The 288,358-nt window shown below is 37.7% G+C and overlaps 1 protein-coding gene across 1 annotated transcript; it reads right to left on the minus strand.

The window, feature by feature from the left end:
• Positions 1–34,990: 34,990 nt before the first annotated feature.
• ANKRD31 (ankyrin repeat domain 31) lies at positions 34,991–221,203 on the minus strand. Its single transcript, XM_056821110.1, has 25 exons — positions 220,965–221,203; positions 218,006–218,079; positions 209,232–209,314; positions 206,600–206,646; positions 204,354–204,448; positions 198,550–198,593; positions 193,807–194,445; positions 191,707–191,966; positions 190,634–190,758; positions 188,875–189,030; positions 186,205–186,347; positions 152,006–152,086; positions 148,655–150,206; positions 147,904–147,975; positions 144,981–145,244; positions 136,925–137,113; positions 135,320–135,462; positions 126,773–126,929; positions 121,091–121,203; positions 106,217–106,304; positions 105,259–105,355; positions 86,380–87,430; positions 83,187–83,327; positions 56,205–56,307; positions 34,991–35,382 (listed from the first exon to the last, which is right to left on the minus strand). The coding sequence occupies exons 1-25, from the start codon at positions 221,069–221,071 to the stop codon at positions 35,237–35,239; spliced, it is 5,970 nt and encodes a 1,989-aa protein (XP_056677088.1). The 5' UTR covers positions 221,072–221,203; the 3' UTR covers positions 34,991–35,236.
• Between the last annotated feature and the right edge of the window lie 67,155 nt (positions 221,204–288,358).

The following is a 288,358-nucleotide window of genomic DNA, read 5'->3' on the forward strand; positions in this document are numbered from 1 at the left end:
GTCATGCAAAATAGAAACACTAAAAGGAGAAGGAGAATGATGGCAAAGGTGCCAGCATTCTTGCCACCATGGCAAAGGCCCTTTACAGACATTTTTCAGATACATTTTGAACACATCAATACTGTATAGTGGTTCCAAGGCAGAAGAGTGGTAAGGGCTAGGCAATGGGGGTCAAGTGACTTGCCCAGGGTCACACAGCTGGGAAGTGTCTGAGGCCAGATTTGAACCTAGGACCATGCCTCCCTCCTAATTTCCCATTTGACCCAACTGAAGGAACTGAATGTAATTTTTAAACAATGACATAGCATCAGCTGTTTTTAGCTTCAGTGTTGACATCTGTGCTCCTACCTTAAGACACCTGGAAAAGTCATCTGAATGAACAAAGATGAGCTTGCAAAACATCCAAAGGGATTTCTTGGAAAATGGTCATTCTGGCCTCTCATCTTAAATTTGAGGCAATGTAGTTTAACTCAGGGGATCTCAAATCCAGTTCCTTTATTGGTGCTTTGTCAAAAGACAGGAGTAGGAAACAAACAGATTAAAGGAAGTTGTATATATGTGTGCATATGTTTAAACTCTGAATATAATTAAGTTAAAACAGTAGCTATTGCAACAATCGTTGGCTCATTAACAAATATTTTCCCTCCAAGAGTTTGTACTTTAATTTAACATAGAGACTTGGATCAGAGATAGGGAAAAAAGGAAAGAGCTAGATAGTACTATAATCAGCAAGATCCCAAGCAACTTAAAGCATAGCACTCAGGTCCAGTTGCTCAATATATGCATTTCCAAGAAAGCCTAATATAGGTTAGAGCCCAGTGGAATTCTCTGATGAAAATACTTTAGGTCAAATGGGTTGTTTTCCTATCTGGAGCTTTCCTGAGAGGAAAAGAGTTATTTACATGAGTTGATTCCAAAACATTCAGGATTTGATCAAGATGAAAGTCATCCAGGAAGATTCTTAGGTCCCAGTTCTTACAAAATTAGTAAATCCAATTTGCCTTGACTCCATGTTTTTCATTAAAGTGAGTTCTTGACTTAATGTCTGAGGGTAGAAATGGTAAGTTTACTAGGCTGTCCACTATTCAGAATGATTATACCATTTTAATTAAGCTGCAAGTATTTCTTGAAAAAAAGAGTGCATGTAAAACCCAGCGGAACTGCATGTCGGCTACGGGGGAGGGGGGTAAGGAAAGAATATGAATCATGTAACCATGGAAAAATATTCTTGATTAATTAATTAAATAAAGATTTTCAATAGAAAAAGTTTGGTGCAATGGAAAAATTTTTATTTTTTCTCCATTCTTCACTTTTCATTTTATTTTAATTTTATTCAGAATCAAGACAAGTTCATGTTCCAGCTACAATAATTAAATTACCAGCAATTATTAGCTTTAGGTGGCACAGCGAATAGAGCACTGGGCTTGGAATCAAGAATTCCGCCACTCCCCTCCCCCTCTCTATGTAACTGTGCTGAGGACATTCCTCACTTCACCTGCCCCTCTGCCAAGTAGCCCAATGGGAACACTTTCTCCCTTTCCTGTGTGGAGTAAGAGGTGGAGTACTGCATGGGGGATGGGAGGGCAAGAAGCATGACATGCAGTCTCTAAAAGGTTTGCCATGACTGGCTTAGAAGAACAATCAGTGAAAGACAAAACGAATTTTGAAAGGGGAAGCAAGGATTCCAAAGACAAATGTAACAACTGTGCTTTTGGTCACCATGTTTAAGCAATCCTCTTTCTATGATCATGTCCCCTTCTTCACCAGTCCTGATTTCCCAGGAGCGGGGAGAAAACTTCTTTTACTGTTATGTATCCCCACAGCACTTAGCACAGTGCTCTGCTTAAAGGAAGTGCTCCTGGACTATGGCTGAGCAAATAACTTTGTTCTTTCTTATTTCACTAGTCTATGAAAGAAAGAAGGATTGATTTCCCCCATTATTTGGTGTTGAAAATCAGAATAAAGAGCTAACACAATGGGCAAAGTGCAACTCTGGAATCCTTCACCCAGGGTACTTTTAGTTAGTCCTTTGTTTTTATATAGCCACTCATTGTTGCCTTTCTCTCTCCTAAATTAGAATTTATTTTTCTGTTCATTCACAGTAGGTCATCCAGACCAGTTTGCACCTATCCATTTTGATTACATACCCCTTATCGGAAAAAAAAAATCTGAGCAGATACTTTACTTATAAATCATATCTATGTACCACTACACTAATAATTATATGTGTAACCTGAGTCCCAAAGCCTATTGGTAATGGGCTCTTTCCTCAGTGGTAGAAATCAATGCCCTGGATTTGCATGAAGGACTGGCCAGAGTTGGTAGGAACTGGAGAGAGGAAAGTTCCAGGATCTTCAGTCACTTGGGGGCCAGTTTTCAAGTTTCTTTGAGAGCTTCTGGCTTCCAGCCTGGAGAGAATAGATGGATAAGGCAAGCCCACTTCAGGTCACTGAAGGGAAAATAATATTCTGGGAAGAAGCATACCTGAAAGAAACCAAGGCACTCCATCATATTCTTATCCTTGGCTTGCTACACTAGAGACTTGGAAGAATTTCCCCTTAGGTGAGTTGAGTTAGCTTGCTGCCTTTGGGAAAGCTCTTTAACTCTGTGTTGTCTGATATGAATTTTCCTATTTCTCTGATTTCTGTTTCAACGTTTACTTGGGTAAATGAGTTTCTTTGCTTCTTGTTATGTATGTTAGTTATGGAACTGGTATTTGGTCAGAAGGAAGTCAAATCTCATATATAGAGCTTGGGGTTCTCTATTCCCTATTTTTTTACTTTGATTTAAAAAATTTTTACCTATCAACAAAAATTTAGATCATTGTTTTCTGACATTTTGCAATTCTTATTCTCCCCCCCCCCAGGTTGTACGTGTGTTATCATAAAATACATACTTCCATGTTCATCATATAAAAAAAGACATTCTTTACAAGAAAAAAATTTATGGAGGGAAAAAAGGGAAGAATGGTATGCTGTGATCTGCAGATCCCATCAGTTCCTTCTTTAGGGGCGGATGGTCTTTTTAGTCATCAGTCTGTTGGAATGGTCCTGGATCCTTGCATTTCTGGTAATAGTTACTTCATTCACAGTTGTATGGAGTGAGAAATAAGTGTGGTATTCTTAAGTTATTGATATCTCCAAGAAGTTAGTAAAAACTGGTCCCGCCCCCATCCTTACAAAGGCTTTAAAGCCTTAAGTGAGTTTGCCTGGGGCACGTGACCGGATCAAACCTTAAGTACTAATCTTGGGTACCCCTTTTGTCTTAGAAGTCTTTCCTATTGTATCTATTGAAGCTTCTTGATTGATCCTCATATCACCCCCCTCCTAGATAATGCCAGTCCCCAATTATGCTTCTCTTTGTATTTGTCTCCAACTTCTAGATCATTTCTTTAAAAATATTAAAATGCTTGAATGGTCCCACTCTAAAGCTATTCTCCTATTTCTTGAAGATGTTAATTAGCTTGAATGTGTCCATTGCAGAGCCATTGTAAAGCTATTCAATATTCTGTTTCCAAACATAAACCCTTTGGGGAGGCTTGATTATAGCATTATTCTCCTATAAATAAGGGATTTTTCTGTGAATTTTTGGGTAGTTGTATTAGGTCAATGACTTGAAGCAGTGTCCCAGTAAATCCTTTGGGGGGAGCATCCATCTTAGGTCTAGGACTTGAGATAGTGCCCCCCATTTCTCTCTCTCAATAAAACATTATATATTTTTAATAATGCAGATTGAATTTGTTTTTTTCCCCATTTGAATGAGTTTATTTATCAATTTAGAACATTATTCCTTGGTTACAATAATCACATTATTTCCCTTCCTCCCCAACACCTACCCTTCCCGCAGCCAAAAACATTATATTTTAAGTGATGGATTTCCTCCGCCATGTTTTTTAAAAGCAGTTAAAGAGGGTGTACTTTGACATTTTCGAGGTCCCCTCAATTTCCACTTCACACACAGTTGTTGATCAACATACATAATTGCTGTTACTATGTAAGCTCTCCTGGTTCTGCTCCCTTCACTTTGTATCACTTCGTATAAATCTTTCTGGATTTTTTCCATTCCCTATTAAGGAACAGTAATCAGCAGTTTAGCTTGAACCTGAAAACTACATTCCCTAGATTAATATTTATGGAAGTTGATAGATATAATTCTAGGCTGGTACATACCCTCTGAGGAGAGCAAGGAGCTCAAACTTCTGGCCCCAACTTCCAAGTTAAACTCTTCCTTGGAGAAGAGTAGGATGAAAAGAAGTTTGTCATTCAGTCGTTTTCAGTTATGTCTGACTTTGTGCCCCATTTGGGGTTTTCTTGGCAAAGATACTGGTGGAGTGGTTTGCCATTTCCTTCTCTAGCTCATTTGACAGATGAGAAGCTGAGGCAAACAGGGTTAAGTGACTTGCCCACAGTCACACAGTTACTAAGTGTCCAAGGCTCTATTTGAACCCTTTAAAATAAGTCTCTATGCACAGAGACACAACTAGAGATGACTTTCCTATCTTCCTTGATCCTTTTGTGCTTCTTCAGGATCTTTTTTTCTTAAGGGCAGCCCATTCTTTTCTAAGTCATCTCAGGCTTTTATTGGATGGCCACTAAAAGTCCCAACCTTAAATCCTGTAAGACTCATTGGGTTTATACTTTTGTTGGGCTTGCAATGAGCATATAGAGAATTTGTTTTCTACAAACAGCCTGCTTTATAGTTAGGAGACTACTAATTCTTTTCTGAGAAACTTTGGTGTATTCTTCCTCAGACTGACTTTTAATGGCGGTCAGTCTGGAGGCCATCTCCGGTGTCTCATTTCTCACCTAGCTCTTTGTATTTGAATAGATGTTGCCTCCAACAAGGAGTAGGAAGCCGGGAACATTTTTCTTCTCTGTGGAGCAGATTCTGTCTTCCCAGTCTAGAAAACACTTTTGTTTGCATTTTTTTTTACTTTTTTCCCTCTTCATAACAATTAGATTGTTTTGTGTCCTAGATGATTTTGTTTCTTCCTGACAGTATCCTTGGGATTTTAATCCTTCCTTTATGTCTTAGTGACAAGGGCAAGGGATAGGCGAACAGGATTAAGTGACTTGCCTGGGGACACACACAGCTAAGAAGTGTCTGAGATTTGAACCCAGATCCTCGGGACTCCAGGCCTGGTTCTATGCTTACTTTACCACTTATCTGCCTTCTGGACCTATATTTTAATATGATATTTATTTTTATTTTATTGTTTGGGGAAATAACAACTTCTCTAAACTGAGTTGGCTTGGCTTTATTCTGCTGTTAAGCAATTGCTTGAATTGATTGATACAGTATTTCTTATTGCTACTGCGTATATAATTAATTGCTAAATGTTGAGGCTTGTAAAAGTCCTTGGTATCGTCTTCTTGGTTTGAACTCATGCCTTTTGTTACAATAGCAGGTCGACTGGGAAAAAACACAGAACTATTAAATAGTCAAAATCACTCTTTAATCAAGGGCAAAAGGGGTTCAATGCAATAGAAGGCCTCGACACAGAGCTGCGCGCCACACACGACTGCGCAGAGTCTGAGGGTTGAACTCTGGCTGCTCTGGTCACTGACCCCTGGGAGTGCCGCCACGCAAGATGGACTCCAGGGAACAAAAGGATTTGGGGAACCCCTATACCATTTGGGGGATCCAGGGGCAGGGAAAGAGGATTGACATCACTATAGCTACAAAGAAAATGTCAGTGTTCAAACTACACTGACAGGATACAGTCAAGCTTGGGAAAGGAATCATAGCTAGAGGCTAGCATGTAAGAGAAGGGGCTACTTACAATGGATACTAAGGATGGCTTCTGCCCAGGTTAGTCCCACTCAACTAGGAATGTCATTCCCCTGAGGGTCTCCCACTAAGTCCGAAACTGTTAGCCTGGGATTCCCTTCAGGGTGGATTCTAATGGAAAAGGGAACCCAGGACAAGCTTTGGGGTCTCCAACCTATAAGCTAGCCCTAAAACTTGCGGTCCACCAGATCCCACTTGGCCACAAGTTTGGGATTCCTAGATTCCATGTTGGCATGTATTGTTTAGACACAGTACACTAACTGAATAAGCCACTGCTGCTATAACACTGCACATGTATTAATTGCAGTAATTTTTGTGTATTAATGCAGGCACAAGTGGATTAATTGCTAGAAAAGATAGGAGCTGAGGTAATTGAGGGTACTGTCAGAGTTACTTTTGCAATTCAGAAGCATAGAGGTGACCTAATGTTAGAGAGATGGGGCAGTGGATAGAGCACCAAGCCTGGAGTCAGGGAGATCCATCTTCCTGAGTTCAAATCAGGTCTCAGACACTTACTAGCTCTATGACCCTGGGCAAGTCACTTAACCCAGTTTGCTTCAGGTTCCTCATCTGTAAAATGAGCTAGAGAAGGAAAAAAGCAGACCATTACAGTATCTTTGCTAAAACCAAATGGGGTCACAAAGATTTGGACACAAATGAAATGTCTGAACTACTACAACAAAAATATTAAATGTGTAAGAAGAAAAGTTATGAGACTGGCCATAAATTAATAATTTTATTAATCAAAAGTAAAAGGGGGAAAAGATGGAAAAATAGGAGATACAGAGGTTACTTTCTTTGCTACTCCATTTAGCTTGTTATTCTGTGGCCACCATTAGGGCCCCCTAGTCATGCTCACAGGGAAGTCCAGCCAGCAGCAACCACGGGAGAGAAAAGAGGGAAGTCCACTCTTGCCTCAGTTTATCAAACTTTTTCTTCACTCACTAACTCTCACATGTCATGTCTCAGGAGCCAACTGTGGCTCCCTATTTTGCCTGGGCCACCTGGGGGGAAGTCCAGGGAGTAGTGGAGGGGACATCTATCCTTTCCCCTGTCTCATGATCTCTTGACTCTATTGCTACCTTTTTCTGACTGCCATTTTATCCTGGTGACCCAATCCAATTAATGATTTCCTTCATACAATTCTCAATTCTGAGTCAAGTTCAGGCTCATGCCAGGTATGCAGGTAGTTGACAGAAGATGATGTTACCTGTGTATGACTCCAGAAAGAGGGGAGGGTAAATTTCATTCCCACAGCAGTATATCCAGACCTTAAGAAGACATTTTTTAAAATATTGGGCAGAAAAGTGAAAAGATTGGAAGAATGCATAGGTAAAGCTACTGATGTTAAGGCTAGCAAAAGGGCTCATAAATTTTTTCTAAGTCTACATAAGAATTTTTACCATGGAAGAATACCTGAGGAACTGACAGTAGGGAGTTGTTACTGGGAATTTTAGACATCCATCCTCTGAGGAAGAGAAATCACTTAAAGAAATAGAAGTCCTTTTAATCAAGGGAGGTATTCCTACAGAAAGACAAAACACCACAATTAATGCCAAGACTCCACTTTATGAATAAAGTGGAGGCTATACCCCATAGCGATATACAGATACCCTAGCCTCCAAATTGGCATTTTCTCTGGGCATGAACCATGTCCCCCAGGAGAACAATATTAGGAAAGTCGGGTTTGACAGACAAAAGTTCAGCTGCAACCCTGGAAGGAAGGCTTCTGAGTCAGACAAAGTGATGAGTCTGACAGATGTAAAGGATAAATTTAGCGTTGTGACCTAAACTATATTAATTATTGGTCACCATGGATATCCCAAATAAAAAAAATACCCAAGTCAGCTGGAAATTTATGGTGATTTAATTAATATAGTATAAAGAAATTAAAAAGAAGGGAGAAGGAAAGGGTGTAGGATTTCTCCTGCCTGGCTTGTACCAGGAGGAAGATCAGAGGCTCTATGAAGGTAAGGGTTTGGAGAGTGAAGGAGGAAGGAATCAGCCTGAACTCCAAGAGGGCTCAGTCAAGATGCCTAAACCTGAATCAGCTCAAGGGCAAACTCACCACCAAAAAACAGACAAATAGCTGCCACCAGGCCAAGATGTCAGAACGCTTAGCACACTGACAGCCAGAACCACCTCTCCAGGGAAAGAGACAACTGACAGGAAGCCCCGAGGGAAAAAAAAAACAACCTAGATGACTCTACCTCCCTTTCCTGCATCTCCTCCACACCAATCATATCCTAAGCTTGACTTAGGACAGCCCAGGAGTCTGTCAGCTGTTTCTGATTTGTCAATTTCTCTATCAAAGGCCATTCTCCTAAACACTCAGTCTTCAAGCATGTTTATAGACATTCCCAATTTTGTATACAAAGCAGGGTGGAGTAATGCAAAGTTCCAAAAACATCCCTGATGTTGTTAGAATAAGCATCGTCATTGTTACAAATCAGGAGATAGGGGTTCACAGGGGTGCTATAGTAGTCCCATTGTTATAAGCAATTCTCAAATCATCTTAGTGTAGTTCTATGGTTTAGCTGAAATTATAATATTGTAATTGTAATAAAAATTATTATAATAATTATGCAGTGGCACTGCAGAAATACATTCTCATTTTGTGACACAATGGAGCTTTATGATTTCTATCTTTAATTGACAAGTTCAAATTTTTTAACTTCCTTTTCTATTTTCAACTATTCTTAAATCATTATTGTATAATGGAAAGAGCCTAGATTGGGAGTTACAAGACTTGGGCTTTAGGAAGGTAAGGTTTTGGAGAGTAAAAGAGGAAGGAATCAGCCAAAACCCAGACAAATAGCTGCCACCATGCCAAGATGTCAGAACGCTTAGCACCCTGCCAGCCAGAGATGCCTCTCTGGGGAAAAAGGCCGAAGAGAGGAAGTGACGTGCCCTATATAGACGGTTTTACATCACTTTCCTGCGTCTCATCTGTATCAATGTTAGCTTAGCTTGACTTAGGACAGCCCAAGGGTCTGTCAGCTGTTTCTGCACATGTCTGTTGAAGGCCATCTTCTTAGATACTTAATCCTTGAGTATGGGTGCAGACATTCCTGACCTCATTAAACTAAGTAGGGAGGAGCAATGTAGAGTTCCCAAGACCTGATTCTCTTAGACCAAATATCTCCATTGTTACAAATCAGGAAATAGCTAAACCAAATCATCTAAAGTACAGTCTGAGTAGGATGGAGTAGTTTTAAAAATGTTCTAAATCCCTCTTGATTAGAGAAATGCAAATCAAAACAGCTTTGAGGTACCATCTCACACCTATCAGATTGGCCAATATGACAGGAAAGAAAAGTGGCCAATTTTGGAGGGGTTGTGGCAAAATGGAAACACTAATACATTGTTGGTAGAGTTGTAAAGATATTCAACCACTCTGGAGGGCAATTTGGAATTATGGCCAAAGGGCATCCAGTAATAGCACTACTAGCTCTATAACCCAGAAGGTTAAAATAAAATAGGTAAAATAAAATAAAGTTAGGGGTGGGGAAGACCTAGTTGCCAAAAAATATTTATATATATTCTTTTTTTGTGGTGACAAAGAACTAGATATTGAGATGTCCATCAATTGGAGAATAGCTGAACAAATTGTGGTGTATGTTGGTGATGAAATATTATTGTGCTGTAAGAAATGATTAACGAGAGGATTTCAGAAAGAGCTGGAAAGACTTACATGAACTGAGGCAGAGTGAAATAAACAGAACCAGAAGAAAATTATACACAGTAACAGCAATATTATGGGATGGTTATCTGTGAAAGACCTAGCTACTCTCAGCAATACTCAGCAATCCAGGAAAGTTCTGAAGGACTTATGACAAAGAATGCTGTTCATCTCCAGAGAAAGAACTGTTAAAGTGGGAATGCAGATGAAAGCATATGGTTTTTCACTTTTTTATTTTGTTTTTTTGTTTTTGAGTTTGGGTTTTCTGTGATTATTCTCTTACAACAATGAACGCTATGGAAATATTTGATATGATAATATATGAATAAAACAGTTTAAATTGCTTACCATCTCTGGAAGGGAGTGAGGGAGACAAGTTAGGCCTCTTAACTTCTGAAAACATGTGGGAAACTATATATCAGAAAACTGAAACAGAAGGGGAAAAAGAACAATTCCATCATGTGAACATCAGAGCAACAGATCCACATTTTGTTATAATCATGGATAAAATAACCATAATTATACTGGATGTCCTGACAAAGAGAACACAGCATTGGTCCTGAAGAAGAATCTTCTGATCTAGCTTCCAGTAACTAAAGTGAGGCCAGGGAAGGAGGTCATCCTGGAAGAGACTGTTTCTATACCATTTCAATTGGTGATCTCATCAGTTAATTACATCCCTTTGCTGATGATTTTTTAAATCTACCTGAAAGTGGGTTACCTGAGATGCCAAGAAAATCATCCTAATTTTTTTAAAGTGCTAATGCTTATGTTTATTGTGGATAGAGTGCTGGGCCTAAAGTCCAGAAGACTCATCTTCCTGAGTTCAAATCTGGCTTCAGAGACTTCTTAGAGGTATGACCAGGTACAAATCACTTATGCCTGTTTGCCTCAGTTTCTTCATTTGTAAAATGTATTGGAGAAAGAAATGGCAAACCACTCCAGTATCTTTGCCAAGAAATCCCAAAAGGGGTCACAAAGAGTTGGACATGCCTGATATGACTGAACAACAACACAAGTTTTTGGATTTTCCCCAGTTGATCTTTGCAAGGAACTACAAAGAAATTGAGCCCATGGGAGGAATGAAAGTTGGGACCTGAGTCCCAAAGCCCATTGCTATAGGATTTTCTCCTAACTGATGGAGATCCATGATCTGTATCTGTTTGGGGTTGTTTAGAGTTGGCAGGAGTGAGAAAGAAGAATGCTTCAATCTCTTCAGTATATTGGGAGTCTCTTGAGTCCCTTTGGGCTCTGCAATTACTTCAGGCATTTCTGGCTTCTAGCTTGGAGAAAGAAGATGGACCATGTTAATCTCATGTCAGTTTGCTAAAAGGAGAATAAGACTTGAGGAAGAGGCTGATGTGAGAGGAGCTACCAGCCTTCATCATGTCCCTATCCTCAGTTTGCAACACTAGAGATCTGGAGGATCTTTCCCTTTTGGCAAGATTTGGGAGTCATGTTTGAGCTGAGTTGCCTCCATTCCAATAGGAGAGCTCCTTCACTCTGTGTTGCCTGATATATATTCTCCTATGTATACTTCCTGATTTCTGTTTCCCTATTAACTCAAATACATAGGTTTTGGGATGAGAGTAGCTTCATTTGATTGGCTGACAGCATCTTTAAAACTGGTGAGACTGAGCAGTCATACTTAAAAAAAAAGAACACCTTTACTTGCTGTCTTAATAACTCTAAGACAGAAGAGTGGCAATGGTTAGGAAAACAATTAAATTACTTGCTCAGGGTCACACAGCTTGGAAGTGCCTGAGGTCAAATTTGAACCCAGGACCCCAGGTCTCTGAGCTTGACTTTCAGTCACCTAGCTGTCCCATTCTTCCTCAACTTTTGAGCAGGTTTGCTTTTATTTACAACCGAATTCCTGAGTCTTGGAAAAGTAAAAGAAGTCCTCCCTCTGAGTACAGCTATACAATGTAGATGAAGAATAAACAGAATAGGAAATTTCTTTTTGTTCCCCTCCCCCTTCTGTTCCTCAAATTGCCTCATATTTTATTTATATTTTGTTTTTTAATTAATTAATTTAGTCAATTTAGAACATTATCCCTTGGTTGCAATAATCACATTCTTTCCCTCCCTCCCCTCCCCTCCCCCTTCCTGCAGCCGATGCACAATTTCATTGGGTATCACATGTGTCCTTGATCAGAACCTGTTTCTATGTGGTTGGTGTTTGCACTGGGATGCTCATTTAGTCTACATCCCCTGCCTCATACTTTATATTGTTTACACAGTAAAGTGAATTTGGAGAAAGGTCCTAGGTAGTGATGTAAACAAAGTATATTTCACCTTGGTTCTACCTACATTTTTAACACAACATTAAACAAAGTGGTCCTAAAAAAAATAGAAAAGAAAAGCCTAAGAGGGGGAGTTGGACTCGGATTGTCCTCTATGGGAACTAAGTTAAACTGTGAAGCTGTCTCCTTTCTCTCTCTCTCTCTCTCTCTCTCTCCCTCTCTCCCTCTCCCTCTCCCTCTCTCTCTCTCTCTCTCTCTCTCTCTCTCTCTCTCTCTCTCTCTCTCTCTCTCTCTCTCTCACCATTTTGTGGAGGTGCAAAGAGATAGGATGACTATGTTTCTCACATGTTGCTCTGATGATAAACTGATTTTCCACATGAGGGATTAAATGTCTATATTTACATTTTACTCTCAGAAGTAAATATTTCTGGGTAAAAGCTAATCTGTTAAATGGTTAATGGAACCATAATGCAGGAAACCATCTCCTATAATTGAGGGAATAACATTGATGGGGGACAGGATTAACTGTGTTAAGTATAGAACCAGGGGCTCAAGTCCATTTGCATGAAACTCTCTGCATTAGTGGAAACTGACTACTCAATGCTCCATGCCTGTGTTGGAGATGAGAGTTGATGAGAGCTTAGGAGAAGAGAAATTCTTTTTCAGACTTGTAACTTCAAGAGAAAAAGATACCAGATTCCAGATTCTCTTCAGGAAGAAGTCCCTGATGGTAGAGAAAGACTCTGGAAAGAAGTCAACATGTTGAAGAGCTGGCATGTTGCTCATATCCCTATCCCTACCATATCACACCAGAGGCTTCTGGGAATTTTCTCTTGGAAGAAGTCTGGGACTCTCAATTGAGCTGAGATTTCTCACTTCAAGGGGAAGTGTTCATTCTATGTATTATCTGGTATGTTTTCATCTCTGATTTCGGTTGCTTTCTATTTGGCCTTGTTGTTCAGTCATTTTTCGGTCATGCTCAACTCTCTGGGACCCCATTTTGGATTTTCTTGGCAGAGAAACTGGAATGATTTACGATTTCCTTTTCCAGATTAATTGATAGATGAGGAAACTGAGACAAACAGGTTAAGTGGTTCTCCTCCGGTCAAATAGCTACTAAGTACCTGAGGCTAGATTTGAACTCAGGAAGATGAGTTAGGCCTGTCACTCTATCCACTGTGCCACCTACCTGTCCTTTTTGGATAAATGGATTTATTTGCTATTCATTATGTTGCGGTCTTTGTGAAAGTGGCAGTTGGTGGGATGGAAGTCAAGCTTTGGATTTAGAGTTTGAGACACGCCTTCCTTCATAAGAGATTGTGAACAAATGAGCAGATTGAACCTAAAAATTACTTCCCTTAGAGTAACAATATTTAGGAGGCCAGATAGAAATTATACCAACCCAGTGGAAACAAAATGTCTGGGCTGTGGCTCCAGTCTCCTATTCTCCTTTAGATAGAAATCTTTCCTTGGAGAAGGGAAGTTAGAAGAGCCTCTAAAGATTCTTGCCACCCTGTGAGCCACATCTATACAGACCCACGTGGACATACATATACAACCCCCAAGACACAACACACATGCCATGCCCTTCACACCCAGAACTTGCCATCTTAATCCTTAGATCAAAAGCCTTCAATGATTCTTAGACTTCCGGAGTCAAATTCAAATTCCTCTGTCAGTTCAAAGTTTTCACAGTAGATGACAATCTGACCTTTTTTTTTTCCCCAAACTAGGGCCAGACCGGTTGATCATGAACTAATATTCACTGGAAACTCTCAGGTTGTCCAACCCTATTGTAAAGCTTTAGTGGATTTGGTATTGATTTATGGATGGGAAGTTAGGATTGGAATGTAAAGACTGACGAGGCTAAAGAGAGGCTAAAACAGTAAAAGATAAAACTCATTGAGGGCAGGAACTACTTCATTTTTATCTTTATATTCCTGGTACTTTAGCATAATTATTTATATCCCTGAGAATTTATTCACAAATTCTTTGATGATTTGGGGAAAGCTACTATTCAGCAACTCTGCCTCACTTAAATCGAATTTACCCACACGTCAAGACAACCCTCAGTGATGTCACTGGTCCTCTTGGAAAAGAAAGGCCATAGGATAGCTATTTAGCAGCCTCCCCACAAGATTAAGTTTTTTAAATGGAGATTGTAGAAAGGGGAGAGTGGTATCTAAGTTCCAATAAGCCACCCGGCTTCCCCCAGGATGTCAGCAATAACAACTCAGTTATGTAGCAGGTTTGTCCAACTAGGAAATCCAGTACCCACTAAGCCAAAGGTTAAGATTACCCATCTAAATATTCTCTAATCCATCTGTTTGTAGAGTGGGCTGGGGTATTGAGGCAACACAGTGGATAGAGCACCAGGTCTGGAGTCTGGGCTCAAATCTGGCCTCAGACACTTCCCAGCTGTGTGACCCTGGGTAAGTCACTTAACCCCATTGCCTCACCCTTACCACTCTTCTGTCTTTGAACCAATACTTAGTATTGAGTTTGAAAAAATGAGAATATGCTGAGCTATTAAGGTAGTTTAGTAGATAAAATTCCAGGTCTGGAGGTAGGATGTCCTGGGTTCAAATCTGGTCTCACACACTTCTTAGCTGTGTGACCCTGACCTGTCCTTCTGTCTTAGTATTGTTACTAAGACAAAAAGTAAACATTATGAGAGAGACAGAGAGAAAGAAAATGTGTTCACCAGGGCAACATTATGTGCAGTAGTTGTGAATGGCAGGTTTCCAAAGAATCTCCAAATCCTGAGTCAAATACTCTCATGATAACCTCCTCGGTAGGCTGGTCTCTGGTACATGCTTGATCTAGGGTGGTTTTTGTGTTCTCTTTGCTCTGAGTAGTCAGGTGGGCCGATACATAAATCATTAGGCTGTTCGAAAAAGTCCAAGGATATTTCTACATAAAGAGACAATGGAGTACGGAAGCTAACTACATATGGGATAGGTAGCTATATTCAATATATACGTATACATAAAATCTATATTACATCTACGAATATATATGGATGAAAGATATATTTCTTGCCTTCTCAATGAATAGGGAAGGGGGAGAAAGAAGGAGAAAATTTGGAACTGAAAATTAAAAATTTTTAAAAGACATCTATGAATTTCAAAGTAATTTCAGAACTGGGCATGCATATGGAAGAAGATAGAGAAGACAACGATTGCCTCAAGACAGGCTGCAAGAGAAAGAACAATTATGCCATCCATCATTCCAAGTAAAATTTCACTGATCACTTCTGGATTGGCCATGTGTGCCAAGAAGTCTGGCCCTGGCCTTATCTTGGAAGTGACAATCTGAAACAATCTCTAGAGCTGACGGTGTATTATACAGATCATTCCACCAGTGCCTTATACATAGTAGGTTCCTAAGAAATGGTTATTAAGTTCAGTTCAGCTGATGGATATGTGTGATGTAATATCTTAAAATTAGATAGTTTCTGGGTGGAACTGGATTGGCAATGGTAGCTTTCAAATCTGCTGAAATCATAGCACATTAAATTAAACACCTGAATTCCAACTAAGAATTGATTCTAGTGGGAGAACTGTCTTGTCATATGAAACATATTTTAAATGCATAGTCTTATTACCTGTCATTTAAAAACACGTATTTTCATATTAATAGCTATTTTAATTTCCTTTTTTCTGAGCCCTATCTCTCCTTCCCTTCTCAGTCCCTTCTCCCACACTCCTCCACCTCAACTCCTCATCTAGCAAAATGTACTTAGGGACATTTTTGCTTTTTGCCCATTATTAATGTGGAAACAAAATGAGAGAGCACTGCACAGTCTCATTCTGTTCAATAGCCTTTATGTAAGTTACCCTACAGGTGGACAAAAGATGCCATCTCTTAAAGGTTAGCGTGATTTGTCTCCCTTACATTAGGGATGTGTGTGTGTGTGTGTGTTTACAAGTATATAATAATTCACAATTATCTGGTGCTTTAATATTTCCAAAGTTCTTTCTCTTTGATCATTCCACATCATTACCCCAAAAGGCAAGTGCTACAGTTAAGATTATCTCCATTTTACAAATGAGGAAATTAGATTGAGAAAAGTGAAACAACTGACCCACAGACACACAGCTAGTGAGTCTGATTTTCCTGGCTCCAACTACATCATTTTATCTACAGTGCATAGCATACATTGCAGCATGGTAAAAAGAATTCCCAGCTAGGACTTGGGAAACTAGGATTCTCCTTCCAGTTCTGTGTTAAGTAATTCTGACCTTGAACAAAGCACTAAACCTCACTGCTCCTCAATCATTCCACCTATAAACTTGTTGAAGAGATACAAGGAAATAAAGTTTTTCAATATTATTTTTTTTAATGTTAATTATTTGAGGGCAGGGACTGTGTTCTTTGCCTTTCTCTTGAATCTACAGCATTTACATGATGCCTATAACACAGGAAGCACTTAATAAATGCTCATTGATTATTGATCAGTTCCTCCCCCCTTTTTAAACCTTTACCTTCTGTCTTAGTTTCGGTTCTAAGATAGAAGAGAGGAAAGGGTGAGGCAATTGGGGTTAAGTGACTTGCCCAGGGTCACACAGTGAGGAAGTGTTTTTTGAACCCAGTACCTCACATCTCTAGGCCTAGCTCTCTGTCTTACCTAGTTGCTTCAACTCTATTTACTTTATTATTCTTATTTAAAAAACCCTTACCTTCTGTTTTAGAATCAATACTGTGTGTTGGTTCTTAGAAAGAAAAGTTAGAAAGGGCTAGGGAGAAGAGATTAAGTGACTTGCCCAGGGTCACATAGTTAGGAGTATCTGAGGTCAAATTTGAACTCAGGTCCTCCTAGATCTAGGTCCATCACTCTATCCACTGTGATACTTATCTGCACTCTGTTGATTGACCTCCAAATCCTTGATTCTTTGAATGGAAGTATGGTATAATGGGGTGTTGGCAATTGAAAAACATAGTTTTGACACCCGGCTGTCTCATAAATATTGTAATTCTCTGCTTTCAAGATAATCAGGAACTAGACATTGTTCTGATTAGGGTCACATCTACGGTCATTTGCCTGCTAGGTATCTTTTTGAAAGCCCACCAAAGTGAATTCCATTAAGTGAATATCCTGGTCTTTTGTCTTAAAATCCTCCTCTCACAGACTATTAGAGCTTGAAGACACTTAAATCAATCAAATTCAATCAAAAAGCATTTATTAATATCTATTATGTGTCAGTCACTGTGTTAGGTGCTGGAAATATAAGGAGAAATGAGGTCCCTTCCCTCAATGAGTTTATATTTTGTGGAGAGAAATGAGATATATACAAATAAATTGTTGTTCGATTGCCTTTTTGAAGAGGCCCAATGACATCATGGCAGGGTTATCTTGACTTGCAAGTAAATTAGATGTAAGTAAGGCAGAGTTGTGCAAAGTCACCAGTTTCTCTCTTATAGTCATCAAAGTCCAGTACCAAGACAAAAGTCAGGATGACTGGTGTTAGCCTGAAATGCGATGGATGATCGAAGCATCTTCCATATCTAATCACACTCTATGCCCTCCACAATATCTACTTCAGCCTCCTTCATGGCTGTTGAAACAAATTGATCTAATCTGCTCGTTCTGCCAGGGGAAGCCTTTACGTGCTTGGGGTAGACATACCGCTGCTAAATTCCTGGCAGGTTTGAGGACTGTGCTACAACTGCCTCCTTCATATGGATCCTATATACAGTTGAACCTTGCTATGTCGTGGTTCACTTATCACGGCTTCACTGTATCACAGGGTTTTTATTTATTTATTTTTAATTTGAAAAAAAAAAGTTTAATTAATTTAGAATATTTTTCCATGGTTACATGATTCATGTTCTTTCTCTCCCCTCCTCCCATCCCCCTCCTGTAGCTAACAAGCAATTCCACTGGGTTTTACATGTATCACGGGTTTTTAAAAATATATATATAACTAATTCTGTATCACTGAGTTTTCGCTATACTGTGGGATTTTGTGGATGAATACCATACAGTACATAATGGAAATGCAGTGCGCCACTACTGCTTGCACAAGTTTGCCAATGTGAGATTGTACACGGAACTGATGGAATGAAAGGTAGCCAACCACAGTGCTGTTCCTGCATCCTGAGTGCTGATTGGCTCAGTGACTGTATTTTGTAGATTTTTATCTATCTCAGGGGTCTCTGGAACATAACTCCCATGATAGGTGAGGGATCACTGTATTCTGTTTCTGCAGGCTCTCTCCAATTGGTTTCATCTGCTTAATTCCCATTGGCACTGCCCTAGCACAGGTTTACACAATCTTATCAGAAATAGATCATCTTCAGAAAGTGGGGTATGGCAGGGAATCTAGGCGTCTGCCTTTAGTTTGTCTCTAGATCCATAGAGTCACAGAATGATCAGTTTGGAAGGAACCTTGGAGATCATCCAGTCTAATCCTTTAATTCTCCATGGATGAGAAAATGAGACCCAGAGAGTGTACAAATTCAACTGCTTAGTGATAGAGGCAAGACCTTGCAGTAGTAGACCCAAGTTTTGTAACTCCTGATCTAGGCTCTTTCCATTATACGATAATGATTTAAGAGTAGTTGAAAATAGAAAAGGAAGTTAAAAAATTTGAACTTGTCAATTAAAGATAGAAATGATAAAGCTCCATTGTGTCACAAAATGAGAATGTATTTCTGCAGTGCCACTGCATAATTATTATAATAATTTTTATTACAATTACAATATTACAATTTCAGTTAAACCATAGAACTACACTAAGATGATTTGAGAATTGCTTATAACAATGGGGCTACTATAGCACCCCTGTGAACCCCTATCTCCTGATTTGTAACAATGACGATGCTTATTCTAACAACATCAGGGATGTTTTTGGAACTTTGCATTACTCCACCCTACTTTGTATACAAAATTGGGAATGTCTATAAACATGCTTGAAGACTGAGTGTTTAGGAGAATGGCCTTTGATAGAGAAATTGACAAATCAGAAAGAGCTGACAGACCCCTGGGCTGTCCTAAGTCAAGCTTAGGATATGATTGGTGTGGAGGAGATGCAGGAAAGGGAGGTAGAGTCATCTAGGTTTTTTTTTTCCTCGGGGCTTCCTGTAAGCTGTCTCTTTCCCTGGAGAGGTGGCTCTGGCTGGCAGCGTACTAAACATTCCGACATCTTGGCATGGTGGCAGCTATTTGTCTGTTTTTTGGTGGTGAGTTTGCCCTTGAGCTGATTCAGGTTCAGGCATCTTGACTGAGCCCTCTTGGAGTTCAGGCTGATTCTTTCCTCCTTCAGTTTCCAAACCCCTTACCTTCCTAGAGCCTCTGGTCTTCCTCCTGGCATAAACTAGGTGGGAGAAATTCTATGCCCCTTCTTTCTTCCTTCTCAATTTCTTTCCACTATATTAATTAAATCACCATAAATTTCCAGCTGACTTGGGTATTTTTTTTTTATATTTGGGATATCCATGGCGACCAATTAATTAATATAGTTTGGGTCACAATGCTAAAATTATCCTTTACACTGTTCATTGTTAGTTGCATTGAAGTAGAGAGGTTACTTTAGTGCTAAGCATTACTTCTTAGAAAGCTAGGCACCCTGAAAGCTTTCCATTGGTCTCTCAAAGGAAAAAATTTGAAATAATTTAATACATTTCTTTAAAGTTTTATTAATAAGAGTTCTAAGTATATTTAACCCCTGGTGATTTTTATGATACATTTTTCATAATTCTATATATTTGGGCTAGAAGGGGGAAGAGACTAGAAAAACATATGCAGTACTAACATTTTTTTCCTCATTTAAACTTTAGAAATAAGTATTGAGTAGATTGACTAGTAACATGGAATTGATGTTTTTAAATTATTCAATTAATAGTGGGTCAGATCTTCTGAATAGTATGATGATAGAGATCTGACCAGGAGAGGCAAGTTGGCTAGCTGAACAAATTGGACCTCCCCCTCCTGGCAGCAACATGATGAGGTCACCTCAAGGTGTCAATGTGTGGTCATCAAAACTCAAAAGGCTGATTTTCTTGATCTAAATAGTGGTAATCAGGCTTCAGGGAACTGATTCATTAGAGATTGGTTTGTAAATCAGAATGCCAGTTTAGACATTTATAGTGAGAACTGTAGCTTCCAAAGTAATGGGACTATTGATCACCCAGTTAGAGTATGCATAAAATTGCGGAATCCCAGAGCTAGAATGGACCTCAAGTCGAATATCTGATTAAGATTCTTCCACAGGGGGCAGCTGGGTCACTCAGAGTCAGACCTAGAGATGGGAGGTCCTGGGTTCAAATCTGGCCTCAGACACTTACTTGACCCCCATTGCCTAGCCCTTACCACTCTTCTGCCTTGGAATCAATACACAGTATTGATTCCAAGACAGAAGGTAAGGGTTTAAAAATAAAAAGAACTGTGATTGATTCAATCCAAGCTTCAATCATAGTTCGTCATGACCTAATGTCCTTTCAGACTGAACCCTCCTTTAATTAAAGTAATAATAATAACTTGCATTTATATAATAATTTAAGACTTATAAAACACTTTAAAATATTATCTCGTTCAATCCTGAAGTGATACACTTCACAAATGAGTTCAAACACCTAGAATTTTGATTATTGGAACCATAATTTATTAATAAAAGAGAGAAATAAAGAATCTACCAGCTGGGACAGAATTCCCTAACAGAAAACTGCACTAGTTTGACATTAAGGAACAGATTATATACATTACAGAGTTATACAGGTTCTTATCTGACAACAAACAAACCTTAACACAGGAATGTGGGGTCTGAGATGAGGGGACGATTCTTAGATTTAAAGGGGTTGTTATCTAAGGAATGTTTATCTTCACTTAGCCAAATGTTAGTTCTCTGGCCCTTTGATATTCCTGAAATTCTTCTTTGTCTCCTTCCACCCAAGCTAAGCAGAAACCAGTTTGTTATCTGCATAAACAGCTTGACCTCCTGGGGGAGGGAAGCCAGGTCTGTTCTCTAAAAATACTGACAGGGGTCTATCGGCTTCATCTCTTTTTAACTTTTCCAACAACCCTGGTAGGTAGATGCTATTATTACTCTTCATTTTTTATAGAAACTGAGGCAAATAGAAGTTAAGTAATTTGCTCAAGAGTCATGCAGTTAATGTTAACTAGTTAACTAGATTTGAACTCATTGACTTGGCTCAAGATCCAGCACTGTATCTATTGTGCTACTAAGGAAAAATAATTTAATACAGACATTCTATACAGAGAGTGCTCTACAGCATACATAATATTCACCTACCTACCTCTCTGCTGTAAAGATTAAAAATTCCTAAAGACTGGGTTCTAGGTAAAAAATCAATTTATGGAACAGACTAGCAATGACTAATAAATTAATTGGTTCATGATCTCTTTTGGTGATCAAAGATCAAGAAATACAGTATATTGGGTCATTAAATATAATTTTGGAAGAGCATTATTCAGCCCTTCCCCTAGACAACCTAAGACATCTCTGATTGGTAAATAGTTAATTTGGAGGTGGTCCAACATTCTCTCAGTCCTTCCCCGATTCCTTGATTGATGATGGAAAATCACACACCTAGGTCCGGTGTGGTTATGAGTGACATGCTCTTTTCACTTCAATGTGGAACTCAAGGAATCTGTCCTACTTCTCATAGACACACCTGGCCTAAACTGGTTTTCATTTGCCAGGCAAGATAGAATCCACAATCTCACTTTTCTTTGCCCTATAATAGAAGATTCTCTGGGTGGGGAGTTGTAACAAGCATTCCTTGAATTTGCTACAAAGGAATGAAGAAAGAGATTCAAAGGATAGATCTGAGCCTTAATTCAAAGTCAGAAATTAGAAATAATACCATATTAAAAAAATTGATCCTCTCACCACAATAAGAAGGGAATTATGCTTTATTATTTATTTTCTGCACCATCACTAGTTTTTCAGTTTCTTGGAATTCAAATTCTTTCTAATGATTTTTAAATTTTTATTGTCAAAATTTTCTTGATTCTGCTTATTTAGCTCTGTATCAGTTCATATAAAATTTCCCAGGTTTCTCCAAAATCCTCATATTCTTATGGCACAATACAATTTCATTATATCCATATATAATTTCTTTAAAGCCACTTCCCAATTCCTAGATGCAGATAATTTCTCTAAGTACCTCTGTAACTATGTCTCAAAAGCTTTGGTATATTGTCTCATTTTATCACCATTTAAAACATAATTATTTATTGTTTCTATAGAATATTTTCTGACTCCAATCACTATTCAGCATGCTCTTAGTCTCCATTAAAGCTTACAAAGTTTTCTCATTTTGCTCTTATTCATCTTTTATTTCATTGTACATAAAATATGTGAAAGAGAGCAACTCATAGTGGTTAGAAAACTAGCTACTGAGTCATAAAGGCTTTAAGTCCTGCTGCTGGCATATATTGGCTATTTGACTCTTGGTCAGCACTTAAACTCCTGCCCTCCTAAGCAACAAAAAGTTAATAGAGAAAGGGCTGACTTGTAAAGGGAGTTTTTGCATTTAGGAATTATCTATTAAATTATCAATTAAAACACATTTCCAGTCTCAGTCCTTATGTAAGTGTGCGTTTATTATGTATGTCTATCAGCATTTCTTTCTAATTCCTTTATGCTTAGTATATGATCTTTGGTTTTTGCTAACAAGTACCATAGAATACCTTAGACCCATCAAATTTTTGTTGTTGAAATTTTCTTGATTCTACTTATTTTGCTCTGTATTTGTTCATACAAATTTTTTTTTTTTTTAATAAACCCTTACCTTCCGTCTTGGAGTCAATACTGCGTATTGGCTCTAAGGCAGAAGAGTGGTAAGGGCTAGGCAATGGGGGTTAAGTGACTTGCCCAGGGTCACACAGCTAGGAAGTGGCTGAGGCCAGATTTGAACCTAGAAGCTCCTGTCTCTAGGACTGGCTCTCAATCCACTGAGCTACCCAGCTGCCCCCCATACAAATTTTTTAATATTTTGGTTTACATTAAACATTTGTTTCTGTCTTTTACTTCGTATTTGGTTACAAGCAGAATAATAATTGTTCAAAGGACATATGTAACTTAGTAAGTTTTCTTGCATGATTTCAAACTGAAATCCAGAATGAATGGACTACTTTATAGCTATCTTACTCTTAGTTTCTCCAACATTGACTAATCTCATCTTTACCTATTTGTATGGAGTGAGGTAAAACTTCAGGGTTGTTCAAATGTACATTTCCCTTTATATTAATTCCACATGCTGATTTGTTATTTTCAATTTTTTTCTCAAGATTTTTTATTTTTTTTATTAGTAGCCTTTGACTATCTATAGGAGAACTGTTCATGGAATTTTTTGTCAACTCCATATATTTTAGGTTTCTTACTGATTCTAATATTTTCTCAGTTACCATTTCATCTTCTAATTCTTTTCTTCTATTTTATTTTATTATTAATTTTTTAAACCCTTACCTTCCGTCTTGGAGTCAATACTGTGTATTGGCTCCAAGGCAGATAGAGTGGTAAGGGCTAGGCAATGGGGATCAAGTGACTTGCCCAGGGTCACACAGCTGGGAAGTGTCTGAGGCCAGATTTGAACCTAAGACCTCTTGTCTCTAGGCATGGCTCTCAATCCACTGAGCTATCCAGCTGCCCCCTCTTCTTTTTTTTTTTTATCTGTACAAAAGCTGCTAAATTTTATTGGTCCAAAATGTCTGTTTTCTTTTTTTATTATCCTCACTATCCAAGCCAGGAAGACCAAAAATAGAGAAGGAAAACTATAGACCAATCTCCTTAACGAACATAGATGCGAAAATATTAAATAAAATAAGAGCAAAGAGACTACAACAAGTAATCACAAGAATTATTCACTATGACCAGGTGGGATTCATACCAGGATGCAAGGCTGGTTCAATATTAGGAAAACCATCCACATAGTAATAATTGATTCTCACTCTCATTGGTCTTTGATAACAAGTACCAAAGAGTGCCTTAGACCCATCAAATAGGCAAAATTGGCAAGAAATAAAAAAAGGAAAATGACAGATTTTGGCAGGTCAAGAGAAAATGGAAACATTGATATAGGAAATTTAACTAAATGCTGCCTGATGATTTAAACTTGAATTTTCTTTCTGTTGGTGTCCTATGTGACTGAACTTTACAAGGTACTTCTGATATTTCTGGGAACTTTGGGGGTATGATTTCTTGCCATGTGGGAGTCAGTTTTTATTTTTCATGATGTTTTTCTGGAAGACTTGCAATCCTAAAACTATCTTTTCACATCTTATCTTTAGGTTCATTATTCTTGTTCTGTAGAATTCTAATATGTTCATACATTATCATTTTGTAATTTTGTTGCATTATTTCCCCTTCTATATGTATTTTTACTTCCAAATTCTGTTATTTCTTTAGGGAATCCACTGAGATGGAGTTTCTTTTTTCCCCTAATTTCTCTAGTTTCTGGTTTGATTTGAGGTTTCGTTCCTTAAGAATTCTAATTTACTTGCTTACCTATTTGATATTTTTACTTATTCTCCAGTTGCTCTTCAGATCTGTGGGAGATTCTTAGAATTGTTACATTTCTGTTTTTGCAGAGATTTTTGAGCTATCTTCATCTTCTCTAGGCAATTGTAACTCATTTTCTTTTGTTGTGAAGTACTTTTATACTCAGATTGCAGTTGCAATTTAAATTGTCCAGACTATACTAAAATGAATTAAAAAACTGCACAAATAGTAACTTCTGTTGCATGCAGGTGGTGATGGAGAAGTTAGGGTTAACATGTTGAAAAGGCGGATTAAAGTCAGTAAATGACTAGTCTTTGTATTTCCAAGTACATATTTTGAGGTTGCTGTTTAAATGATACTTTTGCATAATTGCATAAAATAGTTTACTTTTGTATGTTGATTGTTTGACTTATTTAGGGTTAAATAAGAAGAAAACTTGGAATATCATACTAGTAGAATTTCATTTTATAAAATAAAGTTGGAATGTCCAGGCCTGGCATGACTTTCCACATCATCACTCACAGTACATACTATGGATTCATGGAATTATGTTAGGGAAATCCTTCTTCATGATTATGTTAACAAATCCTTATTCATTTAGTAATTGGTTTATTGAATGAAGAAACTGTCTGCGTGTTTAATATAGGTACAGTATACAACTTTGTTAGAACAGTGTTAAACATGCAATATGAAATCAGCATCTTTTAAAGAATGCCTCCAGATATAACATCAAAAGAGCTTGAGGGATTCAGGAAGTGTTCTATATTTCATTCTCTAAATGAAAACAGGAAACATTTCTTGTAATGCTGGCTCTTTTCTTCCCTTCAGTTGGCTTTTGACTTTCTCCAATCAATCACTCTATTGTTTTTTTTATGATGTCCTTGCTGAAGTTGCACTTACTTCCAATCCTCTATCTTTAGGATGCCCAGGATTGTTCTGCTAACCTCCCATCCCTTGCTGCCTGATCTCTATTGTCTCAGGTCTTCAGGGATCTGTTTCTCTCAGAGGCTTGGGGTGGTCTTTTGGGACACAGCTGCTGGGAGACTCTGAGTGGTCGCTGTACGAGGGTCTATTTTCTACCTTTATCCGTACCAGTCTTGCAGGTTCCACCATTCTTTCTAAAACTGGCTCTCTTCAGTCCCTGGTCTGGCCTCTGGAGAAGGGGATGCTTAAAGAGATTGAGAGTGTCTGAGGACACTTATTTGAACTGGGAAAGATAGAACAAAATTGCTTAAATAGGAGTTGGAACTGAAAGTATGAGGAGATAGTAATAATAATACTCCACCCCCTGCCCCAAGTTGACTTCAGTGAGTCCAAGTCACCGGCCATGGGCCCCCTACATCCTAAGGCAGTGATGGCAAACTTTTTAGAGATGAAGTGCTGTGCCCATCCCCTCCAGAGATTGGATGTCCTGCCTCACTCCCAGACAGAGGAGGGAGGGAGGAAGCTGCTGGGCAGAGGGACAGGTGATGAGAGACACATGTGGAGAGGAGGAGGAGTGGCCCCAGCACTCCACTCCCCTCCAGCTATATGCCATGCTGTGAGGTATGCTCCCCTCAAACCTATCTCTTCTCTAACCCCATCACAGGAATCACCTTCACCACAGACTCAACTGGCTGCTGTCTGCTTCACACCCTCATGCACCGTGTGACCCCACTCACCACCCTAGCACCTTACCCCAGACAGGGGATGGAGGAAGCACTCCTATTGGGCTACTAAGCAAAGGGGTGGGGGAAGTGAGAAATGTCCTCAGACTTGGTGGAGAGGGGAAGTGGAGCAGCCCCCACCCCACCCCACCCCCCTCAAGTGCCATAGGTTCACCAGCACAGCTCTGGAGCAAAAACCTGCTAGGGGCTACAATCCCATAGCATTAGTGCTATTAAATTCTGAACTGCTGGGGTGGCATCAACTCAGCCAGAGACAGACCAACCATCATGTAACACTAGCTCAGTTTGGTCCAGGGCTAAGCCAAAGAACTAAAGAAAAGAGAGAGTACAACAGGGTACCAGGACAGGACAAATGGGGGAGGGGGGAAGGTTGGGAGAAATATAGGGGTAAGTGCTTTGAAACACTCCACTAAGCCTTTGGGAAAGAGCACAACATCTAGCTGGGTCCAATTCCGACCTCCCAAACATCAATTAGGGCAGAAACCTAGATTGGTGTACCCTGAATTGACTGGTGTGGGAAGAGGCTAAGACATTTGAGATTCAGACTTCAAGGAAACCACAATCAGAGGGGAGGGAGTCAAGAAATGAAATAAAAGGGATAAGAAATTAAATTTAGCAAAGATTTCAAGAAGTGATTCAAATATTTTAAACACATTCAGATAAATTAACAGGAAAACACATGATGACAAAAGGATATATGGCCTTCAGGTCTGGCAAAGGAATTCAGGCCAATAAACTGCAAAAAAAAGGAAATGATCTAACATTTGATGAGACAGAAGACCCTGTGGAATTTAAGGAGAACATGCAACCATAATATACTTTTCCTGAGTGGTTCAAAAGAGAAATGAGAATTATGATACCAGAGTTTACATCCTGGATAGCAAAAACAATGAGCAGACTAGAAAAATTGGAATCTGCAATGTCAAATTGCATCAAAGAAACAAAAGAGAGAACAATAGATTGGGAATGCAAATACACAGACATAAATGACAATCTAGAATAAAAGAAGCAAAAACAAAAAAATTATGCTCACTATGCAAGTAAAATCTATGGATCTCAAAGACATAATCTGTACAGAAAAAGTAAAGATTACAAATCTCCCAGAAAAATGTGATAAGACAAAAAAAAACTCTGCATCACTTCCTGGAGGTTGTTCCAGTTCCGTGGAATTCCTCCACTTTATTATTCCTTTGAGCACAATAGTATTCCATCACCAACATATACCACAATTTGTTCAGCCATTCCCCAATTGAAGGGCATCCCCTCATTTTCCAATTTTTGGCCACCAAAAAGAATGCAGCTATGAATATTCTTGTACAAGTCTTTTTCCTTATTATCTCTTTGGGGTACAAACCCAGCAGTGCTATGACTGGATCAAAGGGCAGACAGTCTTTTATCGCCCTTTGGGCATAGTTCCAAATTGCCCTCCAGAATGGTTGGATCATTTCACAACTCCACCAGCAATGAATTAGTGTCCCTACTTTGCCACATCCCCTCCAGCATTCATTACTTTCCATAGCTGTAATGTTAGCCAATCTGCTAGGTGTGAGGTGATACCTCAGGGTTGTTTTGATTTGCATCTCTCTGATTATAAGAGATGTAGAACACTTTTTCATGTGCTTATTAATAGTTTTGATATCTTTGGCTGAGAACTGCCTGTTCATGTCCCTTGCCCATTTATCAATGGGAGAATGGCTTGATTTTTTGTACAATTGATTTAGCTCTTTGTAAATTTGAGTAATTAAACCTTTGTCAGAGGTTTTTATGAAGATTTTTTCCCAATTTGTTGCTTTCCTTCTGATCTGGAGCAGAACCAGGAAAACATTGTACACAGAGACTGATACACTGTGGTACAATTGAAGGTAATGGACTCCTCCACTAGGGACAATGCAATGTCTCTGAACAATCTGCAGGGATCTAAAAAACACTATCCACAAGCAGATGATAAACTGTGGGAGCAAAAACACCAATGAAAAGCAACTGCTTGACTACAGGGACTGAGAGGAAATGACTGAGGAGAGACTCTAAATGAATACTCTAGTGCAAGTACCAACAACATGGAAATGGGTTCGAACCAAGAACACATGTGAAACCCAGTGGAATTGTGCGCCCGCTATGGGAGAAGTGGTGGGAGGGGGCGGGGGGGAGGAAAAGATAATGATCACTGTTTCCAATGAATAATGTTTGTAAATAACCAAATAAAATAATGTTTAAAAAGTCAAAAATAAAATAAAATAAAATAAAATCCATATTACATAAAAAAAGAAAAAAATTTAATACTATGATAAAGTAAATAATAGAGCACTTCCCAGGACTTCTGGATGTAGAAAATGAAATACCAGTTGAAAAAATTCAGATTGTCTCCAGAAAAAAACCAAAGCTATAAACTCCAAGACACATAGTAGTTAAATTTAACAATTCAATTCAGAAACAAATTCTGAAAACCAGCAGAAGAAAGACATTCAAATACAAAGGAAAGAACATGCAAATAATACAAGACTATTCTGTAGTCACCAGAAAACATAGGAGAGAATGAAATCATATGTGTCAAAGAGCAATGAAGCTCAGGATACAGTCCCAATGATCTATCCTACAATCTAAGCTTAACTGCCATAGGGAGGGTGGGGGGGAAAGGATGTTTAATAATAAAGAGGCATTTAAAATATTTTAGGAAGAAAACTAGAACTGAAGGGATCTTTTGTTTCTTGAATACCCCAAGCAACAGAAATACAGGAAGAGTGAATAAATGTAGCAGGCTATGATAGCAACAGCAACAGAGTGACAGGAGAGAGATCAATGAGAGACTTCTTTCTAACATACACCAGGAGACTAAATAAAGGTGGCAATCTGGCATAGGTAACAGGGAAGCAGAGATAGGGCACTTTATAAGACAGATGCTAGCAACAGTCTGCCTTGTTGTTCAATCGTTTCAGTCATGTCTGATTCTTTGTGACTCCATTTAGGATTTTCTTAGAAAGGGTACTGGAGTGGTTTGCCATTTCCTTCTCCTACTCATTTGATAGATGAGGAAACTGAGGCAAACAGAGATTAAGTGACTTTCCCAGGGTCACACAGCCAGTAAGTGTCCGAGGTCATATTTGAACTCAGGTCTTCCTGACTCCAGGACCAGCACTCTATCCTGAGCCACCAAGCTGTTTCTATCAGCTTGCCTAAAGGTAAATCAATATTTTTCTGTGGGACTATAGTACAAAATGGTAAGTTACAAGAAGAGGAGGAAGGGTGAAGGGGGATAGAGGACTGTGTAATATGTTGGGAGGTTAAAACAATGTCTAACAGAAAGAGAAGAACCCACAGAATAAGCGGTGAGGAGGGGGGAGGAGTGGAAGATTAAAAAGATGAAGGAAAGGAAGGAAGCTTTACTTCCCTACTGATTGGAGAGGGCTCTGATTTTTGGAGAGACAGTATGTGAATGGAAATGGAAGACCTTATACTAGGTGTGGTCTGGGAGGATATGGTGCTTGGGAAGTCTACTGGTCCTACACTGGAAAGGAGAAGAGGAGGAACCCCTGGGGGCAACTGGGACCCAAGGGAGTGGGAAATCATTGACAAATATGGGTGGCCACATAATCAGGGATCTGGGGGAGGGAGGCATCTCTAGGGTGAGATAATATTTCCACTGACATCTACAATAAATGGCATCATTCTGTAAGTGAGGCACATTGGAAAGGGGGAGCCCTACAAGGCAGTGGCAGAAAGCATCTAGAGAGGAGAGCACAGCATAGATACCTAAGAATCTTTGATTGCATGAAGAATACAGAAAAAAGGGAGACCAGACAATTATGGGGGTCATGAATGAGGTTATAAAGTAAAAAGAGGTGCTAGGTAATGAAGAAAGTAAGAAAAATCATTTTTGGAAAGAGGCATAAAAATTATTTTTAAAAAACTAATAAATAGGACTAGTTAAAAGGCAAGAGAGGATGGAGGAATCTATTTGACTAACTGAAAAAGGAAAAAGATAGGGAAGAGTTATATAACCAGCTAAAAGCAGGAGAGAAAAGGAATGAGCAAAACTCCAAAAGGTAGGAAAATTAGTAGAAGAGATCGAGAGTTGGGGGGGGGGGAGAGCCAGTGGGAACAGTCACCTTAAAAAAATGAGCAAGTAATTGAAGGAGTATAACTTACATCAGAAGAGCACATCTTGAAAGCTGAGCAACATTGGAGAAGATCTTTCTTTCTCTCTCCTCCTCTTAGGGCATTCAGGTCAAGGAGCTGTATGTACACTCTTGAGTTTAATGGTGATAGAGGAAACTACCAGGCACCTTTACTGCCAGTGACAATATACTACCAAGCCCTAGACACTCACTGAACAAAGAAAATGGTGGTAGGACACAAGGCAGGAGGGTCGTCATACCACTGAATGCTCTTGAGCCATGGATGAACTCAAAGAAGCAATAACACATACATTTTCATTTCGGTACATTAGCTAGAACTGTGGCCCAGTGAAAGTTTACAGTGTTCTTCAAATGTCTTCCCTTCCTTCACCTTCCATGTTGGACAGTTCCTGTGGGGTCAGACTTAAATAGAAACAGATCCTTGTGGGCTAAATATTGACTTAAAAACTTATAAACTAACATTTTCCATATTGTATTGTACACTTACTTATTTTGTTAAACATTTCATGAAAGTACAAATTAATTTTATTTCAGATTGTGTTTTTATTTATTTTGTTAAACATTTCCTAATTGTAGCTTAGTCTATCTGGTTCAGCAGTACTTTTTGGGCTGTGGGGAGCAGAGTTTGATGCCTGGGCTGTACTTCACCAGTATTGGGGAGTGTGTTCAATTATAGAAGGAAGGTGAAAAGGAATAAAGGGGGGTAAGTAAGAAATAACACCCTTCAAAGTAGCAATAAAACCACTTAAACTTGAAAAATGCCTGGAAATGGACTGCAAAGTCTACTGAAAAAACATATAAATATAGAAATTACCATGAAAACTGCCTTGAGAAATCGCCTGCAGTTCTAGAGAAATGTGGTCTTTTGAAATAAGGGTCCATGAAGGCAGTGTGGTGTCCTGGCTATCTCACAGGAAGTGAAAATACGGTATGTTCTTGCACTCAAGTGCAGATGTACATTTCCATTTCATAAGTGGTCCTTAAGAAAATACTGGTAGAGACCAGTGTATTAAGGAACCATTATAAGACTACAAGATCATGCCCATTTTTCCTACCTGAGGCAGCACATTTAGGCAGACCAAATTCCAGAATCTATGTTTTCTGATAGGTGACAGAAGCAAAGACCCTTTGTAATGGTGAAGGGAATGGGACATTTGGTTCATTTATTAAAATTTAATGTCTACGGTTTTGTCAAAATAATACAAGTTATTCCACTTAGGCAGAAAGTCTTTTCAAATGTTAAGGAACATCTATTTATACAACACAATTTGTGCAATTGCAAAAGTTGAAAAGAATTTATGCTAGTTTGATTGGTCACAATATTTTAAATGTATTGCTTGATATCGATATGTAAAATATAGATGCCAACATTTTGTTTACTTGGACATTGATCAGATATAGAAACTTCTATATTAAAATGTGAAAATGGGTTAAGATTTTATGAATCAACATTTTCTCCCCCGTGTGTCAATCCATCAGGACTTACTGATGTCACAAAGTGACATCCCAGGCTCCTGTTGTTGGGGACAGGGACTGACCCCATGATTTCAGTTATACAAGAGGGTGAAGCACTTCCTACCAGAGCATGTTAACGCCTTTTCAGAAACTAGAGACAAGTTCTCTTCCATATAAATAAGGAAACGGGTTTTTGAAATGAAGTAATTTGCCCAAGATCACTATTCATTGCCAAAGCTAGGATCCCATCTCCAAGGGCATAGGAGGTAATAATTCAATTTAACCACCGAATCATTTATAATGATACATATCATTTTAATCGAGGAATTGTGCCTGGCACATAGTAAGCACTATATAAATGTTAGCTGTTATTAGATTCTTGAACAAAATTAGCCCTTCAAACTCTAGAGATAGGGGCTTCCCCAGGATCTCCTTACAGAGAAATGATCAGAGTAATACTGATTTTTTAAAAAGAAACTGATACACTCAACAGTATTATATAATTCATGATAACATTATTATAATATCATCGAAGGAAGCTGGACGAGATGAGTACAGAGATCCTGCCCAGCCCTAGAATATGATCTAGTCCCAAGCAAATCCTGATGACTCTTGAATTTTGTGAATTTGACACAGTTAGAAAATATGTCAAATTTTTAGAGCCAGTTTTACTAAAGAATAATTGTTTATTAGGCTTTCTATTCTGTGGTGCAACAGCTTGATGGGAGGCAAAAAGCTCGACTCCACTGAAGCAAAGCTCTGGAGATATGGAAGGCAAAAGCCTGAACCCCTATTGAGCCATAAGGCAGCTGAGGTTTAGCATTCTCCTGCCCTGTACCCAAGGTACCCACAAAATCACTCATGTATGCCTTTTCCCTTGGGAATCTAAGCCAGGTTGTTACATTGTCGATTTATGATCTATAGAAATCACTGTGTAGACTTAATGAGGTAAACTAGATTACATTGTACAACTGGAAACTTGTACAAAATCCCCAGCTTGCTTTCTCCCTCTATAAAAGTAGATGTAACTTTCAATAAAGTGCTTCTGGTTGCTATCAGCACCTCTAGTTCTCCTGACCCCCAATTATGTCTGTGCCATTTTCCTTGCTGCCTTTTGGGGACCCTAACTGATTATTATTATTATTATTATGATTATTAACTATTCTATCCTACTCTTAAGAAAAATATTTATAAAAATTATAAGAATTTAATTTTTCAAACATTAAAATCTCCATAAAATACCAATTTTCAAAGATGTTGTATTCTTCTTACATGTATACAAAGAAATGTGAGATGGTGGTTAGAAGGCTGACCTTGAAGTCCGGAAGGCCTAGGTTTAAGTTCTGATTCTGAGGCAGGCTGCCTCTGTGACCATAGAGAAAGCCCCTTAATGACTCGGTCACCTAGGCAACTCCCTAAACTGATAAATTGTGGGGCAGCTGGGTGGCTCAGTGGATTGAGAGCCAGGCCTAGAGATGGAAGGTCCCAGGTTCAAAGCTGGCCTCTGACACTTCCCAGTTGTGTGACCCTGGGCAAGTCACTTAACCCCCATTGCCTAGCCCTTACCTCTCTTCTGCCTTGGTACACAGTATTGGTTCTAAGATAGAAGGCATGGGTAAAAAAAATGATAAATTGTAGATATGTTGCTGATCTTCCTCAGTGGTGGAAGTTTCTGGAGTACTCAATAGTAATGAAGGAAGAGACTGGCAGAATAAAAAAGAATAACACTGTGTTAAAAATTATAATTATTGGGGGGCAGCTGGGTGGCTCAGTGGGGTGAAATCCAGGCCCAGAGACAGGAGGTCCTAGGTTCAAATTTGATCTCAGACACTTCTTAGATGTGTGACCCTGGACAAGTCACCTGACCCCCATTGCCTAGTCCTTACTTCTCATCTTCTTTGGAACCAATTCACTGTATTGATTCTAAGACCAAAGATTAGGGTTTTTTTAAATGATAATTATCTAACATTTGTCCATATGTTACGATGGGCAATAGATTCTGTTTAGTGAATGACTGAATTTAAAAAAGAATCAACATGTGCTCTGTGCCAAGCGCTGTGCTAAGTGCTGGAGACTCACAGAGAAAGAAAATCAGGCTAGTCCTTCTTTCAAGGAGTTTATACAGGGAGACAACAAATACCGTATGGGTGAGTTCCTCTGCAAGCTGGATAGAAAGGCTTGTTGCTGTGTCCAGGAAGTTTATCCCCTCCCCCTCCTAAGGAGCTTTACCTCTCTATCAAACATTCCTGACATAGCAGAGTCCCTGTTACATTCTGGATGTCAATAAAAGTTAAGGTTTGGGAGAGAATGGGGGAGAAGCAAGAAGAGAATGAGGAAGGAATAAGTAAGTAACACAGCAGGCAGGTGAGGAAGGAATGAGGAAGAGACAGTCAAGCTAGGCACCATGTGGTCAGGTTACTTAGAGGAATATTGTCTACCCTTCCAATAAACTTTATAAAATATATATATATATCTGGGTAGAAATATTACTTAATTTTTACATTGCTCCTTAGGGTAGAGCATCCGGGCAAAGTGCAGTACCTGGGCTTTGAGAGGGTAAGGCAGGTCAGATGGAAAGGCCCTTTGGTATTCTCTCCCTGCCCATCAAAATGGGTGATCTTTTCTTCCATGTAAGTGGGGGTGTAGAGGATCCCTCAATGATAACCTTTGGAAGTAGGGAAGAGTGAAGTAAATCCAAGAGTTAAGAGTGAAGTCCTATGGCCTGTCTCCCATGGAAATGGAGATAGGACATTGCTTATTGGATGTAGGAAGAGGGAAATGAAAATCTGATGGGATTTGGGTAGAGAGCAAGGCGGAAAAAAATGCCGTTCTATTGGACCCTTGTTATGATTAAAGTTGTTTAGAGACTATCTTAATTTATAATTACCAAGTAATTAATTAAATGATTTAATTCTTTAATTAATTTTTTTGTTAAAAGTAGTCCACAGTAATTTAAGGCACCAGCCACATATGACCAGCTTCCTTAGCTTCTTCCCCCTGCACTGCCTACCCCAGAGCTAGAGTCAAATGCTTATCTGCTCAGTCAGGATTCCATGGAAAAAGTACCCACTTCCTCCCTGTTCTCCAGTTTATGCTCTCCATGCTGTCCCTTTCTCAAGCTTATTTGATTGGAGCAAGTCAACCTGACTCTGGGCAAGAGGAGGGTTTTCTGGTGTCACAGGGACCTTTAGGGAGGTCTCTCAGTGGACACGTCCACTTTTCTCTGCCACACTATCTTAAGAGGCTTGGTTCACAGATAAACAACAAATAAGCTTTGTCTTCACCCTTATTCAGCCTGGAGATGGGGAGAACCACGTTATAGCTTCAATCTTAGAATTAAATTTCTTTTTCTTTAAAATTCAAAGGTTTTCTTGGGTGCCAAAAAGGGGTAGAGGCTAGTGTTAAATTTCCACACCCATTTAACTCACATGAAAGAATTTTCATTTCAGAAAACAAATGAAGCTAGGTTGATGTAGGTAGCTAGGCAGAGGGAGGCAAGATGTTTGTTTAAATGAACAAGGAAAACTACATGCAAGCATTGATTTGGTCCTCCTTGAGATTCTTTTATTTCAGTGGCAAAAATAAAAGTATAATTTCAGTATAATAACTAGAAAATTCAACATTTCCTAACATTAGTATATGTTCATATCACAGATCTTAGGAAACTCAACAGCAGAATTTTAAGTCAAAATAAGCCTTATTGGAGAACCCACAAGATAAAGTTTAAACTTTGATTCATAGTGCAAACAAAATTTAGTGCTTTGAATGAAGTAATTAAGACATATAACCCAAGATCTCAGAATGGGGCATCCTTGCTTGTCATATAGAATTTCCAATGCTGTTCCATCATATGGCATGGAAGAAGTTCTCGGTCGCTGATCAACAGTATTTCATTTAGCTGCAGATAATGGGTAAGGTTTTGTGATGTCTCACTGGAAGGTCCTGTTTGAAAAGTTGACAAAACATTACTAAGGACCTTAACTATGGCGTTACTAAGAATCATTAGCACTTGAATTCAGGTCAATCTGAGGGCAAGCATATCCGATTCTGTGACCAAAACAACTTTTCCCCTCATTCTACTTCCATTATCTCCGCAGCATGCATGCAACAACATAGAACATGGACATGGTAGTCAGAAATACTTCCCTCGTGGCCTGGCTCTAGCTCTTAGCTTCCTTCTAAGAGTCCCAGCAACGTGGTTAACAGACTTTGGCATTTTCAACATGAGCACTTACATTTAGGAAATTAGTTAAATGTTACAAACCAGGAGTTGCCCTATTGTTTTGTCGATTGTCTAGACTTATGAAAGTGATGGAGAAAATGTTAATAATGAAGATTAGGTGAAAAGCAAAGAAATATTGGGTGCCAACTGGAACAGTTAAAATTTAGGGGAGACTGAGGCAGGTAGAAATTAGTTTCTCTCTGCAAGGAGTATTATATTTATGAGGTTTATTAAAGGTTGAGAATTTAAGAATATACAAGTAAGAAAAGGCACGTGCCAGGTGGGCCATAAGGCCCACCCAAAATTCCACTCACATCATGAGACGCATCTGTTTGCCAGCGGAGACAGGAAGTAAAAGAGCACTCGCCTACCGGGAAGACCCTTTAAATAAAACTTTGCTCTCGTCCCAGGTGAGAATTCAGTGAGATTAGAGGGCATTCTGGGAGCTAGCAAGGACTCCTGGGGAATGGAGTCCAGAGTTCAAATCTCAATTTTACACAACTATGTGCCAAGTTCTAGACTAATCACTTTATCAATATTATCTCATTTGGCCCCCACAACAAGGAGTAGATGTTGTTATCATCTTCATTTTACAGATGGGGAAACGGAGGCAGATAACAGTTAAGCATCTCTGGCAGAGGTGAAAAATCTAGCGCCCGAGGCTTTCTCACTGTACTCTCGGTGCTCTATCCACTGTAGCGCGTAGGTGCCAAGATTAAATTTGTAAGTGTGTTGTACGTTCTGCTCATGTTAAATGCTGCCAGCACTACCCTGAATACAGAAGACCACGGCTGGCTCTCTACCATCAGGACATAATCAGAATGCTTGAAAGTTTTTCTGTATTTCATTATAAATGTTGTTCTGCAGAATTCTGAAGCCTGGTTGCTCCCGGCTCCCTTCTCTTCTTGGAACCATTACAGACTGGTTTCAAGAGATCAGACCCACTCCATCTTTTGGTTGCAGGAACTCTACGGGCACACACACACACACACGCACACGCACACACACACATGCACACACACACTCACTCACATCACCAATGTCAATGCAGTATCTGCCAAAATTCAGTTCCAATGCCATCTTCTATATAGACATTCCCCTAGCTACTAGGACCTGCTCCTGAAATGTCTGTGTTCATTTTTGTACAAAGCATAAACCCATATACGGTGTGTGCTATAAGTGCAAGTTTTGTACCCTTGGACTTCGCCTCCCAGAACTCTTTTCTCGTCCCCAGAGCCCTTTGCCCTTTCTGGGGCTCCCCCCGGAGACTGCGGCTGCAGTTAGTGAGCTCCCTTTTCTCTCTAGTGTCGAACTCTACAGTATTTGTTGTTGTCCAGTCACCGTGGCACGGCGCATGGGGTTTCCTTGGCTAAGGCACTGGAGCCGTCTGCCATTTCCCTCTCCAGTGGGTCAAGGCAACCAGGGTGAAGGGATTTGCTCTGGGTCACACAGTGAGTGAGTGACTCTGGGAGAGAGTGAGGAGGAAGGCTTCGTGCAACGCTGCCTCCCTTCAGTCTGATTCGTGTGAAAGTCAAGAAGATGTCACTGATCCTCTCACACACACATGTATCAGCATGCACATGCTCTAACATATGACTAACATGTAGCACACCAGCACATACACATGTGTACATCCATGCTGAAGGCAAGGATGGTTTCATTTTTGCCTTTGTTGGTCACCTAGCAGAGGGCAAGTTACACAGCAGGTGCTTAGTAATTGTTGGCTAATTGAAAAACTACCAAATGCAGTAAGAAATCCATCCTGGCTCTAGAGGTCAAGGAGTGTTCGAAGCAGTCCTGGGTCCTCTGAAGCCTGAATTCACGCAGGTGCTTCAGATATTTTTAGCCACCCTTCAGGCCCTGGGCATGGTGCAAACTCCAGGGAGTCTCTACTGTTATTCAGCTATAGGTGACTTCTTGGCCGTTCTGAATAGCTGCCAATAGGAGCTGAATAATAAATGGAGCAGGGACTACATTGTTAGGAGATTTCACAACCCACAGCTCCCTCATTTTAGAGACAAGGAAACTGAGGCTGAGAGGTGAAGAGCCCCCAAATGCTACCTATGGGCCACAGGGGTGAGGGGTGCTCTGAAAGACATTTCAATCAATCATTTTTGACTTTTTTAGTTTCTTGCCAGTCTAGTAATGTCTCAACTTGGTAATGCCTCTGGAATGTGGCCCTTTCTCTTCTGGCTGGACCTTGGCCTAGACCACCGGGTCATGCTGTGTCCTGGCCATCCATTTCTACCTCGAGTCATCCATCTCCTCTCCAGCAGCCTTGTTTGCCCTTCCACTTTACCTCATCCCTTTAGATTTGTTTCTTCACACATTAGACTATCCTGGGAGATCCTGGAAAGGAAGTCCCACCCCTTTTTTTTTAACCTACATTTGTCTCTTTCCTTCCTCAGAGTACTTCCAATGATATTTCGCCTGAGGTGACAGTATTATGGTTATTTTATGTGGTTAAATTTACATTGCCAACCTGAGAGGGTTATTGGAGTATGCTGCCACCATGAGGAAATAAATTTCTTGGATAAGTGAAATTAAGAACTAGGCTTAGACTACAAGTAAACAGAGTTTTAACCTGAAGAAATGATGCCTGGTAAATTCAGTTGAGAGTCCAATGAGGGATGGGGGTGGTCATGTGGCACAGTTGAAGAAGATGGGGAGGCACAGAGGACAGTCTAGTCTCCTTTGTAGTTGCCTCCTTCATAGGAAAGAAGTGTGGAAGCCCTCCCCCTTAGATGTTGGTGCCCTAGAGCAAAAATACTGTTTGCCTTATGCTAGTTATAGTTCTGCAGGCATAATTAACATAAATAAAGATGAGCACTTTTCCCTTCAGAAAAACTATAAATGTTTATTTCAACAAGGAAATTGAAATATTACCAACCTATGTTTAAGACTAGTGTAGACATATATAGAACACATTTTTTTAAAAAAAGCTATAGTTTTCTATCTTCTAAATTATTAACTATTGGGAATCTACCTTTTAAAATAAATTTAATGCTTTCAGAGAGAGATCTTTCCATCATCTTTTTCTCAACCATTTCCAGTAATTATCCTTCCAAGCTTGTATACACCTCTCTGGTTCTACAATTTCAGCAGATCAAAAGCCCTTACAACCTTTTTTTCCATTTGTAAATTCTAGGGATTTCATCCTAAGCAATAAGGCTTGCCTTCCCTGGCAGTCTCCTGCTGAAATGATTTCCTGAAGGTGTCGACTCCCTCAGAGCTCCTTCCACATGGCAGAAGCAGGAACCAAAAGCATGCACCTTCTAACTGGCTCTCTCTGCTCAACACGGATCATCAAGATGACTACTTTTCTCCAATCAAGGAATAACTTTCCAATTCTTTTTCAATTTTTTTTCTAGGCATGTGAAACATTCCCTTTCTGTAGCCCTTTGCTGCTGGGAGCTGCTAGCGAGGTGTAACTTCATTTAGACAAAATGTTTCTCCTTTTCAGCTTAAGTTCAGATTGTCTCTGAACAATCTTTCCCAGAAGCCGTTTTGGAAGGAGCTGAATTTCTTCTCCCAGAACATTTTTAAACACTGGCAACAAGGCTTTTGAACATAAATTCCAGCTAGTTTCTTGACACCAAGCTAAATCCATTTTGTTGGCAAGCAAATACCACCTCTACCTGAATGCTCTTGTCTGTTCTATATCACTGTTTCCCAGAGTTATAAACCAGAACTCATGAAATCCATAATCTGTCTGCCTGGTGAGCTCAGCTAGACAGAGAGTGGCACTAATATTTCCTGGGTCAAAGATTTCATCCTCATACAGATAAAAATTCTGTTTCACAACCATATACTACATCCTTTACTCTTCTGGTAATCTCTAACGGGGTATGTGTGTCTTTGTTGAATCCATCCTTTCTATTGGAAAAACAATATAAAAGATATCTACCTGACAGGAGATTAATAGCATTGTCTTTGAAGGGCATTACTCCAAAAGACGTAACTGGAGACCATTATTAAGCATTACAGGATGTATTGCTGGAAAGGACATTTGAAATAATTTAGTTTAGCCCCTTCATTTTGTTGGATGATAAAACTGAGACCCAGAGGGACTGCAACTTGCTCATGTCCCACAAATAGAAAGTAGAAGGATTGGGCCTTGAACTCAGCTCCCCTGACTTCAAGTCTGATGTTCTTTCCAATACTCTTGATTTACAGTTCTTTTTCTAAGATCATTGAAATGAAAATTTCAAAACACTTAAATTGCTTGCTTGCTTTCTAACACTTTCTTTTAAAAATGATTTGTGGAAGATAGATCCAGTTTAGGTAATGATGATGTGTAATAATAATGATGATGAAGAAAAACTGACATTTACACTTACACTTTATGGTCTGCAAAATGATTTGATTCTCAGAATAATACTATGGGATAAGTACCCCAGGCATCCTTAATCCCATTATACAAATGAGGAAAATGAAGTTAGGAGAGATTAAATGACTTATCCAGGGCAACAAAGTTAAGTGTCTAAACTGGAATTCAAATCTAGGCCAACCTGATTCCAAGACTATTATTCCAGACTGCCTTATTTGTCAACACGATCCTGGATGCTCTTACCTTTGAGAAAAATGATTCTTATTACAACATGTAAATATTGTATTCAGGATCATAGTGAGCAGTTTATGCATCTAAAAACAAAAATTTTCAAGGATCATGAGCTCAAGAAGAAAGGTGATTTCAGTTATATTATATGGAATTGGAGATTCCTAAAAATGTGCTAGTAGCAGGAGGCACTTGGTGTCCTGGGGCAGATGGCAGAAGGCCCCAGCACCTGAGACTTTGGTCCTGCAACAGCAATTCTTCCAGCACCACCCTGGTTGTACACACCTCACAAATGTCTGTTAACTCGGCAAGGTCCTGTTTTCAGTCTTCCCAGAATAAAATCCTCTGTGGCACATCCAATAACCCAATAGGAAAAATTGACTACTTCTTAACTGAATGTCAGGTAAGTTGTTTTAGAAGCTGTTGAAAAAGTACTTTGGACCTCTAGTAAACAAATGGGATCTATATTATAGATATTGGGATATTATCAGTCTTGAGTCCCATGTTCAAGGCCACTATGTTCCTTGTTGCTGACTAATTGTGAGAGTTTAGGTTTTGCTGCAGACTAACCCCAAACTCATTGAATTCACAAATCTCCAAGTGTGATCAATTTTTACAAATGCTGGCATGCCCTGGCACAAAGTAGGCCCTTAATAAATGCTGGCTAACTGACTGAGAAATCCTTAGGATCTAGAAAACAAGCAAATACTTTACTGATATAAATTTGGGCACCAAAGCTTGTTATTAATAGTAGTAGTTATTAAAAACATCAGCGCCAATAAATCTTCTATATTTACATGGTATTTTATACATTTAAGCACTTTCCTATCCTTGACCTACTTCATTTGATCCTTTTGTCCCTCATTCAGTCCCATGACAGTCTACTGAAAGGAGAAGCCTTGACATTATCTGCAAAGAAGTCTGGCTTTTTCCTCTTTATTAAACTAGATATCACATTATTGTAGGTGTAGGCATGCTGTAGTAGTTCATAGAACCTGCTTTTTATTTATTTTTGGTTCATTGACAGGATGGTAAAAGTAACTATTGGCTTTGTAAGAAAAGTTATCTTACCTGAAAAGATGCTATAGCTAGGTACTCCTTATATTCACATAGTTGCAATGTTTGTGGGTGCTATTACTAAGGTAAAAAATAATCGACATCACAAATGAAGGATGAGGGAGCCCTGGTGAGAGATCACTTTGCCTAAAAAAAGATCTGGGGGCTTTAATGGATTAATGCAGGTTCAACAGGAGTCAGCTAAAGCTAAATTAACTATTGTGACCTTGAGGTGTGTTGAGAGGCATAGTTTGCGGGATCTGATCAGGACTGTGCTCAGTTCAGAGGACCATAGTTTCAGTAGGACATTGCTCTCAAAAAAGGATATTGAAGGGACTATGTGGTATGAAGATCAATCAGAGGGACTATGGCCATTTAGAGTGGGGAAGACTGGCTTCATATTGTGGAAGAGGGATTAGGCATCTTCTGTTTGGTCCCAGAAGGCAGAACCAGGGTAGGTATAAAGAGGCAAATTTAGGCTTAATGTTAGGGAAATCTTTCTGATGATTAGAGTCCTACCATAGTGGAATGGGCTGCCTCTGGAGTATGGGGTTACACTAGAAGGCTGCTGAGGTCCCTTTAAACTAGAGGTTTTTAATGGGGATCCATGAACTTGGCTTAATAAAATATTATAATTTTAATTCAATATTATTGGTTTACTTTGCAATCCTATATATTTTATTTTTTGCATCTAAAAATATTATTCTGAAAAAAAAGGTGTCTGTAAAGGCTTCATCAGATTGCCAAAGGGGTCATGACACAGAATAGAAAAGACTAAGAGCCCCTGTTTCAAACTAAAATTCTTTGATTCTGATTTTGTTATAAGGGCCAAATAAAATGCTCCATCTAGATATTTTATATGCAGCAAAAGGCCAAAGGCTTTATTCATCACCAATGAAGGAGTCGGTGCTGTACGTTATTATGGACTATGGGGAATCAAGGGAGTGGAGAGTGTAGTAACAAGACTTCAAAGCTTTATTTTCACCAGCTCCAAATGAAAACACACAAGGCCCTTGTAAATGAAGTTCAAGAGTACCTAAGGAGGCCTGTTTTTGTTTCTAACAATAAATCATTATCATGCTGTTCACACAGAGAACATCACCAACCAAGGTACACAACAGTAGGCAGGAGCTCCGAAGGGAGCAACATGCATGCTTTTCCAACTGATGCTACATTGAAAATAGAGCAGACGGACCAAAAAAAAAAATGTGGTAGATGAGATGGAGAGAAATGGAAAAGATTGTGGGCAGGCAGGCATTTGTTAACACTGTAACTCTAGGAAGTAAAATCTTTATTATATAGAGAAGCAGTGGATTTGGTGGAAAGGGCGCTGGGTGTGGGTTTAGGGTACCTTTGTTTGTATCTAGCCTCTAATACTTCCTACCAATATGACTGAGCAAATTACTGAGGCTACGTTTCTTTCTCTGTTAAAAAGGGATAATAATGATTTTTTTAAAAGTCTGTGGTAATGAAATAGGCAGGTCATGAAGTAGGAGAGTTAGGAAAACCACCATATATGAATAGTTTTCTTAACTGTGTGTATATATATACATATATACATGTACATGCATATATATACACTTAACTAATATATATATACAGACATACATATGTGACGTAATAGGGGCGAGAGTTGGAAATGTGGTCAGAAAGATGTGGGTTCATATCCTGCCTCTGACACCTAAGAAGGCATCACTTAAGCTCTCAGTGCCCAGGGCAACTCTCTAAAGCAAAAATTTCAGAAGAGCTGTTGATCTGCCTTGGTTGAGGATGTCTCTACACTTGGAGTTCCCTTTGAAGTGATTAAAAACTGAAAATAAACTAGCTATAAAACCTTTGTGGATACTGCAGCCAAGGCCATTAAACGGTAACTTTGTGATATAGGTAAAGGGCTCCAAAGGGAGACCACTTTCTCTCAGTTCCATAATGTATTTATTTCTGTCTGGATCAAGATGGCGCTCCTCTGGGGACAGCCTCCTTTGTGGCTACTGGCAATATTATTTCAAAGGAATAAGAAGAACCAATTTGACAGCACCAAAATAACTTAATCTCACTAAAAGCTCATATGCTGGCAAGTGTGCCACTCCTTGCATGTGCTATATGCTACCTGGGAAATGCTAGAGGACTACTTAGACTGATTTCTCAGTCTTTATTAGTCAAAAGAACATGTTATATCCCTAGAAGAGGCAGCCTCTAGGGGTCAGGAAGAGGTGGGTTCAATAAATATTGACTGTGTAACCCTGAGGCAACCAATTGACTTTTTAGTGTTCTAGGCTAGAAAGTATAGAAAAGGTGCCAATTTGCAATGGGAGAGAGAATTTCCTCATTCAAGAGTTCCCTATACCAATGAAATCGCAAGTCTAGACCTTATCCCCACATTACTATGCACTTATCTTCTTGCTCACATTAACTTTTAAAATTGATCAACTAAATAATGCCAACAGCAAGGTTAATTGAACTTCTGATCTAAGAGTCTTCAGTTCCTTATAACTCTTTTATCACTTCTTGTTTTAATATCACAAAAATTAAGAAGAAAATCTTGGCTACTTTTAGATGTGTGATAGTGTAGTAGAGTGGAAAGATCAGTGATTTCGGAATTGAAGGATTCCCTGAATTCAAATTACAAGCCTTGCCAATTGTTGTCTGTATAACCTGAGGTAAGTAATTGAATCCCTCTAGGACTCAGTTTTTTCATCTGCAAAATGAGGCAGGTTTGATTTGATAAACTCTACGATCCTTGCCTGCTCTGAATCTATGATTCTGTGTTACTCTTGAAACATTAAGCATCTACTAACTACATTAATTCAATTCACATAATTTGAGGTTGTTCCAAACAACTTTGGGTAGGTTATATTTTCAATATGATTGCAGAATGAAATTTTGCTCACTCATTCTAAGTGGAAAATACATACATATGTATATGCATACACAAACCCATTTATAGTCAGGACTGCAATTCTAATCCAAGGCAAAATGCTTAACAATTATTTCGACAGATGGTTATAAAATACAGCCTCCCAAACCATACTGGAGAAAACCGTCCATCATGGCTCCTCTGATAGAAAGCTTACTGACCTTTTGTAGAAAGGTATTCTGGAAGATATCTTTAGTGATGGAGTGTTAGTGGAAAACTAAATGAATCTGGATTTATTTCATAGGACTGGCCAGTCAGTCATGAGCATTAATTAAGCACTTACTATGTATCAGATGTTATACTAAGCTCTGGAGAAACCAAGAAAGGCAATAAACATTCCCCACCCTCGATAAGCTCACATTCTAATGGGGAAGATATGATGTAGGTATGACACAAGATGTATGCAGAGTCCATGGAAGGTAACTCAGAGGGAAGTCCCTGGGAATGGAAAGGGCAGTGCTGGGAAAGGCCTTGGGCAGAAAGTGCTTTTTTCTGCTTAGATTTGAAGAAGCTAGGAAAGCAAAGATACCAGAAAAGTACATGTATAGTTCATGTGAAAATTCTGTTGCAACCAGTAAAATAGAGCTGAACATCATATTTAGATTTAAATCCTAAGCCTACTTCTCTTTGAAAACTTCAATCCAAAAGCTGAACCTTTAAATTGGAAAGGAAATGGAAAGGAAACTTTTGGGTTATGTTTTAGGGATTTTCCTTTTGAGTAAACAAATAGTAAACAGTCATCTATATGAAAAAGAAACTATTAAACAAGGTTCCCTATACTTTATGAATTAGGACAATGGCATTTTAACAAGAGAACGAGAAAAAATCTGAAATACAAAATAGCCAAAGTAGAACACACAATAAGAGCTTAAACAGCACACTCTGTGGGCAAAGATCAGTGTTGTAGAAACATTTCTTCCCTTTAGTCTGTGATGTTTGGATGTTAGGAAGTACTCAGTCTCATAAAATAGCTTTAGAGTTATGCTAATCTGTGTGCCACATTACAAAAAACTGGGGTAGAAAAACAAACTAAAATTGCAGTATTAAGGGAAGAAAAGTCTTTCTTCAAAGCTGCTGATTTATAATAGCATGCTACTGGGTCATGAACCATCTTGTGAAAAGGATGCCTCTGATTTTCCTGGAAAAGACTGTTCTGTTTTTAAATGTGTTTCCATCAAAGAAATGCCATAATTAGTGTACATTAAATGGCAGTTCTAGAAGAAAAAGAATACATGAGAAGTGTGTTTCCCTCACAGGTGAATAAATTGAAGCTAATGTTTGAGTGTCTGGAAACCATGGTGACAGAGCACAAAAATATACAAAGATGCCTTCCCAGGTAAATAGATGGTATGTGCTCTTTTTTAGAAAGATGTTTCCATTCAGCAGCTTTCTGTGGTAGATATTTTTAATGTGTCCCTAAAGGCTGATAGAATTTTGGATACAGTGGGCATTTTTTCCCTTTAAGTCTTTACTAAAGTAGAGATGAAGAATTTTTTATGGCAAAGGACCTATGACAAATTAAACACAAAAGGACAAAAGTCCAACAGGAAGTCACTAAAATATTGAGATATAATGTTTCACGGTGGTCCTCTAGTTCCTGCCCTATACATGGTCACAGTATGCAAGCCTATTTGAGTCTTTTCAGACAAGTAGCAGTAACAGTACTACTACTATTACCATCATTACCACTACTATTACTATAACTACAACTACTATTACTACTACCACACTACAATTATGAAATTTCTAAAAGCTAACAACTCTATTCCATTTATCAACATTATAACAATGAGACATCATGGCCTGAAGAATAATAAGATGATGTGTAAGGGAGTGATCCCCTTATGTCTTCAGAATTTCATTCTGAGTTTCCCATCTTCCCTACACCAACTTACCCTGTAAAATTTCAATCTATGGGATACTATGCATACTTCCTCTAAATCCTTTTAAATCTGTTTTTCTAGAATCTAGGGTAGATGTCAGATTATACACAGAACTACACTCTTTTAATAGAGTATGGAAGGGTCACTTCTACCTATGGTTACCATCATTTCCTTCTTTTTTTATTCAAAGATATTTTATTTTTCCAATTACATGTAACAACAATTTCTAATATATGTTTTTTTTTGAAATTATAAGATCCAAATTGTCTTCCTCCCTCTCTTCCTTCCCTCTTCTCTTTCAGAAAAGGTAAGCAATTTGATCTGATTCTCATCATTTCCTGCCCATCATCCAAATCCTCCATAGAATCAGATTCAGGATAGAATTTCTCCTTACTGAAGGATGAAATTGAAGGATGAAATTATTGCTAACGCAATTGAAAAGGTATTAGCTATTCTGTTTTTGGCAGGTAGAGAACACTAGCAAACAAACATCTGGATAATTGAAATCCCCTACCAGTATTATATCAAGGTACTTCCAGGCTTATAGTCTATTTTCCCAACTCATCTATTTCCTCTTTCTGTCTTGGAGATCTGTGGTAAAATTTGATTATAAAATTGCTTGTGTTGAATATAATGGGCTTCTCTACTAGTAGCAATGCAATGATCCAGGACAATTCTGAGGGACTTATGAGAAAGAATGCTATCCACATCCAGAGAAAGAACTGTGGGAGCAGAAACTCAGAAGAGAGACAACTGCTTGATCACATGGGTCAAGGGGGATATGATTGGGGATGTAGACTCTAAACGATCACCCTAGTGCAAATATCAATAATATGGAAATATGTCTTGATCAATGACACATGTAAAACACAATGGAGTTATGTGTTGGCTATAGGAGAGGGGTGGGAGGAGGAGGGAAAGAACATGAATCACGTAACCATGGAAAAATTCTCTTAACTAATCAATTAAATAAAAATTTTTAAAAATTGTTTGTGGTTTTCACCTCCATTGATCTTCCTCCAAATGCTATGCTTTGCCCCTCTGATTCCTGTACTGCTTCATATGAGAACAACTTCTTAATATAAAATGTCCCTTTCACCTTCTTATTTATCCTGCTCCTTTTGAATACCTATCCAAAGACAAATTTCAGTCAAAGCTCCATGATACCAGCTGAGATAAAATTTGCCTCTTAGTGTTATGATCTTTAGTTCTTCTGTTTTGCTGCCTTAAACATTTGGGCATTTGTGTGCAGATATTTGAGGTCATTGGTTTTATTAGCTGTTCATTTTACCCTGTGATCTTCTGGTATCTGACCTACTAATCTTTATCATTTGCTGTAGCTATTCTTTGTGATATCTAGCTTAATAGATATAAATAAGCAGTTTTCTCCCTTCCTCATCCTTTATAGTTTAAAGCTCTTTTGATTATATTTCCAAGACACAAGAAAAATAAATTCTTATTCTTTCTACCAATCAATCAATATATATTTCACACTTACTATATACCAGGCACTGTGCTAGGTTTTGGGAATGCAAAAAAGACAAGAAAGTTACAATTTAATAGAGGAGACAATTAGCAAATATATACATAGCAGGTTATATATATATATATGTATATATATATATACACATATCTATGATATATATCTAATAATTATCTGAAGAAAGGTACTAGAATTAAGAGAGGTTAGGAAAAAAGACTTCTGGTGAAAGATGGGATTTTTGTTGGGAGTTGAAGGAAGCTGGAGAAGTCAGAAGACAGAGTTGAGGAGAGAGAACATTCCAGGCATGGAGGACAGCCAGGGAAAATGCCCAGAGTCAAGAGATGGAGTGTCTGGTTCATGGAACAGCCAGAAGGCCAGTGTCACTGGATGAAAAGTATGTGGCAGAGAGTAAGATGTAAGAAGACTGGGAAAGTGGGAGGAGGCTAGGTTACTAAGGGCTTTGAATGCCAAACAGAACATTTTGGAAGTGACAGGGAGTCTTGGGAATCCATAGATTAGGGGAGTGATAAGATTCAATTTGCACTTTATCTGGCTGAATGGAGGATGGGTTGGAGTGGAGAGAGATTTGAAGCAGTGGATTCATGCAACATCCAGGTATGAAGTTATGAGGGCCTGAATCAGAGTGATGGCAGTGTCCAAAGAGAGAAGGGGGAATATAAAAGAGAAGTAGCAAAGGTGAAATTTTAAAAAAGGCAACAACTTGGATATGGAAGATGAGAGATAGTGAGGACTCCAGAAAATCTCTTAGTGAGCCTGAGGGAAAAGAAGCATTGTGCTGTCCTCTACAGTAGTAATAACAGGTGTGGTAGGAGAGTGGGAAGGCCTGGGGGAAAGATAATATTTTATGTTTTAGATATGTTGAATTTAAAATATCTACTAGACATCCAGTTTTAGATGTCTGAAAGGCAGCTGGAGATACAAGATTAAAAGTCAGCAGAGAGACTGGGGCAAGATAAGTATATTTGAGAATCATCACTTTAGAGATGATAATTAAATCAATAGGAGCTGCTGAGATCACCAAATGAAGTAGCATAGAGGGGGAAAGAGAAGAAGGCCCAAGAAAGAACCTTGGGAGATACCTATAGGTAGAGAGTTAATGGCCTTTGTGGCCAGAAGTCTGTCAACAATGTATTATAAGTTATAGTTCAGAAGTTCTTAGATACTACCTTTTGGGCAAGCTATTCATTTCTCAAATCAAATTTTCTCTTCTGCTTCTCTTGCTTTCAGTGGGTAACATTAAAGAAAACATATTCTGTGTCCCTATCTTCTATAATTTCTTGCCCAAGACTTTGTAAGCATTGGCAAAGTTTCGTCTGGCACTATTAACTGTGCTCACATGAATCACTACAAGTAGGTAGTAAACCTCTATTTGATAAGACTGGGGAGGTTTTCTGTTTTTCTTTAAAGGCATGGCTAGTATTTGATAAGACCAAGAACATAAATTACTGAAGGAAAAAATGAGTGTTGCTGGGAAAGATGGAAAATTATTAGGGAGAGATTACTTTTTTTTTTAACCCTTACCTTCTGCCTTAGAACCAATACATAGTATAGAAGAGTGTTAAGGGCTAGGCAATGAGGGTTAAGCAACTTGTCCAGAATCACACAGCTAGGAAGTGTCTGAGGCCAAATTTGAACCCAGGACCTTCCATCTCTGGGCCTGAGCTACCCAGCTGCCCCCCAGAGATTAGGTTTTGACTGTCATCTTCCACTATAAGTGATATTATGTTCCAAATAGATTCTTTTGATCATAAAGGTCATATCATAAGAAAAATTAGAGAAGATGAAGCACCTTTAACAACTATCCCTAGCAGGAAATCGTAATCAAAAAGAGTAAAAGACAAAATTAATGAGTTTGATTACAGAAAAGGTATCATATGAAACAAAGTCAATGTAACTAGAATAAGGGGAAATTTTCAAATAGGAAAAAATAATCTTTGCATAAAAAAACATGGATAAAAGTATGGTAACCAAGCTATAGAAAGGAATTCATACAAATACATGACCTTTCTTTAATAGAAGGAAAAGGGTGATCCAAGGACATGATTCTCAAAGGAAGTCTTATCTTTTGAAGAACTGCAAAATACCCACAACTATGTAAAATATTTTTCCAATTGCTAATGATATACCAGATGCAAATTAAGACAACTGACATTTTATATAACATCATTCACAATGACAAAGATAATGAGAGACAGAAAAAGTCAGTGTTGGAGAAGCCATGGGAAGACAGGTCCTAAATCAGTGTTTGTTGAGCTGCAAGTTTTTCTAGCCATTTTATAAAGTGAGAATATAGCTAAACTGTATATATCCCTTGACCCAAAGTTAGCATTGCTAAGAATATACCCTGAAGAGGTTAAACACAGAAATGTTACATATGTATCAAAATATTAATAGCAATACTGTCTTTGTTGGCAAAAATGGAAATAAAGCAGGTGTGGATTATGGATTAACTAAAGAACTGCTGGTCATATTATGATATATGAATATGATGGAATATTATTGTATTCTAAGAATCAATGAATATAAGGAATCTAGAGAAATGTGTAAAGACTTATTTGAACTGATTCAGAGCAAAGTAAGCAGAACTGAGAAAAATATATACCAAAGCTACAATAATGTAAACACAAACAACAGAAAAAGGCAGACAAATTCTGATAATGGGTCAGATTTCCATCCTCTTGGCAGATAGGTAGAGGAGGGATACAGCTGTTAAGTATGTTAACTATCCAATGAGATTGCTGTCGCTATTCATTTTACCTAAATGTCTTACTTTTTTTCAAAGGAAAGTTCCTGGGGCAGGGGTGGGAGATGTTGGAGGGTGATAGCCAATTTTATCCTATTGATTTTGCCTCTGCCACTTTTCTTGTATCTGTTTCCTTTTCTTTTCTGATACTGCCACCACCCTTATCACCTCACACCTAGATTATTGCAATAGCCTGTTAGAGTATACATAATAGGCAAAAGGAAACAACTGTTAATCTTTTTGATATGAAATAACTAAATAATGGCTACTAAGATGCATTTTCCCTTTTTAGTTTCTGTTAATATATTATATCATATGTACTCCAGTTAAGGATCTGACATTAAATCTCACTGATTTAGATATTAGATATTATTTGGCAGTCTTTTCATATGGAAAAGAGAGAGCAAAAGTCTCACCTTCAAATTCTTTCCACATCCCCTTTTTTCTGTTTGCAACATTAAAGGTTTAAAATTTTTCCAACTTTCCAGATCCTTGGATTTCTATCAAGTACCTCAAAGCGATCAAGTAAATACAAAACCTAAATCAAAGGAGTTATAGCAGAACTCCTGCCCAAAGCCTCCAGAATGCCAGCTGGGACCTGCTTGTAAATTCCTCAGCATAGACAAAGTTACTGAGAGCATCTGAATCTGGTTAGCACAATGTCACCCCCACAAATCTCGAATTAGCATTAACATTTCCTGAAACATCTGAAAGGGAGAATTGGGATTTTTTTTTTAAGAGAAAATCATGACAGGAAACAGCTTATGTTGGCAGCAGACGGAATAGTATAGCTAATTTCCAATTCTATCGTTTGAAGAAAAGCAATGGAACTGAAGGGGTTCTAGAGATGAAGCAGAAGTCATTGTTTAATAAATGATTTGCTACCCAGGTCATTTTTCTTTCCTCCCAGTCTCTCTATGATCATGGCATGGCACAGACTCTGGACAAAGAAAGAGGTACCAGCTCAATGTTATTGTTGTAGTGAGGGGAAGAGAAGGGGATGCAGCATAACTTTGATTTTCCAAAATCCAAAGTGGCCTTCATCTTCACATTTACCAAAATTAGAGAATGGACTATAATTCTGGCAAGGAAGGATTGTCTGCTTACTACTGAACAACGTGGTAATTCCTCCTTCTAAGATTTGACTAATTTCATCTGATATATACCAAACACTTGAAAGGTGAAAAGCCAAGATTCTACAGTAGTACTTTGCTTTTAATTTGTCACAAATTTAAGAACCTATTATATACAAGGCATGCTAAGGATAGAAATAATGAAATAGTTCCTTTCCACAAGAAACTTACATTCTATTGAGGGGATATAGGATTTGAACAGATAAGAAATAAAAAATAAATTTGAGGCAGGTGAAAGCACTAACAACTGGGGGGCATCAAGGAAGGCATTATATAAGGAGGAGGTGATACCTGAGCTGTCTTTTTTTTAACTTTTACCTTCTGTCTTAGAATTGATACTAAGTATTCATTTTAAGGCAGAAGAGTCATAAAAGCTAGGCAATTGAGATTAAGTGACTTGTTCAGGGTCACCCAGCTAGTAATTGTCTGAGGCCAGATTTGAACTCAGGAAAAGTTTTTCTGACTCTAGACCTTGCACTCTATCTCACTCTCTCTACTGTGCCACCTTGCTTCCCCTAGAATTGATAGCTTTGGCAAATACATGGATATGAGGTGAGGGAAAGGTAAGAATTAATTTAGTATTTGCCCACTTGAGTGACTAAAATGATAGTGGTGTGCTCCTATTAGAAATAGGGATGCCTACAGTAAGAGATGGGTTTGGTGGAGAAGATAGTAATAATGTCCATTTTGGACATATTAAATTTGAGATGATGAAGAAACAGATCTTCAGATCAAGATGTCTAGCTATTCTAGTTAATTAAACCATATTTTTCAAGTGTTTACTATGTGTGAGATTTATATTAGATATTAAAGATACAAAGACAAAGACAAAACAATCTCTTGACTTCAAAGAGCTTCCTTTCTATTTGGGAATATAACATATCAAAAGAATATGCAAAGTAATTAAAAAGTGACTTCAAAATGAAGAGAGTGCTAGCAACTAGGGAGAATTAGGAAAGGCTTCATGTAGGAGATGATACCTAAAATATGCTTGCAAGGAGATTGGGAATTGTATAAGGCTGCAGTGAGGAAGTAGATTCCAGACATGGGGGATCACTTGTACAAGGACAAAACAATGGGAACAGCTAACAGACCAGTTTGACTAGAGCAGAAAATAAAGGAAGAAAAGTAAGATGAAATATGACTAGAAAGATAGCAGGGATTTAGAAATATAGGACTAGAATTTGAGGAAAAGATTTGGATTAGATACAAGATCTGAAAGTCAACAGTACAGACATGATCATTTAACATACAGGAGCTGATTAGATGACTAGTAATAATAACAAAAATAGCTGACATTTATATATACATTTATATATGTACAGTTTTCAAAGTGTATTTCATCTTCACACAACCTGATAAAGTGACATAATTTTGTGGTAGAATTGATTGGCATGAATGTATGACCTCTTCCAGTAGTGTTCAATCACATGTGAGTAGGAATAGAGAAGGAAGCTTGGGAGGGTTAACTGAAGGCTGGGGTTTGGCAAGGCACACATGATGATAGGAGGACGTCTTTCCCCAGAACACCCCACTGCTTGTGCCTTCTGCCTGAGATTACCTTCTTACTTACTCTATGTCCACCACTATTTACATTTTCTTTCCTATCATTATATAAAGCCCTAGAGTCAAGGACAGTATTTTAGTTTTTCTTTGTATTCCAAGAATTTAGCATAAAGTTTGATATAAAATAAGCCTTAATGAATTCTTGACCAACTGACAAAGAAGCAAGAAAAGGGCAATGTATAGAAGAACTGATCAACTATAGAATGAAATCTATGAAGGGAGAAAATGAGACCAGCATAGGGATAATGGACTGCAGGTAGTGTCATGATGAATAGGTTTAGTAGTGACAGCAGATAGAGCACCAGGTCTGAAGTTGAGAGGACTTGGGTTCAAATATGGTCACAGTTACTTCCTAGCTATGTGACCCTGGGCAAGTCACTTACCCTCAATTGCCTAGCCCTTCCACCAGTTGTGTCTTACAACCGATACTAAGAAAATAAGAGTTTAAAAAATAAGTTTATCAGTGGCAAGTGAGGTTGTGGAAAGATAGAAGGTTATGATCAGAGAGAAGAAACTCAGAGTTCAAGATAACGTTTTGGTGGAGACCTCTAGGATGTGACCATCTTTCTGGGTAGCTGAAATGGCATCAAAATGTAGACCTTGGAAGCCAGGCTCTTTAAGGGAACATCAATAATGTATAATGTATCATGAAGCAGCCAAGTATCAAGAAAGACTTGAAGTCGAGGAATACTATAAACAAAGCACCAAACTCCTAGGGAAATGAGAGAAAATGAATGACCTGGGGGCTGGCATAGACAACTGAGGTGAGAAACTGGCTACAGTGATGTGGACTGATAGAATGAAGTAGAAATTCTGAGTTATAGTTACAAAAAGAGTCTGTAAGTAACAGTGATGAGCAAAGAATATGCCTGCTCCTCTTCCTGGACCAGTGTGCCAGAGGGCATGAGAGAAAAAGAGTCCAGCATGATAGAGGGTTGGAAGGGTTGGAATGTCTTCCAAAGGTGGGAAGAACATGAGGTAAAAAGATCTAGGATAAAAAGGTGATTGCCAGCAATAGAGTGGTATCCCAGGGGGCTTTGGCAGTATGTGCTATTATGGTTTTCCATTTTACATTTGTGGAAACTGAAGCAAACAGTGGTTGGTTTTTTGTTTTGTTTTGTTTTTTGTGACTAGCCAAAATGACAGCTAATAAATGTCTGAAGCTGGATTTAAATGTGGGTCTTCTTGACTCTGGGGCTAGCACTCCATCCACTGTACAATCTAACTGGAGCAGGGAACAGAGAGGGAGAAAGGGAATTTTCTTTTCAGACTTAAGAGTCCCAAGGAAAACAAGGCTGGAATTTTCATTCCATAAGATCAGGAAAGAACCCACTGATTACCCAAGATGACTGAATATGGTGTTAATGCAGGGACAGTGCATCAGTTTCTATGGACAATCATTCCAAATTTAGGGACTTAAAGGTATAGACAGAGTACCCTCAGGAAACAATAAGTGTTCAATGCCTGTGGCCCAGATCAAGCTATCATTCAGTATCATCCCTGTATGTCTATTCCCATAATACATGGAAATGAAGTCTGTCCAGAAGATCCTCTGCCAGACAGCTCAACACTTGGAGACTCCAGAAGCTTGGACTCCATGGTGCTTCCAACTCTTCGAGGTTTGATGTGAGTGTCTTTGGGCACATGCCTTCTACCGACTCAGAATCCTTGAGGCCTGGGATCTCTTATGGTTCTGAGACTCTATGGGCAGCACATGGTGCTGACTGGGCCTCTGAGGTCTCCACTGAACTCCCATTCAGTTGTAAGTATATATCTCCAAATAGCTGAGTATGAGGCATACTCAGAGGGTGCCCCCACCCCCCATGTGTGCAGCAAATACTTAGTTTCCCCTCTTTAGTCCTTGGAAAAAGATATTCTTTCAGGGAATATAGGAAACTATTTCACCCCCAGCTTCTGGAGGAATAAAAAGACACACAAACACATACACACATACACATGCTCTCTCACTCACTCACAAAAACTACTTAGATGCAGGTTATCTTAACCTAGTATCTATGAACTTATATCCTTTAAAATATTTTGACATTTGCACGTCAATATAATTAGTTTCCTTTATAATCCTGTGTGTTGTGTTTCATGCATTCTGTTAAAAAAATAATCTTGTGTGGGAAGAAGTAAAGGAAGAGATGATTTCAAAGAAACCTGAGAAGAATGACATGGAGTGATGCAGACTAAAATAAGCAGGACCAGGAAAGCAATTTATATCATAACCACAATATTTTAAAAACAAACAAACTGGGGCAGGTAGGTGGCTCAGGGAATAAAGTGCCAGGCTTGGATAAGAGGGGTATAGGGTTCAAATGTTCTTTGCTGTATAAGCCTGGGCAAGTCACTCAACCCCCCCATTGCTTAGCCCTTACTGCTCTTTCTGCCTTGGAACCCATGCTTAGTATTAATTCTAAGACAGAAAATAAGTGTTTTTTTAAAAAAATAGCAATTCCTGGCTGCACTCTGGATTTTGGTTTTGCTAGCCATAATTGAGCAATTGTACATTACTGCTACATTAATGTTTCAAAGCACTGGGATAGTCTACTTCTAACTTGTAATTAATTATGTTTGCCAATTATCTGTTTGAAATAAGTTTGTGTCTCAACAGCTTATTGAAACTGTTAAATTGTACAGATATTGTTAACTGTGGAATGTGCTTAATAAAAAAAAAAGTTTGACCTTTGTACAGAAAATCGCAAACTAATATCAAACAAAGTATAGGTATTATGCATTATGGCTAATCTCACTTCATGCAATTGTTACTTCAGATACTAATTTGAAGCTGTCTTAATAAAATATTCCTCCTATACCCTAAAATAAAAATAAAAATAAAAAAAACAAACAAGACTTAAGAAGTCTGATCAACACAATGATCAAATATTATTTCAGAGGACCAATAATGAAGACTGTTACTCACCTCATGACAAAGATGATGAACTCAAAATGAAGAGTTAGAAGCCTATTTTTGTGCATGGCCAATATAGAAAGGGATCCATGACCAAAGGGGGAAAAAAAGTCAAGAATCCTTGGCAGTATTTTCAGCCCAAATTCTTTCAAGGAAAGAAACAATAATATAACTTGTTTTCCTAGAAAGGTACAGTTGAAATTGAGGACTTTGGTAGTATGTTTTGCATATTTATTCTACAACTGCAAGTTTGATGTTAGTATATACATACCTGGCAGACAGGGCTGGTTTTCTTGCAATACTTCATTTGGTTCTGCAAGTACAGGCACTTCTTCAGTAATGTACTTACAGAGCTCTTTCCCAAGATACGTTACCTATATATATTTAAACATAAAATATAAATTCTTTATGCAGCAAAAAGATCTCTCTTCCATAAACTAACCCCCATATAATAAAATTTATGAATATGGTACCATGTTAACAATATGATTTAAGCAATTATGTAAATAGTTAATTAAGTTTCTTCTGTTAATTACTTTTCTCTATCCTTTGCATAGTTTGTTTTTACATAGTTGTTTGCATGTTGTATCCTCCATGAGACCATGAACTTCTCAAGGGCAAGGACTGTCTTTTATCTTTTTTTTTCCCCCAGCACTTAGCACAGTGCCTAGCACAGATTAGGTGCTTAATAAAGGCTTATTGACTGTGTTTTTAATTATTTTTTAAATTATGTATTTCTTCAATCAATAAAAAATCTGCCTTCTTACTCTTCTATCACGACAACCTTCCTATCTCTTAACAAACCCTGTTACAAAAACATATATAATTAATCAAGACAAATTTCCACATTGGCTATGTCTAACATATATATATATATATATATATACACACACACATGTATATGTATTTATACATATATACGGTATATGTATACATATTTTTATGTCTATACAAATATTGTTAACAGATTTTAATACATGTACATATTTATAGATTTTATGTATATGTATACATATTTATTTATTTGTCTTACTCTGTACTCTGTGTCCTTTACCCCTCTATCAGGAAATAAGTATCATGTTTCATCATTAGTTTTCTGGAATTGTGGTTGGTCATTACACTGATAAGAGTCCCTAAATACTTCAAAGTTGTTTACCATATTGCTTTCATTGTAAAAATTGTTCTCTTGGTTCTTTTCTCTTCACTTTGCATTAGTTTATACAAGTCTTCCCAAATTTCTCTCAAACTATCCCTTTCATCATTTCTTATAATATAACAATATTCTATCACAAATTTGTTCCAGCATTCTCCAATGTATAGGCACTCCTCAAATTCCCATTATTTACCACTTCCAAAGAGTAATAAATATTTTGTACATCTTGAGAGTTGTTTTGCTTAAAGCTAATCTCTCCCTTAATCTATCCTCTCCCTAGTCTCCCCCATCCTCCCTTCTCCCCTTTCTGTCCTATTTCTTTAAATGGAATGTATATCTGCATGAAACTCTAGGTGTATGTGTATCTTTCCTTTGAGGTTAAAGTATCAGCTGTTTCTTCCACCTCTCTTTCCTTATTTGTATAGATCTCCTATGTCTAATTATGTGAGATATTTTTTTACAAGCCTTTTTTCTCCTCTCCCCCCTCCACTGAATTTCCATTCTTCTCTTAAGATCATCAAGACATAACAGAACTACTCCCAAGCTTCCCTCTATGACTACTGATGATGTTAAGGCTTAGAAGGAACACATGTCATTTTCCTATTTTAGAATGTAAGCAGTTTATCCTTGTTTAGCCAATTATCATTATTCATTCATGTTTACTTTTTTATGTTTCTCTTAACTCTTGTGCTTGAGCTTCAGAATTTCTATACAGCTCTAGTCTTTTCATCAGGAATGTTTGGATTTCATTTAAAAGTCCATCTTCCCACTCTCACCCCACCACAGTATTTATAATTAGTTTTTCTTCTTTATTCTGAGTAAGTTATTCTTGGCTATAAGCCTCAAATCTTTTACATTCTAGAATACTGTATTCCAGACTCTGCTATTTTATAGTGGTGGTTGCCAAGTTGTGGATGATCTTGATTTGGTTCCTTGGTCCTTGGATCCTTTCTTTCAGGCTGCTTGCCATATTTTTTCTTTTGATTTGAAAGCTCTGGATTTTGGCTTATAATGTTCCTTGGAGTTTTCATTTGGGGGTTGTTTTTAGGAGGTAACTGGTAGATTCTATTTTTTCTCTATTCTCTAATTCTAAAAGATCTGGGAAGTTAAGATTTCTTATTTTTATGGTGCCTACGATTTTTTTTTCATGGTCATGGTGTTCAGATAGTCTAATGATTCTTATTTTTTTCTCCTTTATCTGCTTTGTAGGTCAACTTTTTGATATGAGATACTTTAAATTTTCTTTTATTTCCTTTTAGTCTTTTGACTTAATATTTTAATATTTGTTGTCTCACAAAGTAATTGGCTTCTATTTGGTTCATTCTAATTTTCAAGGCGTTTGGTGCTTGAGCAATATTTTCTACCTCTTGTGCATAGTTCTGAGTCACCTTCCCAATTCTTCCAAAACTCTCCTTTCTTTTCCAATTTTTTTCCTTGTAGTATTCTCATTTTATTTATAAAAACATTTTAACTCTTTAAAAAAAACTATTATTATTAAATCTTACTTATATTATATTAGATCTTACTTATAGTTGTTTTGGAGTCATTCTCTTTTCCTGTGTTTGTTTCTTGAATGTCTCTGCCATAGTATGCATCCTTCATTTTTTTAAATTCAAAGATATTTTATTTTCCCAATTACATGTAATATTTTTCAACATGCAGTTTCCCAAGTTATATGATCCAAACTGTTTCCCTCCCTTCCTCCCCTACACCCCCCACTCAGAAATAGTAAGCAATTTGATTTGGGCCATAAATGCATTATCATGCAAAACACACCTCCATATTGGTCACTGTTATAAGAGCACATTCATATGAAACCAAAATCCCCAAATAAAATTATAAATAAATTGATGTGAAAAGCAGTATGTTTTGATCTGCACTGGTCAGAGAAGTTCTTTCTCTGAAAGTGGAGAGCATTCCTCATCATGAGTTCTTCAGAATTGTCAGAGATCATTGCATTGCTGAGAGTAGCTAATCACCAGACAATACTGCTGTTACTCGGTCCCATGTTCTCCCAGTTCTGCATATTTTGCTCTGCATCAGTTCATGTAGATCTTTCCAGCTTTTGCTGAAATCAACATGCTCATCATTTCTTATAGCACAACAGTATTCCATCACAATTTATTTAGCCAATCCCCAATTGATAGTCAACCTCTCAATTTCCAATTTTTTGCTGTTGCTATAAATTTTTGTACAAATAGGTACTTTCCCTATTTTTATGATCCCTTTGGGAAGAGTCCTAATGGTTCTTTTTATTTTTGTTAATCTGTTAAGCCTGGGCTTTGCCACACTTTCCAGATGGAAAATCTGGGATGGTCCTGATGCTGCTTTGTTGGGAGATTGAGTATTATGGTATTCCATCATCTCAATGCAATACCTGCAATACCTGCAAGCTCTTAGTTCTTCCAAAGCAGTCTGATCTCAGTTAAAGTCTGAATCTGTTTCCCTTGTTTGAGTTCTGAAAGTTCTGACCTGGGTTTTGCCAGATCAATAATAGAATGCTGCTGGACTCAGCTCTTATCAATTGGCTAGAAAGTTTTGCTGGTTGAAAGTGACATAACATAAGGCTCCCCATTGGTCTGGGATTCTTGCCTTGATTATGATGTTACAAGTTGGACTAGATGCTACTGCTGGCTTCTGAACTTCCTTTTTTCTCACTATATTGCTCAGAGCTTCTCTATCAGGGAAAGCCAACTCCATGAGCAGGTCTGTTTTGCAGTGGCCCAGAATTAGGTAGTGGATGATGAAACTTCCAGTTCACACTTCTCTGAATCACTGTTCCTCTGCAGGGGCCTGGGACCTCCTTTTGCCTTTGTACATAACTCTCTCTGGGTGTTTGCTCTTGCTTCAATCCAGTCCCCACTATCTGCAGATCTCCCTGTCTCCTATTGACCTGGGCTAGACAATTAACTCACTGTGACTTTTTCTAGATTTCTCCATCAAGATTCAGTCTGATGCATTTTCTAGATCTGTTTAGAGGAGTTTTGTGCATGGGTGCTCAGCTACTTTTTTTTTTCTATTCCATTATTTTGGCTCCCTTCTCTGACTTTGAATGTAAAAAATGATCCATCTGGGTTTTGGTTTTAAATACTACATAAAATATTTGTTCAGATTTTATTTGGGATATTATTTCACAGGGTGAGAGTCTAGACAAAGGCAAGAATGGTAGATATGCAAGTGACTGGCAAGTAAGATTCAGGGAAGACTCGAGGTCTAAAGGATACCTTGTTTGCCTCATTTTAGATTCTGAAGAGAAGACATTCATAGGAGGCAAGACCCTTTCTTTGGCTGAGGCAGTGGCTACAATTTTCCTTGGATATGTACAGAAACAGAAATAAGACTCTTAGGTAGCCTTGGATCTTGTATTACAGAATATCAGAGTTGAAAGGGTCTTTAGAGGCCTTTTGGGCCAACCTGTACCTAAAAAGGGATTCTTTCTGTGACAACCAACAATTAATAATCTAGTCTTTACTCAACAACCTCAAGTGAGAGGAACCCCATTAATTCCCAATGTAGCTCATTCTATTTTTGGTTTGCACAAGTCATTAGGAAGTTTTTCCTCACATCAAACTTGAATATGTCTTTTTACAACTTCCATCCAGATATGGAGTCTTAAAGACTTTTAAGTCTGGGTCAGTCTAATCTGTATGAGGAAATTCATCTAGTCATGTATACAGAGACTGATACACTATGGTACAATTGAATGTAATGAACTTCTCCATTAGTGGCAATGTAGTGATCCTGAATAACTTGGAGAAATCTATGAGAAAAACCACTATTCACATTCAGAGGAAAAACTGTGAGAGTAGAAACACCAAAGAAAAACAACGGCTTGAATACATGGGTCGAGGGGGATATGACTGGAGAGGTAGACTCTAAATGAACATCATGGTGCAAACATCAACAACATATATAGGTTCTGATCAAGGACACAAGTAATACCCAATGAAATTATGCATTGGCTGCGGAAGAGTGGGTGGAGGGGAGGAAGGGAAATCATGTGATTATTGTAACCAAGGAATAATGTTCTAAATTGACTAAATAAATTAATTTAAAAAAAAGAAAAAAAAAAGAAATTAATCTAGTCAAACACAGATCTCAAGGGCTTTTCAAGAAGCAAAAATAGGAGTACCCCGAATAAATTTTACCAGCTCTGTAACATAACCAAGATACAGAAAGTATGGATTATTTCTGCCCATCACTGACAATGTTGGGCAGGCTCATCAAATCACGCCTCACATCTTCCCATTATTCTCACTGAAGGGCTAAAAGTGAACTGGAAACAGAACTGGGTCCAGAACCAGCATGCTTTGACTTAGGTCCTGAAGTCTACATTTGAAGTGCACTGACATCAGTTGGGCTCTCTTTTTAATGATCGTTAACACAACAGGGTATAAATGTTAGCTTTAGTAACCCGAAAGAGTTAATGTGCCCCCTAGCATGCTGAGTTCAGTACAAGCCAATGACTTATACACAAGAAGAACCTAATTTTATGAGTTCTGCATCCCTTGGTTAAACTCAAGAAACCCCTCTGTGTAGCAATATGGAAGCCTAGGGCAGTGAGGTCTCAGAATGATGCTGAGCTGGTATCAAGATTTATGGTCAATGCTGGCAACTGGAAATTTCAGTTCTGTTCAATGAACATCTATAACTTGCTACATGTAAGACATCATGTTAGACACTTGGGTTACATAGATAAGCAGATACTCTGTTCTCAAGTTGCTTAGAAACCAATGAGGAGAAATAACATGCATACAAATAATAATTCTACAAGAAAGAGCATGGCAAAGGTAATGGAGAGGTCTAGACAATGTCCTATGAGAAACTTTAGAAAAGCGAGTGCTCTCCTTTTCTGGATTATTTATCCACTGGCCCTATACCATTCTGGGTCCTCTTCTCTTACCCCTCTCTATGCACTTTCCTTTTCAATGATCTTATTAACTATCATGGGCTTAATTATCATCTCTATGCAAATGACTTCTAGATAAAATACCAAACCCTAGTCTTTCTCCTGAACTCCAGTCCTTCAATTAACTGGATATTTCAGACTGGATGTCCCATAGTAATCTCAAACTCACCATTTTCAAAACAAAAGTCTTCTGCAAAGCTTTCTTTTCTACTAATTTCACTTTATTTATCAAGGGCACCACCATCCTTGCAGGCAACCAGTGTGGAAACCTTTGTAGCATCCCTAATTTTCTACTTTTCCTCACCTCACCCAGAATCCACATTTCTTGCATCCCTTTGAAGCCCCTTAACTTCACTCATATGGCTGCCACTCTAGTTCAGATTATCATCATATCTTGCCTGAACTAAGGCAAATCTCCTCATGGGGTTCCCTGACTTTACTCTCTTTCCTTTCTAGAATTCATTCTCTATATGGCTGCCAAAATGAAATTCTTAAAGCTTGGGTCTATCCATACCACCTTTTTGCTCGAAGAGTTTCAATGGCTCTAGGATAGAATATATCTAGGTTCAAAAAGCAAACTCTTTTATTTTAAATCTTTCACAGTACATCCAGCCTATTTTTCCAGACCAATTATACAATTGGTAGCTTGGGGACAAAGTAGATAGAGAGCATGGGCCAGAGTAAGGAAGACCCAAATTCAAATCTGGCCTCAGATACTTCCTAGCTGCATGACCCTGGACAAGTCACTTAAACTTTGCCTCAGTTTTCTTAACTCTAAAATAGGATAATGATAGCATCTACCCCTCAGGATAAAATGAGATAATACTTGTAAGCAGTTAGCACTGTTCCTGACACAGAATAAGTGTTCTATAAATAAATAAATAAATAAATAAATGTGTATATATATATATATATATATATATATGTAAAAGCTTGGAATATTTTGAATAAGACTCTCCCAACTGGTTGAGAGAATGATGATGACTCTGAAAGTCTTTATGAGAAGAGGAATTAATGCAAGAACTCTGGAAAGAGAGATTCTTTACTCCTGTTTCGAGAGTAAAATTTATGAGGTTTCAGACCCTGTTTGGGACTGCTGAGAGTGGAGGAAGAGAAGACTCTTGCAGAACATACAAGGGGAAGTCAGTGTCTTAACATGTTCCTGATTTCCAACTTGTCTCCCCAGAGATTTTGGGAAATTTTTCTTTGGGTAACATCAGGCCTCTCTTCTGGTTGAACTACAAAGAAGTCTCTTTTCTCCCTGGCTCTGCCCCTCTCCCAGGCTGTTAGCACTGAGTCATTATTTGGTCTGTCAATTAGGAGTCATGCAAAATGCTTCAGCCTTGAAACTGGTAATACACATCTGGAGAGGGGGAAGGCCCTTTTCTTTCTTTTTTTTTTTAACATTATTTTATTTGTTCATTTTCATACATTATTCATTAGAAACAAAGATCATTTTCTTTTCCTCTCCCCATCCTCCTGCCACCCCACCCCTATCCAAGACAGGATTCCACTGGGTATCACATGTGTCCTTGCTCCAAACCCATTTCCTTGTTGTTGGTATTTGTATTAGGGTGCTCATATAGTGTCTCTCCTCAATCATATCCGCTCAACCCCTGTAGTCAGACAGTTGCTTTTCCTTGGTGTTTTCACTCCCACATTTTGTTCTCTGCTTGAGGACTGTTTTTTCCCATAGATCCCTGCAGATTGTTGAGGGACACTGTATTGCCATTAATGGAGAGGTCCATTACGTTCCACTGAACCACAGTGTCTCAATCTCTGTGTACAATGTTCTCCTGGTTCTGCTCCTTTCACTCTGCATCACTTCCTGGAGGTTGTTCCAGTCTCTATGGAATTCCTCCACTTTATTATTCCTTTTAGTACAATAGTATTCCATCACCAACATATACCACAATTTATTCAGCCATTCTCCAATTGAAGGGCTTCCCCTCATTTTCCAATTTTTGGCTACCACAAAGAGCGCAGCTATGAATATTCTTGTACAAGTCTTTTTCCTTATTATCTCTTTGGGGTACAATCCCAGCAGTGCTATGGCTGGATCAAAGGGTAGACAGTCTTTTATTGCCCTTTGGGCATAGTTCCAGATTGCCCTCCAGAATGATTGGAACAATTCACAACTCCACGAGCAATGAATTAGTGTTCCCACTTTGCCACATCCCCTCCAGCATTCATTACTTTCCTTTGCTGTCATGTTGGCCAAACTGCTAGGTGTGAGGTGATACCTCAGAGTTGTTTTGATTTGGATCTCTCTGATAAGAGATTTAGAACATTTTTTCATCTACTTATTAGTAGTTTTGATTTCTTTAACTGAAAATTGCCTATTCATGTCCCTTGCCCATTTTTCAATTGGAGAGGCTTGATTTTTTGTACAGCTGTTTTAACTCTTTATAAATTTGAGTAATTAGACCTTTGTCAGAGGTTTTTATGAAGATTGTTTCCCAATTTGTTGCCTCCCTTCTAATTTTAGTTACATTGGTTTTATTTGTACCGAAACTTTTTAATTTGAGGTAGTCAAAATTATTTATTTTACATTTTGTGACTCTTTCTAAGTCTTGCTTGGTTTTAAAATCTTTCCCTTCCCAAAGGTCTGACATGTATACTATTCTGTGTTCACCTAGTTTACTTATAGTTTCCTTCTTTATGTTCAGGTCATTCACCCATTCTGAGTTTATCTTGGTGTAGGTTGTGAGGTGTTGATCCAAACCTAATCTCTCCCACACTGTCTTCCAATTTCCCCAGCAATTTTTATCAAATAGTGGATTTTTGTCCCAAAAGCTAGGGTCTATGGGTTTGTCATAGACTGTCTTGCTGAGGTCATTTACCCTAAGTCTATTCTACTGATCCTCCTTTCTGTCTCTTAGCCAATACCAAATTGTTTTGATGACCACTGCTTTATAATATAGTTTGAGATCTGGGACTGCAAGGCCCCCTTCCTTTGTATTTTTTTTTCATTATTTCCCTGGATATCCTTGATCCTTTGTTCTTCCAAATGAACTTTGTTATGGTTTTCTCTAATTCAGTAAAAAAGTTTTTTGGAAATTCAATGGGTATGGCACTAGCTAGATAGATAAGTTTGGGTAGGATGGTCATTTTTATTATGTTAGCTCGTCCCACCCATGAGCAATCAATATTTTCCCAATTGTTTAGATCTAGTTTTAGTTGTGTGGAGAGTGTTTTGTAGTTTTGTTCATATAGTTCCTGTGTTTGTCTCAGGAGGTAGATTCCTAGGTATTTTATTTTGTCTAAGGTGATTTTGAATGGGATTTCTCTTTCTAGTTTTTGCTGCTGAGCTGTGTTGGAGATATATAGAAATGCTGATGACTTATGTGGGTTTATTTTGTATCCTGCAACTTTGCTAAAGTTGTTGATTATTTCGACTAGCTTTTTGGTTGATTCTCTAGGATTCTTTAAGTAAACCATCATATCATCCGCAAAGAGTGACAGCTTGGTCTCCTCATTGCCAATTTTAATACCTTCAATTTCTTTTTCTTCTCGAATTGCTACTGCTAGTGTTTCTAGTACAATCGTAAATAGCAAAGGTGATAATGGGCATCCTTGTTTTACTCCTGATCTTCTTGGGAAGGCTTCAAGTTTATCCCCATTGCAGATGATGTTTGCTGATAGTTTCAGATATATACTGTTTATTATTTTTAGGAAAGGCCCTTCAATTCCTATACTTTCTAGTGTTTTCAACAGGAATCGGTGTTGTATTTTATCAAAGGCTTTTTCTGCATCTATTGAGATAATCATGTGATTTTTGTCGGTTTGCTTGTTAATATGCTCAATTATGTGGATGGTTTTCCTAATATTGAACCATCCTTGCATTCCTGGTATGAACCCTACCTGATCATAGTGGATAACCCTTGGGATGACTTGCTGGAGTCTTTTTGCTAGTGTACTATTTAAGATTTTTGCATCTATATTCATTAGGGACATTGGCCTATAGTTTTCTTTCTCTGTTTTTAATCTGCCTGGCTTTGGGATCAGTACCATGTTTGTGTTGTAAAAAGAACTTGGTAGAGCCCCTTCTTGTCTTATTCTGTCAAATAGTTTGTATAATATTGGGATTAGTTGTTCTTTGAATGTTTGATAGAATTCATTTGTGAATCCATCTGGACCTGGGGATTTTTTCTTAGGGAGTTCTTTGATGGCCTGTTCCAATTTCTTTTTCTGATATGGGGTTGTTTAGGTAATTTATTTCTTCCTCTTTTAGTCTAGGCAATTTATATTTTTGTAAGTATTCATCCGTATCACCTAGATTGCCATATTTGTTGCCATATAATTGGGCATAGTAGTTTTTAATGATTGCCTTAATTTCCTCTTCATTAGAGGTGAGGTCTCCCTTTTCATCTTGGATACTGTCAATTTGGTTTTTTTCCTTTCCTTTTTTAAATTAGACTGACTGGTACTTTGTCTATTTTATTTGTTTTTTTCAAAGTACCAGCTTCTAGTCTTATTTATTAAATCAATAGTTCTTTGACTTTCAATTTTATTGATTTTTTCTTTGATTTTTAGGATCTCTAATTTAGTCTTCATCTGAGGATTTTTAATTTGTTCACTTTCTAATTTTTTAATTTGCATGCCCAATTCATTGACCTCTGCCCTTGTTAATTTGTTTATATATGAACTCAAGGATATAAATTTCCCCCTGAGTACTGCTTTGGCTGCATCCCATAGGTTTTGAAAGGATATCTCACCATTGTCGTTTTCTTCAATGAAGTTATTGTTTCTATGATTTGTTCTTTAACTAGCCGGTTTTGGAGAATCATATTGTTTAATTTCCAATTAATTTTTGATTTATCTCTCCATATACCCTTACTAATTATTATTTTCATTGCATTGTGGTCTGAGAAGGTTGCATTTATTATTTCTGCCCTTTTGCACTTGTTTACAATGTTTTTGTGCCCTAATACATGGTCAATTTTTGTGAATGTACCATGTGCTGCTGAAAAGAAGGTGTATTCCTTTTTGTCCCTATTTATTTTTCTCCACATGTCTACTAACTCTAATTTTTCTAAGATTTCATTTGCTTCTCTCACATCTTTCTTATTTATTTTTTGGTTTGATTTATCTAGTTCAGATAGAGGAAGGTTCAGATCTCCCACTAGTATAGTTTTTCTGTCTATTTCATCCTTGAGCTCCTCTAGTTTCTCCTTTAGAAATTTGGATGCTATGCCATTTGGTGCATACATTTTGAGTACAGATATTTCCTCATTGTCTATACTGCCTTTTATCAGGATGTAGTTACCTTCCCTATCTCTTTTAACTAGATTTATTTTCACTTTGGCTTTGTCAGATATCATGATTGCGACTCCTGCCTTCCTTTTATCAGTTGATGCCCAATAGATTTGGCTACATACTCTTACTTTCACCCTATAAGTATCTACCTTCCTCATGTGTATTTCTTGCAAACAGCATATGGTAGGGTTTTGGTTTCTAATCCACTCTGCTATTTGCTTGTGTTTTATGGGTGAGTTCATTCCATTCACATTCAGAGTTATGATACTAGCTATGTATTTCTCAGCATTTGGATTTCTACTCCTGGTCCTGCCTTTTCTTCTTTCACTATTTCCTTCTACACCAGCGTTTGTTTATAATCAGTCCCCCTAATTACCATCCTTATTTTACTTCCCTTTCTACCCTCCTCCCTTCTTATTCCCCCCTTATTTTCCCCTGTAGTTTTTTAAAAATTTCCCCCACCCTCTCCCTCCCTTGTACTGCTTCGCTCCCCACCAGTCCATTTTTTACCTTTCTACTCCCCCTATAGGACGCAAATCTATTCTCTGCCCCAATGGATTGGATTGTTCTTCCCTCTCTGGGTCAGTTTCAAAGCACGTAAGGGTTGAGTATTTCCTATCTCCAACCTCGTTACCCTTCCAGTGTATTGATGTTCACCCCCCTCTCCATGAGCTACTTTGTGACATATCAAGTTACCCCCATTTGTTTCTTTTCCCAATTTCTTTTAGTATTAGCCTCTTATTTTTTAAATTTTGGTTGTGTATATATATATATATATATATACATATATATATATATATTTATGCATGCATATATCTATATACCTATTTATGTCTTGTCCTTTCATCCTCTACAATTTGTCACTGTTCCTTCTAAATGTAATTCTTCTTGCTGCTCAGGTAATAGCAACAGTTTTTAAGAGTTACCAATGACCTATTTTCTTACAGGGATACATATTTTAACTTATTGAGTCTCTTAAAAATTTTTTTTGTTGTTTTGTTTTGTTTTTCTTTTTTTCCTTTTTTCCCTCTTTTTTAATTACCTTTTGATGATTCTCTTGAGTTCTGTGCTTGGACATCAAATTTTCTGTTCAGGTCTGGTCTTTTCTTTATGAATGCTTGGAATTCTTCTATTGTGTTGAATGATCATACTTTCCCCTGTAAGAATATCGTCAGTTTTGATGGGTACTTGATTCTTGGTTGTAGACCTAGTTCCCTTGCTTTCCGGCATATCATATTCCATGCCTTTCGATCCTTCAGTGTGGATGCAGCCAAATCCTGAGTTATCCTCACTGTGTTTCCATGGTATCTGAATGGCTTCTTCTTGGCAGCTTATAATATCTTTTCTTTGGTCTGATAGTTTTTGAGTTTGGCTATAACATTCCTGGGTGTTGTCAGTTGGGGATTAAATACTTAAGGTGATCTGTGGATTCTTTCAATCTCCACTTTCCCCTCTATCTATTGGGACAGTTTGCCTGAATAATTTCCTGTAGTATTATGTCCAGGCTTTTTCTTTTGTCATGGTCTTCTGGTAGACCAATTATTCTTAAATTGTCTCTTCTCGAACGATTTTCTAAATCATCTGTTTTGTGAATGAGATGCTTCATATTTTCCTCAATTTTTTCATTCTTTTCATTTTGTTTATAGTGTCCTGCTGCCTTGTGAAGTCACTTGATTCCAGTTGTTGTATTCTGGTTCTTAAGACTGGCTTTCATCCCTGGCTTTTTGGTCATCCCTTTCTTTCTGGTCCGATTTTCTTTGGAGGTCATCTTTCATCCTCTTTACCTCGTTTTTCATCTCCTTTTTCTCATCTTTCATCTTCTTCACCTCTTCTTTCATCTCCTTTGCCTCATTTTCCAGCTGGTTGATTTTGGCTTTCAGGACACTATTTTCTCGTTTTAGTTCAAGTGCCATTGTTTCCAGATGACTTATCTTAATTTTTAAGTTCTTTTCCCAATTGTCTTCAGCTTCTCTTAATTGTGTTTTGAGTTCTTCCACAGCCTGTATCCAGTTCGCTGGGATTTCTGATTTATCATTTGCTGATCTCTCCCCCTCTATTCCATTTGCTTAGTAGAAGCTGTCTATTGTAGTTTCTTCTTTTTCTGTTGTTTGCTCAAATTCACCCCTTCTTTACTCCCCATATTTGTCTGTGTTCTTTCTCCTCTCATTTTTTTGGTTTGGGGGCTTCTGACAGTCTCCCCTCTTGGAGCTTTAACAGGAGATCTCTTGGTGTAGTCTCTGGTGGAGGTTTGTTGGGGTTTGAGCTTCCCTGTTCTTTGGAGGCTTTTGATTGGATTAAAGTCCAGCAGTCAATAAGGATGGGTGTGGAATCTGGGCTTCCCTGGAGTTCTGGAGACTTTTGATGAGATTAAGTTCAGCTTGGTTGGATTGGGTGTGCTCTGAGACCAAAAATTCCTGAAAGGCTGGAGCAAATATGGAGAATCTCCACAGCTCTGGCCAGGCTGCCAGGTCTATGCTCCCTTTCCAGTTCCTTCCCCACCGTCTGTGTTGGACGCTCTGAACTTATCACAGCCCTGGTTGCAATGTATGCCCTCCAGACTAGTACCTTTGCCCACCCAGAAGTTTCCGCTGCCGCTGGAGTCTGGGAGAGTCAGCTCTGGGGGGGGGGGGGATGGGTCCTGGGACCTTCTTTCTGTCTTCCCCTTAAACCTGAGTGTTCTCGGATTCTGGCTTTTTTGGGGGTGTACCTTTTGAATTAAGTCCAGCAGGAGGGTTCCTTGGCTCTGTCTTGTTGTTAAGTTTGTTTTTCAGTCCCCTGGGAGCATTTAGTTTATGATTGGTTAGGAAGGGTATTCAGAGGTCTGAATTTCTGCTTCTTGTAGGCCCTCATCTTGACTCCGCCTCAGGAAGGCCCTTTTCAACCAAACCAGAGGCACTATAAATGGAGCTAGCTATCTTTCCCTTCCTCTTAATTCCATTCTAGGCACTGTGGTTCTGAGAAAGGGGCTTAGTATTTTGTTCAGTTTTGTCTGTTCTTTTGGTTTAGGGGCAGGTGGTGGGCCCCTACTGGATCTGGGGCATTTTTGTATGCATGGAAGTTGCAGCTAGCTCAGGAAGGGAGCCCCGAGAATCCAGGGTGCCAGACACTTAACTCCAAAAGGCTTTGGACTTGAAATTTGTGGAACAAGGCTATATAAAAACTATCCTATATTCCTCCTATTCCTAGAGACTGTGGTAGTATAGGGAAGTATTATGCCTCCAGGAGTTGGGGAAATATTTATGTATTTGTTTCTACTATAAATCTGAAATAATTATTCCTTGGTAAAAGCTAATCTGACTGTTAAGTGATTAAATTGAACTGGGGGTATAGGAACTGCTAAAACTAGGGAAACACCATTGTATGGAATTGGGTCTTGAGAAAGGGGATAGAAATATGGGGAAAGGAGATAGGATAGAACTATATAAGAAATGGTTCTACTTAGGCTGTAATGTTGAATAGGTAGAGAAGAAATAGTCAAGAAATGTTTGAGGCCTTTTGGGTCAGACCAGACTTGGGCTGCTTTATTGGTTCAGGCTTGTTTTAGACTACAATGCATACTCTTAGAACAAATAACCTTCAATGAAAGAAAATTTATTCAACATTACCACTGAAAAGAAATTCAGCAAAGAAGCAGAACTGACTATGTGAGTTCAAATGTTGAATATAAATCTCCTTGCTTCCATTTTTTTTAAACCCTCTTCTTCCATCATAGAATCAACATTGTATATTGGTTCTAAGACAGAAAAGTGGTAAAGGCTAAGCAATGGGGGTTATGTTACTTGCCCAGGGTCTAAGAGTTAGGAAGTGTCTGAGGTCAAATTTGAAGCTAGGACCTCCTTTCTCTAGGCCTGGCTTTCAACCCTCGATTCTATTTTTGCTGAGATGCAAACCCTGTTGACAGAAAGACATGTTGTGGTTGAAGGAAGTCCAGCAAGCCTGAGAAGTCCCAGCTACTCATGGACAAAGCATTTTTTGCTTTAGGTGTCATAGGGGAACTAGGTCATTCTTTCTAGCCTTAGTCCCCTGGATCGATTCTCGCTGCATTTTTAGTGCAAAGCTGGTTCATGTGGCAGAGACTTTCAGTCTTCTTAGGCCACGTATGGTGAATTTCTAATTGTAATAATGGGATCTGATTAGCAATAGATGTTAACTCAGAAGATTCTTTCAATAGTCTAGAAAAGGAGAGATGAGGGCTTGAAGCTGGGTGATTTTTTTGTTGCTCAAGACATGTCCAGCTTTTTGTGATCCCATTTGTTGCTGTTGAGTTTTAGTTTTAGGGTTTTCTTTTGTTGTTGTTGTTGTTGTTGTTGTTCTGGCATAGATGCTGGAGTGGTTTGCTTTATCTTTCTCTAGCTCATTTTATAGATGAGAAAACTGAGGCCAATTGGGTTAAGTGACTTGCCCAGGGTCACATAGCTAGTAAGTATCTAAAGCCAGATTTAAACTCAACCCAGCACTCTATCCAATGAGCCACCTAGAAGACACGATAGATCTGAGAGTTATTAGTGTAGAATCAATAGAACTTAGCCACTAACTACTGAATATAGTAGATGAGGAGGACAGAGGATTAAGAAGGAGTAATTAATAATATCTAAGAATAATAATAATCATAGCTGTAGACTACTTATTCAAATAGGACATGAGAATAGCACAAAGTATCTATTAGGTGCTTTAAAGTGAGCAAAGTTTTATTCTATTGAAGACTAAGGATGAGTCGTGGCATGATGGGAAAAGATCCTTACCAAAGACTAACCCCGAATGCCAAGGCATAGCCTCGAAACTATAGTTGACAAGACAAAGAGGGTATAGCTGTAACAATGGTAAAGTTTGCTTAGTCACAAGATAGAGTTTGCCCAGCATCAAAGAGTCTATTCTGTTTGTCCAGCATGAAAGAAGGGGATGGTCAGTTTTGTTTGGTGCTTGAAAGTCTAATCATAACAGAGCCATGTTGGCTGGGATGTGGTTTCTGGAGGTGCCTTCCGTTATTTAAAGCTGACATGGCTGTTCTGAGTTGACCCATAATTCTGGTCCATGGTTTTGACAGTAACTGATTGATAGTAGCAGAGTTCACCCTGAATATATACCCTCAAAGGACTGATGTTGTGTCAAACTTGCAGTACATTCTGATTGGGTGAGATATGCTCCACACTTAGGTCTGGGCTTGGGGAGCATGACAGTTCAGTAAAATGAGAAATATTAGCAAGGGGTTAATTTGGGAGTCCTGACAGCTCTTTAAGATTTGCAAAGTGGATCTTATTTGGTCCTCACAACAACGCTAGGACGTAGGTGCTATTAGTATCACCATTTTATATATGAGGAACTGAGGTTGTGACTTGCCCAAGGTCACACACAGTACATGACTGAGCTAGGATTTGAACTCAGATTGACCTGACTTCAGGTCTACTTCTCTATCCATTGCACCACCACCTTGCTGCCTCCCCAAACACTTCAGAGTTCTAGGAGAAGCAAGACAAAAAAAAAATCACTTTTTTTTTTAAGAGGTCATTAGGGACATAGGACAGAACTGTTTCAGTAGAGTAGGGGCTGTTTCAATGCACTAGGTAACTCGAGGTAACCCCGTTGTAAACAGAAGCAAGATGGCAATAGTGCATATTTGCATATCTCAAACTCGGAGGTATACATGGAGCAAACAGGTTCTGAATGAAGCTGAAGCTCTGCCTCTCGCATTTCCCACATGACAGAAGGCACATGGGAAGGGCTGAAGGCTGGGTTCACAGAGTTTGTACTCTGCATTAGCTCTGGCCTGTCTTACCACCTGTATGATCATGAGGAAAGTCAGTTCTGGCTCAGAGAGTTTGGATTTTCCCAACATTATATTAAGAGGCCAGGGGTGTCTGGGGGCTTGAGGGGAATCCACTGACAACAGCTGGGTGTGCTCTTGCTCTAGTCAATTTGATTCAATTCAACTGGCATTTGCTAAATGCCCACTCAGCACAAGGCCGGGTTTTCTCTTTGTGTATGTTGTTGTTGTTGAGTCATTTGAGGTTTTCTTGGCAGAAATACTGGAGTAGTTTGCCATGTCCTTCTCCAGTTCATTTTACAGATGAGGAACTGAGGAAAATAGTGACTTGCCCAAGGTCATACAGCTTATAAGTGTCTGAGGCCAGATTTGATCACCACCTGCATATTCCCCATCATTTTGATTTCTTCTTTTAATCCTGACCTTTCTTCTTTCACTATTTCCTTCCACAAGAGTTGTTTTGCTTTTAGTTAGTATCCCTTTTTCCCACCCTTATTTTACTTTCCTTCCCATCCTCTCTTTTCTTATTCCCCTCCTATTTCTCTTTAAGGTCTATTAATTGCACTCCCCCCCCCGACCTTTCCCTCCCTTTTAATACTCCCTGCCCCACACCCTGCCTTCCTTATTCCCTTTCAACTTCTCTGTAGGGTAAGATCAAATTCTATACCCCAACAGATCTGGCTGTTCTTTCCTCTCAGAACTGATTCCACTGAGGCCAGATCTGAACAAAGGATGATGAATCTTTCTGATTCCAGGGCCAGCACTTTATCCACTGCCTCACCTAGCACCCTCATGTATGGTGGTAACCTGTCTACCAGGGTTCCTGCTGTTTTCCCAGGGTAACTGAAAGCAAAAACTCCAGGATTATTGTGAAACCAGGGAAGCTTCTGAGTGATGCATAGAAAGAACACTGGAGCTGGAGTCAGAGGACCTGGTTTTGAATCCTGTCCTTGTCACAGTGTGATCTTGGGCAAACAAGCATTCATTAAGCCATTTCATACACACTCTTCCCAAGGGCTTTTAGCTTCCTCATTTGTAACATGAAGATTGGACTAGATGTCATTTGAAGAAAGAGAAGAGGTGGTAGGAGGCCTTCTATGCCAAGGCAATTCTATACTCCTCCTCCTTTCTTTATCCCCCATAGAATCTGGGTAGCTGCTTGACTAGCAGTCACTAAAATGATTCCCAAGGCCATATGAGAACTGATTCATCAGTTAATGTTTTTCCAAAGCAACTTTTAGAAACATAGCCTTAAATCAATCATTATTATGGATTATTAGCAATAAAGATTTTGTTTTCCCTTATGTGCTAATATACATTATAGAAGAAATATAAAATATGGCATGCATTTATGAGACCTTTAAATTTTAAAGATAAAAAGAGAGCCAAACAGTTGTTTCCTTGATATGGGCCCTCTATGCAATAGGATCTAAATTAGAGCAAGCTAGTTAAATGGAGACTTTTGATTTAGCCATCCTTTTTTTTAAAAACAAGTTATCAAATCCACTGAAAATTAATTGCTATTAGATGCTTCAAACCAATTATAGGCATCTTTGAACATATGAATTAATTAATCACGACTACTTAAAAACCAAAGAAAGCTTGTCTTACACGTTTTCCCTATTTAGGAGTGGAAAGGGGAAACTTGCATTTTATGAACATCTCATATATTTCAAAGCAAATCCTCAAATTGAATTTTCAGATTTTCTTTTAAAAATTCATTTAGAAACAAAAAATATTTTTGCTGAGACTGAAAATATTTTCCTGGTGAAATAGTATTTACAAAAATCACTTAAAAGGAAAAGAATATAAAAGTATAAAAATTTGTGTATGAAGGTCTGGCCTAATGCAAAATTATGAAGTAGGTGAAATTTGGCTCAAGGTTTGTTGATTAACTGAATGAGTATCACTCTTTCCCCCCAACCCCCTCAATTTCTTCATTTTATCAAGGTTACTCAGTCCTTTTAATTGTGACAGATTCTTCATGATCCCATTCAGGGTTTTCTTGGCAATGATACTGGAGTGGTTTACCATGTCCTTTCCCAGATCATTTGACAGATGAGGAAACTGAGGCAAACAGGATGAACTGAATTGCCTAGGATCACACAGCTATTAAGTAGCTAAAGTGTATATGAACTCAGGTCTTCCTGACTCCAGGCCTGGCATTCTAACCACTGCACCACTTACCTGCCCACAAAAAGGCTGGCACCATCTTTTTATTTGCCCAGTTTTATAGTTTCAGAGTTATCCTCAACTTTTCACTTCCCCTCACTTGCCCCAACACCAAGCTGTTGCCAATTCTTGTTGATTCTATGTCTATACCATCTCTCCCATCTTTTTCCTTCTCCCCACTCACTTGGCCATGTCTCCCTGCTCCCAGTTCAGTTCCTTTCCTGCCAGAACCTCCTACTTGGTCCCTCTGCCTCCATCCTGTCTCTTCTCCAGTTCATGGTCTATCAAGCTGAAATTCCTAAAGCAAAGGTCTGACCATGCCACTCTCTTGCTCATGATTCCCTATTGCCTCTGCTGTAAAACACAACTCTTCTTTTTGGCCTTTAACAAGCTCTTTTCAGAATGGCTCTAGTTCATTTTTAAAGAGTGATTTGACACTTTCCCCCTCACATACTTTATATAACAACAGCCAAAGTAGCTGTTCCCCATAAGGGACTTTTCAGCTCCCTTTTGCTTAGGGTCTTCCTCCATGGCTTTTTCATTTCCATCTCAGAATGCGTTGTTCCCTTCAAGGCTAGGCTCAATTGTCATTTCCTACAAATTTTCTGGTTCCCTTAAGTGTTACCTTTCTTTCTCTCTCTCTCTCTCTCTCTCTCTCTCTCTCTCTCTCTGTCTCTCTCTCTCTCTCTGTCTCTCTCTGTCTCTCTCTCTCTCTCTGTCTCTCTCTCTCTCTCTGTCTCTCTCTGTCTCTCTGTCTCTGTCTCTCTGTCTCTCTCTCTCTCTCTCTCTCTCTCTTTGTGTGTAATTTGTGCATACACAAGATATGCTGTTGCTCTCACCCCTATTCCCATGGAAGCTCCTTGAAGGTGGGGCATATTTTATTTTTGTCTTTGTATTTCTATCTCCTTGCACAACGCTGAATTGAATTTTCCTCCACTTTCAGTAGACCCAGCCTGTTTCCCTTGGCTACTGTTTCTTCTCTGCTGATTGAAGCTGAATAGCCTTTCCTTTGTCCTCATCCTACCTGACCTTTCCTGTAGTCTTTTTTTAAACCCTTACCTTCCATTTTAGAATCTCAAAGACAGAAGAGCAGAAAGGGTTAGGCAATGGGGGTTAGGTGACTTGCCAGGATCACACATCTAGGAAGTATCTGAAGCCAAATTTGAACCCATATTCTACTGAGCCACCTAGCTGCCCCCTATATATATATATTTTGTGTGACCTTGGGAAAGTCACTTATAGAAATGGGGCCACTAATCCTTACATAAAAATCCCTGTGAGAGACATGCTGACAGCTTTTAAATGTAATATCCTCTATTTTGTTTTATTGTATTTTTATTTATTTTGTTAAATATTTTCTACTTATAATTTGGTTGGGCTGAAGTCAGGAGTATTTCAAGCTGCATGTACTTGCTGGGGTTGTGTGTCTAACACCTCGATAATACTCTATAACTATAAGCTGCAGAGAAGGTTTTGGCCTCAATTAGCAAAGGGAGTCCCCAGCCCTATCACAATTCTATATTCCAGTCAAACTTGCTCGCTAGATACTTAATACAACCATACATTCTCTCAAACCGTCCCAGAAGTTTTGGGAGCATTTCTCTTCCTCACCTCCTTCCCTTCTCAGAATCCTCACCTTGCCTTAAGGTTCTTCTCAGGTAACAACTCCTCCTTACTTTGATGTCTCTTGATTATCCCTTTTGTACACTCTTAGTAGAATAGAAACTCCTTGAAATGCTTGGTAGACACTAGGGCCTTACCTTTAAGTCCTTATCAGGACCTTAGAAGCCATCAAGTTCAACTCTGTCATTTAACAAATGAGGTAACAGGAGTTAACTGAGAGGTTATGACTTGGTGTGTCATTTCAATTGTGTTCAACTCTTCTTGACTCCATTTGGGGTTTTCTTAGCAAAGACACTGGAGTGGTTTGTCATTTCCTTTTTCAGCTCATTTGACAGATGAGGAAATTGAGGCAAACAGGGGTAAGTGTCTTGCCCAGGGTCACACAGTTAGGAAGTGTCTGAGGTCAGCTTTAATCTTAGGAAGATGAGTCTTCCCTGACTCTAAGCCCAGCACTCTATCCACTGTGCCACCTAAGCTGCCCAGCGTGGCTTGTGACTATTATCTGAGGCAGGATTCAAAGTCTTCTTAACTCCAGGTCCAGGGCTCTAATACTCAATCTATTATGCCATCCTGCCTCAATGAGGACAAGGGCTGTTCTGATTTGATCTTTATGTCCCCAGCACCCAGCAATATGTATAGGTCTAGTAGATTCAGGTGCCTGCTGAATTTAATCAATCAACACATTAATGTTATGGACAACAATATTTTCTTTCACCCTTGATTGATTATTTACCCTTTAGATGATGACAGGTTGAATCCAAAGGAAGAGATTAAGTATTTACACAGCACCTGCTACATGCCAGGGGCATTTAGGTCTGGGCCTGGAGTAGAAAGACTCATCTCCCAGATTTCAAATCAGACCTCAGACACTACTGGGCGTGTGACCCTGAGTAAGTCACTCAACTGTTTTGCCTCAGTTTCCTCATCTGTAAAATGATTTGGAGAAGGAAACAGCAAAGCGCTTCACTATTTCTGTCAAAACAGACACACACAAAAACAGGGGGCAGCCGGGTAGCTCAGTGGATTGAGAATCAGGCCCAGAGATGGGAGGTCCTGGGTTCATAGCTGGCCTCAAATAATTCCCAGCTGTGTGACCCTGGGCAAGTCACTTGAACCCCATTCCCTACCACTCATCTGCCTTGGAGCCAATACCCAGTATTGGCTTCCTTCTAAAAGGAAGGTAAGGGTTTAAAAAAATCCAAAACAGATGGGGACCATGGAGAGCTGAACATGACTGATCAATAGCAACCCTATATGCAGGGCATTGCACTAAGTGCTTTTTACAAATATTTTCTCATCTGATCCTCACAACAGTAGCTATCCCTACTCTGCAGCCAAAGTAACCAAGGCAAAGAGGTTAAATGACTCGCCCAGAGTGATGATCAATAAGTGTCTGAGGCAGGGTTTGAACGGGTTTCCCTCACACCAGGCCCAGGGATGTAGCCACTGCACCACTAGCCAAAGGAGTGAGTCTCTGAAGCTCTTTGGCTCTCCAGGAAAAGAGATGTTTTGGGGGAGAGCCTGTTCCTTGATCAGATCTCACTAGGCAGGTCAGTTCTCCTAATGAGCAATCACTCATCGGTGCTGAGGGATTGTTTTCATATTGGAAATGCCGTCCAGACGGTGATTTGTGGGTAGTTAACTACTCCAGTGAAGGCTTCTCCCTGCAGGAGACTTTGAAAGTCAAACAATATCTTTCAGGCTTTATGGGGGAAATCATAAAGAAGGCTTTGACTCTGCTGTTTGCTCAATAGACAGTGAGACTGAATCACCTCTTGGGTTCAGCAGGGCATTTGCTAACCAGCCTTCCTCAGGCTTGACTATGTACATTTGGAGGAAAGCTCACATTCTCTTTCCTCTGAAGGTCCATGAGAAATAACTTCACTATGTTCCTCCTGGCTTCCTGCCAGGGTCTCCCGTATCGGAGCCCCCCCAGCCGCCTTCTCGAGGGTACTAAGGCCTATGTCCCCAGGGGACCCGGCTAGTGAAAAAAGGCCCCTATTTGCCTAGGTGGCTCAAAAAGGAACAGTGAATTTACACTCTCTCCCCCCCTTTAAGATGTAAATTGAGATCTCATGAATTTTACATGTGGTCAGGGATTTCCCCAGAGGGGAAGGTAAAGATGGTTGTTTACATACAAATGGGATTTGTCATACCTGGAGGGCCCCTAGAGATTTGAGCTTGGGAACTTGAAGCCTTTGGTGGGAAGGGAGGAAGAACTTGTAATAAGGGGCTATTTTGAATGGTAAATGATAACTAAGCTATTCCTGTCTTGTTGCAGGCTTTCCCAATTTTTCTCTTCCACAAACTAGAAGTGGAAGACTAGGGTGGAAGAAAAACATAGGATATATGATAGTGACATGGGCACTGTACCCCCAGAAACCCAGGCCAACAGGGAAGCTCCCTTACATTCTGGTGACTCTGAGCCTAAAAACACCCAATGACCCCCCCCACCCCCCAGGGTCCTGAGATGACTATCTTCCTTTGATATTCCTCTACAGAGGCCACACTGGGATCCTATCAGACATGTCTGTTCCCTAAAACTAAGGAATCTTTATGTCCCCGGGCAGATGATCACCCCACCTCGACAAGTGCCTGGGTGACTAACACTCTGTTGTGAAAAGTATAAAATCCCCAGAACGGATGTCGGGAACAGCCTTTCCATTCATGCTGTCCTCCCAAGGAACTGCTCCCCGTCTTGCTGTCCCACCTTGCTATCCTCCTGGCCATTCTCAACATTACCTCCTAAATTAATACATTTCTCTTTATGTTTTTAAGCTAAGTTTTGGGGTCTTGCATTCCTGCAAAAGGTATCCTTCCCGAACCCCAGGGGTACACATCTGCACCCCCGTAACAATAGGGCCTAAGGTCAGACTAAGGGGGATAGCCTATGACCAGAAGAGCAGGACAGGAGAGTCAAAGCACTCATGCAGAGAACCTGAAAGCCAGTGTAAGAGCCAGAGGAAGAGCTCAGAGGCAACAGGATTCCTAGGGCAATGCGGACAGAGCACAGGGCAGTTTGTTAACTGACTTATGTGAGAAGACAGCAGCTCTGACCATCAGTCAAAAAAGGTGATTCTGAGGTTCTCCAAGAAACCCAAAGGGAGGCTCACTACCTTTCCTACTAGCTCATTCAGGGCAGGCTTCCAAACAGGCCTGGTGTGTTTTGGGTGCTGCTGACTATGTAGAAAGAGGCCTGACTGAGAGCAGGAGGAGATGCCGAGTCCCTGCCTAAAGAGGCAGAACTGGAGGCCTGCATTCCTTGGGAGAGAGATCCATGTGATTTGATAAGGGGAGAAATATGTTGAAAGACTTGTTATTTAATCGTGCCAAATAAATACCTTACAGTGACAGCAATACTGTGGAATGATCAACTGAGATAGACTTTGCTACTCTCAGCAATACAATGATCCAGAATTCTGAAGGGCTTATGAAAAAAACTGCTATCCACCTCCAGAGAAAGAACTGTGGGAGTCAGAATGTAGAGGAAAGCATATGATTTTTCACTCACTTATTTGGGTTTATGTTTGGGGGTTTTGGTTTTATAAGATTACTCACTTACAAAAATGAACAATATAGGAGGCAACTGGGTGGCTCAGTGGATTGAGAGCCAGGCCTAGAGAGGGGAGGTCCTGGGTTCAAATCAAGTCTTAGACACTTCCCAGCTGTGTGACCCTGGGCAAGTCACTTAACCCCCATTGCTTAGCCCTTACTGATTTTCTGCCTTGGAACCAATATTGATTTTAAGACAGAAGGTAAGGATTTTTTTTTTAAAAAGAGCAATATGGAAACATGTTTTGCATGATAATATGTATATAACCTGGATTGAATCACCTGCCAGCACTGGGAGGGGGAAGGGAAGGAAGGGAGGGAGATAAGTTTGATCATATAACTTTGGAAAACTTGTGTGGAAATTTGTCATTACATGTAATTGGTAAAAATTAAAAAATAAATTTTAAATTTTAAACAAACAAATAAATAAATAAATAAATGGCTGTTGATTGAGTAATTGGTCTAATGATTCCTTCCAGCTTACTTGCACATGTTCAAGTCTATTTCATTCTTAAACAAAACTTCACCGTATTCTACCATCTCCACTGACTACTGTCCTTTCTCTGCTCCTTTTTCAGCCAAATTCCTTGAAAAATCCATTCCTCACCTCTCACTGTTTTTGAATGCTTCTATAGTCTGGCTTCTACCTCATCACTCAAATGAATCAGCTTTCACCAAATTTTCCAATGAACTCATAATTCAGAGATTCTTAAATTGAGATCCACAGATCAAAAGATCTTAGAGGATTCCTGAATTGGATGGGGAGAGTAGCAATTTAATTTAATTTTCATTGTCCTTTCAATAAAATCTACAGTTTCCTGGCATTCATTCTGAGGAGGGCTCCATAGGTTTCACCAGCCTGCTAAGGGGTTTCATGTCAAACAAGATTAAGAACCATTCTCCTAATTGCTGTCTAATGGCCTTTTCTCAGTTGCCATATTTCTTACCACAGAGGCAGCATTTGAGACTATTGAGCCCTTTCTTCTTCTGGATAATTTCTTCTCTCTAGATTTTTGTGATACTCCTGTTTCCTGGTTTTCCTTCTACCTGCTGGCCCTTCTCTAGCTCCTTTGTTAGATCATCTTCCAACTAGCCTGGATACACTCTCCAGGCAGTGTCCTAGGTTTTTCTCCCTATACATTTATACTTGGTGACCTATTCTGGCCTTATGGCTTCAAATGTCATCTCTATGAGACTCTCAAGACTATCCAAATATATCTAGCCCTAATCTCCAGCTTCACATCATGAACTGACTAATTGGATGTCCTATAGGCATTTCAAGCTCAACATATATAAAACAAAATCTTTACCTTCCCCCCCCCCCCAACAATCCTGTGGGATAGGTAGTAGAACCTATCTCAAAATTCCATTTTAACAGAACAGAGAATTGAGAGTCAGAGAAGTTGTAAAATGTTCATTGTTACACAGTGAGTGGCAGAGCCAGGGTTCAATAGATCAATCAGTCAATCAGCAAGCACTGATAAAATACCACGTGGAGCAGCTAGCTGGTGCAGGGGAGAGTGCCAGCAGGTCTGGAGTCAGAAAGATTCATTTTCCTGGGTTCAAATCTGGCCTCAGACTTTACCTAGCTGTGTGACCCTGGACACTTAGTCACTTAGTTCTATTTGCCGTAATTTCTGTAAAATGAGTTCAAGAAAGATATGGCAAACCACTTCAGTATCTTTGTCAAGAAAATCCCAAATAGGGTCAAGAAGAGTTGAATACAACTGAAATAACAACAATGGACCAGACACAGTGCTAAACCTTAGAGAAGCAAAAATGAAAGCAAAACAAATTTTGTCCTAAAGGGAGATCATAAATCAAAAAAAGATGGTATCATGTACATATCTAAATATAGAGAGAATTTATGCAAAATAAATACAAAGTAGTTTTGGGAGAAAACAAACTGGGGGTGTCAGGAAAGGGTTTTTTATGGAAAGCAGTGCTCAATAGCCCTGTTTCTTACCTGGTTCTCCCATCTACTATGCCATCATGAACAATTCACAACTTTGTAATTCCCTTTTCTGTAAAAACAGAATTCTGAGGTGGCAGCTACTACCTATCCCTCAGGGTTACTGTAAGGAAAATGCTTTGTAAATTCTAAAGAAACATGAGCTTCAAGATACATCAGGACTTTGATGGATGTCTTTAGTGTGAGTACTCTCTCTGCTATCCTCTGAGATTACTTTTTTCCATGCCCTTCCATAAGTCCCGAATAAAGGACATACCAACATGCTGGAGGTCTCCCTCTGAGTCTTTTTATATTTTGTAATATTTTAGTACAACAGTATTTTAGTTATCCCTGTAGACCAACTCATTTTCTTTTCTGCTATGTCCTCAATGATTTTTATGCCACTCCTTTGTAAAGACACACACAGACACACACACAAATCATCCTTAGGAATCTAATGAAGCCTAGTTAGACCCACTTATGATCCACCATTCTTTAATGTACACACAATTTTGATTCTACTAAGAGCTAAAATCATAAAATCCAATGATGCACAGCTGTAGAGAATTCCAGGTTAGTGTTAAAAAAAAAAAGGTATGTTTGGAGGTCAAGAAGTAATTTGAGATTGCTAAAAAGTGACAGCAATTTCTAAATCCAATTTTTATTTGCATCAATCTCTTTGTCCATCTGCAGTGTCTATGAAAGATCTACATGATGACTAACTCAATTAGACTGTCCATTCAAGCTCCCAGATCCACTGGCATCTCCACTCTACTTTTGAAAGAAGCAAAGAAATTCTACCTTCATTAAAGGAGCACTTTTTTCTTATGAATATTAAACTAGGGGGGAAAAAAAGATGGCCATTGAACCTACCTTATTCCACACATACTTCCAGGTCACAGAAATGTTACTTCCTAAAAGTGCTTTGATCCAGGTAATTGGATTTTGATAAATCTCCCCATTTTTTGCCTTGATTTTACCATTCAGTAAGATGCTGGCTTTGTAGGTAGCATCCTGAAATGAAAATTTTGAAAAAAAAAAGATTAAGGTTATTTTCTTTAAGAATAAGCAGCTTTAGGAAAATCTCAACAAAATCCAAGTTGCTATAGAAAATTTAAACTAAAATTTGAAATACTGAAACTAGTTTGATGGGACCTAGAAAATCGATAAATTTCATAATCAGTATTCTCCCCCTAAATGAGTTGACTTTAAGACAATATTAGTTACTTCAAATGAAGATGAAAGAGATTGTCACTTGGCAATAAGAATCTATGAACTTAAGAGTTAGTAGAGTTAATGTTAATTCCTATTACCCTATTAACTCTAGAGTCTTCCCTATCATTTCCCCCACCTTTTTCCTAAAACCTAGTCTGAAGCAACTGGGCAGCACAGTGGATGGAGAGTCAAGCCCTGAATTGAGATGACCTGAGTGCAAAACTGGCCCCAGACACTTTCGAGTTGTGTGATTCTGGGCAAGTTACTTAACCCCAGTTGGCTAGCCTTTATCCCTCTTCTGCCTCAGAATTAATTGCTTCTTTTTTTTTTTCCAATTTAAACATCATTTTATTTGGTTATTTTCAAACAATATTCCTTGGAAACAAAGATCCTTTTCTTATACTCCCCCCCTCCCACCACCCAATTGATTCTAAGATTAAGAGGTAAAGGTTTAAAAATCAAAGAAAAAAAAGCCTAGTCTGAAGTCAGGCCCCAGACTATAGCTTGAAACCAAAATTTAAACAGGAGGACACCAAAATACAGTTACTTCTTATTTGTCTGCTGTCTCTCTTGTTGGATTCTGAGCTCCTTGAGGACAGGGGCTGTTTTGTACATTTCTTTGTATCCCCAGTGTTTAGTGCAGTGTTCTAGTACATAGTATGTTCTTAATCAATGCTTATTGACTTGAGCCATAAATAAGAAGCCAACTAGACAAATGAATGTCACTTTGAGCTCTAATAATGATCAAGGGTCACAGCCAATATGGATCAGAAGAGGGACTTGAGCCTTGGTCTTGGTGACTGTAAGGTCCTCAATATTATTACTGCCTTTTTCAAAAATTATTTTTTAAAAGTTGTTGTTTGTAGAAAAAGTACAGAAATATCACATCTACAAAGAGTATACTGCTCTCTGGCTTCTAGAGCAGCTAACAGAATGTGACAAAGCACTAGAACCACATGAAAATGTGACAAAAAGAGCCTTTAGGTTTCCAGGATAGAAAGAATCTTGACATCAAAAGCTGTTTCTATTGAGGGTTGGATTGCTTTTGCATCAATTCTAGCTAGCCATGGCATATGTCATAGGCAGAAGATATTCATTGAGTATACTAGAAATGCATATTTCTAGACCTTTCTGGTTGACAAGTTGCCAGCTATCTCAGTCTGCTGAAATGTCAATAATCTTCATAATATAAGTATTTTCTCACAATGGCCTCACTCAAACCAATTGAGCTGCTCCTCAGAAGGGGCTGAGATTATTTGGGCTTTATGGCATTAACTAAAACCATGACCAAAGCCTTGGTACAATGAGATCAATGGAGTTGAAGACAGAGGAACTGGGTTCAAATTCTGCCACTTGGGGACTTGAAGGAAGCTAGGAGGTATATAGATTGCTTTGTGTATGTTAGTTTGTATGTTGTCTCTCCCATTAGATTGTCAACTCCTTGTAGACAGATGTTATCTTCTGCTTTTTTTTTTATCCCTAGCACTTAACACAGTGCTTGGTACATAGTAGATACTTTGAAAAATGCACATTATACCTACATGATCCATAGTATTTAAAATTGGAGAGAATGCTAAGGATAATCTAGTCTAATCTTTTCATGTTACAAACACAGCAAGGTAGGTTCTGATAATTCATGTTCTATAAGAGCTCTTACTTTAATAAATATAAAACTCTTGGATTTCTGTGTAGCTCTGTATATGTCACACAAAAAAAGCCTGGCACAAAAGTATAAGCAACATTAGCCTAGTGAATCACATTTCTGAGGGAGTATTGCTGCAACCAAGAGCAAGTGCTCTTGAATTCAGAGAAAAGCTCTCCAAATTTAATTGTTGGAAGAGAGTCGATCCTTTGGCCATATTTCTAACAGAAGTTTTTTCTTCCCTTAACCTAGCTTTGTCTTTATGTGTCTACAAAATATTGTACTCACAGATTCTTTTAATACTCAAGCTACTCTTCAGTTTCAAGTAAGATACCTTCTGAAGATACATGAACCCTCCCAGGCCACTAGGACACCATTTAGTGGTAAATTGGTAGTTTCCAAATCTCTATGACCAAAGATAATCCAAATTTAGATAAATCTAAATCCTGCCCCCTATAATACAAACAGTTCTGTCCTGGAACCCCAGGAAGAGAAGTAAGGCCTAAGACAATGCAGGAAATTACCACTGGGTCTAAGATTTTACTCTCCCATTGTAATGTGAGTTCCTCCAGGACAGGAACTCTGTTTTGCCTTTCTTTATATCCCTAGTTCTTGGCACAATTCCTGTCACTTAAATGGTGCTTAATAAATGCTTAAGGACTGTGAGTAAGATGGTTGCTGAAAAGCTTTCATGGCCCATATCTTCAGACAATAGGTGATTCAGAGCTGGACTTGGAGTCAGGAAGATCTCTGCTTAAATCCTCTCTAGGATACTACAAGCTATGTGACCATGAGCAAGTCACTTAAATTTCACTAGCCTCAGGTTCCTCCATGGTTAAACAGAATCTACCTCTGGTTTTTGCAAGAAGATCAAATGCATTGCAAACCTTAAAAGCATTATATAAATTATATAATATTATTCCAACTCCTTACTCCAAGAAGAGGAAATAATAGACAAGCAAAAGACACTCTTAACTAATTTTCCATTCAGAAGCAGTAAACTCGAAGTCTCCAAGGGATAATTCAGTTCTTGATATAAAGTGCAGAAACCATAGTAATGAGTAGAAATATGTAAACACCCAAGAATCTATTTTGTGGCAAGCATTAAATTCCAGAACCAAGGTACCCTACTAACCTAAAAAGATAACATGTGACCACATTTATTTTCCAACATTAACATTGTTTTAGAGCTTATACCCATAACAATACCTGCATTTTGAATTCCAGAACATCATTTCCTGGTTTAATTCTTCCCAGGGAAATCAGTTCTTTGATCTGGGCTTTTTTCACTTTCGTCTCTGCTCTGGAATTTAAAGGTTCCGGTTTGTTATTATTCTGATTGGCAGGCTCTGAAGAGAAATTAATCTGGCTGCTATCTGCTAGTACACCAACTGGTCTGGCCTCTGTATGATTTAGTTTCATCCTAGGTAAAGTACCACTATCTAGGCCAGCATTTCCTTGATGGGTAAGAAAAGATTGCACTAGCAATTCTGATACTGTCCTGGGTGTGTCTTGAGAAACTGTTTTCTTCGCTGTGTTTCCTGGTAAAAGACTACTGCCAAGCGCCAGATGACAAACAGTGCTTGGCTGATGGGTATTATCTCTGACAGTTGCACTTGTGGTCTCTAAAACATTTAAAGTTTCAGTTATTGCAGAGGGATTTAGAGATTTGCTTCCTTTGGCTGTAATTACTGTGCTATAATTTCCTTCTTGTAAATATTCTGCTAGAGCACTGGAAGTCACTCCTTGGGGAGGCAATTTAACCCTTTTGATGCCATGGGTCTTCCTGCTTTTCCATGTCCTCTCCAAGCTGTGATCTACTGGTCTTCGTTTAGAAATCTGTCCAGTAAAAGGAAAGCATTGACTCTCTGCAGTCTTCTCAGGCATTCCTCTCTCACTTAAGCAGCCACCTGAATGTTGACTATCCTCTTGCCTACTTTCAGTAGCCCAATGTGTTTTCCTACCCATTCCCATTGTGGGATCGGCAGGCGTCTGCACAGGAACAGAAACTGAACCAGGCTGCCTTGTTCTTTCCACTTGGGGAGGGTAGCTGCCCTTGTCCTTTTCATTGGAATTTCTTGAATCAAGCGGTTCTTCCCTCACATCCAGAGCAGACTTGTTTCTTGTGTTCTTGTAATTTTGTATTTTTTGGCTTAGCTTCTTCTGTTTCTGGGCCACCATTAAAAGGCTCTTTTGTCTGGTGGCCAGGTTAGCCAGTTGTTCTCTCAGTGTTCCACATTTGAAAGACTCTACGGAAGCCCTACAGAAAGGAAAAAGGGGAAAAAATGCAAAGCTTCTTTAAGACAACACCATCACCACCATAATAACATCCTCCACACTAAATTAATGTTCTTTTGTTTCCAATTAAAATTTAACCAGCATCAAGTAAACTACACATCTATCTCTAGATTGCATTCCCTTCTGGGGAAAATGAACTCTACTTTTGTTGTTAAGGGAAGGGGTGACTCTAGTATGGCTAAGTGGAAGTATTCTAGAATGGCTACTTAAATTCACATCTAATCACATCTAAGATTAATACAAGAAAGAGCACTAATTCTGGAGTCAGAGGATCTGGGTTCAAATTCTACTTCTGGTCTTAGCTGTGTGACTTTGTACAAGTTACCTATATTTCATCTCCATGGCCCTGGTTTCCTTATCAGTAAAACAAGAAAGTTGGACTAGCCAGACACAGTTTCCTTCCAGTTCTAGATTCATGAGACTGTGATCCCTTGGCACATATAATAACCCATAAAAGAAAAATTCATGTCTTCTGGACATTTGTAAACCAACCTGTAATGGAATCAATCTATTAGGGAAAAAAGTATAAGGACTGTCACAGTACTAGGAGTTTGGAATTTGGATAACTTTGTGAGCTTGATGTGTCTAAAAAAGAAATCTGTCTACAAATATACTGTTAAAGCAGGGTTCTTAACTTGAAATTTATGGGCCTCCAAGAGCCCCTTGGACAGATTTCAAGAGTCTGTAAACTTAGTTTAAAAATATTTTGATAATTATATTTCCATGTAATTGGTTTTCTTTGTATTCCTATGGATTTTATTTTGTGCATTTAATTATTTTGGATGGAAGCTGCAGGCTTCACTACACTGACAAAGAGGTCTATGATATAAAAAAAGACAAAAATCCCCAATTTAGAGGAAGGAGGATTAGGACTGGTTTATCTGACAATTTATAATTTAGGAGAAAGAATAATGCTGTTAAAGAATGTTTTCTTCTCTTAATCTATGATAAATATGCTGCAAAATATGTATTATGAAAGAGCCATTTGGGAGAGGCTTGCCAATAATCTCAATTTAATTAAGTAAACATTTATTCATTATTTCCTATGTTCAAGGCCCCATGCTAGTTACTGGGGATACAAAAACACAAATGAAAATCTCTCTCTGCCTTATAGAAGTAAAGTCTATTGGGTAGAAACAACATGAACTTGGACAATAAGTATGATACAGGGAAAAGAAGTGAAGGGGGCAAGGGAAAGAGACTCTATGAGGTACTTATAGAAAAGATTTGAGACGGAAGATAATATCAGTCCCCCTAAAAACTAGGGAATCAGGAAAGGTTTTCTTGAGCAGATGGCCCTTGAGCCTAACCTTGTATTACAATAGAATAGCACTTTCCCCCCAAAAGAGGTACATTCATTGTTTGTCCAACAGTTTACTCTGGGTTTTCCATGTCAAATCTCCAGAAATAAATTTCAAAGGGAAATGGACCTCTGTATCTTCTACATATATATATAGCCAGGTCACCTAAGTACCTTTCTCATGCCTCTTCTTCCTCTGTATGTATCTTTTAGAAGTGGCTCTGCATAGTAACAAGTAGGGGCCTGGTAAATAGATTTGCTGGACTTGGAATTAGGAGCACCTGAGTTCAAATCCTGCCTCCAGCCTGTGCTATCTACATGACTGTGACTAAGTCACATAACCTCTGAATTACTTTCCTTATCTGTAAAATGAGGATAATTATAATACCTGTCTCACAGAGAACATTGTGAGGATAAGATAATGTAAAGTGCTTTCCAAACTTTAAAATCTATATAAATGCTAATTATTATAACAGCCATACAACAAACTGAAGATAACAGAGATGGAACAGGAACAAAGCAAGGTCTCTCAGGGTACAGGGTGATTTTTGTTCTGTACTCATAGACCCCCAAGAACCAACGACCTTATGATGGCTAAATCCAATGGCCTTTTCTTGGTACGCATCCTTCTTGATCTTATTGTAGTATTTGGCACTATTGACCACTCTACATTTTCACCAAGCTATTTCCTCCTGGTCATCTTACTTATCTGTCCATGCCATTTCAGGCTTCTTCTTCTTCACTGGATTCTCATCTTTGTCTTACCTCCCATGCAAGAGTGTATACTGGTTCTGTCATGTACCTTCTTTTCTTCCCTGTGCCCTCTCATGGATCATTATATCTATACAAATGACTTCCAAATATACATATCCAACTCTTATTTCATAATACTATCCATTTCCTAACCTATCCCTTATTAACAATACTCAAATTTGGACCTTTCTTGATTCTTTTGTTGTTGTTCAGTAGTGTTCTGAACCCATTGGGGGTTTTCTTGACAAAATACTGTATTGGTGCACTATTTTCTTTTTTTTAGTTCATTTTACAGATGAGGAAACTGAGGCAAACAGGACTAAATGACTTTCCCAGGGTCACATACAGCTAGAAAGTGTCTGGGGACAGATTTGAACTCAGGAAGAGAAGTTTTCCTGACTGCAGGTCTGAGTGCTCTATTCACTGTACCACCTACCTTGCCTCTTTTGGACTGTTACAATAGCCTGCAATAGCCCATTACTGGTCTCTTTGCCTCTATGTGGGTCAGCCTTATGGGAGACAAAAAGCTTGAGACTCCATTGAAGCACAGCTCTGGAGATATGGAAGGCAAAAGCCTGAACCCCTATTGAGCCATAAGGCAGCTGAAGTTTAGCATTCTCCTGCCCTGTACCCAAGGTACCCACAAAATCACTCATGTATGCCTTTTCCCTTGGGAATCTAAGCCAGGTTGTTACATTGTCGATTTATGATCTATAGAAATCACTGTGTAGACTTGATGAGGTAAACTAGATTACATTGTACAACTGGAAACTTGTACAAAATCCCCAGCTTGCTTTCTCCCTCTATAAAAGTAGATGTAACTTTCAATAAAGTGCTTCTGGTTGCTATCAGCACCTCTAGTTCTCCTGACCCCCAATTATGTCTGTGCCATTTTCCTTGCTGTCTTTTGGGGACCCTAACTGATTATGGTGAGCTGGCATTCGATAGACTTGACACCTCCAGGCTCTCCCCTCTCCCATCTATCACCCACATAAATTGATATACTAAACCATAGGTCTGACCATGTAACTCCCTTATTCAAGAGCCTTTAATGGAACTGGCTCTAAAATCAAATGCAAATTTATCTGGCATTTAAAGCCCTTCACAAATAGGCTCCAACAGATCTTTCAAGGCTGATTTCACATTGCTCTTCTTCAAGTGCTCTATGTCATAGCATACCAAACTGATCCACTTTCTATTTCCCATACATGGCATCCCACCTTCTGTAAATATGTCTTTGCCTTATGCTCAGAATGCTCTTTCTCTCCTCACCTTTGATTTCTGTAATCTCTATTTCTATTCAAGGCTTGGTTCTAGTACTACCCCCTCCTCCCAAAAACTTATCTTAAATCCCCACAATTAGGTTTCTTTCCCTTAAAATTACTATGTATTTGTATGTATTTTGCACTTATTTACCTGTGTATTTGTTCCCTGCTCCCCCCCTCCCAGTAGAATGTAAGATCTTTGAGGGCAGAGTATTTCTTTTTTGTCTGTTTTTCTAACACCTAGAACCCATTACACAATAAGTACTTAATAAATGCTTTTTTAATTCAATTGAACTGACTCATTAAGGACTGAGAGTCTCAAACGGGAAATGTTAAAATTTAAATGAATGTTTGTAGATAGCTAAAAAACTTCAGAATGCTTAGTAGCATCTGCCCCCTTATTGTGATTATGGCAACATCACTCTGGAAGAAAAAAGGGGTTCTATAGAACTGAGGAACATCTAATATTTTTTGTTTCATGAGAAATAGTCACCCAATGGTCATGATTCTTTCCATGCTGAGCTAGAGTCTTCCTTGAACATCAAGACATAGTCTTTTGCTAGATCTATACTGGAAGCCTTTTCAACTTGTAAGAAAACACACCTGTGGTTAATTAAGATCATTGGATCACAGATTTAGAGTTAAAAGAAATCTTGGAGATCATCTAGTTCACCCATCTCATTTAATCATTGATGAAAGTGAAGTTCAGAGAGGGTTAGCAGACTTGCTCAGTGTCACACAGGAAGTAAAAGACAGAGCCAAGACTTAAACCCAGGGCTTCTTGCAGGCAAATCCAGCACCCTTTCCACTCATTTGGTCTTCAAGAACCTAGAGTCACCTCATAACTCAACAAAGCAGGACAAAGGAAAAAAAAGATGAGAAAAATTTAAATCACTACACAAAATGATTCAAACTTTTGTTTGAAAATAATGGGAAACAGAAAAAAATAAAGCTTTTAATGGGAAAGACTGGATTCACCTTTCTCTGTTTTTCTGATAATCACAAGGAAAAAGCATGATTTTATCAAGAACAAGCCAGGAAAAACTTACCTCATTTCTATTTTAATATTATTAGACCACGAATCAGAGAAATGCTATGATTATGTACTTAGATCTCAGCAGCATAATTGACAAATCAGTTATGCTATCCTTATGAAAAGGTGGAAAAATGTGGACTAGACAATAGTATAATCAGGTAATTGAATGACTAGACTCAAAACTAAAGGTTTGATGTCAACTTAGAATAAACTTTCTGGGATATGTGAAATTTTTATCATTGAGTTAGAAAATGGGATAAATGGAATGATTACCAAATTTTCAGATAACATAAAGCTGCAAGTGATAACTAATGTATAATAGAATGTAAGTATCTGATGGCAGAGACTATCTCATTTTTGTATTTGTATTCCTGATGTCTTGCCCAGCGCCTGACACATAGTAGCCTCCTAATGAATGTTTTTTGAATCATTACTTTGTCTTAGGGTATTTTAACCAATGTAAAACAACTCCCTTCTCAAATAAAAATAAATCAAAGCCCTTGTAACAAATATTGTTAAGCAAAACAAATTCTCACACTGACCATGTCCCAAAATGTAATTACATTCATTACCTCTCTGTCAGGAGATATCTAACATGTTTTCTTATTCAGTCTCTGTAATTATTGCTGGTCAATACACTGATGAGGATTCCCAACTCTTTCAAAATTGCTCATCTTTATACAATAACAATATTATTGTTCTTGTATAGATTTTTCTCCTGGTTCTGCTCAATGCCGAGAGAGTAGGATTGTCTCTGTGCATCGACTTTTCCACTTAAATCTTCATGCACAAGTGTCTTTGTGCACAAAAATGCACAAAGACAATTGTCATCCTCGGTTACCAAGAGACTACTACTACTCTACATCAATTCATAAAAGTCTTCTCAGATTTCTCTGGAACTGCTCTTTTCATAAATTTTCACAATACAATAGTATTCCATTACTAAAAGCCTTGGCAACTAGGTGGTAAAATGTATAGAGTGCTGGGCTTAAAGATAGGAAGATTCATTCCCCCCCCCCCCCCGAGTTCAAATCTGGCTAGCTGTGTGATCCTGAATATGTCGCTTAACCTTGTTTGCCTCAGTTTCCTCATCTGTAAAATGAGCTAAAGAAGGAAATGGCATACTATTCTAATATCTTTACCAAGAAAACTCCAAATGGAGTCATGAAGAATAGGACACAACAAAAATGACTGAATACAAATAACACATACCATATTCCATGCCTATACACCATCATTTGTTTAGTAGTTTTCCAGAGAGCCCCCTTAATTTCTAATTCCTTATCAATATGAAAAGAACTGCTATTAAAATTTTTGTAAAAGTGATTCTTTTCCTCTTTCTTTGATCTCTTTGGTGTATAGATCTAGTAATGAAATTGCTGGGTAAAGTAGTATGTACAGATAAGAGACTTTTGGGGAATGGTTCCAAATTGCTGATCATAAAAGTTGTACTTATTCATAGTTCCATCAATGGTGCCCAATATGCCTGTTTTCTTAACGCCTTTCCAACTGTAATTTTCCTTTTTTGTCATGATTGTCAATCTGATGAATGTCATCTTTGTCAACCTGATGGAAGTGAGATAGAACATCAGAGTTGTTTTGATTTGAATTTTTCTAATTAGTGATGATTTGGAGCATTTTTTCATGTGGTTGTTGATAGATCAGATTTTTGACTGAGAAAATTGCCAGTTCACATAAAAGACAAGATTTTGCAGATGATTTTATATCACAGATAATATTTTTGCAGTCATATAACTGGTTGAGAAGTATAAAGATATAACTATGTCTACTGCTTATTGATTCCCCAAAAGCATTTGATTTAGTAAAGAAAGATGGAGCCTTAAAGGTTCTCCAACAAAATGTTTCCCATACAAATGTTAAGATCACACTAGATTCTATGACAGCTGCAATCTTGGAGATGTTTGTTCTACAATCCTCTGAGTAACACCATAAAATAAGATTGTTTTCTAGTGTCTTTGATACCACTCTTCTCCAAGGGATGTCATACATGATTGCAAATCACTTGTAGTGGGAATGTCACTACACAGCCTGGATTCTAAGCACTCTCAGGGTTGCACAGCATTCCTGGAGGTAAAGGGTAGTTGATTTAAAAAGAGAGAATGCTGAAAGTGAGGGGAAAAGCAATGGCGTCTGCCACAAGGTAGCTTGTCTAATTCTGCAGCTGTTTGTCTTTGAAGGGATTTGATAGCAGGAAGTGCTATCTCTTTCTGGAGAAACCTCAAAGACTTTGGTCTGGTATAGACTGATACACATAGAATGGATTCTGAACTTCCTGCTGGTTTGACAGATAAGGGATGGGCAGGGGCGGGTATGGGTAATCAGAGCAGTAATTGAATGAATGAAGGTCACTGTTGGAGCTGGTAGATACTGATATGAATTTTCATATGCTTTCTTTTACTTGTTTGGTTGAATATCTTCTAAAGCAAAGGTTCTTAAACTGGAATCCATGAACTTAAAAATATTTTGATAACTGCATTTCAATAAAATTGGGTTCCTTTGTAATCCTATGTATTTTATATTATGTGCTTGAAAATTATGAGGAGTTCATAGGCTTTACTGGATTGCCAAAAAGGGTCTATAACACAAGAAATATTAAGAACTACTTTTCCAAAGTGGTGTCATGGTTAAAAAAAATGATTGTATGAAATATACCCCAAAGGCATGGGAAAGTAGGAAAAGGATAGAATAATGAGTAGGCACAAATTATATAAATGGGACTCAATTTATAGAAGGGGTGGGACTAATGGATGAGTGACAACCAACTTTCCTGAGAAGAATAAGCAGCTTGATTGATAAGCAAAAGATTTGATAGGCCATACCTTGTGATGGGAGATTACTTCATATTTAATTTTACAATTATAGAAGAATCCAAATAGCAATGAATAAAAGACAAAGAAAAGACTCATACATAGTAAGTTGTAGGATATTACCAATGATAACATGTATTTAAAAAATTGACATAATGGTAGCATAAAGGCATATGTGATTATAAAACGAGAGAGACCAATTATGTGGCAAGAATGAGTAATAGGGGGCAGTTGGGTGGCTCAGTGGATTGAGAGCCAGGCCTAGAGATAGGAGGTCCTGGGTTCAAATTTGACCTCAGATACTTCTTAACTATGTGACCCTGGACAAGTCACTTAATCCCCATTGTCTAGCTCTTACCTCTCTATTGCCTTGGAACATTGGTTCCAACACAATATTGATTCTAAGATGGAAGATGAGGATTTAATAATAATAATAAAAAGAATGGTAACATGAAGCCAGCATTGTACTGGTATCTAAAAAAATGCTAAAAAGTCAAAACAAAACAAAGGAAAGCCTTCAGATCATTGGGTAGACCCAGTATAGCAGGAAAACTTACAGAAAGTCATGGACAAAAGAACTGAAGTATGACTTCCAGCAAGCAAAGAGTGTAAGGAGAATTCTGTAGTGAACTGCATAGAATGTAAGTGCTATGTTTATATTTCTGCCTAGCCAATTGATTTATCTATGCTCAAAGAGCAGGCTGGTTTCTCTCTTAGAAGAGAAGGAATAAAGGCTTAAGAAATTACTGTCTATCTTCATATTATCAGGAAGGATGGACTGTTCCTTGAAAATATGGGAAAAGGGTTTCAATATGGAAACAGAAAAGAAACAGGATCTGGAGAGGTCTATGAAGTTGGGGCTTGGAACAAAGGACCAAGAACCAAAGAATGATGACATAGATCCATTGAGAAATCATATAGTAAGAGTCAGAGAAAGAAGAGATGAGCAGTGATAGGTGATGGTTGCCTGCTGAGGAATAATGAGATAGCTATTTGTGGATCTGATAACAACAGGAATTTCTGCTGTTTTCTGAGAGCATATATATGGGATGTTACAGAGAAGGTGCCCTTCCCCTTGTCAAACGAGATGACAAATCACCCATTTCCTGTGACTCATGAAGGTACAAAATGGTTCTGTCATAAGGAATCTAGAAAGTATTGCTAAAGATTATAAAGTCTTGGGCAATAAGCTAAAGATCAAAGGGGAACAGGTGGTTTCTTTTATTGTTATAATGATGCAACACATGTTTCAGACAGGCCCTTTTAGTAAGTATACCCTCTGATTGATAGTTTATCAGTTATTAACAAAAAGGAGGGATGTGACCTTTTCATTTGAACAGCAGTACTAACATGGCTGGATGTTATTGCATTTGACTAGAGTTTTGTTGTCTTTCCATGTTGACTTTATTTACACAGCTACAGGAATTGCATGTTCATTTGGCTGTGCTTTCTTTAATACGCATTACAATATACAAATCTTTGGCACTGATGCTATTTCTATCACTTCTGTTTATTGAGACAAGAACTTCAAAAGAGAAAGGAAGGTAGACTAAAAACTGATGATGTCTGAAAACTTGGATTTCTGAACTTTGGCTTAAAATACAGAATGAAAGGGCACACAAGACTGTATTCGCCTATAGTATTGAAAATCTGATTTTAAGGGATTTAGAGGAAGATGAAATGGGATGGGGAAAATTGCCTTATGTATACATCCACCAGCTAGTTGATATAAAGCATAAGTAGAATGTATGTAGAAAAAATAGCAGTAGAGCTACCCAGAAAATCCCAAGAGACAAAATTCAAGGAAGGAGCCCTCAATAAAACTCATACCTCAGATGTCTATGTACAAATGCATGAAATACAGGAAACAAACCATAGATAGCAATGAAACTTGTTGAAATGGTATACTTTATTTAAAAGAACTTGTCTAGATAGGAGGAAGGACCTGAAGGGGACTAGTACCATACATTACAGTGGATAGAGTGCTAAACCTAGAGTCAGGAAAACCTGAGTTAAAATCTGGCCTCAGACACATTATTTGTATGACTCTGGCAAGTCACTTGACTTCTCTCAGCTTCAGTTTCCCCACCTGCGAAATGAGGATAATAACAGCACCTACCTTTTCGGGTTCTTGTGAAGTTGAAATGCAATATTATTTATAAAGCACTTTACAAATCTTAAAGTCTCATATAAGTGCTAGTTATTCTTTTTATTAACCTATGAGATCAAAGAAAGAGGAAAAGGACCCCATATTACAAAAAATATTTATATAGCAGTTTTTTTTGTGGGAGTAAAGAACTAGAAATGGATCGATCAGGGAATGGCTCAACAAATTAGAGCATATGAATGTAATTTAACAATAATATTTTGCTGAATGAAATTATAGAGGATAGTTTCAGAGAAATCTTGGAAGACTTGGATGAACTGACGTAGACTGAAATTAATGGAACCAGGAGAACAACTTATATAAAAACAAGAGTATTATAAAGAGAAATGTTAGAAAAACTCTGATCATTACAATAACCAATTATGATAGCAGAGAACATATGATGAAGGATTTACCTATGAAGTACTTGGAAAGCATGGTAAAGTATGAATAAGGCCAATTTGTGAATTAGTTTTGCCCAACTATGCATGTATATTTGTTACAAGGCTCTTGTTTTTCTTTTCTTTTTTACTCTCCAAAGGGAGATGGGAAGTGGAAGAGAAAGGAAAAATATTTTTAATAATTGAAAAAATTGAAAAGAAGTTAGACCCTTTAAGGAAATTCAGAAGTTACAGGGACAGGTGAATCAGGTAAAAAAGGCATTTGAGTTATGATGAACACTGGCAGAAATAGAAGCAGTGTTGTCCTTAGATTATTCTATAAACCAATTATACAGAAAGAGAAAATAGATGAGTTCAGACACAGATCAAAGCCATGTATTATATATGAGTAATGGGATACTTCCATTATCTGGCTATCTGCTAGAGTGGCTTCTTTATCCAAAGGAAGGCAGCTTTATTTGCAAAATACTTTATTTGCTTAAATGATAATATCCTCATTCAAAAGTTAGAGAAGCTAACAAGGGGAATGTTTATTAAGGATTTTATTCTTACCAACAAGGAGAAATTAGCTGCTGGGGAGGAAATGGATGATGGGAACCTTGTAGTGACATGACCATTCCAATTATAATTGGTGACAGAGGAAAGGAATATAGTCATAGTCAGACATGCTTCCTAGGAGGATAGATTTCAGAGTTCAAAGAAAGGATAGTAAGGATATCACAGCCTAAAATTCTACAGACAAAGTCAGGTCTGGAGAGTTGGGAAATTGTGAGAAAATATGGGGTCATCTGGATGGCACAGCCAGGCCTGGAGTCAGGAGAACCCAAGTTAAAATCTGACCTCAGAACCTTCCTAGCTGTGTGACCTTGGGCAAATTCCTTAATCCCAAATTCCTAGCCCTTTTCTTTCTTCTGTCTTAGAATTTATACTGTAAGGGTTTGGGTTTTAATTTTGTTTTTAATGATAGATTTAAAAGAAACAATGATGAAGGGAAATGTTAAGGAAAAACTTTCTAGAGGTTGATATAAGTCACTGCCCAACTTAAGTTTTAATTAATTTAGATCTTATATTTTCTGTATCTTCTGATCAGGAGTGAAAGATGCACAAAGATGGCACAAAGAGAAGATGGGCTGTTTACATGGCAAGAGTGAAGTATAACAAATGAGTGGTTAGAGCACATGTTGGGAGGAAGAAAGAAAAGTCTCTAAAACACTTGTTGGAGCCCTTATGGTGAAGTTTTGTAAAAACATGGACAAGAGTAGCATTGGATAGGCAGGCATGGATGAGTTGTTATCTGCCTCACTGAAAAGTTAACTCCCAGACTGATGTCATCAGATCTATTTGAATATATGGATATTTACAGAAAATTGAAGCAAAGGAATGAACTGAGGGATAAGTGAAAATATGGCCTTATTTCTGCTTAAGTTTATTATGTAAAGGCCCCAAATGACCTGATGATGGTGAAGAAGGCTAAAATTAATAAAAAAAGACTTTAAAAACTAACTCTATTGGGGGAAAGAGGATCAAAGATGGAATAGATTTTTGAATACCTGTTAACCTTATATTATTGGGCCTCCTATAGAAAGATAAGACTCAGGGAAGATCAATGATAATTGATACACAGAAAAAGTAGAGTTGAAAAGATGGCAGAATAGCAGGAAGCAATACAGAAAGGTGTATCCCAAAACACATCTAGAAAATGTCAGACTGAATTCTGGTTGAAAAATCCAAAAACAACAAAAAAATCACAGTGAGTCATGTTTCCAGTCCAGGGTGCTTAGGGAGACAGATGTCTCCTGACGCTAGGGACAAGGTCCAGTCAAGAGCATAGCAGTGCAGGTCGGGTAGTACACTGCAGTAAGCAGACATCCTATACCCATACCAACACACTCCCAGCCTAGGGACAGGTGCCAACTTGCAGTTTTGTTGCTCAATATACAGGCCTATATCACAGATCAAGGGCAGACTGAAGAAAGGAAACTGCATCTCCCTATCCTCCCATGCTAGTCCCAGACGGTAAACAGAGCAAAGAGGAGGTTCAGAATTAAGCAGTAGCAAGTGTGGCTCAGATCCCAGGAACAGATCAGGGTCTCAGGTTTAGCTTTTGGTACAGTCTGAAACCTGCAGAGGAATATAACCAGGGCAGGAATTCCAGACCAAAGTGGAACCCTCAGTTCTATCAGCAAATAAGCAAAGCTTCCCAGCTAGCGGATACTGGGTGATTGGTCTATTGCTATTCAGATCCTAACCCAGGTCAGTAAATTACAGTGCTGAGACTAGGGGGAACAGCAATCAGATTTTACCTTGGATCAGACCACATTAAGAGCACCAAAAGCTTTCAGCTCCCTAAGATCTTGGAACAATACAATATCAATACCCCCTAAAAAGTAGCAACAGAAGCATCCCAGACCTTCCCTCCAGAAGTACACAAAACTTGACCCTAACATTAAGTACAAAATTAGGAAGTAGGTTAAAATAATGAGAAAAAAGAATCCCAATATAAAAATCTATTATGGTGACAAGGACACTCAAAATACAAACCAAGAAGAAAATAATGCCAAAAAAGATCTAGGAAGATTTGGATGAATTGATGCAGAGTGAAATGAGTAGAACCAATTGGATCATTTATACAATGACAATATGGTAAAGACAACCTTGAAATAATTAGGAACTCTGATCAGTAAAATCATTAACCTTGATTACAGAGAACTAATCATGACATAGGCTACCCACATTATGATAGTGAGTATATATATATATGTTATATGTATATTACATGTACATATAACATATATATTTAAGTGTGTGTATACACACACACTACATTTTTGAATTAGGAGTTTGGGGTGGGTTTTTGTTCTCACTTGGGAGGGCAGATTGGGACAACGTAGTGAGAATAAGTTTATCACTCTGACATGATTGGCTTTATTTTGTTTTAGGCCACCATTTTGTGATGAAGTGTTTGGATGTTTGTTATTCAAAACTTGTTTTTCAGTATTTGGTGTGTATATATATATATATATATATATATATATATATATATATATATATAGTATATAGGATGGTAAACATGTTTGCTGTTTATATACATACAACATGTTGTATTCATAAATAACTGCTCTACACATGGAATCCCCAGATAGAATAGATTACCAATTGGAAAATTTGGTAAACAACCCTGTCATTAGTTTATGCCATCAATCAAATTAATTGATAAACAAAGTCATTGACCACCAATCGGAATTTGGTGTAACCAGATAACACCCACAGCTAAAACTATAAGCTATCTACCAAAGACCTCCAACTTTGAACTTGATCCTGGGTTGCAATCACAGAAATCTCTTGTGTTGTCTGCACTTGAGGCTCAAGAATCTCCTATATTCTCCTGAGAGCAGTGCTCAACTGCTGACATGACAGGTAATCCCTTTGGAAGGGGAGGCAGGGTTTCTGGCTGGACAGATAAGGAATCTTATCACTGAGTACTATTATGAGACAAGCTTACTGGGAAGTCCTGGAAAATCTGGTTGGTGGTTTGTACTTAATGGGGTTAATGTTTATGATGCCTAATAGATAATATAAAAGAATGTTTGCATGCATTTGATTAATAAAACTTGATTGCTAGCTAGTATTCTTATTGCTCTAGGTAGCATAAGTAATACCAAATCAGTTTTGCACATTAAATATTGTTCCAAGTAAGAGAAAGAAGGCAGATTTCTGCAGATGAAAACATTTTTAAAAAAGAATTAGAGTTGCTTATCTTTTATTTTGCCATTTTCTCTGTTATGAAGAAAAAGACCTTTGGACTAGAAAGGCCATTACATAATTGATCAATCAGAAATTGGTACCCAAAAAAGATAAATAACAATAGTAATCAAGCTTCTTTATATTCCTTATAAATGCATGTTATCCAGGCTAGATAACTATATCTTATGGTCCTGAAAGAAATGGTAGATATAATTTTTGAGCTGTTATCAGTGATCTTTGGAAGACTATGGAGAATGAGTCACTGCAGAATGGGAGAAGGGTAAATGAAGGGAGAATTTAAGGGAGAGTTGTCTAAAGAGATTGATTTAAGATTTTAAAAAGAGATTAAAAAGAGATTGATTTAAGATTTTAAAAAGACATGTACAGAAGGAAGAACTGGATTCAAGTCCTACCTCTGAGGTATATAAACTATGTATTGTAGTTAAATTATTTAACCTCTCAGTACCCCAAGGAAATGCTATAGTTTAAGGATAGCTGCTAATAAATTTTGCTGAAGGGAATTTCCCACTGGTAGTCCCCTAATCTGATGAAATTACAGGTCTGGACATAGGGTGAAATGGGGCATAATAGTAAAACCAGCATCATATCAGATGCAACTGAAGGAATGAACGCATTTTTAAAACAATTATTAAATCCTTGCTATGTGCCAGGCACTGTGCTAAGTGCTGGGAATACAACTAAAATCAGGCCCTGAGCTCAAGAAGCTTATATTCTAGTAGGGGAAGATAGAATTGAAAGGGGAGAGTTGGAAAGGGGAGATAGAGAAGGTATCTAGGTAGTGGTATGGTTTGGAAATGGTCAGGGGTTGGTGTGTTGGTTGAGATGTCCATAAACATCCTTCTCCCCACAGACCTAGTTTTTATTTAACTCTTCTCATTCAAGAATGGTATCAAGTTCTGCTACATCACACACCCAAGGTAAAGTATGTACAATAATAACAACAACAGCTAACATTCATATAGCATTTATTATGTATCAAACATTGTGCTAAACACTTTACAACTACTATCTCATTTGATCCTTATAATAACTTGGGAAGTTGGTGCTATTATTATCCCCATTCTATAAATGAGGAAACTGAGGCACAAAGGTTAAGTGACTTGCCTGGAATCACACAGTAAGTATCTGAGGCTGATTTTGAACTTGGGTCTTCTTGGGCCACTTTGGGCCACAAGAAGCTCAGAACACCAAGGAAGAAAATGATCTGTGTTAGGGAAATGTGCCCTATCCATTCCCTAGGTGGAACCTTTCAAAGTTTCAATGCCAAAGGGCAAATTCAAGCTGTCTGTGAGCTCCCTGGAATTCCAGAGAGAGTTGAGGGAGAAAGTGCTTGCTTTGGACAGCTGGACTAAGGGGTGGGGCATGAAAAAATGTCCTCAGGCAAAGGGAAGAGGGCTAATGGAGCAGTTCACTGGCGGACACAAATGTGGACCAGCCTAATGAAACCTGTTAGGACCAATAACTTCCCTTTCTCCTCCTTCAGTACTCTTGGGAACACCACCCACACCAACAGAAGCAGAATGAAATCTAGTTGGGGTGGCCGGTTTGTTTTCTTTCCATTTTAGAGCTGACTGCTAGCCATGGTAACAGAACTCTCCTGGAGTAAGAAGGCTGACATTTTGTATGGATTGTGATTTATGCAGGTATACTCATGTCTATGAGATCTTGGATCCAACAAAGTATTTAAGTAAATAGAAGAAATGGAGAATAAAACTACAAGGATCACTTAAGCTCACAATGAAATAGGATCAGTTACACCAAAAACAATGGAAAATGTGTTTTAAAAAATCAAAATGGATAAACTATTACTACAAAACTGTCTAATTAGCCCTTCAGAGAGACCAGTGACTGGAGGGGTTGTTACTGATTACTCTGTAGTGAGGTATATGCTTCTTGAAGCTGAAAAAATGGCAAGGAAACCAATAAAAAAAGCAGATGCAGCTATCAACCATTATTATAAAGGGCAAAAAGTTATCATAGGCAAGACAATACAAAGACTAGAGTACCTAAGACTGGAAAAAAGTAACTTTCACTTATTCACTTTTAAATTCGAGCCAAAAACATTGCTAAAAGAAGTTGAGGTGAATCCATAATATCTTGGTATCATTTTTTAAAAAAATTAAATTAAATTAATTAATTTAGAATATTTTTTCATGGTTACATGATTCATATTCTTTCCCACTGCTCCACCCACCTTTGGAATCTTCATATGAGGATAACGCAAAATGTTGTGGGGATTTTTTTTAACTTCTAGAGCACCTGGAAAACTTATACCCATTGAGGGAACAATGAACTGCAACAAATATATTACTATGTTGAAGAGTAGAATTGTTATGGAATTACATAGAGATGTACTACTGCAACATAATATTCTACCATTTCAGATATAGTGAAAAATAAAGAAATTTATCTGAGAAATGGAGGTTAACATTCTTGAGTAGGAACTCTCCTGATTTATATCACATTGAAAACCTATGGTCTATAGATTCAAAGACAGATTTGGAAAAATGGATAGTTCATCAAAGGTTAATATTTAATCTTATAAAATGTGGTTTCATGACAAAGAATGAAAGAATATGTATAAAAATCTTCTGAACTCAGTGTCAAATCATGTAGAAAAACAAGTGATCATAATCTGTGTTGCATTTTAAAAGGTTTTTTAAATAGAAAAAGTTGTAAGATTTATTGTGCTTATAAATTCAATTATTTTTCTCTTTCTAGTTAGTTATCACACTACTGCAATATAATGAGAAACAGGTAATCCTAGCAAAGAATATAGGCCAACAACATGCAAAAACAATATGTAATAAAGAATTTGGAATACAAATAGGTTAGACTACAGGGATGTAAGAAAAAGAATATTTTTAAAAGGAAATTCAATTCAATTCAATTCAACAAGCATTTAAATGTCTAATTTAAAGCATTGTGGTAGGTGCCAAAGACATGTAAATTATAAAAGGAAAACAGTCATGATCTCAAGAAGTTTAATTCTATGGAATAGGGTAGATAAGATCTCTTCTCTTCCTCCACTAAAGCACCATAAGATTTAGGTGGTAAATACAGTAGGAACAAAAGCCTTTGGAATACCAAGAGAATGGAACTATGTAAAGGCACAAATTCAACAGAATCATAAGGAACCAAAATTGAAAAAAAGGAAAAAAAGCAGAAAATATGGGTTTATTATGGGAAGAAATATATATGAAAAAATGGCAATACTTTTACAATTTTGAAGTGCAAATATCTTTTTACTTTTGAAAATGTTTTCATTTTATTATCTGAAAATTTAAAAATATAATTCTGGGAAGATATGTCTAGTTCTAGTTGTAGAGAGGGGAATGAATTAGAAGATTTCTTTTAGTGCCTTCAAGACCTCTGATTTTTTACAGAAGATTTCTTTTAGTGCCTTCACAACCTCTGATTTTTTACAGTAACATAGAATGTGGCTCTCAGAATTTTGGCACATTCTTGAGACATTCTAAGCTTAATTATTTTTATTATGAACTTGACAAAAATCATTTCCAAATTTACAGAATGACAGAAAATGATTACCTATGAAACCACAAATCTCAATTATACACAGCTTTCCTAACAACAAAAAAGTATGTATTAATTCTAACGTAATACTACCAATGCTGCCCTGCTTGTGTATGGACCCTCCTTTTTGACCTTCTTTCTGATTTCTTCTGTGTATTTTTTAAATGTTTCAAACTGACATTCTTTTCTTCTTTTTCCTTTGCAACACTATCCTTATAACCCACCCCCAACTCTCCATTTGTAATATAAAAGGTATCCCTTTTAATAAATAGTTATGAGAGGGGGCAGCTGGGTAGCTAAGTGGATGGAGAGCCAGGCCCAGAGACAGGAGGTCCTGGGTTCAAATCTGATATCAGACACTCTTAGCTGTGTGACCCTGGGCAAGTCACTTGACCCCCTATTCCTAGCCCTTACTACTCTTCTGCCTTGGAATCAATACCTAGTATTGATTCTAAGACAGAAGTTAAGTGTTTTAAAAAATAGCCATGAGAGTAGAGATTTGAAGGGGTCCTAGAGGTTATCAAGTCTACCTCATCATATTACAGATGATAAAACTGAGTCAGGTTAAGTGATTTATCCAAGGTCATGCAGCTATTGTCAAAGAAAAAACAAATCTACACATAGCGTCTGAAAATGTATACATTATTCTGTATTTACAGTCTATTGCTTCTTAAACAAGAAATAGCCATGTTTAATTATTGTTAATATTCTAGAACTCTAAAAAATGTTTATCTTAAAAGTAATCTTCCCTTTTTTACTTGCCTGTATTTTTTAGCAAGATGATCCCTTTCTTTTTTCTGCTTGGCAAGCACACTGTCCATAATATCCTTAATCTGTAACATCTTCTCACTGTATTGGTCTAGAAATCACAAAAATAAAATGTCAATTCAGGGATTAATACAATCCAGCTTTAGCTGCATCATGAATTCAAGTGAAAGGAGCTGGTGTAAGCAGCTCAAGAAAACACAGCCATAATCCTCAACAGCTTGCAAGAGTTCATTAAAGTTTTGAGACATAAAGGAATAAGAGCAAGGATCAGAGTCCAATCTGTTGGTATTGACTGGCAAAGAAACATTTATGGAGGAAGGGAACCAAATAACAAAGTTTACAATGTAAAATGGCCCATCTGAAAACACATAAATAAGCTACACCTTCAATCACTCTCTCACACACCCCTACCCATTCTGTCTTCAATGGTCACCTTAACTAGGTAAAGTTGAGCAGCCAAAGGGAAATACAACCTGTTCTCTACACACCATCTTAGAGCATCTCTGTACACTTGGCTTATCCACAATCATGATTCAGAGTATCTCTTCAATTACTCATAGGCTCAAGGCTGAGAAAGACTATTCTAGAAAGTTGTCTTTGACAGCTATCTGATTACTCTCCCCATCAACTGTTCAGTCATATTCAGTATATTCAAATGGGACTTTCAAATGGGATATCAAATGGGACACCCCTCAAACATGACAACTTTCAACCATTAATTTTTAGACTTTAAATTCTAGCTATTATTCATTACACACTTATTACTCTCTCCCACTTTCCTCCTCAGACTGCCAGACACGAGATGTAACTTTATTTTACATTGGCACATAGCATTCTTCAAGTAGTTTCTTTCAGAGGCATACGCTACTCCTTCATATTTAAAAAAATACATTCTAGAACTGACCTTGAATGTCACAACATTAACTAAAAATAAATTCATTTTCGTAATTACCAGCATCTTCAGGTGTTCTTATTTCAAACAGCAACAGGTTTTCTTGCTTTTCTTCTATATCTTGTAAAATGGTACAGATGGCCTCATGCTATCAGGTACAAATAAAACACATTTCACTATGGGAGGGGGAATGTTTCTTATGTGACAATTGAAAACATTCCTACTAAAAAAACTCTATGGAGAAAGGTCTGCAAAATGCTCTAAGTGGTTTTCCTATATCCTCTAAGTATATCCAAGTCCACATCATTTATTGATAATGTACAGATAGCTAAACTAATTCTGAAGATTCGAAAATAATTTAATGCACTCCCTAATCTTATTCTAAACATCAGATGCATCAGTTGATCAATAAACCTTTATTAAATGGTTGGTGTATGCAAGGTGCCAATTCTAGGCATTGGAGATACCAAGGCAAAAGGAAACACACCTGCCTTGAAGGAGTTCACTCTTTATAAAAGAAATGACATGTACATTCAGACACACATATATTTTATATATGTATATTGACATAAAGAGATATATATATATATACGTATATAGCAAGGTAATTTGGGAGAAGGCAGGCAGAACAGGAAAGGACTCGGAGAAGGGGGACTGTGAGCTCATCTTTGAAGAGAATTAGAGATTCTGAGAAGCCCAGGTGTGGAAGGGAATACTTTCTAGGCATGGATATATAGGAGGAACAGCAAGTAGACTGGTTTGGCTGTTCTGTAGAGGGTACAAAGTGAAATTTGGAAAAATAAATCTGGAAAGATAGGTTGAAGCAGGTGGTGAAGGGCTTTAAATAACAAACAGAGGAATATGTACTTGACCTCTGAAGCAACAGAGAGCCGTTGGAGTTTACTGACCAGACAAATAATATGGTCAGAACTGTGCATGCATTCCTGAAAAGTAGTATGTAAAGGAAAAGAGTATAAAGACTTTTTTTCCCCACAGTGATTTAAATAATAATTTAATAATTTTGGAGATGTAGTCCCAGAGGGGAAAAAAAAAACCCAAACAAGCAAAAAATCCAACCCCAACACAATAAAAATTACATTGGCAAACTGAATGTCCATGTTAAAGACCTTGGGGGGGGGGGGGGGAGGCAGATAGGTGGCTCAGTGGATTAAGAGCCAGGTCCTGGGTTCTAATGTGGCCTCAGACACTTCCCAGCTGTGTGACTCTGGACAAGTCACTTAACCCCCATTGCCTAGCCCTCTTCTGCCTTGGAACCAATATACAGTATTGATTCTAAGATGGAAGGTAAGGGTTTGAAATTTAAACAAAAAATTTTAAGGTTCATTCTGCTTCTATCAATGCATACATCTAAAAAATTTAATTCTCATATAACCTTAGAGAAAAGTTAGTTAAAAGATACTTATTAAAAACACACATATGCTATAAACTACATACCACAGATCACCGTCATTACCTGCAAGTACTCTCTGGCTATGTTTGTCACTTACTGGAGTTTGGCATCGAGTCACTTATTTGTCCTTGATAACAAAGACAGGCTTAAAATGTAAAGATTCTCTGGAGTGGGGCATGGTTAAGAGTATAGAGCGCTGGGGTCTCTCACAAACTTTTCCTAGTAGCTCCTAAGCATGGGTTCTAGTCCTGATTCTACAGCTAACCTGTGTGATCTTGGGCTTTTCTCCACTTTTGTCTTTGGTGAGGTTGTTAGGATTATGTTCATGGGGTTCCAAAGCACAATTATAACCCATGCATACAGAAGCTAAGAAGAACTCTTTTTTTTTTTTGAAGTTATAACCGTGGTGGCAGAATAGTATCAGTGTAAAATTTGGTAAGAAGAGACCTAAGTTCCCTTACCATCAACACTACCAGGTTGATTTGTCATGAATCAGGATTGTTTAATGATTCTTTTGAAGAAACCAGAATTTGTTCAATGAATCAACTAGTTCACTTTAGCTGCTAGGTAATGAGTGACAGTTTTGAGCAAGTGGACATTTAGACTCTAAGGGTCACAGGAATGTTGGAATGGAGTGCTTTTCTAGCTGTCTGGGACTCTGCGTCCCTGACCCTGTTTCTTTCTCTATCAAATGAGAAGTTTCTAGTATAACAGCTAAGCTTCTTTTTCTCTATGTTATTTTGAGTTTCTAGGATCATAGAAGATTAGAGAATTGTCAAATTAAATGATTGGAGGGTATTCGAAAGTCTAAGTCATGAAAGACTAGAAAGTCAATATAGTATAATGGAAAATGTTCTGGATATGATCCCGGCGCTGCCACTAACATTTTGTATGGCATTAGGTTAGTCACTTAACCACCTTGTGCCTCAGTTTTCTCATCTGCAAAATGTAAAAAGGGACCTCTATGGTCCTATGAGAGGGAAGTTTCAACTGAGTGAAGAGAGAGTGAGCAGCATCAAACAGTTGGTATCCAGGGGGGTATAAAAGAATACTGAATAAAAGAAGAAATGGTTTGGCTTATTTTCTGTTGTTGCTGATTTTGCTTCTCCTATACTCTTACTTATTAATAGCAATTAGTCATTACTGTTTTGGGACAGAGGGCAGCTGCATGGCAAGGGGCACCTTGGATAGAGCATGGGACCTAGAGTCAGGAAGATTCATATTCATGACTTCAAATCTGGCCTCAGATTCTTACTAGCTGTGTGACCCTGGGCAAGTCTTACTTAACCCTGTTTGCCTCAGTTTCCTCATTTGTAAAATGAGATGAAGAAGGATATGTATCCTTCAGTATCTTGGCCAAGAAAACCCCAAATAGAACCATAAAGAGATAGAAACAACTGAATACCACTAATTTGGGGTTAGACAACAAAGATAAGGTCATCTAATAAACTTTTTTGTTTCCTTCAAACAACTGCATAGAGCAATTCTACTCTGTACAGATAGGAAGATGGTGACTAGGGAAGTTTTCCACGACACTCTCCAAGTTTCCTATGATCCCAAGGGTCCAGATGTCCAGGTACTCAAAAAACGACTTCGTAGCATTTTGAACAATTCTAATTCATTACAAATAGACATGGTTGTGTTGGTGACAGAGAACCTAGGCCTCATCTCACCAAATTTTTCTGCTGGACCACATTCTCCTACCACATAACTTCATTATTTTTAAAGGGTTCTTCTTAAAAGCTTTTGTAGATGTGGGCTACAGTTGTATTTTGGAGGCTCCTGGACATAATGCTAATAATCTCATGCAATCTCATGAAAGACAAGGGTGGGGAAAAGAAAGGAACATCGTTTTCTAACTTTTCAAACTCTAAAAAGAAAATTAGTCTTTCATTTCTCTTTCTCATTTCATATCATATTCTTATTTTTACTATATCCTTTCTTATCATTTTTACTTCCTTGAAGGTGTTTGGGAAATTCCTTCCCCTCCCACTTTCTCCCTACCCATGCCACACTCATATATAGACTTGGACTAAGTAAACAAAACATTACAATTCCCAAAGTAAAATAGATTTCTAGATTTAAGGACAAAATTAGGAAAAGGACAAACTACTGAGTTAGGAAGTGCTATCTTGTATAATTACAACTAATGAGGACCCACACATGATGAACAGAACTCATTGTCCACAGCAAACTTTCTCATAAGTAACAATTTCACAGTATGATCTGGAGACATACTGCTGATGTGATGAAGTTGCCTCCCTTGATATCACCAGGAAGCAGTCAATGTAAAATGTAAAAAATGAAAAATAGTCTTGAGAATTAGAACTTGAATTTTTTAAGGGGCTTTTAACAGCCAAGCTTTAAAAGTTTAAAAAAGGGTACTTGAGATTTTTAATGGCTGGAAAGACTTAAGTGGAGGAAAGCAAGAAGTTTCTTTTAAGGACAAAATGAAGTGAAATGTGAATTAACTGGAAGTTGATAATACTGTAGCAGAATTTAACTAAGTATACTTAAAATTATAACTAGGTGCTCTTATTTCTTTTACTATTGCTCCATAGTATATAGGAACTCAAATTTGCCATGCAGAAGGTAATTAGATAAGTAAGTAATTAGGTAAGCAGTTATATGCTTATATTGTTTTCTTACTTAAGAAGGCAGCAGATGTAATGGAAAGATCATCAGTGATACTTGGTTTCAAATCAGACTTCTGACATAAACTAACAGTATGACCCTGGGCAAATCTCTTAATGTCTGTGAGCCTCAGTTGCTTCAGCTGTAAAATGGGTTTATTAACACCTACTATTGTATATTATTTATTTTTTATATATTATATGTATATAATATATAATTATATAATTAACACCTACTAACACTCCTTCTGGATTATTGTGAGGATCAAATCAGATAACATATGTAAAGTATACTGTAAACCTTAAAGCACTATATCAATTATGTTTAATTTTTGTTTTTAGTTATTTGTTTGTTACATCAAAGTTCCCATATATCTCCCTTCTTTCCCATCCTTGCAATAGGAAAGGCATCATTTGGTCCAAAAAAAGGTATATATAAAACTATGTCTCATGTGTTTCTATTTATCAGTTCTTTCTCTAGAGGTGGACATATACAAGTTATTCTTCAAATAATATTTCTGTTGCTGCATATAATGTTCTCTAGGCAAAGTAAGCATAATTATGAAACTTTATGATGTTGCTTTATCATGTCACTGTTATCCACCCCAATTCATCAGCTTATACACAAAAATGAGTGCCCTTGTTCAACCTGTAGCAGCTGCCCAAACTACGTGCATCATGCCTAGGTGTGACTGACTAGCTAGAGAGCATGCATTACAAATTTGGCCTATTAAGTGATGGAAAACTTCACACCCAGAAATTAGACACCAGGAAAGTAGCGCCCTTGATAGGGAACACAAATATCTAGTCACAAGAAAGATATATCCCTCATTGTAAATTAATAAATTGTTTTCTGGTACTAATCAGTTTCATGGGAATGAAGGCAGTAGAAGCAAGTTACTGCAATGCCTAATCCTCCCTAGGTGGGCTGAATGTCAAAGTTCCACACCTGAAGAGCTGAGAGGCCTGACCATGAAAAGTGCCAGCTTGAAAGAGCCAGCTGGCATATTACAAGAAAGCCTAAGTTTCTATGTACATAAAAAAAATTTTTTTTCTGTGTGCATTTTTGAGATAGGGCCAATTGCTTATCACCAAGCCAAACCTGCATGTTACAATTTCTATGTTTGCAGATATTTTTTAAAATTCCACATTCACAGACATATTTATCGTATTTTGAATAGAAACCATTAAAAAGACCCCAAAGTCTTATAAAGATAAAGCTTAAGCTCTCTCTTTTCTAAGCTGTGTAGGTATATTTCCCTTGACAAAAAATACTGGAAGACTATTCCAACCCTTCTTAATTCTAGTACATTTCCCTCTTCTAATTATTTTCTAATTTTCTTGTATATAGTTTGTTTGTACATATTTATTTGTTTGTTATCTCCCACTTTAGAATGTGAAGGCAGGGGCTGCCTTTTTTTCTTTTTTTTTTAAACTCTTACTAGTTGTCTTAGAATCAATACTGTGTATTGGTTCCAAGGCAGAAGAGTGGTAAGTTAGGCAATGGGGGTTAAGTGACTTGCCCAGGGTCACACAGCTAGGAGGTATCTCAGGTTACAGTTGAACCCAGGACGTCCCATCTCTGGGCCTGGCTCTCAATCCACTGAGCCACCCAATTGCCCCCAAGGGGTTGTCTTTTGCCTATTTTTATATCCACACAATGTCTGGCACTTAATAAATGTTTACTGACTGTCTTTATTATATTGACTTTTATAACAATGACTCGTCAAGCCATTGTGCTTCTGACTGATACCAGGTTTATATTTTATGGGTGTTCTTCCTAAAAATAAACCCCAAACTATAGTGGTTTCTCTCTCCCCATCAAACAGCCTAGTTCCTCTTAATGAAGAATTTATTAATTTATTTAAACTGTTGTTGACATTATTTTCAGTCTTAGACCATTACTTGTGGTAATAAGTAGCGCAAGTTTATTACCTGCTGAGTAAAGGAATATAATAACTGGTATTTATCCTCAACTTACTGTTCTCATGCTTTAAAAGTTATGTCTTAATCCTAGTATCCTGAGATTTGGAAACAAGTTCATGCTGACTTTATCCATACCATAGCAGGATAATCCTGCCTGATGATCGAGGGGTATGAGAGTAGAGGTAAGAATGTACTGCCATTATAGTATACCTAAAAGTGAAAAATACAAGTTGTTTTCTTGGTGCAAAGATTACCTGGTTATCGGTGGATTGGGAGCAATTCATTTTTTAGAAGCCTTCCTTCATTATATTAATTAAAAGAAGGTTGAGAATACTCTATAAGGCTTCTTACTTATATCCATGAGAAAATCTTCCCTCCATCAGGACAAGTTTACCTAACAAAATTGGCTTATATATATTAAGAGCATCTATGTTGGCATTTCGATAAATATTTTATTGAATACCTGTTATGCTGCTTTAGTATAGTTTCCCATCCACACAGGCTTCATACACAATCAATTTAGTAGATTAATTATGGGATCCATTAATTTCCTGGTTTCCTTCCAAACTTCCCTATTACTGTCAAGGGCACAAACAAACTCCTAGTCACCCAAGCATGCAAACTTGGTGTCATCTTTGACTCCTGACACCACATACCCCTCATATCTAATATGTGGACAAGTCTTGTCACTTCTGCCTTTACAACATACAACATCATATATGTCCTGTACTCTTCTCACACAGCCACTACCCCAGGATTGGGCTTCATTTCCTCACACCTGGATAAGGCAATGACTTTCTGGTCAATCTCCTTACTTCAAGTATCTTCTTCACTCAAATTTGTCCTACACGTAGCTGCAAAAGCAATTTTTCTGCAAGTTTGACCACATAACCCCTCCACCCCAATCAGTACACTCCAGCAACTCATTACGGAGATTTCTCAAAAAATGCCCGGTTCAGTATTTGACATTTTCACAACCTAGCTCTTCCTACCATTCCAGAAGTCTTCTTACATTTTGCCTCCTTCTACATACATTTTTGTTGACTTTTTGTGACCCCGTTTGAGGTTTTCTTGGCAAAGACACTCAAGTGGTTTGCGATTTCCTTCTCCAGCTTTTATTACAGATGAGGAAACTGAGGCAAAAAGGGCTAAGTGACTAAGTTTGAACTTGGATCTTCCTGACTCCGGTCTGGTGCTCTAGCCCCTGCACCACCTAGCTACCCTCTCCACATTCTTTGCAATCTAGGAACAGTGATTCCTTATTATAACTCCCACACAGCATTCCATCTCTCAATCATATAGCTTTTTTTTATTTTATAATATTTTATTTGATCATTTCCAAGGATTATTCATTAAAGACAAAGATCATTTTCTTTTCCTCCCCCATAGCCGATGCGTGATTCCACTGGATATCACATGTGTTCTTGATTCGAACCCATTGTCATGTTGTTAGCATTTGCATTAGAGTGTTCATTTAGAATCTCTCCTCTGTCATGTCCCCTCAACCGCTGAAGTCAGGCAGTTGCTTTTCCTTGGTGTTTCTACTCCCACAGTTTGTCCTCTGCTTATGAATAGTGTTTTTTCTCCTAGATCCCTGCAGATTGTTCAGGGATATTACACCGCCACTAATGGAGATGGCCATTACGTTCGATTATACCACAGTGTATTAGTCTCTGTGTACAATGTTCTCCTGGTTCTGCTCCTCTCGCTCTGCATCACTTCCTGGAGGTCGTTCCAGTCTCCATGGAATTCCTCTACTTTATTATTCCTTTTAGCACAATAGTATTCCATCACCAACATATACCACAATTTGTTCAGCCATTCCCCAATTGATGGGCATCCCTTCGTTTTCCAGTTTTTGGCCACCACAAAGAGTGCAGCTATGAATATTCTTGTACATGTCTTTTTCTCTATTATCTCTTTGGGGTACAGACCCAGCAATGCTATGGCTGCATCAAAGGGTAGACATTCTTTTATCGCCCTTTGGGCATAGTTCCCAATTGCCCTCCAGAATGGTTGAATCAGTTCACAACTCCACCAGCAATGAATTAATGTCCCTACTTTGCCACATCCCCTCCAGCATTCATTACTTTCCTTTGCTGTCATGTTAGCCAGTCTGCTAGGTGTGAGGTGATACCTCAGAGTTGTTTTTATTTGCATCTCTCTGATTATAAGAGATTTAGAACACTTCTTCATGTGCTTATTAATAGTTTTGATTTCTTTTTCTGAAAACTGCCTATCATGTCCCTTGCCCATTTATCAATTGGAGAATGGCTTGGATTTTTGTACAATTGATTTAGTTCTATAAATTTGAGTAATTAAACCTTTGTCAGAGGTTTCTATGAAGATTTTTTCCCAATTTGTTGTTTCCCTTCTGATATTACTTACATTGGTTTTGTTTGTACAAAAGCTTTTTAATTTGATGTAGTCAAAATTATTTATTTTACATTTTGTGACTCTTTCTATGTCTTGCTTGGTTTTAAAGTCTTTCCCCTCCCAAAAGTCTGACATGTATACTATTCTGTGTTTACCCAATTTACTTATGGTTTCCTTCTTTATGTTTAAGTCATTCATCCATTTTGAATTTATCTTGGTGTAGGGTGTGAGGTGTTGATCAATTCCTAATCTTTCCCACAATGTCTTCCAATTTCCCCAGCAGTTTTTATCGAATAGTGGATTTTTGTCCCAAAAACCAGGATCTTTGGGTTTATCGTGTACTGTCTTGCTGAGGTCGCTTGCCCCCAGTCTATTCCACTGATCCTCCTTTCTGTCTCTTAGCCAGTACCAAATTGTTTTGATGACTGCTTTGTAATATAGTTTAAGGTCTGGGACTGCAAGGCCCCCATCATTTGTGTTTTTTTTCATTATTTCCCTGGATATCCTTGATCTTTTGTTATTCCAAATGAACTTTGTTATGTTTTTTTCTAAATCAGTAAAAAAAATTTTTGGAAGTTCAATGGGTATGGCACTAAATAGATAAATAAGTTTGGGTAGGATGGCCATTTTTATTATATTGACTCGTCCTATCCATAAGCAGTTAATGTTTTTCCAATTGCTCAAGTCTAGTTTTAGTTGTGTGGAGAGTGTTTTGTAGTTGTATTCATATAGTTCCTGTGTTTGTCTTGGGAGGTAGATTCCTAGGTATTTTATTTTGTCTAAGGTGATTTTGAATGGGATTTCTCTTTCTAGTTTTTGCTGCTGAGCTGTGTTGGAGATATATAGAAATGCTGATGACTTATGTGGGTTTATTTTGTATCCTGCAACTTTGCTAAAGTTGTTGATTATTTCAATTAGCTTTTTGGTTGAATCTGTAGGATTCTTTAAGTAGACCATCATGTCATCTGCAAAGAGCGATAATTTGGTCTCCTCCTTGCCTATTTTGATGCCTTCAATTTCTTTTTCTTCTCTAATTGCTACTGCTAGTGTTTCTAGTACAATGTCAAATAGGAGAGGTGATAATGGGCATCCTTGTTTCACTCCAGATCTTATTGGGAATGCATCTAGTTTATCCCCATTGCAGATGATATTAGCTGATGGTTTTTGATATATACTGTTTATTATTTTTAGGAATGACCCTTCTATTCCTATGCTTTCTAGTGTTTTTAATAGGAATGGGTGTTGTATTTTATCAAAGGCTTTTTCTGTGTCTATTGAGATAATCATGTGGTTCTTGTTGGTTTGCTTGTTGATGTGGTCAATTATGTGGATGGTTTTCCTAATATTGAACCAGCCCTGCATCCCTGGTATAAATCCTACTTGATCATGGTGGATGAACCTTCTGATCACTTGCTGGAGTCTTTTTGCTAGTATCCTATTTAAGATTTTTGCATCTATATTCATTACGGAGATTGGTCTATAGTTTTCTTTCTGTTTTTGACCTGCCTGGTTTTGGAATCAGTACCATGTTTGTGTCATAAAAGGAGTTTGGTAGAATTCCCTTTTTGCTTATTATGTCAAATAGTTTGTATAGTATTGGGGTTAACTGTTCTCTGAATGTTTGATAGAATTCACTGGTGAATCCATCAGGCCCTGGGGATTTTTTCTTAGGAAGTTCTTTGATGGCCTGTTGGATTTCCTTTTCTGATATGGGATTATTTAAGAATTCTATTTCTTCTTCTGTTAGTCTAGGCAGTTTGTACTTTTGTATATATTCATCCATATCACCTAAATTGGTGTATTTATTGCCATATAATTGGGCAAAGTAATTTCTAATGATTGCCTTAATTTCCTCTTCATTGGAGGTGATGTCCCCCTTTTCGTCTTTGATGCTGTTAATTTGCTTTTCTTCCTTCCTTTTTTTAATTAGATTGACCAGTACTTTGTCTATTTTGTTTGTTTTTTCAAAGTACCAGCTCCTTGTCTTATTTATTAAATCAATAGTTCTATCACTTTCGATTTTATTAATTTCTCCCTTAATTTTTAGGATTTCTAGTTTGGTTTTCTGCTGGGGGTTTTTAATTTGATCGCTTTCGAGTTTTTTTATTTGCATTTCCAATTGATTGATCTCTGCTCTCCCTAGTTTGTTAATATATGCACTCAGGGATATGAATTTACCTCTGATTACCGCTTTGGCTGCATCCCAAAAGGTTTGAAAGGATGTCTCACCATTGTCATTTTCCTCGGTGAAATTATTAATTGTTTCTATGATTTCTTCTCTAACTAAACGATTTTGGAGTATCATATTGTTTAATTTCCAATTAGTTTTTGATTTGGTTTTCCATGTACCATTACTGGTCATTATTTTATTGCCTTGTGATCTGAGAAGGCTGCATTTTTTATTTCTGCTTTTCTGCATTTGTTTTTGCCATGTTTATGTGACCTAATGTATGGTCAATCTTTGTGAATGTGCCATGTGGTGCTGAGAAGAAGGTGTATTCCTTTTTATCCCTATTTATTTTTCTCCATATGTCTATTAATTCTAATTTTTCTAAGATTTCATTCACTTCTTTTACCTCTTTCTCATTTATTTTTTGATTTGATTTATCTAAATTTGATAATGGTTGGTTTAAGTCTCCCACTAATATGGTTTTACTGTCTATTTCTTCCTTCAATTCTCCTAGTTTCTCCATTAGAAATTTGGGTGCTATATTATTTGGTGCATACATGTTGATTAGTGATATTTCCTCATTATCTAAAGTCCCTTTTAACAAAATATAATTACCTTCCCTATCCCTTTTGATCAGGTCTATTTTTTCTTTGGCTTTATCAGATATCATGATTGCCACTCCTGCCTTCTTTCTGTCAGTTGAGGCCCAGAAGGTCTTACTCCATCCTTTAATTCTGACCTTGTGGGTGTCTACCCACCTCATGTTGTTTTTTGAAGACAACATATGGTAGGGTTTTGGATTCTAATCCATTCTGCTATTCGTCTATGTTTTATGGGTGAGTTCATCCCATTCACGTTCAAAGTTATGATTGTCACTTGTGGACTCCCTGGCATTTTGATATCCTTCCCTAATTCTAACCTTTCTTCTTCAGTTCTACCTTTTAGTCCAGTGATTTACTTTAAATCAGTCCCCCTTGTCCCCTCCCTTGATATGTTTCCCTTTCTAGTCCCTCCCTTTTTGTTCCCCCCTCCCCCCTCTTCTTTCCTCCCTTTTTTGTGTTCTCTCCCTCCTATCCCCCTTGGTTTTCCCTTCTCCCTTCCCTTGTTGGGTAAGATAGAATTCAAGATCCCAATGGATCTGGATGTTCTTCCCTCTCAGAGTTGATTTCCCTGAGAGTAAGGTTTAAGTAAAATCTCTCTTCCTCTCCTTCTTATAGGAGTTTTCTTCCCCTCCCCTTCCCGTGTGAATCTTTGTGTGAGAAAGATTATTCTATTTGGTCTTTCTTTTCCCCCTATTTACACATTACATTTCCCCCACATGTTAGTATACATAGATTGATATAAATGTAGTCCTTATAGAAGAGAGTTTGAGTAAAAGAAAAAGATAACATTTTTCTCCTTTTCCCTTTCCTTCATATTTACCTTTTCAGGTATTCCATGCTCTTTGTTTTTCGATATCAAACTTTCCACAGGGCTCTGGTCTTTTCTTTGCAAAAAGTTGGAAATCTTCTATTTTGTTGAATGCCCATACTTTCCCTTGGAAGTATATAGTCAGTTTTGCTGGATAGCTGATTCTTGGTTGAAGACCCAGCTCTCTTGCCTTTCTGAAAATCATGTTCCATGCCTTACCATCATTCAGAGTGGAACTTGCAAGGTCTTGTGTGACCCTAATTGGCATTCCTTTATATCTAAATTGTCTTTTTCTGGCTTCTTGTAGGATTTTTTCTTTTGTTTGAAAGCTTTGGAATTTGGCAATTACATTCCTGGGAGTTGTCTTTTGGGGATTTAGTGTAGAGGGTGTTTTGTGAGCTCTTTGAGTGGCTGTATTGCCCCCTTGTTCTAGAATCTCTGGGCAATTTTCTTTGATTATATCTTGTATTACGATGTTGAGTTTGCTATTTATTTCCGGCTTTTCTGGAAGTCCAATTATTCTTAAATTATCTCTTCTCCCTCTATTTTCCAAATCTGTCACCTTGTCGGTGAGATATTTTATGTTCTCTTCTAATTTCTTGGTCTTTTGGCTTTGCTTTATTAATTTTTGCTCGTTGTCTTCAAGTTGCCTGATTCTGACTTTTAAAGTCTGGTTTTCCTTTTCACTTTGGTCAAACTGGTTTTATAGATGTGTGAATTTCTTTTGCATTATTTCCCACTTTTCCTCCCAGAAGGCTTCCATCTTTTTGATCATTTCTGATTCAAATTCTTCATGGGTTTGTGGAGAGTTTCCATTTCCTTTGGAAGGTTTCAGAGCATTTGCTTGTGTTTCCTCTTCTATCTCCTCTGTATTTTGTATTTTTGCTCCATAAAATGTATCCAAAGTCGCCCCCTTCTTCTTGTTTTTTCTTGGAATTTTGGGGCTTTTGTGCTTCTGTGGAGTTTGCCATCTCTATCTGAGTGGGGAGGACTAGCTTTTCTCATATCTGTCTGGTGTTCAGAGGTTTTAGCCCTAGGCAGATTGTCCGTTCTATGCAGTTGTTGTTCTGTCTTCCCAGGGAAGCCAGGAATTGCTGGTGTTTCCGTGTTACTGCCCTCCTCAGTTCCCTCCCGATGCTTCTCCGTTGCCTTACTTCCACGCTCTGAGCCTGGCTTGGCCCTTTCCGGGTGGTGTTTGTTTCTGTGCCTTAGCCGGCCAGGAGAGCCAGCACTCTGAGGGGGGAGGGGCCGCGGCTTCCCGGAGCTCAGAGGGCTCCTGATAAGATTAACTTTCTCTGGGTTGAACTGAGTATGCTTTGAGGCAGGGACCTCCTCCTGTCTCTCTCTGTTTCCCTGCTGTCTGGGTGCCCCCTCGACTGGGTCAGGTTATTTTCAGGGTGAGGCCTTCAGCTCTGAGGCCCTTTTGCCAGCCCTGAGGGTTACTGTTGTTTCAGATGACCCTGCACTCTGAGGGGGAGGGGCCGTGGCTTCCTGGAGCTCCGAGGGCACCTGATAGGATTAACCTCGGACTGAGTATGCCCTGAGGCAGGGACCTTCAGTGAGACTTAAATGGAAGAATCTGGTCAGGGGGTTACAGGTTCCCCCTCTCCCCCACCCCCGCTTCCTTGCTGTCTGGGTGCCCCCTCGACTGGGTCAGGTTGTTTTCAGGAAGAGGCCTTCAGGATAGCCGGCCCTAAGGCTCTGAGGTTCCCTCTGCTGCCTCGGACTCAGTGCTCTGGGTTGGGGGGATGGGTCCTGGGACCTTCCTTCTGCCTACCCCTTAGGTCCGAGCGATCTCGGGTTCTGGCTTTTGGGGGGGCTGTACCTTTTGATCCAGGTCCAGGTCCAGGAGGAGGATTCCCGGGGTCTATGCTGTTGTTTGTTTTGAATTTCGGTGCCTTAGGAGCATATAGTTTGAGTTCGGTAGGGAAGGGTTTCTGGAGATCTGAACTTTAGCTTTCTCTAAGCCGCCATCTTGACTGGAAGTCGAATCATATAGCTTTTTATTGGCTATATTCCATGCCAGGAATCTTCTACCTCCTTACTCCACCTATAGTCCGGGTTTCTTTCAAGTCTTAGCTCAAATTCCACCTCTGCAGGAGGACTTTTCTGTTATTCCTCCCCCACCCCACCTCCTTCTGAGGTATTTAGTTGTTTGCATATCTTCCCCATTATAATGTGAACTCCTTGACAGTTAAACAAATTCTGCAACTAATCACAAAATTCTGATTTTATTTAACACGGGCATAATAGGTTTATTCAGGGACCATACATTTACCCTTCTTTATGTTCCTCAGTGCTTAGTAACTAGGTGGTATAGTGGGTAGAAAGCTGGACCTAGAGTCAGGCTAACCTGAGTTCAAATCCAGTCTCAGACACTTATTAACTATGTGACTTTCATTAACCTATTTAAACTCTGTCTGCCTTAGCTTCCTCGTCTGTAAAATAGAGGTACTAACAGCACCTACTTCATAGAGTTGTTGTGAGGATAAAATGAGATAATACTTGCAAAGCACTTTGCAAGTCTTGAAACATAATATAAATGCTAATTATTTTTACTTTTATAGGATCTGGAATATAGTAAACACTTGATAAATGCTTGTTGGCTGATTGACTGGTGGATTAGTGAAGGCTCATCTGTGCAGTGGTGGTAGAGCAAACAGAAGTATTATAAGAATCATAGTTATTTGAGGAAGAATGGGATGATGGCAATGGTAGAGAAGTCAAGATAAATGATAGGGACAACAGTATATTAACTATTTTGTATTATTATGTATTGCTGATCCCTTCTAATAAACAATATACATAATTCAGAGTTAATCATATAATTTCTTCTTGGTACATTATAGTATTTGAATGTACCATATGTCTGCTTTAAATGAAAAAGAATAATGTCTTCAGATTTTTTCTTATGACTCAGCAAATGCTGCCCAAAAGTAATTCTGGCTGGCACAACAGGACTGGAATTTTCTGCCTTGAGGAATATGAGAGAGATAAATTTCACTCACCATGGGAGCTCTTTCTCTTGTCGAATCTCCGTGTGAAAATGAAAGTGGACCAGCACTTTTAGACTTGCAGCCAGAAGACTGTTTTTGTGTTTTTAACCTTGAAAGTTTTTCTGCTTTTATGAAAAATAAGAAAATGTAATAAGTAAATAGAAGAATTCAATTCCTCTTTATGTACTATAATGGAAATAGGAATGATACCATTAAACAAAGTATGCAACTAATCATAAAATTCTGTTCTTTGCTAAGATGTTAGACTAATTTCTTTCAAAGCTCAGATCAAGTTGATCTACAGAAGGTTTTTCTTGATTCCCCCATATTCTAAAGCTCCTCCAATTCGTTTCCATCCCCACTAAATTACCTTATATTTATTTTCTTTATACTACATTTTATATACATTTGCATGTATACATGCTTTCTGCTCTGATAGAACATAAATTTCCTGAGGGGAAGGACTGTTTTATTTTTTTTCTTCAGTTGTCCTCTGTAATAATGTGGTTGTGTAGAGAGAGAGAAGAGAGGGAGAGAATGGAGTCTTCCTTCCCTCAAGGCAAGGACAAAGAAGGAGGAGATGAGGTTATAGTTAAGCCAAAAAACAGAAGGAGGGCGAGTCTGTTTTCCCCCCCTTCAAGCCTCTCTGGTTATGTGTCTCACTGTGTCTGCCTTTTCTCTCTCTATTGTTAGGCTCTTCCTAAATGATAAACTTCTTCCTTTTAGGGAGAGAGAAAGGTCACTTCTCTCTCCCCTCAGCTGTGACTTCCCTTCACTGAGGCTTGAGTCAGTTAAAGGGTTTTGATAACAGGTTTATTCTATGAAACAAAAATGAAGGACAAGGTTGAAATGGATGGTAGGTTGAGTTTAAAAGCAAAGAGGGAGGAAGGAATCCCTACCTAGATAAACCCTTCCCCCAAAGTTAGGCAACTCAGGTTTGGTGGCCTGAGCCCCTGGGGGGTTCAGAGCAGTGAACCCTGGCTTTTGGCACAGCACAGCAGGTGTCTTAAGTTCAGGGTAAAGGGAGATTGTGACAGGTCTTCTTGTGAACTACTTCCCTCTTTAGGTCCTTGCCCACTTGTTGATCTGGGAGGATTGGGATCAGGTTTCAGGGAGGAAAAGGTTTCTGGGATGGGGATTCAGTCAAAGAATGGACCTTCTCCTTAGTAGGTCTCTCAGGGTTTGGTTTTGTTTTTTCCTTTCAGAGTTCCAAACCTTCTCTCTATGCCCAACCCCCACTGCTGATGGAATCCTTGCAGCTCCACCAGGCTTTCCTTCTAAAAGTCTCTGGATTTCCTCTCTCTCACACCTCTTTGGGTCCTTTAGTGCAGTTCCTAATACATAGCAAGCATTTGATAAATGCTTGATGATTGACTAACTGACTGATATTGATTTGAATTAATTAACTAAAGTCTATTCTAAATCAGTGATCTACCTATATTATTGAGTATTTGTAAAGAAATGCAGTCGAATTACATTCAAGCACACATAGACAGTAACAGCTAACAAAATGTAGTCAGATCCCCTCGGTCCTACATAGTTAATATACACTACTCATTATATATTATATCAGTGTGAGCACTCCCTCCTCTATTCCACCTCTAAACTTAGAAGATGGATGGCCTTTGAGAATTGCTGAGGCCAAAAACAATTCATCCCTCTGTTGCCAATCTGGTGATGAATCTCTCTAAAAGTTAGTTAAGCTTGGACTTTGGAGTTATCCAGTTCATCGCTAGGCCCATATCTGGAGCCTTGCCAGCTTGACAGAACTTGGCAGACTTCCGTATTACTGACAGTCACGGGTAACAGGCTACACAGTTCTTATCTTTTCATTAACTTCATTATTCATATGTTGCCAATATGGTTTTAAACTGGATTGAAATAGCTGCTTTCTCACATTGAATAGTTTGTGTGTTCAAGGGCTACTTTATTACTTAATTAGCTGAGACTCTTTTCTGTAAGGCAAAGAGCTCTGTCCTGTCCTAACCTGTCTCATGTTTTGTGAAAACAATGCATCTGTGAAGATGCGCTGTAAATTATAAAGTATGGTAGAAATGAGCAGAAGCAGTAGGACAAAATGGACCGAGAGCTGGGCCTGACACCCAGGAACTTTTGAGGTTATAAGTCAGAGAGAAGATGTCAGACTTCATGGGTAAAGTGAATTTCCATACTCAGGAGTTCTTTCTACCAAGGAAATCACAGATTCTGACCATATCCTCATAGAAATGTAAGATTATTAGTAGCAATCCTATATTCTGTTCCATAAATAGACACACCTTATCTTCTGGCCCTGGTCACCTTCTCTGGCTCTTCCCTAAGCCTGGAATGCTCTCCCTGTCATTACCTCCTGGCTTCCCTGGCTTCTGTCAAGTCCTAGATAAAATTTCATCTTCTACAGGTCTTTCCCAATATCTCTTAATTCTAATTCCTTATTTCTTTTAATTATTTAGTAGCTTGCTTGTACATATTTGTTTGCTTTATTGTCTTCCTGACTATTCTTTACATGACAAAATACTCTTGTTTTTTTACACTCATTATTTACACCAAGCAGAGGTTTGCATCAACCTAACCAGTACAAAATCAGCATGAAGCCAAGGCTAGTTAAAAAGCAGTTACTAAGCACTGGTTGCCATGTGCCAGGCACTGTGTTAAGTGCTAAGGATATAAAGAAGAGCAAAACAAACAAACGGATTTATGCTCTCAAAGAAATGAGGAGGAAGACAGTTCCAGGTATGGGGGTCAGGCAGTGAAAATGCCCAGAGTCAAGGGATGTCTATGTTCTCCTCCATTTGGCTTGTGAGCTCCTTGAAGGGAGGAACTGTATTTTTCCTCTTTTGGTAAGTTCGGATCTTAGTACAGACCCTGGCACATGGCTTGTTTCCACTGAGGAGCAGCAAGGAGGCTGGTGTCATTGGATTGCAGAGTATGTGGACATGAATAAGGTTTAATAAGGCTGCAGAGATAGAAAGGGGCCAGACAATAGAGAGCTTTAAAAGCCAAACACAGGATTTCATATTGGATCCTGGAGGTAAAGGAACCACTGGAGTTTACCCATTGGGGGGAGAAAGTAACATGCTCTTTAGAAAGATAAGTCTTGACAGCAGAGTGGAATCTGGAATGATGGTATCTGAATCCTGTTTTCTTTATAGTTTAACCCTCTTTCCTCACTAAACCTTTCAGACATACTCACCTGGGAGCTCACTGGAGTGTACAGCTCAAAAATAAACCCTCCCTTTCTTTAACTCACTGTCAAGAATGCTAATTGTGAACTAGCCAAGACCCGAGCCCAGACTGTATTTCTATATGGAAAGACAGTAATCGGGAACACCTACTTTCCCCCCTCCTCTAAACCAGCCTATACTGAAGACCAGGGAAGAGGTGACCCAAAGCAGTGTGGGTCTACATAAAATGGAAAATAAGATTGTTCTCAAATGTCTGTGCATTTATAGACTTATGGGGATTCAGTCCTGGGAAGGTCCTTGGAAATTATCTCATTCAATCCTTTTTTTTTTGCAGATAAGTAAACTGAGGTAGTGAGATATTAACTGATTTTTTTAATCCCCAAAGGCTTAAAATGGCAGATGTTCTGATATAGATAATCCACACATTTTAAGAAAAAATACCTCAAAACATTTACACATCTGCATACAAAGATTTAAAGTTGTTTACCTTACTTTAAGGAAATATGTTCCAAAATTTTGTAATCTTTATCTCTTATTAACTTTTAAGAATTCCATCTTTTAGTGGTGACCACATACTTCTGGGAAATACTATGAAACAAATCTTAAATCAATCAAAACATATTTATTATATGGTAACCATGTCTACTTACTCCTGTGCTAAGCATAATTAGAGGAACTGCATTTTTCCTCATGGAGCTTATGCTAACATAACCTGCGAGACAACAGATTCCAGGTGTGTGTGTCTGTGTGTGTGTGGTGTATGTGAAATATTTCAGTGATAAGAGTAAAATATTAGAATTTCATGTTAAAATATAACACTACTGGGGCTGCTAGGTGACAGTGCAAAGAGTATCAATTTATAGTCAAAAGGCCCTGAGTTCAAATCTGGCCTCAGACACTTCCTAGGTGTGTGACCCTGAACAAGTCACTTAACCCCCATTGCCTAGCCCTTACCACTCTTCTGCCTTAGAACCAATACACAGAACTGATTCTAAAGTGGAAGGTAAGGGTTTTACAAAAAAAATTTAAAAATAAAAATATGAATTAATGAGCTGGAAATTCAACCAAATATGGAAATGTTCATTTCCAAAAAATAAGCAAGAGCCTTTCACAACTAAATATAAGAAACATCTTCCCCTATAGAAAGCAAGTAATATGAACATTTTTTAAAAGTATAAGTTTTGCTCCCCCAAGCCAGGGATGGTTCTTAATTTGAGCTTCACAGATCCCAAGATTTCTATTGAGAAATTTCATGGAGTCTGTGAACTTAAATAGGAAAAATTAGCTTCACGAATCTCTAATTGAAATTTACTTTTTTTTTCAATCATGAAAACTATCTAGAAAACCATTATTCTGAGACGAGTTTCAGAGGTCTCATCAGACTGCCAAAGGGATCCATGACACCAACAAAAAAGTTAAGAACCTTTGCCCTGAACAAAGATTAGATATATAAATACATACATACATATGTCTTTGTAGATACACATATTTATATGTATACATATATTTGTGCATATTGTGAATTTCAAAACTACTCCACCCTATTCAGACCATTCTTTAGAAGATCTGATTTAGCTATTTCCTGATCAATAATAATAGAAATACTTGTAATAACAGAATCAGGTCTTGGAAACTACATTTCTTCTCCCTTCTTAGTTTAACAAGATTAGGAAGGGCTGCAGCAAACTCAAGATTTAATTATTTGAGAATATAGCCTTCAACAGACATGTGAAAAAAAAAAGGACAGACCTCTGGACTGTCCTAGGTCAAGCTTGAGCCACCATTGGCACATGTGAGACGCAGAAAGTGAGGTAGAGAACAGCCTCTGGAGTTCTCAGGACTTCCTGGGAGGAGGGCTAGAGTTCAGTTTGAGGCTGGTGCTTGAGGTTGGAGGTGCCCCGAAGACTGCTTTCCTTCAGATTGGTCATGTGAGTGATTAAGGACTGATCCCTTTCCCTGCGTTGGCTCAGCCTGAGCCAGAGTGGTTCTGAGTTAAACTTCTTTTCATTCTCTCCCTTTTTCCTCTCTCTCTCTCTCTCTCTCTCTCTCTCTCTCTCTCTCTCTCTCTCTCTCTCTCTCTCTCTCTCATCATCTCTCTCTCTCTCTCCTCTCTCTTTCTCTCTCATCTCTCTCTCTTCTACTCTCTCTCTCTCATCTCATCTCTCTCTCTCTCTCTCTCTCTCTCTCTTTCTCTCTCTCTCTCTCTCTCTCTCTCTCTCTCTCTCTCTCTCTCTCTGTCTCTGTCTCTGTCTCTCTCTCTAATACTTTCTTCCTCCTGTTGTAATTAAAACACCATAAAAATTTGGCAGCTGACTTGAGTGTTTCATTTAGGAACTACATAAGTGAATTCCTTGGCAACCTTAAATTAATATATATCAGTCTTTTAAAGTGATTTCAATATCACAATATATAGTCTGCATATACACACATACATTTGTGGGTGCATATACATGCATATATACACAATCTTTGTATACAAATGTATATATTTATATAAGAAAAAAAAACATACCAGGGACTTTATTGTGATAAATTTCTCTAGTTTCATTTCTATTGTAAGACTTCAGCAGTTTCTTCATCTTTTCATTCTCTGCTCTTTCTAGTGCACTCTTTTGATCCCCGTCCTTTTGATTAGGGTTTGCACCATGTTGCAGCAAGATCTCAGTGGCCTAGAAAGAATTCTTAAAGTTGTAATTTTCATACATACACATAGAAACAACTGCTATCATCATTAGGTTTTGGAGTTTTGGTCAGTAAAACATCTGTCTGCATTTTGATGTGTATAATGATAACTCCAAACTGATCTGTTTATTTAATATGGCTCGTTTCTGTAAGACAACTAAAGAGAAAGGTCTTGAAAGTATTGCAATCATTGCTCTAAAATGCATTAAAATAACCTGTGGCAAATAACAAGGGCTGTATTGGGTAGATCTGCCTATAGTATAGATTTAGTCACTTGTTAAGTTTAAAAAATTATGCAATGACCAGTTCTTGGATATAAACATCACAGTTCAACACTGGCTGAAAGGAGCTACCTACATGGTATAATTTTAGAACTGGTATAGTCTATGTCCCCAAAGATCTCTCCCACCACCTATATTTTCCCTTTCCCCTCCTTCTAACAGGGATAATATCAGTCACTCTGGGATAGAACAACAAAGATGTTTGGGGTTGACAACAAAAGTTATCCCCAGGCAACAACAAATAAAGTCCAGAAGATCCATTGAAACCTTAGGCAAAAGTGGTGAAGCAGGTTAAAGTTGCCTTTGGCATCTTCTTCATTTCTGTTTTATTACCCTCTCTTTGTGCCCTTTCCTTCAGGCTTTCTATACATCTGTAAATTCCTGGTTGCCTGAATTACTTTATACCATTGCCACCTTTAGTTCTAACCTCACTGGATGGCACCCCTTGCATCCAATATATTCCTTTTCTTTCTTTCTTATCAAAGGGTACCTATCCTGTAGGCTCTATCTAGATTTTAATTAGCTAACATATTGGAAACCAATCTGATGTATGAATAATCAATAAAGTACTATGACTATTAAGAAAAGAATGCAATTCTCTATAATGTTTACTATCATTACTTGATAAATTTATATTTCTAAATTCAGCTCTTAATTATTTCCCTCTTTTATCTGTAGTTAGGATATATTTCTACCAGGGGCACATTGAGTGATACCCTATTTATGGTCCTGTGGTCTGAACAGTGAAACCACAATTTCCTGTAGGTACTGTTAACTGAGAGAAAGATTAATGTGTTTTCTTGCTAAATATGCCACCCTTTTTTAAAAATCTAGAAATGGGACTTTTTCTTTAAAAAGCTAAACAGTAGTAGTACTAAAGAATATTTTTAAGTTAGCCCTTGAACATCATGAACACGTGATGTATAAATAATTAGAACACACAATGTCAAAATTAGAGTCAAGAGTCCCTATGGGACCTTTGCTCTTTTATTCCCAAATCCAGAACAGCTTGGAGTTAACTAATCTTGAGAAGTTCCTTTTTTTTTTTTCAAATTCTAATTGTCTTTATCTTTTTATTTTATTTTATTTTTTTAATTTTAAACATTATTTTATTTGGTCATTTCCAAACATTCACTGGAAACAAAGATCATTTCTTTTCCTCCCCACTCCCCCTCCCACCACCTTTCCCTCTCCCATAGCTGATGCACAATTCCACTGGTTATCACATGTGTTCTTGACTCGAACCCATTTCCCTGTTGTTAGTATTTGCATTAGAGTGTTCATTTAGTCTTTCCTCAATCATATCCCCTCCATCCCTGTAGTCAAGCAGTTGCTTTTCATTGGTGTTTTTACTCCCACAGTTTATCTTCTGTTTGTGGATACTGTTTTTTAGATCCCTGCAGATTGTTCAGGGACACTGCATTGCCACTAATGGAGAAGTCCATCACCTTCGATTGTACCACAATGTATCAGTCTCTGTGTACAATGTTTTCCTGGTTCTGCTCCTTTTGCTCTGCATCACTTCCTGGAGGTTGTGAGAAGTTCCTTATTTTATAAAGATGTGGAAGTGAAATTTCTCCTGCCTGAGAGTATCTATTTCTAATCCTCACCCTCTACCATGCCAAAATAAAAACAACAGAATTCCAAACCCCTAAGACTACTAAGTAGGAAACTATTTCTTGAAAACCCCAGTTATAAGTGGGAATATATACTTTACAGAAACTATTACAAGTGGCCATTTAGTTAAAACAATGGTCTTTTTCCCCCTAAGTACAATACAATTGATTGAAACTTTTGTGAGCTAGCCTAGAAACCTTGCCCCTTAAAAGAGGAATTATCTTTTGATTTTGAACAGTCAGGGATCCTCACTACTGATCTAACATATGTGTGTGTGTGTGTGTGTGTATACATATATATGTGTATGTATATATATATATATTATGTGTTTATCATCATTCTCTTTATAACTGTGCCCATAAATAGAAAGAGAAAGTAAGAGAGAAGTTAAAAGAACTCTAAATTATCTCTTTATTTAGACTGATCTGCCTTTAAGGAGAAAGAGACAGTTTATGGATGCTATCTAAACTAAGGCCACCAGCAGATAAGGAAAGTCATTGGCATGGGCTTTTAATGCTAACCTACTCTGAAATTTTTCCAGGGAGATTTTGATTCAAAGTATAGAGATTCAGGCTAAGAAGCATTCTATTCAAGTAGAAAAATGGGATTAAATCAAGTAGTGATTTATGAATAAATACAAGTAAGAAGATATCATTTTGTGCCTAGATGTTTATTCTTTTTTGCATATCTTTCTAAATATCATGATTATTGTTTACACTGAAAAATTTTTAACCAAAAAATCTTTCTTTTATATATAACTTGTATATACTGGTCCCCTTAGCAACCAGCAACTTGTCTAGTGGGAGCAAAGCTTGAAGTTATAAAAATTACAGCTTACAACAAATCATTTTCCCAAAAGGCCAATACCTTTTTCCAGAACAAGGCATTTTGGAAAACATTTAAACAGAAAAGTTATACTGATATAAGGTCATTTCACCCTAATCTTTCAGAGACCTATAAAATTTAGAATACTTTTGGAATCAATATAATAATCCAAAGAATAAATTTCTATTGGCAAGTAGTGATCAGGATTTTAAAAATGAATCTTTCTGGATGCTTCAAATCACATTATGTAGGCAACCATAAACTCTGCCTATTTATTAAAAGAAGGTCCTCTTCCATTAACACATTATTATAGATTGTTTATCAAATTATTTTGGAAGGCATAGAAGGTCTAATCTGAAGGTATGGAACAGAAAACAGGTATGTTTAAGTTAAAATCCAGAAAAGAAGTCTTTGAAGCAAAGCAGTGATAGATGACATTCTTATGAGACACCAACCAAAAAAAGGTCAAAAAGAGATGGGATGGGGTTAGGGTCCAAAGAACATTGAGAGTTTCCCATCTCATTTTTCTTTGGAATTCTTTTCACCAATAGTTCCCTCTCCCTCTTTTCCTACATGTACAAAAGAGAAGAAAAAGGAAATACAGAGGCAACTTTGGGACCAGAGACATATGCCAGGGCAGGATGCATAGACATACAATATGGACAATATCTCTAAGCTGGGAAGTTTTTGGAGAACTGGAATGACGAGAAAGATGCAGAGGGGGGCAGCTAGATGGTTCAGTAGATTGAGAGCCAAGCCCAGAGATGGGAGATCCCAGGTTCAAATATGGCTTCATATACTTCTTAGCTGTGTGATCCTGGGAAAGTAATTTAACTCCTTTTCCCTATCCCTTACCTCTCTTCTGCCAAGGAACCAGTATACAGTATTGATTCTAAGAGGGACGAAGATATGGAAGCAATGTGGAGAAACATCCATTTTTAGCTAGCCAAAAATGAGATACTGGGAAACCCTGCTCTCCACTAGCCTGCAGGGCCATGTAGAGTTGGCATGTTAGATCCTGATATGGGTGATAGAGATGTGGGGACAGAGAATATTTTTTACATTGTTGGGCAGAGAGGGAATGGAAGATTAGATTGGTAAAATAAAATTGATTCTAAACTCTTAACTGTGTCCTATTATTGCATATGTATTAAAGGGGTAGGAGAAACTCAGATTAGCAAATTTGGAGTCAAGACCAAGCATTTCCAATGCTGCTGCTCCAATTCCTTATCAGAGCAAATATGGAAGATCTGGGGCAGAGGTAGCCATTTGAGGAAATGGGTACTGGGAATGGTACTATTTGATTTAGCCTTTTAAAAAAATATGCTTTCTATTTCAAGTCTTTTTTGCTTTGAACTAATTAGTTGGTTGGACAAAAGAAATATCAATAGGGACTCTTAAGCTATGGTGTTGGGATATTGGCACAAGGTACGTTTGGACCTTGGGATAGCTTTCAGTAGTCCTACAAATGAGGAAGGGCTAGGTGATAGCATTTTAAAGGGGGAAAAAAAGATAACTAAACAAATCAGATGTCTAAGCAATGCAAAGAACAAATTTTTCTTTAAATCCAAGAAATCCAGTAAGATATCTGCTATGCACACAGAATTGATACCCCTTGCCATTTCAACCTATGTGTTTCTTTCCTTGTCATTCTCTTTCTTCACTCTATTCTTTTCACTTATTCTTTAATTTTCTTTCTCCCTTTCTCTCTCAATGCCCTGTTTTAGAAAAGAAAATAAGAAGAGGGAGAAAGTGAATCAGAAATAGAAATCAATAGTAATAAAAAAAATCTGCAGCATTTCTGAAGGGAAAACAAAAAGGAAATAGTGGAAAAATATAGGTGAAGAGGAGAGAAAAAAGTATAAATATTGGTATTGTCACATGTCCTTTTTTGGTCTGAAATTATGATTTCATTATTTTGGGGGGACATCTGGGATGGAAACATTCTCTACTTATGCATATCATTAAATTCTCTATAATTTTTAGTCTTAAGAGGATTGATTGGGATCAAAGAGCCAATATGTATTTGAAGCAGGATTTGAAACTAGTTCTCCCACATTTCAAAGCTGGTCTTGTAAACACTAATCCACCTGGATCTCAATATGCCACTAATGTAAAGGAAAATGTTTAAAATAAAACTTTTTGTACAGGAGTCTGGAACATGGCTGCTTCTAACAGTTTATTTGTCTGGAATATTGGCATGTTCAAAGTTCTAAGAGAATCAATTACTACAGTTCAAGCTAGCTCAGTTCTAAGGAAGCAGTTGCTCATTCATAATGTGACAGACAAGTTGTTGAATACAGGAGTGAATGGAGAATACAACATGCTTCAGTGATGTATATATGAAGAACTGGAGAGCTTTTTAAAAAAGAAAAAGAGTAAAATGGACAACAGAATTGTTCTAGATATGGGACAAATGTAGTTTACTTGATCATAGAGAGAAGATGAGAATTTGACTATTAATCATAACCTATGGTAGGATTATTTGCAGAGAGCACCCAGAATTTGAATCCATAAAGATAAGAGAGGTGAAAGTAGGGCTGAAATGTCCCACAAACTCTGCCAAGTATTTGTACACAATCAAAAGAACATAGAAACAATAACTAGTCTATTAGAATGGGGCTACCTTTCCTATAAGACATAAGATGCTTAGATTCACAATGATGAGAAAACTCTTCCCAGCAGTCTTACAAATTGACCTAGGTCCTTGATTGGGGGTCTCTGGAGGGCAAACATAGGTGAGTCAGTTTCTCAGTCACAGAGGACTTGATTTGAACAATGCTTAATTTCCACATACATTGCCTTTCTTGGAGTCTGTGCAGAGAAAAGGGCAAAACCTGACCTAAAGTTGCTCCAGGGTATTTAACATATCATTAGCATTCCATTTATATTGCCAGTGAACAGAGTGGACCATGGGTAAATCAAACAGAGTGAACAATGGCTAAATGCATACAGACCAAAGCCACCGGGCAACAACTACCCAAACAAATGGCCCCTTCCTCAATAACTAAGCAAGATAAAAAGCTTTCCTGAGAACCCCTACATGCACTTTCTCTTACCTTTTACCCTTACCTCACACTCTTTTCTTCCTTACTAACTTTATTTACCACACCTCCTTCCCTTCTGTTAATTACTTACTTACTCTACTAGCTATTCTGACAATATATTCTCTTACACTAAAGCTTGTTTCCTGAGAATGGAATCAGCTGAATCATCAGTCAGTTCTTTGGATGAGACTCGTGAGCATTAACCCCATTAGAAGGATATGTTTCAGATGTGGATCAGCTAAGCCAGAAGTAATAGAGTAAAGTTGATTTAGAAGGACAGACGAAGAGCTTGGAAGCAGAATCAAAGAAGTTACCTAGTGGATTGACTCTTTAAGATTAGTCAGATGTGCCTTTGTTGTTCGGTCATTTTTAGTTGTTTCTGACTTCCTAGGGGCAGCTAGGGAGCACAGTGGATATGGTGCTAAATGTGGAGTTGAGAGGGCTTGGGTTCAATATCGTATTTGTTTGTTTTTATTTGTTTCCAACTCTTATGGTCCTTTTGGGAATTTTCTTGGCAGAGATTCTGGAGTGGTTTGCCATTTCCTTCTCCAGATCATTTTACAGATGAAGAAACTGAGGCAAATGGGGTCAAGTGAAGGCAAACAGGGTCACACAGCTAGCAATGGCTGAGGCCCGGTTTGAACTCAGGAAGATAAGTCTTTCAGACTCCAGGCCTGGAGCTTTATCCTCAGTTCCATCTAGCTACATATGTGATATATGTAAATATATACATATATATAGACACACATATGCATACATATGCACACATATATAATGGTATAAAATGGAAAGTTCTATTATATAATGTTAATAATTATTGCTAAGTAAATGGTAACTTTAAAATCTAAGATGTCATCACTGTGAGTGGCTGTTTGTGGATGAGCTATGACAGTGGGTAGAGGATAAATAGATTCCTTCACATCAGAACTACCTTTGGGACTTGAGAGTTTCAGTGTGACTTCAAGGTCCTTCTCTGTGAATCTAGACTTTCCAGGGTAAAGATAGAATGGTGCAGGCAAGCCAGCCCAGAGAGTAAGAGAACACACAACCTATGTCTGAGGTGTGAGACAATACAACTATATCTAACTACACTATACATAAAACATTTTTACAGGAATTCTTTTCCTGAAGTAGGAATAATTTTGGAGGTAGGATAAGAGGACAGAGAGGAGCACCAAGAAAATATTACATCAATTCACAGACTTTTTTATTAGAAGGAATCATGGGGATCATCTAGTACAAATACAACCCCCTCCCCTTTTTTAATGTGAGGAAAGTGAGACCCAGGAAAGTTAAATAACTTTCTAGAACTTCTCTTTTAACTCCTAGCTCAGTGCTTTTTATATCAATCATGCCCTGCTATAATGGACTGAGGTTAATTTTAGATGTTGGCTTTTTCCATATAGATTTGGGGGCAGTGGAGAAAAGGAAGCAGTATAATGAGCCTCTTTTTATTATCTTAGTTACCATTTTCACAGCAGAAACACTTTTCTTCATTACCATGATTTTATCAACTTTAATGATTTCTTCTTTGCCAACTAATTCCCTTGACCAAATAACCACATGATTTTACCAATGTTTTCTTAATTTACATATCTCAAAGATAAAAGTACTTTACTTGAATAGAGGGAACAACCTCAAACATTAGGCCATCTCCTGGCATCATTCTTAATCTTTCACTATAGTCTGTTATCTTTGTAATACTACAAATTAGCACTTTTGCATCATTGCTCCTTGTACTACAATCCTTTGAGCATACATAGTCTAAAAAACAGTGTGAAAGCCTTCGTGTCACCCTTAAGTTTTAAATAGAGGTCCCCAGGCATTTTTAAAAGATAAATATTAAAGATGCTGTCAGTTAATAGTTAAAAGAATTCCCTCTATGTACACATCATGGTTTGTTACTGGTCATGTTATCAGTTTTACTAAGCCAAGATTTTTTTTCTGCAAGCTTTCAAATTGTCTATTTTTATGTCTCCACCCTAGTTTTCCAAACAAAGACATTAATTTCTAGCTAGCAGACTTCTAGAATCTGAATTTGGAATCTGGTTTCATTAAAACATCTTGGATCCATTCAGTAATTCTCTCCTTCTGCATTACCATACTGTGATAAATGGAAAACAAAAGAAAAAAAGCCAGAAAAACAACAAAAACAAAATAAACAGGCAATTCTGGTTGTCTCCATTTCAATAAAATTCTAAAGTCACTAAGGAATTCTGATAAGTAGCACCATGGATTTCATTTATTTGACTCTTATCTGTACCAGGAATAATTTTTAAGAAGTTAAACAGGAATTTATTAGAAATGTAGCCATCTATAATTTGTATTTTAATGTCTAAAGTTTGTTGGATGTCTTGGGTTTGTTCTGACAAAAAAAAAATGTGTTTTATGCTCCAAGAGCAAATAGGAAAGTCATTCATATTAAAATGCATGATGTTTAAGTCCTTCCACAAATTCTAATGTTCATTTATCATTTTGAGCAGGTTGCCATGTTCTGTATTTTAATAATGCATTTTAGGTCTCAGTTAAAAATAACTTCAATTCCCCCTCCCATTTTCCTACAGAGGAAAAAAAAATACAAAAATGCAAATATGATGTGCACCGTACCTTTAAATGGTTGCCTGAAACAGCATTATGTATGGGCAAAAGCCCATCCAGGCTTTCACTATTAACATTAGCACCAGCTTTCAATAATTCCACTAACACGTCATTAAATCCCTTATTAGCTGCCTCATGAAGTGCTGTCCATCCTAACAAAACCAAAGGAAATAAGAGTCAAATCATACACTCTGCAAGAATCACTGATTAAGAACCATATCCTTATTATAATATAATATTGCTACAATAATATAATATTAATGGAGTGAGCCTGGGAACTTTCTGTATATATGAAATATGGCTGATGATATTTATTTTAAAGAAATGTATGCCCTTTCAGGAAAACATTGATTTCATTGCAAATATCAATTTTGCCTATTTCATCATAATTCAATGATCAAAATGTAATAAAATTACTTTTTATTTTTCATATTTTTATTCTATATTGTCAGGTATTTTTCTTAAAGGTGATTCCTGAAATTCTTGTTTAGAGGTTATCAATATTTTTAAAAGAATTTTTTGGAACGGAATTCTTGTGTTATAGCAAAATGCGTCCTAGATGGTATTTTCTGACCTAGGAAGAATGAGCTTTGTTTTTTTCAGGAAAGAACTGAGGGTAAAGTAGGAAGGTAATTTTCTCTTCCACATCCAGATTCCAAACAGGGCATAACCTAAAGAGTCACTAAATTGTGCATGATCCACCAATATTAGTAATAGGCCTATACCCTAAAGACATCAAAGAAATAGGGAAAGGGTCCATCCATAGAAAGATGCTTTAAGCAATTTTGTTTGTTGTAGCTGAGAACTGAAAACTAAAGAGAGTGTGCCCATCAATAGGAATGGCTGAACAAATCATATGATATAAATGTAATGGAATATTATTACAAAGTAAGAAAGGACAAAAGGGATGGTTTCAGATAAACTTGGAAAGTCTTGAATGATCTAATGCAGATTGGTGTGACCAGAACATGGAGAACAATTTATACAATAACAATGAAACTGTAAAGAAAAAACAACTTTGAAAGAATTAAGATTAATCATCCTTTTTACAATCCAGAAAAATGATACCCAGAGAGGTTGGGTGACTGGTGAGGCAGAGGCAAGGTTGGATCCAAGGCAGGGCTTTTTCTGCTTTGCCAAAGGAAATAGGAAAGAAATCTGACTATACAAGGGCCTTGCTCTTAAAGAGGAAGGGGATATTCCTTCCTGATCATCAAGAAGCTACAGGTCTCTATAGGGATGGAGATGGTCTATCAGACCAGCCTTAAAGGCAAAAACTGTAATCCACCAAACTCCCAGAGGTGAGGTCCATCTTCTTAGGAACACTGATCTGGCCATTCTTCCCTCTTCCTATCCAACCCCAATTGACATATTCTCATCCACAGGTAAGATCCAGAACACAACCACCTGCCTTTTATTTTTAACCACTGCATTTCACCTCCTTCTCCAGCCCAACTCCCCTCCCCACCAATACTACCTCACAGGGTGAAAGGAGGAGGACATAAGATTATTAATTGTCCAAGTCTACAGTAACAAAAGCCAAAATTTTAAATGACATGTATTTTAAGGGGTTCAAATTATAAAGCCAACTAGAGAGATATTAAAGATGCAAACCTGCATTATCCTTTTGGTTTAGCTGGGTTCCAGATTCTATTAGCGCTTTGACCAGTGATAAATCTCCTCTTTTGGCAGCCAAATGCAGCCGACTTTTGCCTTTGGAATTCCTCTTTTGGACTTTAGTTGTTTTGCAACTCAGTTTGTCAGGCAAGTCTTGGGTATCTTTTTTGCTAGATGCAGAAGGTTCTAAGGATACAATAATAACAGTAACTCACACACATAAGCACTTTCCACGTGATTAATCCGGTGAGTTGGGGCATCTAGGTGGCAAAGTGGATAGTGGAATCAGGAAGACATCTTTCTCAGTTCAAATCATACTTCAATCATATTCAAATCATACACACCAAGCTGTGTGACCCTAGGCAAGTCACTTAATCCTATCTGCTTCAGTTTCCTCATTTGTGAAATGAGCTGGAGAAGGAAATGGCAAACCCACTATAATAGCTTTGTCAAGAAAGTACCCTATGGGGTCATGAAGAGTTGGAAACAACTGAAAAGTGACAGCAAATCCTGTGAGGAGGGTTGGAACAAAGATAGGAACTGAATCTGTGATCTCACTGATATTACAAAGAATTTTCAAATAACTCCCTCTACCAATAGCAGGCTAGCACTTTGTCTGCAAGTTAGAGTCTTAGCCCAGAGTCCTTAGAGGTTAAGTGACATGATCTGGATCCCAGAGCTAGGATATTTCAGAGGTGAAACTTACACCCAGATCTTCCTGGATCAAAAGCCAACTCTATCCACTATGCTTAACTACCTCTAAGAGGAATTAGCATTATTGTATTCTTAATTAATTTATTTTTAAACCCTTTCCTTCCATTTTAGAATTAATACTGTGTAATGGTTCCAAGACAGAAGAGTGGCAAAGACTAGGTGATGGGGGTTAAGCGACTTGCACAGGGGCACACAATTAGGAAGTGTCTAAGGCAAGATTTTACCCCAGGGCCTCCTGTCTCTGGGCTTGGCTCTCAATCCACTAAGACACCTAATGGCCCCCTATTATGCTTTTTATGACCATCTCTATCCCAATGGACAGTTAGTTGGTCTCCACAACTGGGTTTCCCGCTTCTGATAGGTAAGTTTTTACATTGGCAGGGCCTACTACATATCTCATTGTTGGGCTTTGTGGCTATTCTCTTTAACCCAACACATTGTTTTCCAGCACTCTTTTGATGTGGGCTGAAATATCCCACAAACCCTGCCAAGTAGCTGTACCCAATCAAAAGAATATAGAAACAATAACTAGTTGATTAGAATGGGGCTACCTTTCATATAAGATATGAGTCACTTATATTCACAATTATGGGAAAATTCCTCACATAACCTAGGTCCTTGATTGGTGTCTCTGACCAGCAAGTACAAGTGGTTCAGTTTCCCATTCACATAGGACTATGTTCAAATAATGCTCAATTTCTACACACACACAACCTTCCTTAAGAGTCTGAGCAGAGAAGATTAAAACTCTACCTAAAGTTGCTCCAGGGTATTTAACATATCATTAGCATTCCATTTACACTGCAATTTTTCCCCCTCCCTTCCACCCCCTAGTAGACAAAGTGAACCATGGGTAAAGCCACATAGACCAAAGTGGACCATGGATAAAGTGATATAAGTTCCCTGGAGACATAGGGCAACAACTGCCTAAACAAATGACCCCTTCCTTAGTAACTAAGCAAGACAAAAAGCATTCTTGAGAACCCTTATCCACTCCCTCTTTCCCTCTCTCTGTCTCTTCCATTCATTCTCTTACCTTTAATCTTACCTTTCCTTATCATACCTCCTTATCTCCTTATCTTACCTTAATCTATTACTATATTCTCTCATAATAAAGCTTGTTTCCTTGTAATGGAGTCAGTTTGAGCCATCAATCAATTCTTTGGACCAGACCTAATCACCTTATTTATAGGATTTTGTATTTCTCTATTAGAATGTAAGCTTCTTGAGGTTAAGGGCTGTTTTACTTGCTTGTATTTCTATCTATCTAGGGCTTAGCATAGTGCCTGGTACATGGTAGTAAGTACTTAATGTTCTATCTATCTATCTATCTATCTATCTATCTATCTATCTATCTATCTATCTATCTATCAATCTATCTATCTATCTATCTATCTATCTATCTGTCTGTCTGTCTATGGATGAGAAAAATTAAGGTTCAGACTGATTATGTGATTCATCTATGGTCTAATATTTAATAGCATTGTTCACCTATGGAGATACCAGGACATGACACTATGTGTTCTTCATACCATAACATGTTGATCCAGAATGGCAGCAGGCCCCTCACTAAAGTGTCTGATGCAAATCCACACATAAAGGTATTATTATGAGTTCCAACTGGGGGAGGGGGAAAATGGCAATGCTTCATCTATTTCACTTTATTCATCTTAGAACATTATTTTCCATTAAGTTAATCCATCATCTTACCATTTAACCAAACCATTTAAAATTCTAACACAACATTCATCATTTTTCTCAAATGTCCCATAGCAGTGAGACTTAAAATAAGACAAAAAAATTTGACAGTACTCTAAAAAATTTCCTTTCCTAAAGTTACATTGTGATTTGATAGATTTAAAAGCCCTATTACATATAGCACCAGGTATTTCTACCTCATATTTCTAGTATAATTTAAAGCAACTGCTATTCTCTAGCCCATTATATGCTCTATTTTTCTTTTATAAAAAAGTATACCATCTAAAATTTCTTTTTCATAATTCCTTGCAATTCAGATTAATGAGGCTTTACCATAATTCATTTTTCCTGACTTTTTTTTTTGCCTTTAGTGCAATACTATTTGCATATATGGCTTCATGGTCTTTAGAAGCAGTCAGATGATTAACTTGTAATGGCAATGCTTTAAAACTAGCCAGATTCCTGAAGGATGTTATATTTGCAATTGAACATTACATGGTTTACTGATATAGACCCTGTAGCCTTAAGCCAAGCCATATTTGGAGGAACTCACAAAACTTTATTTTAAATGTTAGGTTTTTAACAGAGGGGAGGGTTCTAGCAATGGGTCTCAGACTTCCCCAAAGTTATAAAGGAGATTTATTGGAAAATGAAAGGGAAATTTCCAATCGGTCGCTAGTTAGCTAGATAGAGATGAATAGATGGGTCATCTATGGAGCCCTCATTATGTGCCAAGTCCTGGGCTAAGCACTAGGATAGGAATACAAGCAAGCAAGCAGGGCAGTCTCTGCCCTCAAAGAGCAAACATTCTAATAAGGGAAAACAATACATAAAGGGGTGCTGGGAAATAGGAGGGAAGAACAAAGGAGTAGAAAGAAGATAGCAGGGAAGTACCTGGAGGCTTGGACCTTAGCAAAAATAGGTAGACATAGAGATGGAGTCTAAGGTTTCAGACAGAGAAAGATTAGGATGATGGTCCAAGAACATTACACAGAAGAGGCAAGGGGACACATTACTCCTTCCTGCTGCTCCTGCCCCAAATATCTGGTCTCTGCAGAACATGGTCCAAATAGCAAGCCCCTGACTGACAGAGTCCTACTGTTTGTAACATAAGCACACCTAAGAGAATAGCGAATGACTTCAAAAGCATTGTCAAGGATGAAGAGATTATCAATGACTGACAAAATTCATCACCACCAAAACCAGTGGCCTCTGTGCCAAGGACTCAAGTTAGCTGGCAGAATGATCAGGTATTTGGGGCTTACCCAAAAGTTCACAGAACACAAGAGAACCCAAATAGATCCACAGGGGGATGTATTTCAGGAAAATCAGACCCTTGTAGACTCTCTACTTTGTTACAGGTAGGTCTCACTTGACTCTCCATCTTTCAACACAATCAACTATACAATGACAACAATGAGGCAGCTTTTTAAAATAGTAAAGAAGCCCCATCTCTCTCAGGTTTTATTTGCTAACTAGAGGAAGCTTCAAAATGAGAGTGATATTGATTCTGCCCTTAAGGCTACTGCACAAAACTCATGCCTTATGATCTACCTAGTTCCTATCAAAGCTGTGTCAGGGACTCATCTATCTTCAATTGCTGGGAGGGAAAATGTGAAGGTGCATGCAAAAGGGGATGAGCTGTGACCTCTCACTTCCTGAAGGTTAGAGTCAAATTCCTTATTGCCTACAGTCTGTATAATGGAGAGGTTAACAGACTTGATGGAGAGGTTGCAGGTCTCTGGAGGATAAGTAAAAAGGAGACTTTTAAAAGGAAAACTTAGAATTATGGGTTGATTGCCTTAGAGATTTCATAATTTTTATCAGTTCATTAACTTTCAAGTAAGGAGTTTCCAAGAGTTCACAAAGCAAGTTCTCAGATGAATCCAAAGCCAGGGGAACCTGTGGCCCCAAGGATCTTACAGCCTGAAGAGGATCACAGATGCCAAGACCTTAAAGTCGGTTAGTTTGATGTATTAATTTTACAAATGAGGAAACTGAGGCCCAAAAAGGCTAAGTAACTTCCTGAGGGATGTGCAAAGTCTATTCTTTACATCAGTACACTAGTCATAACCTCAAACTCTTCAATTTCTTTCTTTTTAAAAAATGTGTTTATTTTTAACATTCTTTTTTTAGTCCCAAATTATTTCCCTCCTTACCCTCCCCACCCATCAAAAAGACAAGCAATATATGATATCAATTATATATGTGAAATCATGAAAAATATATTTCCATATTAGCCATATTATAAAAAAGTGAAAAAATGAAGTTAGAAAATTATACTTCAATTTTTACTCAGAGTTCATCAGTTCTCTCTGTAGGGATAGATAGAAAAATTTCCAATTTCAAGGTAACATAGGAGGTGGAGTCCAAATGAGCATTCTGATGTTCTTATTTGACACAGCTGCTCTGGTACAAGTATCTTAGCTGTGCTTCCTCTGCAAAGGCAGTGGTCTGAACTTTGCCCTCAGCTTGAAAGCGTGTGGTCAGAGACACAAAAACTCTGTATCCTTTTATCTCTATCATGTTTTTTTCCCCACACAGGTTTAAATGCAGAATATTTAAATGTGTATGAGGGAAAACTGAATTATCTAACTTTAATTTTCATAATCTATTATTTTGTTATTCAGTCATTTCAGTCATGTCTGTCTTCATGATTCCATTTGGGGTTTTCCTGGCCAAGTTACTAGGATAGTTTGCCATTTTCTTCTCCAACTGATTTTACAGATGAGGAAAATGAGGCAAAAGGATTAAGTGACTTGTGCAGGGTTATTATATAGCTCATAAGTGAGGCTGGATTTGAACTCAAGTCTTCCTGATTCCAAGTCTAGGGCTCTTTCCCTAAACCACTTAGCTGCCCCATTTGTCACTCATAGTGACTACTAATTAATCATGAAATATTATTTGTATTTTATTTTAATTTTCTATAAAAATACATTAGCATCCTCTTAGAATCATTACTGTGTATTGGTTCTAAGGCAGAACAGTAAAAGCTTGGCAGTGGGGTCTAAGTGACAAGCCCTGGGTCACACAGCTAAGAAGTGTCTGAGGCCAGATTTGAACCCAGAATCTCCTGTTTAAGCCTGGCTTTCAATCCACTGAGCTAGCTTGCTGCCCCCTGAAACGCTGTTTTTCATGGATGCTGGCACAGATCACTATTTAATGGCTACAACTACAAGGTATGATCATGATTAACCCCACCATAGGTCTTATTTTAGCACTTCGTGCTGGTTGTGGAGTCAGGAATAAAGACAGGGATGACAATGGAACACAAGCTTTAGAAGATTTTGTAATCTCCCACTTTCAGAATGTGGGAGTTGAGTCCCCCTTAATCAAAAGACTCTAATAGCTATGTTGTTTATGACTTAGCAAGGAGGCCACAGATCCTCCTTAGTCAGAAAAATGGAAAGGCTTTGAGTATGGTCCCAGAGACAAAGTGCCTGCTGCTGGAGAACCCCTCAAACTAAGAATGACGAGGTTCATCACCAGGATGTTGGGCACTAGGGGATAAATTCATTGACCATGATAACCCACACTGAGAAAAGTTCAAAAGACCCTCAGCCTTGTGTGGCCACTTTTACTTCTTTAGTGATTGTATCAGAGTAGTGGAAAAGGGGGCAGAGGTGCCGTGAACAATGTAGTTTGGTATTCTGAGTGTCATATACAACTAACCCGTCAACTTAAGATGTCCAAGGAGACTTTAGAGTCTGTGAGATCTCATTCCAGTTGATTCATATATTTTGAGGTAAAAAATAAAGACCTAGAGGAAGGTCTTTAGTTAATTGGGTAGTTCTTCTATGGAGGATACATAGTAGAATGTGGGCAAAAAATAAGAGGCAGCATGACCCAATGCCTAGAGAGAAGGCCTTGGAGTCAAGAAGAACTGAGCTTTGATACATACTGGCTATGTGATCCAAGACAAGTCATTTAACCTCTCGGCACCCTCAGGTAAAACTCTAGGACAGTGATGACAAACCTTTTAAAGACCTCAGAGACCAAGTGCCCAAACTGCAACCTTCACACCATAATGTAAGCCCCCCTCCCTTACCCCAGACAAGAAAGTGTGGGAGTGCTCCCCATTGGGCTGCTGGGCAGGGGGTGGGTGATGGGAGAAGTATCCTCAGGTGCAGTAGAGAAGGGGAGGAGAGCAGCCCCCTCCGGTACTCATGCCATAAGTTTGCCAACATGGGCTAGGACAATAAATGGCAAAACAGATGCTGATCTATATTGATAGTGTGAGCTTTCTCACTGGGGATTCCTTATAACAATAAAATCATAGGTCTGATCTAAAAACATGGGCCCAAATGGTACCAAATAGAAAGTACTGTCATCATTGTGATTTTTCAGTAGGTATTACTGGAGGGAATTCCCAAAATGATGAGATCATAAAACTACTAAAATACTGACAATATTACTTTCTTGACCATTAAGATAATTGAAAAAAAGAAGCCCAAATGACTTATAAAGATACACTCTACATACATCTCTAGACCCTGTAATCAGAATAACAGGGTACTATTATTATAGTACTACTTTTATCATAGCATGGTTAGGTATTACAGTGAATAGGGAGATGGATCCAGCCTCAGATACTAACTAGCTGGTTTTTCTTGGGCAAGTCACATAAATTCTATCTGTCTTAATTTTTCCTATTCTGTAAAATGGGAATAATAGTACTGGGTTGTTGTGAGGTTCAAATGAGATAATATTTGTAAAGTGCTTTGTATATAGCAAATATATATATATATATATATACGTATATAGCAACAGCACTATGTAAATGCTAGCTATTATTATATCATATAATCCTTAAAATCAATAAATCAACAAATATTTATTAATTATCTGCTATGTGCCAAGCCCTATTCTATGTTCTAGAGAATATAAAGACAAAATAAAATAGTCCCTGCCCTCAAGGAACTTACATTCTCTTAGGAGAGACAACACATACATATATAATGAAAATATACAAATTTAGACATAAATACAAGGTAGTTGGCTGAGGTAGAGTTTGCAAGGCCCTAGCAACTCAAAAGGTCTGGAAAAGCTTCAGGTAGAAGGTGATACTTGAATTGAAAGGAAAATGGTTTCTAAGAAATGGAGGTGAAAAAGGGAATGGTGTGTTGAGTGTGAGGAACAGAAAGAAAAACAATTTGACTGGACCTCAGAGTGTAGGAAAGGGAGACCTGTTATAAGGCTGGAAAGTTAGATCAGTCAGGTTGTGGAAACAAAAATACATTTGATCCTTGAAGAAATAGGGATCACTGGAGTTCACTGAACTGGGGAGTGATATAGCTAGACTTCTTTCTTAAGAAAATCACTATGGTAGCTGTAAGGAAGACGAATTAGAAAAGGGAGAGATTTGGGACAGGAATATTAATTAGGGGACTGTTAAAATAGTACATGCAAAAGGTGATAAGAGCATGAACTAGGAAGGTAACTGTGAGTAGAAAGATAGGGACAGATACAAAGATGTTGTGAAAGGAGATACAAGATTTGGCAATTGATTCAATATATGAGCTGAAGGGAAAGAAGAAAATGCAGATAAACTCAGAAGTTATAAAAAATGGGAGGCTGGAAGAATGGTGATACCCATCAGAAATAAATAAGTTTGGAAGAACAGAACAAGTTAAAAACGTACCTGAAATATTGGGAAGTTTGGGATCAGGAGAATTCTCTTGCTGTAAAGGATTAAGTAAATCTTTATTTGTACTTATAGAGGAACTCAACTCTTGACTATAGGTAATGCCTTGAAGATCTTGCCTTTTTCTCTTAATCTTACTGTTTTTTTCACATGGTTGTAAATTTCTAGATGCACAAATCTCTGGACTTCTTTTTTCTTTTTCCTCCTTATGACTTATTTCAGTGTTTTGCTCTTTGTTTACAGTATCAGTCATATCCTTGTCTGAAAAACAGCATAATGTGAGATATTAATGTTCTAGAACAGTGACATTAATAGAAGATGAAAATTCATACTTTGTAAGGATCTTAATACACAGACATTTCTGAAGGTACTTTTATATTGTTAAAGTTACATTTACTAGATACAATCATGATATAGAATAACAGTCCAAGGAAAGTAACTACTCCATAATAGAATTTGTGATAGAGGAAAGAAAAACCATTGATGTTAGAAGAGAAAATTTCAAAGGATTCAGAGAAAAGATAGGCAGTGCTTCATGTATTAAAATTCTGTAAGTGGAGGACAGCTAAGTGGTTCAGTGAGCAGAAACCAGGACTAGAGATAGAATGTCCTAGATTCAAATCTGGCCTCAATCACTTCTTAGTTGCATGATCCTGGGCAAGTCACAACCCCCACTGCTTAACCTTTACTGATCTTCTGCCTTGGAACCAATAAACAGGATTGATTTTAAGATGGAAGGTAAAGGTAAAAAAAAATTTTTTTTACAAGTGAAGTCCAACAAGGAGGAATAAGAAAATCTCAAGAATGAAATTCTAAAGAAACAAAGACAAATACTTCCCATGGGGAGAAATACTTGGGGAAATAATGGAGAGAAATACTTCCTATGGATAGATGAAAGAGAGTGATCAATAACCACAGAAAGAAGGAGAAGCTACACAATTCTTATTTTGCTTCTGTGTTCTCTGTCAATGAGATTAAAGTAACAGAATAAAAAATGCCTAATGAGGAATTGACACTCAAGCTACATAATAAGATAGTAAGAGATCCCCTAGCTGATCTAGATGAGTTAAAATCATCTAGCCCAGCTGAAATATACCCTAGGGGACTGAAAGAACTGAGATGTGATTTCTGAGCCATTAATACTCAATGACCTATGAAAGGCTATGGAAAAATGGAAAAACCGTAAGACTAGAAAAAGAGAAACATTTTCCTGATTTTCAAAAATAATTATAGAGCCTGACAAATATGGCCCAGTGATTTTAAATTCAATTCCTGGAAAAATTATAGGACATATTAAATAAAGGATGATTAGTGAACACCTAGAAAAGGAAGTGATCACCAAGAACCCATAACATGTCATTAAGTATAGATCATGCCAAGCAAACCTCATTTTCCTTTTTGATAGAACAAAGAAACTAGTAGATCAGGGAAATATAGATGGCTTACCTTACCCTTAGGAAAGCATATATTAAAATTTAGTGTGTTTCTTATGGACAAGATAAATTGATACAGACTAGATAATGAATTCTGAACTACTTGAATGGCAAAACCCAAAGAATATTCTGTATAGTAGTTTAATTTTGATGTGGAAGAGATATCAAGAAAGGAAGAAGGGAGAGAAAGTGTCCATTTATTTCATTTCCTAGTAAGAGAGTAATCTCTAGAAATTTGAAGGCTATTTAATACTTTGAATTCTTGTTCCTGGTTTAGTGAATTGACTGTTTGGCAGCCACAAAGTAGCTTACAAGTTTTATGCCTTCAGTATCTTGGTGTAGAAATTGGAAGTGATGATAATCCCATTTGAGGTATCTGGAATAAAAGATGTTAAACACCCCACCCCCACAAAAAAGGGAAGGAGATCTTTAATAGAGTGCCTTAAAGATCTGTGCTTGGTCCCTGTGTTGTGAAAGTCATAGATGGTATGTGGGTATGGGTGTGTACATATATATATATTCATATATCCATACAATATTTATATAGATGCACATATGTACACATATATACACACATACATACACACACAGATAAAAATAATCTTAGAGTGAAGAGACTGGGATGGGTTGGAGGACCAGGAAGGCCTCTGGCAGAAGGTGAAATCTGAGCTTAATCTTACAGAAAATTAAGGAAGCAAGAAATCAGGGGTTAGAAGAAAGAGCATTCTGGGCATAGATAGAGTGTCATATTCAAAAAACAGCAATCAGTTTGTTGTAGTTAGATTGTAAATTACATGTAAGAGAGCAAAGTGTAAGAAAACTGGAAAGGTAGAAATAGCACAAATTGTAAAGTACTTTTATATGGCAAATGGAGGATTTTATATTTGATCTTGGGAGTAAAAGAGAGCCATGGAAGTTTATTGAGAAGGGTAGTGACTTGAACTTTAGGAAAACAATTTTGGTAGATGAGCAGAGTAGGGAGATTTAAGGAAGGAAGATAAATTAGAAAGTTATTGCAGTAATTCAGGCAAAAGGGGATGAGGGCCTGTAAGGGTGATGGTCCTGTGACTGGAGAAAAGTGGGGCATGTGACTGATTTTTGTAAAGGTAAAATGACAAGATCTGCCAGCATCTTAGATGTGAGTGATTGTGAGTGAGGAGTTGAGGATGACAATAAGGTTTAAAGCCATGCAATACCTTGGCAGTTCAGGGTGGGGGAGGGTTTTGGTGGGAAAGAATGAGTTATGTTTTGGAAATGAGTTTGAAATGTCTATGGGACATCCAATTTTAGACATCCAAGAATGAGGTGGAAATGTGGGACTGGAGGTCAGGAGGGAGGTTAGGACTACGTACACAGATCTAGGAAACATCCTTAATAGAGAAGATAGTTGAATTCAAGTGAGCTGCTCACATCACTCAGAGAGAGGGAATGACAAAAGGTTCCAGAACAGCCATAAAGGATATGCATGCCTAGTTGGCAGATATTACCTGGATGAAGATCTAGCAAAGGAGACTGAGGAGTGGTTGGACAGGTTGCAGGAGTACAAAATAGCCATGCTTCTGAAAAAAAAAATTAGAGACTCAGTGGCCTATGAGCTCAACTTAAGCGAACAGTGGGATATGACAGTCAAAAAAAAAGCTAATGTAACCTTAGAATGCATTAAGAGAGGCACAGAGTCCAGGGGCAGGGAGGTGATGGTGTTTTTGCCCCATTAGACCACATCCAGAGTATTAGATTTAGTTCTGGCAAATGTACTAAGGGCAATGACAATCTAGGGCAGAGATGTCAAATTAGGCCCTTGAGCAGCAAATATCTAGGCAAAACTCCCAAGGAAAGTCCAACTAGATTAAAATGTAATTGGAAGGAACAGCTTTTAGCCACTATGGGGTGTGGTGAAGAGGGAGCAGGATCTGGAGTCAGGAAGGCTTGAGTTCAAATATGACTTAAGACATTTAGCAATTTTGTGGCCCTGGAGAGGTCATTAATTTCTGTTGTCTCTTTCTCCTCATCTATAAAATGTGGCTAACAATAGCACCTTCCTCTCAGGACTGCTCTGAAGATAAAATGGAATAATATTTGTAAAATACTTTACTATACACACTAGGTATTAGCCATAAGAGGCACTTGGCAAGCACTGCTATATGTTACATTTGTCAGGGTGGGAACATACTGTGTGGAATTCACTGGAAGATTTCTAGGTTGAGAAAAGCTATCTGATAATAATAATTTAAATATTACCTGATTGAGAAGGAACCATCTTTTCTGTCCCTTGCTTGGACTGTGAGGTACCACTTAAATCCCCATTCATGTTTTTAATAGACTGTACATTTTCATTGGGAGCCACCTCACTCTCTGAAAGTTCTATTTGTTTTTTTTCCACATTAGTTGCTTCCTTTTCATGAGATTGTTTCTCTGTTCTCTCAGTTCTCTTTTGATGGCTCTCTTGAGTTTTCTCGGAGCACGTTCTTTGTGAGCTCTCCTCTGCCCTCACATTTGTCACTCTCTCTTCATCTATCTGATTAACAAAAGAAACTGGTGCAGTGGCATTAATATTTTGAAGACTGGTGGATACTCCACTTTGTCCTGATAAGTCAAGCATTGACAAAGACCTTGTACTATTTAAGGGAATCTGACCAGGGTCAACATCAGAAGTAGTTCTTTTAATATTCTGGCCATCATTTACAACATATCGTTCAGAAATAACAGTGCAATCTGAGTCAGATAAGTTAACAATGTGCTGTTGTGTAATTGTCATGGTGCTACCTGCTTGAAGACCATTCTCCTGGAGCAAAGACGGAGTTTCAGAAGATAAATAGTGTTGAGAATTTGATTCTTCTTCATGTTTTGAGTCTATTTCACAAGGATTCTGGTTTTCATCATTTACCAAACAAATAAACTTCTCAGGCAATGCAGTTCCCTCAGAGATGCATCCACCATCATCACTGCTATCATTATTGTCACCGTCAATGTTTCTATCTACAAAAGAAAGGAAACACTTTTCCCACTCTGTCACATTCTCACTTTTGTGATTTGGATTATTAAAGCTACTGGCCTCACAAGGAAGAGACTTCTCACAACAAGCAGCACCATAATTTCCTTCAGGGACCAACGGTAACTCAGCCTCTTCACAAGAGGGAAGCCCAGACAGAGGAATGGCTTCAGCTGGCTCAACAGTTTCTGACTCTAAGAAATTGCATTCTTTCTGACAGTCTGCTGACCCTGTGTTCTGGCTACGTTCTTCCTGACTTGGTAGGATTGGTGAAGTTATGTCATTTTCACAAGCATCTCTTCCTTGGAAAACTGAAAAATCTTCACTATTATGACACAGATCATTTTTCAGCATTGGAGCTGCTGAGCTGGTCAGCATACTAGATTTTTCTGAAAGGTCACAAAAAGTTTCAGGATGAGCAATAGATCTCATTATTCTTTTTGAAGGTATTAGTGGTACTATCTTAATATTGCTCTTTCTACCACTTTTCTCAGTTCCTTTAGGAATTATACTCGTTTTTCTCTTTCCCTTAAGTACAACGTTCTTGGGCTCACTGATATTCTGCATATGTATCTTTGGGGGTTCCTTGACATTTATTTGATCAATAGTTGATTGCTTATTCCTAGTTGGGATTAATTTGTTATTCTTCGATATTTTCTGGTGATTTTCATTCACAACTCCTTTATTCTTCAATAAATTCCCTTTGTTTTTTTCAGGAACCTCTGTCTTGTTCTCTTTCATTTCTCTGGAGTTCTCATTATTAAAATACTGAGTGCACTTTCTGGAACTGCATTCTTGTTTCTACAGAAACAAAATATATAGTTAACTTCATTTTTCAGAAGCAATTGTATGCTCAATTCATTCTGGATTGTTGGTATAGCTTAACTACTACCCCATTAAACTGTTATAACTTGATTTGACCGCAGGGCCTGCTAGGCCAAACCAAACCTGATGTTTCAGAAAAGTGTACAATTAGGAGAAATAAAAGCAAAACATAATGGGCTCAGGGTGTGGTTTGTTATTTTGTTCTCTGATGTGTCTTTTGCTCCTTTTCCCCTAGAATTTTAGCATTGTTGGTGTTACTGAACATAATAAAACTCTTCTTCTTAAGCCTAATACTGTAGTCTTATAAAACTAAACATATGAGAAAAGAAAACCGCAACCTATATTTTATTTGATCTATGCATTTCAAAGCAGAAGACTTTGGAAGATTTTTGTCATCCTCCTAGGTTAGCTACCTCAGCTCTATCACATAAGTTACCTGTTCCATAGGCATCTTTACTTAGGGATAATAGCAGAAAAAGGGAAAATGGAAATGCATTGAGACATAAGAAACAGTTTTTTAAAAGGGAGAAGGAGACCAAGAGGTTTAAGAGGAAATAAAAAAGAAAAACACTCTAGAACTGCCTGTGCATCTGCATAGTTTTCTCAGGCAAGAGAGAAGTTAACAATAATCTCAATAAGTCATACATGTTATGCACATCTGAGCACCTTTGAGTATGGAAATGAGCAAGACAAAAATAAGGATGATTCCTGTAGTGTCCAGATGAAAGTCACTACTAAACCACACCTAAACCATAAATTCTTTTTGATTTTTTAGTTATAATCATGCAAAATAGCTTACATATGGTGACAAGACAAGCTTAGACACATGACTAGTCTTAGAAATAATAAATAAAACACAAAGGGTACTCTCTCTGATAGTCCTTTCCCTCAGTCTCCTTAATGATGTTAAAGGGTTGTATATCTTAGATAAAAGCAAATATCTAATACAAATTCTTCTCATCATCTATCAAGGATGGACTAAAGTCAGTTTGCATGGGAGAGCCAATTGCTAAGTTTTAAATGTGAACATTTATACCTTGGGTATAAGCAAATGCTATAAGTTAGGGCTTGATTTTATTGTTTTGTTGATTATCTAGACCACTGATGGAAAACTGTGGCACAGATATGAAATATGGCACACGGAGCCCTCTCTATAGGCACGCCTGCAATTGCCTATCAGAGTTTATTACTAGAAAGCCAGAGGGATTCTGGGCAGAGCTGTTCCCCTCCTCCTTGCCATGTGCCTGAGGACATTCCTCACTTGGCCTGTCCCTCTGTTCAGCAGCCCAATGGGAGCATTTCCTCCCTCCCCTGTCAGGGGTAAGGTGCTGGGGGGAGGTGATTCACATGCTGTGTGAGGGTGTCATGCAGATGGCAACCTGTTGAGTCTGTGGTGTGATATGGAAATTACTTTAAAAGACTGATATATATTAATTTAAGGTCGCCAAGGAATTCAGCTATGTAATTCCTAAATGAAAACTCAAGTCAGCGGTCAACCTTTTTATGGTGTTTTAATTACAAACAGGAGGAAGAAAAGTATTAGGGGGGGGGAGAGAGAGAGAGAGAAAGAGAGAGAGAGAGAGAGAGAGAGAGAGAGAGAGAGAGAAAGAGAGAGAGAGAGAGGGAGAGAGAGAGAGAGAGAGAGAGAGGGAGGGAGAGAGAGAGAGAGGAGAGAAGGAAATAGGGCTTAAATACCCACTCTGCTTAGGCTGAGCCAAAGGCCCATGGCCTTGGATAGCCAAGGCAAAGAAAAGAGATCAGTCCCTATCACTCACGTGACCAAAATGGAGAAACATCTGTGGGCTCCTCCACTCCAAGCACCAGGCTCCAACCCCCTTTTTTTCCTCCACACAGGAAGTCCCCAGAACTCCTGAGCTGTCCTCTACCTCACTTCCTGTCTTTCACTCTAGCTTGACCTACGACCGCCCAGAGGTGAAGGTGATTCCCATGGTGGGGTCAGAGAGGAGCTAGGTTTGAGAGGAGAATAGCTCAGAGTGGCACATAGCTGGAAGGGAGCAGAGTGCTGGAGCCAATCTCTTCCCCCTTTCCACATGTGCCTCTTATCACCCACACTTCTATTCAGTAGACCAATGGGAGCACTTCCTCCCCTGTCTGGGGTAAGGGGGGCCTGGGAGAGAGGGGTGGAGGGCAAAGCAAAGCACTCAGTCTCTAGGGGGGGAAGCATGGTTCTTGGTCTGGGGGTGCAGGGTCCAGCATTCTGTCTTTATAGGGTTCATCATCATTGGTCTAGACTTAAGAAAGTGATGCCAAGGAATTGGAAACTGAGAAGGTGCCCATTAATTGGGGAACAGCTAAGCAAGTTGTAACATATGATTGTGATGGAATACTATTGTGCTCAAGGAAATGACAAGCAGGTTAATTTTTTTTTAATGGAAAGACATGAAATTATGAAGAGTAAAACAAGCAGAACCAAGAGAGTACATTGTATACAGCAAAAGAAATATTGTTTAAAGAATAACCTGTGTATGTCTACTCCCAGAGAAAGAACAGATAAACAGAAATAAGCAAGATATAGTTTTATATGTACATATATCTTTTTTTAACCCTTGCCTTCCACCTTAGAATCAATACTGTGTATTGGTTCCAAGGCAGAAGAGTGATAAGGGCTAGGCAATGGGAGTTAAATGACTTGCCCAGGATCACAAAGCTGGGAAATGTTTGAGGCCATATTTGATACTAGGGCTAGCTCTCACTTCACTGAACCACCTAGTTGCACCCTACATATATCTTTTTGTCAAATGATGCCTTCTGTAGTTCAGGGAGAGGGGGGAGAGAGAGAGAGAGAGAGAGAGAGAGAGAGAGAGAGAGAGAGAGAGAGAGAGAGAGAGAGAGAGAGAGAGAGAGAGAGAGAGAGAGAGAGAGAGAGAGAGAGAGGGAAGGAGATACCTGGGAATTTTAATGTAGGAAACAAATATATAATTTTTTTAAATGATGGGTAAAATTTTAATAATGTAGGTTATACTTAAGTGTCTTGTGTATATATATATATATTTTTCCTCAGAAAACTTGCAAAGCATTTATTTACACAGTTCTGCCTAAGATCTTCCTTACGGTAAGTTAGTTGCAAAGAAAGATACATGAATTTTTGTAAAACAGTAGGGAACAGTATGGTTAGAATGCTAAATTGCTGTCATTAGTCTTGAGTTTGAATCCTGGCTCAGAATTGCATTACCAGTGTGATCTTAAGCAGGCCACTTAATTTCCTCATCTGTAAAATGAAGCAATTGGACTAGAGATTCTATCCAGCTTCAGATCCTACTTTAGACAGTGCACTAAAACCAACTTTAAGTCCTCTCTCAGGCTTTTTTTTTTCTGTTTGCATTTAATCATTTTTCTGTTTACATTCAAGTAGTTTGAGAATCAAATCTCTACCACACAAATATAAAACAACTCCAATATGGCTTTAGGAATTATGTATAAATATCATACCTCACTGATAATGGGCCTCCCTTCAAATCAGAATCTATCCATACTTTTGTTTTCGTGCATTTCATATCTGTGTCCTTATACATCTTCTCCTTAAGAGGTTTACATAACATGAAGGTTGTTGTCATTTCAGTTATGTCCAACTCTTCATAACCCAATATGTTGGCAAAGATACTGGAGTGTTTTGCCATTTTCTTCTCTAGCTCATTTTTCAGATGAGGAAACTCAGATAAACTGGGTTAAGTGACTTGCCTAGGGTCACACTAGTAAATGTCTGAGGCTTGATTTCAATTTAATTCTTCCTAATCCTAGGTTAGGCATTCCATCCACTATACCAACTAGCCATCCTAGGTGAAAGACATGAAAGTTCTTATAATAAGTCTTTTAACAATATGCTGATACCAGTGCTGTGCTCTGGCTGTCCATCTGCACACTTGCTAAATGGTCAGCCCATCTGTTTCCTAATCAGACATTTCCTGGATGTCTTCTCCAGTCTTTTCAAACTAGAGAAGAGAACACTTGGAGGATAGGAGACGTGATAGATGTCTTCAAATATTTGACAGATTATCATTTCGTAGAAGGATTGGATCTATTCTGCTTGACCCCAGAAAAAAAAGAGGAAGAGTAAAGAAGTGAAGTCACATAAAAGTAAACTTATGCTTAATCCGAGGAAGGTCTTTTTTACTCTGCAAAAATGAAATAGTAAGAGGCAACTAGGAGGCTCAGAGAATAGAGCAGTGGGCCTGGAATCAGGAAGACATGAATTCAAATATTACTTCCCATACTTACTAGCCATGTGACCCTCAGCAAGCCACTTAACTTGTTTGTCTTAATTCACAGGAGAAGGAAATGCCAAACCATTTCACTCTTTGCCAAGAAAACCCCATGTTCAGCTTTGGCATGCTATGGATCATGGGGTCACAAAGAATCAAATACCACTGAAAGATTAAACAAAAATTTCCTAACTCCAAGTCCAGCACTCTTCCCACCACTGCAAACTCATTACTTATAGAGTAAGACAAGTGGACTCAGTGGTGGCCCCCTAGCCAAGAGAGGCTCCCATGGCATGGGAGCCATTCTCTCCTACTTGCACAGTAGTACTTTTCTGCTATGGCCACTGAGTCACATCATTTACTGTGTCCCCTTCCTTCTTCCTTCCCTCCCTAACCCAAAGCCCTACTGCTATTTGCGGCAAGTGAAACTACAGACTGAAGAGCAATCTCTTAAACTGAAGTTGCAACTTTCATCATGATATTCTTTTTGCCAGTACTCATCAATAGCATTTCAAGATGACAATGAAGTAACACATGACATTATCTGTCTTTTTGCTTTGGAGCACATAGTAAAACTAAATCTGGCAATTCCTTAATATGCTTCTTTCTAAGGAAAACTCTTGAGACATCCTTCCATTTAGCTGCAACTTCCTCAAATCTTCTGGCAAGACTGTCCAAATTGACCTGGTTCCATTCTTTCATTCATTCATTTAGAGAACAAAGGGTTAAATTGAATACAAATTATTAAATTGACACTAATACACAGTCTAAAACTTGATTTGTTCTTCATACCCTTACCACTCTTGCCACTTTCACTGCAGAAGGGGAAACAGAAGAATGCACAGAACTGAGGATCAATTTTTTGTTTGTTGCATGGGTTTCATGAATTCATGACAGTTGGCTAGCCTCTCTGCAATTAGGCTTATCCTTGTGGACAGTAGACATATGTCTGTTGTCAGGATTACTTGGAGTCTTTTTACCATGGCAGAACTTGTGAGACCTTATACTCTAATGGCATAGTTTTCAAGAATCTGAGGTCATTTTTACATCACAATCCTTAAAATAGGAACTGATGATCAAGAATTGAAGTTCTAGATTTATATAGATCAGTTTCAAACTCAAGGTGGGGGTGGGGAAAGCATATTACAAATCATTTCCTTTGCTTCATGCATCCATCTAGGATCCCCCCCCCCCAGAATATCAGAATTTTGTTTGTTTTGCCTTCACCTAGGACCTCTCTATGGGTAAAGTATCTGGGGGATAATGTAGAGCCCATGTAAGTCTCTTGTAGGAACATGAAATATTGCTGATTTTCCACAGAAAAGGTAGAATATCCATCAATTCCCATGTAATTATTCAGGCTAATAATACATATAAGATAGCTTCTATTTAAAATAACAGAAAATACAAAATCCAAAGGACTCATATCTAAACCCATAAAAAGTTAAAAACAACTCTTGTTCATTCTCTGTTAATCTCTGGCTCCTCCTAGGGCCTATTCCTCTAGACCATGAAGTCTCAAATATTTTGATCTTTATTTTAATTATACACTCAAAAATTTTTAAAGACTGCACACTGATTTGTTTTTGTGAATTGAATCTATTAATATTTCCCACATTAGGAATTAAAACCTTTTAGTAATGTTAGGAAAAAAGTTTTGACTTCATTCATCAAGTGTCTTGGGGAGCCTCAATGGTTTCCAGGTCACAGTTTGAGAACTGCTGCTCTAGATGTATTATCCTGTGGTTGAACTCTCCTCCTACCTTCCATCCCCCTCAAAAGAGACAGGAGCAGTGGGAATAATAGGTTCAAACTCCCTTCCTGCCAGAACCTGTTTAGTTCATATAATCTACAGAAGGACAAAGTGTAGAATTATTCTTCCATATAATAATAATATTAGTAAGAATAATCATCATAACAATAGCTAGCATGACCACTTTAAGGTTTGCAAAGCACTTTGCTTATATTAATTCACTTGATCTTCCCAACAACCCCGGGGAGTAGGTGATATAATTATCCCCATGAGAAAACCGAGAAGTCTATGACTTGCCTAAGATTATCTGGCTAATAAGTGTTTAAGGCAAAATTTGAACTCAGGTCTTCCTTAGGCCAAATCCAGTAATCTTACACACTATACCACCTAACTACCTTGATGGCTATCTCTTTTGTTACTTCTTACCTCCAGTTCTTGACTGCCACACACACACACACACACACACACACACACACACACACACACACCACACTAATAACTTAGCATTGTCCATTTACTCTTCTCGCTTTTCTTCAGAAGTCTTGGTTCAGAAACTGGGCATGGCCTAGAAACTCTTTCTATGTCTAAGAAGCTCATTCAGCCTTGGGATTTCCCTAGCCATCCTCAGGCACTGCCACTTCACTAACTACTCATTTCTTCAGCAATAGGCTTGGCCCAGGAATTCATACTATTCTGCCATTGCCTCCACTGCCTGACATTTTTGGAACCACATAAATTCCCTTTACTCCTAGGCCAATGTAGCTCCTCCTCTGCTAGACTAGAAGATTCCCTGAATGGACCTGAGATCTGGGCAATCTTCCCTCCAAAGAAGTAGAATCGGTGTTTCCCCTCTCCCATCTTTGTCTCTCACCTCTCAATCTCTCTGCTTCCCCCTCCCAACTTTCCTCTACATCTCTCAGATTTTTTTCACTCCATCTCAAATTTTCTCTGCTCTAGCTTTTATAGACCAACTACAAAGGCAATTTTGGCATCTACATCAAATACCGACTGGATGGCTCACTATTCGACCTTCGCCGCCTGACTGCAAAAACAAAGACAACAGAGACTCATCCTGGAAGCTCTCTTTGCAGATGACTGTGCTCTCATGGCCCACCAAGAGAATCATCTCCAAACCATTGTGGACAGGTTCTCCACCGCAACAAAACTGTTTGGCCTGACTATCAGCCTCAGCAAAACAGAGGTGCTGTTCCAACCTGCACCAGGGAGGCCAACGAACCAGCCGTGCATTACAATCGACGGCACCGCACGCAGCTTTCTAATGTCAACACTTTCAAGCACCTGGGCAGCACCATCGCCAACGACGGGTCCCTAGACCGCGAGATTAATGCCAGGATCCAAAAGGCCAGCCAGGCATTCGGGCGGCTGCGCTGCAAAGTCCTCCAACACAGAGGTGCAAGCACTGCGACGAAGCTCAAAGTGTATAATGCAGTGGTCCTCAGCTCGCTCCTGTACGGTTGCGAGACATGGACACTGTACCAGAAGCACATGAAACAGCTGGAGCAATTCCACCAATGCTCAATCTGGTCAATCATGAGGATCCGATGGCAGGACCGAATCACCAATCAGGAAGTCCTCGACAGAGCCAACTCCACCAGCATCGAAGTCCTGGTCCTCAAAGCCCAGCTACGATGGTCTGGACACGTCATCCGCATGGACCCACAGCGAGTACCAAGACAGGTATTCTATGGTGAGCTGTCAGCTGGACTCAGGAAACAAGGCCGACCAAAGAAAAGATTCAAGGATCAGCTAAAGTCAAACTTGAAGTGGGCTGGCATTACACCAAAGCAACTAGAACTCGCTACCTCTGACAGAAGCAGCTGGAGAACCCACATTCACCATGCCGCCTCCATCTTTGAAGATGAGCGATGTCGACGCTTATTTATTTCTTATTTATTTTTTATGAGATTTATCTAGTTCTGATAAGGGAAGGTTGAGGTCCCCCCATGATATGGTTTTACTATCTATTTCTTCCTTTAGTTTCTCCTTAAAAAAATCTGGCTGCCATACCATTTGCTGTATATATGTTAAGAACTGATATTTCTTCTTAGTCTGTACTGCCTTTTATCAAGATGTAATTACCTTCCTTATCTCTGTTATAAGATCTATTTTTGCTTTAGCTTTGTCTGAGATCATGTTTGCTACTTCTGCTTTTTTTTTTTTTAATTTCAACTGAAGCCCAATAGATTCTGTTCCAGCATCTTACCTTTACTCTGGGTGTATCTACCTACCTCAAATGTGTTTCTTGTAAACAACATATGGTTTCTGGTAAACAACATATATCCACTTCTGTTTTATGAGTGAATGTATCCCATTTACATACACAATTATGATTACCATCTGTGTATTACCCTCTATCTTGTTTTCCTCTTTAAATCCTGCCCTTTCTCTTTTCATGCTTTCCCTCCACACAAATGTTTTGCTTTTAGTCATGCCTCGCCTTCTCCCTTCTTCATGTCTCTATAGAGTAAGATAGGATTCTATATCCCAGTGAATCTGGCTGAGTTTCCCTCTCTGAACCAATTCCAATGAGAGTAAATTTCAAGCCTTAACTGTCACCACTCTCATCCTCCTCTCCACTGTAATAGTTTCCACCAGTTTCCATACTTCTTTATGTGATATAATTTATCCCATTTTATTTCTCTCTTCCCATTTCTCTTAGTACAATTCTCTTTTTCAGTCCTAGCTGTTGTTTTTTACATATTATTCTAAGCTGATTACTACCACAACCTCTGTCTATAATATACTTCACCTAAACACTATGGTAATGATAATAATTTTTAAGAGTTATAGATATCATCTTTCCAGATAGGAATATAAACAATTTGAACTTACTGAAACCCTTAAATTTTTTCCTATTTCTTATTTACCTATTTATACTTCACTTGTATTTTTGTATTTGGAATCAGATTTTTTGTTTCTTAAGGAATACTTGAAAATCTTCTATTAAATGACCATACTTTCCCCTGAAAGAATATAGTCAGTTTTGAGGGGTAGGTGATTCTTAGTAATTCTTGTAAATTCCCAATTCCCTGGCCTTCTGGAATAAAATATTCCAAGTCTTATGGTCCTTCAATGTGGAAGCTGCCAGGTCCTGTGTAATCTGGATTGAGGCTACATGATATTTGAATTGTTTGTTTCTGGTTGCTTGCATTATTTTCTCCTTGGCCTGAGAGCTCTTGAACTTGGCATTCTTGAACATTCCTGGGAATTGTCATTTGGGGATTTATTGCAGGAGGTGATGTGTGGAATCTTTCAATTTCTATTTTACCCTCTTGCTCAAGAATATCAGGACAGTTTTCTTGGATAATTTCTTGTAATATAGTGTCTAGTCTTTTGGGGGGGGTCATAACTTTCAGGTAGTTCAATAATTTTTAAACTATCTCTCTTGGATCTATTTTCCATGTCAGTTTTTTTAAATGAGATTATTTCATATTTTCTTCCATTTTTTCATTCTTTTGATTTGATTTTATTGTTTCTTGATGTCTCATGAAGTCATTAGCTTTTATTTGCCCGATTCCAATTTTTAAAGATTGAATTTCTTCCATGACCTTTTGATCCTCCTTTTCCATTTGGTCTTCTAATTTTCATGGCATTCTTCTCTTCATTTGATTTTTTGCCTCTTTTTCCAGTATGCCAATTCTATTTTTTTTAACTTTTTTTCATTGGATTTTTGTGTCTCTTTTTCCAGTCTACCAATTTTGCCTTTTAAGCTATTATTTTCTTTTTGTATTACTTTCATTTTTTCCCCATTTTTCTTCAACCTGTCTTATTTGATTTTTTATTCCTTTTTTATTTCTTTCAGAGCTTGAGACCAATTCCTGGTTTGTTTGTTTTTTTAAGTTTTGCATCTAGTTGCTTGGATCTCACAGAAATTTTCAAGGGTTAAATATTTCTTCTGCTATTTATTTATTTTCCCAGCCCCTTTTTTGTGCCTGTGGAATGGGAGTTCTGAAAACTGCTTGCTGGTGCTGTTTCTCTGTTGGCTTGTATTTTCCCTGGGGCTAGGTCTTCACTGGAATAGTATAGGCTTCAAAGGACCTAGCACTATGAACTTCCAGGACTTACTGTGGTTTGGTGTCAGGGTCTGAGACATCAAGGGGTGGCCCTGGGTGCTCTTTTGTTAGAGTAGTCCATGTCCAGAGATCCTGAATTTAACTTATGTCCAGCTCAGGAATCTGGTGCAGTAAGTGGCCAGAACTCTTCTGTGTACAGTTTTGCTTCCAGTTCCCCCTTATTCCATGAAAATCAACTCTCTCTGCCTACCTTTCAAGTTTGTTCAGCAGGAGAGCCCTGTCATTCCATCTTACTGTTGGTTTTTGACTCCTTTCATTTTGAGACACTTTTTATGAATTGGTTTGGAAGGACTGTCAGAGCAGTTTTAGCTTTTGCTTCTACTAAGCCACCATCTTGGCTCCTAAATTCAACATAATTTTGAAACTGAAAATGAGAATCAGTTCTACAAGCATGAAGTCCTTAGACACTATCTTGCTAAATGCAATCTTATTCCCACCTGGACCACTTCCCCCCTCCCCTTAACCACCATGCAATTTCTTCCTAAAGTAAATCAAGTAACAAATATACCAGATTCTCTGGAGTAGTTTATAATAAACCCTGAAATGTCTATGGAGACATAATAAATATCCCACAGTATCATTATGTGAAAGGGTTATCAACCACAAATGCTCAGTTTTGGGATTTCTTCACTCATCCAGGAACTCCACAGTTGCTGCTATAGAGTTCCTAACAGCCTTTATTCCTGAAAGCCCAGGCTTGATCCAGAGATTCTTGCTGCTTTGTGAGTGATGAAAGACTTGTACTTGTAAAGGATGTGAGTAGGAAGAGCCTCATGAGAGTTAACAAGATTGTCAAGAATTCATATTTGAGTTCCCTCAACTTTCTGTCTTAAACGTGGATAGGACGTTATCTACAAAGGGTTTTAAATTTTCTATTCCTATTTCAGACAACATATTTACATTCTCAGGAAGAAAAATCTGGGAATTCCATTTCCAGCAAAGAAGACAAATCACCACACACACACACACACACACACACACACACACACACACACACACACACACACATGAATCCTTCCTTCTACTCACCACTTTGGTTTTGAAAGATGAGAAGAAGAGAAAAGGATTAGAGAAGAAGGATACAGAAGGAGTGGGAAGAAGGCAAGGTTCTGAAGCATCTGATACCTACTCTAAAGGAGAGTATAAATGAAGATGTCTATCAAACATCATAATTCTATCAGTCAGTTTTACTGACCTGATTTCTTTTTTTTTAAGAGAAAGTTCAATATGTGTGTATATGGTGATGACAACATAATACAGAATGAATATGACATAAAGAATAAAAAGAATCCATTTTTTAAAAAAAGAGCCTGCCAAAAGAAGGCCAGAGGTACTTCTGAGAATCCTTATAACCCACAACCCCAAGTTCTGGTGGCAATCTCTAAGAGACTACTATCATTGGATAGATAACTCGCTAACCTCAAACCAAAGTAAACTAGAAGTGACCTATTCTTAGATCATCAAGGAGACAGTAAGAAAGATGACCTCTCCTGCTTCATTTGTTCAACCATTTCCAAAACTAGTAGCACAAAATGCTCCAATGCACACAGGACTAATGTGACATTATAAATATGCATGGGTGTCTATTGTGTGAGTGAATGAACTCTATTTTTGAAGAATGCATTGGGAGAATTGTCCTTTTTCCTTGAGGCAAACCACAAAACAACCAGCAAGTATATCAGTAAAAAAAAGGTTTATTCCTAAATACAGATTTACCTGGTGTGGCTGCATATCTTCTGGGAGTAACTGTTCATTTCTGTTCTTTTGATCTGTAAAGAAAAAGAGTCAATCAATAGATCAATTTGCTAACAAGCATTTAGGAAGGATTTACTGAGTACCAAGCACTATGCTAGGTGCTAGGCATACAAATTCAATGAATAAAATGATTTCTACTCAAAAGAGTTTAACCTTCTAATGGGAGAGATAACAAATACATTTGCACATGAAGTATATGAAGAATAAATATAAAAAAATAAGTATAAATAAAAACAAAGTAGTTAAATACAATGCAGTTAAGGAAGAAGGGGGATCAGGAAATGTTTCATGTAGGATGTGGTTCTTGAGATGTCTTTTTTTTTTAACCCTTAACTTCCCTCCTAGAATTAATACTAAGTATTGGTTCCAACACAGAAGAGAATTAAGGGCTAGGCAATGGGGGTTAAGTGACTTGCTCAGGGTCACACAGCTAGGAAGTATCTGAGGCCAGATTTGAACCCAGAAACTCCTATCTCTAAGTCTGACTCTCAATCCACTGAGACACCCAGTTGGCCCTACTGTCAGAGGCTTTTAAAGAAATGAACTTTAAAATATTGAACAGAGGAGCCATAGAATTATACTTCTGGAAGGAACTGTCAGAAATAATTTAGTTATGTATAAGTTTTGAGGTAGATGGGACCCAAGAGCTCATCTCGAGCCATGCCCTGATTTAATAGATGGGGAAACTGAGGCTCCTCAAGATTAAGTGTTATTGCCCAAGGTCACAGAAATTGCATACTAGGTAGTAGAGCTGGGATTCAAACTCAAGTACCCTGATCCCTTTTCTGTGATTCTCTAAATGTGTCATCAAGGAGGTAAAAACTTTTAGTAATAAGAGTAGAGAAGCCATATGCCATAGAGAATAGAGAGCTGACATCTGAGCCAAGAAGATCTGGGTGCAAATAACCCCTTTGACCTGTCCTGATGGTGTGGCCTTAGGCACACACTGTCTCTTGGTCCTCTAGGCAGCCCTATAAGACTAGAAATAGTATGGTCAGACATGGTCAGAAAGTGTCTGAGACCATATCTGAATCCTAGATCTCCCATTTTCAGGCCTGCTTTCTATCCATTGAGCCACCTACCTACCCCACCTTGAGCTACATCTTGATGGAAGAAAGATTCTATGAGATTGAGATGAGGAAGGAATGTATTCCAAGCATGTTGTTCTTGTTGTTTATTTGTTTTTCAGTAATGGCCACCTCCTTGTGATCTCTTTTGGGGGTATTCTTGTCAAAGATACTGGAGTGGTTTGCCATTTCCTTCTATAGTTTATTTGACATATGAAGAAACTGAGGCAAACAGGGTTAGCTGATTTGTCCTGGGTCACACAGTTCAGACAGAAGTGTCTGAGATCAGATTTGAACTCAGGTCTTCCTAACTCCAGGCCAGACATTCTGTCTACTGTGCTACCTATACCACATTCCAGGTATAGCAATCAGCTAAATGCAAAGGGAAGGAGATGGGAGATAAAAGACTGTGTTTGAGGGATAGGGATAAGGTCAGTTTGGCTAGTTTGCAGAATGTGGGACAGGAAGTAATGAAGTTGGAATGAGGTTGGAAAAATGGGTTGGAGAAAGGTCATAAAGGACTTTAAAAGTTAAACAGAGGAGTTGATATTTGATTCTAAAGGCAATGAAAAGCCCTTAGAATCGATTGAGGAGAGAGCAACATGATGAGATCTGCACTTAAGGGAAACCCTTTGGCAGTAGTATGATGGATAAACCATACAGGGGAGAGAGTTTAGCGAGGGAGATCCATTAGGAGGCTGTTGTAATATTCTAGACAAGAGGTGATAAGGGCCTGAACTCAGGTGATAGCCATGTGACTCAATTAGAAGCCATACTTTGACATGTATCCAGTGTTTCAAAAATCAGACTAGCCTCGCCTTTGGAAACCCCAAAATAATGAACTATGTAAAAACAAGAATAAAATCAGCAGGATTCAATGACATTATGTAAATATATTTGAGATTAAAATCAGCATTTACAATCAAGGTTCCCACAGTCTCTAATCTACAGCTTCATTAGTGGTTAAATATAATCTTGGGATAATGAAATGAAAAGACTTCTTTACAAAGCACTAACCAGAAATATAAGACAATGTGCAAAGCTAAAATTAGCCAGAAAATATGTGAAATTTTGAATTAAGTACATTTTTATATAGGTACATCTAATGATAACAAATGGTAAAATTGCATGTTGTTCATATCATACCTTAAATATAATAAGCAAGCTTGTTATATAAAGGAATTCTTCAGTGTATCCTATTTTTGAAAAAAAAATTTGAATAAATAAGTTTGTAGTAAAGTTAATAATAGGACCCATCTTAATTTATCTTTTAGAAGTTCAAATTTTCATATGCTGAATGTACTTATAGCAAGGCTCACATATTTTAAAAATCTAATGTCCTTGTTAAGCAAGAAAAAAAAAATAGCTTGATCAGTGCTCCCTGGGATAACAATAAGGAGAAACGACTTTATCATCTTTTTTTTTTGCTTTTATATATTAATCACACTACTAAAATACTCAAGTGTGTTATCATGAAATAGAAATGACAGGGAGTTCTCAAAAGCTGTATTAGAAAAACCCAAATTCTGTCAGGTCTTAAAAAATTGGAAAGGTTGTGAGTATGAGTCTAGTTATAGGTCTGTTATTTGATACTCAAACTAGTTTTACTTAGAAAGTCTCTGTTCTGCATTGTGGCACAAGATTAGAATCTACCTATGGGAAGAATGAGGTTGATGGATCTTCAGAGTGGGAGAGTTCTGACCACCAAAAGGACTAAGGCTATGTACACTGAGCCCAGCATCAATATGGTAATCCTCTAGAGAATCATTTAGTTTGCTTAAGAAGGTTGAAAAAGCCAGTCAAAACCCCCATGTGAATCAACATGGGGATCAGGTCCATCGTATTTATAGCCTTGGATAGTTAGAGAGACCCAGTCTCAAAGAAAAATGTCTTATCACCAGCATGGTTGTTTGTCCTTAGTTTTGAAGATCAATGGCATTACAGGTTATGTAAATTGAATTTAAGTGAGACAGAGTTGACAAAGTTGTCAGCCTCACTCTTCTCTTCCAGTCATCAAAGTCCAATTATAGGACAAAAGTAAAGATGGTGAGTGATGACTCCAGATGCAGTGGATGAACTTGGCATCTTCATTGTATGACCAAGCTCTTAAGTGCTCCATAACCAGCTTCAGTTGCCTTCATGGCTGTTCGAACAAATTGCTCTCATCCATCCATTCCATCAAAGGAAGTCTTCACATGTTTAGACACTTCCCTCCCACCCCCCATCCAAATTACCAATGGATTTGAGACCTGTCAGTTATCCTCAGCCTGGTTTAGCTTGTCTGAGGAGATGGTGTGGCTGCTGTTCATGCTATAGTTTCTTAGAGCCATAAGTGAGAACTGGGTCACAGGTCAACCTAAGGTGAATGAGTAGCCCTGAAAAGGGCATGGTGGGCCCTCACACCAGAGGAGTTAGTCCTCTCCAAATACCCCATACACCCAACCAGAATTTTGGCCACTAGATGGTTTTTGTTATTGTTTTTGCCATAGCAACTCATGAAGATCTCTCATGGACTTCTCACACTGAAAGAACTTACTCTTCATGCTTGAAGCCTTTTCCTCTAACTGGTTCTTCCTCATCCTCCATTTTTAAGGACTAAGTCCAGGTCTGCCATGACTTCACTCCTTTCCAGGTTGAAATCCTGATTGTCTGGATGCTCTCTCATATGATGATTTACCATCTCACCTACCCCTCTCTCTTTCAGCTTTCTCTTCATCCACTAGAATGTAAGCTCCTTGAGAGCAAGAATTATCTTTCTGCTTGTATTTGTATTTCCAGTACTTTAAAAAGTGCTTGGAACATAATAAATACTTAATAAATGCTCCTTGGCTTGATTTGACTAACAAATACTCCAAAGTATAGGAGTGTTGGAATGTTTTGGTAGAGGGAATATCCATACTGATGAAATAAGATCTTTTGTAGGTTTCTGGACATATTTCAGGACCTTTGGGATTCACAGACAGATTTGAGAGGGTTCATTTCATGTACTGGATGGGAGAAAATTATGTCTTCATTTTCACTATCCTTTAACTTAATTTCCTTTGATTGTGAATATAGAAACCAACTTGTAGAGAGAGGTTCATAGACTTTGCCATTCTGCCAAAAGGGGTAGATAATACAAAAAAAAAGTCAAGAACTTCTGTTTTAAAGTACCTATCCCACCAGTGGAATCACATGTCGGCCACGGGGGGTGGGAGGGAGGAAAAGAAAATGATTTTTGTCTTTAATGAAAAATGCATGGAAATGATCAAATAAAATACTATAAAAAAATAAAAAAAAATAAAAAAAAGTACCTATCCCTGAATATGAGAATGTTAATAATTTTTCCTCTAATTTCTGCTACTGGTTAGTTTGGTGACAATAAAAAAAAAGTGAGAAAAGATGCCTAGATTAGATAAACAGATCACAAAACATTCATAAACTATGAATCTAAACTACTGGTTAGGGAAATTTTAATTAAATTTCTTATTGATCATCTTCATGAAAGCAATGAAATTCCCATAAATACCATGAAGCCTAACTAACTCTTTAATATACAGTTCAGGCATTAGTATGGTAAAAGACAATTAGTTCAAAGGAAGAAGTCACTGGTAAATCTGCCAATAGAGTGAGAATTGTCCTCCTGTGTAAAAGAAAAAAAAAACATGTTTTCTAGGCTATGTAGAAAAAAAGACTAATAAAAAAAGAAGAACCAAAATGGGTAATGAGGCTGGCTTTGTGCCCTCTCCCCAGATTTTGATGCTAAACAAACAAACTTTTTTTTTTTAACTCAGGAGAGACAGCATCTTCTGAAAGCCACACTGCCAAACCATGGTTCCTTAGAGGAGGAGGGAGTGGAAAAGTGACATAGACACACACACTGGTTAGTTTTTTTGGTACAATGTATAAAGTAGAAAAGCTGTAATTACATATTTGGAATTTTAAAAGGGCTTCTCCATGGTTCTCTAATTTAAAAAGCCATCACTCTCAGAATGAATAAAACATAACTTCTTCATATAACAAAAGCATTTCTATATATTACCAAAAGAATCCAGCAGTGAGAGAGACAGATAAATTCCATTTAAAATAATTATAGACAATATAAAATACCTGAGGATTTTTCTGCCAAGACAAACCCAGGAATTATATGAATACAATCATATAATACTTTTCACACAAAGTCAGATCTAAAAAATTGGAAAAATATTCATTGTTCATGGGTAGACCAAGCCAATATGATAAAAATAACAATTCTACCCAAGTTAATTTACTTATTCAATGCCATATAATGCCACCAAAATAATATTTTATAGAACCAAAAAATAATAGCAAAATTTATCTAGAAGAACAAATTATCAAGAATATCAAAGAAAAAATTTTTTAAGCATATCAAAGAAATTAATGGGGGAAAAAACAGGAAGAAACAAGAAAAAAACAGGGCTAAACTGCACCAGGTCTCAAACTGTTTTATAAAGAAGTGATCATCAAAATAATCTTGTCCTTGCTAAGAAATAAAGTGACAGATCAGTAAAACATATTACATATATAATATTTAGTAGTAAATTACCATAATAATCTGCTGTGTGATAAAGCCAAATATCCAAGCTTTTGGGAAAAGAACTCATTATATGATAAAACTGCTGGGAAAATTGGAAAACATTATGATACAAAATAGGTATAGACCAACATTTCACACCCAATACCAAGATAAGGTCAAAATGGTTACATGATTTAGACATAAGCAAATTAGAGCAGCATGGAATAGTTTGCTTGTCAGATGTAGGGATAAGGAAGAATTTAAGACCAAACAGGAGATAGGATTATGAGATATGAATGGATAATTTTGATTATATTAAATAAAATGGGTTTTACACACACACACACACACACACACACACACACACACACACACACACACACACACCAATGTAACCAAGAATAGAAGAAAGCAGAAAACTGGGGAAATTTTTTTATAGCAAGTATCTCTGATACAGGTCTAATTTTTGAAATATATAGAAAATGAATCAAATTTACAAGAATGCAAGTTATTCTTCAAATGATAAAAATAGTCTAAGGATATGAAAAGGCAGTTTTAAGATTAAGTAATTGGAGCTGTCTCTAGTTATGAAAAAATACTCTAAGTCACGATTACAGAAATACAAATTAAAACAACACTGAGGTTCCACGCTACAACCATCAGATTTGCTAAGATGACAGAAACAGAAAATGATAAATATTGAAGGGAATGTGGGAAAATTGAGACATTAAAGCACTGTTGGTGGAGTTGTAAACTGTTTTAACCATTCTGGAAAGCAATTTGGAACTGCCCCCAAAAGGCTATGCATATCCTTTAACTCAGCAATACCACAACTAGGTCTGATTCCCAAAGAGATTAAAAAAAAAAAAGGAAAAGGACCTATAATGTACAAAAATATATATGATAACTCGTTTTGTGCTAGCAAAGAATGGGAAATTATGGGGATATTTATCAATTGGGGAATAACTGACAAATGATTGTATATGATTGTGATGGAATACTGTTGTGCTTATAAGAAATGATGAGCAGGGGATTTCAGAAAAACCTGGAAAGGCTTACATGAACTGATGAAATGAGAAGAACTGGAAGAACATTGTACACAGTAAGCAATAATGTACAATGATCAACTATGAATGACTTAGCTAATCTCAGTAATACAATGATCCAAGATAATTCTGAAGATTTATGATGAAAAATGTTCTCCTACCTCCAGAAAAAGAACTGATGGAGTCTGAATATCAAAGCATACTTTTACATTTTATTTTTCTTGTTTGTTTTTTCTTTATATTTCTCTGTATTTTCTTTCATAATATGACTAATGTGGAAATATGTTTTGCATGACTGCACTTGTATAACCAATATCAAATTGTTTGCCATCTCAGGGATGGGCAAGAGAAGGGAGGGAGAGAATTTGTAACTCAGTTTTTTTTAATGACTTAAAAATTGTTTTTACATGTAATTGAGTAAAAAAATAAAATATTAAGTAAAAAAGGAAGACTTTAGGAGAGAATTTAGAACTGAATATTAAATTAAAATGAGGAAATAAAATTTTTTAAAGGAAGAAAAAGAATGATTCTGTGAGAAAACTACCCCCCAAAAGAGACCTTTTTTGTAAAGGTAAGTGTAAACTTGCCTACAGTTCCTTGGAACCTTCTTCTTGGAAAATGCCATAAATCTTATCAGTTCTATGAAAGAAGTTGCTAAATGCTATGAAATTTTAAAATAATGAATTGGTTGAGTGAAAACCTGAGATTCTCCCTTCCATCACAAATATTTGCCCCCAAATTCCAAGGGGACTTACTTGAGTAAGTTTTTTTTTCTGACATATTACTTAGTTTTCACTTATAAATATTATGAAATTATGCCTGTTAATAAGTAGTATGTATTGAAGTTGCATCTTTGAGTCAACATGGTAACAAGAGACCTTAGATTCAAAGACTTCATTTTGCTTCAGGATTTAATAGGCAGTACAAATTGGAAGCATGCTATAATAAACATTTTTCTGGGCTATAGAGTCAACTATCATGTAGTCCCTGTTATGTGTGAAAAACTCTAGAATATAATTATTCTTATAAATGAGGCATAAATAAGAGGTCCTTATATGTGCTCATTGTTAACTATTCTTACAACAATAAAAAAGTGATAATCTAACTTAAGCTGTGATTAGTGTAATTTTGCTATTTGAGATAAACTCTCATGCAACTGAAATTTGATATTGTTCTAAGTTTGATTTCAGGTATGACTTTTGAATAGATATTAAGCCAATAATACATCATTCAAGGGGAATGCTGTGTATTGCCTGAAGGAAGTGCAGGTTGAGGATTGCTACAGGTGAATGTCTGTGTATGGGAAAGTTGAAGGAATGACCTGGCATAAGGAAAAGTAGGACCATCTTGGCCCATTTTTCCCATTAGCCTATTTCCTTTCTGAATAGGGAATTTTCCCACCTGGTAAATTCTGTGCCTGCCTTTTATACCCTATGAATAAATGTGGAACTTTGTTACAGGATTAGCTGTTAAATATGACTTCTTCCTTGAATCAAACAGAACTAATGGAATCTTCCCCTGTTGAGGCTCATGTCAGATCAGTCTGTATTCATGAAGGGACAGTTTTTTTTAATTTAAAATTTTTTATTTTATTTTTAAACTATTACATGATTCATTTTCTTTTCCTCCCTTCTTCCCTTTTTCCTCCCAGAGCCATCAAGCAATTCCACTGGTTTGTACCAATGTTATCATTTGATACCTATTTCCACATTATTTATTTTTACCATAGAGCATTTTTTAAAGCCAAAACCCCAAATCATATGCCCAATATAAACAAGTGATCAAGTCATAAGTTTTTCTTTTGTGTTTCTACTCCCATAGTTCTTTCTCTCAATATGGATAGCATTCTTTCTCATAAGTCCATGAAGGAACAGTTTTGATATCTAACCATGTCCCCTTCTTTTTCTTTCATAGGAAATTAATATTATCAGGGCTAAGGAACAATAAAAGTTTACCATTGAAATACTTGTAGGAATACAATACTCAAGGAAGGAAGGAAGGAAGGAAGGAAGGAAGGAAGGAAGGAAGGAAGGAAGGAAGGAAGGAAGGAAGGAAGGAAGGAAGGAAGGAAGGAAGGAAGGAAGGAAGGAAGGAAGGAAAGCAGAGAAGAAAAGACTTTGATCCCATCCCCTTGTCCTATGGAACCACATGCACTGTAATTTTATGTCCCTTTCCTCTAATCTCATTTCCCCATGATGCTGCTGCAGTGGCGAGGAGCTGGGGGCACAATGGCCCATTCCCTTCTGGAAACTTCACCCTATCAAGACTGTCTTGCTATTATTATGAAAAGTTTTCTATAAAAGCACTGGGCAGTTTGAATTTAATTGCCTGGCTACATTCAACTCACTTTTGTGTTGGGGGCTATAATAAACTCCTTTCAATTTTCTCTTTCTGGGTTTGCTTCATTATTCAGGGCAGACCTGAATAAAGACTGTCTTTAAACAGAGTTATAGCTTAAGCTTCTGGTTTTAAGCTAAAAGAGAGATGGCAGAATTATACTCCTTCTCTAAGGGGAAAGAGGTAGCATTTTAAAGATTCCCACTGAAGTCGGAAACTGGAAGTGGAGAGAACCCGCACAACCTCATGTCTAGTAGCCAACAGTGACCACAAGACCAGCAGAGCACTATCAAGTAGTGGTCATTCAAGACCAAAAGGACACAATTCCTGGCATAACACTAGCCCTGGAGTCAGGAAAACCTGAGTTCAAATATGGCTTCAAATACTTGCTAGCTGTGGTACCTTGGGTAAGTCACTAAACTTCTTCCTCGGTTTCCTCAATGATAAAATGGGGATATATACTTTATGGGGTTGTTATGAGAATCAAGTGAGACAGTATTTGAAAAGTGCTTAGCACAGTACCTAAATCATCATAGCCACTATAGAAATGCTCCTTCCTCTACAAACCTAATGAGGGACTGTGTGCCACATGAGATCAGTAGAAATCAGGTCTTGGTAGGAGTAGCATTATTGATAGCATCATTAAAGGTCATAGGTAGCCCTGTAATGTCAAAGAACTAAAGTGTTTCTCCATGCATATGCCAGAGCCATGCATATTCCCTACACGTATACACAATTTTCCTCAGTAGGGTCCACTTTCCTCACCAATGATGTATATTTTTGTGACAGAATATGTGTTTATTGGACTTAAAAGGAATTTCTCTTATTTTTCGTTCGATAGAAATTTCATTAAATGTTTTTTATTTGAAATGTATATTTTTGGCCAACTAGTAAAACTAAACATATTGGTGAGGGCTCATGAGCTGTGGTTTTAAGTGGACATAGACCCACATCCCAAACCTGAGGGAATTTGGAGTACCCACATGCAAATAAAAGAAAGATCCTTCAGATGCTCTGGGTACACCTATACATTCTTAGTCTGAAGGGTCTGCCCTTTCTAAAACATTTTAACTACATACATGGAACCCAGGGTCCTTGTCCATTTGTATAAGACTCTCATCACTGGCAGAGCTTCATTATTCTGTGTGCTATGCCTTGCACGAGAGGCAAAGTTAGGGCGAGCTTGGGAGAGGAGAGATCTCCAGCTTTGAGAGGGAAGATACCCAGTTCTCCTCAGGGAGAGAAGGGGGAGAAAGATTCTGGGAAGAAGCAGACAGGTAGAGGAGCTGGCACCTCCGCCATGTCGGTACATTGTCTTCCTCCTGGAGGCTTTTCTCCTCAGCTGAAGCACTGCTGCTTCCCCATACAGTCACTCTGCCATGATGGGAGATGGAGTCCGTGAGCCCCACAGGAACATCAGCCTCTTTATTCAATGGTCACATGTTGATACAACTAAGGTTCAATATGAATATTGTTGATAATATGAATATTAACTAGTCTGAGGGTCTGTTCAGCATTCAATAGACACAAGAAAGCTTCCACTGGAGGAGTGAATACAATGTAAATATCACAATTTCATCTTTCCTGGTTAAAATAAACAATTCTTACTTTAAGGGAACTATTTCTTTGTGTATGTGTGTGCTTTTTTTAAACTCTTACCTTCTGTTTTAGAATAGATACCAAGAAGAATAAGAATACTAATAGATACAGAAGAGCAGTAAGGGGTAGGCAGTGAGGGTTAAGTGATTTGCCCAGGGTCACACAGCTAGGAAATGTCTGAGGCCAGATATGAAGGCAGGAGCCCCTGTCTCCAGGCCAGGCTCTCTATTTACTGGCCACCTTGCTGCCCCTATTTCCATGTGTTTTCGCTTACAAATATTAAAGTGGCCCACAGGTTAATGGTGTAATTTAGGCAATTGTTGAACATAAATTGTAACACGCATATATATACAGTAATATGTATATCATAATTGCTAGTATTTATATGGCACTTTGAGGTTTGCAAAGCATTTTCTAAAGGCTATCTCATTTGATCCTCCCAACAATCCTTTGAGGTAGGTGCTATCATTATCTCCATTTTACAGATGGAGAAACTGGGGTTGAGAGCACTTACTTGGCTTGCCTTATATGACACCTACGAAGGTTATGAGACAGAAGCTGAACTCAGTATCTGTGTGTATTCATTAAAAAGTAAGAAGATTAAAAATGTACAATGCCCAAATATTAATATTCCCTGGGACAGAAAGACTATTAAGTTGGCATGTATAGACATAGATGAAAAAGATAGAGGAGAGAGAAAAAGCAGGGTTTTATTCATTTCCTAGACTGTGCAGATGGGCATTGAGCTGGGCTCAAAATAAAACACAGAAAGAGATTGTGCTGGTTGGGGTTTTTCAATTTTATGATGCCCTTCAAAGTTTTACGATTCCTCCAAGATGCCCATCAGTTGAAGAATGGCTGAATAAGCGATGGTATATGATTGTGATGGAATATTATTGTGCTCTAAGAAATTGATGAGCAGGATGGTTTCAGAAAAATCTGAGAAAACTTAAATAAGCTGATGCAGAGTGAAGGGAGCAGAGTCAGAACATTGTAATGATGCTCATCTGTGAAAGACGTAGCTACTCTGATTAATGATCCAAGATAATTCCAAAGAACTCATTTAAAAAAATGCTACCCTTCCAAGAACTCATTGCAAACTGAAGAATAATTTTTAAACTTTATTTTTCTTGCTTTTTGCAATATAATGAATATGGAAATATTTGCATGATTTCACATGTATAATTGATATCAAATTGTTTGCCTCTCAATGGGTAGGGAAGGAGCAGGAGGAAAGAAGAGGATTTGCAATTCAAAAAATGTTTAAAGAACATTTTTAAAATAATATAATTTTTATAAATAAATATTATATTGGGGATTTAAAAAAAGATCTCCAAAGCACATATGCTTGTGAATAAGAAAGCAGTTATAATAACCAAGTGCAGCAATTACAGTGTGTATGTTAGTGGGTAGTATGACATGGAATTAGTATCATTATGTTATGTGCCTGTCTAACCCTAAAATGAGCTTAGTATTCCCAACATGACCCAATGTAAGTATGATTCCATTTCTTTTTATAATACCCCAAGAAGTCACCCTTATCTAGAGGTGGTGCTGTGAAATGGTGGTACATTAGAAGTAAAGGCTCTTGGGAAAATTAGTTATCTGATTCAAGTGGCTCATTCTCTAACAATTCTAAAGTAGAATGCTGGAGGCAGCTAGATAGCTCAATGGATTGAGAGCCAGTCCTAACCACAGGAAGTCCTGGGTTCAAATCGTACCTCAGACATTTTCTAACTATGGGACCACGGGAAAGTCACTTAACCCCCAATGCCTAGCTCATACTGTTCATCTTTCCTTGGAATCAAGACAAGGTATCGATTCTAAGACAGAAGGTAAGGGTTTTAAAAAAAGTGAAATGCCACAAAAGGTAGTGAGTTTCCTATCACCAGATATCTCTAAGCAGAAGTGAGATGGCTACCTGTAAGGGGTTTTTATAAGGATTCCTATTTAGATATTGATTAAGTTAAACAACTTCTGAGATACTTTCCAATTCTGAAATATATCACACACACACACACACACACACACACACACACACACACACACACAAGATTTTTTCTCCAGGCTTTAGTGAAGAAAAAATATAAATTCTACAAGTACATGCACAATTAATTTTTTCCACCATACATGAAGAAGCTAAGTATAAATGCCCTGCTTCCTCTCAATTTCTTTATCTGTTCACTATAAGGAAATATGACCAGGTAACCCCTAAGGTCCCTTCAAGCTCTAAGAATTCAAAGATTCAAGACTCTTAAGAATTAATGTTCTTTTTTTCACTATGCAATCTCTCATCAGAGGCCAGATTCTTCAAACAGAGTATATAGTCCAGGAGCACTAGCATACTTAAAGCTAGACTGCTCTACATTCTCAGTTGACTCCAAATAAGAAAAAAAAAGGGTATATCCTTATTGAAGGAAACTTGGATTTTTTCTTCTTCTAGAAGATATACACAGTCTAGGCACAGGATTCTTGTAATGAATATTTGGATGAATAATGCCTGTGGCCAACAAATTCCAGGGGCTTCCTATATCCTCCAGTAACAAATATAAAATTCCCTAATTAGCTAAAAAGTCCTTCAAAACCTGGCCTTTTCTACCTTTCCAAGTTTCTTTCATCTTAATCAATGTACCCAGAGATCCAATGACACTGACTTCCTTGCATAAGGTATCCCATCGCCCAAGCCTGAGCCTTTTCACTGGCTATCTCCCATGCCTAGAATGCTCTCCTTCCTCATTCCTACCTCCTGACTTCTCTGAATTCCTTCAAGACTCACCTCAAATCCCATCTTCTTCAAGAGAACTTTTTGGGTCCCCCTCAATGCTAGTACTATCTCCCATTGACTATACACACACACACACACACACACACACACACACACATATACATACACACATGCAACACGCAAATAACTATATCTTATGTGTATATAGTTATTTGCATATTGTTTTCCCCATTAGAAAGTTAGTCCTGTAAGCACAGAAATCATGTTTTTGCCTTTTTAAAAAAAATTCCGGACTTTTAACAAAATTGTATTGAATACTGTATTCAGGTACATGGAAGGAAGGAAGGAAGGAAGGAAGGAAGGAAGGAAGGAAGGAAGGAAGGAAGGAAGGAAGGAAGGAAGGAAGGAAGGAAGGAAGGAAGGAAGGAAGGAAGGAAGGAAGGAAGGAAGAAAGAAAGAAAGAAAGAAAGAAAGAAAGAAAGAAAGAAAGAAAGAAAGAAAGAAAGAAAGAAAGAAAGAAAGAAAGAAAGAAAGAAAGAAAGAAAGAAAGAAAGAAAGAAAGAGAAAGGATTCTGAATGTGGAAATATTCATTTTTATCACAGAACTCTCTCTTTTCTTAACCTGAGTTTGAGACATAGATGAAAAAATCTAACAAATACATATGGATCCAAATAAAGAATATGTGCATGCATTTAATTCATTTATGTCCTATCTTCTTATGTTACAACTGTGGGCTATATTCTCTTTGTAGTTGCAATTAGACCTTGGAATGAATGGGAAAGCTAAAGAAATAGATGCACATTGTTTTTGGGAATTAAAAAAAATTCACTCTAAGAAATGTCCATTAAAGGAAATGCAACTAAATATAGTTCATATCATATCATTTTACTTTACATGATATAATTTGAAAAAGGAACTTAAATTAGGCAAACTTTTTATTAGGATTCTAAACACAAAAACAGGGGAAGGTATAACCTAAATGTCAACTGTTAAACCAAATGATCTGTCCTGGAGCTTTAGCCACCTATAGTATTAAGTAGGAGAAAACAAGGGTGTATAATATAAGGATTATTAAAAATAAAAATCAAATCTGCATTTTTTCAACCTTTACAAGGGAAAATGAATAACAAAATTGCTGTAACTCTTTATCCATGATGAGATGGACTTTACGCTTACCTGGTGTAGGGCTGGGTTTATGTATGTAGGATTCAAGTAGTTGCTTCATACGGGGGTCACTAGCTTCATCCAAGGCACATTTTCCATAATCATTTCTAAATAAGGGATCAGCTCCATTTTGAAGAAGTAATTCTGCCACCTAGAGGAAGTTTGTTCTCTTGAGTTTTTTTAAAGCTATATAGTGTGCAAACATAGATTTTATATTTTGTACCAGTTAACATTCAAACTGTCACTAGAAAACATATTACTGTCAACAATATCAATGGAGTTTGGACTTATTTGTAACATATATGCACCATAAAACAAACAAAACAAAAATTAACTTAGAAAGCACTGACTTATTTTGGAGTCTCAAAACTCCTGTTCTCCCTAAAAAACCTAGAAGCAATTTTTGTGTCTCAGTAGCTGATGACGTGGAGGAAACAGCTGCACTGGATCAGTAGCCCTTTGCTCAGAGACTATCATACAACATCAATACCTGCTAGCATACAGATGCTACCCTCCTCTGTGGCCAGCAGACACTCTTACTTGTTGATGCTTCTCAGAAATAACAAGGGAGATTAACAACCTGCGGCCAGTGCCCAAGCACCAAAAGGTCTCATCAGTCTGAGACAGTGGTAGGGAAAGGTCTTTAAAGAACATTAATTAAGCATAGAGTGAGAGGAGGGGTCTAAACTACTAAAAACAATATCCATCTATAGACCAACATAAAGAACAGAGAAATATCTCCTGTGCAGAAATGGCCCAGTTGGCTTAGATATTATGAATTGCTCTTCTGTCACTGATAATTAATATTATCTAGCTCTCTCAGTTTTGCTTCATTTACATATCTAATAAGCTTAGAGTCAGAAGGGTCCTCATAGTAATATAAACCAGATCACACCTGAATAGGATTCTACTGTCTCATGTCCCAACAAGTAGCCATTAAGTCTTTCCCATTTGTTCTCTTTTAAGACTCTTCCCTCCGTTTTTTCATCCAAGTCACTCCCACATGCACAAACCATGGAAATAAAATTTGTGTAGTCGTTGTTGTCCAGTCATTTTTCAATTGTGTTGGACTCTGTGTGCCTAGTTAAGTTGGGGGTATTTTTGGTCTTTTTTTGGCAGATATTGGAGTGGTTTGCCATTTCCTTCTCCGGCTCATTTTACAGCTAAAGAAACTGAGGCAAATAGATTAAAATGACTTACTCAGAGTAAACATAGCTAGTAAGGGTTGGAGGCTAGATTTGAACTCAGGAAGAAATCTTCCTGACGCCTGTATCAGTGCTCTAACCACTGTACCACCTCACTGCCCCATTTGTAAATCAGTAAACGCTTACAATGTGCCAGGTGCCATGGGAGGTAAAAGAAGACAAAAAAAGATGAAACATCCCTACTTTTACTAGCCTTGTGTTCTATTGAGAGGCAACATATATGTGTGTATGTGTATGAAAATATATATGTGCATGTGTGTGTTTGTAGGGGGGAAAAGACAGGAGCCTAATAATGGTAGCATTGCTATATATGTGTTAAAGGTTAAGAAATGCACAAATACTACAAATACTTGGGCTACTACTCAGTCATCCCTCAAAGTCTCACAGGCAAATTGAGCAGGTTGCAGCCAGAGGCCATGGGAGAAAGTAGTGGGGATGAGGAAGATCAGCCTTTCTCTGCTCATAGTGCCTACAGCACCAGAAGGTATACAATAAATATGGCACTTGGCCTGAAAAATGTCAGACCTGAAGTTTTGCTGATGGAAGGGTGCTTTGGAGGGTTTCAGCTTGTGAGTTCTTGTGAAATGTTCTAGTTTTCTTGTACAAAAGCAAATTCAAAATTCTAGTTATGCTCAAAATATTCCCTAATAGAATAATTGTGTTGAAACAAATTAGCATTTTAAAAATGTGTTAGAGAAGAACTGATTGTATATGCATATGTAATATATATGCATCATATATAATAAATATAAAACTAAAGTCGTTAAATAAAAGGTAATTAGAGGAGAGGGTACTAGCAGTTGTGGTAAGGGATCAGAAAAGGCTGTAAAAGGGTAATTGAGCTATGTCTTGGAAGAAGTGAGGGATGCTATGAAGCAAAGGACGAGGAAGGAGTGCATTACTTGCCTGGGATATGACCATGGCAAAAGTGTGGAGGAGGGATGAATGTAGGGAAGTGTAGGGAAGAAGGTTATTTTGGCTGAACCATAGAGTATAAGGAAAAAGAGCAATGTATGATGAAGATTGAAAGATTGGTTAAATCCAAATTTTAAAGGGCTTCAAAAAGCCCCAAAGAGGAATTTATAGTTGATGCTAAAGCTAATAGAGAGCCACTGGCATTTACTGAGGTGGGAAGTGACACAATCAGACCTTCATTTTAGAAAATCACTTTGGGAGGTCTGTAGATGAATGAAGGAGAGATCTGAGATAGGTCTTTTCAGTGATTCAAATGAGGGATGACAAGAGCTTGAATTAAGGTGCTGGCTGTGTAGGAAGAGAGGAACAGATGAGAAAGACATTGGAAAGGCAGAAATAGCAAGATTTAATCAACGATTGTGAAAGGGATAGTGAAGAGGGAAGAATTAAGAGAATTAAGAATTTTGGAAAAGGAAAGGGTTTGAGACAAAGATAATAAATGATATCCATTTTGAAATACCTAACATGATGTAGGACAAGAGTTCATGAGAGAAATTGGAAATGATACATTGATCATTTGTACAAAGATGGTAATTAGACCCACACTTGCTGATGAGGTCACTAAGAGGAAGAGGATATAGGAAAAAAAAGAGAAGAGGACCAAGATCAGAGTTGTATTAACATATTACTGGATTTAATAATATAATTATTATATATGTATTATCTTGATTTCTCAACTCACAGGTCAAAGGCCAGGTCTCCTGAAGAATAGCTACCCCAGATTTATGAAACTCTTAAAACTATAGCTCACAAGCCCACATCGATATTTACATTTTAATAATCTGCTAATCTGCCAAAGGACACAAATTGCTCAAAGCAAAGGCATTTACTGGAGTAACAGAGCAAGATTGACAGCAGAACATCCTCCCCTCACCCTATAAACTTGGAACATACTCCCCTGCAAACACACACACACCTTCAGTGAGGAGAATATGTAGGTACAGAGATCAAGGCATGTAGGTGATATAGTAGATACAGCATTGGGCCTGGAGTTGGGAAGTCCTGAGTTCTAATATGGCCTCAGACATGTACTAGCTGTGTTTACCATGAGTAAGTCACTTAATTTCTGTCTGCCTCAGTTTCCTCAGCTATAAATGGGGATGATAACAGCACCTGCCTCAGAGGATCAAACTGTGAGGATCAAATGATATATCTGTATAGTACTTAATATAATGCCTGGTATATAGTAGTAGGTGCTTGATAAATGGGAAAATGTATAGATGGACAACTCAGCCCTGATGGCTTCTCAACACTTTCATAACAGAGATATCTATCCCTAAATGGCTCTTTGATAGCAAAATATCTTCATTTCTCTGTCAGGCTGCTATGTGATCTCTGTCATCTTTAGCTTCTACCTAAGCTTAACATTGCCACTGCCCTACCCCTTGACTGGTTTCTTTTCTTTCTTTTCTTTTTACTGATAACTTCTTTCAGAAAGTACCAGAAGCTTTAGCCTAGACTTATACTAAAAGGAATAAAGCCTCCCCAGTTCTGTTCCCTCAGAGTAATGACTCTGATGAACTACCATTTCTTATGCTTCAGACTCTCCACCAACCTCTCTTTATTTAAACCTCCTCTTTATTAACACAGGAGACTGGAGTTGAGGAAGGCATGGCCTTAAATTCTCTTCTCAGGTTATTGTCATGTTCTTTTGTGGGAGAATGTCATTTCCTATAAGAGGGACAGTAGAGAAGAAATACCCTTAACCTTTCTGCAAAAGGTGTAAGAGCAAATCTCCAGGAGTTGACTCCTTTTTCTACTGATTGAACCAAGTTTGGTCCTTGGTTTTTTCAAATTTTCACTGATCCTATTTTCTCACATCAATGAGTGAGCAGATAGGCAAGGATAAGTCCATTGTCTCTGTCAATCTTCAGTTATGTATTCTGGCCCTTTCAACTACAAGTGAGCTATTCAAAATCTGGGATACTACAATTTAATCAAGTGAATTTAGGGGTTCAATTGATGAAGAGAATATTTTAGAATGTACATAAAAATTAAAGTGCTTCCTTGAATCCTTTTTCATACTTACACCTTTCCCTTAAACACAGGAACAAATATGCACAGATACATGTGAATGTAGGTTTTTCTTCTGATTCTTCAGAATTATTCTCTGAATGAAGTCTTTGCTTACATTAATTACGTTTATAGGCTTTCTCCTCTGAATAACCTCCTGTTACAGATACACCCTGGATGGACATAGTAATATAGTTAACTATATCCAGGGATGGAAAGTCTGAACAATACTATATAAATATGAAGATAAAGGGAGTCAAACAGTGTGTCTATAAAGCAATGTAGTTAAGGAACTGAAGCACCAAAATGGAAGCTCTAAGGCCAACTGGTAATTTGTCAAAATCCCCCCATTTATTCCAAGGCCTTTCATTTCCTTGTTCCTTTGTCTCACGTTCCCAGTTGCAAAAAGGAAAAATAACACAGGGAATAGGTTACAAAAACAATGAAAACTAAAGTATACCACAGGAAAAAAAGATCATATACATATACATCATATAGTGATGGCTGCTACCTATCTCCTGGGTAACTTCTTCAACTGACATCTATAAGTAAATTCTAAGATCTTGTTATTTAGGGAGAAATCTAGACTGACATAAGAGCCAATGTTTATCAAAGACCATTGAACTGCCAAGTGAATTACGTACCTATTCCCTCCAAGTTTTCTCAGATACATATTTACCAAGAAGGATGCCACAAGATAATTCTCATCTCCCAGGGGCAAGTTAGATAAGATATATGTAGCATAAGGATAGGGACTTGACCTTTTATTTCATTGATATAATAAACTCCTGGGGGAAAACACTCCCTCTACCAGTGTAAGCCAGTGTCTTCTCTACAATTTACAATCATCGAGTTTAAGTGCCTTTAAGTGCTCAAAGCCACATAGTCTACGTGTAGTAGAGGTGGGATTTGAAGTCAGATTTTTCTAATATTGAGGCCAATTTTACCACAAATGGACATATATGGACATATATCTGGACTAATATGAAAAAACCAAGCTGGGGGAAAGTACACATACTAGTCATGATTCTAGAGGAGAGGCACCAGTTACAAATTTGTGAGGACAAAGTTTCTTGGCAGATCAGTTCCTGAGGGAGATGAAATGCATGCAGTTAAATCTTTCAGAGCTATTATTCTAAAAAAAAAAATAGTTCAGTATTCTGACCGGGAAATTAGTGTCAAAATATTCAACAAGGGATGATAAACCTTTTCCAGGTTTCATAGATGAAGCTGATCTATGTTTCTTTCAGAAGAGGAAGAGCTGTTGTCATTCTGAGGGAACAAAATCTGTACTATAAGTAGAGCAGTATATGCTAGAAGAGGAGGCACCATTTATATCTGGTGAATGTCAAAGTCCCTGATGCTTCAGTACCATAGAACAGCAGTCTAACAGCAGCTGCTGATAGTATTTCCTTGGGACTGAGAGTAACCATGGAGAATAACTAAAATGTACTGAAATAACAGGGATAATCTTAAACTGAGGATTGAAGATTTAGAGCTGAAAGAGATCTCCAAGGTCATGTAGTCCAATTCTTTCAGTTTTATAGATAAGGAAACCAGGAGTAGAACTGAGATAACTTGCTCAAGGTCAAAGATAGAAGGGGAGAAGAGAAAAGAGGAGGAATTGGGTTTAGCCTTAGATCCTCTAAGTCCAGCACTACTTCTACTGTACCATGGCCTCCTTGTGTATATGAATAATTTAGAATGGTGTATGGGAAACGCTTTCCAAAATCTTAGAGGACTGTATAAATTTTGGTTATTACTTCTATTAGAAATTTCCAGTAAAGATCAATACAAGTTATCACAAGGATTGCGTTGGGGGAAGTTGATACTTCAACCTTCAAGTCAGTGTGCTCAACTATCATTCCTGGTAAAAATATTAGCATACATTATTAGATTGTTTTTAAAAAGTTTTTATTTTGCACAGTTTAAAAGGAAAGCAATTATCACTATGAACCAGCATGGGTTCAAAAACAGTAATGCCAGACTAACATCATTTCCTTTTTTGGCAGAGCTGTTAAATGAAGAGTATTAAAGGTATTATATATTTGGACTTCAGTAAAGCACATAATGAGATCACTATCCAAAATATATACATAAACATAGATGTATGTATATCTAGATACATACATAGATAAGCCTATATATATACATATACATATGCATGTTTATTTATATTATTCTGCAGTAATAAAAATGAGTTGATAATACTGTTGTACTACTCTCTATGAAAAAGAAATTTTATCAGGAGTATTGCACTTATCCCTTCAATGGTTATTGTGAGGATTAAATGAGATAGTTGTAAAGTACTTAGCACAGTGTCTGGCCCATAGTATGCAGCTACTACTATTACTATTATTCTTATTCAGGTACAAGTTTCACATTTCAGGAAGAATACTGTCAAGCTGCAGTTTATCTCCAGGAGAGGGATCAGGATGATAAAGGAATTTTAAGTCATAGCACAGGAGTATCATTTAAGGAATTTAGAGCTGGTGAACATAGCTGTCTTCAAATATTTTAAAGATTACTACAGTCCTGTCAAATTAACTAATATGACAGCCATTAGAAATATTTACAATATGGAAACATTCTAAATGATTCCCCTGTGAAGTAGGTAATTCTTGCCTTAACTAAGAAGGCAAGACCCAGTCATGAGAAAAAGATAAAATTTAAAAAACAGGCCAAGTCTGATCAAAATTCCTGCAGATTCAAGGGCTAATCCAAGGAAACAGCTGTTTGCTGAGCAGAGAACTGAGAGTCAAGGGAATCTATATAGGTTTTGCATTTACAATGCAGACAGTGACAAGGGATCAACTTTTTACCTGACTTTGTACAGTTTTGGTCTTTTAATTTCAAGTAACCTATGTTCTTTCTCCCTAGCCAGTATTGACCTGACCACTAGATCATGGATGACATCCACCACAGCTCATTCTAATTCAGTCTTCCCCGTTGTGTCATGGACACTCACATTACCAACTGCTTCTCAGGCATTTCAAACTAGATATTCTCAACATCTCACACTCAACATGTCCAAGAGAACTCATTATCTTTCCCCCAAGACTTATCTCTTTTCTGAACTTTTCTGTTGAAGACACCAGCATACTTTTAGGTTCACAACCTTGTTATTATCTTTGACCCTTCTCTATTTCTCACCTCATATCTATTCAATTGCCACATCTTACTGAGTCTACTTCCACAATGTCTCTTCATTCACAAGGTCACTCACTACCCCTAGACCTACTCTGTAGTACTACAATAGTCACTAAATTGGTCCTACTACCTCAAGCCTCTCCCCTCTTCAACTGACCTCCCATTTAATTGCTAAAGTGATATTCCTAAAGCACAAGTCTGAAGGTGTCACTCCTGGCTCAGTGCTACTGCTACTAGGATCAAATGCAAATTCCTCTAGTTGGCATGTAAAGCCCTTTATAAGCTTGCTCCAACCTGTCTTTCCAGCCTTAATGTATGTATTACTCCTTGTCACACCATCTGCTGTTCTTCACATGACACTATCTCTTACCAATGGTTCCTCAGACATGGAAAGCATCTCTCATCAGAATGGGGCTTTAATGAATGAAGAAAAAAGAAAAAGGAGCCTAACCCTTTTCATTAGAAATTAGGCTTTTGGCCAGGATTGAACCTACTCCAAACACATAATTGGGTTCAGAGCAGAAGAGCCCTGTGGTGGAGAAGAGAACAGCAGTATTTCAGGTCCTGCAGCCCCAGGAGTTCTTCAAGATTATATTTGTTTTATGTTCATAATGAGAAAAAAGTTGCTATACTTGATAATAGGATTTTTATACATGAAGAGCTGAAGTAGAATTCATTTCCATTTCAGAGGGAAATGGTGATACTAGGCATTTCAACAGAAGAGCCAGTATGAAGAGAGGGCTTCTGTTGTAAATATCTAGTCTTTCAGGATCTGAGGTTGTATGAGAAGCAAAATGAGATCATGGTTCAGGTAGGGGTTTAGAGAGCAGTTAGCCAAAAGAGAAAGGGGAGGGTGAAAGAAATACAAAAAGGCTGGAAATAAGGAAGAATTCTTGTAATTACTCAACCAGCCTTCTGGGGCACCCATTCTGAAAGGCTGATTATATATATATATATATATATATATATATATATATATATATATAAAGACTAGCTTAAATAAATCTCTGCTATAGGAATCCTTAAAAACTTGCAAGTCGTGTAGTTAACAAATAAAATGGCTTCTATAATAAACTTACTCTTCAAAACATCTGTGAAATTTCATAACCAAATTCAGACTTCAGTAGCATAACTTGTTGGGAACAGGAAATAAGATGATAAACTGTTGTTTAATGCCAAAATATTGTGTTTGTTGATCTTCATTAAAGTCCTCCTTCAATGGTGATATAGAACATTTTCAAGCTTTTTAGTCTTAAGATCTCTTTATGCTCTTAAAAATTAATGAAGACCCCCAACAAAGAGATTATTTATATGGGTTGTATCTATTGTTATTTTATTTTTTAAGCAAACAGGTGAAGTAACATGCCCAGGGTTACACAGCTAGTCAGTATCTAAGGCCAGATTTGACCTCCGGAAGAGGAATCTCCCTCACTCCAGGCTCAGCACTCTAGCCACTGTACCACCTAGCTGTCCCTATCTGTTGTTGCCATATTAGAAACTGAGATGTCATAGTTCTGAAAACTGAAAACTATTTTGAACTTGTGAACCCTGTGAAAGGTTTAGGGATCCTCAGAGGTAACCTGAACCACATTATTACAACTACTGGTATAGAGATAACCACTGAGCTCTTGAAGACTTTGGCAGCAAAGTAAAATTTCTAGCAGTTTTCAATGACTAATGCTAGTATCTTCTTTCTATTGATTATCTCTAATTTATCCTTCATATATCTTGTTTATACACAGTGCTTTCATGCTGTCTCTCCCATTAGTGAACTCCTTTAAAGATTAGCTTTCTTTTTATTCCCAGTGCTTAACATAGAGCCTGGCACATGGTAAGTGATTAATAAATGTTTACTGATTTACTACAAAGCTTAAAAAAGGAAAATAAACTTCTGTCTTCTGAAGAACAACTTAACTTAGTATCACCATCATCAGATTTAATCACTTGGTCAGTTTTTTTTTTTTTTAGCACTATAGCTCATTAAAATTTATTATCAAGGCATGGAGGATTTGTGACCTTTATCAGTGGAATGAGCTCCCATACCAATGAAATCTTGGTTCCTTGAAGTACTGAAGAAATAATATGATATGGTAGCAAGAACTCTGGCTTTAGAGACAGAGGGTTGAAATTCTGACCTTGGTCAAGTCACTTTACTTCTTTAGATCTCAAGTATCTCCTCTGCGAAATAGGAAGTCTGGATCATGGCTTCCAAGTTTTATCAATTCTAAGTATTTAAGTATGCTTATTGATAATGAAATGACACAAAAAAACCCATCTTTTATAGACTGGTCATTTTGATTTGAAAAGTCTATTAATTGTAGTATTTATCCCTAAGTGGGAAACATTTTCAGTACCTTATAATGCCCATTTAACACAGCATCATATATTGGGGTGACTTTTTTCATCCCTTTGCAATTTACATCAGCTCCGCCTTTTAACAGCTCAAGGACTGTTTTATAAAATCCATCCACACTTGCCTCATGAAGCGCAGTCCAGCCTATTACACCAAAGGAAAATTATATGTTTATACCTGACACCTTAATAAGCTTTGAGCTCATGTTTATTCTTTTAAAAAATAATTTGTTTTGAAGTGGAAAGTAAATCTTATAAAGGCACCTTGATATTGGGTCCATTCAATTTTTTTTTTTAAACCCTTACCTTCCATCTTGGAGTCAATTGACTCCAAGGCAGAAGACTGGTAAGGGCTAGGCAATGGGGGTCAAGTGACTTGCCCAGGGTCACACAGCTGGGAAGTGTCTGAGGCCAGATTTGAACTTAGGACCTCCCATCTCTAGGCCTGGCTCTCAATCCACTGAGCTACCCAGCTGCCCCCTCCATTCAATCTTATTAAAGGTCAAATCCTATCTTTTAGGTATACTGTGATAGTTTCTTTGACTTTAACAGGAAAAAAGTGAATCAATTATCTTTAAGTATCCAATCAACAGAACAACAAAATTTCCTAGATTTTAAATACAAAAAAATCTACCAAATGGATTTCTAAATGGGAAAAAACACAGACAACTTCATAATGCATGCAAAATTAATGTCTGGAATTTCTGCTAAATAACAGTTAATTATATTGTTTCTTAAACTAATTTTTTTATCTTTAGGAAAAAAAAACAGAAACTAAACAGGATGTAGAGGAATGAAAAGTAGACAGAGTCAGGAAATTTGGGTTCTAGTCCCAGTTCTGTAATTAACAAGCCATGTGACCTTAACAAATGCCTTCATCTCCTTGGATTGCCAGAACTTCAGTGACTGAATGAAGGTACAGAACTAAATTATCTCTAAAGGTTCCTTTTCCAGCTCTAGCACTTCCTAATTCTATGATCTTAGGAATGATTTCTATGTGTTCTGTGCAGTGAAAAATATGAAGAGGAGTCAACAATTAAAGTAAGTTTAAGAAGTTTTTCATAATGCTTTATTTCAGAATAATGAACATTTTATCTTAGTTCCTAGCAAACAGCTGGGCTCCTGCTGCTTCTCTGGGCTTCCTTTTGTTCAGCACCTAGAACTAAACACAATATTCCATATTTGGTCTGATTAGGGCAAAGTAGAAAATGGCTCTCTTAATTAAACCCAATATCACATTAGCTTTTTTTGGATGCCATCTCACCTGTTCCTCTATAATAGCAATTCCTTTCTCAAGGATTTCATCATCTGGCTCACACTCTTTTTATTCACCCCAATCCCTTGCCCTCGTATTATGGGGACCTCAATATACATGTTGGTGTCTTTTTGAATACCCTGACCTTCCAGTTGGTCATTTCCAATTCTCATGATCTACACCTTCATTCCACTTTAGAGATAGCCTGGTGTAATGGATAAAACACGACTCAATCCTTCCTCATATGTTTACTATGCATGTGACCCTAAACAAGTCACTTAACCTCTCAGTGCCTTGGTTTTCTCATCTGTAAAAAAATAAAGGTCTCAGATCAATGGCATACCTATAAGGTCCCCAATAGCTCTAAATATATGATTATATGCAGAAAGAGGCATTTTAGCTATCTTGGGGAAAGAAGATTAAAGAAGGGATAATATTGTGCTTAGGTGGATGGGATGATGACAACTGAACTCAGAATTATTCATTTTGATTTTGCTTCTGTTTGCTCTGGCAAAGAAAATACTCTCCAGACTGGAAAGAACAGAAGAAACATTGTGGATAGGCAGTTGAAACCCCAAGATAAGTAGGGAAAGAGTAAAAGCATCTGGATGCCTTTGAATTCAAGTCACTGAACTACACACTAGGATACAGGTGTGATTATTGGGGGTCACTCTCCGTACATGATCTCTGGAATATGATGGAAACAAAGGAGAAACCATAGACTGGAGAAGGGAAAAATCTATCCATTATGGATCCATATCAACTTCAGGGAAGGTCTCTAACAGAATGTCTTAGAGATTTGCATTTGACTCTGGCTGTTTAATATCTTTTACCCAGGACTTGAATAATGGTATAAACAACTTATTAAAGTTACAAATGACATAAAATGAATAGGGATAACCAATAAGCTAGATGACAAAGGCTGGAATCAAAAGATCTTGCAAACCTATAAAAATGAACTGAATTTAATGAGATGAAATTTAGTAGGGCCAAACTAACTTCATTTAGCCTCAAAAAAAATTAATTGTACATAGAAGACAGAGTGGGATAGCTAGATTTATGGAAGGTCTTGGTAACCTTTTCCTAAATAGCTGCTTTTAAAAGATGAAGTAATCAAAGGACTTTGACCCTGATACACATGTAAGCTTTAGAGCTAGAAAGAACCTTAGAGATTATCTAGTTCAACCTTCTCATTTTATATATGGGGAAACTGAGGCCCAAAAAGGATAGGTGATTTTCCCAAGGTGACATAGTAGTAGATTCAAGATTTGAACTTGAGAGGAACTCAATTCAAATTTAGTATTTGAAACTGGAGTCCTTTGACTCCATATCCAGCTCTCTTTCCCAACACCACGAAGTACAAAACTCACATGATGAGCCATAAGTCTTCCTGGCTTGGCTTGATGGCAAAACTTACCAGCATAATCTGGCAAATTTACATTTCCACCTAGTTTTATATATTTCTTGACAAGAGCTGAATCATCTGCCTGAGCAGCTTTATGCAAGAGTGATTCTCCATAGATATCTCTTCGATTAATACTTGAAACCTTTGATATATTTCTGTGATTTTTTCCTATGAGTCAAGAAAAGAAAAAAAAAACAAATCAAATTTCTGGCAAACAAAAATAACCACTGTTCTATTTGAATATCAGCAGGCAAAAGATGAGCTCAAGGATTATTGAGGACATTACATAGGATTATATAGGACAATTATAGAATTCAAGTGAGTAGACTGTGGAATGGAGCTGCCTTGTTCTTAAGTCAGAACCTTTAAAAAATTGGTTTATCCTATTTCAGTGAGTTTCTACTCTTTGAAAATATTCTTGCATGCACTTATCACAAATGTAAGAAAAATGATGACAAAAGAAATAATTTTAAAAGTGAACAGCATTGTGTTATTGCATATATTTACAAAAATCTGGGGACTAAAGACACTTTTATGAAATTTATATATATGAGAAAATACATAGATTTTACTTAAAAGTATAACTTTATATATTTAAATCATTTGAGTTAGTTAATAATGTCAATATAAATCAAACATGTCTTGCTTAGTTTGGAAAAATTTAAGTTCATTTGCCAAGCCCCTAGCTGAAATTAATTTCAGTGGTTGAATTATTAAAGTCTCTATAAAGTCTATGTATCCTGAAGAGGCTGAATTTCTTTTCTTAAAAATTCTGTTAAAAAAGGCTATTTAAATTATTAAGCTAAATTGAAGGGAAGGGAAGGGAAGGGAAGGGAAGGGAAGGGAAGGGAAGGGAAGGGAAGGGAAGGGAAGGGAAGGGAAGGGGAGGGGAGAGGAGGGGAGGGGAGGGGAGGGGAGGGGAGGGGAGGGGAGGAGGAATGAAGGAAAGGAAAGACGAAGTAAAAGTAACCTCTAAAAGATCAGCATAGAAAATAGGTTTCTTTTTCTTAAGTACTAAAGAAGTACTGTCAACAGCTAAATCATCATCATCATCATCATCATAGGTAGCATTCATATAGAACTTTACAAACATCTCATTTCATAGACAACGAGAGAACCTAGGAACAATTCTGATTTCCTAAACCAAATAGAAGGAACACTAAGTGTGTTCCTCCAGTTTTCCACATTAGTGTGAATGATAAAATATGGTATTCATATCTCTGAGGACATAAAGCCTTAGCTGGCTGCTTTCTTAACTAATCCTCCTAAGCAGCCCTGATTCAGTTCTCCAAGATCCTCACTTCCTAGGCCGGAACCATTGAATATGTCTTACTTCATGATGGCAACTCAACTGAACATAAGAAGCTTTTTTTTCAGTCTTTTTAGATTAATTTCCCATAGTTCACTACCAGATGTCAAATCTTCACATGGTACCTAAGCACATAAGCACATCTGCTGCTGAGTACTACCAGACTACAAATTCTTGATTTGATACTATCAATATTCTCTGTTTCTATTTCACAATTCCTGAGATTCTTTTTATGTAAACCATGACCTAATACTGTTTACTCTGTGACTTGGAAATTTTCCTTTCTTAAAGAATCAGGGGGGGAAAAAAAGTAAAAAAAGTAGAGCATGCACAGCTTGTAACACCACCTCAGAAGGGGGAAATGTAACCTGCTACCAAATTCTTTGGCTCTTAAGAGCAGATGTGTGACCATTCTGTAAGAAGGTATGTCTCTGGCAAATTGATATTCGAAATGAAACTTACTGTTTTTTGTAGTTTTTCTGCCCTTTCTTAACTGTTCATCAGAGCTATAAGGAGATAAAACCTGTTCTTTGCTCTGTTCTATGGATTTCTCATCACTGTTATTCTGAAAAGGAGGATCTTGTGTTCTAGGAAAATAAATAAGATTTTTAAAAGTTAATTTAATTCTTCTCTTCATTATAAATGGCATTGATGTTATCACACTAAATTTTTGTAGAAATTTTAAAGCTTTAATGAACTTCACTGAGATGCTTTAAGAGTAAGAGTAAGGGGGTAGTGGATTGAGAACCAGCCCTAGAGACGGGACGTCCTAGGTTCAAATCTGGCCTCAGACACTTCCCAGCTGTGTGACCCTGGGCAAGTCACTTGACCCCCATTGCCTAGCCCTTACCACTCTTCTGCCTTGGAGCCAATACACAGTATTGACTCCAAGATGGAAGATAAGGGTTTAAAAAAAAAAGAGTAAGAGTAAGGCAGGAAATATTCTCTCAGGAAACACAAGGAATCTTTCTAAGCTTTCCAGCTATCTCCTTATGCTCTCTAGTCTGTTAAAAAAAATTGTAGGTATTCTTCTCTAAGAGTGGAAGTTCACTCTTCTGTCTTACCATTATCTTCTAACACTTGTTCTGAAGCTCCATAAAAGAAGCCATCCTGTCTGTAATGTGGAATACAAAAAGTTCTCAGTGGGAATCTCAACACAAAGATAGGGGCACATCCTGTTATTGAGAATGCCTCTTAATAATGCTGCTCAGCATCTTCTCTGCAACTTTTGTCTTGGAATGTAGCCTAGAGCACTAAGAGGCTGTGAATTGCCTAGGGTCACATGGTTAGTATGTTCAGAGTTGGAAATGGAACCTAGGTCTTCCTAGCTTTGAGGTACACCTCTCTATATATACTATATCATACTAGGTTGTTTCTCTGAATCACAAGGTAAACAGAAAAAAAAAATAAATACAGCAATATGGGTTTTTTTTTTGTTTACTTTGGACCTACCAAAAAGTCCTCCTCAAGGACAGCTATCTACAAGGATGACTTAGTGCCTAAGGAAAAAAAAACAACACAATTTGACAGCATACCTGAAATACTCAACTGGAAGTCCACTATGTGTTTTCTGTAGAATCTCTTTTGGCATTTTATATACCTCATCTATATCCTTAGGGGTACCTCTTGCTCTTACTGCTTTCAATCTGGCTGATCTCCTTAACACAGATGAAGTTTCCATGGTCATGGTAGTTTCCATGGTATTTAAATCCTCCTTTTTTCTAAGCCCAATAGAGCAGACATCATTTTGATGTGCTAAGGTTTCCTGTCCAAGTGAACTTTGGCCTTCTTTACCCTGAAAAAGAAAAGAAGCAGATTATTATTATGTTAAGACAATATTATGTTAAGACATGATATATATTTGAAAATTTCTAAAAAGGATATGATAGAATAATCATAGTCACAGTCTTAAATTTCAAAGGGATTGAACAAGTGAAAGTAGAGTCCCTCTTAATTTCTTCAAAGTTATATAGATTCAAGTTATAGGTATAAAAAGGGAAAAGTAAAGATTGAGAATTCCTTCACCCAGAGACACACATGTAAATTAAACTAAATGCTGTAAGACACAAATTAACAAAGTATTGTCTGAGGATCGATGCAGGGTCCTCAAGACTTTTAAGAGGTCTTCATGGTCAAAAGTATTTTCATAAAAAGAATGCTATCTACTTTCAGAGAAAAAACTGCTGAAGTAAGAATTCAGATGGAAGCATATGACTTATAACTTATTTGGGTATATGGGTTTATATGGGCTTTATGGCTTTGGTTTCATAAGATTATTTGCTTACAAAAATGAATAATATAGAAACTAGTTTTGCAAGATAATACATGTATAACCCAGACTGAATTGCTTGTGGGGGGGGGGGGGAAGGGAGGAAAGAAGGAAAAGAAGAGACAATTTGGATTATATAACTTTGGAAAAATCATGCAGAAATTTGTTATAAAAATAAAAAAATTATTTTCATAATAATTTTAAGACATTATTTGCTTTATAAAATATTCATCCTTTTGGCAACAGACTGAGCACAAAGACAAGTATGAAAACTCAGAAGTTTTCTATTAAGCCAGACATTAAAGAGATCTGTAAAAACATGAAAAACAATGCTCCTATTTTCATTAAATGTTAATTTTAGAAAATGGGTTTTTTTGTGTTAACATAGAATGAGGTTTTATTATAATTTTAAATGAATTGATAAATATTTCTTAAATTTGTGTTAATTTCTAATATGCTAAATCTCAATAGCTAAAACGCACAAAAACAAAAGACCTTTAGAGTCATCAATAATTTTTAAGTGTAAGAGTATCATGAAACCAAAAAGATTGAAAACTGCTTCTATGTCAGTCCAAAAAAGTTCATTCAGACTTTACTTCTCATAGTGGTATCATGAGCTTCTTGACAATGACTCCAAAGAATGAATTGTGTCTCCTTAATAATAAATCATGGCATTAAAGAACTCAGAATCATAGACTTCTACCTGGAAAGGATCTTAGAGGTCATCAAGCACAACCTCCTCATTTTATAGATGAGGACAATGAGGCCTAGTGATGTTCTTGACTTGCCTGATGTAATAATACAGGTGGTAAGTGGCAGAGATGGGATTCAAACCCAGGTCTTCTGATCCTAAATCCAGTGATCCTCTTACTATACCATGCTTTGTTCCATTATCCATTATGGTTCCATCATCCATAAACTCATCTATGCCAATCTCAAATTTATTAACTCTAAAGGGAAGTGTACAAATAACTGAAATGCTGCAGGCTAGTTTATCTCAACTGCACTAGAAGACACATAGTTAATGTCTTTACAAGCTCACAAGGGAAAATTCTGGTCATAAATTCTCCTTCTATTCCTATCCAGGAAAAAGTGAGCAATGTGGACATGTTGGGGGGGGGGGACCAATCATTTATTCTATTCCTGAAAAATTTTTTTAGGTCTGGTTCATTTATGGTCACTGATGAAAAACTGAAGAAGCTTGTTCCAAAGCATCAGAGGCAGCATGACAATGGCCCTATAGAGGTGCTGATATTTAATGATGGAAAATTTCAATTTAACTTAGTTTAGAGTCAATGTTCAATGAAGGGCTTGCTATTTTAACATCTATAAAATGTAAAATACAAGGATTAAAACTTGCACTTACTTGCTGCATTAAAGGTTCAGTTAACTTGGGACCTTGTCCAAATGGCTGAACAGAATGCTGAAATTCAAAATTCATTCCTATTTGTGTACAATCATTGTCTGCCTGAGAAATGCTAGGTTCTGTTCCTAAGAACTCATTCTCAGCACAGGACCCATTGCCTCTTTCCATTCTTTGACAGATGGATTCCACCACAGATTCCGACAACGTATTCAGGGCTGTCAGCAGCTCAGCCGGTAATGCATCATTTTTCTCATTTTCTTGCATGTCTTCTGACAGACCATCTTCCTGACAAATCAACAAATGATCTAAAGATGACATTGATTTGGGACTACCCAAATCACTCAGTGGTTTTAACAACTCTTTAGTTTCAATTTCATTCATTTTAAATGGGTATTCAACTAGAATACTTTCTGATAATCCTGAAGAGTCTTCTATAATGGGCACCAACATTTCATAGGTGCTATCTTCTCTCCCGATTTCTCCTGAAGGCAATGCAACTTCCGTTAGAGACTCTGACAATACACTGTGCCCCTCCAGCTTCTCTGATGGTTTTTTCTTTACTTCTACTGTACCATAACTTGTAATAACAGCACCTGAGAGTAGACTAATTTCAGGGGAGTCATCTCCATCACTTAATTCCTATGAATTCCAAATAGAATTTCCAATATTACAGTATCTGCAAAAGATGTCTACAACAACCTTACCATAGTTCAACTCTTACAGGTAAGAACTAGAAAAATACAGCTTATCCCACATAAATAAACATACACACACATACATATACACATAACCTTACTAACTTGCTTTCCTCTTAAATTATATATCCTACACTGAATAGACAGGACAATTTAAAAAATTAACATTTTATACAGTTAACCATCTGAAATTGTCAGTGATCCAGAACATTCAGAGATGTGATTATATACTAGGCTAAGTAACTAGGCATTTAGCATAAATCCAAGGTGAAGCTGTCTGCCCCAATAAATTATCTCTTCAGACAAGTTCTGATTACCTGTGCTAATGGAGGTACAGAAGGTAGCTATGGTATAATGGAAAAAACACTTGGATCATAATTCCAGGTTTGACACTTAGATCCCTTACATCTCACTCCCATGTCCTGGTCCTCAACCATAAAATGAGAGGACTGGCACATGTTCTATAATTCTACTGTAATAGTTTCAATAACCTCTTAAAAAGAAATGTTTCTGTTGTCTCAGTAGGAGGAGCTATTGAAGCTGGTATGATTGTTGTTCAATTGTTTTTAGTCATGTCCAACTCTTTGTTACCCCATTTGGGGTTTCTTGGTCAATATATTAGAGAGATTTGTCATTTCCTTCTCTTTACAGATGGCCAACAGGGTTAAGTGACTTGTCATAGGTCATATAGCTAAGTGTCTCAGGCCAGATTTGAATTGAGATTTATCTGACTCCAGCCCAAGTGCTCTATCCACTCACTGAGCCTCCTAGTTGCCCTTAAACTGGTGTTACATTAATTCAAACAGTCAGATGTGCATTATCCATCAAAATTGTCACCTGGGAGGCAATATATTGATTTCAACAATACTGCTATTGTGCAAAACATTTTTGGATCTCTTTTTTTGAACTTTCTTTCAGAGACAGTTCACACTTTATTTTGACCTTATGCACAAGACTTACTTCCAAGTGACTTTGGGCTACTTCCTAAAATCAAAATTCAATCTCAAGCCACAGCTATTTGCCACCATTGAAAATATTCAAACAGGTGTGCTATAGGGTTGGAAGTCTATTCCAAAAGAAGAGATCCAAAAAGGTTTCAAACAATGAAAATGAAATAAGTATATAGATCCTCCCACAGAGACAATTATGAATAATAACCCCCATTTTTAGAAGTCTGAAAAATAATTCTAAGCTAATATGAGATGGAAAGAAGCAATTATGTTCAAAATGAATGGTAAAGAATGAGAGTATGAATACACCTTCCACGGCTCTCTCATTCATTAAAGTGGGTACCTTACACATAGTAGACACTCAATAAATATTTGCTAATTTGATGTCATAAGAAACATATAAGTCTATTGGTTCTTCATCCCTTCCTCATATCCCATCACCATGAGTGGGGAAAAGTAAATAAGCCCCAGCCAGTAATGAGAAACCTACATATATTCCCATATGTATTCATAGAACTGAAGTAAAAATGAGAATAAAGTCAGAAAGATATAGAAAACCTGTAGAGAATTCAAGACTTATATCTTGCACATTCTTTAAAGTCCAGCTCAAGACTTATCTTCTTTATAAAGCCTTCTTTTGGAGGGTTCTCGCTGAGTGTGACTATTCTAGTCCACATAGATCTCTTCCTTCTCTCAAGTCCCATTTTACTTAGAGTCTGTTCCACACAAGTTAATAGTTTTCTCCACTTATTTTGTGGTCATGGATGATTTCAGACTAAAAATTATAATGAACATTTTGACTTTCCAAGACTTGATTCTAAATGACTTTGCACTACTTCCTAAAACTAAAACTCAGACTCAAACCATGAAGATTTGCCACCAATGAAAATATTCAAGAGCACTATACATTTTAAGGCTATTTTAAAAGTGAAGTTATAATTATGTTTTATTGAAGGTCTTTCTCTATGCAAAGCACTATGTGAGGCACTCTGGAAGATACAAAGAACATAGGGAACTTACAATCTAGTTGAGAGATAGGATATGAAACACATGAATAGGTTCATAGCAACACAAGATTTAAATAATTATGAACATAAAAAACATAAAGGAAGTAAAAAAAGTATATGATTTACTGCCAAATAAATGGCAAAGACAATGAACTCCACAATTATGGAGAGCTGAAAGACACATTAGATACCATCTAGGAGCATGTGAGCCCTAAAAGATGCATAGGATTTGAGTTAGCAGAGAAGAGGGAGGCAATATCCTATAGAGGGAAAATGGCATGAGATAAAATAAAAATGTTTTTATGAGAGGGCAAATAGTGTAGTTTGACTGAAAACAGATTTTAACCAGAAGAATATGAGAAATAAAGTAAGAAATTGTTGGTACTAGATTGTGGAGGATGTTGAATAATTTGTTTCTTTCATGAAGTTTTAAGTTCCTCTAAGCCAGGCAACACATATTATATGTTACTCAAATTGCTGAAAATTATACATGTTCAAGAAAACAGCAGATTGTGGAAAAAAGTGTGTTTTGAAGTCACAGGAGCTAAGTTCAAATATGGGCTGTTCTACATTCTATCTCTGAGACTCCAGCAAATCTCTTAACCTTCTTAGGACATATTTTCCTGATCAATAAAATGAAGGGTTCAACTAAATGACCTCTAAGGTCCTCTCTAGCTCTAAATCTATAACCTTATGATTATACAATAGATGGAAAAAATCAATGCAGATGATTAATAGGTTGAAAAACAGAAAAGTTAGGAACCAGAATCACTTAGTCAAAAGAAAGTACAGGCTCTACCAGGCTGTGTATCCCAGTCTTCTGTACTGAGATAAGTATGAAGATGAAGAGCCTGAGGCTCAGAGACTTTAAGCAATTTGTCAAAGTTCCTGTGGTAAGAGCTAGGACTTAAACTCAGTGGTCTTTTAAAGATATTAAATTACATTGTGAGGAAGGCTTTTCCATTTGACATTGGGGGAGTATAACTACAAATTTAGTTACTACTAAAAGCTCTGGAAGCCAAAAAGGAACAAAACTTCTCTTTAGCATAATTTCACTATAATACTACCTAAAAACAAGGAATAGACAAGATTCTCCTTATCAAAGTCCCTTCTATTTTATTAAAATTTCTTTAAAATAACAAGTATTTGGGGGGCAGCTGGGTAGCTCAGTGGATGGGAAGTCCTAGGTTCAAATCTGGCCTGAGACACTTCCTAGCTATGTGACCCTGAGCAAGTCACTTAATCCCCATTGCCTAGTCTTTGCTGCTCTTTTACCTTGGAACCAATACATAGTATTGATTCTAAGATGGAAGGTAATGGTTTAAAAAAAATAACAAGTATTTCTTTTCTTTCTCTTTTATTCCTATACTCCTACTGAAAATTAAAAGGAAAACAAAACCCTTGCAACAAATACCCAGAGAAAGAACTGATAAACAGAAACAAAAAACACATAGTTTATATATGCATATTTTTTTTGGTCAAATAATACCTTCTCAAAGGCAGGCAGGGCAGGGCAGGGAGGGAGATATCTGGGAATTTTAACGTAACCAATAAATAAAACAAATTACTAAAACTCAAAAAATACATAGTCAAGCAAAACAAACTTCAAAAGATATAACTGGTGAAACTGGAAAGTAATGACAAGAATTAAGTTTAGAGCAACCCCTAGCACATATTCCAAAATAAGTTTCAAGTGGATACATGAAAAACACAGGTCATATGAAAAACAAATAAGGGGAGTAAGGAAGAAATTACCATTCATATTTTAGGAAAGGGGAAGGGTATGTGAACAAACTAGGAATAAAGAGGATCACAGAAGATAAACTGAATAATTTCGATTACTTAAAAATCAAGTTTTTGCACAAATAAAACTAAAACAGCTAATATTAAAAGGAAAACTTTTAACTAGGAAATTAACTATGGAAAATATTTGCTGCAATCCTCTTTGATAAAGATTTCATTTCCAAAATATATAAGGAACTTATTCATTTTGTTAAAATAGTAGCCATTCCCCAAATGATAAATGATCTTTTTTTAAATCTATAAATCTGTGCCATACATAGGTAGCCTAGGATGTACAAACAGACTGACCTTTTCTGGCCTTTGCAGAAATCCAAAATCTTCGGTATCAAATCCTAGGGTGGGAATGGGGGGGGGGAGGGGGAGAAGAAATTGAACTTTATTAAAGCATATGTAGTTTTGTCCTTATGTTAAAACTATATCCCCAGCCATTCCATTTCCATCCCCAAAGACTTGGCAGGTTGTTCTGGAATGTCTTCTTTTGAAATATTCTTGTCTACATCTAGAAGAGAGGGTAAAGGGAATAAGGGGAAGCATGAAAGAGGGGGTTAGCTAAGTCCAGATATGCACAACTATAATAATTGGGCAGTAGTAATTCAGGGAAAAAACATTAATTTTGCCTAAATTATCCTCAGGTAATTTCAGCTGTGTAGATGTGGCCTGATACCATCCTAATTTCACCAAATGAAACAAAAATAATCCATCCATACTTATTCAGTTCCATTTCTCCCTCATTATGGATATAATAAGTTCCCAGTTTAGCTTGGCAGCCAATAACAGCTTGCATGAGCAGGATCCTATAGAATGACAAAGGGAATTTGGTTGGATGTTCAGAAAAATCTGGGGGGATACATCATACTCTCTGGTTTTACTTCCACTTTGTTCTCAGACAGGTCCCCGATAGCTAAGTTAGGGAAACTCAAGGAATACATTTTCTTCTTTTCCATATCTGAATTCCCATTCCATTCACCATCAAGGCAAATATGTGATGGCCATTTTCAATTCAATTAGCATGAATTAAGGGGCTACTATGTATAAGGTTCTATGATAGATAGGTTCTAGGAATATAAAGATAGGTATGGCATCAACTCTACTCTTAGGATTTTAAAAATATAATGGAGAAAAAAGAAGTACACAATTATAATACAAGAAAGAGTGCTATCCTTGTATCACTTTCAGTTTGAAGCAGGGTACTATGGAACCAGAGAAAGCAAATGGAAGGGAAGAACCAAGATGGCAAAATAAAGGCAGAGACTTGACTGAACTCTTCCAAATTTCCCTCCAAACAACTTTAAAATATGCCTGAAAATGAATTCTGGAGTAGCAGAGTCAACAAAGGGATGGGGCAAAACAATTTTCTAGATCTAGACAACTTAGAAGGTTCACCTCATTGAGGTGACAGTGGACAGTTCCAACAGAGGCCATGCCCATCAAGTTAGCAATAGGCTTTAGGGGCAACTGAATAAGTAGCAATGTCTTCTGGAGTTCTCAGATCACAAATGGTAATGGGGGTGGACAAGAGGTCAGTAAGAGATTACAGAGAAGCCTTTGTTGCCACTAGATGTAAGACTGTTGCACTGCTCATACAAAGTTCTAGTATCAGGGTGAGGAAAAGCATACATAGGAACAGGGTGGGAAAGAATTCTTATGGGCATTCACTTACTAGAACATGGGCCAGAGGAGCAGTGACCACCTCTCCTTAGATCATACCACCTTGGAAGAACTGAAAACTTATGGATCCCCAAAATTAACTCTGAAAAAACTCTAAAAACAGCAGCATGAAAAATCTAAAGTTTGGAACAGTGTCCCCTCCACTCTAGGATCAAAGCCCAACTTTAACATAAAATAAAAAGTCAAGAAATAGCTTGACAAGAATAAGCAAACCAAAATGAATAAATAAATGACCTGATCACAAAAAGTTCCTATGGTGACAGGGAACATCAAAACAAACTCAGAAGATGACAGCAAAGTCAAAATAGCTACAACATACAAACTTTTAAAAAATGTTAATAAATGTCAGAATCAGAAAGAATACCTAGAAGAACTCAAAAAGTATTTTATAAATCAAATATGAGAGATGGAGAGGGAAAATGGGAAAAGAAATTAGATGCAAGAAAATATGAAAAAAGTTAGCAACTTGGCAAAGGAGGCACAAAAAACACTGATGAAAATAACATCTTAAAAACCAAAATAGGTCAAATGGTAAAAGAGGTATAAAAAATCCACTGAAGAAAAGAATTTCTTTGAAAGTAGAAAGGCCAAATGGAAAAAAGATAAACAAAAATTCACTAAGAAAGCAGAACTGGCTACATGGTAAAAGAGGTATAAAAATTCACTAAAAAACTCCTTAAAAATAGAACTGGTACATTGGGAAAATATTTCAGTACTACTTTTATATTCCTCAACTAGTTATATATTCCTTGATTTTTTTAGTTTGTATTGTAGCCAAAGCTACACTATATAGTATAATTTATAGAAGCAGAGTAAGACAACTCAAATTCAGAATCTATTCTTTCAACCTATAGAAGAATACCATTATCTCCCAAAATAATCTCAGTTGCTCTAAAAAGTGTTCTCCAAGTCACTGAATTATAGTAAAAACATTTCATTTTCCTTGGGTTTGAGAAGTCCAATTTCACTGTGCTGTTGCTCCTCTAAATATTCTTCTTTTTCTTTCACTACTCATCAGCTCAGAAAATTAGCTGAAAGACTAACCATGATGTTTTCAATCAGAAATGAGGGGTGACAAGCTATTGGGAGCATTTACCTATGATTTTTTCTTTGAGCATTCTATGTTTAAGCAATGAGCTATATCTAATACACAGCACTAACTGTAACTTAGTTCATTAAAAAATGCCTCTAGGCATTTAATATCCAATACTGATGTAAGAAATACTTCTCTCAAAACGAGATTGCTGTTTTGATATCTATTGTCAAAGTGTTTTATCTCACAATATTTAACTTTGAATTATATCTCTGAGTTTCTCTATCTATAAAATGAAGTTGTTTCACTAGATGCTAATAGTAGTCATTTATATAGTGCCTTAAGATTTGTAAAGCATTTTATATACATTATCTCATTTGATCCTCAAAATAATCCTGTGAAGGGGGCAGCTGGGTAGCTCAGTGGATTGAGAGCCAGGCCTAGAGATGGGAGGTCCTAGGTTCAAATCTGGCCTCAGACACTTCCCAGCAGTGTGACCCTGGGCAAGTCACTTGACCCCCATTGCCTAGCCCTTACCACTCTTCTGCCTTGGAGCCAGTTCATAGTATTGACTCCAAGATGGAAGGTAAGGGTTTAAAAAAATAATCCTGTGACATAATAATACTAAACACATTATCCTCATTTTACAAGCAAAGAAATGGCCTTAAAGAAGTAACTTGACTTGCCAGAGGACATAGAGCTATAAGGTAGGATTCAAGCGCAAGGCTTCCTAAATTTCTAAAAAATTTCAGTGCTTTTCCCTCTATATCGTGATGCCAAACTTCCCTCCCAGCTGTGATATTCTGAGTTTGAATGGTTTTAAATACTGACTTTGCATTAGTTTTGTTCTTGCTCTCCTCATCTTCTCTAAAAAGTTAAAAAGAAAAAGCCCTTTAAAAAAAAGCATGTAACTTCTCACCCGGATTCTGTTAACTACTACCACCAAAATAATTACATTAATAATTTATTTTAGCCATAAGTATCTTATATGGCACATATAAAATCCTTTGTAGTAATTTAATATTATTAATTTTTTAAAAATTATATTGGCAGGAAATTCTAATTTCCAAGCTAGAAAAGTTCATTAATGTACCATGTCAAAAAATGAAGAAAACTATTTTGAACATTGCTTATATATATGTCCTCATGTACTTTGATGTTCTCAGGTACTTTCAGGGCTCAGAAGGTACCCCCTCCACTAACTAACCCTACTCTATGCCTTCATTAATGGTCTTCCTGAAATTCTGTGGATGATAGCATTCATTACCTAGTGACTCAGTCTCTCTGACTGTAGCTGGAGCAGACACACAAGCTGTCACTAGGCCCATATTTGAAGCTTTTCTAGTTTGGTAAGAAAACTTTCCAGAGCTTGTATCCTGTGAATTGCCTTTGAAACTCTAGGGTCACCTTCAATCATAAGACCTTATTGTAAGGAGGGTTGTTCCTTGCTAAGTTTCTCATAAAAAAAGACATGGACGTTTTCCATCATTTAAGATATGTGTAATATCCTTATATACATATAAGGATATTACACATATGACAACATATAAGGATATTACACATATGACATAATTCAAAAGTGCCAAATGTGTCCATTTAAAATAAATTATCAATCTTAATTTTAATTAAAAAAATGTAAACCCACTGTTTTAAAGGTAGTCAATTTAACTATTTTATTAAAAATATATGACAAAATCAATCACTAAATTTAAGAGAATATGGAATTCATGGTTTAATCTGGCAGCATAGAATCATGGATAGAGAACCAACTTATAATTAGGAAAACCAGGTTCAAGTCTCACCTCTGACAGAGAGTGATTAGGTAACCTGAGAATCAGGGCAAGCCATTTATACTCTCAGTGCTTTAGAAAAACCTCTCAGACTGTATATTGCAGAGCAAGTGCTGATCAGATTGGTCCAGGGAGTCTTCTCTTCAGAAGTTCCCTACATCAATGAAGTCATTTATCTGCATCCCAAAACAGGAATGATCTTGGACTTTTGAGTGTGTAGTGAGATGCAGATCTAAAGAAGAACCAGCTTTAGAAACCAACAATATAAAAATACATGTGGTTTGACCCATAGTTTTGGGAGGAGATGCATAATAAGTTGTTCAACCTGCCTAGCTGAAAGAAACAGAAGAGATGCCCTGCATCAGGAGCTCTAGTCTAGATTGGTTTTCCTGTTCCTCACCTTTGTTTTTTCATCTCTCATCTCCATATCTTTGCAAAGGTTGTCCTCTATGCCCAGCATGCCCTCTATTCTTACTCCCACACCCCTCAGAAGCCCCAGTTTTCATCAAAGCTCAAATCAAATATTACTACCTACCTGAGGCTTTTTTTATTGTCCCCAAATCACTAGAGCTTCCCCTCTGAAATTACCTCTTATTTACTTTGTGTGAGCTCATATGTGTGCATGTTCTTTCTCCTAAGAAAATATAAGCTCCTTAAGGGAAGACACTATTTCATTTCTTTCTTCATATCCCCAGCCCTAACACAATGTTTGGCACAGAGTAGGATCTTAACAAATGCTTGTTGATTGCTAGCCCTAGGGCAACTACAAAATGTGATTCTCTCTAGCCATATAAGCTTAGGGTAGCAGAGCATCACAAAGTGACAGCTCCTACATCCACAACTTATTTACAGATCTAGAACACAATATGCTTTCAGCCTTAAGTGCAGTGAAGCCAATACGTGACCCATAGCAACATACATTAACAGGTCAGCTGGAGAGGACCACTGGATCTGTGAAAGATTCAGGGCTTGTAGGAGAGAACTCTGTTCCTCTTCTGGCAATGAGGGGTAGGATCAAGAGTTAGGTAGAGAAATAGGTGTATTAAATTACCTTCTTGAGAACAGAATCATGGCTTATTCTTTTTTATTGTTATTTGGGGGGATTCTTCCCCCGCCACTTCCACTCCCATAATGCCTTAGATATTGTGACTGAGTATGCAATAAACATTTTTGCCTGAATACATGAAGAAATATTTTGGCTAAAGCTTACTTGCTGCCTCAAAAATATTCTGATGTGACTGTCAGGGACAGCAGCTGAGGGTGGAAAGCAGAAGCAGTTCAAGTTTTACATAATATATACACTATACATTCTTCTATATCCCACACCACTTACTACATTGTATAGATTACAAACTCCTTGAAAATCAGGCACTGGGTTTTTGCAGGGAGAGGAGGGAGGGAACTGTTTGTATCCTCTAGACTTAGTTCAGTGCCTGGCACATAGTATTCATGTATAAATGTTTGTTGGTTGATTCTTCAAGACATCTTTCCATGCAGGATGGTAACAAAAGAAATATTCTAAAGAAATACACCCAATCTTTCTATTTTTAGACAAACAAAACCAATTTTAGACAAACTTCCAGTTCCCATGAATAACATACCTGCAGAATAATTGTGCTCATTCTGCCATTCAGAGTCCAGCACTAGATCATCTTGGGGAATTTCTTCAGAGAACAGTGGATTATCTATTTCATCCCTGAAAGAGAAGAGACAGTAACAATGGTCATTCCAATACAATTTCAAGTGGATTTTCAATTTGAAAAATTATTGAGCCCTACTATTTACTCTATTTACTTCATCAATTTATTTCCATTTCCATTTTAAGTCATTGTCAAAGTGGAGGAAGTTATAAAAATTTTAAGGATATTGTATTTAAGGATAGTGTAAACAAAGTCAAATCATCTAGCACCCAAGGTTTTTGGTTCTTTTTTTTCTTTCTTTTTTCTTAAAGGGATCTTCTCCAATTGCCCATCTACCCCTCCATTCTTAATTACCCCGTTTGGCTATCTATCTCTCCATGGTCAAGATCTACAGGCCTACCAAAATCTGGATGTATAGAAAAGTCCCTGATGTTAAAGTTCACTTTAACAACAGGGAATAATAGGATACAAAATAGAAACTAGAGACAACAGGATCAAAAAAAAGTAATAAAGTTAATCTACAATTTGTATCATCTGACCCTGGAAAACTGACAGTTAAAAAGCATCCAGCTCTTGTTGTCAACTTAATTGATAATGTAAAGGTAAGTGAGTAGTTCTTACTATTTAAATAAATAGCTAGCACTTTCATAATGTTCTATGGGTTGCAAGTTAACTTTCCTTTGTTATCTCATTTGATCTTTACAAGAACACTGTGATGTAGCTGCTCTTATTATCCTCATTTTACAGATGAGGAAACTGAGATTAAGAGTTCAAGTGGCTTATCCACAGTCACACTGCTAGTAAGTATCTGAGAAAAATTTTGAACTCAGTTCTTCATGACTCTAAGTGTAGCATTCACTCTCCTGTGTCACTAGATACCCTGGAATTATGCACCAGGCATCATTCAAATCTGATGCATTTGGAGTCCTGAGGAATGGATTCTAAATCCAATCTCTGCTACTTACAATGTGACCTTGGACTAATCATTACAAATCTCTGGTCTTCAATTTTCTCGTCTACAAAATGAATTAGTCAACCTAAATGATGGTTAAGATTCCCTCCAGCTCTCTATATATTAAACTATGATTCTAATAGTATTTCTAAGAAAGTATAACAAAATGTATATTCTTTTCTATGTATAGAAATGATGCTTCAAAGTAGCCCTGATTCAGATTTATTTACTCACTAACAATAATAATAGTAAGTAGTAGTAAAAAGTTGTGATGGATAAACAGGAAAGAATGTTGATTTGATGTATCCATACTAATATGGCTTCATAAGGAAAGGTAGATTGGCAGAAAAAGTATATTGTAATGGCTTTTTTTGACAAGTCTGAATATAATATATAGGTTTTAAATCACCACAAAAAATTGTAACAAAATTTCAGTTTAAAGGAAATCATTATAGCCTTTCACCTTGCTTTCCTTATCTCCAATGATAGTGTGAAATTGAAATTCACTAAATTCAATCAATTCCTTCTTCATTCTATGCTCTAACCTCTATTGGTTTTTATAATACAAAGGGTAGTGACACCCATTTGGCTGGTAGGATGGCAAATTTGTGGAATATTGGGGGAAAGGGTAGAAACCTGGTTGTACATTAAAAGAATTACAAAACTAATCATGTCCCTTAACCCAATTATTCCATTAATAATATATTCTAAAAGCATTTTCAAAAAAATTTAAGTATTTCCATAGAGATATTTATTAGATTGTTATTTATCATTATGGAAAAATAGAAACAATTTAAATGTCCAACATTAGAGCATGGCCAAATGAACTTATGACAAATGAACATAATGAAATACTATAATGAATATATGGATTATAAAGAAGAAACCTCAGAGGCCATCTAATTCATCTCTCGCCCTGCCCCTGGCTCCATTTTACAGATGAGAAAACTGAGATCCAGGGATATTGTGACTTAAACAAGATCACACATGTAGTAAAAGGCAGAGGCAGAACCTGAAACGAGATGTTCTGACTCCAGAATTCACTGTCTTCTTTTTTCTATCTGTCTCCTCAGTGCTTAGTATGTAGTAAGCACATAAAAAATGCTTTTCATTCATTCATTCATTCATTCATTCATTCTTGGCAGTATCCAACATAAATGAGACCACAAATTGACTGAAATACCATAGTAGATTTTTGTACTCAAATGTATGGTATCATTCAGAGCATAACTGGACAAGCACTTTTCCTACTCACTGTGTTAAAGCTTGAGACAATTGAGTTTCATTTTCTCCTTCAGAGAGCTGAAAGAAATCATAGTTTTATCTGCTTAATGAATATACATCAAAAAAACCTTAAGATTTTATTTTTAAACTTTTGTTTTACGCTTAGCTCCTCTGTAGTGAGAGGTTCTTGCGGGTTAAGAAGGAAAGGGATAAGCAATTAAAGGATATCAGTTCATTTTAAATCAACCATGAGTATCCATGCTACTCATGGGTTTGTCTTCAAATTCCAAGCTCTCACAGTTATCTACTCTTGTGACTAGAAGATTTAGACAAATGAATTATATTAAGCTAAAACTTCATGTTATTATAAATATGGCAATTCAATCACATAACCTTTATATAGCATTTGTTGAGGTTCTAAGTGTTGAGTTAAATGTGTCTAGTTTTCAGGAGCATACTATGAAATATTCTATCCATTTCTAAAGAAAAGAGATGCATTGTAAAATGCTTTCATTTTAAGTTACTGCCTCTTCAACAACCTCTCTCAGCAATATTACATTGCTCCTCCATTCCTAAGAAAAGTCATTGTTCTAAACACCAAATAAGGAAAGACAGAAAGACTTTTGTTTGAAGATCTTCAAGTTATTTGGATGAGACCAGGCCATCACAAAAATGAGCCACTAAGACTATGAACTTAAAAGTAGCTCCTGAGCAATATTAAGTAGAACCATAATAAATAAAACCACATCAGCTCAATATCTATGCAAGCTTCTCTCTGTTACATATATGGGGATGATACTCCTTTCCAGGCCTTTAAGTCCATATCATCATTCAAAAGGCTTGTAGCTTGAATTTTCCTGAGTGACCATAAAGACCAAACTAGATATCTGCCACTTGTCTGAAGATTCTTCTCTCATTTTGTTATTGCTTCTTTCAGTGATACTGCATTGCTCCTCAGCTCTGGAGAAGTCATTACTCTTTGCTTTTACAGCCAAAAAGGATTGTCAGGCAAAGACTTCTCATGAAGTATATTTTAAACATAACCAGAAATTTCAAAGGTCATATAAGACAATGCACTTACAATCCTATAATATCCCATTTCAGCCATCTTGCAGGAGTTGCCAACTTGCTAGAAATCAGTTACTTACCTTATTGAGTTGTAACTATCACATGACCCTTATCTGCATAGAGAAAATTCAGTGATAACATAGATAGCAAGCTAGCCTCAAAAGAGACAACTCCTGACAATTGTCTCTTTTTTCTCTTTCTCCATAGGCACAGATATTCTCCTTCATGGTTGAAATATCAATATTTGTTCTTAACATTATGGAAGAATTTACTTAAAATAGAGTTATTAATTTCTGGATAGTTGGAATAAATATGATTTTAGATTTTTAACAATAAAAGCCCTTTTAGTTAGCCCACCTTTTTAAGAATTTCAAGTCAATTTCTAAATATTTCAAATCAATGTCTAAAATTCCATTTCCCCATGGTAAATGTTTTTAAACAATGATATTCATTGCACAGTATAGTGTATAATATTCACATGGGATTTTTCACTGTATATATGATCAAATGTAAAAGAACTCTAGTAAGCAAACAAATTAAACAAATTAAAAAAACACATACTTTCCTTCTCCCTGGACTAGAGAACTATTTTATGTCCCCCCCAAAAAACTCACCTGCCCAGAGATCCACCTCTCAGGAAGATGACTGGTCTGCTTATTCTTTGGACAAAATCATGCTTAGGTGTTACTGATTTAAAATCTTAGTTAAAGACTGCAGATATATTTTCAGAGATCATGCAGGCAACACAATGTCTGACACATAGTAGACATTTAATAAATGCTTATTTCTTTCCTTCCTCTCTACTCACCTCCCTCAAAACATATTTAGCATATGATTCACATTTAGATTAGGACACCTTGGGGGAGGGGGCATAAGTATAAAAATCACGATAACATTATTTCCATCACTTCTATTCCTCTTCTCCCAATAGAGACTGAAGAGAAAAATTAAAAAACTTCATAATCTTATTCTACAAGTTTTCTCAAAGTAATAGCAGAGAACAATGAGTTTTTACAAAATAACCATAGAGTATAGAATGAAAATGAATAGAGGAGCAAGAAGAACTATTACTAGAGCAGGATAACCAAGGCTTGGCCCCACTTTTAAATGTAATAGGCAATGATAGTGTTATCAGCGTAGCTTTCAAAAAAGTGAGCATAATTCTCAGTTAACAAAAATAAGTTGTTAAAATGAGGAGCTTTAGGAGTTTCCTCTGCCAAGCAATCATACCATAGATGGACTTTTCCTCAACTTGACCTCATTCCCAAGTGGTGGCTTTCCCAAAAGTATCTGCCAGTGTTTGGAAGCACCCTTTCTCCCATTAAGGGTTACATCTCAGATGATCTCCTCTCAATCTCTTTCACACCCCTAGCAAAAGTTTTTTGTCCTGGGTGCAAAGATTAATAGTTATGGCTCTGACAGCAAGAAAACTGAATAAGAGGGTGAAAAAGAGGGATAGGAATAGATAAGAAGGAAGGCAATTTCACTCTCTAGCTTCTATCATAAATGAGAATACCAATTAGTGCTTTAAAACATTAATCAGTGACGTTTCAGCAATAGTCTTCCATATTGATAGTAATAAAATCTCTACATACTGGTTTTATCATGTGCTTATTCATCTGCTCTTGTAGATACTCTTTGAGTTTATATACAAGATGAATCTCCGGAGAGGCTGCTTCTAGAATGATACAAACACAAAAATCATTTATAGCAGGGTGACTGCTTCTTTCCTACAATGATCCAAGTTGTTCATCACAGCTCCCAAATACTTAAAAAACTCATTTTTGTAATCCATGATTTTTTATCTTGTCACCTTCATATGAACAAATTTTATTCACTGACTAGGAAAACATGTATAAATGAAAGTGAAATTTTAGCACTTTGTCCTTCTGATGTAGTTAAGGTATACGAGCTGTCTTTTTCAATATTTGAAGATTTAGTCTTCAGAGGAAATTATGTATTTGGGCTCTACTTTGGAGGCCCAGTTAAAACTCCAAATAGTATGTTCGCATATATATTTATTTAAACATTTCTATACTTCAAAGATACAAGATTTCATCATTCTGGGCACCCCTTCCATGAATGCAGCTTGCAGTCCCTGTATGCCTTAGCTCAGTGGTTCTCAAAAAAGTGTGAACTGGGGACAATACCTGGTAGTCACAAAACATCTCTCAGTGGGTCCACCAAGTGAAAGCTAACATGGGCTTCCCCCCCAACTCTTGATTGCTAAAGGTCTGTCTAGGACCTATCTTTCTATGCCACACATCCTTCCTGCCTCAAGTTTATGAGAAGAATGATTTTCTCATTACTGCACTGCTCTTGCCATGCCATCTTAGTACATGCCTATATTAAGTATACTAAGGGTTAACTGTGCTTTCTAGCATGTGTGCTGTGTTACCCTAGTGCTGTTTCATCTCCTTCTCACTAGATGCAATGCCTCCTAGTCGCCTGCGATCTTTCCCATGTCTATCTCCTTCTCTCTACTCTCATAGCCAAGACCCCCAGTGTAGTCCTCATTGCCTCTCAAATAAACTATCTCAAAAGCTTCCTAGACTCCCTGCCTAAAGCTTCCAATCCATCCTTCATATAGCTGCTAAAGTGATTTTTTTCTAAAGTACAGGCCAGACCATGTCACTCCTTTACTTAATAATCCTCAGTCACTCTCAAAGATCAAATATAAACTTTGACATCCTAGCTCTCTACCCTTATTACACATTACTTCCCTTCCAGTATTCTAAAGAAGCAGAAAAACTAGCCTTCTTATTGGTTCTCACACAAGGCACTCAAAATCTTTGGCCAAGTTGACTACTCCACCCCACCAGTGCCTGGGATGCCTTCTCCCTCATTACTCACACTTCACAGAATATCTGGGTTTCTTTAAAGTTCTGCTAAAGTATTGTCTTCCACATGAAACCTTTCCAGATTCCTCCTATGCCACCTCCCCCAAATCATATATACATATATATATACACATATATATACATACATACACATATACATATTATATGTTGTCAACTGGGTTTGGGGGAGCCCCAAGTTTGCCTTTGCCCCTAAGGAACTTGCCTTTAGGGGAAGTCCCAGACTGACCTTGTCTTGGACTGAACAGGGGATCACCAAGCATCCATTAAGTGTCCTAAATAGGAGTGATAGAAATCCTCAAATCCTCAATTATCCTTTTTGTCTTACAAGTTTCCCCATTGTATCAAAGATCCATTCCCAAGAAGACCAACAGCTGGCAGGAACAATTTTTCTGTATCCATTGTAGTTTAGAATATTCCCTAATACCCCACCCTCTGGCTATAGCTTTTCCTAAGCCTGCTTGGAACCAAATCAGTACAAGTTTTGCTATATTATAGTCCCCAAAAGGTATATAAATCCCCAAGTTCTATTATTCTTTGGAGATTCATCTTAGGTTGTGATTCTCTCAGAGACACTGTCCCCACAGTCTCAGAGTTTTGACTCTGTGTGGTATTTAGCGCTTGGCTCTGTGTGGCTGGTGAGTATTAAAGACTTGCCAATGTACTTGAAGTACATTGAAAGCAGTATTAATATTTTGATCCTGAAGGATAAGTTTAAAATATCTATAAGCTCTAATATATATATACTTACCCAAAAGCTTGTGACTATAGAAACCTACCACTGCTTGGTAAGTATTTGTGTGACTTCTGCTAACAACTGTGTCTGATTACAGGAAAAGGGATTATAATAGAGCCAATGCACATTGTTATCATATTCAAGGTGTGAAAGACAAATTATGCTTATGGGATCAATGAAAAGCTAATCCAAAGCCTTTGGAAGTTCGAGGAAGCAGTATTCTGATGAACCTCAGACGCAGGACTCCCTTGGCCCAAAGCTGTAACTTTCATTGTGGCTCTAAAATCCCTGAACTGAACATAATATCAGACCAAGGATTCATACTTCCCTTTTGCATCATCACATAGTCCTTTATATTTTAGAATTAGGCAACTTTCTTTAATCCTGGCTGCCCATGGGTAAAATGCTATTTTGATGCATCTTTCCTATAGGATTGTGGGACTGATATCACATTAATTTGGGATCACTTGTGATTTAAGGATATGTTATAGATTAAAATTTTTTTACTCAGTATCTTTCACATGTAAAGTTTCATTTTTAAAATTATTATTAGTCTTATATAAGCTTTTAAAATTTAATTTTACTCTGATTTAGAATTCATTTTTTACTTTCTTTTTATTCTTTTTTGTTTTTAAGTTTTTAATTTCCTTTTAACTATCACATACTCTCATCATAATTAATTTTTAAATAAAAAGGGAGATATGTGGCATCCCAGGAATATTCTAATCTTGAAAATATTATTGATATATTAATATTGTAACCTACATGCTCATGTACCAGAATCATGGTCATATTATTTCTTGATCATTGTATTTAATTGGTACTCTATTAATTCTGACCACTCTCTAAACCTACAGTCCAAAGGTCAAGAGAATTCCTGGGCAGGGCATTAGCTGCTACAGGGTCCTAGCTCCTATCTTGACAGGTCAGATTCCTTACCAGGTCACATGTTTGATTAACCTCCTCTTCTGATCTTGTGGATGTCAATTGAGTCAATGTCAACTACCTCCCATTCCCCGTTCCTTGATTCTCTAATAAAAGATTAGGGACAGGGGGCAGCTGGGTGGCTCAGTGGATTGAGAGCCAGGCCTAGAGATGAGAGGTCCTAGGTTCAAATGTGACCTCAGACACTTCCCAGCTGTGTGACCCTGGGCAAGTCACTTGACCCCCATTGCCTAGCCCTTACCACAATACACAGTATTGACTCCAAGATGGAAGGTAAGGGTTTAAAAAAAAAAAAAGATTAGGGACACATGTAGTTTGCTTTCTTTTCCACAATCAGAGGAGCACACACTCTTCATCTCTGAGTCTTTCTTCCTTTATCGTGTTCCCCCTCTCTCTCTATCCCCTTTATCCCTTTTCCCTCCATTTCTAACTTCCCTTCTCAGGTGTCCACCCACAAATGTATTAATTTGTGGCTGCAGGCAACTACAATTTTTATTGTATTTTTCCATGTTTACATGATTCATTTTCTTTCCCTCTCTTCTTCCCGCCTCCCGACCAGAGCTATTCCCCAACTTTGTACTTGTACTAAGATTGTACTCTTGAGATTGAGTCTCAAGAGGTTAGCTGCTACCCATATGCTCCTATCAGTGTGCTTCCCATGAACAGTGATTGGCAGTAGGCACAATTAACTCTCAAAAAGGCATTTATTAAGATGGTAGGTACAAAAACATTCTCCCCAAAACTCCCACAAACATGCATGAGAAAATTAGGCTCAAACTCAATGTACAATGATAGTAAAATAATTGTATAGATTACATACATGGAAATGGCAACTATCAGTTTCTGGTACTTCAGGGCCTGAAAATCTTCTCTTTTTATAGATGGAACCCATAGGCTGGGTTCCTAAAATGGGCTTCCCCCCCAACTCGATTGCTAAAGGTCTGTCTAGGACCTGTCTTTCTATGCCACACATCCTTCCTGCCTCAAGTTTATGAGAAGAATGCTTTTCTCATTACTGCACTGCTCTTGCCACGCCATCTTAGTACATGCCTATACTAAGTATACTAAGGGTGAACTGTGCTTTCTAGCATGTGTGCTATGTTACCTTAGTGCTGTTTCATCTCCTTCTCACTAGATTCAATGTCTCCTAGTCGCCTGCGATCTTTCCCATCCTTGCTCAGCTGCTTGATATCATGATGTATAGGGAGAAAAAAAGAAATTCTCTCCTCCCCAACTGTAGAAGTCTCACTCCATAACTGCTTTAAACCTGGAATATTCTGAACTCCTCTGGGTTTATTTATTTACAAACCACAAAAATGAAGCTCAATTTGTTTTATCAGCCAATCGAGATATTCCTTCCTAGATTCAATCAGAGTTGGTCATACTTCATAATATTTGGACATTAAAACCTTATTGTATTATGATAATTTCCTATGACTACATCCACTAAATTGGGGAGATCACATTCTTCTTCCCCTATAACATGAACCACTTTATAGTGCTTATTTGGTAGTTTCTATAATCTTTCCTTATATTAGGATATGTTTGCTTCTTAAAATTTTGTAACTGCAAGTGCCATCTTTCTTTGAGCAATGCAAATTAATTAATATTGCTTGCTAGAGAATATATGCAAACATATACTCATTTATTCATACCTAAATTCACATATGGGGTCTTTTACTACATGTTATGATTTTGGTATATTGGAAGTTTGTTTCCCCCTCCCCTATAAAACCCAAGTTAACATTCATTTGCAGAATCTCAAGGGGGAAAAAACCAAACTCTAAACAACTTCATCAGAGAGACTTTAAAACTCACTTTAGAGAATAGCCTAAGGTTATTCTCCTAACCTAGGCTGATCAATTTAGAGGTGGTACTCCCAGGGAACATTCATGCCCATATCAATTAGCTATTACACAGTAAATCTACACAATTTGGTTTCCTCTTTACTTTTGTTTTGTTTTATTTTTTGGCTCTGAAAACAGCTAAGGTGATTTCCCCCATCTTCCCAATTTTCTATCTAGATCCAAACACTCACATAGCACCTGGAGCAATAATAGAAGGTCCTTTTCAGCTCTGCCTCAAGTAGATAAGGGAAGGGGACATTCTAATACTGTGATTCTCATCTCCTTCAACCAATTACAGTATTCAAAATATTTATCACTATCTCAAAACCCTCGGAAAAGAAGGATTATCGTTAACATGGGGATGTGTTACCCTCTGTGGAAGAAACATGGAGAGAGAGAGAGCAGACATAGTCACACATTATCATATTCTATTACACCTCCAAAGATAGGACTATTTTTGTGAAAAAAGAGAAAACTAAGAAGCCATATTGAGAGCTACATCTGGACAGAGATTTGGAGAATTATACTGCCTGTCATTAGTCTCCAGTACTGCCCTATCCCGCTGTATGGAATATCCCTGAATAAATCTTTTTGGGAATTTAAGTTGTGAGTATGACTTTTCTTCTTATTCCCTGCCCTAATAGCTCCTGAGTTATTATATAATCACTCATTTGGATAAGCCTTTGCCATCATATGTAGTAACTGAAATGGATAGGAGAAACTGATGATCTTTCCATTTTAAAACTTCTCCAAAGAACATAATGAGCCTTTAATTTGCTACAGAGAGTGGTCTCAATTCAGTCATAGGTCCTTTTCTTAAAAATCACTTTTGTTGTTCTCAGATCCTAGTGAGCATCTTAACTCCTTTTTGCCCTTTACTCCCTGGCTTTGCTACTTCCCATTATTCAGCCCTCTTCTTTCTAACTCTACTCAAACAGGTATTTGCTTTGAAATGGTTACTCTATATAGCATTTACCATCTCTTCTTTCTAGTGCCTGGACTAAATGCTTCCCACTTGCATTAGCCCATCCCATCAAACCTTTTAGGAGTAGGGAAAGTCATTTCTGCTCTTTCATTTGTCATTCTATCTACTATCTTCATTTAGGGCAATTAAAACAGTTAATCCAAATTACCCAGACCTACTATATAGAGATCTTTCAAAAAAGAGAGGAAGAAGACAAGTGAAAGGTGGTGTCAGTAGCTCCTAGTAGCAGTGGTTACTCCCAGCAAGAGCTAAGATTGGTACAAAATGGCTCAGTAATATAATTTAACCTTGTATTATCATTATGAAAAAGGGATATTTCAAAATTATTTCTTCAATTAATTTTAAAGAAAGAGATGATACAAAAATGCTACTGATTCACCATCAGGAGGATGAGTACTTTAAATTTTTCTTCCAACTGCAGATAAGGATTATATTATGTTAATATTCATTACCCCACCCAGAATTTCCTTTGTGACTAACTCCATGCATTTTTTTAAGAGTTGGCTGGGCCTAAGAGTGGCCACAGAACAGTTATGTTAACATATTCACAGAGACCATGCCCATGATCTTATAGCTATCTACAGTATACTTTAAGATTAACTAAAATTTAACTAAGGTTGTCATACAAGTTTCAAAATTTAAGAAAAAACTAAAAAGCAATTTCTAATAAACTTTTTATGTAACCTGAAGTATTATATCTAGAATCTTGTTAGTCCTGTGTTAAACAGGACAGCAATTAAGACTAGGTGGTAAACTGTACTTTTTTGCATCTTGCAAAACTGCAAAAGAGAACAGAGATTGTTTGCTAAAATTATAACTGTTTAGTGGTCTGGAACCCTAGGAATTTGCCCCACCTGGTTTATTAAAGTTCCTCACCCCAGTTTTAATTATAAAACTAATAACATATTTTACATAGTACTTCACATTTTACAAAATTCTTTTCTCTCGTCTTATTCCTCATAATAACCCTAGGAATAAACAGAGGTGTTATCAACTCCATTGTAGAAATGCTGAAACTAAGGCTTTTTATGTTTCCTTCTGAATAAATCCACTTCAACCTCAACATATTCAAAATAGAAAATTTCCTCAAATCCACCTTTCCTTGAAACATCCCTACTATCCTTCCAGGTATCTATGTTCCAAACCTTAGTATTACTGTTTCCTCACCACACCTATCCTTTCTATCCTATCATTTACCAAGTTTCCTATATCTACATCTCTTTCTTCCATCTCCTCTCTAATCACATGTTCTTTACCCAGAGTGAGATCCTTATCACCACTTGCCTAGACTCTTGCCATAGCCTCCTAATTGGTTTGTCTGTTTTAGTGTCTGCTTTCCTCTTAAATACTCTTTATCCCTAAAACATGTATCTATTTCATTTCCCTACTCAAAAATCTTCAGTGGGTCCCTAATCTCTCTAAGGGAAAAACTTTAACTGAGCACTTAAAGCCCAACAGAATAAGGCTCCTATCTACCTTTGTAATCTTATTTCACTTTACTTACCTTTATGCACCCTCCATTCTAGTGAAACTGGTCTATTAGCTGTTCCTTTACACAAAATTCCATCTGCCACTGTCATTCCTTTGCACAAGTAGACCCCTATGTCTGGAATGCAGTCCCTCTTCACTTTCACCTCTTAACTTTATCTTCCTTCAACAAATAACAGAGTTATCACCACCTTCCTTATTCCCTCAGTTATTGGTGTTCTTTCTCTCTTGAAATTACTTTGTATAAGTGATTATATATATATATACATATATATATATAATGTGTGTGTGTGTGTGTGTGTGCACATGGTACATTCTCCATCTGAAAAAGTTTCCTTGAAGGCATAGGTTGTTTCAGAGTTTTTTTGGCTGTATCCTTAGCACTGAGTAGTGTCTTGCATATTTGGTAAAAATGTTTGTTGAATATGTATCTGACAAGATCACAGAACCCATAAATCAGATTTAGGACTGCCACCCTGATCTGCTGAAACCTTTTCAATGGCTATTCCATTATATTTAAATAATCCTGTCCCCTAAGGAAGGCAAAAGTGACAGAGAGAGTAGAGACAGAGAAAATTAAAGACATAAAAGTGTTTAGGAAAGTTGCTTCCATATCTTGTAAAGCTCATATTGTCTAAAGTCTCACAAAAAGAATTCATACCTGGGAAACACCTTTAATATAAATTATTATAATTACCATAACTATAATACTAAAAATGCATCTTTCTGAAGTCTTCCCTTCTCACTCTACCCCAATTTCATTAGTCAACAAGTTGAATTGTAGCAATTTTAATATAAGTTTAAAAAATAGTAAGCTCAGTGCTCAGTGAATATAGGAAGTAGCAAAGTGGTAGAGAATTTTCCCTCAATCTAAAGCATTCTTATGGACCTTCAATTGAGCCTACGAAAAGGAAGCTGTATATTAAAAGGGTTTTCCATTAAAAAAAAAAGAGAGAATGCTGGTTGTCTGCCCTTATAGGGAAGCAATGGAACAATTTTTTTCCTCAGGGACAGTTATAAAAGTCTGTAAGAAAAATGACTCTAACAAACACACTGTGGTATAATCGAACGTAATGGACTTCTCCATTAGTGGTGGTGTAATGTCCCTGAACAATCTGCAGGGATCAAGGAGAAAAAACACTATCCATAAGCAAAGGACAAACTGTGGGAGTAGAAACACCAAGGAAAAGCAACTGCCTGAATACAGCGGTTGAGGGGACATGACAGAGGAGAGACTCTAAACAAACACTCTAATGCAAATATTAACAACATGGCAATGGGTTCGAATCAAGAACACATGTGGAATCACGAGTCGGCTACGGAGGGGTGGGGGGGAGGAAAAGAAAATGATCTTTGTCTTTAATGAATAATGCATGGAAATGATCAAATAAAATACTATAAAATTAAAAAAAAAGAAAAATGACTCTATTTAAAATTAAAGCAAATTAATAAACTTTCAAAATACCTATAAGAATAAAAGGTTTTACCTATTAAAAGAATCCTTTCTTACCTCCATATATTCGTCTGAGATCAGAGTGAAAACTGGGATCAGATATAAAAGATGAATCTTGAGCAAAAAATAACCTTTCAACCAACACAAAAAGCACATGTTATTGTACTTGTCTTAGATTGATAACAAAACAATATAGTAACCAAAGTCTACCATTCTAACTAACATTTTTCATTTTTTCCAAAACCACAAAAATTCATAGCTAAGTTGGTGTAGGAATTTCTATTAGTAGATGAAAGAGAAACAGGGGAGTAGACATAATCATACACGCATCTTTTCAAAAAAATTTCTTGCTTAGAATTAAAAAGATGTGACAATATTTCTTCATTCTTTGGGGAAGAGAAAAGAAAATTCCTTTCAAAGGATGCATGTGTTCCAATAAGGCCAATGTTCTTGATTTTTGTTGTTGTTTCTTTTTCAAATTTCTAAATGCTACAGGTATTGTTTTAGGAAACTTTAAGACTAAAACTATTATTTTGTCAAATTTCAGAGTTAATTATTCTCATCTTTTTATCCTATTTTCTTTTTGTTCTTCTTGTAAAAACCCAGAAATGTTCTAGAAAACTATTTTTCTAAGATATGAATATTCCTAATTTTTAGAGTTTAAAAGTTTATGAGGAAAAAACACACCTTAAAATTAGACTGATTTTTTTCATATTACTTTAAAAATTATCCTTTATTCCCTGCCCATTAATTTTTATTCTTTTTTTCACTTTTTATTTAATTTAGTTGAAGAAAACTATACTGAAGCAGCAAGATGATATGGTTAGAGAAGTGATACTTAGTAGTTGTTTTATATCGAGTTTAGAGAAGACTTGGAGGTGGAAAGGGTATAAAGGACTTGCAAAATATTTGCTTAATTGAATATAATCACTTCCATTTATTTGTACAAAAAACAATAAAATTTTAAATAAAAGTACTTCAGTTTTAGATCTCATCAAAATCAAAAGAGCACCATAGTTCTCATAGCATGCTAGGATTAGAGTTAGTAAAAATATATAACTAAAACATCTTTTTTAGGATAATTCTAAAAATAGTATGTGTTATAGTTACTTTCATCAGGTGAATCTGGACTTCTCTCTCCCTCCCTCCCCGCAAGGCTGCTTCATTTACTTGATATGATTATTAATTCTAAGTCTTCTCATATTTTGCAAAGTATCCTCCCTATATCTCCCTTCCTTTAAATGTATAATAAAAACGACTGTAGAAGATTTTTACAAAGAATATATAACCTTATATAATATTTATATATAATATAAACATATACTATTTAATATAATTTATATATAAATATATAAACATTCATAAAGGTTTAAGGTATAGGATTAACCCCATAAGGAATAGTCATACTGTATCAAATATTTCCTTTATAACACTGTTTCAGGAGACATGAATAGGCTATATATACATATGAAAACTACTGCTAGCAGTCTGTTATGAGGTTGTTTATCCTACACAAGGATTAAATGAGAAAGCACCTTTCAGTGTCTCACAATCTCAATTAAAAACATTTTTTTAGTGTTTAGAGAAAGTGTCATATGATAAAAGTGTCTCTTTTAACCTTATCAATCGACAGGAAGAATTCATAATTATTGAGCATTGCTAGGGTACCTGCCATTATATTATATAATCATTTGCTATAAGGGGTTATTCACACTTTTTGACCACCAGTAACTGCTATTAGACAGTAACAGCTTCTGGGAAAGCTAAGCACATAAGAATTTAGAGCTAGAGTTCTTGGCAGAATAGTGAACAAATCTTAGACATGAAAATAAGTTTTTGCTCCATGTTCAACACTTGTTTAGAAGGGCAAGAATATGTAATGCTTATACTAAATAGCAATCCTCATTGTACTGAAGTCTCTTTAATTTGCTTTCCTATTTTTGATATTTGAAACAGCAAAATGGCAAGGTTGCATAGCACAAAGGGGTCTATATTCTGCTCCCTACTCTACTTTTGCTTCATAGTAGTGTGGAGGTAACTTTTGCTTCTCCATAGCTATGCTGGAAGAGCACAAAATCTGGTAGGTTCTACCAAGTTGGAAAGGCATCAAATAATATAGTACCAAATACTTTGCATTCTGAGAAGTTTATCATTTGCAAGTTGGCTACCCATAATGCTCTGCAGCTTTGGTCAAATCTCTTATTCCATTCTTAAATAAAAAGGAATGGAAAAAAATTGTTGTGACAAGACTTTGTCTACCACTACTAGTGGTCTAATTTGTTCTTTTTTGTTAAGTTTGGCTTTGATAGGATTGACCTTTTACGTCCATTCTTGGCTTGGGTTCACCTGGCCTCCAATATTTACTAGCGGTTATGATTCTGGACAAAGTTTCTTTGCCTGCCTCAGTTTTCTTATCTATAAAATAGCATTTTTTATAAGGATAAAATAAGTTCATGTTTATAAAGCACTTTGCCAACCTTAAAATTAATAAATGTTTTGATGACGATGCTTTAGGCAGACTCTGCATATGTCAAACCCTAACCCCTAACCATTACACACTTAAGTGCCTGAAGCAAAAGCATCCTTTGACGGAAAACTTTGGATATCTTGAACTAGGGCAAAGTGTCCAAAATTTAGCATGAGAAAGCATCCCTCCTTGATAAATCACAGCTTTGGACCGGTCGGTGGAGGCCATTTAGTCCACACGGGTCACCCCACCCCCACCCTTCGCGCTAGTTTTAGATGAGAAATCAGGGCTCTCGAGAAGTTGAGTAGCCTGAGATCCCTCTGGGAACAAGCAGTAGTCAGCATTTGAACCCAGCTCCCCTGCTCCACCACCTCGCCCCCGCGGCGCTGTTAAGACAGTCTGGAATCACCGCCCAGTTTAGGTGAATGAAAATGGGGGCAGAGCCTCAAACGTCACCGTGGGCCCCGAGTAGGTCGATCCGCATAAGCCCGCGAGCGAGCCCAGGCCCTGCGGGGTGATTCGGTGAGCTGGCGCCGACTAAGCCGTCACCTTTTCAGGGGCAACTCGTCATCCTCTAGCTCGCTCTCGGTCACCGACCCTTCCACTACCGTCTCGTCACTGTCCCAGTCTAATCCCCAGACTGCTTCTTCCTCCATGCCTGCCCCGGCAATCCTGCCCTTTCTTTCCTCCTCTTTCTCTTCAGGGAACTTTGGCGCGGACTGCGCACGAGGACAGCCTCGAGAAACACTGAGAGCGCGCTAGCCTCTCGGGTGGAGATGAAGCTGGGGCTGGGGTGGAGCCGGAGAGGGGCGTGGCGTAGCGAGACGCGCGCAGCTGGCCGGAAACGCGGGGAGAACGGGAGCGGGGGCTGTTCCCGAGACAGAGAGAGCGCGCCCACACCTTGCCTTGCCTCGCCTCCCTCTGCAAAGTGGGGGAAGGGTGGGGTCAGAAAGAGGTGGCGCGCGCTCGCCCTCCACAACTCGGGGAGGAGAGGAGTGGCCAGATGGAGATATACCTGTATCTCGACTCCTTACGGAGAAGGATTGGGAGGGCGGGGGCGGGAAGAGGTATCGCGTGCTGCACACACGACTGCCGGAGGAGTCTCGAATGTGAAATTTAGGACGCTGCGGCTCCGGGGCAGAAGTCAGGAAAGGGTGGGTAACAGGGTACAATCTCGTGTAAGGGCGCCTGTAGGCACCAGCAACTTCTCAGAAGTCCGGAAGTCGCGTGGCTGGGGTATTCCCAAATTTTCGGCGCTGTAGTGCCTCCCAGGCCTACACCTCAATGGACGTTGAGATCCTGGCAGAGGGTCTGGTCACTTCTTTTTGGGTGAAAGCCATCCTTGCAGAGATCGGAGGATTTGATATCAATGATGGAGAGTGATTGAGAGGCTTGCATGATAGATAAGAGCCTTCTAGTGCTTGAAGGGCTGTGTCTTGGGAAGAAGAGGCTGGATGGATTGGTCTTCACTCCAAAGGACGGAACTAGGAGGGAGCAAAATTCCCTAGCGTCAGGTTTAGGTTTGATGTAAAGGAAAATTTTCCCCAATTAAAAGTGGAATTGGAAGCTAGTGGGTTTCCTCCTCCTCATCCCCCCTTCCCACTTCCAATCGAGGTCTTTTGGAACAGGCAATTCAGGAAATTTTTATTTAGCATTTATTATGTGCTGCTTGTTTGAATCGATTATGTGCCAGGCACTGTGCAAAACCTAGAGATACAAAGAGGCTAAAGACTTCCCTTTGCTTCCCTTGCAAACAAATGTATACAAAGCAGACTGTATACATGCTAAATGGGAAATAATTAACAGAAAGAAAGAATTAAAAGGGGTTAATAAATGTTTACTGTGGGAGGTGAGATTTTAGTTGGGACTTAGAGGAAACTAGGGAGGTCAATAATCCCAGCAGAGGAGAGGGAACATTCTAGGCATGGGGAGAATGCTTGTTGGAGATATGGAAGGGATTCTCATTCACAGATACACCAAACTAGAATACTCTCCAGTGCTTTCCAGTTTAGTGATTCTGTGAAAGCATCTCTCTGATAGTCCTTTATTTTCTCTATTGTGCAGGATATCTCTAGTCCCTTCTATTCCTATAATTCTAATGAAGTACGAAAACATCACAAAAATGTTTGAACGACCTAATAGAGGCTCTCAGCTAAGCATTAGAAAGGTATGGTTTTCATAAGTAAATTAGGTAAACACAGAATAGTATACATGTCAGACCTTTGGGAAGGGAAAGACTTTAAAACCAAGCAAGACATAGAACGAGTCACAAAATGTAAAATAAATAATTTTGATTACATCAAATTAAAAAGTTTTTATACCAACAAAACCAATGTAACTAAAATCAGAAGGGAAGCAACATATTGGGAAACAATCTTCATAAAAATCTCTGACAAAGGTTTAATTACTCAAATTTACAAAGAACTAAATCAATTGTACAAAAAATCAAGCCATTCTCCAATTGATAAATGGGCAAGGGACATGAATAGGCAGTTTTCAGATAAAGAAATCAAAACTATTAATAAGCACATGAAAAAGTGTTCTAAATCTCTTATAATCAGAGATGCAAATCAAAACAACTCTGAGGTATCACCTCACACCTAGCAGATTGGCCAACATGACAGCAGAGGAAAGCAGTGAATGCTGGAGGGGATGTGGCAAAGTAGGGACATTAATTCATTGCTGGTGGAGTTGTGAACTGATCCAACCATTCTGGAGGGCAATTTGGAACTATGCCCAAAGGGTGATAAAAGACTGTCTGCCCTTTGATCCAGCCAAAGCACTGCTGGGTTTGTACCCCAAAGAGATAATAAGGAAAAAGACTTGTACAAGAATATTCATAGCTGCGCTCTTTGTGGTGGCCAAAAATTGGAAAACGAGGGGATGCCCATCAATTGGGGAATGGCTGAACAAAATGTGGTATATGTTGGTGATGGAATACTACTGTGCAAAAAGGAACAATAAAGTGGAGGAATTCCATGGAGACTGGAACAACCTCCAAGAAGTGATGCAGAGTGAGAGGAGCAGAACCAGGAGAACATTGTACACAGAGACTGATACACTGTGGTATCATCGAACGTAATGGACTTCTCCATTAGTGGCAGTGTAATGTCCCTGAACAATCTGCAGGGATCTAGGAGAAAAACACTATCCACAAGCAGAGTACAAACTGTGGGATTGGAAACACCGAGGAAAAGCAACTGCTTGACTACAGCGGTTGAGGGGACATGTCTGAGGGGAGAGACTCTAAATGAACACTCTGATGCAAATACTAACAACATGGCAATGGGTTAGAATCAAGAACACATGTGACACCCAGTGGAATCACGCGTCAGCTGGGGGGGGGGGGAGAAAATGATCTTTGTCTCTAATGAATAATGCTTGGAAATGATCAAATAAAATATTATTTTAAAAAAAAGAAAAAAAGAAAGGTATGGTTTTATTGATATGTATCCATAATACAGAAATGTTCCAAATATGTCAAAAATCTAGCTTTGCTGGCTTAAAATTTAAATAAAGGCATAGAATTCAATGGGTTGGAGGTGGATATTACTCAGAGTCAGATTTAGGTTTGACATAAGGAAAAATTTTCTTAACAAAAGTGGAATGGGGAGATAGTAGGTCCCCACTTCCTTTCCTACCTAGCTTTCAAATGGAGATCTTCTGAAAGCGGCCAGATATCAAGCTTTGGTGTAGAAAGTGAACAAGGATGAGGAAGGGTTGAAAATCTGAAAGGTCATGAAGGGAATATGAGTGAGAATGCAAAAGAAGTTGTGGTCAGAAATGAAGATTTCAGATGTCAAATTGTATAGTTTTTATTGATAGTATTGTCTAAGGTATGATCATCTCCATGGATAGCAGAATTAAAAGGGAATTGTGGGATGTAGGAGTTGAGAGTTAGGATTTGAGAAACAAAAAGAAAGGTCTTGAACCTAAGAATTGAAGCCACTAAGGATGATAGCAGTGGGTCAGGAGGAAGTCAACTGTTAAGAGCAGATGCTAAAAACTTTGGAGATAAAAATGTCCAGGAGGTTTAGCTGGGAGCTACAAGAATTAGGAAATGGTATTGAGAAATTATTGAGTAATGGTGGCAGATCTAGAAGTGGCAATGAGAAACAAAGAAGATACAAATGCCTGGTTCTTGCAATTAAGAAGCATGAAATTAGTAGCTAACACTAGAGAAGGTGATGAGATGTGGTGTCTTCAGGGCTTCAGTAAGCAGCAAGAGAAAGAAAGAATGGTTAGAGGAATAGATTGAAGAGTCCAGAGGAAATAGTGGAATGGGTGGACAGAGTGGGGAAATACAAAGATAATATGGATTGAGGTCATATTAAAGGAAGAGAGATCAGAGGAAAGAGTTTTTCATCTAGAACAGTATTAGTTTAGAATAACAGGGTTTAGGGAAGCAGAAGGTCAAGATTTACAGTGAGAGATTTTAGTGCTGGAAGAAACTTTAGAACATCCTTTGAATACAAGCTCCTTTTACATATGAGGAAACTAAGATACGGAAGCATTAAGTGATTTGCCCATGATCACAAACTGAGTGTTTGAGGCAGGATTTGAACCCCCAGATCCTAGTTACTAAACCACACTGCTTTTTAATTGGGGGAACTTGAGAGTGGTAGGAGAGGAGACAAGATGGGAAAAGGGTAATAAAGTAAATAAGCCTCAAGGATTTAGGTATTTTCCTGTATTTTGATTAAAGTCTATGGCTATTCACTGAAGATGGGGCTGAGCTGACCTCAAACCTTCTTGAATCACATCCCCAATTGTTTTTCTCATCAGTACTGCATCTACATTTTTAAAATGGAAATTGACAGAAAAATATTCTCTTTATAGAAATGTATAGGCAACTGTACTGAAACACACCAAGTGAGTAATAAATGTAAAAATGGTCTATATAAATTCTGAATTCCTTCATTTTATATACTATAGCTTCTTCCCAACCTTTTAAATATTTTCTGTAATACCAAAATGGAAATAGAGTTGTTTACCTAAAGAGTTAGAAGGATCAGCCAAATTAAGCCCAGACTGCCCTGGGCTGGGACTCCAGACTTCTCCATAAGTTTGCTCCAGGTAGGCTCCAGTTCCAAACCTGGGACAACAGATGTGGGGTGGGGAGGTATGGCTTGCTCTTGTATTGCACTTCTCTCCTTGATACAGCCTCTTGATGGCTCTGTTCTCCTCTCACCCCAGTGCCCTAGCTGATCTCTGCCTACTTTTGGGTTTTTCTTTTCTTGAAAATTTTCACTCTGTCTCCTTTCTTTCACCCCTGTATTCATTTGGTAGCAATGTTTTAATCTTGTTTGGAGAGGATTGATTCTTGTGGTGGCACAAGAGCTGCTCTGGATTACTCTGCCATTTTGACTACCCCCAGAATTCTCTATTTTTCACATTGTTGATACAGAAAAGTTAACCTTGCATAGGCCATATGATAACCAAGTCTCAAATTATTCTAGGTTGCATAGTGGAAAGAAGGCTAAACTTGGAATCAAAGAGACCTAAATTGTCTCAGATACCCAGTAGCTTTGTGATCCTGGACAAGTTAACTAATCTGTTTCATTTCCCTCATTTGCAAAACAGGCATGATAATAGCATTTACCTCACAGACTTCTAAGGATGAAATGAAATAACTATGCAAACCTTAAAGTACTGTATAAATGTTAGCTAACATTCTGGCCAGCCAAATCTATTGATGAGGATTGGAAACTGCAGGAATTTCTAGAAAACAGTTGGCAGAAAAGGTTCATTGATCTTTCCATCTCTCCCCTTGTAGTCTTAGTTCTTATTTTTTAAGAAAAGTGAACAATTAGAGCTCCATTACAAATATAGACCCTTGCATACTCTTCCCTATTTCAAGCTGATATATATCTTTTCCTTGATGTTTAACATACTGACCAAATGACAGAGATCTACCAAATTGGATCTCTGAGAGGCATACAAACCTGATCCAAATAAAGGAAAATAATTAATGGAAGACAATGTAGCCTGTAATGAATATCAGGTTCTGCCTATCTTTTTTTTTTTTTTGCCTGATTGCACAATAATTCATGAACTCACTCTCTCAAAGTTTGCTGGAATGTTGTGCTATGGCCCCATACTTCCCCCCCCCCTTGTATTGCTTCCCTCCCCATCAGTTCGTTTGTTACCCTTTTACTTATCTAGAGGGCATGAATCAATTCTCTGCCCCAGTGGATCTGATTGTTCTTCCCTCTTTGAGTCAATTTCAATGCAGGTAAGAATTAAGTAGTTCTTGTCTCCAACCTCTTTACCCTTCCAGTCAGTGTATTGGTGTTCTTACCGATTCCTGCCATGAGCTTCTTTATGACATATAAATTTGCCCCATTTTGTCTCTTTTTCCATTTATCTTAGTATTAGTCTCTTTTTTTACTTCTAGCTTTATATATATTCATGCATACATATATGTTACATCTATATGTGTGTATATATACACACACACACACACATATATATATATATATATATATATCTTGACATTTCATTCTATACAGTTTGTCACTGTTCCCTCTAAGTATAATTCTTCTAGCAACCCTGGTGATAATAACAATTTTTAAGATTTACCAATACCATCTTTTCTTATAGGAATACAAATAATTTAAACTTATTGGGTCTCTCAAAAAAAGGTTTTTGTTTTTTGTTTTTTTTTCCCTCCCTTAATTACCTTTTGGTGATTCTCTTGAATTCTGTGTTTGAGAGTCAAATTTTCTGTTTAAGTCCGGTCTTTATGAATGCTTGGAAGTTTTCTATTTTATTAAATGACCATTCTTTCTCCTGCAAGAATATAGTCAATTTTGCTTGGTAGTTGATTCTTGGTTATAGACCTAGTTCCCTTGCTTTCCAGAATATCATATTCCATGCCTTTTGGTCCTTTAGTGTAGATGCAGCCAGATCCTGTATTATCCTAAGTGTGGTTCCTTGGTATCTGAATGACTTCTTCTTATCAGCTTGTAATATTTTTTTCCTTGGTCTGGTAATTCTTGAATTTGGCTATAACATTCCTGGGCATTGTCAATTGAGGATTAAGTATAGAAGATGATGTGTGGATTCCTTCAATCTCTACTTTTCCCTCTTGCTCTCGAATGTTGGGGCAGTTTTCTTGGATAATTTCCTGTAGAATGATGTCCAGGCTTTTTCTTTTGTCATGATCTTCCAGTAGTCCAGTGATTCTTATATTGTCTTTCCTGGATCTGTTTTCAAAGTCTGAGGTTTTGTCAATGAGATGTTTCATATTTTCCTCAAATTTTTCATTCTTTTGATTTTGTTTTATAGATTCTTGTTGCCTTGTGAAGTCATTTGCTTCCAGTTGTTGTATTCTACTTTTTAAAGACTGAATTTCATCCCTGGCTTTTTGGTCATCCTTCTTCTAATCTTTCATCTTCTTTGCCTCATTTTCAAGCTAGTTGATTTTGGCTTTCAAGACACTATTTTCTGTTTCTAGATAACTTATTTTGCTTTTTAAGTTCTTTTCCCAGTTGTCTTCAGCCTCTCTTAATTGTTTTTTGAATTGTGTAAAGATTAAATTTGGGGGCAGCTGGGTAGCTCAGTGGATTGAGAGCTAGCCCTAGAGATGGGAGGTCCTAGGTTCAAATCTGGCCTCAGACACTTCCCAGCTGTGTGACCCTGGGCAAGTCACTTGACCCCCATTGGCCTAGCCCTTACCACTCTTCTGCCTTGGAGCCAATACACAGTATTGACTCCAAGACAGAAGGTAAGGGTTTAAAAAAAAAAAAGATTAAATTTAACTCTCCCCCGATTGTGAAAATGAAATTAATTAACTCTCCCCTGATTTTGAATATTAAATTAACTCCCCTGCCCATTTTTAGATTTAATCACCAAAAGTGTAAACACATCTCACTTAATCAATCTGTGACACATGTGTGCCATAGTGGGTGATGAATCAGAATCCTAGGCAAAGCTTTAGACTATGATTTGTCCATGTAAAAAGTGGAGGAAGGCACAGGAAGTGATGCAAAAGAAAGTGTCTTTAAAAGGGAGTTACAACTTCCTGTAGGGAGATTCATCTGAGATTCATGAGAGAATTGTCTAAGATCTTCAGAGAGGAGTTTGTCTTCTACTGGAGTTCTGAGTTCGAGTTGGAGGCTGGTAAATAATCTGCTGACTGGACCTGAGACCCTGTATGTGGTGAGACTGTCCTTGAATCTCTCCCCTTTGGACTGTCATGTGGTGAGTGAAAAGAACTGACTCCTTTCCTGGATTTTCTGAAGAGACTAGCCTTAGGAAAGACTTATCCTTTTGAGAGAGGTTCCCTGCATCCCCAGGTCCTTGGCTACAAGGGCAGAGGCCTCCCTGGTTAAGAACTAAACTGCCCTGCCTGCCTTGAACCAGGGGCCAGAGCAAAATACCTAATGCTTAGGTTAGATAACTTACCCTATTCTTTCTCTCACTTTCTAACTTCATTCTTTTATATTTTGTAAATAAATTGCTTTAGAATTAATTAAATTCCTGGTGACCCTAATTTTGAATAATCCAGCCCAACTTTTTAATAATTAACCCCTTTTCCCCTCTTACAATTATATTTTGAGTTCTTCCAAAGCCTGTGTCCAATTCACTGGAGTTTCTGTGTTTTTGCTTGGTGTTTCTTTGTAGCTCTGTTCTATTTGTTCTTTGTTCATTACCTAAATAGAAGCTGTCGATTGGAATTTCCTTTTTCGTTTTCTGTTGTTTACTCATTTTTTTCCTTCTCTTCCCCCTGTAATTGCCTGTAATCTTGCTCTTTTGGTTATGTGCTGAATCTATGGGTTTGGACAATTCTGTCCTGAAGGGATTTCTTCTCTACTCTGCTGATTGATCAGGAGCTGGGCTTCTCACCCTGTTATCAAGGTTGTAGCCTATAGTGGTTGCATCCTTTGCCCTTGGAGCTTAGTCAGCAAGGCTTTCAGAGCAGTCTATGGGGGAGGAGTGTTGGAACTTGAACTTCCAGGCCCTCTGAAGGCTTCTTATCTGCCCTATTGATAAGATTAAGCCAGGGTGGAGCTGATCTGCAGAACTGGATGTGCCCTGAGGTCAAAACCTTGAGAAGTGGGGGGCAAGATGAAGTGTCTTGGCTGTGATTAGGCTGCCTTCTCTGAGTTTCTCCTCCAGTGGCCTCCTAGCCACTCTTTGTTCAACACCCTGAGCCTGGCACAGCTGGGCCAGCAAGGTAGTCCCTCCAGACTAACGCCCTTGCTGCCCAGAGATTCCAGCTGGAGGCTCAGCACTATAGGTGGGGGAGGGGTCCTGGAACCTTCCGTCTTCGTTCCCCTTAAACCCGAGTGTTCAAGAAGGCTTTTGGGGGGATGTACCTTTTAAGTTGAGTCCAGTAGGAGGGTTCCCTAGCTCTGTCCTGTTGTTAGATTTGGTTTTCTGTCCCCTTGAAGCATTGTGTGGAATAGTTTTCAGAGGTCTGGACTTTTGCTGCATCTAAGCCAGCATCTTGACTCCATCTCTCCTAGTTAGTCTAGGGTCCTAAGTTTGACAAAAATAGTCATTCAGGTAGCTTATTTTGTTCACCCATAAAACAGCATCTATGATTATTATCAGATTTGTTTGTTATGCTGTTTTTGTTTTTTTTCTTAAACCCTTACCTTCCATCTTAGAATCAATACTGTGTATTGGTTCCAAAGCAGAAGAGCAATAAAAGCTAGGCAAAGGGAGTTAAGTGACTTGCTCAGGAACACACAAGAAGTGTCTGAGACCAGATTTGAACCCAGGATCTCCAATCTCTAGGGCTCTTAATCCATATTAAGTTATTAATATGATCAACACAGATACATTTAAACTACAGTTCTCAAAATAATCATATTCTTAAAGAAAAAATTATTTTATAGAAATATTGTTAGTTCATTTATTCTGGAAAATTTGAACATATGTGATTCTTATTTAATAACTTTCAAATAAGTAGAACTCTGAGAGCATATGTGTACAATATTATGTGTTGATATAATATCCCAGGTACCTAAGATCACAATTCATTTATATGAGCTAACTACAACTGTAGATTGATATATGCCTTTATCTGAATAACAATTACAATTAAAGTTTAATTTTTATAAGAAGGGGAAATCATAGATGTAGAAATACGTTGAAAAGTTTGAAGTACTAGACAAATGTAAGAAATTATCATATTATGTCAATAATTGTTGATGAACATCCTCTAGAGAATTGCTCATGATACCTGTTGTTATCTTGTAAACTATTAAAGAGGTGTCTTATAATGAAGTCCATAAAATCAGCAGAGAATGATTACAAAAACACTTGGCTTTCAGTAAATGAAAATCAGATGTCTAGACATGTCTAGTTCTTAATTATAATGCCCTTCTCCTCAGGATGCTTGCAGAATGTCCCTGCTAGGCTGCATAATGTATGCTATTGTTTTTATTCATAGTTAAGCTCCAGGGATCAGAAGGCTATGAAAAATATATTATTTTAGAATGTAAATGCAAGTTTCTTGAGTACAGAATCTTATAAAATTTTGATATTGAGCATCTCTATCAGTGAAAAACATTATAATGATATTTGAACAAAACTACTGAAGCAATATTGACTCCAATAGTTTTATTCATGGATTCTTATTCTTTTAAAGCCATATTTCTGGGGTGTATGGTATGTTCTGGGAGGATTCTGGGGGTAGGACTTCCCAAGCCTTTTTCAGGGTTCCTCATTCACCTTTCACCCAACTCTCACCTATGGCTCCAAGAAGCTGTAGCATTGGAAGCAGCCACAACCTGGGAAAATCCTCTTGGCAGACAAGTTAACCCAGGTTCAGGGTAACCTACTGGCCTGAAACCCTTTGGTGAATTACGGAGTTGTTTACCTCAAGCATGTGAAGATGAACCCTGGTGAAATGGGCAGATGAGAACAATTTTATTCCAACAACCACAAGGGCAGCTGAAGCAGGCACTGTGGCATAATTAGAGATTGGTCAGACATCAAAAATGCTAATGTCAACCATTTGTAAAAATGGAGATTTGAACCCTGGACTTAAATCCCCAGAAGTCCTTGGCAGTTCCCAGAATTCCCTGTAATCTCACCTGAGTGCGAGATCACAAATTATTATTTAAAGGGGCTCTCCGCCTACCGACTCACTCTCCCTGCTTCCGCTTCCAAGCACACGCATCTCTCAAGATGTAGAGTAAGTGAAATTGAATGGGCTCCTAGGCACGTGCTATCTTATTTTGCATTTTCTTTATTTCTTAATCTTTAATAAACCTCATAAAATATAATACTTTTAGCAGAAAAACTAATTTTAAATGTTACACATTGCATCCTAGATCATCACCAGTCATTTGTCCTGACTTGTCTTGCAACAGGAAGACTGCACAGGTTGAGATATCACCCCATGATGTCTTTGGTCCTCTTTGAAAACAAAAGGACAAACAACATAAATGGGAAACTTCACCCTACCCCATCCACCACTGAATAACACAACCCTGAATAACATAAAATGGGAAAATTCCTCCATTCCACCCATTTGACATCATATGGAAGCTCCCCTCAATTTTTGCCATCTTCACCCTCTGTAATATCAGGGGAATATGAAGTTCTATACCTTTGGCGGATGGTATACTTCTGTTACAAGGGCTATACTGCTAGCTGGTAGCTGTTCCTCAGATTTTACAGTGGGTCACCTTCCCTTAAGAATTATTAAATCCTCCCTCTGGATTTCTACCAAACTCATCTGAATGGAGGAGGAATAGAAGGGTTTGAGTCAGAAATCTGACCATCCAGATATTAAAAAGAGAGAGTCTCAGTCTAATTGCAATCTGTTGCTTTGTGTTTCATGGAGTGTTCTGAAGCTGGTTGTTCTTGGATGCTTAGATGGACTAGAACAGATTCTTACAATGATTGTGTGATGAAGGCAACCTAGGTAGCTCATGCATTGAATAGTAGGAGAGGGTATGGTTGCTAAATTCCATCACATCCTTGCAAAAATTAAAATCCCTGATTTTGAAGCTTATTACATACATGGGATACAAATGAACATTTTGACTATAATAGCCAACACTGCCTATTTTTTGATTAACACTCCTGACTAGGACCCCACTTTATTTTCTGATCAATTCAAACCCACTAAATCTTCCAAACCACTCTCTATCACTTTTACAAAAGGCAAGAAGTGATTGAAATTTGATCATTTTAAAAAATTGTATTGTTTAAGGACATCAAGAATTGCTCTTTTTTACTGTCTGCCCTTTGATCCAGCCATAGCACTGCTGGGTCTGTACCCCAAAGAGATAATAAGGAAAAAGACTTGTACAAGAATATTCATAGCTGTGTTCTTTGTGGTGGCCAAAAATTGGAAAATGAGGGGATGCCCTTCAATTAGGGAATGGCTGAACAAATTGTGGTATATGTTGGTGATGGAATACTATTGTGCATAAAGGAATAATGAACTGGAGGAATTTCATGTGAACTGAAACAACCTCCAGGAATTGATGCAGAGTGAGAGGAGCAGAACCAGGAGAACATTGTACACTAAGACTGATACTGTGGCACAATCGAATGTAATGGACTTTTCTACTAGCAGCAATGCAATGATCCAGAACAATTCTGAGGGACTATGAAAAAGAACACTATCCACATTCAGAGGAAGAACTGTGGGAGTAGAAACACAGAAGAAAAACAAATGCTTGAAAACATGGTTCGAAGGGATATGGTTGGGGATGTAGACTCTAAATGAACATCCTAATGCAAACATCAACAACATGGAAATAGGTTTTGATCAAGGACACATGTAAAACCCAGTGGAATTGTGTGTCGGCTATGGGAGGGGAGTTGAGGAGGGGAGGAAAAGAACATGATTCTTGTAACTGGAAAAATATTCTAAATTAACTAATGAAATTAACTAAAGAAATAAAAATTTTCAAAAAAAAGAAAGAAAATATCAGATTTTCAAGAAAAAAATTGCTCTTTTTTTACATATGATAATGTTAATAATTTACCAGATGATCTTAGATGGCTCACTAGAGAGACCATTTCACTCTCTTTGACTGCCTTTCTATATTAGGCTGCAATGTCACAGGCCTTGCATAAAACTGGATTTTGGAAAGTATCTTTTTTTTTTTTTAACCCTTACCTTCTGTCCTGGAGTCAATACTGTGTATTGGCTCCAAGGCAGAAGAGTGGTAAGGGCTAGGCAATGGGGGTCAAGTGACTTGCCCAGGGTCACACAGTTGGGAAGTGTCTGAGGCCAGATTTGAACCTAGGACCTCCCATCTCTAGGCCTGGTTCTCAATCCACTGAGCTACCCATCTGCCCCCTGGAAAGTATCTTGAGTGATAGACAGTTGAATTATTTCTACAAATAAAGGTAGCCTTAGAATCATATCTAATTATCTTAATAGTTCAACTAGTCCTAATGGAAACATTTAATACTATAATCTTGTATCCCAATGCTATTATTGAAGTTGCATTGAAAATTTGAGCATTTTTTACTTTCTCTTGAACAACGAACACATAACATTTCACCCCTTCCCTAATGAGAGAATGTATCAAAGTGATGATTTTTGAACCATGCACAAAATACTCTCACGAAGAGGCCATGAATTCTGCCAGGATTGTCCTCCTTTCTATCAAATCATCAGAGTGAGATAATTAAGCATGTATTCTAATAGTCTATATTTAAATGTCTGACTTTCAAGAGCAGCCTAAGGTGGGAAAGAGAATGTTGTTTTTAAAAGTCACATGATATCCCAGAACACACAGAATGATGAAGTCAAATTGTGGGGACCTACGCAGATTTGGCATAATAATTAAACAGGATAGACTTTTTGCCATATCACCTGAACATTCTCATTAAAGGGGCTATTTGTTGGATTTTTATCTGTTGATCTTGGTGTAAATTATAGCATACATGGATCAGTTTCTGGACCCTAAATTCAACAATTCCATAATTTCAGTTATTAGGAGCATGAACAAACATCTAGACCAATCTGGACTCTCACTCTTCCCTCACCATCAACATACCCACCACTCTTAGATGGTAATAAACTTAAAGAGAGCTCGCTAATGTTTAGGAATTAAAGTTCCTGTTTTCTGTAGTCATTTAATACAGATTCATAGTTAAATCTGAGGCAGTTAGCCTCAGATTCCCTGTTGACCTATTCTCGATTGCATAGTAGCCCAGTTTTTGATAGCAAATGCATCAGAATGCAACAAAAAGGGTCAACTAGGTGGTTCAGTGAACAGAGAACCAGGCCTGGAGAGAGGAGGTAAATGGGTTCAAATCTGGCCTTGGACACTTCTTAGCTGTATAACCCTGAAAAGTCACTTAACCCCAATTGCCTCCCCCTTACTATTCTTTTGCCTTGGAATATTTGGTATTGATTCCAAGACAAGATAAGGGTTTTTAAAAGAGAGATTAGAGAAAATATTGTTGCTATTATATGCTCAGGAAATTGAGACAAGATAGGTAAAGTGACTTGTCCAAGATCACACAACTAGTAAGTGACAAGATTATGACTAAAATCTAGAGTTGCTCTGTCTCCAAATCCAGTACTTAAATCCAACTTTTCAGTTGTCATACTACTCGGGAGATAGTAGATGCTCAATAAATATTTTGCTGTTGAATGAATGAATGAATGAATGAATGAATGAATGAATGAATGAATGATCCTTCAGTTTGTAGCTGCAGTTAATGTCAAGGAAGGATTTCTGAAATTATTTGCAATTTTGCTTTTAAGTTGAATCTCTCCTTTCCTCATTATAGCTTCACATGAACTTGATTAGTTTGCCTGCTGCTACTGTTTTTAAGTAATCAACATCTGTGCCACATTGTTTGAAATGGTTCTTATTCCTAATGAGCACACAGTAGTGCATCTTAATGAGGAAAGAATTGCTCTAATACTTTTTTATTCAGAAGTTCAGAAGTCATTAATCATCTTAGCAGATATTATCCATGCAGACCAGCCTTAGTGATAAATTGTGCTGGGTAATATATTCATAATTAACATGAATCTAGATGAAATGTTGGCACTAATTCACTCTCTCTTCTTTCTCTCTATTGTTCCAATCCTTCATTTACTTTCCCAACTCTCTCTATTGAGTTCCTTTGGAGTAGTAATGGTTTCATTCTTTATACCTGTTGTCCCAAGGCTACCACAGCACAGATGCTTAAATGATGTTAGACTGATTGATTCTCCTTTCTGATGCCTTTTCTAGTATACAACTTCATAAATAGTCAGTCCTCATTAAAAGCTTATAGAGGGAATTGCTGATGAACTTCCTCTTGAGTGGAGCTCCCAAAGAACTAGTATTTCCATGGCTTAGGATAACAGCATCTCAGAGTTGGAAAGGATATCAGAAGTGGGGGGCAGCTGGGTGGCTCAGTGGATTAAGAGCCAGGTCCTGGGTTCAAATTTGGCCTCAGACACTTCTTAGCTGTGTGATCCTGGGAAAGTCACTTAATCCCATTGCCTAGCCCTTACCATTCTTCTGCCTTGGAACTGATATACAGTATTGATAACAAGACAGAAGGTAAAGATTTTTTAAAAAGGGGGAAAAAAAGAAGCGATCTAGTGGAACATGTGCCTGAATAGGAAACTCTTCAGGATCCTCAAGTGATTATTCAATTTACCCTTGAAAATTCTCACAGTGATGGGAAACTGTCTCATTACCTTTCAAGATGACCCATTCCAAATGTAAGCCGTAGTAATTTTGTTTTTTAGAAAAAAAATATACCCTTCTGCCAAACCAAGAATCTTCTTCCTTATAAATTCCACCCATTGATCTTAGCCTACTAGGTAGAGTAGTTGATGAACTGTTAGATTTGGAATAAGGAATACCACATTTCAAATTCTAGTATGGAGAATTAAAAGCTATATAACCTTGAGCAAGTCACTTCATTTTTCTTAGCCTCAGTTTCCTCATTTGTAAAATGGAAAAAATTGTAACATTTGTCAAATACCAATAATGTATAAAGCATTTTGAAAACAAGCTATTATTAAACAACAAAATTAAATCTTTCTGACATATTTGAAGACAGTGATCATAACCCCACTTAAAACTCATCTCTAAGCTAATGAATTTTCCAAAGTAAGCTTGTTCTGCTTTTGAGCACCTAATTGTTGGGATAATTCTAATTTGCTACAAGCCTTAAGCTATCTTTCTGCAACTTTTATCCATTGCTTCTAGTCTGTCATCCATAGCCAAAGAGAATTATTCAAGTCCCTATTGCACATAGTAGCCTTCCATAACATCCCTCCAAATACTTTAAAAAATATTTTATTTTTCCCAATTTCATGTAAAATGATTTTTAACATTTGTTTTTTAAAAATTTGAGTTTCATAGTCTCTTCTTTCTTTACTCTTCTTCCCCCTCCCTAAGACATAAAACAATTTGACATTGGTTATATATGTGCACTCATGAAAAATGTATTTCCATATTAGTCATATTATAAAAAAAGACAAAAAAACAAACAAAAAAAGTTTAAAAAAGCATACTTCAATATCTACGTACAGACTCCATCAGTTCTTTCTCTAGAGGTAGATAGCATTTTGCCTCTTAAGTCTTTAGAATTGTCTTGGTTCATTGTCTTGATAAGAGAAGCTAATTTCACCCTTACAATAGTGCAATTATTGTGTACAGTGTTCTACTGGTTCTCCAGTTTATATCAGTTCATATAAGTTTTCCTATATTTTTCTGAAACTATACTGCTTTCCATTTGTTATTGCACAATAGTATTCCCTCACAATGATATTCCACACCTTGCCCAGCCATTCCCCAATGGATGGGCATCCCTTCAATTTTAAATTCTTTGCCACAAGTTCTGTGCCACTACAAAAAGAGCTGCTATAAATATTTTTGTACCATTCCCCTTTTTTATTATCTCTGGAATATAGATCCAGTAATGATATTATTGGATCAAAGGGTAGGCACAGTTTTGTAGCCCTTTGGATATAGCTCCAGATTGCCCTCCAGAATGGTTGGATCAGTTCACAACTCCACCAACAATGCATTGTCTCAATTTTGTCACATCTCCTCCAACATTTACTACTTCCCTATACTGCTATATTGGCCAATCTGATAGGTGTGAGGTGGTACCTCAGCACTGTGAAAAGGCATTTTTTAAAGCACTTACTGTATGCCAAGTTCAGTGCTAAAAGCTAGGCACACAAATAAGGACTCTTCTTTTTCTTCCCTTATCTTTTCCCTTCATCCTTCCCCTAAACCATCCTGGGCCACTCTGACCCCATCTTAGGTAAAATAAAAAAGACAGGGTCAATTGGGGGCCCTTCCTTTTATCTCTTCCTGGATTCCCAGAAGGTGGAGTGCCCTGTGCAAGGAATATATCAATAAGATCATTTCGGCTGGCCTTGCTGATTGATTTTGGCTGATACTGGGAAGGAAAAAGAGAAAGCCTACAATAATTAAGTCTTTTCTTAGGAACTCTCAATGAAAGCACACTTTCATAAAATTCTGGGAAGAGAAAGAGAAGAAAGCTAGGATTAGTCTAAAATGAATCACTGATTTGAGGAAATCAGATTTCAAAGGGTTCAGAGAAAAGATAGTATCCAGTGACCAGATAATATTCTTGAGCAGAAATTAATATATGGGCAACTCTCATAAATGAAATTCAGAAGATTCAAACAAATTAAGAGGAAGAAAAAAGGAATCTAGACAGACATGGTTGTACAGAGAACTAACTTGACTAACTTATTTAGAAAATGAATGCAAGGGAAGTTAAATGAGTATGAAAAATAGACTTAAAAAAATCCTTTCTGTTTTAGAATCAATGTCGTGTATTGGTTTCAAGGCAGAAAGTGGTAAGGGGTAGGGAATAGGGAGTAAGTGACTTGCCCAGGGTCACATAGCTAGGAAGTATCTGAGGACATATTTGAACCCAGTCCTCCTATCTCTAATTCTGACTGTCAATCCATGAGACACCTATCTGCCTTCTGAAAAAAAATTGATTATTATAGACCTGTAAATCATAGCATCAGATGCACTAAGGCCTGAATGAGCCAAGAGTGGCAAAGAATCTTGAGGACGGTAAAATAGGTTTTTAAAGGTATGTTGGAAGCAGTGATAGGGAGAAGGCTAACAGGTTCAAATCCTATTTTGTTTATTTTGTCTCCCAAGCAAAATTATGTTGGAAAATAGACGGGTTAAGTAAAAATAATTAACAGGAATTTGAAACCCAAGATAAATGAGGAAATAAATGGTAAGAGAACACATAACTGCTCCCTGGATAAATATCTCTGAAAGAAAATGAGAGAACTGACAGATATGACTGCTGAACTTCTGGAAGTGACCTTTGAAAGATCATGGAGAAAGAAAAAAAATTGATTCAGAACTAGAAAAAAGAAAATGTGCTGATTTTCAAAAAGAGAAGGAGTTAGAATATACAAAGTACAGGCTATGCTCAATAAGTCTAGATCTGAACATAGAGGCATTTATTTGTGAGCATTTGAAAAGGGAGGCAGTGATCAGCAAAGCTAAAGGATATGGAAATTTGACAACAAGCATAACTTCAACAAGAACAGATTATGTGCACGTGCTACCTGAATATTAATGATCACAATAACCATTTAAAAAAATTAGAAGAGAATCACAGCAGTTTCTTGTCATTCTTTGTCAAGATTGAAAACTTCTGCACCAAAGAAGTAACCAAGCATTTAACAAATGCCCACTATGCACCAGGCACTATTTTAAGCACTTAATCAGTATTATCTCATTTTATCCTCACACCAACTCTGGGAGGTAGGTACTACTATTATCCCCACTTTACTAGGTAGGAAATGGAGGCAGTCATAGGTTATATAATGTGTCCAGGGTTAAATAGTTGGTAAATACCTGAAGCCAGATTGTGAACTCACATCTTTCTTACTCCAGGCTCAACACTCCCTCCAGTGTCCCATTTAGCTGCTTCTAAACTCATCAGACATTTCTAAGAAGGTTTTGGTATTTAAAGTATAAAGTAACTAATAAAGACATATAAGGTACCAATAAAGATGGTCATAGAATAGCAACAAAGAGTTGAAAAAGAATAGCAAAGTATTAATGACTATATAAAAGATTACGCCAAATTACTAATAAGAGAAATTTAAGAAATAATTCTGTGCTTTCATCTAACAACTGGCAAATTGACAAAGATAAAAAAGATCAGATTAGTGTTTCTATAAAAAGACAAGCATATTAATATACTTTTGGAGGCACTGTGAACTGGTCCAACCACTTCAGAAAACAATTTATATTTATGCTAAGAAAGTGATGAAAATGTCTATACTCTGACTCAGAAATCTCATTGTCAGATATATACTCCAACAATGTCAAAGACAGAAAGGTTCTCTATATATCAAAATTCATAATAGCACTTTTTGTGACAGCAAAGAACTGGAAACAAAGTAAACATTTATCAACTGGGAAATGTATAAACAAATTATAACATATGAATATAATGGAATGTGGATATAATGATATGGTGAGAAACAATGAATATAGATAATTCCCAGAATCAGAAAGATTTGGGCAAATATATACAGGGTGAAATAAAGGAAACAACATAAAATGTCAGACTACAATACTATACAAGAAAAGAACACGAAAAAAAGTGTATTCTACATAATTATAATGATCAATCTAATTCCTGAAATAGAGATGAGGAAGTGAACTATAGGTATGGAATATTATATATTGTAAGATTCAAATGATTTTTTCATTATTTTTGCTAAAGTGATATTGTTTCCTTTTTATACTTTGTAACAAGGGATGATTCATTGTATGGGCAAAGGAAGAGATATATTTGGAAACAAAGGCTCTGTAAAAATAAAAGATATCAATAAAAATGAAAATTGTTTTTAAAAAAAATGGATCATGCCAGACTAAATTCATTTCCTTTTTTGGGGAACAATTCATATTATCCATTTAATCTTACGAAATATTGAACAGCTTGAATGCACCCTCTGCATTAGGATAGAAATGATCACATTCTGTCTTTTCTTTAAGACCTGGCCAAGCCCTGGCTCAGCCTTCAAATTTGAGTTGTAATCAGAAAATGAGAAACTAGAGAGCCTGGCAATTATACAGAGATAATGCTTGGAACCATTTTGGATACTGGAGCCAGTGAAGACATTGTGGTTCAGTACCAGCCCATTTATTACTATATATTAGTTAAGCCATCTGTAGCAAAGATGACAGTTTCACATTCCCAGGATCCAACACATAAGTATTAGTTGGTGATGAAGAAAATGAGAAAAATTAAAACTCGCCATGATACTATTTCTTAATTGATTTCAAGTTTCCTCATTTGTCCACTCAAAGAAATATGTTTGTGACTCTGCTATTTTTATTTATTTTTATTTTTTATTAATAATTTTTTATTTTATTTTTATTTTATTTATTTTTATAATATAATATAATAATTATAATATAATAATACAATAAAATAATTTTATAATAATATTTATTTATATATTATATATATTTATAATAATAAAATATAAAATTTTTATATAATAAAATATAAAATTAAAATAAATAATAAAAATATTTATTATTTTATTAATAATAATAATAATTAATAAATATTAATTAAGGTAATTAAACCATCATGAAACATATACTTCTTTTCTGAGTTCCATATTTTTCTCTTATCCATTCCTGTGCTTTGACTGAAAATTTCCACAATCTTTGAGCAACCTCTGGTGGATATTAGATGAGACAACAGTGGGAATCACTAGCTCTCTTCTCAGAGGGAAAAGAGAAATACCTGACTTAGTAAGAAGTCATCTAAAACTTTTGTCACTTCTCTAACCTTTGTTCTATTTATATGCCCTTTTATGTTTGTTGGTGTATATGAATGCCTATAACAAGAGTCCCACTACTGTGCACTTACCTCATATTTGTTTTATATTTAATAATGACTATGAAAATAAAAAGTAACCTTAAGATAGTGTGGAGTGGTGCTGGGCTTGGAACCAAGAAAAGAGAGGCAACCTGGTACATTAAGGAGACTGGCATTGAAGTTAGAGGAACTGTGTTCAAATCCCGTCTCTGACACTGTGATGATGGACAAAGATAGTTAAAAGGATGATGGAACTTTCAAAAGAAATCAGGAAGTTTGGAAGCAAGGTCAATTTGAGGAGGGAATTAAGTAATATTATTCAAATTCATTGATACTAGTTTATCTTATGCCACTGACTCTTTGCTGTGGAAAAAGAAAAAGGAAGGAAAAAGGAACTTATTCATATACCAGTTCTTCAGAGCTTAGAGTCTTCCAGTAAGGTGATTTTAGAAACAGAAGCTAGGTAGGGCTGCTCAAGAAGCTGCTGTGAGTGCCTTGGTAAAATTATGTAATAATTTAATTTTTGTAGCTGTGATGAATAAAAATCTCAAGAGACTTGTTCTGCATAAGAGAAATCAATTTATTGATTAAGCTAGCAATAACCAATAAATTAATTGGTCCATGGTCTTTCTGGATGATCAAAGATAAATTCATTTAGCATCTTTAATTGTTAAATACAGTTTTGGGAGCTCCTTAGTTAGCCCTTGTTTAGACAGCCCAGCACATCTCCCAATTGGGGGAAACCTAATGAGGAGGTAGGCTGATATTGTTCAGTCCCTCTCTGATCCCCTCATGATGATGGGGAAAATCACATCTGATCACAGGATTCCAATAAAGATGGGGGAATCAAGTTAGGCCTGGCCAAAATCAACTTTTCCTTCTTCATCCCAATGTGAGAAATGAGGATAATGGCCATGCTACCCCCCAGTCATATTTGGCTAAAACTACCTTTTGTTTACTAGACAAGATGAAGCTTATGTTCTCACCTTAATTGTCTCAATTTATGAAGCTGCTCTGGGGCAGGGAATAGAAAAACAGTCCTAGGATTGTCAGTCCAAAGAAATGAGGGAAAAGACTTGAAAAACTCAATGTTGCAAATCAAAAGGATACAATATCAGAAATAAATATTCTCATAACTCATTTTTATGATTTTTAAATTGAGAGAATTGAACTAGAAAGAACTTGAAATTCCTTTTAGCCCTAGACTGATGATCCATAGACCTGATTTTAGATTCCCTACTAGTTATATGATCCTTAGCTAGTCATTTAGCTCTATTTGTCCCAGGCAACTGTTATATATGGAATGGGGGTTATATTGATCCTTAATGTTGAGAAAAGTGTAGATATGTTTAAATATGATTCATATTCTGGGTTTTTATAATGTAGTGGATAATTCCTAAGTACCAACTGTTAGCTTGTGAAGCAGTCTCTAATATGGGAGCCAAGGAGAGCAGAGTCAAGATGACCACTTAGAAACAGCAGAAGTCCAGACCTCTGTGAAAACCCTTCCATACCAATCAAAAACCAAGTGCTTCAAGGGGACAGAAAACCAAATCTAACAACAGGACAGAACCAGGGGATCCTCCTGCTAGATTCAACTTAAAAGGTACTCAGAGGAAGTTGAATTCTTGGGATTAAGGAAAAGGAAGAAGGAAGGTCTCAGGACCCCTCCCCCACCTACTGTGCTGAGACTCAGGGAGGTCGCTGGAATCTCAGGGCAAGGGCTCCAGCTCAGAGGGAATGTCTTGCTGCCATAGTTGTGCCAGACTCAGGACTCTGACCACAGCAGGCAGAGGGGCAGCTGGAGAAAAGGCGCAGACAGGAGGACAGCCTAGTCACAGCTACCACTCTCCATCTTGAGCCTTCTAAACTCCAGGTTTTGGCCTCAGGGCACATCTGACTCCACAGATCAACTTGCCCAGATTAATCTAGTCTATCAATAGAGCAGACAAGAAGCCTTCAGAAGTCGAGGAATCTCAATCTCCTACTCCTCTCCCCCATGGACTGTGCTGAGAGCCTTGGTAAGAATCCAAATGACTGGAATCTCAGAGCCAAGGCTTCAACTGTGATGAAATAACTTGATAACAGGGTGGGATGCCCAGCTCCCTTCAGCCTCCACACCTTCACCTACACCTTCAGCTTCTGCTGCCTGCTGGGGAAGATCTGACCTCAGGGCTCACTCCATCAGCCTAATATAGTCAATCAGTCAAAGAAAGAGAAAAAGGCCCTTCAGGATAGAATAACCCAAACCCACAGATCCAGCAAATAAACAGAGGAGCAAGATTACAGCCAATGACAGGGGGAAGAAGGAAAAAATATGAGTAAACAACAGAAAAAGAAAAAAGAAATTACAATCAATAGCTTCTATCCAGGTAATGAACAAAGAACAAATGGAACAGAAGAGGACCAAGAAATATCAATCAAAAACTCAGGAACAAATTGGACATAGGCTTTGGAAGAACTCAAAACACAATTCAAAAAACAATTAGAAGAGGCTGAAGACAATTAGGAACAGAACTTAAAAAGCAAAATAAGTCAACTGGAAATAGAGATACATGAACTAAAAACAAAATGGGAGCCAAAGCCCCCTGGGAAGGGTGGGCAGGTTGACAAGGAATGAGCCAAGGAGTCTATGGCTTGACCCCAAGATTATATATATATAATCAACCAGAAAGTGGGAAGATCCTCCCCATATCCAGTCATAGGCTTGTCTCTAACATAACTACGCCCACAATCTTCAACATTTTCCCATCTACTTTTTTTCTATTGCTGATGACTGTCCTAGAAATTATAACCTAACTTTACCCAGGCACCCACAGCAGCTTCTCAAGCAATCTTCCACCCACTGGTTCTCTCCCCAATCATCCTAATTGTGGATTCTAAGTTCTGAGGTAGTGACAGATAAGTATGCTTGTCTTCCCTCGCTTTTAATTTTTCCATAAGAAAAAATGAATAGCAGAAGATGAGCTAGAATGGACAGATTTGAATTATATTACGGATCTCCCTCAGACCCACCTCTCTTCTAAACTTCCCTCTTTCTCTTGAAAGCTCAATCATGTAGTCATTCAGATTTGCAATCTAGGTATTATCCTTGGACTTTCCACTTTCTATTACCCCACATATCTACCTAATCAACTACCAAATCTTGTCATTTCTATCTATACAAATCTTATGCATCTATTTCTTTCTTGCTATTCATATATTCACCACCCTAGTTTTTACCTTTATCATCTCTCATCTGCACTATTGTGATTGGTTGGTCTCCATGTCTCAGATCTCCTTTTCCACACCTTATTATTTTCCACAACTTTGTAAATGTGATTTTCCTAAAGAATAGGAATGATTATGTTACTCGTACTCAGTAAACTCTAGTGGTTCTTTATTAATTATTTTGTTAATTTTTGAATCCAATATCATTTCTTACTTTTAAATTTTATCTTTGTTCTTAACATACACAATTATTATTAGTATAGTAAATATAGATATAAAAAGGCACTACTGCATTGAAATAAGAAGTTAGGCAATTTGAATGAAAATCCTGGTTCTATCTTTTATTAATCCCATGATCATGGATAAATTACCTACATTAATAGGTAGATCTCTCAGTCTATAACATTATTATAGATCTTTTCATTTTTAATTTTGGGAAGAGGGAACTTAGTAAATGTAGAAGAGACCCCTGAGTCCTATGCTGGTCATTCTCCTAAGCTGGACCTGATGCTTTGAGAAGAGCTCACAGAATCTGGAAGAAGCTTAGTTTAAGCTTGGTATGTGAAAAGTGAGGGGATAAGAAGCTATATAAGGTAATTTGGAGAGAGCAAGATGGAAAGATCTTTAGCATGAAATAGAGTATATATTTAAGTTGAAAACTGTCTACATTGAGAAGACAACAAGAATCCAGAAGAAAACCTAGAAAAAGAAACAATAGCATGATCAGTGTGGTTTTTAGAAGAGAACTGACCTTTCAGTCAGGAACACATGGGTTAAAATCTTGCCTGTGACCTTTACTGTTTGACCTTAGGTAAATCCTTTTACTTCTCCAGGACTTAGTTTCCTAATTTGAAAAATGAGGTGCTTGGAGTAGCTAAGTCTGAGATTCATTACAACTCTTATTTATGATTCTGTGTTGGATTATCATTCATTATAGCTTAGGGTCTAGCTTAAGGGTTTTTGGGGGCATTATAGTATTTGGTGGAGAGATCTGGATTTGTTGCCAGGAAGACCTCAGTTAAATAATTATTTCCAACATATACTAGTTGTGTAACCTTGGGCAAGTTAAACTTCTCAGTGCTATATAAACTCTAAAATTCTGAATTGCTAAGCCTGGTACGCTAGTAGAGGGAGTTTGTTCATCTGAAAGTTATTTACACCAATGATATCAAAAATCTCCTCTTTATCAACTATCCCTAGGATTTCAGACTATTTTAATCTGGCCTGTGTAGTAGGGATTTCTGATATTGTCCCCTCAGAAGTAGCTGCCTACTTTTTAGTTCAATAAAAATTTATTATGTACCTATTCAGTGACAGGCACCAAGCTAATCACTAGGGATGCAAATGAGAAAAAAGATAGGCTCTTGCCCTCAAGGAGCTTACACAGTCTAATGGAGGAAGATAGTTCATAAAAGGAAACTGAAAAATAGTGGGGAATGGGGAGGCTACTTGTATATCATGCATGAGGGCACGATGTGTTGTAGAATGCTGCTGAAGAAAAATGGAGAGTAATCTGGAAAGTTCTGAAAATTTAGAACGCTCTCTAAAGGAAAGCTTTCGGGAGTTTGCTGCTCCACCCTCCTGTCCTCCTACTTCATCTTTATAATCTGCCTGCAATCACAAGGCAATGTCCTAATGGCCTCTCATCTGTGATTTTAGGAGGCTTGGCAGTGGACTTGGTATGGGCATTTCTTGTTTTGGTAGATTTAATTCTACTCATCTGTTTTCAAATTAGTGTAGACCTTTTTCAGGCATTTCATTCACCTTCTTTTGTTCTTCCTTTCCCTTCTCCACAGTCTCTCCAAAGATCAAAATGGGTCAGTTATGGAGGGAGTCATAGAGAGAGGTCCCAGAGAGGGTGGGTGAGGGGATAAACCATTTCAGGTTTTTCTTCTCTTCCTGTTTCATTTTTACCCACTCCTGGAGTTATTCAAAGAATAAAAGAGGTTGATGACATCACCATTTGCCTTACCTCTGTTGTTGTTGTTTTTATCAAGAAGCAAGTAATATATCATTCTCCTTTTTGCTTCCTAGAGAGCCCTTTCTACACACATGTTCTGTGGAACTCCAGAGAAGGAAATACTGATACTATTCACATCACAGAGCTGTTAAGAAGGTACTTTAAAAACCATATTACATAAATAGTGAGACAGCTTGGTGCAGTGAAAAGTCTGGTAGATTATCATGGCGTAGAGTAAATCTAAGTTCAAATTCCATCTTGAACAACCTTGAGACCATGGACAAATAACTTAGATGCTCAGAATTTCTTCTTCTTCTGAAAAATGGGGGGAATAACACCAACAGTACTATTGTGAGCACTGAATGAGTTAATGTATGTAAAATATTTTGCATATCTCCAAGTGCTTCATAAACAATATGTAAGGGGAAAAGGTGTTATTTTTTAAAGAGTTGGACTGGATTATTTAAGAGTGTGGTCACTAGGAATTTAATTAATTCCAAAGAGATTTATTTACAATTTACTTACAAATTGTAGAAAGAGTGAAGTAAGAAATCAGAGAGAGGATAAGGTAAGATATCTAGCCTAAACACTAAGTAATTTATCTCCATCCTCCTCGTTCAAACCAGGCAGGGGAGTTTAGTCCTCAGCCATATAGGCCTCAGCCCTTTGTAGCCCAGAACCTAAGGAAGTCTCTTCAGAAAAAATCCAGTAGTTAAGAATCAGCTTTTCACTCACCATGTGTTAGTCCAGTCAGGAACAGAGTCTCAGGTCCAATCAGCAGATCCTTCTGCCCCTCTTCACCAGCCTTAACTCAAGAGCATGAAGAATTGAATTCCTTCAGGAAGTTGTCACTCCCTTTTAAAGGCATTTTCTCTTGTGTCGCTTCCTGTGTCTTCCCCTAATTTTACATCTACCAATCACAGTTGATGCTCTGCTCTAGGACTGCCCAGGAGGCAGTCAGTCGATTCTGAATCGTCACCTACTATTGCACACATGGGTCATAGACCTCCCACTCATTATTAATTATTAATCATTATTAAATGGGATGTTTATACTTTTGGTGATTAGATCTAAAAATGGGCAGATCTCCATATTCAGCGTTAAGTAGAGTGTTCTAAAAATAGACAGGGGTTATAATTTAATCTTCACAATCAGGGGAGAGTTAATTAATTTCATTGTTATAATCAGAGGAGAGTTACATTTAATCTTCACAAATATAACTATATGTTGTTATAAACAATATCAACAATCATCATTCCATGTTATTCATTATTTTGTGACACTCTTCTGGCATAAGGGAGTGCCTCCTGGGATGACCGTTCCCCTGCTTACCCTTGCTTTTTATCGGTAGACCCACAGTACCATGCTCTTCCATTGGAGGTATAGTTATCAAAAGGGTAAGTCCTTGTACAGGTGCCCAGTTCACATCTAAGGAAGGAACCATGGGCCAGGAAGAGATATGGGGAAAACAATTCCTTAAAGATATGAATATTATGAAAATATTGGGAATCATTTCATTGCAAAGCTTTATTGCAAGCAATGGGGGACAAAGGGTAGGGAAAAGAAAAAGGGATTCCCAATATACAACTCAGGCATATCTACAAACATGGAAGGGTGGTGCTGCATTGAGGAGCACAGAAACATGGGTCCATTCAGCAGAAAGGCCTGTTCCAAAATATCCATCTGAGAGCAGGGTTCTTATACTCTGATTTGGGATGTTTGACATATCAGGGAACAGACCTGTCAACCCCTGAGAAACTCTGGGCCCTTACCCTGCTCTGACTAGCAGTTTCTAACTCACCCCAGGAAGACCCCCCATGTACCCCAGTAGTTTCTAACAAGTCTTCTTCCCAGGTAGATATAATTGCAAGGCCATTTCTGTGACCTTATTTTTGTAACCCCTCAACATCTTCCATTCCAGCTCCAACAGCTCCATTCCAGCAGCTGAGCTGTTCTGTGTATCCATACTACACTCTCTCCTATAGTTTCCTACAACTATGCCCTATAAAATTCCCTTTTCTCCTCTTCCTTCCCAGGCAACCCATGGAAGGCAGTCTCAGTAAGGCAGCATGTCCTCAATTGCAATTCCTTGACCCTAAATAGATGCCCTGCTTTCTTTACTGATCACCTAGCTAGCCTAAGTTTATCCAGGTTGACAGGACACACAGGGGATTTGGGGGTTTACATATCAGAGAGAAAAACAAGTTGGTGATGGATAAAATATTATTTGGGGGTAGGGACACAACTGAATTGGACCAGTCAAACATATATGCAAATTTCCTTAGCAACTTGGCGAAAGGAGACCTAGCCACAATTATTGTGTTGTGTGTTTGCCCCCTTGCAGTCTCTTTCAGTCACACAGAGCCTGTCCTTTCTCTTTCTATCTCTCTTTCTCCAAAAATCCCTATCTCTCTCTTACTCAGAGTGGCCTCCTTCTAAGCTGATTTTCTCACTGTGGCTGTGCCAGTGGGTTAATCCTGACACCTGGCCCTCACATCCAGTCATTCATCACCATGATACTAACCTTAGAAAAATATTATTGTCAGTAATTTTCCGCCAATATCTTCTATATGCTTCAAACCTCCCTTAGGGGAGACTGTCATAATTTTCACAAGACCATTAGGCCTAATTTTATAAAAATGGCTTCCATGCATAGATTTTATAAGCTACACCTCGCAGGAAGGGAAAACACAAGGCCAAATCTTATAATAGTTATTATTCTATAATATTTCAGTAGCAGAAAGAGCCTCGGTCATTGAGTCAGAAGATATGGGTTTGTGGCCCTGCTCTGACACTTAATTAGGGCTGTGACCCAGCATAAGTCACTTAAGTCTTAGATTCTTCAGCCATAAAATGAAGGTGATAAAGCTTGTACTACCAAGCTGCTGCGAAAAGCATTTTGTAAAAATTAATATTCTACTATGCCAATGACTGTGATCTCATCAGTTTGGGCATTCTCCAAGGTATCTCAAAGTTGTTCAAGGCTTTATATTATTACTTTTGCCTATTTCTATTACCACTACATTCCTAGGTGTCTGGCCCCAGTGACCAGACTGGAATTGAACTGAGTAAGAGCAACACCAAGAACCAGAGGAAGAGGCATAGGCATTGTTTATTGTATTCTTCTCAGCAGAATGGCATGCAGAAACTCCTCTCCTAAAGAAAGGAGCCCCGTAGATAGTTAATTGTTTATTGCTTCAAAATGAAGAAGAAAAACAAAGAAAAATATTGAAATAAGGAACCTTCCTAGATGGATGTGAGATGATACAAGCCACCTAGGAACCTCCCCAGGGCCAGTAAAGCACAACCCTTAAAAATAGTAAAACCAAGTTTGTTAAGGGTAGGGAAATTGTAAATACAGTCCTAAGTGTACCCAGCTATATCTCCTCCCCACAATCTACCACTCCCCTGACAAGGTTCACTCTTCTGATATTCTCAAGCCTTTCTTATATCTTCCTGCTCTTATCTAAAAACCTTCAAAAACTATCTGACTCTAAACTAATCTACCTAGTAGGAATTAACAAAAAGAGGAAAAGGAAAGGTGAGTTTGAGCCCTCATCTAAAGCCTGGGGTTGGCTGCCAGATGACAATGTTTGGATTATCTTGGCCAAGAGGATTTCTGGTAGATGGATCACTGGCTGATCTCTGTACCTCTGTACCTCTGTACCTCAGGGAAAACAATCCACTCCAAAGCAGATTCTCAACCCAGGAGTCACTAATCTCTCCACAAGATTATGACTACCAAGGGAAAATCTGTCAGATCAAAACCTCCTTGCAGCTCAGAGGAAAAAGGGCAGAGAGTGAAATGACAGTTACTGCCAGTACAAAAACTCCCACAATCCTTCTCTCCTCAGAATGCTCTCTCAGGGCTTGTACCCAAATTCTCCTCTTTTCCTCTTAAAGCTAGTCCATGAATTTGCTCTATTCTTTACCTACATTCCTACAATACCACAGCTCAGGGGGGAAGTCTGTGACAGTAAATTCTTGGAGTGACCTTGGGGTTCCAAGTGAGATAGGCTGATAAGAGTTGTTTTACCTGGAAATCTGTGGGGTTGCTGTAAGTCAACATATTGATTGCTTTATCACTAAGGTTGCTCCCAGTCCAGGATCAGTTGGAACATCAATTAGTATTAGTATTAATACTGGGGTATTCATGTGGTGGTCCCCAATATCTCAAGCTTAATTTATAGTCAGAAAGGATTATTGTTATGTATCAGAAATCCCTGAAAAAACGGAGGTTTTAGCAAATCTAATTAATTATTATAGTCTCTATACCTTTCACTTTCTCACTTGTCTGTGTCCTCCAGTATATACTCCACAAAGGATCCATTTGTCCTGCAGAAGTCCTTCTTTTGGGACTGCACGCATACCAAAGAAGCACAATGGCTACCCAGGTTGATGACTACTCCTAAAACATGACTACATAGACCCCTATATAATTCTTTGTCACATCATCTTTGTGACCCCAAAACCTTCCAAATGAGGTAAACCTTTCCTTTGACCAGTTCCTCATTAGTCCAGGCCCTAGTATCCTTTCTGATGCTGTAAGAGGATTAACATGGAAGGTTGCAATACATAATTACAGGATTCTTTCATGATGGTTCTTTTCCCAATAAATAAAAAGTTTCCTTAATAACTAAGCTTCTTTTCCAAATTCTCAACTATCATACATTCATTCATGGGAATGATCAGTGGTTAAGGCACTAAGAAATACATTTGTATATTTTTTTAACTGAGCTCTCCATAATTTAGATCTGTCAAGTTTCCCTGAAAGTTTCATTCAAATCCTTTCCCCTATCTTATTGGAACATTACAAAGCAAAATAGCTCAGCAACATTATCTCAACCCATCTCACAAATGCTTTTACTGAACCATGACTTATTGAGACCCAGGGTAAAAGGTTCTAAACATCAACCAAAGTCCCTGGTGAATCACATCAACTCCCCTGAGCTTTAGTGTTTTACTTAGAATGAGGCCAAGGACTTGTGGCTCCTCCCCACCCCCCCCCCCCCCCCAATCACTTTTCACTACTTCCTAAGACTTCTTTGGATTGCTGAAGTCCAGCTCAGTACCTCAGTACTTGTCCTTTTTCAGTTCCTAAGTAGCTGTGGAGACTCTGAGATCCTCCCCACGCAAACCCTAAGTACCTGCTCTCCTTCTTTTTATGCTGCTCCTGGCTTTTGGTTCCCATCTATGGTACTTGTTTCCTCTTTCTCTTAACTTCACATATCAAAGACCATAAAAATATGTATTTCAGAGGAAAAATGTAGTGTGTGTGTGTATATATATGTATGTATACATATATAATATACATATGTATAAATTATTTTTATATACTAAATTTTTTACTTATTGGAAATTTAGTATACATATATGCATATCTATGTATATTCAGATTATAACAGGGTAGAATCAAAAAAGCATTCACTTTTTCCTATCCCCTGAAAAATCAAAAGAGGGTATTACTTTAGAGAGGTCCTGTCACAGAGATTCCTGAGTGACACGAAGGCTTGGGAAAGAAAGAAAGGGAGGAAGGATGAAGAAGAAAAGGGAAGTGTGGGGATATGAAAACAAAGCCAACTGTCAAAGACAAAATATTAGTGAAATCAAGTAAGCAAATTTGGCTCATGACCTGAAAAGGCTTGTAGAGCAGAATCTCTGATTGGAAGGTTATGTATGGCTGTTGCCCTCACTCTACTAAGAAGCATTCAGTATCACCACAGATCATGGGGAATAAATGCATTTCTTATGGCCATACTAGCAACATTTTAGTTCTCTTCAGCATATTGGTTGAGGCCATTCTAACATATATCCCCATCAAGTCCCTTTCTCTACAACCCTTAACATTCTTCTTCCGTCTACTGGCAGAGTAGGAGTCTGGTATCTTTTCCTTTTGCCCTCTTCCTTTGCCATGATTTATCCCTCTGAACTTCTCACTCTTTGTTCTAGCAATCACATTCTCACCTCACAGTCCATTTATCTCCACTGGCTACTTCTCAGCCTGCTTAGATATCCCCTCCTCTAAAAAAAAAAAAGTCTTCCCTTGACCTTATCACTTCTCAAGTGTCCATACTATCTATTCTTCTTCACTGCCAAACTTCTTTCTTTTTGATAGAGGAATCTGCACTGGCTACCTCTACTTCCCCAACCCTCTCAATCCTTAGCCCCCTGCAGAGTAACTTTTATTCCTACAAAAGGCTAAAACAGTCATTTAAAAAGTGACTAATGTTGACTTCCTTGTTACAAAACCCAATTGCCTCTGTTTTTGTCTTCATATTTTTTGCCCTCTCTAGTTTTGACACTCTTCATCGCTCTTGCTTTTAGATTCTCTCTCCTCCCTTGACTTTTTTGGCACTGCAGTCTAGTTATATTCTACCAAGCTGACTTCTTCCTAGTTTCCTCTGTTATCTTCTTATCCTCCTTCTACCCCCTAAGAATCAGTATTCCTCCAAGTCCTGTCTTTGTCTTTCTTCTCTAAATTCTCTCACTTAATGAATGTATTGATTCTTGGCATTTCAATTTATTTCTATTCAGATAGCTCTTGAATCTAGATCTCTACTCCCAATCTCTCCCCAGATTTCCAGTCCCATATTTCAGATACTTTGATCTATATATACTCTTGGATAACCCACTGGCACCTCAAATTCGACATAAACTCAAACACTGAACACTTCATGATCCCCCACCTGCCTTTCCCTCTAACTTCTTCCTTCCATTGATAGTACAACTATCTTTCTAATCACCAAGGCTCACAAAATGTCTGGCTTTTACTGCTCTCTCCAAGTAGCTAAGTCACATGAACTCTGCTCTTTTCCACTCTCATGGCCACTGCTTTTGGCCTTACCTTTATTATTTTTTTAATTTAAATTTTTTTATTCAATTAACTGATTTAGAATATTTTTCCATGCTTACATGATTTATGTTCTTTCCCTCCCTTCCTCTCATCCACCTCCTATAGCCAATGAGCAGTTCCATTGAGTTTTAAATGTGTCATTGATCAAGACGTATTTCCATATTATTAATATTTGCATTAGGATGTTCATTTAGAGTCTACATCCTCAATCATATCCCTATCAACCCATGTGATCAAGCAGTTGTTTTTCTTCTGTGTTTCTACTCCCACAATTCTTTCTCTGGATGTGGATAGCATTCTTTCCCATAAGTCCCTCAGAATTGTCCTGGATCATTGCATTGCTGCTAGTAGAGAAGTCCATTACATTCGATAGTACCACAGTATGTCAGTCTCTGGGTACAATGTTCTCCTCCTTCTGCTCCTCTCACTCCGCATCACTTCCTGGAGGTCATTCCAGTCTCCATGGAATTCTTCCACTTTATTATCCCTTTGAGCGCAATAGTATTCCATCACCAACATATACCACAATTTGTTTAGCCATTCCCCAATTGAAGGGCATCCCCTCATTTTCCAATTTTTTGCCACCACAAATAGTGCAGCTATGAATATTCTTGTACATGTCTTTTTCCTTATTATCTCTTTGGGGTACAGACCCAGCAGTATTATGGCTGGATCAAAGGGCAGACAGTCTTTTATCACCCTTTGGGCATAGTTCCAAATTGCCCTCCAGAATGGTTGGATCAATTCACAGCTCCACCAGCAATGCATTAATGTCCCAACTTTGCCTCATCTCCTCCAGCATTCATTACTTTCCTTTGCTGTCATGTTAGCCAACCTGTTACTTGCCTTTATTATTATCTTAGCCTTCTCTCCAATCTTCTTGCCTCCCTTCCATCTTCTCTCTAATCCATCTCTTCATGATCCTGCTCAAGTAATCCTCTTGAAACATTGCTCTTTCTGATCACACTACTCCTCTACCTCAAAAGGCTTCAGCATCTTCCCATTGCCAACAGACTATGAACTAGATACAAATGTAAATTCCAGATCCTTGCATTAATGGCCTACAAAATCCATACCACTACTTTTTCAGGCTTATCTTACACTATTATTCTCCATTTAACCCTATATTGTGCAACCTGAACTATTCTCCATCTCTCCTGTCTTGCCCTCTTATCTCCATGCATTTGTTCATTCTGTCCCCTTTATTTCTCGTTCGAAGTTCCTCCTTCCTTTCCTTCCTTCATCTCAGGAATCTCTTTCTTCCATGAAGTTTTCTCTGATCTTTTCCTCTAAAACGATCGTCTGCAAATTTCTCAGTGTTTTTGCCTTGATGTAGCACTTGCATATAGTTGTTTGTACATTTCTTTCTCCCTCCCCATTAGATTTTAAGCTCCTTCAGAATAAGCTTTATGCATCTCTTTTAACCACAGTGCCTTACCCAGTAGGTGCTAAAATAAATGTTTGCTGAATGAATTTGATTCAACCATCATTTAAAAGTGCTTGTGAAGGCTCTGTAGAGAGATCCACAAAAACAATACAGACCATGCCCTCCGGGAGATTGCATTCTGATGAATAAAAGAATCTATGACTGTTAAAGCATTTTAGAGCTAAACACATTCTTTACACAGTGGTGTTGGGTCCTAACAGTTTTTCACTAAAGGGTTCATCTGTTCTGGGGCATTTCCCAAACATTCGACACTTCCACCACTCTGATTTATTTCCACTCTCCTGCAATGTGAAGTGGCCAGTAGATGGCAGTGACTGCCTGGGTTGAATACTATGTTTCTTGTCCTCAGAAGAAATCCTTCAGGGATAGAATCACAAACCTTTTCTATTATAAATAAACTTTTGTTAACTTCCAAGACAATGCTCTTACAGTAAATATATATATATATATATATATATATTTTTTTTTTTAAAGAGCATCAAAAACAAATCCAAATAAAATATATGGTGTATGGATCAACTTTCACTAGACCAAGGTGCTTCTTTTTTTTTTTTAACCCTTAACATCTGTCTAGAAGAAATACTGTGTATTGGTTCCAAGGCAGAAGAGCAGTCAGGGCTAATCAATGAGGGTTGAGTGACTTGCCAGGGCCACCCAGCTAGGAAATGACCTCTTGTCTCCAGCCTGGCTCTCTATCCACTGAGTCTAGACTGAGTTCTTTACTCTGTTTCCCAGTGCCCATTCCTTGTCATTTCCATTCTACCAGTGTTCTTAGACTTGAGTTTGGAGATCTGAGTTCAAATCTAACTTCTATTGGTTATGGACTATGCAACTTTAAGCAAGTCACTCAACCCTCATTTTCTTTATCAGTAAAATGGCAGTAGTAATGCCCATCTCACACATATTTTGTAAAAATTTCAACTGAGATTATGGATTTCAAAAGTGATATAAATTATGGTTGTTATTGAAAGGCAGCTTGGGGTGGTGGATAGAAGACCTTGTTCAGATTCTGCTTCTGACACATACTAGCTGAGGTGACCCTAATTAAATCATTTCATCTTTCATTTGCAGAAGCAGCTGACTGTGCAGTAGAGCACTGGACCTGGAGTCAGGAAGAGCCAGGTTCAAATTTGACCTGGGACATTTACTAATAACAACTTTGTTTTATGTAATCCCAGATTTACCCTTGTCACAAGGAAATTTGCCTGAATTCAAGAAATCCCCAGACTGAACGATAGGTCATGAAATATCCACTGGGCACCCTGGATAGGAATGGTGGAGGTAGTCATGGTTTAAGTGTTTTGTTGACTGCTTTCCTATTCCCGAAATGGGAGGGAAGGAGACAACATTTGGATCATATAACTTCAGAAAGCTTATATGGAAATTTATTATATGTAATTGTAATCTAATTTCTCCATACTTAATTTTTATTTTTAAAATTTTATTTTAAAAATATGAATTTAAGCATTGTTCCCCTATCTATAGCAGAATATTGTAAATAAATTAGGATAAGAGGATTGTACATGAAACTATGACCTTGAACTTCAAAATACTTTCTTTTTAAATATATATATAATAATTTCCACATATTGCTTTAAAAAATAATAATAATAAAGTACCCTTTTGCTTTCTTCTTGTATTTCTTGTATTTGTATTCCTCATCTCTATGTAACCAGTCACTTGTCCTTCCTTTCATATATTACATAAGGCATAAATAGAACCCCAAGTTCTTTAAGTGTTTTGTTTTTCCTGGAGACATTATTCTCAGTCTCAGAGCCCTGTGGTGCTGTGTGTGTGTATGACTGTATGATAGCCCTAAGAGGACTATGTCCCATGTCCCGATTAAAGACATATTCTTTTGTAACTGCTTTGGTGGTTCTGTGTTTTTTTGTTTTGTTTTTTCAGGAGGTAACTAGCTGTGTGATCCAGGACAAGTCACTTAATCTCTTATCCTCATTTTCCTGACCTATAAAATGGGGTCCTACCTTCCAGGATTGTTTCATAGACCAATGGTATCCGTCTTTGTAATGGTCCTAGATTTCGAAGTAGAAGGGATTTCACAGGCCATCTAGTCCAGCTTCCTCATTATATAGAAGAGGAAACTGAGGGCCAGAGAAGTGAAATGACCTAATCTTGTCAGAACCAAGATCACCCAGATCTTCTTATTCCACATTTAGCATTCTCTCCAAGGGACCACAATATTCTTCATTCGAATACCCTTTACCTTCTTCCTGTAACTTTCCTAGAGTATTAAAACTTTCACAAGCTTCTGGGGACTGGCTCTTGCTCTCCACCTTTTCCTTAAAATCTGTTTAGGAAATCTATGAAGAAACACCATCAGTGCAGGCTGGAGTCATCGGTAGGAAACATGAGATTCCCCAATGCCTCTTTAAGGGAGAGCTCTAGGAAAGGAGTGAAATCTAACCTACCTGATCATCCAGGCAGTTGGGGACCAGCGTGGTTAGTGTTATAATAATATTACAAATGCTTAAGCCATTTCTTCATGTGTAAATGCCCTAAATTGTGTGGGAAGGAATTTAGAACTAGCCTGAAGCTTTTCTTTAGTGTAGTGGGAGTCCCAGTGCTGCTGTTTTGTGATTTTCCAGATTATACTTTCAGTGCTATGGCTCTAGGGTTTCCAAGATTATAATCTCCAGTTAAAAATCCATCATTATAACTATATTGGTGGTTCTGTATTTTTTCAGGTGGACAGTTTTTGGTATCTGATGTCTACTGGAGTTCTTTAGTCAGGGGAATGTTGTAAGGCTCAAATGCACTAATGGATATACAACATTTCGTAAACCTTAACATTATAAATGCCAGTTAAAATAACAGTTATCATTATTAGTCCATAGTCACCAAGCCTCCAATCTAGTGATTTCAGGTCCCTAAGCCTCCTACCACACTCCTATTGGGCCCAAGCAATATTTATAGAGCAATCCAGGAGTATCCTGGTGAATGTATACATACACTTTTAAATTTAATCTGCATTAATGCTTGCTTTATTCTAGCAGGGATCTGGCAAACTACTATCAGAGGGCCAAATCAGACCTTACAACTGGAGGCAAGAATGATTTTTACCTTTAAAAATATAATAAAACTTTTATTTAAAATTGCAAAAACCATTCTTAGCTTGCTGGCCAAACAAAACAGGCTTCTGCTAGATCTGATTCCACCTGGTACACAACAAAAAAGGCAAGCCCGAATTTGCAGAGTTGCTGATTTCTGAGATGTGAATGCTCACACTGAAAAATTTAATAATGAAAATCTGGTTAGAGTGGGCTCTAGCACACTCCTGGGTGTTTGCCAATCTCATCTGACACTCCTAATGCAAAACCTAATGGTTTTAGAATAGGAAAAGGCATGAGAGGAGGACATTGTACACAGAGACGGATACACTGTGGTACAATCAAATGTAATGGACTTCTCCATTAGTGGCAATGCAGTGATCCAGGACAATTCTGAGGGACTTATGAGAAATAATTCTATCCATAGCTAGAAAAAGAAATGTGGGAGTAGAAACACTGAAGAAAAAAACATGATTGATCACATGGTTCGATGGGGATATGATTGGGTCTAAACCATCACCCCAGTGCAAACATTAACAACAAGGAAATAAATCTTGATCAATGACACATGTAAAACCCAGTGGAATTGCTCATTGGCTACTGGAGGGGGTGGGAGGAGGGGAAGGAAAGAACAAGAATCATGTAACCATGGAAAAATATTCTAAATTAATTCAATAAATGAAGTTTTTCAAAAGGAAAAGACCTGAGAGTTTATCTAGTTCAACCTGGGTGGCTTTTTTCAGGGTCACATTCCAAATTTAAAGGTCACTCCACTGCATTCATTATGTAGCCTTCCATAATGTAAGAAAATCTTTGTACAGGTTTTACCCTCAATAATGAAGAAAATTCAGGGAAAATGAAAAGAGTTTATTGTGTACCTCAAGGTAGGCCCCTAATTTAAGCTGGTGGGTTATTTTTAAAAGTCGAATTTTGTAAGGAGAAGACAATCTTGATGGATTCACACGTCTAAGAGGAGATGGGCCATAGTGTCTCAACTCCTCCCTCATTGCAGCATCATAGGGAAATGAAATTAGAGGATGAAATCCACTTTGAAAGTAAGCAAAAAAAACAAACAAACAAACAACAACTAGGTGATGGGATCATAGTATATTCTACCTCTCCCATCAGACTAGTTGACTCTTAACTGGTAGACTAGCCATACTGGAAACAATGGAGCCACTCAAACTGAGTCAGCACATATTTCAGTACGGTCCCAGATCTTGCTTTCTTCCCTTTTTTTTTCTTTTTGCTCCAGGCTTGTTCTAATCTCCTTCCCACACAATTTAGGGCATTTACTCATGAAGGAATGGTTTAAACATTTACAGTATTATTGTGGCATTGGCTGCCCTAGCCTCTAACTGCCTAAAAGGCCAGGTAGGTTAGATTTCACTCCTCCCACAGTTCTCCCTTAAAGAGATTGAAGAGTCTAAACCTTCTGCCAATGATTCCAACTACACTGAATGGTGTTCCCTCAAGTGTAAAGAGTGGCCCCTGCACCCCAGTTCTATTTAGCCATTAATAGTTGCATTAGCTTTTACAAAGAAATAATACCTCAAAGGGTGTGACCACAAAAAAATAAATTTACTCCCTTCCTCTCAAAACACATGGAAGACATAATCACCCTCCCCTCTTAGAGACTATCCCAGTCTCTGGGGAAGAGAAGAAGGTTAGGTTTGTAGCTTACTCAGTTCCTAGAGAACACAGTTTCAATTCCAGTCCAAAATGCACCTTTGGCTAGTATCCCAGGCACCCTGGTTTCTCAGAGCGTCCATGGTAGGCTCCTTGGTTGCACCATCTTGCCTACAATCCTGGCTCTATGGTCACCATGCTGCAAATGCCTAGGTGCCCATGAGGATCATATCTGGTACCTGAAACTAAAAAGGACAGGCAACACAAAACAGAAACAAACCCTCCTTCCCATTTCCTAGAGCCAGGCAAAGGAGAGGGAGCAGGTGAAGGAAGTCCTTCCCTTCTTACTGGTTCCCTTCATAGTTGACTCAGCTTCCCAAAAACAGCATTAGCAGAAAGTATACAGTATAGTAAAAAGAGAAGGCAAACAAAAAAGTACGAGTGGCTCAGACTGGCCAGTTTTAAAGATATAGGCAGCCAATCAGAGAAGGATCCTAACTAAGCTACCATAGCAGAGGCTTTCCATGTTAATTAAGCAAACTGGGCTTGCTCAAAAAACTCTTCAAGGGTGGTTCCATGTTAGAAAACTGGAGCAGGCCCAGAGAAGTTGGGGTGACTTACTTTCAGTTCTTGCCTAACTCAAAATCATAGCTAGAAACTTCATGAGACAAAAGGAGGAAAATGCATTTTACCATATTTCCTTAGACCTCCTTAAGAAACAGAACAATAAAGGGGAAAGAGGACCAGAGTGAGAGACAAAAGCTTGGCTGCTCCTGAGCCCAGCTCTTCCTTATCCCAGGAAACATGTGTTCTTTGGAGAGCCACCTACTTTTTAGTGGCACCTTGAATTCTTCATCTTTAAAATTGATATGTATAATCTTCTTCCCAGGGATATGTAATGAAGCCAACCTAAGATGAAGAATTTAGTGATGAGTACTATAATTAATGTCAAGGGGAATAAAACACATATGAATTATCATCACTTTTGAGTCCACCTGTGATTTTAATCATGCAGGAAACTCCCAAAGGAAATCCCTCTCATAGTCTCCACTATGGACACCTTCTCTGAAACTGAAAATCTACTTTTTTTAATCCTTACCTTCCGTCTTGGAGTCAATACTGTGTTTTGGTTCCAAGGCAGAAGAGTGGTAAAGGCTAGGCAATGGGGGTCAAGTGACTTGCCCAGGGTCACACAACTGGGAAGTGTCTGAGGCCAGATTTGAACCTAGGACCTCCCGTCTCTAGGCCTGACTCTTAATACACTGAGCTACGTAGCTGCTCCCAGATTTTTTTTTTAAACCCTTTTCTTTCTTAGTATTAATTCAGAATCAAATCAAATCAGAAGAGCAGCAAGGGCTACTATTGATTCTAAGGGATATGGTAAGTAGTTTTTGTTTTTGTTTTTGTGTTTGTTTGTTTTTTTAAAGAATATCAGAGATACAGCTTGACAGTACCAGAAAAGGAACCGGTTGATAGGGAGAGGTTGAAGATGCCAAAGAAAGGAAGATGACTGAGAATTTGATCTTTCCAAGATAAGAAGGAATGGGTATTTGTAGAGGGGATGACCTTGGTAAGGAGGAAAGTTGACTATCAGAGTCTAGAGGAAAGGAGGAAAGAATGGGAGATGATATTAAGGGTCTTTGAGATAGAAAAAAAATGGGGAAAAAGTGCATATTAAATTGGCTTCAATTTTTTTCAGTAAATTAAGAGCCAAAATCTTTAGCTGTGTGGTGGGGAAGGGAGGTGGAGGTGCTGAGAATTTGAAAAGAAAAGAGGCTGGGGATAGTTTCTGTGAGTAGCAACATAGGGAATCAGGGAGGAATTTAAAAAATTCTTGCTACAGGTAGGGCCTAGTTAAGATTGAAGAATACAACTTTTTAAGATACCCATCCAGAGTAGAGATGGTGGCTGGGAGGAGTCACACCATAAGAGCAGGGTGTTTGCTTCCATGCAGAAGTAAAAATGACAGCACCTTCTATGAAAGAAAGGCAAGTTTGGTGGGGAGCTTGGGATGACTATTGGAAGTGCTTGGATGAAAATATTGATGATGCCTTTAAGTGTAAAAAGTTAAGAAGCATTTTTGAATCAAGCTGTCCCCAACAGTGGATTAAATGTTTTTGTTTTTTTTTTCCATTTGAATTAGTTTATTTAGTCAATTTAGAACATTATTCCTTGGTTACAATAATCACATTGTTTCCCTCCCTCCCCTACATCCACCCTACCCACAGCCAAGGTGCAATTTCATTGGGTATTACTTGTGTCCTTGATCAGAACCTATTTCCATGTTGTTGTTCTACATCCCCAATCATATCCCTTCGACTCATGTATTCAAGCAGTTGTTTTTCTTTGCTGTTTTTACTCCCACTGTATCTCTTCTGGATGTGGATAGTGTTCTTTCTCTTAGATTCCTCCAGGTTGTTCGGGGTCATTGCATTACTACTAATGGAGAAGTCCATTACATTCGATTGTACCACAGTGTATCAGTCTCTGTGTACAGTGTTTTTTCCTGGTTCTGCTCCTCTCACTCTACATCAATTCCTGGAGGTTGTTCTAGTCCCCATGGAATTCCTTCAGTTTATTATTTCTTTGAGCACAATAGTATTCCATCACTAACAGATACCACAATTTGTTCAGCCATTCCCCAATTGAAGGGCATCCCCTCGTTTTCCAATTTTTTGCCACCACAAAAAGTGCAGCTATAAATATTTTTGTATATGTCTTTTTCCTTATTGTCTCTTTGGGGTACAAACCCAGCAGTGCTATGGCTGGATCAAAGGGCAGACAGTCTTTTATCACCCTTTGGGCATAGTTCCAAATTGCCCTCCAGAATGATTGGAGCAATTCACAACTCCACCAGCAATGAATTAATGTCCTGACTTTGCCACATCCCCTCCAGCATTCATTACTTTCCTTTGCTGTCATGTTAGCCAATCTTCTAGGTATGAGGTGATACTTCAGTGTTGTTTTGATTTGCATTTCTGATTATAAGAGATTTAGAACACTTTTTCATGTGCTTATTAATAGTTTTGATTTCTTTAACTGAAAATTGCCTATTCGTGTCCCTTGTCCATTTATCTATTGGAGAATGGCTTGATTTTTTGTACAATTGGCTTAGCTCTATAAATTTAAGTAATTAGACTTTTGTCAGAGGTTTTAGTAATGAAGATTGTTTCCCAATTTGTTGCTTCCCTTCTAATTTTGGATGCATTATTTTTGTTTGTACAAAACCTTTTTAATTTGATGTAATCAAAATTATTGATTTTACATTTTGTGATTTTTTTCTAGCTCTTGCTTGGTTTTAAAGTCTTTCCTTTCCCAAAGATCTGACAAGTATACTATTCTATATTCACCCAATTTGCTTATAGTTTCCTTCTTTATATTCAGATCATTCACCCATTCTGAGTTTATCTTGGTATAGGGTGTGAGGTGTTGATCCAAACCTAATCTCTCCCATACTGTCTTTCAATTTTCCCAGCAGTTTTGATCAAATAGTGGGTTTTGGTCCCAAAATGGGGAACATTGGGCTTATCATAGACTGTCTTGCTGAAGTCATTTACCCCAAGTTTATTCCACTGATCCCCCTTTCTGTCTCTTAGCCAGTACCAAATTGTTTTGATAACCACTGCTTTATCGTATAGTTTGAGATCTGGGACTACAAGTTCTCCTTCCTTTGCATTTTTTTTTCATGATTTCCCTAGATAGCCTTGATCTTTTGTTCTTCCAAATGAACTTTGTTATGGTTTTTTTCTAATTTAGTAAAAATGTTTTTTGGTAGTTCAATGGGTATGACACTAAATAAGTAAATTGATTTGGGTAGGATTGTCATTTTTATTATGTTAGCTTGTTCCACCCATGAGCAATCAATGTTTTTCCAATTGTTTAGATCTAGTTTTAATTGTGTGGAAAGTGTTTTGTAGTTGTGTTCATATAGTTCCTGTGTTTGTCTCAACAGATAGGTTCCTAGGTATTTTATATTGTCTAGGGTGATTTTAAATGAAATTTCTCTTTCTAATTCTTGCTGCTGAGATGTGTCGGAGATATATAGAAATGATGATGACTTATGTGGGTTTATTTTGTATCCTGCAACTTTGCTAAAGTTGTTGAGTATTTCAACTAACTTTTTGGTTGATTCTCTAGGATTCTTTAAGTAGATCATCATATCATCCACAAAGAGTGATAGCTTGGTCTCCTCATTGCCAATTTTAATACCTTCAAGTTCTTTCTCTTCTCTAATTGCTACTGCTAGTGTTTCAAGTACAATGTTAAATACTGGAGGTGATAATGGGCATCCTTGTTTCATTCCTGATCTTATTGAGCAGGCTTCTAGTTTATCCCCATTGCAGATGATGTTTGCTGATGATTTTAGATATATACTGTTTATTATTTTTAGGAAAGGCCCTTCTATTCCTTTACTTTCCAGTGTTTTCAGTAGGAATGGGTGTTGTATTTTATCAAAGGCTTTTTCTGCATCTATTGAGATAATCATGTGATTTTTGTCAGTTTGCTTATTAATATGGTCAGTTATGCAAATGGTTTTCCTAATATTGAACCATCCTTGCATTCCTGGTATGAATCTTCTCTGGTCATAGTGAATAACCCTTGTGATGACTTGCTGGAGTCTTTTTGCTAGTATCCTATTTAAGATTTTTGCATCTATATTTATTGAGGAGATTGGTCTATAGTTTTCTTTCTCTGGTTTTGAAGTGCCTGGTTTTGGGATCAGTACCATGTTTGTGTCATAAAATGAATTTGGTAGAACTCCTTCTTTGCTTATTCTGCCAAATAGTTTGTATAATATTGGGATTAGTTGTTCTTTGAATGTTTGATAGAATTCATTTGTGAATCCATCTGAACCTGGGGATTTTTTCTTAGGGAATTCTTTGATGGCTTGTTCAATTTCTTTTTCTGATATGGGGTTGTTTAGGTAGTGTATTTCTTCCACTGTTAGTCTAGGCAATTTATATTTTTGTAAATATTAATCCATATTACCAAGATTGCCATATGTGTTGCCATATAATTGGGCATAATAGTTTTTAATGATTGCCTTAATTTCCTCTTCATTAGAGGTGAGGTCTCCCTTTTCATCTTGGGTACTGTCAATTTGATTTTCTTCTTTCCTTTTTTTAATTAGACTGACCAGTACTTTGTCTATTTTATTTGTTTTTTTCAAAGTACCAGCGTGTAGTCTTATTTATTAAATCAATAGTTCTTTGACTTTCAGTTTTATTAATTTCTCCTTTGATTTTTAGGATCTCTAATTGAGTCTTCATCTGAGGATTTATAATTTGTTCACTAAGTTTTTTAATTTGCATGCTCAATTCATTGACCTCTGCCCTTCTTAATTTGTTAATATATGAACTCAAGGATATAAATTTCCCCCTGAGTACTGCTTTGGCTGCATCCCATAGGTTTTGAAAGGATGTCTCACCATTGTAATTTTCTTTAATGAAGTTATTAATTGTTTCTACGATTTCTTCTTTAACTAATCAGTTTTGGAGAATCGTACTGTTTAATTTCCAATTAATTTTTGATTTACCACTCGATATACCCTTACTAATTATTATTTTCATTGAATTGTGATCTGAGAAGTTTGCATTTATTGTTTCTTCTCTTTTGCACTTGCTTGTAATGTTTTTATGCCCTAATACATGGTCAATGTTTGTGAATGTACCATGTGCTGCTGAAAAGGTGTATTCCTTTTTGTTCCTATTTATTTTTCTCCACATGTCTACTAACTCTAATTTTTCTAAGATTTCATTTACTTCTCTTACCTCTTTCTTACTTATTTTTTGGTTTGATTAATCTAGTTTGAATAGAGGAAGGCTCAAGTCTCCCACTAGTATAGTTTTTCTATCTATTTCATCCTTGAGCTCCACTAGTTTCTCCTTTAGAAATTTAGATGCTATGCCATTTGGTGCATACATGTTGAGTACTGATATTTCCTCATTGTCTATACTGCCTTTTATCAGGATGTAATTACCTTCCGTAGCTCTTTTAACTAGATTTATTTTTACTTTGGCTTTGTCAGATATCATGATTGCGACTCCTGACTTCTTTCTATCAGTTGATGCCCAATACATTTGGCTCCATCCTCTTACTTTCACCCTATGCATATCTACCTTCCTCATGTGTGTTTCTTGCAGACAGCATATGGTAGGGTTTTGGATTCTAACCCACTCTGCTATTCGCTTGCGTTATATGGGTGAGTTCATTCCATTCACAATCAGAGTTATGATTACTAGCTGTGTATTTCCCAGCACTTTGATTTCTACTCCTGATCCTGCCTTTTCTTCTTTCACTATTTCCTTCTACACCAATGTTTGTTTTTAATCAGTCCCCCTAGTTCCCACCCTTATTTTACTTCCCTTTCGACCCCCTCCCTTCTTGTTCCCACCCTTACTTTCCTTGTAGTCTTTCTAAAATTACCCCCCTACCCTCTTCCTCCTTTGTATTGCTTCCCTCCCCACCAGTCCATTTGTTACCCTTCTACTCCCCTATAAGGCGCAAATCTATTCTCTGCCCCAATGGATTGGATTGTTCTTCTCTCTTTGGGTCAATTTCAATGCACGTAAGAGTTGAGTATTTCCTATCTCCAACCTCTTTACCCTTCCAGTGTATTGATGTTCTCCCCCCTCCTGCCATGAGCTTCTTTGTATATATAAATTTACCCCCATTTGTTTCTTTTTCCATTTCTTTTAGTATTAACCTCTTTTTCTTTTAGCTCTAGTTTTGTGTATATATATGTATATATATACATGTATATGTATTTGTGCATACATATATCTATATACCTATTTCTGTCTTGTCATTTCATCCTATACAGTTTTTAACTGTTCCCTCTAAGTGTAATCCTTCTAGCTGCCCAGGTGATAATAACAGTTTTTAAGAGTTACCAGTGACAACTTTTCTTATAGGGATACATAACATTTTAACTTATTGAGTCTCTTAAAAAAAAAAAAGGTGTTTTTGTTTTGTTTTGTTTTTCTTTTCCCCCTCTTTTTTAAATTACCTTTTGATGATTCTCTTGAGTTCTGTGCTTGGGCATTGAATTTTCTGTTCAGGTCTGGTCTTTTATTTACAAATTCTTGGAATTCTTCTATTTTGTTGAATGACCATACTTTCCCCTGTAAGAATATAGTCATTTTTGCTGGGTAGTTGATTCTTGGTTGTAGACCTAGTTCCCTTGCTTTCTGGATTCCATATTCCATATTCCATGCCTTTCAGTCCTTCAGTGTGGATGCAGCCAGATCCTGTGTTAGCCTCACTGCGGTTCCATGGTATCTGAATGACTTTTTCTTGGCAACTTGTAATATCTTTTCTTTGGTCTGATAGTTCTTGAATTTGGCTATAACATTCCTGGGTGTTGTCAGTTGGGGATTAAGAATAGGAGGTGATCTGTGGATTCTTTCAATCTCCACTTTTCCCTCTTGTTCCAGAATATCGGGGCAGTTTTCCTGAATAATTTCCTGTAGTATTATGTCCAGGCTTTTTCTTTTGTCATGGTCTTCTGGTAGACCAATGATTCTTAAATTGTCTCTCCTTGAACAATTTTCTAAATCCTCTGTTTTGTAAATGAGCTCCTTCATATTTTCCTCAATTTTTTCATTCTTTTGGTTTTGTTTTATAGTGTCCTGCTGCTTTGTGAGGTCACTTGATTCTAGTTGTTGTATTCTGGTTCTTAAAGACAGAATTTTATCCCTAGCTTTTTGGTCATCCTTCTCCTTCTGGTCTGATATTCTTTGGAGGCCATCTTTCATTCTCTTTACCTCATCTCTCATCTCCTTTGCCTCATCTTTCATCTTCTTTGCCTCATATTTCAGCTTCTTTGCCTCATCTTTCATCTCCTTTGCCTCATTTTCAAGCTGGTTGATTTTGGCTTTCAAAACACTATTTTCTGTTTCCAGATGACTTATCTTAGTTTTTAAATTCTTGTCCCAGTTGTCTTCAGCCTCTCTTAGTTGTGTTTTGAATTGCTTTTGAGTTCTTCCAAAGCCTGTGTCCAATTCACTCAGATTTCTGTTTTATTACTTACATCCTCCTGTGTATTGTTTGTTCTTGGTTTGTTGCCTGTGCAGAAGCTGTCAATTGTAATTTCTTTCTTCTTTTTCTGTTGTTTGCTCATATTTACCCCCTTCTTTGCTCTCTGTATTTGTCTGTGCTCTTGTTCCTCTCATTTTTTTTTGTTTGTTTTGGGGCTTTCTGTCAGTCTCCCCTCTTGGAACTTTGTCAGATCTCTCAATGTAGTCTCTGGGGAAGGAGTGTTGGATTTTGCCCTTCCCTGTCATCTGGAGGCTTTTGATTGGATTAAAGTCCAGCAGTCAATATTACAGCCTATGCTTTCCTGAGTTCTGAAGACTTTTGATGGGATTAAATTCAGCTGGGTTGGGCTAGATGTGCTCTGAGACCAAAAACCTCCTGGAAGGCTGGAGCAGTATGGAAGATCTCCACAGCTCTGACCAGGCTGCCAGCTCCCTCTCCAGCTCCTTCCCGCCATCTGTGCTCGACGCTCCGAGCTTGGCACTGCCCTGTCCACAAGGTACACCCTCCAGAACAGCTCCTTTGCCCACACAGAGGTTCCCACTGCCACTGGAGGCCCAGTGTTCTAGGTGATGGGGATGGGTCCTGGGACCTTCCTTCTGCTTTCCACTTAAACCTGAGTGTTCTTGGATTCCGGTTTTTTTGGGGGGGAGGGGCGTACCTTTTGAATTGAGTCCATCAGGAGGGTTCCTTGGCTCTGACTTGTTGTTGGGTTTGATTTTCAGTCCCCTAGGAGCATTCAGTTTGTGATTGGTAAGGAAGGGTTTTCAGAGGTCTGAACTTCTGCTCCTTCTATGTGGCCATCTTGACTCCGCCTCCTGGATTAAATATTTTGATAAAAGAAGAGATTATTAAAAGTTCAAAGAAAAGTTTGAAACAGGACAATTAGAAAGAACAGCAACATCATAGTTTTTTTGTAAAAAGATTTTTTTTTTTTACAAATACTGAAACGATTCTTTGTGGACATCAGTAAATATTCCTTTGAATATCAGATTGCCAGAACTGATGAAATTTGACAGATTGACCTCATTGTCGGCACAACTCTCCTGTTCTTAATAGTACTGGAAATGATCAAAGAAGCCAACAATTAGAATATTTCATTCAGGGAACAACTTGAATAAAGTGGTATAGAACACTTAAATTTATACTATTGAAGTGGGTTTTGTTGTACAGTTTCATAACACAAAATAAATAAATGTAGAAGTGATTTAGAAGACCTACATTTGAAGTTTTGGAATTGTAAAGATTAAAATTAGGAATATATGGGGAGACTGAAGGCATCTGAGGCAGGTAGAAATTAGTTTCTCTCTGCAAGGAGTATTATATTTTTTTAGAGGTTTATTGAAGATTAAGGATTAAAGAAAATACAGGATAAGAAACACGTGTCCAGGCCATAGAGTGGCCTAGACACAACCTCACCTACATTATGAAAAAAGCCAGGCCTGCCCCAAAATGGAAGTCCAAGAGCGAGAAAAGCCCCTCAAAAGCCTTTGAATCAGCTTAAATACCTTCTCGATCTCTGCCCAGGTGAGATTACAAGGCATTTTGGGGAAGTGGAGCAAGGAATTGTGGGGATTGTAGTCCTGTATTCGAGTCTATTTTTTACAGAATGATACTTTTAAGTGTTTATATATCTTCAAAATTTTAAATGAATGAAAAAAGTTGAAAGTAAACACTGTAAGATAATAATGTAAAATTTCAAGGGGATAAAGTTGGAAAAGTAAAGGAGGAAACTCAGCCAGAAACTTACCACCAAATCGGACAAATAGCTTATAGCCATGCTAAGCTGCCAGAAGGCTCATATAACTCTCTACCACCAATAAGATGCCCGAGAGAGCAAAAATCCCAAATATATAGACCTTTCACCCTTGTGTCTCCTCCTCTACATTTTCACATCTACCAATCATATCAAAGGCTTTTCTCTGGGACTGCCCATACTTTTAGTTCTCATCTTCTTTGATTTGATTATATCTTTAGAGTTACTTAACACTTCTTTGTTAAGTTCATCTTTTGTGAGTTACTTGACCTTTTTGTGATTAATTTAACCTTTATAGTTACTTAACACCTTTTTGCATTAAGATTTAAAAATAGACTTAGCTTAAAGTTATAGCACCATTATAAGGTGAGAACTAAGTACCTTCATTGTTCAATCAGGAGATTACAACTTTATCTTCCCCTAAAGTATGGTCTAAGTAGGGTGGAGTAATTTAGAGTTCCCAAGACATTCCTGATTTTGTTAAACTAAGTATCTTCATTGTTACAAACAGGAAATAGCTAACTCCCATCTTCACAGTTTGCATTACAAAGTTTATATTAAATGAACTTTTCAAAAATAAAGACCATCACTCAGAGCCTCCAGTTAAGAACATTCCTAAATTTAGATGGGGGTTTGGCTCTTTGCCTTAATAAAAAATTGCATTTATCTCTAGCTAATTCCTGACTTATTTATTGAGGCAAAATTCAGGTTAATAGAATTCTTTCAGTAAAAAAGCAAATGGGAATTGTGGGAAGATAGTGGCATGCTATGGTGCTGAGCATCTTGGGTTTCCTACAAATATTTCATTGGGGCTTAAAGATACATCACTCAGAAAATAAAGAATGGACTCTAGACACTCCTACCCAAAATGGAAATTCATAGAGACACCCCTAGAGTCCTGCAGAGATCTTGAAACAGATGAGCAGGGCAAGTCAAGAGAGGAGCAGGGTGTGATAAGCATTTGCCCCTGTAGTTTTCAGGATAATTCTAGTACTCATTGCCTTAAGTTTGGTAACACCCAAGCCCAGCTGAAGGCTATGACTGCAGGAGAACAACATTAGGGTATCCTGGGTGCTCTAGCATGACGTTCCCTTTTGGGTCAGCCATTTTGGTAAGCCAAACAGCACTAGTCAAAGTATTTCCCAAGTCTCTGGCCTAACTGGCTGCCTGGACCTATCCTAACAGAGTAGCCAGGGCTCCTTCAGGAGCCTTTAAGTCAATCTTCTAGAGAAAATCCCTGGGCAAAATCCAACCTGAATAGTCCCTGAGCCTATAGGAGGAGCCTAGCATGAGAGGTGGCTCTCAGCTCTGAGGGAAGAGCCCTAACCAGGGAGAGAGACCCCAGAGCCCTATGACAAGAGGCAGCCTCCAGGTAGAGACTAGGCCCAGAGCAGCCAGGCCACACACAACTGAACAGACCTTTTGGAAATGGAAATGTAGGTACAAAGAACAATGTAGAGTGGTACATATATTTGCTCAATTGAAAAGGAATATATGGATAAATTGTTTATTTACATGTTAACACGCAGAAAAGAAATATGTCTTCTTTGAACCCTAATGTATTTAAGGGTCATAAAGGATCTTTGGGCGGTTTTGTTTTGTTTTAATCAGGTATTGACCCAAATTGTGGCGGAGGAGGGCAACTATTTTACTTCACTCCCTGACCCCAAGACCATGAAGATTCATGAAAGGATCACATAACTGGAAGGGACCTCTGATGTAGTCTGGTTTAATTTCCCCCCACCTCCACCCCCCATTTCACAGATGAGGAAACTCAGATACAGAGAGGCTGTGACTTGCCCAAGGTCATATATTTAGCAACTAAAGCAGGATTTACACTGAAATCCTTTCATTTCAGTTCAGTATTACACCTCACCACACCTCCTTCATAGCCATGTGTGTGTGTGTGTGTGTGTGCTTGTGTATGTACTAATTACAGAATTGCAATTAGCAATTTCTATGCCTGGTCCAAAGGACATGAAAAGTCCCTAAAGAAGTTATTATTAACAAGACTCTAAGCTCTTGTTTCCACACAGTTATAGGACAAGTATTCTCAGTCCCTCTGAATTTGGTACTCTGGGACAAAACCCTTGGTTATCCCATTCCAGATAGAGTTCTGTTTCCTGTTAGAAATCAAACAAGAGAAAATGAAGCGGAACAGTGCCAAGCCATCTTCTAGGTTTTTTCAAATCAGACTAGATATCAACAGTTATCTACTTCTTTCATCAGAGACAGGACTTTAAAATGAAAAGAAAAGAAAAACCTGAGCAGAGTGCTATTAGATTTGTTCCTTTTCAAAGCTCCCATCTTGTGTCCTAAACTGACAGCCAATTTATCTACTATATATATAATATCTATATACATATTGGAAAAAATAAAGGAACTCTGAAAAAACCTTTATATTGGTATTATAGATAGGCTTGATAATGTATGAGCCTAGCTGCCTTGTCTGTCTCCCTGGCCAGAGGGTTTCAAGGATGTGTCCCAGTGATAGAAATTCAGCACAGAGAGGGACTGGATCTAGTATTCAGATAAAGACATTGAAAGGGTATGAATTTGACGTTTTGCTTGGACTTAGTGAAAGGCCAAGCACCCTTTGATATCTTTCTGATACTACTAGCCTGTCAGCATGTCATCAATGGAGGACGCCTCTGGGACCTTTTGCTTTGACGGAGTCTCTGAGAGATGACACCCCTAGAGCACCCTATTCCCTCTATCTCTATAAGATACCCAATGACTTATCTGACTGCGTATTGGAACTAACAGTGGTTTATTTCTAAGACAAGTTAGGAAGGGGTATAGGAAAGAGGTTATCAGGATACCCTATGATATTCCCTCCAGACTGATCTTTGAGTCTTCAGCTGTGGCCAGCAGCCCAGCAGTCCTACCAGAAAATCTTCTCTTCCTAATCTAAATGTAATATGCCTAAGCACATAAGTAACATTTGAGTTTCAGGCAGTAGTAGAGATAGTATAACTTCTGGTCAGATACCCAGATTGCCCTCCTATGATAATCCTATTTGGGTCAATCTCCAAAGTCTTGTCTGACTTTCAAATGTTCACAGGAAGATCTCTGAGATGATTGACTTTATATCAGAGGCACAGCAATCAATTTGGGATGCTGCAGGCTATTAGATGATGTTGATTTCACATCAGAGCTCAGGAAATACCTTCCACTCTCTTCCAGGGTTCAAGAGAATCTCTCTTGTGTCAGTTGAGAACTCTCCCAGCATCCCCTCTGTGCAATCCGTCTCTGTCTCTCCATCATCTCCCTTCCTGTATGTTCTATCTCTGCTTTTCATTTCTATCCATTCCATACACACACATACACACACACACACACACACACACACACACACACACACACACACACACACACACATATATTTTAAACCTTTACCTTCCATCTTAGAATTGAGTTCCAAGGCAGAAGAGCAGTAAGGGCTAAGCAATGGGGATTAAGTGATTTGCCCAAGGTCACACAGCTAGAAAGTGTCTGAGGCCACATTTGAACCCAGAACCTTTCCTCTCTAGAGCTGGCCCTTTATCCACTGAGCCACCTAGCTGCCTTAGCAATTTATCTCCTTAAAAAAACAAATTCTGACTTGTGCCTTGACATTGAAGAAATACAAATGCTATGACATGATTGATACTGAAAAAGCTCTCAATTCAACAAGTTATTAGATTGTGCCATGCTATGCTCCTGGCTTTAGAGTGGTTGGAAGGTGAATAGTAACATAAAATCATGGGACAAGGTTGATATTAGAACCTTAGGATTTGATCCCAGAACATTCTTACCTTTTTTTTAAACCCTTATCTTCCATCTTAGAATCAGGATTTGTGTGTTGGTTCTAAGGCAGAAGAGAGGTAAGGACTGGCAATGGGGGTTACTTGTCCAGGGTCACACAGGAAATATCTGAGGTCAGATTTGAACCCAGGACCTCCTGTCTTGAGGCATAGCTCTCAGTCCACTGAGCCACCTAGGTGCACCCTCTCTCCTTCTTTTCAAATCAGACTCTAGTATCCCTCCATCCCTATATAATCAGAAACATTTGAAAGAAGAACAAAACCATGGAGCAGAGCTAAGGGCATATTCCCAGTTCATCAATCAATTGTTAAGTATTTATTAAGCAGCTACTATATGGCAATCACTGGGACTAGTCTTTTTCCTTATAATCTCTTTGGGGTACAAACCCAGCAGTGCTATGACTGGATCAAAGGGCAGACTGTCTTTTAGCGCCCTTTGGGCAGAGTTCCCGATTGCCCTCCAGGATGGTTGGATCAATTCATAGCTTTGCCAGTAATGCATTAATGAGGGATACAAAATAAAGAATGATATACATACATATATGTGTATAATTGGGACAGAGAGAAGGAGGGATCCCTGAGGCTGATCTGTGTATCCATCCATATATCTCTATCACATGTATATGCATATGCATATGTATATATAATATCAGGCAAATAGATACAAATATACAAAGCAATTAAATACAAAGTAGTTGAGCTGATCATGAAAGACTGTGCAGATATAGAGGCTGCCTCTTCAAAGCAGATTAGGGCTCTGGGAGGCGGAGATAAGGTGGGAGCATCCCAAGGATGTGCAGCTGCTTGTGCCAAGGGACAGATAAGGAGGATGGCCTGCCTGTCATGGATGAAGAACGGAGGAAAGGCAGTCTGGCTGCATTCAGAAGGAACTCAGCTTCTAGGAGCCCTCTCCAAAGACTTATTTATGTAAGGCATTTTCATAAATTGTTTTCTTCACAAATAAGGGACCAAGGAAAGCAGGATTTGCTTATTAGAAAGGGCACAAGATCGCAGGGCTTTGGGGCTGCAGCTGTCCTATTTCATATTCCACTTCCTGTACCTTAAGGGCCTTAGGGACCACTGGCCCTTGTCATCAGCCCTGGCACTGACTGCCTGGGCACCCAGTCCTCTCAACCCTTATGCGGCTTGCTTATGAGTCCCAGGCCTCCATTTTTAGGCAACTCACACATCACCCCACACTGGCCAATTGCCCTGTCTGCCACTGCCCCCTCTAGATCATGGGGACCCTTCCATTGGACACCACCCAGCAGGCACTTCACACACTCACTCTGACTCCAGAATGATCATAACATCAGTCTCTCAGTATTACTGGTGTGACACTCATATCCCCTCTGGCTGCAATTAATTAGCAAACATGTATTAAGCAATTATGTACCAAGAACTGAGAATATAGATCTAGAGAATAAAACGTTCGCTAATCTCAAAAGCATACAGTTTAATGGAGTTTAGCAAGTGTGTGCATAATCATCCATCCATCCACGTTGTTGTTGTCCTTGAGAAGCTTCCAACTCTTTTGGACCCCCATTTGAGGTTTTCTGGGCAAAAATAAATAAAAACACACTAGAACAAAGATAATGCTAAAATGTGGTTTTCTAAGTCTTGGCTCTCCTAATGACTGATCATTGCAGCTAAGTAACACAGTGAATAGAATGACAGGATTGGAGTTAGGAAGATCTGAGTTCAAATGTGGGCCCTGACACTTATTAGGTATGTGAACCTGGGCAAGCCCCTTACTTGCTCTTTGCCTCAATTTCCTAACCTGTAAAATGGAGATAATAATAGTATCCACCTCCTAGGATTTTTGTGAGGATCAAAATGAAACAATTGCAGGGCAGCTAGGTGGCTGAGTGGAGAGAAAGACAGGCTTGGAGATGGAAGGTCCTGGGTTCAAATGTAACCTCATCCATTTCCTAGTTGTGTGACCCTGGTGAAATCACCTAACTCTAATTGCCTAGCCCTTACTCCTCTTCTGCCTCAGAACTAATATTTAGAATTGATTCTAAGACAGAAAACAAAAGTTTGGTTTTTTTAATGGGATAATTGTAAAACACTTAGCATGGTACCTGATACATAGTAAGAGCTTTATAAACGTTATTTATTATTGTCCTCCTTCTCTTGTACTTTATCTTCTTCCATGCTACACTCCCTACCTAAGGCTCTGTCCTAGATCCTCCTCTTTTTCTTCTTACTAGGAGAGCTAATTGGCTTCCCTGAGTTCAATTATCATATCTATGCTCATAATTCCCAGATCTCATCACTCCGCAGAGCTTTTGAAATCAAGCTCACGTAAGCAAAACTTTAATAAGCTTTATTAAAACTCCACTGACTTTTGGGATAACTTTACATGTTATCTCCCCAGTTAGCATATAAGGTATTTGAAGTTAGGTCTTGGTTTTGCTTTTGCTTTTGCTTTGTATGCCTGGAACTTAACAGAGTGACTAACACATAGTAAATCCTTCTTTTTAAACCCTTACTTTCTGTCTTGGAATTGGTACTATATACTCCAAGGTAAAAGAGAAAAGAGCAGCAAGAGCTAGGTAATGGGGATTAAAGTCACTTGCCCAGGATCACACATGTCTGAGGTGCCAAATTTAAATCCAGGCCTTCCCATCTATAGGCCTGAACCACCTAGCTGCCCAGATTTCTTAATGATTTGATGGGTTAATTTATTTTTTAATGATTTATTAGTTGAATTTTAGTTTCCTTTAAGGTCCCAAGAAACTAGATCTCAGAAAAGTAGCTTTAAAACATTCTGGTAACTCATCAGAATAGGATTCCATGCACTTAGGGTAACTGGCACCTTCCCTCACGAAAGGCAATGTGTACTATCTGAAGTTGAGTTTCTATTGCTTAAAGTTCAGTAATTCCCTTGAAGTTATTCATGGTAGAGAGATTTACAAATGTCTAGTTTTGGTGGAATATGGATGTGTAGTGGGGTGTGATAGTTGAAACCTTGAGAATACGGGATGCAGGAGTTTTCATTTTTAAGAGCTGAAGAACTGCCTTGAATCCAGGACAAGAAAGTTTATAAATATGCTCAATTTCTTCCATCCTTTTTTTAAAAAAGGTCTTTATTGAGCACTTGCTATTTGTCAGACACTGTATTAGATGCTATATATACAAAGCAAAAAATAAGACAGTTGGGGCAGCTGAGGGGTTCACTGAATTGAGAACCTGTCCTAGAGATGGGAAGTCCTGGTTTCAACTCTGGCCTTGGACACTTTCTAGCTGTGTGACCTTATGCAAGTCTAATTGCCCAGCCTTTACCATTCTTCTGCTTTGGAAACAATACTTAGTATAGCTCTTAATGCAAAAGATAAGGGTTTAAAAAAAGAAGAAAAAAAGACAGTCCCTCAAAGACTTCTCTCAAAGAACTTATATTGCTTTCTTTAAAATTTTTTTAAATTATATTTTAGTTTGTTACATTGGAATTCCCAGTTCTCTCCCTTCCTGCTCTAGAGAAGGCATCATTTGATAAAAAAAGGTGTATATATATATATATATATATATATATATATATATATAACACTAAATGTCTTGCTTGCTTCTATTTATCACTTCTTTTTCTGGAGGTGGATATATGCAAGTTTTTCTTTAAACAATGTTTTTGTTGCTGTATGTAATGTTTTCTCAGTTCTGCTCCTTCCTCTACATAATTTCATGTAGAACTTTCCATTTTTTATAATTAGCCTTCTTGTCATTTCTTATGGCAGAGAAGTATTTCATCACAATCATATACCATATTTCCCATCTTAAAAAAATCTTTAATTGACTTTGCTCACGCTATCATGTCAGCCTGTTTCTTTCCAGTTTCACAACCCAGCTCCTACAAAGGGTTGCTTGTAATTTCATATTCTCATCTATTCATTGCTAAACCCCACTGCTGCCTCCTCCTCCCTGCTGCTTTCCATGACAGTACTCTGCCCTGATTCTCCTACCTGTGTGACTATTCCACACATATATAGGTTTTTCACCCTATATATGCTCCTAAGTGGTGGGGAAGGAACCAAGGGATAGAGAAATTGAAGGTAAGGGAGGCAGAGGGTGGCTCAGTGGATTGAGAGTCAGGCCCACAGACTGGAGGTCCTGGGTTCAAACTTGGCCTCAGACACTTCCTAGCCGTGTGACCCTGGACAAGTCATTTAACCCCCAATGCCTAGCCCTTACTGCTCTTCTGCCTTGGAACCAAACCACAGTATTGATTCTAAGACAGACGGTAAAGAAAGGTTTAAAAAAAAAAGGAAGAAAGAAAAGAAATCAAAGGTGAAAAAAATGAAGAAATAACTCCAGAAGTAAGTTCCAAGATAACATAGGAGGGAATCAGATTTTAAGAGTGTAAGTGGAATGTTTGACTTTAGCAAATGAAGAATGGTTATGTCTTCCTCCAAAACTGGAGCAAAGGAGGACAGTATTCAGGATAATGAAAGATTTGGACTTAAGGAGATGAAGAAAGAAGGCTCTATCCTGAGCCCTGAGCCTTTGTCTCTCTCCAGTTCCTTTTCGTGATTTCATCTCTTGTGATGGGTTTCAAAATGACTCCAAATATACAGAGCCCCACCCTCAGATCTCTCCCGAAATCCAGTCCTTTACCACCAACAACCTGAAGGGTATCTGGATGTCCCTGGGCATCTCAAATCTCAATTCATTCAAAATAAACTCATCATCTTTCCTTTGAAACCCTTCCTATTCCTATTTCTGTTAAGGGTGACACTGCCCCCTTTCCCTGCTAAATTCTTCCCCTCTGACTTAGAATTGATACATATCAAATCTAAAGCAGAGGAGTGGTAAGGTCTAGGCAACTAAAGTTGAGTTTACTTGCCAAGGGTCACGGTTAGGAAATGTGTGAGGCCACATTTGACTCCAGGTCCTCCTGACTCTATCCACTGTGCTACCTAGTTGCTATGCCACCATCCTCTTTACCCACTCATGCTCACATCCTCGGAGTCAGCTTTGTCTGACTTGAGATCCTGATTTTCAGTAAGAATATCAGTTTATTAAAGCAATGGGTTCAAATCAAGAAAACATCTAATGCCCAGTGGATTTACGCGTCGGCTATGGGGGGTGGGGGGGAGGAAAAGAAAAAGATCTATGTCTTTAACGAATAATGCTTGGAAATGATCAAATAAAATATATTAAAAAAAAAGAATATCAGTTTATTGATTAGGTTGGCATTATAACCAACAAAGTAATATGTCAGAAGCCCTTTCCAAGGCTCAAAAGAATATGATCATCCTTTAGGTAGGTCTATAAAAGAGTCTTAGGAGCTCATTATTCAACTCCTCCCTTGAACTTCCCAAGACATCCCTAATTGTCTCTAGGATCAAACACATGCTCCTTTTTCAGGTCACTAGATTATGGATCTAGAGTTGGAAGGCATTGTAAATGCATTTAGTCCAGGGGGTAGCTGGGTGGTTCAGTGGATTAAGAGTCAGGCTTGGAGATGGAGGTTCTAGGTTCAAATCTGACCTCAGACACTTCCCAGCTGTGTGACCCTGGGCAAGTCACTTGACCCCCATTGTTTAGCCCTTACCACTCTTCTGCCTTGGAGCCAATACACAGTATTGACTCCAAGATGGAAGGTAAGGGTTTAATAAATAAATAAACAAACAAATAAATAAATGAATAAACAAATAAATGAATGAATGAATAAATAAATACATATAGTCCAGCCTGCAATCCAGCATCTTACAAGTGAGGAGATAGATTGTGACTTGGACAAAGCACCAAGGGAAGGCGCCATTCAAAACACTTTAGAATCTGAGGTCAATTTCACATTATTCCCCTTCATGAACACTATGTCCTTTTTTATTTAAAGACTATTTGTTAGTATGAATTTATACTAATAAACTGCAGGCTAATGTTGTAAATTCAGCTGACAGGAATCAAATAAACCTGCATTGCCACTATAACCCTTTTTTATTTTTATTTTTTATTACACTTAGTAACCACCACCACCAAAAAACATTTAGCTAAACAAATGCCTTAAAAAGATTATGCGCAAGGCCTCAAACTCCACATTGTTTACAATTTGTTTAAAGATATGTTTTATATATGCGTGCTAATATAAACATTCTCTGCTTTTGAGTTCCCTTCCGATTCATTTTGCTTGGATACTTTTTTCTCTTGACTTTGTGGCTATATTTTTTTCAACATATGGACCCCATGTTATTGACAAACTGGTCGGCTTGCTATTTCCTCTACACAACACTGCTCTTCTACCTTGGTGGCCTTGTGTAAACTGCTCTCCATGCCATAAATGCTCTTCACCTTTGCCTCTAGAAACTCCAGGCTCAGCTCATGTGCCATCTCCCACACAAGCCTTTCCCATCACCCCTCCTCCAGTTGTTCCTGTTGCCTCCCTCTTCCCAAAATTGTTTTATATTTTTTGTATATATTTACTTATCTATTAATACATTGTTTCCTCTCAGTAGAACATAGAATGTAGAATCTTTTGAGGAAGTTATTGTTTCATTTTTATCTCCAAGAAGAGGCAGCATGATGCAGTGAATGAATGGAGACTCAATTCTTGTTGTCTTGGTTGTTATTTATTTTTCCAATTAAATTTTTTTCATTTATGTGTAAAAATGATTTCAACAGTGTTTTCTTTTGTTTTTTATTTATTAAAAGCCAGATTTTTCTCCTTCCCTTCCATTCCCCCTTCTCCAAGGGTGAAGAGCCTGATATAGGTTCTACCCATACTTTCATGAAATATATATTTCCATATTGTTCATGTCATGATAGAAGATACATATCACACATACAACAGAAATCTCATGAAGGAAATATAGTGTAAGATGACATGCTTTGATTTACAATCAGACTCCAACAGTTCCTTTTCTGGCTATGGATAGCATTTTCAGCATGAGTCCCTTGTGGTTATCTTAGAAACTCACTTTGCCAGTAATGATTTATTCCTTTAGAGTTGATCATCATAATATTTCTGTTACTGTAGACATTGTTCTCCTGGTTCTGCTCTCTTCACTTTGCATCAGTTCATACGAACTCATCCTGCTCATCATTCCTTATGACACAATAGTATTCCATTACAACCATATATCACAACTTGTTCATCCATTCCCCAAATGATAGACAATTCCTCAGTTTCTAGTTCTTTGCTACTACAAAAAGAGCTGCTAAGAAAATTTTGGTACAGGTAGGTCCTTTCCCCTTATCTCTGATCTTTTTGGTATATAGGCCCAGTAATAGTATTGCTAAGTAAAAGGGTCTATACATAGTTTGGTGGCCCTTTGAGCCTGGTTCCATGTTGCTTTCCAAAATGGTTATATCAGTTGTATTAGTTCATGATTTTGCCAACAGTATATTAGAACCCCCAATTTCCCAAATCCCCTCCAAGAGTTATCATTTTCCTTTTTGGTCACATCAGTCAATCTGATAGGTATAAGGGGAAACCTCAGAGTTGTTTTAATTTGCATTTCTCTAATTAATAGTAATTTGGAGCATTTTTCCATATGATTATGGATAGTTTTAATTTCTTCCTTTGAAAACTACCTGTTCACATCCTTTGACCATTTCTCAATTGGAGAATGCTTTGTATTCTTATAAATTTGACTCAATTATCTATATATTTGAAAAATTAGGCTTTTGTCTGAGATACTTGCTATATAATGTATCCCCAAATTTATTGTTTCCCTTCTAATCTTGGTTGCATTGGTTTTATTTATATTTATGGTATTTATTTATTTTTATTTATTTGTACCCCTTTTAATTTAATGGAATCAAAATTATCCATTTCATTTTTCATAATGTTATTTGTGCCTATTTTGATCACAAATTCTTTTCTTGTCCATAAGCCTGACAAACTTTTCTATGTTGTCCTTATTTGTTATAGTGTCACCCATTATTTCTATATCCCATGTCCATTTTGACTTTACTCTGGGACATGGCGTGAAATGTTGGTCATACCTAGTCTCTGCCACACTGGTTTCCAGTTTTTCCAGCTGTTTTTGTCAAATAGTGAGTTCTTTCCCCAAAAGCTCAGATATTTGGTTTTATTGAACACTAAGTTGTTATAACATTAACTGCCATGTGTTGATTATGTAATCTATTCCATTGATCCACCATTCTTTGTTGTTTTTTTTAAATTTGGAAAATTTCATATAGTTAACTAGAATATTTTTCCATGGTTACAAGATTTATGTTCTTTCCCTCCCCTCCCCTGAACCTCCTGCCCTAACCCTAATCCCACTGGGTTTTACATGTGTCATTGATTCCATATTGAATCCATATTATTGATATTTGCACTAGGGTGATCGTTTAGAGTTTATATCCCCAATCATATCCCCATCGAACCATGTGATCAAGCAGTTGTTTTTCTTCCATGTTTCTACTCCCACAGTTCTTCCTCTGAATGTGGATTGTGTTCTTTCTCATAAGTCCCTCAGAATTATCCTGGTTGATCCACCTATTTGCTTCTTAGCTAGGACTAGATTGTTTTGATGATTACTATGCTATAGCATAATTTGATACCTGCAATGACCGGGCATCTTTCTTCATATTTTTTTTTCCCTAATTTCCTTGATATTCTTAACTTTTTTGTTCTTCCACATGAACTTTGTTTTTATTTTTTCTAGTTCTATAAAATAGTTTTTGGGTAGTTTGATTGGTATGGTACTGAATAGGGTAAATTAATTTAGGTAGAATTGTCATTTCCAACATATTGGTTTGACCTATCCATAAAGCAATTAATGTTTTTCCAATTATTTAGGTCTGACTTTATTTGTGTGAAGAATGTTTTGTAATTGTACTCATATAATTTCTGGTTTTGTTTTGGTAGCTATACCTTTGGGTATTTTATATTATCTGTTGTTATTTATTTATTGAAACCAGGAAGAACTGGGTACAAGTCCCATCTCTGCCACATACTGGCTTTGTGACACTGACAAAGTCATCTAACCACACAATGCTCTAGGCAACTCTCACTATAGAAAAGATATTCACTGCATTGGTAAAGGGAATTTCCTCACCTAGGCGTTCTCTGTATCAATGAAATCCCAAGTCCTTTCTCAACATTTGGTATAGGGCCTAGAACTTAATGTATAAATAAATGCATGTGACCATTTTGGAGAGCTACCTGGAATTATTACCAAGAAGTCATAAAATGTATACCTTTTGACCCAGAAATACCACTATTGGGTTTATTTCCTAAAGTGATCAGGGAAAAAGGAAAAGAACCTACATGTTCTAAAATATTTGTAGCAGCCCTATTTATGGTTGCAAGAACTAGAAACTGAGAAGATACCTATCAATTGAGGAATGACTCAACAAGTTGTAGCATATAATTGTGGTGAAATACTATCATACTGTAAGAAATGATAAATCCTCCCTTATTCTCTAGGTTTGCTCTTCTAGTTTCAAATTGGCCTACCTTTCCAAAGGTTTGCCCTTATCTCTTCCCCTATACCTTGTTGATTTTTATTCTATCCACCTTTCCAAAATTTCTTTCTTATTCTCCCAATGATGCTCTACTACTTCTTAATTCCTTTATCTCCGTCACTTTACCCCTCTAACTCTTGATATGCTCCCCCTCTAGATAGTCTTCCTTTCCCTCCCTTTTCTAATATCTTTGTCCTCCTTTCACTTAACCTACCCTTCCTTCTTTTATTCCTTCAGTCCCACAAGAGGATTCCTACCCCCTCACTTATTCCATCCTCCTTCTCTCCTGTTTCTCTGTCCCTTAAGAATATTTTCCCCTTTTAATTGTGTATGTTGTACTCCCAACCCTTTATTCCCTTCTCCATGGCAGTTCTTCCACTCATCCTTCTTCTGTATGAGATAGCCATTCTACCCTTCTTCACTTGTCCTGGTCTCTTCCTTTTCTTTCCACTCCTTTCAACTCATTCCATTCCTTTCAACTCAATTTAGAGTCATCCATCCATACAGACCCCTTAAAAATACCCAGGCAATGATGCCATTCCCAGGGGTCATAGATAATATTTTCCCATACCAAGAATAAAAATATTTGACCTTTTGAGTCAAACATACCTTTGTATGTTTCTTATACATCAAATGTTCTGCTGAGTTCTGGGTTTTTCTCCAGATATATTTGAAACTACTTTAGTTTATTACAGATCTATTTTTTCTCTTTTATATTTATACTCATCTTTGCTGGATATGTTATTTTAAATTCTAAGCCCAGTTCTTTTCTTTCTCCTTTGCTTGCTCATTTTTATTTGTTAATTCATTTTTTATTTTAGTGGCCAGGCCAATAGTCTTAATTATTGGCTTTTTTTCTGGAACCCCAGGGTTTCTTTTGTGTTGATGTATGTTATCTCAGGTTTCAGGGAGTGGGGGTGGGGAGGTTGTGTTTGTTTTTTTCCTGAGTCATTTTAGTTATTGTGGTTTTTACAGTCCAGAGTCATTTGTACGTCCAGTCCCCCATGCAAGCCCCAGTCTGTGATTGACCTCAGGCCCATGGGCAGTTTTCTGCCACTGCAACTACAAGAAGCCTGTCTTCCTCTCCTTATGACAGCAACCAGGGACTCCAAACTTCTAAGAGTGACCACAGTTGCCAGTACCTAGCCCCTTGGTAAACATATTCACAAATGCTTGCTCCTTTCTCATTCTTCCTCTCCTACCACCTCAGCCCAGGACAGAGCAGGTTTTGTGTCCTCATTTCTCAGGCTTCCAAAATCCCTTTTTTATTAGCATCAAGGCTTAAGCTTCTGCCCTCAAGGCCTAGCACTTATAGAGTCCATGGTATTCACACCTTCTGACCCCAGCTGTGGGCTAGCCAGGGTCTCCAGAGATGAGGTTGTAGCAGACACAGCTGCTCCCAGGGTCCTCCACCTGTGCCTGCAGAATCCAGTGGTAATCTCCTAGATATAGGCTCCAGGGCTAAGCAAACAAGGTAAAGTTGCCAATCCTACTCCTGAGGATTACTTTGTTGATTCCATTCTGTTTTCTCTGTTCCTGCCCCCAAGGCTTACTGAGGCCAGAGGAAGTAAGAAACCTTCCTTCCTAGTTTTCCCAGGCTGTTCAGCTTCATTCTCAAACTCCTTTCTATTTTTGAGACTTTTAGGATTGCTTCTATGAAATTATTTTTGTTTGTCTGTGAGGGGCATTAGGAGAGCAAAAAAGCTCCACATCCTACTCTGCCATCTTCCCGCAATGTTTTTTCCCATGTCACGCTGTTGACTCATATTAAGCTTGTAGATCCCATTGGCCAGGTGGCACAGTAAAATCAAAAAGGTTTTATTTCAAATCTGATTTCAGACACCAGCTGTGTGACTGGGCAAGTCATTTAACTTTTTTTGCCTCAGTTTCCTCATCTATAAAATGAGCTGGAGAAGGAAATAGAAAACTATTCTAATATCTTGGTCATGAAGACTCAAACATGACAGAACAATCAGGAACCACCCCTTTTCCCCTGGTTGTTTTCACATAATGAATACTGTTTTGTTCTTGAAAGGGGTGGGATGGGGTATATTTCTTCCTGGTGCAAAATATACAGGATTCAAATCTGATTAGTGGGATCATAAACCAAAGATTGGGCTGGATTAAGGTGCTGGGTTTCTTCAGAGTAGCAAAAGCTAACCGTTGAGGCTGAAGTAAAAATCTAGGTATAAAAGCAGAGTTCTCAAGCTATGAAGGTAGTACAGAATTCAGAGAAAAATCATAGGAAGTATCAGCTAGTTAGATGTCTGCCATATATAACCTGCTGCCCTGAAGATGGGATTTTCTATAATACTATACATTTCCTCTTGTTCCCTGTCTACATTGTTCCTGTATGTCTACACTGTAATGGTTAGATTTATCATACCACCTTTAGTCTCAGATACATCAGTAAAGCTTTGGGTCCAGATGTTGTTAAAATCCAAGTACGTTATGTTTACAGAATTCTTCTGTTCTAGTGATCTACTAATTCTATTTTTAAAAAATAAAATAGAATAAAAGGATCTGTAATAAAGGGGGGAGAAGAGTGTTGAGGGAGAAGAGAGGAGTCTTCCCTCCCTCAAAGCAAGGACAAAGGCAGAAGAGATGATGTTAGGGTTAAGCCAAGAGATAGAAGGAGGGTGAATCTGTCCCCCCCCCCCCTTAATCCTCTCTTGTTATGGCCCCTCAATGTGTCTGCCTTTTTTCTCTCTATTGCAATGCTCTTCTTAAATGATAAGTTCCTTCCTTCTAGGGAGAGAGAGGGGTCACTTCTCTCTCCTCTCAGCTGAGACTGCCTTTCATTGAGGCTTGAGTCAGTTAGAGGTTTTGATAACAGGTTTATTCTAGGAAAACAAAGATGAAGGACAAGGTTGAAATGGATGGTAAATTGGGGTTAAAAGGGGAAGAGGGAGGAAGGGATCCCCACCTAGATAAACCCTTCCCCCAAAGTTAGGCAACTCAGTTTGGTGGCCTGAGCCCCTGGGGGGTTCAGAGCAGTGAACCCTGGATTTTGGTACAGCACAGCACAGCAAGTGTCTTAAGTTCAGGTTAAAGGGAAATTGTGACAGGTCTTCTTGTGAACTACTTCCTTCTTCAGGTCTTTGCCCACTTGTTGATCTGGTAGGATTGGGATCAGGTCTTAGGGAGAGAAAGGTTTCTGGGATCGGGATCCAGTCAAAGAATGGACCTTCTCCTTAGCAGGTCTCAGTCAAGAGAACAGAGCCAACTGACTTTCTCAGGGTTTTTTTCCTTTCAGAGTACCAAGCCTTCTCTCTATGCCCAACTCCCACTGTTGATGGAATCCTTGCACCTCTACCAGGATTTCCTTCCAAAAGTCTCTGGATTTTCTCTCTCTCACAGACCTTTTCTTAAAGTGATAAAGGGCATCTTTCTAAAATCATCTGCAAACATTGTCTGTTATGGGGATAAACTAGAATCTTTTCCAATAAGATTAGGGATGAAATAAGGATGCTCATTATCACCATTACTATTTAATATTATACTAGAAATGCTAGCTATAGCAATAAGTGTAGAAAAAGAAATCAAAAGAATTAGAATAGGTAATGAAGAAAAAAATAGATGATCGATTCCTTACCTGCCCCTTCTGTGAGAAGGACCACAAAATGATAAAATCTAGAAATTTGTTCAAGGCAATCAAAAATAATATCCAATTGAATAACAACTAGAGAAATAATAATTATAGAAATAACTATAATAATTATTATAGGAATCACAACTTTAAGACTGATAACAATTCTAGAAATAGAAATTGGGCAAATGATAACTCAAAGCAACTGACCCCTCCACAGTATATCTTAAGTGGAGCTCATCCATGAAATACTCAGGGCACTACTGCCCCTCCCACATGGGGCAGAAGATGGTGCCCCTTAGACTCTGTTGTTTTTGTTGATGTTAACTCTTTTCAGTTTTGTCTCCCCTTCACATAGTAGCAAAGAAGAAGAAACAGGTTTTTGAATACAGTGCCTGTCTACCCTCTTAATAGCTTTATTTGTACCATTCTACTTTTCACATTGCAAAATGATTCATCAACCTATACACCTTTGAGAGCCAAGCCAGTGGCCTCTCAGAGGGGAGGGTCCTTCTGTCTAGTTGTGGTGGTCCAGGAGAATAAGAATGAGAGACACTGAATGCTCAATCCATATTTAGGCATTACCCAGTGTTCTGCCGTGCACAGGGTTTGCATTTATTTTGTAGGTTCAGCGAGTATATACTTTTCTGGCACACAATCATTTCTCAATATACATGTTTCCATAGAACATAACAACAGGCGTGAAGCCTAAGGAGATAGTCAATGAAACATTGTTGCTATGACAGAAATAGATGAATTGACATAAACAGGATGATCTGGAGGTTAGTTCTTCCTAAATTAGGGCATGACCAATTAGGAAAATCATTGTTACTTTTGGTCAGCTTTCACAATCAATCACAATTACTTAGGAGATGGGTAAAACAAAAACAAAAACATTTTGTAGCTAGGTACAGGATTAGAGGGTAATTGAAGACAGACCAGAATTGGGATTTTCCTCAATTTCCAAGTTGTATACTTCTTGTGCTTGATTCAGACACCTAGCAAGGCTGCTTCGTTGTTATAAACATAACAAATCAGTGGAGTGTGTCTGTAGCTTGTGTTTCAAAGGAAAGATTAATCTACCTATCATGCTTGACGTGTAATGAGTGTGAAGTGTTTAAGTGTGCCTCAGCTTGAGAGAGAAGGGAGGGGTAGTGGGTATTGGTCTTTAGGTTTTAATTCTGTGATTGTAATCTTTTGGGGTAATAATCTGGGGGATTAAAGTGGGATATATATGTGTTAACCCTATAAGTACTTACTCTCATATTATTTCTCCTGTATTGGGGAGAGAACAATAGTCATAACACTTCCATTAGTAGGGGAAGTTACAAGGAGAAGTCACACAGAAGGGGATTCAGTGGGTGCCTTATTTTCTGGAGGCTGCTTTGTAGTCTTCATTTCTCCAGACCATGACTCTGTCAGACAGCAGGGGTATGATGGCTCTCCATAGTACATAGCCTTTGAAGACTTTAAGAACCTAAATACTAATTGATTTTAAGGAGTTTTCATAACCCCACTCCCTCTGACTGCTTGATTTGATTTATGTGTAATAAGATATAAGGGTCCATTTAGTAACTGAAGTAAAGTGCTACAACAATATTTGTATTCCCCACCTCTGCTTTTGTAGAAATGTAATGGATGAGACATATAGAGTGTCAGTCTCCTGGGGGACATGATACCCCTGGATAACTCCCTAGAGGGAGCATTTCCCATGAAGTCTACTGGCTTCTGGATGATATTTTGGACCCAAAAGAGTAACTCAGCAGTGCAGAGCTTTGTGTTTTGGAATTTGTTGAAATCTATCTCCACCAAGGTTGCAAGATTTGCTAGATGTAAAAGAACTTATTGCATGTATTTGTCACACAGCAACTCATATGACCAATTATACCTTCTGTTGATAATGAATAATTGCTTGTACTGATTGTACTTGACTATTGATTATAATAAGACTTTCCTATTGATCATCTGCTCTATTTTGTTATACTTTATTTAGTTGATCCTTGTACTTAAACAAATTGCCCTTGAAGGACGGCATATATATTACCTCGAAAAAGAAAGCCTGTATTAGTGACCTATATTGACTTGATGTGCCTTTTGTAACATTTTGTGCTTTTGTAAATTTTTTTTATATTTTCTTGAATGTATTATTGCTTTATCTACCTCATTTGTATTCACACTACGGATCATGGTAAGTTAAAGAGGAAATGAATCTTATTTTTTGGGAAAGTAACCTCTATACTTTACCTCTGTGATTGTGAAATATACACATTTTTAACATTCTTGTTTTTCTTCCTACATGTGCCATACAGTATTTGATTTTTCTCTCTCGTTTTTTGCATTTGAAGCACATATCACCAGTATTGAAGATTTTC

Source organism: Monodelphis domestica, chromosome 3 (genome assembly GCF_027887165.1).
Source record: "Monodelphis domestica isolate mMonDom1 chromosome 3, mMonDom1.pri, whole genome shotgun sequence".
Classification (NCBI taxonomy): Eukaryota; Metazoa; Chordata; class Mammalia; order Didelphimorphia; family Didelphidae; genus Monodelphis; species Monodelphis domestica.

Coding starts and splice junctions, on each gene's coding strand:
- ANKRD31 (XM_056821110.1), bottom strand. CDS start 221,071: ATGGAGGAAGAAGCAGTCTGGGGATTAGACTGGGACAGTGACGAGACG. Junction 206,647..209,231: donor ATAAGCACATGATAAAACCA/GTATGTAGAGAT, acceptor GATTTCTTTCAG/CTCTCTGAAGGAGAAAATGA. Junction 137,114..144,980: donor CAAACTTCCCAATATTTCAG/GTACGTTTTTAA, acceptor TTGTATCCTTAG/AACCTTCTGCATCTAGCAAA.